The 288,358-nt window shown below is 41.7% G+C and overlaps 4 protein-coding genes across 11 annotated transcripts; 3 read left to right on the forward strand and 1 right to left on the reverse strand.

The window, feature by feature from the left end:
- The first annotated feature begins 252 nt into the window (after positions 1-252).
- Positions 253-26,390, forward strand: PDCD4 (programmed cell death 4). Of its 4 annotated transcripts, none has more exons than XM_068961358.1 (12): positions 253-349; positions 4,689-4,795; positions 10,918-11,178; positions 12,734-12,828; positions 13,863-13,976; positions 15,555-15,776; positions 17,342-17,439; positions 18,437-18,551; positions 21,084-21,191; positions 21,415-21,525; positions 22,333-22,472; positions 25,257-26,390. In XM_068961358.1, exons 2-12 carry the CDS (start codon positions 4,753-4,755, stop codon positions 25,315-25,317), a joined length of 1,368 nt encoding a protein of 455 aa, XP_068817459.1. In that variant the 5' UTR covers positions 253-349; positions 4,689-4,752; the 3' UTR covers positions 25,318-26,390. The 4 variants fall into 4 exon arrangements, with proteins under 4 accessions (XP_068817459.1, XP_068817458.1, XP_068817461.1 ...); XM_068961357.1 differs by having other exon boundaries at positions 10,876-11,178; positions 25,257-26,389; XM_068961360.1 differs by lacking the exon at positions 15,555-15,776 and having other exon boundaries at positions 10,876-11,178.
- A 288-nt stretch (positions 26,391-26,678) lies between these two features.
- Positions 26,679-43,421, reverse strand: BBIP1 (BBSome interacting protein 1). Of its 5 annotated transcripts, none has more exons than XM_068961616.1 (4): positions 43,323-43,421; positions 42,161-42,262; positions 30,588-30,660; positions 26,679-27,161 (listed from the first exon to the last, which is right to left on the reverse strand). In XM_068961616.1, exons 3-4 carry the CDS (start codon positions 30,631-30,633, stop codon positions 26,998-27,000), a joined length of 210 nt encoding a protein of 69 aa, XP_068817717.1. In that variant the 5' UTR covers positions 30,634-30,660; positions 42,161-42,262; positions 43,323-43,421; the 3' UTR covers positions 26,679-26,997. The 5 variants fall into 5 exon arrangements, with proteins under 5 accessions (XP_068817717.1, XP_068817716.1, XP_068817718.1 ...); XM_068961615.1 differs by lacking the exon at positions 43,323-43,421 and adding an exon at positions 43,195-43,296; XM_068961617.1 differs by lacking the exon at positions 43,323-43,421 and adding an exon at positions 43,195-43,229 and having other exon boundaries at positions 42,161-42,250.
- A 299-nt stretch (positions 43,422-43,720) lies between these two features.
- Positions 43,721-128,463, forward strand: SHOC2 (SHOC2 leucine rich repeat scaffold protein). Its single transcript, XM_068961349.1, has 9 exons — positions 43,721-43,770; positions 72,730-73,654; positions 100,428-100,565; positions 115,065-115,195; positions 118,147-118,335; positions 121,419-121,541; positions 123,776-123,913; positions 124,454-124,571; positions 126,072-128,463. Exons 2-9 carry the CDS (start codon positions 72,952-72,954, stop codon positions 126,278-126,280), a joined length of 1,749 nt encoding a protein of 582 aa, XP_068817450.1. The 5' UTR covers positions 43,721-43,770; positions 72,730-72,951; the 3' UTR covers positions 126,281-128,463.
- Positions 128,464-153,275: 24,812 nt separating this feature from the next.
- ADRA2A (adrenoceptor alpha 2A) lies at positions 153,276-154,682 on the forward strand. Its single transcript, XM_068961725.1, has one exon. The coding sequence runs from the start codon at positions 153,276-153,278 to the stop codon at positions 154,680-154,682; it is 1,407 nt and encodes a 468-aa protein (XP_068817826.1).
- Positions 154,683-288,358: the final 133,676 nt, after the last annotated feature.

Below are 288,358 nucleotides of genomic sequence, written 5' to 3' on the forward strand. Positions count from 1 at the left end.
CCCCTCAACCTCCCCGGCCACTCTACTCGGCTCCCCACCAGCCAGGCCCCAAAGCATGATGCGCATGCGTCCTCCCGCGCCCTTGCCCAGCTTTCCACGTTTCACTTCCCTCCTTTTCCCTCCGCAGCGCCAGCTCCATCGCTACGATTGGCTAGAAGACTTCCTCGGATTGGCCAATAAACGGCGCCCTGTCGCCCCCGTGTTACTGGGTAGAACAAAACAAAAACAAACAGAGCGAGAGGGGCCAGAGACGCTCGGAGGCAGCGACAGACGCTGAGGTGCGGGGTTGGGGCCGGCTGACCAGGGACCTGGGCGAGCAACAGCGGCGGCGACGGCGGCGGCCTGAGGGGTCAGTAGCGGCGGCCCGGCCCGCGCGCTCGGGAGGACTGTGCCCTCTCCCACAGCCCCTATCTTCAGAGGCAGCCGCTCGTTGGGGGAGGGGGGCGGGGGGTCGTGGAGGCGGCGGCCGAGGCCGGGTCGGGCCGGCGGGGCCGGCGTCCGCCGCCTCCTCGGAGCTCGGCTGGCAGAGCCGGGTCCGCCCCAACGCCCTGGGCTGCGGAGAACCGGCCCCGATGCCCTCCTCTGGCCTCGGCTGGGTGCGTGGCGGCGCGGGCCCGCCCCCTCTTGGACCCCCTCCAGGCTTAGCGGGGCGCGCGGGGCTCTCGCCGTCGAGGGGCTCCTCGCCCACCAGAAGGCCGACTTTTCATTTTCCTCTGGGGATGGGCGTCGGGAGGCGGGTTTCTGGCCCGACTGAAATCCTGTGAGGAAGGTATGCGCCCTCCCCGCCCTCCTGGCGTCCTTGGGGGCCCGCGCTGAAGATGCGGCCCGGCGTTCCCCGACCCGGCCCACCGGAGCCCGGGCCCGGCCGCCCGCCCGCGTCCAGCACCACGCGGGGGTCGGCCTGGCCTGGGGGCTGCAGGAGCCCGGGCCTGCGCGGCGGAGAAGCGGGCCGGGCCACAACGGGAGGGGCTGCGGGGAGGCGGCCACGTGCCCGCCGCCCCGGCCCTGCGAGAACTTCGGCGCGCCTCAGGTTGGGTATAGGGTCGCTTGTTTAGTTTAAATGAAATCTCCCGGGGAGAACAAAGGCAGGGAGGGAGCCCCCTTTCTGTGTAACGTGTGCTGTGTCTGCTGCATTTGTCTATTTGATGCTGCGGTGTATGCGGGGAGGCTTTTTTGGTTTGTTTGCTTTACAAGAGCTTCGGAACTGCCTTCGGAAGTCAAAATCGCCTGTCTCCCCTGGCCCTAGTGAGAACTGACTGCGTAGCTAGCAGTTGTGAGATACTGACAGAGAAGTAAAATGACTAAAAATGCACCTTCCCCTGGGGGGGCGGGAAATGTCACCGCCTGTTTCTCCCTGCATTTTCCCTGTTAAATTAGACTTTTGGCATTCTTGCTAACGTAAGGCTTGTTAGGAACTCACCACTCACTTTTTAAAGGATCATTACAGATATGTTGTAAATTTACTTATTGGTATTTATGCCTTTGAGCTTTCCTGGCGGCTCAGTGGTGAAGAATCCGCTTGCCAGTGCAGGAGATGCTGGTTCGATTCCTGGCTCCGGAAGATCCCTTGGAGAAGGAAATGGCAACCCACTCCAGTATTCTTGCCTGGAAAATCCTATGGACGGAGGAGCCTGGAAGTCTACAGTTCATGGGGTTGCAAGAGTTGGACACAATTTAGCGACTAAACTGCCACCACCATATGCTCTTAACTTCCCTTTTTTATAGATTTATTAAACTCCTTAATATCGTAGCAGGCGTCTTTGAATTTTATTTTGGTTGGTTTTTCTGTTGTAGTAATGAGAAAGGAAAAGTAGTTAAGAGTGTAAGTAGCTAAGGGTGTAAAAATGAATGACATTTTGCTGTTTTCCCTCATTTTTGCATCATTGTGGTTGAGTGCTTTTAGCTGATTTTAAGTGGCTAGTTAGCAGTGATTGTAGACCTGAAGTGAATACAAGTACTTTTCTAGTTAACATATGGTCTAAACTTCAAAAAAAAGTCGAAGTGGTTTATGAGGTATATTTCAGGAAATAGATTTTTTTAGGGGAAGTAGGATGGGAAAGTGAGGATCTTTTTGGGAATGTCTTGGAAATTGATGCTTCTGCTTGTATGCTTCTGTGAAACAATGGATAAATGAAAACTTTAATTTCAGCCTTTAATTTTGTCTAACTTACAGCTTTATTGAAAATTTTCTAGTTTTGTGTGAAGAATGTGGAGTTTAGATTTTTTTTTTCTTTACATTTTTGTTAAGTTTGTGGCAAAAATCTTACGGATTGTTAAGTTACTGGAAGCTCATTACTTTGAAGACGGTAGTAACATGGGACTTATCTTTATCTTTCTGTAAATTCTTCTAAAACATCTGTGTTGTTATCAAGTGTCCCTGAGTTCTTGAATGTGTTAATCATTGCCAGAAGACCGAGACAGGGCTTTTTGTTGTTGTTACAGTTATTTAATAAAAACAAATTTGATAAACTATAGTCATTACCTGATAATGTTCTTTGTCCAACTGAGTGTCTTTTGTGTAATAATTTATATACTATTTTTAGTGTTAGAAAAGCAGTATTTAAAATTTTGATATGACGGCAGAAGTCTATTCTAATAAGCTTCTCTCTGGTAACTCTAAAGAAGAATCTTCTGTGAGTTATTAAAATCTTGTATTGAGCTTGTGCACACAGAACTGGATTTAGAAGGTCAGGGTTCTAATCCTGATTCTTCCAATGAGCACTTTCTCTGATTCTGTTTAGTTGTTTGACTGTGGAGTTCCTACCTCAAGATTCTTCTGAGTGGTACATGAAATAACACATGTAAAATTGTTTTTGAATTATAAGAGGCTTTTTAAACATCAGTTATACTTTATTAGCTAAGTTCTGCAGAAAGTGTCCTCTTGAAGATTGTTTGTATCAAGATTGAAGAAGATTTTTAAAATTAACTCTAGTTAAAAAATCTCACACTCATATCATGTAACATTTTCTCTTTCTAAAACATGTGATTCTTCTACTAAAATGAAATAGATTTGGCATTTTCAGCCATGGAGGACACCAATGTTTAGGTTTACGAACTCTTTTTGTTCATTTATCTTTATGTACATATTTCTAAGGTTCATTTTTCCCCATAAATCTGAAGTTGGTAGGAGTTATGATACTGAAAGATATTTATATACAATCCATATTTCTGTTTCTTCTGAATAGAATGAGAGTGATTTCACCATTTTCTTAACTTCTGACACATCTCAGTAGCCTAAGGATTATGCCGCATTAAGAAACTTAAAATTTTAGCATAAGGTATGCATTTTTGTTTCACAGAATAATACCCTTTTCTGAAGGAAAGGGCTGTACAACTTATAAGATGTTAAAATGGTGTATGTTAAGAAATGTAAAAGTCAGTTTTTCCTTTGAGTGGCAGGAGGCATATCATTTTTCTAAAATGACAACTAACAGTAGGTTATGTTACATGAAAATGAAATGCTTTTTTGTAATTAGTTTATTAGTCATTCTCTTTAATTTGTGCATTTTATATCTTTAAAAAGTCACTAGACTTCCCTAGTAACCCAGATGGTAAAGAGTCTGCCTGCAATGCGGGAGACCTGGTTTGATCCGTGGGTCAGGAAGCTCCCCTGGAGAAGGAAATGGCAACCCACTCTGGTATCCTTGCCTGGAAAATCCCATGGACAGAGGAGCCTGGTGGGCCCCAATCTATGGGGTCATAAAGAGTTGAACACAGCTGAGTGACTAATACACATATCTTTAAAAAAGGGCACACTGCTGGTGAAATGATTATAAATGACCTGAATGACATATCTAACTTACGTTACTTCTAAACAGATACTTAAGTACTCTAAATTACTATTTAAAAAATATTTCCAGAGAGATTATAAAATTGTATTTGGTTATACCTTCTGGTGATAATTTTCATGAGAATGTATTTTGATAGTCTTTTTTCAAACTGGATTTTTATTACTAAATTAATTGTCTAAATAAAAGGTAACTGATGTCATCAACTAGGACCTTTCAGCATTAGTAATATTCAAACCATTTTGAAATCAAGATCTAAAATATTGAGGTGCTAATGTAATTGTACTTACTCTTTTCTGAAATAGGTAAGATTTTTAAAAGGAATGAGTTTTTCAGAGTATAAAAATAATGCTCTCATAGAAAATAATTTAAAAAATTTGTAGCAGTAATTATAGGTGTCCCAGTGATGAAATGGCAGATTTTTCTGCTTTCAGATATGTTTTAGTGTGAAAAATAAGATAATCCTGTCTTTTTTTTTAAACCAAAACTGTGTTACTTGCATTTTAAAGTATTAGTCCTTATAGTTAATTGGCAACAAACTATTCAGTATCTAGATGTAGCAGATTAATTATGAGGCCTGGTATTTTTAAAAAATTTGGACTGTGTATCTACTTTAACTTGAAATAAGCATGTTTAGCAAATATATCTTTTAATTCCAAGTTACAAGGATGCTTTGCCACATCCAGAAATAGGAACTTTTTAATTTTTTTGGACACAGGTAAACTAATCAAGAAGATTGAAACCAAATGTTAATTAGGGGAAGTAAAGTGAACTCTTAAAAAAAATGGAATTATGTGGTGATTTTTTTTTTTTAAACAGTCGGAGTAAGTAAATTAAATGGACCTTAATTATGTGAGTTTGGAAGATGTTGAAGTTTTTCTTTTTTTTTTCTTTTTAAAGAAATCCGTCCCAAAGGAAGAGTTTCATTTGGTAATTTAATCAGTGCAAGTGAAATTAAGGAACAATGGATGCAGAAAATGAGCAGATACTGAATGTAAACCCTACAGGTAAGTAATTATCTTGAATCTTGACTATTGTGAGCAAGTTTTAGGCCATTCCAAATTTTATGAAAACATCTTTACTTTAGATGCTATAAGAAATCAGGTCATATTATTTTAAAAATCAAGTTGGTGATTCTTATTTTTATGAAATTCATCATATGTATTTTTCTGTGTGTCCTTTCACATTTCATACATTTATTCTCCAGTATTTATAATAAACTCTATGGTGTAGATGGGAGAAGAATAGTGAACCTGATCATTACTATTTTCATATGTGCTAGTTAGTGGTTTCTATAATATAAACTGTTATTGGTATCATCGCTATCTTTCCTAACTAATAATTTATTATAAATTAACTATATTTTCCCCAATTTTCTGTGATGCTTCAGTAGTTCATTATTGTAAAAATGATTTTGTAGAATAGATGTCCTAAATAACTTTAGATCTAAATAACTTTAGATCACTTAAAATGTGTATATATGTTTCAGGATAACCTTTTAGAGAGCTCATTAGGATTATGAAATATTCTCAGTAGCAAGAACTTTTCATGTTGGTACATTTTAGGTAATTCTTTGCTTTATGATTAATACTGAAAAAATCTCCATGGAATTGAATGTTTAGCATATTTCATTTTTTGATATTATAGCTTCATTTTTCAATGATTTTGATTCATTGTTCTGTCCAGTTATATAGTGATCTGAATTCACACTTTGAAGTTGAAGCTTCTTTGCCATTTTAAGTGTGCTAGAAAATTATTGTTGAAAAAAATTACTACAATAATTAATGATTATTTTGGTGCCGCCATATACAATGGCTCCATGAATACTTGTTTTTTAGGATTATAAATGGGTCTTATGTCCCTGCTTCATTGAGGCGGGAATAGTAATGATAAAATTTAAGAATATGTTTCACAGATGGATAATTGTTTCTTCTCTGTACTGTCTAGTATGATAGCCAGTAGCCACATATGACTACTCAGCTCTTAAACTGACATATCTGAATTCAGATGTATTGTAGGCGTAAAACTTTTTCTATTGGTTACATGCTGAAATGATAAAATGGATCTATTATGTTAAATAAAATAAAATAAATTTCAATTATTTCTTTTTAGTTTTTAATAGGGATATTAGGAATTTTAAAATTAGATCTTTGACTTGCATTATTTATTAGATAGCACAGCTCTTAAGTTTTATACTGTTTTCTAATTGTAACAAGTTCTATTTCTAACCTTGTTCTTGGTGTCTCTGCTCTGTAATTCTTAAATACTTCACTACTTGGATGAGCCTTAGACAGGCTTTTGCAGTCAATTTAACCTGTAACAGTCTATGTTAGACTAGTGTATTAATTCCAGCTTCTACTTTTACCAGCTATGTTACTTTGGGGAAGTAGGTTATGTGCTTTGACCTTCAGTTTATTCATATGTAAAGCTGAAATTATAAATAACCCGCTTTAAAGGTTTATTACTGGGATTAAGTGAGATACTGTGCATGTGTGTCATAGCACATGCCCATAGCGTGTATTATGTGTGTCACAAATGAAAATGTGCTTATATTGTTAAATACAATAACATAATTCAGTGGAGTAGTAATTGAAAGTGTGATTGTCTGGTACTGTGGTGTAATGTATGCTGGGTTGGTTATTGAGATGTTAGAGAATTCAGAAAGAAGAATTTAGTATACAGTAGAAAATGACTTTGAAGTCACCACATTCTGTACTCAAGGTTTTTTTTATCTTTTAAACTTGGGTTTTCTTAAAGTCAGATCAATAGTGGTTCAGTTCAGTCGTTCAGTTGTGTCTGACTGTTTGTGACGCCATTTCTAAAACCAGCTTGAACATCTGGAAGTTCACGGTTCACGTGTTGCTGAAGCCTGGCTTGGAGAATTTTGAGCATTACTTTACTGGTGTGTGAGATGAGTACAATTGTGCGGTAGTTTGAGCATTCCTTGGCATTGCCTTTTTTTGGGACTGGAATGAAAACTGACCTTTTCCTGTCCTGTGGCCACTGCTGAGTTTTCCAAATTTGCTGGCATATTGAGTGTAGCACTTTTACAGCGTCATCTTTCAGGATTTGAAATAGCTCAACTGGAATTCCATCACCTCCACTAGCTTTGTTTGTAGTGATACTTCTAAGGCCCACTTGACTTCACATTCCAGAATGTCTGGCTCTAGGTGAGTGATCACACCATTGTGATTATCTGGGTGGTGAAGCTCTATTTTGTACAGTTCTTCTGTGTATTCTTGCCACCTCTTCTTAATATCTTCTGATTCTGTTAGGTCCCTACCATTTCTGCCCTTTATTGAGCCCATCTTTGCATGAAATGTTCCCTTGGTATCTCTAATTTTCTTGAAGAGATCTCTAATCTTTCCCATTCTGTTGTTTTCCTCTATTTCTTTTCATTGATTGCTGAGGAAGGCTTTCTTATCTCTCCTTGCTATTCTTTGGAACTCTGCATTCAAATGGGTATATCTTTCTTTTTCTCCTTTGCTTTTCACCTCTCTTCTTTTCACAGCTATTTGTAAGGCCTCCCCAGACAGCCATTTTGCTTTTTTGCATTTCTTTTTCTTGGTTATGGAACCCCAAAACTTAGGTAAGTATATAGCAAAATATAAAAGAACAATTGATGTAAAAATAAAAATGGGTTAAAATTATAATACTTAATATATAAAATAACCTAGATATATCTACTGCTCAAGATACATAAATGTATATTTGAAAGGATATTAAAATAGTTGAAGAAACTCAAGTGTAGGAAATATGATTAAATTGAATACTTTAGTACTCTGAGGGACATTTTAATGCATTGTTATACTTCTAAGAGAGGCCTTCATCTTCTGGTTGAGTTTGGTGGCTCACCTTAATTGTAGAATAATGAAAGCAGTATGTTAGAGATAGTATGTTAAGACTACTAATAGTCTTAGTAGTTTAGGTCTGGTGGTTATGATTATGTCCCAAAGTGACCCTGCTAGCACTGGCTTCCTTTCCTAGTCTAAACTTTTGAAATACTGTTTATTTTTTAAATTCTGTTTGAAAGCCCTTTATTTTGTCTTTAAAAGTGTTAACCTTTTTATTTATCTCAAGAGTTATTACCCTTGCCCTTTTCAGTTAGTTCATGACTGAATACAGCAACATTTTCTTAGCTGGTCTCTTGACACTTTCTATTTTTTATAATATATTCAGTATTCCTCTGCAAACAAATTATGCCAAGTCTACCTATTATATCAAATCTAAGCCTTGACCATTCGAATGTGGGAGTGGTCAGCAGCTATTCCAGTGATTGGGACAGGATCAAAAAGGACCTAACATTACAAGGTAATGAGTTTACACTTGATTTTGACCCAATAGGAATACCTTCAAAGGGTTTTCAGTGGGAGAAGATCAGTCTCCATGCAGTTTGGAGAATGGTTTGAAGATTCAGGGCAGGAGACTATTTATGAGACTGCTCAAGTAGTTTGGTGCTTCGTAATGTTTTCGTTTTGTGATTACCACAGGATTTGTGCTTGTTATACTTTTTTTCAAGAATTGTAAAGATTTTAACACACCTGTGGTTCTCTTTATAGGTTGATTTAAAAAATCTTTAGTTTCTACATATTACCTTAAACATTTGAAAGCCCATGCATATAGATTTGACACATCTTAGTTACACTTGGGAATTTCCTAAGACATTTGAGCAAGCTTCAGGAGTTGGTGATGGACAGGGAGGCCTGGTGTGCTGCACTCCATGGGGTTGCAAAGAGTTGGATGACATTTGAAAGGCTTTCTAGGTGGCACTAGTGGTAAAGAACCTGCCTGTCAATACAGGAGACAATGCAGGAGACATAAGAGACACAGGTTCAATCCTTGGCTTGGGAAGATCTCCTGTGGTAACCCACTCCAGTATTCTTGGCTGGAGAATCCCATGGACAGAGGAGTCTGGCAGGCTACAGTCCCTAGGGTCACAAAGAGTTGGACATGACTGAAGCAACCTAGCAAGACCTTTGAAAAGGGATTCGGCTCTGAGTTGAGTTAGCCATAATGAGCAAAACTCAGGCCCAGGGGTAACTAATTCACTAACTTTCTGAGCCTTGAAAGTTTTCAGAGTAAAGCCAATTGTTTCCATGTCATTTGATCCCCATTGACATTAGAGAGTGTGAAGGATACTCTGCTAGGTGCTACAGTTATAAAAATATATAGTATAGACATGGTTCCTCTTTTGAGCCTTATGACTTATTTGGAAAAGCATGACTGGTATATAAAAAGAAATAAAGTGATTTCGTGAGGTGGTAAATGAGCAATATGTGAGTGTTACTGTGCCTAAAATTGTTAGAAAAGTTTTCACGGAGGAAGTACGACTTGAGCTGTACGTCCTAAAGGACTTTGGTAACTGGACAAAGCATAGACGATGACATTTTAAACAGAAGACGATTGGGAACTGTGAATGCATTGCTGTCTTTCAGGGGATAATGTGCAAATTTTATATAGGCTAGACGATATTCAGAGAGTGCTAAGTAAATGTGAGTCAGATTTAGAGAAATGAATTAGAACTTTGAGATAATGGCTTTGAAAGCAGTGATGAATCAGCAGTTTGGCTCAATAATCACAAATGATCACTTATTTGCAAAATGCCTTTCAACCTTTTTGCATTAGTAGCATTTTCTAAGTGGCCATAATTAATCATGAGATGTTTAGCAAGTTATTTAAATACTCTTATCCTTAGTTTCCTTGTCTGTATAAATGATGCAGTAAATAGCTCTCAAACTTGTGGGTAAATGACAAAATGCCCAGCCTAGAGCTTGGTAAATAATAGGCATTCTGTAAAAGTTTATCTCCCTTCTCTCAAGAGCCTTAGTCTTTTCTATCTCCAGCTGCTTGACTGTCTTAGCTCATAAAAGTTTCAAAGGTTTTATGTTTGTGTTTATATTAACACAAGTTTTATGATATAAACACATGAGATAACACACTTTCTGTAAACATTGTTCATTAACATTCAGTGCCTGCGTTTACTTTCCATGATACTGTGAAGAATAATCCTGTTTCAGTTCAGTTCAGCTCAGTCAGTCAGTTGTGTCCAACTCTGCAGCCCCCATGGACTGCAGCCCGCCAGGCTTCCCTTTCCATCACCAACTCCCGGAGTTTACTCAAACTCATGTCCATCATGTCAGTGATGCCATCTAACCATCTCGTCCTCTGTTGTCCCCTTCTCCTCCTGCCTTCAGTCTTCCCCAGCATCAGGGTCTTTTCCAGTGAGTAGGCTCTTCTCATCAGGTGGCTAGAGTATTGGAGCTTCAGCTTCAGCATCTAGTCCTTCCAAGAATATTTAGGACTGATCTCCTTTAGGATTGACTGGTTTGACCTGCTTGTTGTCCAAGGGCTCTCAAGAGTCTTCTCCAACACCACAGTTCAAAAGCATCAGTTCTTCAGCACTCAGCTTTCCTTATGGTCCAACTCTCACATCCATACATGACCACTGGAAAAGGCATAGCTTTGACTAGACGGATCTTTGTCAGCAATGTCTCTGGTTTTTAATACACTGCCTTGGTTTGTCAAGAAGCTTTTCTTCGAAGGAGCAAGTATCTTTTTAATTTTATGGCTGTAGTCGGTGTCCACAGTGATTTTGGAGTCCAAGAAAATAAAGTCTGTCACTGTTTCCGTTGTTTCCCATGTATTTGCCATGAAGTGATGAGACTGGATGCCATGAAATTAGTTTTTTTGAATGTTGAGTTTTAAGCCAGCTCTTTAGTTCCTCTTGCTTTTTGCCATAAGGGTGGCATCATCTGCATATCTGAGGTTATTGATATTTCTCCCGGCATTCTTGATTCCAGCTTGTGCCTGGCATTTCGCATAATGTTAAATAAGTAGGGTGACAATATACACCCTTGATGTACTCCTTCTCCCAATTTTGAGCCAGTCCATTTTCCATGTCTGGTTCTAACTGTTGGTTAATTGTCATTTATTAGATTGAGCCTATGAAATTGGCAATATGTGACTGCTACGTATAAAAATGATAATTTCATATGATTCAACCTAATCTAACTTATGACTATAGCTGGTATAGCAATAGTTAAAATGCTTACTTAGATTTCTTTTTTTCCTTCGTTTTGTTTTTAAGATCCAGATAATTTAAGTGACTCTCTCTTTTCTGGTGATGAAGAAAATGCTGGGACTGAGGAAATAAAGAATGAGATAAATGGAAATTGGATTTCGGCGTCTTCCATTAATGAAGCTAGGATTAATGCCAGGGCGAAAAGGCGGCTGCGGAAAAACTCATCCCGGGACTCCGGCAGAGGTGATTCTGTCAGTGATAATGGAAGTGAAGGCCTTAGATGTGGAGTAACTGCACCAACCAGTCCAAAGGGAAGGTTGCTGGATAGGCGATCTAGATCTGGGAAAGGACGAGGATTACCAAAGAAAGGTCGGTATATATCTTACACAAAGAAATAAAAGGAAGAGATGCTTTCTGATTCTTGTACTGCAATTTATTGTTCTAAGAATGAGAGGAATTTAAGCAATGGTAATGTAAGGCTTTATGGTTTGTATGTATTTTTACATAGTAATAATTCAAGGATCACCCCACTCTTTAAATTGAGCCTTTTTGCTTGTTTGTGTAGGTTTAGCTGTCTTGAGCAGAACGTTGTCTCATATTTCCAACAAAATCATTTTCACAGTTATGACTTGTGCATGTATTCTCTAATTCTGCTTGAAGTAGGGTCAGAAATTCATCATACCTATTATCTAATGAGTAATTAATTATGTCTTGTTAAGAATACATGATAAATACAATTTGACTCGTAATATCAGGGTCAGAATTTTAATAATTTTATAGATCTGTTTCTAAGTTCTTTTTAGTTCTGTTTATTTTGGGTACTGATATTGTTTTACTGCTGTATCTCCAGGGCCTGGAGTAGTGACTCCAAGGGTAGGTACTTAGATGATTGTTGACTTGAGGGGTCTTGTTAGCTTCTGTCTGTGGTAGAATTTTGATGCAGTTTGGAGATTTCACTTGCATCTAAATGGTGGAAGCATCAAATTATGGCCTAGGATTCTTGTAAAGTTTTTGTACCTTGTCAAAAGTTGTTGTTGAATGACTCTGCAACCATTGGCTGGATCAGAATGAAACCTAACTACCAGATTTGTTTTTGCTCTGGTGGTAAGAATTATACTCAATGTGTAAATAATGCTCCCCACCATGGGTGATAAAGTTCTTTTAAAATATTGCAACATACTGAGCCTTACAAAAACATTTCAATACATTTATTTAGTAAAGCAACTTTGAAAGTTGGAATTGTTGAACTTCTGCTGATCTATTTGTTGGTAGAAAAATAGAAATGATTAGTTCGGTTAATGCTTAAATAGAAATCAGTTACTTGTAATATATTTCTGGCTGTAAAGTATTTGTTACTGGTGGGCTTAGAGGGTTGCAGTCGGACACGACTGAGCACACGCACATGAATATCTAAAGAGAATTTGACTTTAAAACATTTGATGGTGGTCACCATACTTCTTTGTTGAATAATTTCTCTGTTGTTGAATTTTCTATGTTATCTCTTAACTGAATCAGTGTATTTCTTTTTGTTGTTCCCAAGAAATGTCAGAATTTAGAGCCCAGTTGTTATCAGCTGCCTTGAGGTTACCGTTACAGCTATTTTTCTGTTTCTTTTGTTTGTTTTTTACTTTTATTTTAAAGCATCTGACTTTTTAGTTTTAACTTCGTGAGCTGTTTCAACTTGGTTTTTTGGAACTAGGTTATAAATATATCTAATCATTACTGGAAAAGCAGTGATCTGAATAAAAAGTTTACCGTATAATTCTCAACTGGCAAAAAAAAAACCTGGCATAAAAATTAAAATACAGTTTTTTAACTGCTCCTTAATTAACACCTGAACGTCTAGAACTATTTCAGATTTCAATTAAAATTTATGAACTGTGGACATCATGCTGTTTCCTTTCTCAATTCTAAACTTTTTCAGGTGGTGCTGGAGGCAAAGGTGTCTGGGGCACCCCTGGACAGGTATATGATGTGGAGGAGGTAGACGTGAGAGATCCCAACTATGATGATGACCAGGTATGAGGGTGATACTTTTTGTGATATGTATTTAAAAGACTTGTAGACTCTTTTGACCTCATGTTTGTAGCATACTCATATATTGGTCAAATCATCTATTTTATATTTGTATTATTCATATACATATAATTTTATTTATATGTGTGATTATCTGCATGATTATATAATATGTATATGAGTGTGTATATAAGTGTGTACACATGTTAGATCCATTCGTATATATATCTAAATTGTATGTATATTCAGTACTTTCAGACTATTAGGTTAATTTTGGATTAGAAAACCAAGTTAACTGAGTAATGTATATGTAATTTTCACTTGGTTTTTGAATTTAATATTTGGACATGGAAATATTTCTAAGAGAACATGAAAAAAATATGTTTTAAAACCAGTAGGATTCAAGTACTATAAAATGTTTGCTAAATATTCTAATTTTATTGTATTAACTTGAAAGTGTTTGTTGTTAGATGAAGCCAGTCACATGTTGCAGGCAAACACTTCAGGACTTTTTTTGCCGAGGACAGGGTTAGAAGATTTTTGGACTTCTTATTTGTTTTGAAATTTCAGTTGAATAGTGCTTTTTCTTAGAGATTTTCTGGACTCATGAAGGCTTTTATTTTGTAGTACTAATCATAAAGGCTTTGGTTCCCACTGTTTTTTTTTTTTTTTTTAATGACATTTTAATGAAAATAATGGATATAATAGCCATCATAAAGTTTTTTGGTCACTGAAGTATTACTGTTTTTTTGGGAGAAAAAATAAACAGAAGCTATGGGGGATCAGGAGCAAGTCATATATTTGCTGTGGTTAGTGGTTCTGATCTATATTTTGATTTATTATATTCAGATTTTATAAAAGAACAGTGACATAGATTTCTGTTTTTATATTATGTAAATGATCAAAGCATGTAGCATGTTTTTTTTCTTGTTCCAAATAGGTATTACTAAGCAGTTGGAGTACAAAATTATGAAACAATTTGTTTATCTGAATATTTTGTTCTTTAATTTGTAACACTCTTCCTCTTCCCTTTCCAGGAGAACTGTGTTTATGAAACTGTAGTTTTGCCTTTGGATGAAATGGCATTTGAAAAGACTCTGACACCAATTATACAGGAATATTTTGAGCATGGAGATACTAATGAAGTTGCGGTAGGTTTAAAGTTGCAAGTGTAACTTTTTTAATATAGGAGAACAAACACTGTTAAAAGCAAAAACATCATATCCAGGATGATTTTGGATCACTGGAAAAGACTAAGCATTTTTTAATACATAAATGAAATTTTAACTAAGAAATGGAATAAAATTTTATTTACCATTCTTAACCTGTTTGGATTCTGATGAGGACTATGGGCCATTTGCTTCTATGAAAAACGGCATAACATAGTATTTTAATAATTGTTGTAATTATAACATTTCCTTAGTTGATAGTATTTAAAATATAATTTTAACAATTTCAAGGCGTTTATGGACCTTCTAAAACCTCCTCGGGGTCTCAGTTAAAAATACTTCAGTTCCACTTTCTTTGATATTCATTTCAATGCTTAGGACTAGAATAAAATTTATCCTTGTACTCTGTCCAAAAATGAACACAAATGTAAATAAAGATTTAGAAAAGAATGCATACAGAAATCAAGAGAACAAATGTGTTTTTGAAGCACAATTTGCATGAGGACATTTGCTGTTATGTGTTGTTCATAAAGTAAATCTCGAAGGGTAAAATAAAATTGCTCTCGTTTAGTAGTTTAGTATTATTGACTTAAAGTAATAAAATTGTATCTCTGTAGAAGACTTATAATTTAGATTCTTTTAATTCAGACTGGGCTTTTTTGATTTGTCTCATAATATGAGGTTTGATAGCTTTGCATTTTTGTAGGATTTGAATATAAAACAAATATTTGATCAGTGGATGCCATGTGGAGGTATTTATAATGGTGATTCCTGCCTTTTTGAAGCTCGGTCAAGCGAAGGAAATGATACATGCACGGATTATTAGAATGTTATAGAGGAAAAGTTTACCAAAGTCCCACGAGGGTAGGGACTTGAAATCTTGTTACCTACCTAGCATGTGACCAGCGGTATACTCAGTTTATTAACTGAGTAGTACTGTGAGGTGAGTGCTATGGAAGCATAAGATGGAGGGTGATAGATTATCTCGAACCATCTGAGGATGGTTAGGAGTTTGCCAGGCTAAGATGGTTGAAGCGGGTTTTCTAGGAAGACGTAGTCCTGGAAGGAGATTTCCAGGAAGGAGTATCATGTTTAAAGTCAATGAGTTGTTCAAGTGCACCCCAGGAAGATGAGATGGAGGGGGAGAGACTATTAACAAGGACACCAGTTAGGTTACTCAGAGTAAGTTATCAGTAACTAACTGGTTACTCTGAGTAACGTACCTGGTATCCTTGTTATTAGTCATCACCGTATGTAACTGAGTTGCAACGTAGCTTCTTTGGTCATACTGCCTATATTCTGCTTCCTACTTTGTCACTCCTCTGGGAATCTTCAGCAAATACATTTTTCTATGCTTTGAATAGGGTGAATATGATGATGATACCTCCCTCAAAGAGTTGGTTTTTTGAATTAAGTAATAAAAACTTATTCACCAAAATGTGACTGCTTCTCTGATTATTTTGAAACAAGGAGAGAGGATACATGGATAAAGTTTTGATTTTTTTTTCCAAAATAAAATTAAACTATAGGCAATGACATCCTTTTTTTTTTTTTGAGTAGGAAATGCTAAGAGATTTAAATCTTGGAGAAATGAAAAGTGGAGTACCAGTGTTGGCAGTGTCCTTAGCGTTGGAGGGAAAAGCCAGTCACAGAGAAATGACATCTAAACTTCTTTCTGATCTTTGTGGGACAGTAATGAGCACAAATGATGTAGAAAAATCATTTGATAAATTGTTGAAAGACCTACCTGAATTAGCACTGGATACTCCTAGAGCACCGCAGGTTTGTAAAATTCTTCTTTGGGTTCATTCTTCTTTTTGTTCATTCTCCATCTGCTTTGCTTGCATTTATAGAACTAACACCTGCTCCTAGGAAATTTTATTAGACGAAAGAGGGAAAAACTGGCCCATATTCCCTATCACACAACAACAGTGCTCTAATATTTTAATGTCTTTTTCCTTAGCTCTTTCCACTCCCCCAATGTAGTTCTCATCCCTGTAATTTTATATGCTACTTTCTCCATCATGGTCTCTGTAGTTTTTTGGTCATATTTTTTTTGCTATCTCTATATTCTTTATTACGTGTAGTTGAGCTGTTTCATGACCTAGGATCTTTTAAAAATGTAGATTGTTATAATTGAGGATTGAGTTTGCTTCACTAATGTTATGAAAATAATCATAAATAAGATTGTTCCCTTTTATAGCTTTGTAGGGAGATAATTAGAAAATTCATGACTTTATGTGTGCTTTTGTTTAGATTCTGTCCTCAAAGCCTTTTACTTTTATTAGATTTAATACATGCTGACTCTATAATATGACTTTCTGGTTTGAAATTGAAAACGTGTGAAATCGTTGCTATTTACCTGACCAAAGTTTTAAAGCAAGGTAGGAGCACTTTACTTAAACATTAATTTAGGAATAGAGTATAGGTAGGTTAACCTAAATGCTGTTTCTGTTTTCTTTCCTGTGACAAACAGTAAGTAGTCTGTGCTAATACTGAACTGTGATTCAAACATGAACTTTTTTTTTATACCAGTACCAATACTTGAAAAAAAAAACTGTATCCAATAGTCATTGTAGAAATTTTGAAAAATAAGGAAAAGCCAAAAGAAAGAAAGGTGAGCAAAAATAGCCACTGTTAACTGTTAGCATTTTGGTATTAAATCTTCCATTCTACTTTTTGTGGATATATGTCAATGTATAATTTTTGTACATTTTTACCTTTTTTGTTTTAAAAAAAAATGGAATCATGGTGTATATGCTACCTCATAAACCTGATTTTTCTTACACTCATAAAAATGCAGTAAACATATTTGTCCATATAGTGTACCCATTTTACATATATACTGTTTAACAACACAATTATTGTTAGACACTCAGTTGTTTCCAGTGTTATAAGAAATAATGCTGTGAACATGCTTTCAGGTAAATATTTCTACACACTTTTACCCCCTCAGATAAACTCTTTTACTCAAACAGGTTTTTGAGAGACCATAGTCCAAGTTTTTTTTCCCCCCAGAAGAGTGGTTTCTCTTGACTGTTAAGTCATTGACTTGGCAAATATTTTTGATCAGGTATGCTATGCTTCAGGCAGTGTGCAAGGTTGGGGATTCAGTAGTGAGGAAAACAGATGTTTTATGCCTCATGGCACTTAAATTGAAGGTTAAGATGTGTGGAGTGTATGCCAAGCATAACTAGTAGGTGCTAAATGATATTTTCTGAATATTCCAGCATGTCTTAGGTATTGACTGTGTAGTTCAACCAGTCTTCATCATTTATGTATTTAGAAATTGTGTCCTATAAAGGTTTTAGATTTTTTATATGGCTCTTTTTTTTTCCTTATTATAGTTGGTGGGCCAGTTTATTGCTAGAGCTGTTGGAGATGGAATATTATGTAATACCTATATTGATAGTTACAAAGGAACTGTAGATTGTGTACAGGCTAGGTAAGTAAATTAATTTTTCTACTTAGAATCCACCTGTGGTGGATTCATGTCAATGTGTGGCAAAACCAATACAGTATTGTAAAAAAATTAAAAAAAAAAACTTTCAAAATAGGGGAAAAGTTCTGCAGGATTCTGTTGAAATGACATTTGAATTAATCAGACATTGTGGATATCTGTTTGTCATATATGTGTAATTAAAATTGAGAGTTTCTTGATACAATAGAACAGAAAGAAGACAGTATTATAATGCAGAAGTTCTCTATTACATATTTCTGCATATATAGTATATGCAGTTTTAGCTAAATTATTACCTACCTGTATGTCAAGCTACTTTTCTTTCTGCCTCAGTTTCCTTATTTATAAAATGAAAGGATGGGACTTAGAATGTTCTTTAAGGTCCCTTCAGGTTTTAATATTCTGTAATTATTTAATCTTCTAATAAGATGGACATTAACAAAAGAGCCGTATTTTCAATTTTATATTTATTTGCCATGGAAATCTTAGGAAATAATGTTTCTCACTTTTGTTCTTTAGCATAACTATAAGCTAAATGTGTTACTTGAGAATTATGGTCTATAATTTTTCATAACTTCCTAGAACTTAGATTTGGACTTAGCCATGTCTTAGGTTTTCATTTTCTGGAACTATTTCAGGTCATAGTGTAATGATTGCCTTGGTGGGAAAGTATGAATATATACAAAAGTTCATTTTAGGTGAAATGTTCCTTCTCAGTGTAGATCAGTTATTTTGTAATAACAGAGTTCTGTTGACTAGGAAATGGAAATAAGTGTGTGAGAGAATATTAATATGAAAAGCAACCTTTTTTCTCCAGCTTTTTATTTTGAAAAATAGTTTAAGAGACTTCTTAACTTTAGGTTGCTTTTATGTTATAACGCAAAAGCTTTTAGTGCATATAGGCCTGCCTGTTCCCCGGACTTTATCCATAATTTCATCAATCTCAAGAGTGTTCATATGTCAAAATTAACTGTTTTTGTAGAGCTGCTCTGGACAAGGCTACTGTGCTCCTGAGTATGTCTAAAGGTGGAAAGCGCAAAGACAGTGTGTGGGGCTCTGGAGGTGGGCAGCAGTCTGTTAATCACCTTGTTAAAGAGGTAACTATGGGGTATTATCTTTAATTTATATGTATTCTTTAGGGAAATAAACATGCCCTCTAGCTTTTATGGACAAAAATTAAGTTCAGTCTTGCAAGTGAAAAATTGAATAATCCTTATATATATGGCTTTATGCCCTTTTGCTATAAATTATACCATGATCATATAATCATTATTAAATTTTTACTGTTTCCTTCACTTAAAAATAAGATTGTGTTAAGTTAAAGTGGCTTTATGAAGAAAGCTATATGGGAACCTTAGCGGAATACCTAAAGTCTTTCCTTGGTATTTAAAAACTTTCAAACTGTTGAAGTAAGATTTTCTATTTTGTAGTTATTCACTAAGTGTCCATTTTTATAACCGCAGTTTGAAACTGGATGATCTCCGATTTTGTTATGCATTATGAACACTAGAGTAGATCAGAGTGGTAGAATTTTTGTAAGGAAGTTCACTACCTGTGAGAGTTGGACCATAAAGAAAGCTGAGTGCCGAAGAATTGATGCTTTTGAATTGTGGTGTTGGAGAAGACTCTTGAGAGTCCCTTGGACTGCAAGGAGATCCAACCAGTCCATCCTAAAGGAGATCAGTCCTGAATATTCATTGGAAGGACTGAAGCTGAAGCTCCAATCCTTTGGTCACCTGATGTGAAGAGCTGACTCATTGAAATAGACCCTGATGCTGGGAAAGATTGAAGGCAGGAAGAGAAAGGAACGAGAGAAGACAAGATGGTTGGATGGCATCACCGACTCGATGGACATAGGTTTGAGCAAGCTCCGGGAGATGGTGAAGGACAGGAAAGCCTGGTGTGCTGCAGTCCATGGGGTCGCAAAGCATCAGACATGACTGAGCAACTGAATGGCAACAAATGCATACTTTAAAAGAAAAAGTAATTGATTTTTGCATTAATACCAGATTACTCGCTATGGATTTTTTTTCTGGCAGCAAGATGATATTCTATATTAAGAAACCAAAAATGTTTTACTCTTTGAGGATTTTAAAGAAAATTAGAAGATTTATATAGTACATGTGGTTCTGATTTTTGAGTGTAGTCTTTTTATGTGACAGAAGTAAAACTTTCTATATTCGCAGATGACATAATCTGCATACAGAAAATTCAAGTGAATCTTCAAAAAAACAAAAATACTAAACTGTTATAAAAGAATTCACCGTGGTTGCAGGATATAAGATCTGCATACAGAATTTAATTGTAGATCATCTGTATGCTAGCAATGAATGAATGATTTGAAATGAAATTAAACAATTACATTTATAATAGCATAAAATTAAATATAAAGGAATTTAACAAAAGAAGTGCAAGTCTTCTGCACTAAAAATGAGAAAACACTATTGAAATAAGGTTTAAATAAGTAGAAAAATATCCCATGTTTATGGACTGAAAGACAACATTGCTCAGATGATAATGCTTGTCAAAGTTAATATTTTGAGAAACTGCCAAACTAATGGTATGTGAATTATCTCAACAAAAATTAGTCAACATAAAAACTGAAATAAAACTACCAATATATGAGTTTGAGGTTGACAATATTTGGATATTCATTTATTTTATATGGAAGGATGAGTTGGACAGAGAGGACTTTTAGAAATATATACGTGTATTTATCATTCTCAAAAATGCATGGAACCAAATGGGTAACATTTAAATACTTTATATAACAAAGTTAAAAGTTCCATGCTTTAAATATTTATTTTCCTAGAGCATAATAGGAATTATTCATCAATCTGTATTCTGTTGATCAGATTTTATTTTTTACGGAAATATGTTGTAGAATTTGGAAGTAAAAGATATGTAAATAAGATTATTTTATTCAGTCAGCTAACATTCATTTGAGTGTCTGCTAGGTGCAGATAATTTTAACAGGCAGTGTATAGGGGAGAACATTCCTAGTTGAAGTTCTTGTGCTGAAAAACTTTATCCTCTTTCTTTTTTTCTGGAGCCATAGATATTCTTGTGTGACTTTAAACAGAGTCAGGACTTGACCTCCTTAGCTGGAACTGGAAGCAGAATTGCTAATGAATGTTTTAAATCATGGGCCTCAAAACTTCAGTTTTAGAGGAAAGAGAACAGTATTTAGAGCATCTTTGCTCTGTCTAGTAAAGCTCTATTATCTCTCATTTTTTGGCTCCCACTGCAGTCTTAAGGTCATCCTGGTGGAAATCAGTTGGTGCACTTCAAAAAGTCATTTTGAGACTTTAGTTAGTGCCCTCTAGTGGTATTTAAAGTGACTTCTTTTTTTACAGGGAGCATTGAAGCATGATCACAGCTCAGGCCATACACATGTCTACTCGTCAGTCTCAGTAATTATCAAAGCACACCAGAATACTGCATTATTCCCTTTATGATTTGCTTTTCAGTTGTGAAAAAATTCTGTTATGTCAAGACTACTAGACAACTGTTTGTGACCTACTTATTTACTATGTAATATATTGAGATGAGGGTAAATAAATCCTTCAGGCAAAGCAGAATTTTTCAAAAATCAAGAACTAACACATCTCAATTCTTAAATCTGATAGATTGATATGCTGCTGAAAGAGTATTTACTCTCTGGAGACATTTCTGAAGCTGAACATTGCCTTAAGGAACTGGAAGTACCTCATTTTCACCATGAGCTTGTATATGAAGTAAGATTACTTTGGCATTCTAAAGAGAATTATTGTGTTCCTTTTTGCACCACGGAGACTTAATGCTTCTAATACACATTTTTAAAAAATTACAGTATTAAGGGAGAGTTCTATAATTTTTAATGATTATGGTTACATATTAGAGAAAAGAGATCTGATAGATTTTAGGAGCAGTTTCTTATATGAAAATGAGCAATAATTCAATCATTTATTCAATTTTTAGGCCATTGTAATGGTTTTAGAGTCAACTGGAGAAAGTACATTTAAGATGATTTTGGATTTATTAAAATCTCTTTGGAAATCTTCCACCATTACTCTAGACCAAATGAAAAGAGTAAGTATAACATTTTGAACCATGTTTAGGCTGATATCTTAAGTTTTGTATGCTTGAATACAGACTGAAGTATCAATGAAACTTTCTGGTTTATTTAGTAATGTTATGCCTTTTTCTATATTTTTTAATGGTACTGTTTGTTTGAACCTCTTACAGCCATTTCCTGGGAAGTAGTAAATATGTCAGCTTTTTTTTAATCTAAATTTTAAAAATGTGTGTGTGTATGTTCTTCCTTAACAGTTCTAAGATATGATAATTTGGTTATATCTAAGAGTCAGACACGATTAAGCGACTTCTTTCACTTTTCACTTTCATGCATTGAAGGAAATGGCAACTCATTGCAGTGTTCTTGCCTGGAGAATCCCAGGGATGGGGGAGCCTGGTGGGCTACTATCTATGGGGTTGCACAAGAGTTGGATGCGACTGAAGCGACTTAGCAGCAGTAGCAGAGAGAGACAAACTTTTAACAAAAGTACTTGATTTATTCCTATTTTATTGTATGCATTGTTATTAAAATGTTGGTAAGGTTCTTATTTGCCTTTTATTTTTTTAAAATGTAGTAAATGTATTACAGCAGATGGAGAAATGTATCCAACGTCCATTGTCTGCTGGAAACTCTTTTGAGAGAACAGTTTTAAATATTCTGTAACAAATGTACTTAACTCTGTACTTTTCAAGGTTCAGAACTGACTTCAGTCTAATTAATATGAACTCTTGGACTTAATATAGCTTGATAACAGTGATGGCTTATATGCATTATGTATTTTATATGGGCTAACAATTCTGTATATAACTTCATTGTTCTAGGGTTATGAGAGAATTTACAATGAAATTCCAGACATTAATTTGGATGTCCCACATTCATACTCTGTGCTTGAGCGATTTGTAGAAGATTGTTTTCAGGCTGGAATAATTTCCAAACAACTCAGAGATCTTTGTCCTTCAAGGTACTTTATTTACTTTCTCAACATCAAATACTGACTGAGGTACTTAAGGTTAAGCTAATTTTCTGTCATTCTGTCTGAAAAATAATAGTATCTTCCCTTTAGTTACTCATGAGTGGAAAATCATCTGAATCTATGGAGAAGCAAGCATGAAGCTTTTGTTCTCTTGTAAATCTGTATAGGACTATCTCATGAAGCCCCAGTTCACTGGAAAGTAGCTAATTTTGTGGAACAAAACGTGTGTCTTAGACTCTGTTGAGTAGTTTAAATATTATTTCAGAGTAGATATTACCAGTAAGATGAAAAAATTGAGGCTTATGACAGTGTAATGTACCTTTTCTACGGTTACACATAGTAGAAGCCAAGGATAGATCCAGACTTTTTCCAGCTTTAAAGGTCTATGCTCATTCCTATTCTTTATGTAGGTTCCTTTTGATCCTTCACAGAATAGAGAATTGGGGCTGATTGCATTTTACTTTTCTGGAAAGTGTGTGTGTGTGATTCTTTGGAGGTATATGTGCTACTAGGATCACACTCTTTAGGAGTTGATGGATTTTTTGTTATTGTTAAAGCTTAAGTTTATATTGTAATAGATATAAAAGTTTAGTAATAGCTAAACTTCTTGTTTGGGCTTCCCAGGTGGCTCAGTGGTAAAGAATCTCCTGCAGTGCAGGAGACGCGGGTTCGATCCTTGGTCAGGAACATCCCTGGAGAAGGGAATGGCTACCCACTCCAGTATTCTTGCCTGGGATATCCCATGGACAGAGGAATCTGGGAGGCTACAGTCCATGGGGTTGCAAGAGTTGGACATGAAGCGACTAAAACAAAGAAAAAACGTACTGTGTGGGTCTCCTTTATGTATATTTTAAATTTTTGTAATTTTTTTTGAAGAAATTTCAAACTTTGCATACTTTTATGTAAGTGCATTGTGAGAAATGTCAAAAAAATACTTAAGGCTGTCCTTTGCTTACAAAGTTCAGAAGCCATTGAGAAGGACAAGATAATGGTGGAGATACATTTTAATGGCTTTGATAAAAATGTCTGAAAATGTGTATTTCTACTTGGTGATGGCATCATTTATGTACTAATGTGCAAAGTGGTGTACGTCAGTATAAACTGTCAACTTTGGCAAGGCTTTTTGCTACTTGCTGCTTCATTTCTACCCTTGATCTCCTAATATTATAGTATGAAGCCTTTATGTTCAGGAAAATATAGCTGCAATACATACCCCTTTTGTAAATATCCCTTAATATGAAAAGGATTCAACACTTTGGCACTGTCCTTTGGTAGCTCAGACGGTAAAGTGTCTGCCTGCAATGCAGGCCTGGGTTTGATCCATGGGTTGGGAAGATCCCCTGGAGAGGAAAATGGCAACCCATTCCTTGCCTGGAAAATCCCATGGACAGAGGAGCCTGGTGGGCTACAAGTCCATGGGGTCGCAGAGAGTTGGACACAACTGAGCAACTAAACTTCCACTTTTTTTTTAAAAGTTTTTCAGCCTCTATTCAAAAGTCTTAACTAGTGATTTCTATTATGGCTTTACTTTCAAGGATCATTTGGAGAGATGTCTAAACTTTCTGTGAATTCCATACAACTTTAACTTTTTATCCTCTGTTTTTTTGCTTATTTTGGCCAAGTGCACATTTGTGTGTGACCTTGAATGCCTGTGCATATTGGTCTAGGGTCAGAGAAGAAATAAGGACCAATTCTGCCCAAGCTCTGTTGAGCACTTACTGCTTTCAGCTGCTGTGACTGTTTGTCTTGAGCTGTTATTACTACATGTAGCTAGTTGTGTGGTTACATATTATAGAGGAAGGCATCTTGAGTTTGAAATGGCAGAAAGTTCAAAATGGGGTATATACAGGAATTAAATTGACTGTTTTTCCACATTCAGGTTATGGCTTTTCTGTATCTGAGAAAAAATTAAAAACCATTTTAAAACATAGATATTTTGATAGGTTCTATAGCTCTAGTTTTCATAATTCCCAATCATGGTGTTTCCTATTTGGTTCAGTGTTTAGCTTTCAAATAATATTAATAACATAGTAGAAATAAATACAGGCATGTCTCATTTTATTGTGCTTTGCAGATAGTTTTTTTAAAAACAAACTGAAGGTTTGTGACATCCCTGCATTGACAAGTCTGTTGGTGCCATTTTCCCAAACAGCATTTGCTCACTTTATGTCTGTGTGTCACAGTTTGGTAGTTCTCAGAGTATTTCTAACCCTCAACTTGCAAAAAGATTAGACTTGTTAAAAGTTTGGATGATGGCTAGCATTTTTCCTCGATAAAGTATTTTTTAATTATTATATGTACATTGGTTTTTAGACATAATGATACTGCACACTAAATAGGCCACAGTATTATATAAATATTATATGTAGTGGGATACCAAAAAGCTCATGTGATTCGCTTTATTGTGGCAGTCTGGAACCGAACCCACAATAATTTTGACGTGTGTTTATTAAATTTCCAAACAGCAGAATGTTTGCCATATTTGTTTTTTTTTTTTCCCCTTACATGACTTCATTTGAACAGTGAACTTATTTCAATAATTGAGCTTTTGTTTAACTAAAAAATGCTCAAATTAAGTAGTTCATTTGATATGTTCTAGGATATGTAACCAGTAAGGTCTTTTCAAAAGACTTAGGCATGCAGATTTTTTAAAATTTAAATGACAAACTGTTCAAAAGTTAATGACAAAAAAAGATGCAGTTTTAAATTATTTTAATTGACTATAGTCAAAACTTGTATATTGTTTACATGTTTTTGTTCTTTTCATTACAGGGGTAGAAAACGTTTTGTAAGTGAAGGAGATGGAGGTCGTGTTAAACCAGAGAGCTACTGAATAAAGAACTCTTGCAGTCTTAGATGTTATAAAAAATATGTATATCTGAATTGTAAGAGTTGTTAGCACAGGTTTTTTTTTTTAAGCACTTGTTTTGGGTACAAGGCATGTCTGAAATTTTTAAAGGAAGTGTTTTTTTCTTTTTCTTTCTTTTCTCTCTTTTTTTTTAATTTGAGGGTGTAAAGGAGGGACAGAAAAGTAACCACTTCTTAAGTGGGATATTCTCATAAGCTACCTTTTGTAAGTGCCATGTTTATGACCTAATCATTCCAAGTTTTGCATTGATGTCTGACTGCCACTCCTTTCTTTCAAGGACAGTGTTTTTGTAGTAAAATCACTGGTTTATACAAAGCTTTATTTAGGGGGTCAAGTTAAGCTGCTAAAACCCCATGTTGGCTGCTGCTGTTGAAATACTGTGCTTTGGGAGTTAAAAAAGTTATTTCTTTGTTTTAAAGAATTTTTTAAAAATGAGCTAGTTGTGAGACTTATTCATCTTTCCAGGGAACATATTGCTTGGTCTTAAAGACGTTAAGTAAATGGTGGCTGGAACATCTATTTTTCTACAAAACTGGAAAAATGAACCCAGTTCTAGAAGAATGTATGACAAAATAAAACATGTGAAGCAGTGTTGATTCTTTATTTGGAGTGCATTTATTTTAGATCTTTAAAAAATCTTATTATTTCCCACAGCAAATTTTAAATCATATAAAAGAGCATATTTGAACCTAGTTAAACTTTGCTCCTGGCAAACTTTTAAAACAAGAGTATAGTAGTAAATAAATTATTTTAATATTATACTTGGGAAATACTTACATACTTCCTTGTTTTTGATAGAACTTAAATGAAACTTCTAAACGTATATACCTTTCATCATTAAGTTCTATTACCTAGTAGTGCTTGTGTTTATAAAAATTATTCTTCAAAGACTCAAAAGTTTCACATTTAGTCAGTGTATGATAACTGTTACTGATAACAGTTATCTAAGGGAAGATCACATTTCTAACCTCTTTTGCAGAGCCTAATTACTCAGCAAGGCCTCAAGGTCCATAGTGATTTAAATTGTCTATTACCAACTGCAGCAAACCAACCAAGAATTATATTCAGAATTTACAGGTTTTCCTAGGAATATGCACATTACAGGTCTAGCTACAGTCTTTTAGAAATAAAACTTCCAAATTTATGTTCATTTTACTTCATGGGCTCTTTCAAGTCCTTATTAATTTCCATTTTTAGGGTTTTGATTATGTTTTGATATCTGGAAGACAAAGGTGGCAAGGTAAGTCCTTAAAGTCAGTATAATTAAAAAGCTTAGTTCAGTTTTTAAAACCATGTACAGGATGACTGTAGAAGTTGCATTTACTCACTGTGCCTAACTAAGAATGTTATCTAGAAAACTGATAGGAATGGTGAACAGTAATTTGTAGTTTGAAAAACTTGGGTTAAAAATAAAACACAATTTGGGTTCAAAGTTTTAAAATTGCTTATATTCAATACAACCAGTGTTTAAATTCACAATCCAAATTTTAGTAATCGGGTTTTTGTACAGGGATACTGTCTGTTTTATTAATACATACTGTTTTCAGCATATAGATGCAGATTGTTTTCAGCCCTTGTTAATAGAAAGGTGAAGGGTGTTCCGTAGAAGTGCTAGTTATCATTCAGTGAGTTACTTGCCGTTGTTCAGTGAGTTATTTTCTGTTCCTTTTCTGTCATTTCCTGTTGGCGAATTGTATCCTGTGCTGCTTGCTGCATTTTCTCCAGTTTTTCCAGAGTCAGAGATTTTAATGGTAAAAGTTTGGGTTTACATAGCACCATTGTGGTTATATCTTCTACATACAACTGCCCTAAGTTTAAAAAGAAATAAAAATCAGAGTGAGATAAATACAGCTGTTTGGTAGTTTGGATTTGCAGTTTAAAAATTTAATACATTATCATTTAAAATCTCCTTATAGTTATCCTTGTAACATATCTTTAATATAAAAATATAAAAGCATCATTTAATACTAGGAAGTTCATGAGAAAGGTTTTGAATTTTCAACCTAAAATTATATTTTGCCATGGCACACAACTTCTTGTGTCAGATGTTGAATTTAAAAAAAAAGGAAATAAAACATACATAAAAATACTTAGGGGGACAAAATGGCAGGGTAGAAGCCCACCAGAGTCACAACTGAATGCTGACCAACCATCAATAAAAAAGACGTAAACCTACCAAAAAAGATACTCTGTTGATACATCCAAAGACATGAAGAAACTCAATGAGATGGTAGGAAGGCCACACTCACAATATAATCAAATCCCATACCCGCCAGGTGGTGACGCACAAACTGCGGAACAATTACATAGTGGAAGTTCTCTCATAGGACTGAGTCCCACATCAGGCTCCCCAGCCTGGGGGTCTGGCATCAGGAGGAAGAGCCCCCAGAGCACTTGGCTTTGTAGTCCAGTGGGGCTTGAGTGCAGGAGTGCCACAGGACTGGGAGAAACAGCAGCTCCACTCCTGGAGGACACACACACGGGCGTGCGTGCACTGGGACCCAGGGCAAAAGTGCAGTGACTTCATAGGTCCGTGGGTCAGACCTGCTGGTCTGAAGAGGATCTGCTGGGGAGATGTGGGGTGACTGGCTCACTGTGAGGACAAGGACACTGGTAGTGGAGACACTAGGGAACAGTCATTGGCATGAACTCTCCTAGAGGCTGCCATTTGGCACCACAACCTACCACCCAACAGCCCGTAGGCTCCAGTGCTGGGACCCCTTAGGCCAAACAACAAAGCAGGAACATCCCCTCCCTGCCATCAGACTGCTTAAAGACCCTGAGCCCACAGTCACCTCTAGTCACGCCCCTTGATATGGCACTACCACTGCCCATCAGAGAACCAAGACTGAGCTCTACCCAATAGTGTTGGCAAGCATAGGCCCTTTCCACCAGGAAGCCTGCACAAGCCTCTGGACCAGGGTCAACCACCAGGGGGTAGACTCCAGAAGCAAGAAAACTAGCATCTAGCAGCCTGGGAACTGAATTCACAAGCATCAGAACCTTTCCTGGGACAAGCTGGTCCCTGGAACGTTGGGTAACGAGAGTGTAAGGCTGGGTGGGACACACAGGACATCCCCTACAGAAGGTTACTTCTCCAAAGTCAAGGAACATAACCTTCCATATACATAAAAATATAAATTAATAGTGAAACAGCAGAGGAATACATTTCCTAGAGTAATGGAAATAAAAATACACAAATGGGACCTAATTAAACTCAAAAGCTTTTGCACAGCAAAGGAAACCATAAAACAAAAGAACAACCTATAGAATGGGAGAAAATGTTTGCAAATGACGTGACTAACAAGTGATTAATTTTCAAAATATACAAATAGCTAATACAGCTCAATATAAAAACCCAATCAAAAAATGGGCAGAAGATCTAAGTAGACATTTCTCTAAAAAAAGAGATGGCCAAAAGACAATGAAACTAATTCGAGAAACACAAAACTACAATGAGGCATCACTTCACACCAATCAGAATGGCCACCATCAAAAAATCTACAAATAATAAAAACTGGAGAGGGTGTGGAGAAGAGAGAAGCCTCCTACACTACTGAAAGTGAAAGTCGCTCAGTAGCATCCCACTCTTTGCAACCCCATGGACTACACAGTCTATGGAATTCTCCAGGCCAGAATACTGTAGTACGTAGCCTTTCCCTTCTCCAGGGGATCTTCCCAATCCAGGGATGGAACCCAGGTCTCCCACATTGCAGGCGGATTTTTTACCAGCTGAGCCACCATGGAAGCAACTATACAAGTGTATAGCAAGTTTTATATACAAGTTACAGATTCCCACCTACACTGTTTGTGGGAATGCAAATTTGTGCAGCCACTATGGAGGACAGTATGGAGGTTCCTTAAGGAACTAAAAATAGAGTTAGCCACATGGTTCTGCAATCCCAATCCTAGGCATGTGTCTGAATTGCAGCACTATTTACAATAGCTAACACATGGGTGCTGCTGCTGTTGCTAAGTCGCTTCAGTCGTGTCCGACTCTGCGACCCCATAGACGGCAGCCCACTGGGCTCCGCCGTCCCTGGGATTCTCCAAGCAAAAAAACTGGAGTGGGTTGCCATTTCCTTCTCCAAAGCATGAAAGTGAAAAGTGAAAGTGAAGTCACTCAGTCGTGTCTGACTCTTTGCAACCCCACTGCAGCCTACCAGGCTCCTCCATCCATGGGATCTTCTGGGCAAGAGTACTGGAGTGGAGTGCCATTGCCTTCTCCAGCTAACACATGGAGGCACCCTAAATGTCCACTTACAGATGGATAAAGAAGACTGTGTGTGTGTAATATTAACATGAAGAAGACTGAAATAATGCCATTTGCAGCAACATGGATGGACCATACTAAGAGGAGTAAGTCAGAAAAAGATATCATTTATATGTGGAATCTAAAAAAAAAAAAAGATGAATGAACTTTTAAATATAAAACAGAAAAAGACCAAAAAGACATAGAAAACAAACTTACAATATAACATAAACAAAAAGGACCTACAGGAACCTACTATATACCACCTGGAACTATACTAAGTATTTTGTAATAACCTATAAGAGAAAATAATCTGAAAAAAAACCAAGGCAATTAAATATGTATGTATAACTTGTATATAAAACTTACTATACACTTGTGTAGTTTTAAACCAACTATATACTTCAATTAAAGAAATGGAAAATCAAGTACCTAGTAAGGTATGGTATTAACATGAATATTCAAATTACTGAATGTTTACCTTAAACCTTCAGCTTTTGTTACATTGTTTGATACAGGTTTCTTTTCCCTCACTTTCAGACCTTAGTATTATGGTAAATTATGGTGCTACTTTTGTCACTAAATTTATTGTTATTGCCAATCTTGAGAATAATAGGATTTCTACATTTAAGAAACAAACCATCATCTTACATCATTTTACTGGGGGCAAAAAAGCAATGGATTACTCCTTTACAAACTACTCATGACACAAGCATAGCAAAAGTGGAGAGTATCTGTGGTATATATATAACACAAAATGGCTACAAGATGTGTAGCTATTGAGTCTGCCATATGACACTGTTACATGTAGAATATTGGAGAAGGAAATGGCAACCCACTCTAGTATCCTTGCTTGGAAAATCCCATGGACAGAGAAGCTTGGCAGGCTACAGTCCATGGGGTTGCAAGAGACTCAGACACAACTGAACGGCTCAAGCAGCAAACAATAATATTCTATGACCAAAGTATGTGATTTAGATACCTTGTTTTGGAAGAACTTCCCGGAACATCGACTTCGTTTCTGCCATATCTGAAGTGTTGGATACAGTCTCGTCCTTCAATGAGAAAACAAATATTATTCAAGAATGAATTCCCAAAGCGTATTACTTGAGATATTTCCGTTGTAGTTTAAGAAGTAAAGTCACAGTGTGTATAGAAAATGAACTATCCTTGCATAATTTTTCTTTTAATTACCTGTGAGTCTTTCCATTGAAACAAGGTTGAGATAGTTCATGTAAGCATGCAGACCTCATCAACTTCCGTTCATCAGTGGTGGTGGTAACTGGAAGGCTGCATGTTCCAAATTTTTCCCCTTAGTGAAAATTGGTAGGGCTTAAGTTTTTCAGGCAAAGATAACTAGTTATCTAGTAGGTATCTGTGCAGCCGAGGGAAAACAAAAGGATTTATATGCAGCTGATAGCATCTCCTGAGTGGTAGATGATGTTGAAAGCCAAGATCATTTGGGAGGTGGCCTATGCCAGGCTGTTAGGGAAAGGCGGCAGTACTATGCAAATACTGCCTAACATTCACACTTCTTTCAATAGCTAACAACCAATTTCTGCTTTAATTCCTTTGCTTTAATGACCAAAAGCAACTTAAGGATCAGTTACTGGCCACACAACTGCGATTTGTAAGGAAGCAACACAAACAGGTGAAACGCTTCTGAATACCAAAAGTGAGGTGTGCTTTCAGTTTACTATTTTCCTCTAATACACATGTATTAATACTATATGCTGAAGTGCCAGTGAATACCCTCACGTGAGTATTTTGTTATGCAGATCCCAGTGTATATGTCATCTCTGGCTAGTGACATGTTTCCAGTGTTACATCCCAGATTATGCTGGACTGCAATTTTTAGCATGATCCCCTTCCAAATACAGAAGCTTCTCTAGACAGTCCCACCCATTTTGTGATTTTTGCCACACTGATGCAACTTACTGTATATCTTTCACAACACCACCACAGAAGAAAGATTTATTATCTATAATGTGATGATGCTGGCTTGGTGCCTGCCTTTACCACCCACTGCAAATTAGTTTTAATAAAGTGAAGCTGCTGCTGGTCTTATTCCCATTACCACTATTTTGACATTCCTAATAAAAGCTTCCTTCTCTCCATCCACCAAGCCTTTTCCCTTTCTTGTTCAAATTCCTATTCTGAAAGATCTTAAGTTCCTGAGAAAGCTGTATCTGCTTTCCAGAACTGTCATCAAAACTTACCCCTATTCTGCTCTGTCTGGGAAGGAAGATGAAGTGGGGAATGGACCAGGAATAAAGCAATGCATCACACTACCTAGAATCTGAGATAAATGCAGTTCACAGTTCAATGCACAGCTGCTTCTCCTTCTGACACATTCTTTCCTTCCTGTTACTTAGGGCCTGCCAGTGGTAACCAGTGATCATTTCTTTTTCCAGGTTATGTTGAAGGGCAAAAACATTGCAGATCTCTGATTAGCGTGAATATAAGAAACACTTTACCTCTCAAAGATAGTACAATGAAAATATTCCTTAAGCCTTTATATGGTGCAAATCCGACATGATATGCTACTGAAAGGGAGGACAGACATTATAAATGTTGACAAATGTGAAGGAAGTGCATAGCATCTAAGAGTTTTTATATCACCAGTTTTTTTTAATCACCAAAATGCTAAAATGGTGGATGAACAAATACTTAAATCTTAGCTGTTTTAGAGTAGCAACTCTAGTTACTCATAATTTAATCACTATCTTTTGCTTTCTCTTCTCTATACCTCTCACATCCAAAATCTAGCTTGAAGAAAACAATGAAGTTTGATGCTCTACAAAACCTTAGTTCTCTGATTAAGCTGCCATTGTTACTGGAAAGGGTGTGGAGCCAAAGGCCCGGTAGGGAGTGGGTTGGACCTGGTGTGGGGAAGATCAGTGCCGTCACTTGCCTGGGTGGAGTGTGTACTTTGCTGGAGCTGATTCTTGTTCCGAGGTTCCCCTAGGCATTGGCAGGAGAAACAGGGAGGGAAGGGCTAAAATAAGCAAGGTATTGGTTGGTTGGCTGGCACTGCCAAGCCTACAGTGTCATGATAATCAACTGCCCAGGGAGCCCAGAGTAGGAAGGAGCATTTTCATCCTTCTCCAGGTAGCCTGCTAATATCCAAACATGAGTGTTTTGCCTGGTGTAATGGACCCTACGGAGTGTGGCTACCTCAAAGGGTAATTTCTAACTGGTAAGGTAAGATGTGTGTAATACCAGGGACAGATAGGCCCAAGAAGGAAACATACCAGCTATGGATGAAATTCATGTATATTATACAAGTGTCACGTCATTAAACTCAATAAATATGTGAGTATCCACCATGTGCCAGGAATCATTCATTAGTGAATAAAAGAGAAAAAAAATTTCTGCTCTTTTGGAGCTTACGGTCTAGTGTATAGGGAGAAAAACAAATAACAATGCTATTAGAAGGTCGTGTTACAGAAACTAAAATAGTTTAAGGGGATTTAGGAGTGCTGGGGGTTGTGGTGGTTATACTTTAAATAGGAAAATCATTATGGCCTCATTAAGTGAAAAGCATTGTGGTCTCATTTTAGGGTGTGTGTGTTATGCTTTTTGAGATTGCAAAAAAATAAAAATGCCTGATAGTAGCCACAGTTAGGGAACACATAGAGGAATGGGCACTCCCTTTTGGTGAGCAGGTTTGTCAGTACAGCATTTTTAGAGGGATAATTTGTAGTATCCTTAAATATTTTGTAGTATCTAAGAAAACCAAATATGTATATTTTCAGTTCAGTTTAGCCGCTCAGTCATGTCTGACTCTTTGTGACCCTGTGGACTACAGCACGCCAGGCTTCCCTGTCCATCACCAACTCCTGGAGCTTGCTCAAACTCATGTCCATTGAGTTGGTGATGCCATCCAACCATCTCATCCTCTATTGTCCCCTTCTCCTCCTGCCTTCAGTCTTCCCCAGCATCAGGGTCTTTTCAAATGAGTCAGTTCTTCACATCAAGTGGCCAAAGGACTGGAGTTGCAGCTTCAGCATCAGTCCTTCCAATGAATATTCAGCACTGATTTCCTTTAGGATAGACTGGTTGGATCTCCTTGCTGTCCAAGGTTTCTCAAGAGTCTTCTACAACACCACAGTTCAAAAGCATCAATTCTTTGGCACTCAGCTTTCTTTATAGTCCAACTCTCACATCCATACATGACTACTGGACAAACCATAGTTGTGACTAGACGGACTTTGTTGGCAAAGTAATGTCTCTGCTTTTGAATATGCTATCTAGGTTGGTCATAACTTTTCTTCCAAGGAGCAAGCGTCTTTTAATTTCATGGCTTCAGTCACCATCTACAGTGATTTTGGAGCCCCCCAAAATAAAGTCTGTCACTGTTTCCACTGTTTCCCCATCTATTTGCCATGAAGTGATGGCACCAGATGCCATGATCTTCATTTTCTGAATGTTGAGCTTTAAGCCAACTATTTCACTCTTCCCTTTCACTTTCATTAAGAGATTCTATAGTTCTTTGCTTTCTGCCATAAGTGTGCTGTTATCTGCATATCTGAGGTTATTGATATTTCTCCTGGCAATCTTGATTCCAGCTTGTGGTTCATCCAGTCCAGCATTTCTCATGATGTACTTTGCATATAAATTAAATAAGCAGGGGGACAATATACAGCCTTGACATACTCCTTTTCCTATTTGGAACCAGTCTGTTGTTCCATATCCAATTCTAACTGTTGCTTCTTGACCTGCGTACAGATTTCTCAGGAGGCAGGTTAGGTGGTCTGGTATTCCCATCTCTTTTAAGATTTTTCCACAGTTTGTTGTGATCCACACAGTCAAAGGCTTTGGCATAGTCAATAAACCAGAAGTAGATGTTTTTCTGGAACTCTCTTGCTCTTTTGATGATCCAATGGATGTTGGCAATTTGATCTCTGGTTCCTTTGCCTTTTCTAAATCCAGCCTGAACATCTGGAAGTTCATGGTTCACATACTGTTGAAGCCTGGCTTGGAGAATTTTGAGCATTACTTTGCTAGCATGTGAGATGAGTGCAATTGTGCAGTAGTTTGAGCATTCTTTGGCATTGCCTTTCTTTGGGATTGGAATGAAAATGGACCTTTCCAGTCCTGTGGTCACTGCTGAGTTTTCCAAATTTGCTGGCATATTGAGTGCAGCAGTTTCACAGAATCATCTTTTAGGACTTGAAACAGCTCAGCTGGAATTCCATCACCTCCACTAGCTTTGTTTCTAGTGATGCTTCCTAAGGCCCACTTGACTTCACATTTCAGGATGTCTAGCTCTAGGTGAGTGATCACACCATTGTGATTATCTGTGTTGTGAAGATCTTTTTTGTACAGTTCTTCTGTGTATTCTTGCCACCTCTTCTTAATATCTTTTGCTTCTGTTAGGTCCATACCATTTCCGCCCTTTATCGAGCCCAACTTTGCATGAAATGTTCCCTTGGTACTCTAATTTTCTTTAAGAGATCTCTAGACTTTCCCATTCTATTGTTTTCCTCTATTTCTTTGTATAAAAGAGTAAGAATGTACATTAGGATCCTGTGTTCAGGCATATGTCATAGGTCAAATAAATTATGGAAAAAGCATACAATGGAGTACTCTGACAGATTTTAAAATGATATAGACTGTCAAGGCATATTTTTTAGACAAAACATTAAACTGCAAAAGTTAAAATTCCTACACTAACAGAATGCAAACTTTTAATGCTGAGAGAATACAGTGTCATTCAATTTTTGAAGTTTCTGGTCCGGGTAATTAGAAAAGAATCTGTTGCTTCCTTCTCCAGTTTCTTCACTTTGTAATTTTCCCCACAAATAATGATTTTGATGGATAATGCATTTCAAATCATGATAAAAGAAGCAAACCTGCTGTAGCCATTTGAGGTAGATGTCTAAAATTAATGCAGAAGAACTCAGAGGGAAACCAAATCTTTGTCATGAAAAATTTTACTAAGTTGAGTGAAAATCGAAAGGCACCTAGGTCTAGGCAATGGCACCCCACTCCAGTACTTTTGCCTGGAAAATCCCATGGACGGAGGAGGCTGGTGGGCTGCAGTCCATGGCGTTGCCAGGAGTTGGACATGACTGAGCGATTTCACTTTCACTTTTCACTTTCATGAGTTGGAGAAGGAAATGGCAACCCACTCCAGAGTTCTTGCCTGGAGAATCCCAGGGACAGGGGAGCCTGGTGGGCTGCCGTCTATTGGGTTGCAGCAGCAGCAGTAGCAGCAGTAGGTCTAGGCAGGATTAGTTAAGTCAATCATACCCATATTGATGGCATAAATTAGTCATAGAACTTAGACAAGTTAAAAATCTCTAGGGTGATTTAGTCTGAGGACCAACCTAGATTTACTATGACAATCAAACTAAATTATGGCAGTAGGACCGGACAAGAGCACTAGAGTGTCCTTCTGAAACTTAACAGTGTATATTAGTGGTCCTCAAATTTTATCCTTGCATAACCACCAAAGAGATTTTGAAAAGCTAGGCAGAAAAATTAGGTACTCTTTTACACATTTCCAGATAGACATATAAATTGTTATACTAAGTTTAAACTTATGATAAGTTGCAAAGGACAAAATTTTCAGCATATTTACCCCTATGTCCATAGCAGCACTATTCACAATAGCCAAGACATGGAAACAATCTAAATGGCCATCACCAGATGAATGGATAAAGAAGTTGTGGTATGTATACATAATAGACTACTACTCAGTCATAAAAACGAATGAAATAATGTCATCTGCAGCAACATGAACACAACTAGAGATGGTCATACTAAGTGAAGTCAGAAAGAGAAAGACAGGTACCATATGATATCACTTATATGTGGAATTTAAAATACGACACAAATGAACTTATTTATGAAACAAACAGACACACACACACAGAACATACTTGTGCTTGCCAAGGGGGAAGTGGGATGGGGGAAGGACAGACTGGGAGTTTGGGGTTACCAGATGCAAAGAATGGATAAACAACAAGGCCCTACTGTGTAGCACAGGGAACTATATTCAGTGTCCTGTGATAAAGCAAAATAGAAAAGAATATGAAAAAGAATGTATATACATATATAAGTGAGTCACTTTGCTGTACAGCAGAAATTAACACAACATTGTAAATCAACTATACTTCAATAAAATAAATTTTAAAAAAGATTGGAGTAGGAAAGTATGCTCTATTTGGTGACAAGGAAATTATTCCTTTAGAGTGGAAAATAAATGTAAAATTAAGACGTTTTTGATCCTATGTACCTAGCCTATCCAGATTTTTTTCTTTGAACAACATACTAATTGTCTATAATGTACCAATCACAGCTAAACGTGGGAACAGCTAAACTTATCTACATATAGTAGATAAGAACCTGTTCTCCTTGAGGAATCTGGGGGAGGTGAGATGGGGAAAGAGACATGTAAATAAACAAGTATAATTCAATACAACATACTTTAATAAAAACATATCTATTGTGCCTTAAGAAACCAAAACCATGAATAACTTGGCTCTGGACAGGTGAAAGTGGTGATCTCTGAGGAAAAATTATTACACATGACATTGGAACTAGTTCCAGGATGAATGGGGATTTACTATCCAAAGAAGTGGCTGTGTAGCAAAGGGAGGGTGTTCCAGATAAAGTGAACAATGTGCTCAAAGAAAGAAGCATTTGAAAAAAAACTTGGAGGAATGGCTAGATTACGATGTATAAACAGTGCACATATCATGGTAGGATCAACCAGGTAGAGGCCAGTTCATGTTCAGCCTTGAATGGCATGCCATGGAGTTTGAACTTTATGAACAGGAGGGAGCTAACTGGATGGCTTTGAGTAGAAATATGACATAGGATTTTTTTTTTTGGAGACACATATTCTAGACAAAAAGGAAAAACAGAAGAGACACTAGAGGCAAGGCAATTAGTAAGGAAGCTATTAATTGTTTAGGTAGGATGATGAGGAATGGACAAAATCAGCAATACTGAACAGTATGAGGAGAACATACAAGAGGTATTCAAAGATATAAGAAGTTGAGATTTGGGCGGGGAGGGAGGTGGGAGGGGGGTTCAGGATGGGGAACATGTGTACACCTGTGGCAGATTCATGTTCATGTATGGCAAAACCAATACAACACTGTAAAGTAATTAGCCTCCAATTAAAATAAATACATTTATATTAAAAATAACTAAATTAATTTAAAAAAAAAGAAGGTGAAATTCAAGTCTCCTCCACCATTCGCCAATACCACTTTGGGTGATAAGAAAATGATCAAGGATGGCTGAGATTTTAAGCTAACATGCCTGAGTAGATGGTGCAGGTATCAATTCAAGTTGAGGATAGATGCGAGGGACAAGCTAGGAGGGAAGGGCAAAGACTATGAATTAGGTTCTGACCCAATGAGTGTGGAAGGTAAAAAAGACTGGAGGCCTAGACAGGTGGCTGCACAGTAGTATAAGCTATGGGAGTGGATATAATGACCTAACAAGGATATGGAAAGATGGTAAATAGTGGTAGGGTGGTGGTAAAAAGAGTTGAGGAGAGTGTAGAAGTTGAGAGAAGGGTCTGGAGTCAAATCAGTCATTTAAACAAATTATTTAATTTTCTAAACTTCAGTTTTATCTCTAAAAATAAAGTTTATAATAGCACCGACTTTAGATGCCTTATTAAATGACATAATTCATATAAAGCCATTAACCAGCCCTAGCACACAGGAAGAGCTCAGGGTCTGAATACTTACTGCAGGTTGTTGATGGGGGTGAGAGGAATGGTAGGAACAAAAATGAAAAAATTTGTCTTTTGTCTGATGCAAGACTTGTGTGGTTGACTGACAGATAAATTTTCAAACACATATTAGATTTCTGAATGTAAACGAGCATGAGAAAAAGGTGAGAGGGAGCCCCCAAATAAGGTGTCTTCCATCAGATACAAAGTAGTAATGCTCTCTCTCACTCAAGTGATTGACCACATGCTGGCAGAGTGCTTAATCTGGATTGATAATGTTCAAAGGGAGATGCCAAATAACATTATATATCATGTAGTTGGAAACTACAGTAGATTCTACTCTGTTTTGCTATCTGGCATCTGCTAGTAGAAAAATGTTGCAACATGTTCAGTTTAGCTAATTAACCCAGACTCATGTGAATAATATGTGCAGAGTCTACCTTCTGGAATGTGCCTAGGCCTAAGAACAGGAACTGCTCTTCATGAGTGAAGCTGGATAATGCCTTTGGTTCTGTTACTTTCCAGTAGCAGACACTACTGTTAAGTTAGTAGAAAATGTCATGTCCTACTCAAGCAAACTACCTTTTACTAATAATTTTTGCTTTTTCAAAATCCAGTACTAAAAGTAGTCCTAAAAATATTACCTATTAACACTTTAAAATAGGGTTAAGCCTTTTTAAAAAAAGGTATCTTTTATAGTCTCATCATCAGAGATATGTAGCTACTTCAATAGTATGCAAAGATAGGGAAATAAAGAATTGTTTGATACTTTACTCAGTGTTTCTGAAAGCCTGACCCTTGGATCACCTTATCAAAATCCCCTGGATGAGTATTAATAATATAGATTTTTCTGGAGCCTTCCCCAGATTCACTGAATTAGAATCTCTAATTTTTAAGTTCTCCACATTAAAGTTGGAGAACCATTGTCTTAGATTCATTCATTCAATCAATAAATATTTAATGCCAACAATATACTCCGATTGGACTGCTTTAGAAGTTACCAATAATAACTACCATACACTGACTACATACCATGAGCTACACAATATGCTAATGCATTTTATGTGTGTTTGACTCACTCTGTTCAACAATCCTGAGGTTTTACACTTCTATGTAACAGATTATAAAGAGAGTGAGTAAACTGTTCAAAGTCATCAGCTAATGAATATCCCTGTTCCCGAAACCCAGGTCTGATTCTAAAATCTGTAGTCTTAATTAGTATATTATTTAAGCTTTACTTGAATCTAGAATACAAAAAAAGTGATTGATGGAGTGCATTACTTAAATTCCAATGTGAAGACTAAAAATATTCTGTATCAATCTAAGAGTGTCTGCCCTCTCAGATAATTTTCTTCCTTCTGCTTATCTTTCATGATCAACTGTAAGTCTAGGAAAGGAGTACAAAAGCTTGGCCATCCTGGGAGTTTTCCTCTTGTGATTATGAACAGACATCTGTATATCCACTGAACATAGAATGTTCTTCGTGTACTAAGTGCTAAGTATAATCTTGATTTTGCAATTTTTAATAGGCTCTGATGAATGCTACCAACAAGCTATCACAGAAACACCAGGACCAATTAAGACTTGCAGAAGAATTTCAGGGAGAAAAATAACACTGCCGAAACTGGAATGCAGTCATATGGCCAGTACTTGCCTCAGTATCTGCTTTGATAACATCAAGATTCATCTGTATTTGAATTGCAGGGCCCACACAACTTTCATCAACAGTCCTTGGGGTGCCAGGAGATCAAACTCATGAAACTATGCTGACATCAGTGCACTCTGCTGTAGATGACATTGCATCAGTTCCAAGTAAAGGCAAAGTAGCAGCAACGATTTATTAAAAGGTAGACAGTCTACGTTGCCAGTGCAGGGTACTAATACACTCTGCATTGGATGGCATCACTGACTTGATGGACATGAGTTTGAGCAAGCTCCAGGAGTTGGTGATGGACAGGGAAGCCTGGTGTGCTGCAGTCCATGGGGTTGCAAACAGTCGTACAAAACTGAGCGACTGAATTGAACTGAACTGAGACAGTCTATGTTGCCGGTGCAGGGTACTAATACAGTCTACACAGACAGGAGGATTAAATGCTAAACTGTTCTTTGTAGGACATGATAGAAAGTGGTATGCTGAGAACTGGCATGGATTTAATGAGCAGCTCATGGTATGGGTAAGAGGAGCTGCATTTGGGAAGATTTAATCATAACTGGCGGAGAAGGTAATGGCAACCCACTCCAGTATTCTTGCCTGAAAAATCCCACGGACCTGATAAGCTGCACCCCATGGGGTCACCAGGAGTCAAACAAACATGACTGAGTGACTTCACTTTCACTTTTCACTTTCATGCATTGGAGAAGGAAATGGCAACCCACTTCAGTATTCTTTCCTGGAGAATCCCAGGGATGGGGAAGGCTGGTGGGCTGCTGTCTATGGGGTCACACAGAGTCGGACACGACTGAAGCGATTTAGCAGCAGCAGCAATCATGATTGGAAAAGGATGAAAACTTTTAGTTTTCTTACTTTGAAGTAGTCTTGCAAAAAACATTAAATTGAATGTAAGCACGCCTCCAGACCAACTTCTGATGTACGGGAAATAGGAAAAAAGAGACAGTCAAAGAGAACCCTGGCCTCAACTTTTCAAAATGACAATGTCACATGGGAAGAAAAAAATGGGGGCCTGTTCTAGGTTAAGGCTAAATAGTTATAATACTGAAATACAGTATATAAACCATGACTGGATCTTGAGTTTTGTTTTTTTGCGAGGAGGAGAAGGTATAGAAGACATTTTTGGGTCAAATGGGAAAACATGTACATACAGACTGGATTCTAAAGACTACAGAATTATTAACTTCCTTAATTGTGATAATAATATTATGTTTTCCAGGAGAACTTTAGAATTCTTAGGAAATACATGTTGGGAATTTTAGAGATGTCTACTTAACAACAGGCATCTGCAACCTTTTTCCAAATGTCTCAATGACAAAAAGTGTGCGAGAAGAAATGAAATAAATATGGCACAATGTTAACAACTGTTGGAGCTAGGTGACAGGTATATGAATGTTTGTTGCATTCTTTAAACTTTTAGTGTATGAATATTTCTTTGATAAAATATTGGGGGAAGAAATCGCGTTGAGTAGAAGGAACTATGCTGAAATTCTGATAAACCGAAATTCCCTAAAACCAAAGCTGCTGGCAAGCATACTGGGCATCCAGGAGATACCTGATATTCTATCTTTCAGTATTTATCAAAATAATATCATGTGCAGGGTAAAATAATAGCCTGATAAATCTGATACAAATCATTCTATTTAGGAGTAAACTGGGCTTTCTAGGTGGCACTGGTGGTCAAGAACTCACCTGTCAATGCAGGAGATCTGAGTCTGATCCCTAGGTTGGGAAGATCCCCTGGAGGAGGGCATTGCAATCCACTCCAGTATTTTCACCTGGATAAGAGCCTGGCCGGCTATAGTCCATACAGTCACAGAGTTGGACACAACTGAAGCAACTTAGCACGCACGCAAGGCACACGCATGCAAGGCAGAGAAGCTAAGAACACAGCAGCTGTTACATAAAACAATGGTTGTCATAAAAGAGGTTCAAAAAATGCTGGGTAAGCTCAGAGGAAATTACTTCCTGCTGGGGAAAATCTGGACACAAATCTCCAAGGTTACTAGGACAGGGATACAGAATCACAAAAGGTTGGTGCTTCAGTGGTTAATCTTGTTAGAAACAAGAATAATCCATTTTGGCTGGAGAATGAGTACTAAGAATATGAAAAAAAATTCAGCAAAGAATGTAGGTGTGCACCCTTGTCGTTGACTAGAGTGGATATAAACAATTTTCAGTTTACCTGAAAGTTCTCCTGATTTCTCCTTTCCCCCCGCAGCTTTAGGTATCCAACCCGGTATTACGAAGATGACTGACAGGTGTTCACTCAAACCTACAGAAGGAACTATATGAGATAAATGTGAGACACGTGTGGTAAAGAGTCATATAAAACTAACCCGATACTAATATTCACAAACATTAAATTGTTTAATATACCGTAGACTTGCAGGATTAGGACAGTATACCTTCTTTCAGAATGGCAGTCAGTGCTTACAAACTCTCACCAGAGAAACAAAGGGAGAAAATTCAGAATCTGAAGACAGGAAGTGGGGAAATAAGACTTAGAGGTGTTGCCGCGGTGGTGGGTAACCATCTTTTTCCTTTGTAGCTGGGAACGTAAAACGATTTCCTCAAGTTCCAGCATTCTCCATCCTCAAAGGTCAGGGGGTGAAAGTACTTAACAGAATTTGCGGGGGCGTGGTCAGGAGCTTCACTTTGCCAGAGTTAGGGCCTCCGCCCAGGCCCCTCCCGTCCCGACTTGCTGCAGCTAGGCGAGGGGAGCCGGTTGAGCGGCCTCGCCCCACAGGGAGCCTCAAAGGGGCGGAGGGAGGGCGGGCCGCCGCCTGGCCAGCCCGGAAAGAAAACCTTTTTCCAGCGGAAGCGACTCTGAGCTTTGCTCTCCTCCGGGACTCTCGGTCTCCCAGGGCCCTGGGGCCCGCTCGGATCTGACCCACGGGTCGGAACCAAGGGACACTCACCTCACTTCTCGACTCCTGTCAGAATGGGTATTCCCTGGGGTAAGGGGGGCGCAAGCTATTCCCATCCTTCTGCCATGACCTCATTCAGAAGTGTCAAATGCAACTTCCGGGCAAGACAGGGATTTTCGGAGCTCTAAACTCCTGTCCACCTAGGTAAGTGACCAGACGTCCCAGCAAAATAAGGGCCGGGAAACCTGCTCTCTCTAATCCCGCAACCGGGAAGGTAGTTCGGAATAGGAATTAACTTGTTTTACATGGGATGTCTGGTCACCTTTGGTCCTTTTTTGGGCCTACTTACAGATGCTTCTCTTCCCTGACGGCTCAACTGTTGCCCAGGGCAACTGTGAGTCTGGGCGAAGGGAAAACTACGTCACACAGGAGACGGGAGGCCAGGAAACTCCCGTTGCCATTATCCGTTATGGCTACCTTAGCGTCAACAGTAACTTCCGCTTGAGAGTTGTCGCTCTACCCTGCTGGAGGCTCTCTCTGTGGCCCAGCTAGCCAGCGGCGCCCAGTAGGCGGGAGAGAGGGCGTCCAGGAGCAGAGGAAAGAAAAAGGGCGCAGAGAGGGAAGCTGGCGCCAATACCTCACTCTGATTGGGTAGCGTCGCTGGCGACAGTGCGTCTGTCTGATTGGGCAGCGTTGGCGGCCCTGGCCCCGCCTGTTTCTCTTCCCCGGCGATTGACGGGCCTGCACTCGAGAGGTGGGGCGGGGCGGTAGGAGCGAGAGTGTGTGGAGGGGCGGGCGGGGCGGGGCGGGGCGGGGCGAGTGGGGGAGGGGCGGGCGGGGGGCGGCGGTTGGGCAGCGTCGCTTCCAAGGAGGAGGAGGAAGGAGGGCGAGCGAGGGGAGGATGGCGAAGTCCGGGCTTCTGACGGTAACCAGGGGCCGCCGAGGCGGGAGGGTGCCTGTTGGCCGGTTCTTCTTGCCTTCCTTCCTGTCCGTCGGGCGGTCGGTCGGTAGGGGGAGGCCCCGCGCGTCCTGACAGGCGCGAGCCGGCGGGGCCGGGGCGAGGCCCGAGGTGCCGGGGCCCTAGGAGGCGCCGCCGCCGCCGTTTTCCTGGGTGCTGTCGCCGGGAGGCCCGGGCCCTGGGACCTGACTCTCCTGTGGGCCCCGCAGCCGAGCACCGAGAGCGAGCCGGCCGGCTGACAGTGTCCTGGGGCCGGGCCTGCGGTGGCGGCGGGCGGGCGGGCGGCCGGGACAGCACCCGGGCGAGGACTAACCGGCGCAAGGGCCGGGGCCGGGGCCGCCCGGAGGATAGTCTCGCTCCACTAGGCTCCTGGGGTCACCGGGCCCAGGCTGCGGGGCGCCCCGTGGGCGTGCGAATCGTTGGCGGGGGCCTTGGCGCAGCGGTAGTGATACGGGGTGGAGTCTTCCCTCGCCCCTTCCCCAAAGCCCACCGCGCTCACCGTCTCGGTTCCGTGAAGAGTGGTGAGTCGGCTTTGGGTGTGTTGCTTGGTGAAGCGAGTTGTAGGCATCCAAGAGTGTTCTGTTGGACATGCCTAATAGCAACCTTTTTCCGCGGAGGCTTTTAGGGGTAGAGGAAAAGTACTCTTCTCCCCGCCTTCCCCCCACCCCCCGCCCCCCAATGCTAGAGGCTTCGGGACAAAACGATCTTCCCCCAGCCCCTCAGTATCCATTGTTTTGTACCACCTCCCTCCTCTCTTTTAGGTACAAGAATGACTCCAAGCCATTAGTTGCCTTCCTTTCTTTTTTTTCCTCAAAAATCAGCAGAGGGTTTGTGTAATTGTGTTAGTGTGAATCTACAAACAGGTGAAATGAATACCGTTTCAATAGTTGGAAAGAAGATGCTTTTGTGTGTGTGTGTCTGTGTGTGTTTAAGCTTTCAGCCCTTTGAGTTGGTGATTTGATTTTCTTGTCTGTTGCTTTGTATCTATAATGGGGGTGATGAGAATAAAAGAGGAAGCAATATTTTGCAATCTACCCAAAAAATGTTTTCTAAGTCTCTAGGGATGCTGAAGCAAAATTGTGTTGCAGATGTGGACTGCATAGTATTTGCCTCCCTCATGATAAGTACCACCACCAGTCTATATCTAAGCTTACACCTGTGCAGTGTTGTACACTTCTTCGTAAATGTCAGCACTTTCTCCTTACTCAGTACTCAGGAGTAATGGATAGTTGTATCTGAAACTATTTTTTGTTAGGTTTTCAGAATTTTAGAGTACACTTGTGTCACCAAGTATTTTTTACAGCATCAACCCTGAAAGATTGGCTTAAAGACCTCAGTTTATTAGTTGCTAATCTCTACCCTCACCTTTACATGCTGTAGCCCTTGTAACTGTTTGTTACTATGTATTTGAGGAGATTTAGCTATTGAGTACAATTTGTGACATTCACCAAGCTTACAGTTCATAGTTTGAATTTGTTAAGTGTTTATGTTTTCTGTGTGACAGTGACAAGAATTATTAGGAATAATTATGTAAATGACCATTCCCTACCTACATAAGGATCTTAGACTGAATATGATAATCTTTTAAATACTAATTTGGACCTCAGGCACACTGTAAAAGTTCTAATGCGTATGCATTTTAAAATAGACCACAGAGAAATAAAGGCCTTGTCTAATGGTTTAAATGTAACATAAAGCTGACATATAAAACTATATTCTTGAAATGCCAGTTTGGAAATAACGGACATGGCCTATCTCTAAGGTTACTAGTTTTTCCCAGCATTTGTTCAGTTTTTAAAAAACACATTGATCTCAGATTGGCATTTGTTTTCTGATTTCTGATTGTTGACACAATTTTTCAGCTGTTTTTAAGAATTTTCTCTTTTATTTGTTATGAGTGGTAATGGATTAAAGAATGATGTTAAGAAATACATTAATAATTTGCAGCTGAGGTGTTTTGTTTTTTTGAGTTTTTAAGCTACCATATTCAGAAAGTTGATCAGAACTGTTTGGATAATGGTAACAAGTAAGACACAGCAACTTGTGAACTAGAAACCAGTCAGAAATTTGAAACATTTCACTTTTCAAAGAGAACACTACAATCATAAATTCTTTTGTTATGTTGGCTGGAATTACACTTTTTGAATTTTTTTTTTGTTTCTTCAGTGACTTGGGAGAGGGCTTCTCCCATATTCAAGAGAGATAATAAACTGGAATTCTAGGTGGAATGCTCCCAAAGATGGCTTCTGAATAACTGCTGGTATATTTTTTTTTGCCTTGCTTTACCTGTATGGATTTTGAGGGCAAGCGTGAAAATTGAAATTCCTTGTTATCCAGGCAGTTAAATTGCAGTCATATTTGTTTTAAAAATATGCTGTATTATCAATATTTGTTGTGTAATTTAATATTTCTGTAAGACTTGTATTCTTTAAACAGTTTAAATAGTTTTTAGATTTTAAATATCATATGAGAAAAGAATACCAGAATCTGTTGTTTTTTTTTTAACTGAAAAATATACACTAACCTGGGCATGCAGATATAAGGATGAATTTCTTTGGAGGTTGAAGATTAAATGAAAGACTATATCTTCATAGGATTCAGTTCACTGTATCGTTTGTGTATTTTTCATGAATGAAAAAGCATAGAATATATGCTTATAGTAATTAAAAAAAAATCACAAGACCAAAACACTCTCAAAACAATAAAAAACAACAAAAGAAAAACAAGTTGACTCCTGTCCTTCAGTGAGTTCTGAGGTTCTATAACTTGGGCTTAGTGAAGGTATTCTTGAACTGGATTATAAGATATCAATTAGGAGAGGAAACTTAGATATAAAACTTTGATATTTCCTAATAAGATCCGTGGGGAATTTGTAAATATTTTGTTATAGATGAATTAGAAATGGGCTGTAATTTAGCAGCAGAATGATAAAGTACTTCTATGGGATACTTGAAAAAGGAGTACTGCAAATAAATTTGTTGCTATTTTTGTTTATTATTTGACTTGTATTTCCTGCATTACATATTTCGTATTAGGCATATATAGGTCAGGTTTGCTATTCTTGTCTTCTGAATTTTACATTGTATCAAGGTTGTGTACTATATATCTTTCTGGAAATATTTTTTTCTGTTAGATTTTGTATTTTACTGTCAACTCTGACTTTTAAAATATTAAAAATTTCTGTCACAAGTTGGCCTATAGTGTGCTTCAAGTATTGGAGTGCTCTGAAATGTAATTGTCAACCAGTGCAGGTAGAAAAGAACATGCGTAAGTCTAAGAAACTGATTCATGTTCTAAAATATGTAGTTGCATTATTTTGACATGTTTCTTCTTTGGCATTTTCTCCTGGTTCCCAGTTTTTTAGCACATCTTTAACTCAGCAAATCAAAGTTCTAATGTATGAAAAGCATATTCTAATTGCAGAGGGCTCTTCAGCTTTTGAGATGTTGCTAACATATGTGCTTTTTGAGAAAGTATGATGTTCCCATTATCAAGATTTAAAGAACTAATTAGATTATTTCACACTATGTATCTCATTCCAACTTTTGCAAATATCGTAATTGGTCACAGAAAGTAGTTCATGCTAGAAAAGGTTAAAGTTTCTTTTACTGGAAATAATGAACATATTGCTTGAAGCTAAAACATTAAAAGAGGGTATGATTTGTTCCTATGTGAAAGACTACTCTGAAATATTTTGGATTGTCTATTTTCTAATGTTCATAGCACTGTGAACACACAATTTAAGCATCTTATTTGCCCCCAATTTATAAATCTTGCAAGTTTAGTTAAGTAATTTCACCATTGACAGATAAATATTTTTCTTTTAGTTTTTCTAATGCCTTGTAGGTAGAAATGATGTGTTCTGACATGGATGATGTCTAGAATTTGGAGTTAATTTCATCAGTTAAATTTGGGCTTTCTCTGTTTCCAGTTTTGTGTTGTACAACACTGCTTTCAGGACTTTCACAGTTATGCAGATAGTTTTTAATTAACCTTTGAATTTTGTTGTGTGAGTGTTTCTCACTGGTTTCACACTCACTAATGTCACAGACCTTCTCCTGAGTGCTGTGTGTCCCAGTCTGTGAAGGCACAGAGATAAAGGTGCTGTTTCCTGCTTTCAGTAAGTTCATGGTTTGTTGCATGAAGGGGACAAACAGTAGTGAATTGTTTTGCAGTGTGACAAGTGCTTTGGTAGCAGTATACACTGAAGAACTCAGATGGATTAATTCAGACTGCATGTATAATCAACAGTGCTTACTGAAGGATACAACCTGAACTATCTTGAGGAATAAGTTGGATGGAGGGTAGAAAAAGCATAGAAGTTAGAGATGTTAAGGTCCATTTGGAGAATTGCAGGGAATAACAATTTGGAGTCCATCTATGACCTAATGTTAATATTTTAAGTGATACAGTAGGCTTTCATTAAAGTTATTATTTTTAGAGATTGTATGCCTTTTGTGCCTCATTTAATTTGAGGCTTGAACTGTGGATCTGCATTAATGTTAGGAATCTGCTCCAAATTATTATTTAAAATTTTTAACTAAGTATATTTTCATAGTTAAATAGAAGAAGAACATATCAGCCTAACGTGAAATAATTCTGAAGCGTGGAACTTGGATAATGATAAAATATTTCAAAATCATATTTAAATATATTTTTCTCATATACTTAAATATATTTTTCTCAGCCTTCATGTATCATGTTAAGAGTAACATTTATGAATTTCCTTCCTTAGAACTCATGGTGAGTTATTTTGCAGATATTTAAAATGCACTCTTCTAAGAACATTAAAAATAGCCTCTTTCCATACTTATTCAGAGTGCCACTCTTTGCTTAAAAGTCAGACTGTATGATCAGTAGTTATATCCTGGTAGCCTGCTAGAAGTTTTTGTATGCCTTTAAAAGTTTTTTAAGATTTAAAAGTTCTCTGAACTTGACTATTAAAAAGTAATTTTTCATGCAGTATGATTTAATACTTACTTGAGGATGAAATGAAGGCTCTTCAGCTCTCCCAGCGTGCCGTAGTTTCCCATTTTAAAAATTCTCATACTTGGCTTTTTTTCAGTCCTTCCTGTTGGGGCTTCCTTGATAGCTCTGCTGGTAAAGAATCTGCCTGCAGTACGGGAGACCCCGGTTCTATTCTTGGGTCAGGAAGATCTCCTGGAGAAGGGATAGGCTACACACTCCGGTATTGTTGGTTGAGCTTCCCTGGTGGCTCAGACAGTAAAGAATCTGCCTGCAATGTGGGAGGCCTGGATTTGATCTCTCGGTTGGAAAGATCCTCTGGAGGAGGGCGTGGCAACCCACTCCAGAATTCTTACCTAGAAAATCCCCATGGACAGAAGAGATTGGCAGATTATAGTCCATGGGGGTCACAAAGAGTCGGACATGACTGAGCCACTAAGCACAGCAATCCTTTCTGTTATTTTCATTATAGAAATCTGAGAAATTCCTTTTTAAATGTTTCACATTTTAGCAATTCCCATATAAATGTTATAACGTCTCACTTATCTCAAGGTTATCTTTTAGGAAACTAAAACTTTCTGGTGTCATCTCCTTGGATACAACCCCTTGCTCTCTTAACCTGGCTAACCTCCTAATTGCTGGTCAAACCCCAATATCACATCTTTGGGGAAGCCTTTGATCTCTAGTTAGATTCTCCTGTTTTAAGGTCTCCCACCTGCTATTTCCTTTTTATAATACTCATCATTTTTGTAATGTTGTGTTTAATGTCTTTGTCTTTTGTGCATTACTGTAAGCTTCATGATGAGCATCAAGTATTTCTGTGCTCTTTACTACCATTTCTCCAGTACACAATGTCTACCTTGTAAGGCTTCTAATAGAAAATTTGTGTAGGGCCCCCAAACAAACAGGCCAAAAAGGACAAAGATATCATAGTGCTTTTGCTCTTAAACACATTTTCTGCTCTTAGAACCCCCTAGGCCTTAATTGAGGGATCTTTAAAATTTTATAATGTACAATTATTTTAAGGTTTGGTAGCCAAATGTAGAAAGGACTAGGGTACTCCTAGAGGCCTTATGAAAGTTGAAAATAAGAGCAAGGGTAAAGTACTTAAAAAGCAGACGTAAGACATTAAAAAAATATCAGTGTAAGGCAAATTAATGTGATAAATACTTAAAATCTTTTAAGATGCCATTTATTTTATATGTAGAATAGTATAGCAAAAATGATGATGTAAGGTCATGACAAAGGTATTAGTTGCTGTTGGTAAATTTTGATAATGACACAGGAGCAGATATTATATTTCAGAAAGGTTTCCATCTAAAATGATAACAAGTTTTAATGTTAGCCTTTTGTTATTGGGAAGATTTGCTTAATGAGATGAAACATATTAGATATTATAAGTATTTATTAAGTAAAATTACATTGAAGAAAATAATCAAAAGTCCTGATTCAGTGCAGTATATTATTACTGCCTTAAAAGTTTTTGGATTTTATACCCACCGTGTGTTTCTTTGTGTACTGAGGTACGAAGTATGTAAACCTGAGTAACAACATGTTTATCAGTTTTGAATGAAAACATACCTGTTGCAGTGATATGACAGAATGACATAAAGCAACTTTTAAACTGTTAGAGTAGTGGTTTAGTTGCTAAGTCGTGTCTGACTTTTGTGATCCCATGGACTGTAGCCTGCCAAGCTCCTCTGTCCATGGGATTCTCCAGGCGAGAATACTGGAGTGGGTTGCCATTTCCTTCTCCAGAGGATCTTTCCGACCCAGGAATTGAACTTGGGTCTTCTGCATTGCAGGCAGATTCTTTACCAACCGAGCTATGAGGGAAGTCCTTAAACAGTAAGTTTTCTTGTTAATTTTTGGCATTTTTGGTAACCTAGACTGGAAAAATTAGATTGGAGGTCATAATTACTTGTTTTAGAAGTCTGTAGAATGTTGCATCTTGGATGACCTGAAGTATATTATTTTTAATTCAGCTTTGTTCTTTTTATGTCTTCTGGGATAAAGAATTTGATATTTCACTTAAAGGGCTTTAGTTCTGGTTCACATAAATTTATTGTCTTAGTTTTGTAATCGATTGTGTTCTCTGACTATATAAGGATAGGTAAAAGAGCTGGTTATTCCTTATTTTGTTGCTAAAACAAATATTGGTTTATCTACCATGTGTTAATTATAGTTTTAAAGTCATAGAAATGGGATACTTATATACCAGGCAGCTTAAAATAGTAAGGTTTTATGATTTAATTTTGAAAACATTTATTTCTGTACTTTGGAAGTAGGGATTTGAAATTCTTAATACTAGAAATATGGCCTAGTTTCAGAACACCCACTAAGCAACTGTGGAAACTCAGCATGCTAAATGGCTTATAGTGCTGCAGTATTCTTTAATTTATCCCACCTCCTGTTATATAATAGCTTATAGTAGTACACACAGAACATGAGTATTTAGGACAAGAACAAAGTGTATTGAAGGTCCAGAACGTGAGACTGTGTTGGGCTTTGGATTGGGCAGGAAAGACCTAAAGATGATCAAATATAATGATGGTCAATGGGTGAGTCAGTGACATAAATCAGTTAATGTTTTAGGTTGCAGATAAGGCATGAAAAGCAAAAATTGTTTTGGGACTTGAGAACAATGATTCTTTAAAATGGAGTCACAGTTTTTGAAACAAACAGTTAATTCTATTAAAATTTATTAATATTTTTATTTAAAAAGTTGACAACTCTTGTGAAATTGTCGTGATGCTTGTGTACAGGACTAAGTATTTCAATGTAAATAATTTTATACATTTCCCCCAGAATGTTGTGCAACCCTACTGTTGCAGCGTTGTATTAGACTGTGAGAAATAGATACTGAAACTGATTAGAAACTAACTGTAAAGTATGAAACTAGTTTATATCCATTATTCAGGATAGTATACTGTCAAGGCATTTTATAAAACATACTTTTTACCAGCTTATTTTGTTAATTAAAAAAGGTACTGAGTTGATCTATGCTAATTATTATTATCAGACAAATGGATTTTAGAGTTAGATGTTTCAGTTTAAAGATTTTGTGATATGAGAAAGGAAGGACTTAATAAATTTGCTTTTAAAGTCAGCTATGTAATTTTTATAGCGTTAGCTCTGTGAGTAATGCTTTAATGCATGACTAATTATCTACACGCAAAAATAAACTTATCTGGCCTCTTTTCAATTGGAGCTCACTTATACCTGATATTTACACACACACACACACACACACACACACACACACATTATGCTAATTGATACTTTTATAATGACCCTGTAGTAAGATCTTGAAGATTTTTGTTTTATCAAAGAAAGTTAAAATTAAGTTTCATATAATTGAAGTTGTAACCTGTCCCTTCTCCAGGGGATCTTCCCGACCCAAGATTTAAACCAGGGTCTCCTGCGTTGCAGGCAGATTCTTAACCAGCTGAGCCACCAGGGATGCCCATTATGTTCGAATTCTTTGAAAATGAATAATCCACGTAGATCATGTGTAAAAATAACAAATAATTTCTTAATTGATACATCTTTTTTTCTGACCATATCACTATCCAGCTTTTATAACTAAGTTTGATAATATTTGAGTTGCTTCTGGGAGTAATTGAAATTAAGTATGGCCAAATAATGTTTTTTTTTTTTTTCTGGCATAATTTAAATAATCAGTTGCTACCTGCAAATTACTAAATGACTTACATTTTTATGATATAAGAATTTTTTACATTAAAGCTTCTGTAAACTATGTGGGACTCATATTTTGCAGTTATAGTCACACAGTAGTAGATAGTACATCTAACCAGTTGGGAACTGGTTAGATTTAATATGTTAAATTGCAAAAAAAAAAAATTTTTTTTTAATATATATTCAAATCTATAAGCATGGGCTGCCTTTCCATATTTAGAGTAGGTTCTTATGGGAGAAAATCTTTATTAACCTTAAGTTAAATTGGGCTTGACTGTTCCATGTTTTTCTTTTGATCTTGTATGAGGAAGACTTTTGCTTTGGGGTATTTTTTAAAATGTAATACAGAGATAATGAGATTATATTATTAAGGCCCCCAAATGTAAATCCTGTTTTAACAGCTGTTAGGATGAATAGATAAATAACTGAGCATACTGGTCTTCATCTGAATAGTCTAAAAAGTGAACTATAGGAATATGAGAAAAACTTTGTTTTATAATAAAGGCAACTTATTAAATACTGACTCTTAAATGTAATATATCTGCCTTGAGACCACACTCCTTTAATCTTGCCGTGTGTGGTAAATTTATTTTTGTTTATATTTTTTTCCTGACAGTTTCTGATAGTTTATAGAATGAGTAATGAACAGACTTTATGATCAGATAAGATCTAGTGAAGAAATGTGTGGTTTTATACACACAAAAGGCAATTAAGTGAGATTAATTTTTAGCTTAAAAGTACTGAAAATCAAATTCTAAGTTGAAAATACTTTTGAAGTACTGTAGTCACCTTAGTGCATATAACCTAAGATAGCAATTACATTTTATCTCGTTTGCTTTACACTGATAATTAGGTAACCAACTTTTGGATTTATTGCCAATTAGCCCATGTTAAAGAGTAAGTGTCCTTTGAGAATACTTAGGTTCTGTGTGACATGTTTTGAGTTCCTGGGAAAGAAAGGCTGTTAAAGCAAATATTCACAGATCTTTTTTTTTTTTTAGACTGTGTGGCCTAAGAACTTTTCAGATTAAGTTTGATCAAGATATGACATTTATTATTATATCTTAGTTATATTGAGACATTTGAGTTCCCCCTATCCCACCTCTTCCTTTTATTTTGCTGGAGAATCTTAACAATTTATGTATATAGTGAAGTGTTGTACAAGAGAGCGGTAATCTCAACTATGGCTTGACTTTTAGGTTGAGTAAACAGATTTTCAGTTCTTTGCTCAAAACTTTTGTTTGCTCAGAATCAAAATTACATAATAAATCTGTGCTTTCCCATAAGAAGGAACACCAGATTTCTTGAAAAACTCTCATGTATTTGTTACTGTATAAAATTTAGTTTCCGTGCATCTTAGTCCAAACTATTGCGCCTTGCCTCTTTAGAAAAGGGGGGAAAATGAATTTAGAGATGCTGTGAGTTGTGCACTCTTGCCTTGATTCTAATTAACATGGACTAATATAGAACAATTTATTTATTTAGAGCTATTTCTTTAGCCTACATAAAAATTAATTCTTGCATCATGTTCATTCATGCTGCTTAAGGCAGTGTTTTTCCATTTCTCTCTGAACAGTAACGTTCCTTTGGACATGTTAATTTTGGGTACTTTCTCAATCTTTGGTCTTCCAGTTTTGAAGATTCCGTTTTTAACTAGAATTACAAAAATACATAGCTTTATGTGATTTGGAAGGGAGAGCAGTTTATTTCTTTCAACTAGTGAAAGAATATAAGGAACATTTCAGATCTTTATAAACAAAGGAAAATAGTTGAAATCTTGTCATTTTAGTTATTCATTAAAAAATCTGAGTGATTTAATTTTAAGTTGAGTATAGGGGAATATGCAATGAGACAAGATTTTTGTCTTTGCTTATTCAACTGGTTTCAGCAAGTGTTTACTACATGCTTATTGTGTGCTTAATAAAAAGTTCATAGTGCTTTTGAAGTTGTAAAGTACTTTAGAGTAAAACTGTAGGAAGGCTGCTATTTAGTAGGGTAGATAAAGCCCAAGTTAACAAATACTCAACAATTCTTTCAATAAATTAAACTGTTAGGTATTATTTTATAACTGTTGGAATAAAACTGTGAAAAAGACAGTAAGCTCCCTGTTTTCCCACTGCTTTAAATGAGGGAGTGAAATAGCTAATCTGACAAGTATGATACAGTGTGAAAAATACTCTGATAGGGGAAGTTTTAAGTGGGAGCACAGAGAGGGGAGACAGTATTCAGAAATGCTTTTGAATAGTCAGGAAGGACTCCCCTGATCTTTAAACTGAGATCTGAAGGGTGCATGGAGCTAGCTCAGTGAAGAACTGTAAACCTGTTTGTATTGTTGTTCAGTTGCTCAGTCATGTCCGACTCTTTGCAGCCCCATGGACTGTATAGCACACCAGGTTTCCCTGCCCTTCGCTATCTCCCTGAGTTTGCTCAACCCCATGTTTGTTGAGTCGATGATGCCATCCAGCCGTCTCATCCTCTGTCACCCCCTTCTCCTGCCCTCAGTCTTACCCAGCATCAGGGTCTTTTCCAGTGAGTCAGCTCCTCGCATCAGGTGGCCAAAGCATTGGAGCTTCAGCATCAATCCTTGCAAACCGTATTCAGGACTGATTTCCTTTAGGATGGACTGATTTGGTCTCCTTGCTGTCCAAGGCACGCTTCAAGAGTCTTCTCCAACATGACAGTTTGAAAGCCTCAATTCTTCATCGCTCAGCGTTCTTTATGGTCCAACTCTCACATCTGTACATGACTACTGGAGAAACCATAGGTTTGACTAGAAGGACTTTTGTCAGCAAAGTGATAAATATAAATATACTGATAAATATAAATATATAAAATATTTTATACTTTATAAATATATTGTCTAGGTTTATCATAGTTTTTCTTCCAAAGAGCAAGTAACTTTTAGTTCATGGCTGCTGTCACCATCCACAGTGATTTTGGAGCCCAAGAAAATAAAGTCTGTCACTGTTTCCATTGTTTCCCCATCTATTTGCCATGAACTGATGGCACCAGATGCTATGATCTTAGTTTTCTGAATGTTGAGTTGTAAGCCAGCTTTTTCACTCTCCTCTTTCGCTTTCATCAAGAGGCTCTTTAGTAGTTCTTTGCTTTGTGCCATAAGGGAGGTGTCATCTGCATATCTGAGGTTATTGATATTTCTCCTGGCAATCTTGATTCCAGCTTGCTTGCGCTTCCTCCAGCCCAGCATTTTCCATGATGTACTCTGCATATAAGTTAAATAAGCAGAGTGACAATATACAGCCCTTACATACTCCTTTCCCAGTTTTGAACTAGTCCATTTTTCCATGTCTAATTCTGACTGTTGCTTTTTGAACTGCATACAGGTTTCGCAGGAGGCAGGTTAGGTGGTCTGGTATTCCCATCTCTTTCAGAATTTTCTACAATTTGTTGTGATCCACACAGTCAAAGGCTTTAGCATAGTCCATGGAACAGAAGTAGAAGTTTTTCTGGAATTCTCTTGCTTTTTTTATGATCCAGCAGATGTTGGCAGTGTGATCTCTGGTTCCTCTGCCTTTTCTAAATCCAGCTTGTACATCTGCAAAATTCCCTGTTCATGTACTGTTGAAGCTTAGCTTGAAGGATTTTGAGCATGACCTTGCTAGCATGTGAAATGAGTGCAATTGTGAGGTAGTTTGAACATTCTTTGGCATTGCAGTAACCTTTTCCAGTCCTGTGACCACTGGTGAGTTTTCCAAATTTGCTGGCATATTGAGTGCAGCACTTTATTAACAGCATTGTTTTTTAGAATTTGAAATAGCTCAGCTGGAATTCCATCATCTCCACTAGCGTTGTTTATAGTAATGCTTCCTAAGGCCCACTCCAGGATGTCTGGCTCTAGATGAGTGACCATACCATGATGGTTATCGGGTCATTAAGACCTTTTTTGTACAGTTCTGCCACCTCTTTGTAATATCTTCTATTAGGTCCATACCGTTTCTATCCTTTATTGTGCCCATCTTTGCATGAAATGTTCCCTTGGTATCTTTGATTTTCTTGATGAGATCTCTAGACTTTTCCATTCTATTGTTTTCCTCTATTTCTTTGCATAGTTCATTTAAGAAGGCTTTCTTATCTCTCCTTGCTATTCTTTGGAACTTTGCATTCAGATGGGTATATCTTTCCTCTTCACTTGCCTTTCGCTTCTCTTCCTTTCTCAGCTATTTGTAAGGCCTCCTCAGACAGCCATTTTGCCTTTTTGCATTTCTTCTTGGGGATGGTTTGATCACTGCCTCCTGTAGAGTGTCACAAACTTCCGTCCATAGTTCTTCAGGCACTCTATCAAATGTAATCTATTTGAATCTGTTTGTCACTTCCACTGTATAATCATAAGGGATTTGATTTACATCACACCTGAATGGCCTGGTGGTTTTCCTTACTTTCTTCAATTTAAGCCTGTTTTTTCCAAGAAGGAATTCATGATCTGAGCCACAGTCAGCTCCTGGTCTTTTTTTGTGCTGACTGTTTGGAGCTTCTCCATCTTCAGCAGCAAAGAATATAATCCATCTGATTTTGGTATTGACCATCTGGTGATGTCCATGTGTAGAGTTGTCTATTGTGTTGTTGGAAGAGCATGTTTGCTATGACCAATGCGTTATCTTGGCAAAACTCTGTTAGCCATTGCCCTGCTTCATTTTGTATGCCAAAGCCAAATTTGCCTGTTATTCCAGGTATCTCTTGACTTCCTACTTTTGCATTCTAGTCCCCAGATGAAAAGGACACTTTTTTTTTTTTTTGGTTTTAGTTCTAGAAGATCTTGTAGGTCTTCATAGAACCTTTTCAATTCATCTTTGGCATAGTGGTTGGGGCATAGACTTGTATTACTATAATATGAATGGTTTGCCTTGAAAACGAACTGAGATCATTTTATGCTGGTTTATGATCAAATGAAATAGCTCCTGTAAAGTCTTAGGGACAAGAGCTAGCAGAACTTGGGGGATTGACCAGAGGACAAGGTGGGGAAATGTTGGAGTTGTGGCTGAAGTCAGGGGCCAGATCATGAAAGGCTTGAGAATTATTGCTAAGAATTTTGGATTTTATCTTGAGGGCTATGTTTGTGGGACCACCCCCTTTCCCATCCAGGTGTTTTAATTTGGACAGTTGGTCGATTAGATTTGAGTATTTGAAAAGAAAGAAAGAAAGTGAAGTCGCTCAGTCGTGTTCACCTCTTTGCGACCCCATGGACTATAGCTTGCCGGGTTCCTTCATCCATGGGATTTTCCAGGCAAGAATACTGGAGTGGGTTGCCTTTCCTTCTCCAGTAAATCTTCCTGACCCAGGGATGGAACCTGGGTCTCCCACATTGCAGGCAGACTCTTTACCATCTGAACCACCAGGAAATCCCTGAGTATTTGAAAGATTACTTTAATTACAGTGTAGTGATTAGAATAAGAATAAGGCTGGGAGTGGATGCTTGAGACCAGTTACAACGCTATTACAGGAGAATGTTCAGTGGACCTGGCTCAGGGTAGTGGCATTGAGAATGAAGAGAAGTTGAAGAGTCAGGAGTAATTTTATGGGAAGAACGAGTAGGATTTAGTGATTCTTAGGATATGAAAGATGAAGGAGAGAGAGGAGTCAGTATGACTTTAGGATTCCTGGCCCTCTCCCACTCTTATAGTTGATCTCTTCTTAGGTGTTGTCTCTTTAAGAAGAAGCCTTTCCAAGGCTCTTAAGTGCCTTTGTGCTTCAACAGTTCTTACCACACTGTTTTTGCCTTTACACTTGTTAGCTTACAGGTAAGGATAATATGCTTTATTATATGGTTGCGTACTTGGCACCTTATGCAGTTCATGGCATTTAGTATATTTTAAATGTTGACTGAATGAAACTATAGTTTTTATATTTATAAAAATTGAAATATTCATAATTGAAGAAAAAGCTGGTTTCTGAACTGCCAGTATTCAGAAATTTGGTTTTATAACTTCAGTATGAATCAGATCACTCCAGGCACTTTTGAATATCTCTTGTAAGAGCAGTGTACATTACGGTTCAGATCTGAAGTATTGGCTATATTTGGTTCCTCATGAACTGTTGTGGACTAATTTAAATGGGTTTGATTATTATGTCGCTGTCCTCTAGTATTGTATGTTAGAGTTTTCTTTGTCAGTTTAAAAGTGAACATAACCGAACTATCATCCTCTGTTTCAAAATGAACATAGCTTTTTCTTTCCCCTCTCACTGATTATAAAAGGAGGGAATTCTTCTTGTATATATTTTAAAAAATGATACAAAGATAAATAAAAGTGAAAGCCATTCTTATAACCAAGGATAAACATTGCTATCATTTGATTAAGACTTTACGATTTATATATATATATATATGTGTATATGAACAATATCATTAAGTTAAAAAATTGAGACAAGAAATACTTTATATATATAATTACCTATATGTGCACACACACACACACATATATATCCTTCATAGGAAGAATTCTCATAACTAGTATATAGTCAAGTAACTCAATAGTAGTGGAATGCTAAACTTAAATTCCTGCAAGAGATCAGGCAGGTAACATAAATGAGTGAGCTCAGTAGGGATTATATATGAGATTGTTGAGTTGGAGAGCACTGTGTGGGCACAACTTCTGTTCATCACTAGTTGGTTTTTGTCATTAATAAATGTTGACCCAGTGATACCCACATTTAAAAATTTTTTTAAAATGAGAAGTAGTAGTCTGAATTTGTATGTGAGACTTCCAGTGATTGCTACTGCTGCTAAGTCACTTCAGTCGTGTCTGACTCTGTGTGACCCCATAGACGGCAGCCCACCAGGCTTCTCCGTCGCTGGGATTCTCCAGGCAAGAATACTGGAGTGGGTTGCCATTTCCTTCTCCTCCAATGATTAAATATTGGCAAATTAAGAAAAATTAAAACCATGATGAGTATTATACATAATGTAGCTATAGTCTGTATTTTGCCTGAATACCACAAACAGTGGAAGAATGGAAAGATTTCTTCACCGTCACTAATCAGAGAAATACAGATTAGATAATATGTCATTTTTCATACATCAGGTTGATAAAAATGAGAAAGAATAATGATTGTCAAGATTGAAAGAGTATAGATTTATGCATTCTCTTTGGAAGAAGATGGTTTAGAACTACTTATACATATTTTAGTGCTTCTCTGGTAGCTCAGCCGGTAAAGAATCTGTCTGCAATGCAGGATACCAGGGTTCAGTTCTTGGATTGGGGAGATCCCCTGGAGAAGGGAATAGCAACCCACTCTAGTATTCTTGCTGAAAAAAATCTATGGACAGAAGAGCCTGGTGGGCTATGGTCCAGAGGGTTGCAAAGAGTTGGACACGACTGAGCAGCTAACACTAGCATACATATTTCAAATGCGCTTTAGTTTTGACTGAACAGTTCTGCTTTCAGGACCCTGCCTTATGGAAATACTGGTTCCTGTATATGAAGATTTATGTTCAGTGAAGCATTATCTGTGCTACCCACCCCCCCAGAAGGCAAATAGAAATAACCTAAATGTCAGTTGATAAGAAAATGATCAAGTAAATTATGGTGTAGTCATACCACAGATTATAACAATGAAAAGGAATGAAGGATATCTGTGTTCTTGTGTAGAAAGAGTCCATAGTTTGTTGTTGGTGTTGTTCAGTTGCTAAGTTGTGTCTGACTCTTTCTGACTCTTTGTGTCCTTCACTGTCTCCCAGAGTTTGCTCAAATTCATGTCTGTTTGAGTCAGTGATGCTATCTAACCATCTTGTTTTCACTGCCCCCTTCTCCTTTTGCCTTCAGTCTTTCCCAGCATCCAGATCTTTTGCAGTTGGCTCTTCGCATCAGGTGGACAAAGTATTGGAGCTACAACAACAGGCCTTCCAATGAATGTTCAGGGTTGATTTCCTTTAGGATTGACTGGTTTGATCTTGCAGTCCAGGGAACTTTGAAGAGTCCATAATTTACTGTTTATCATTTATATGCAAAATTGTAATTTTATACCTAAATTTATGTGTGTATGCTTATCATTTTAAATGTCTGATACTCTATCGTGTGGCACCATAATTTATTGACACTGTTGATGTGCATGTAAGTTATTTCTAATGTTTGGTATTTATATGCACATTTCTTTGAACACTTTTTTGACATTTGTGTTTGTAATGTTGTCTCTAAAGATAAATTCCTTTTGTATATTATACAGTAACATATTAAATGTCTGAGCTTTCATAGATACTTTGAAGAAGTACATTTGTCTCTGAGAGTTTGCTGTTTGTAACCTTAGATCTGCGTAAATGTACCTTAGGCATAGTGGTCAAAGAACTAATAAAAAAAATGGCACTGTGTTCAGTTATCTTAGATTCCTTAAGATTTTTAAGGGTAATTTAAGTACTGATTTTTGTCTGGTCAGTATATGCTTATGATACAGAGTCCAAAAGATACAGACATATGCAGCAAATATTTCTCCTACTCTGAGACTTCTGCCTAGTTTTCTTTCCTACAAAACCACTATCAGTTTTGTGTGTACCTCTGTATTTTGTACATATAAGCATATATTTATATATATATTTTCCCATAAATAGCACAATATGCTGTTCTACATTTGGGTTTTTCTCACTTATTTATAATTAATATAATATTTTTGCAGTGCTTTGTATGTTCTAGAGCCTGTTTTAATAAGCATTTTAGTACTTATTACTAATCTTCATCACAGTCTTCATGCCACATCTTGAGAGGTATGTAGTATTATTTTATCCTCCTCTTCCAAAGAGATTAACGGAGGCATAGACACTTTAAGTAAAATGCTAGGTAGTTGGGGAACTGGAAATTGAATTCCAGCAGTCTGTCTACAGAGTTCTAACTATTACCCAGAAAGCTTTACTGTCTCAATTGTGTTCTACCAGTACATGGTTGTTGACCATTCTTTTTAGTAATTACAAAGTATTTCATTGAATAAGAAATAATGTATATAACCATGGCCTTGGTGATGGGCATTTAGGTTATTTGAATATATTATTGTTTACATATAGTTCTATGGTGAATATCCTTGTGCCGATATAATCCCTGTGTCATTTTGAACATACAGAATCTGCATGTATTTCAGTTTCATCCTTTGGGCAGGATGAGGGTGAATCTAGTATGCACAGTTTTATTCTGTTCTGTGATCTAATATCAGACTTTTTCCTTTAATGCGTGTGTTTTGTTCATCTGTGTTTATTATAGCTTTATGCTTATTTCCTCATCTTTTATACCAAAGAGATTAAGATACAGATCAAGCTATAACTATTGAGGTGTACTTAAAGGTATAAAGCAGCATAAAGTATTGTGAAAGTGAAAGTATTAATCACTCAGTCGTCTCTGACTCTTTGTGACCCTGTGAACTGTAGCCCACCAGGCTCCCCTGTCCATGGAATTCTCCAGGCAAGAATACTAGAGTAGGTAGCCATTCCCTTCTGCAGGAGATCTTCCCAACCCAGGGCTTAAACCTGGGTCTCCTGCAGTGCAGGTGATTCTTTACTATTTGAGCCACCAAGGAAGCTCTAATATTTGGTAATATTCATCTATGAAGCTGTCTGATTCTGGACTTTTGTTGGTTGAGGATTTTTTGATTACTGATTTGATATCATTCCTGATAATTAGTCTGTTCATATTTTCTGTTTCTCCATGATTCAGTTGTGAGAGATTGTACATTTCTAGGAATTTGTCCTTTTTTTCCTGTGTTGTCCATTTTATTACCATATGATTGTTCATAGTAATCTCTTGTGATCATTTGTTTTTGTGGTGTTGGTTATAACGTCTTTTCCATTTTTTATTTATTTGGGCCCTCTCTGATGAGTCTGCTTAAAGGTTTAGCAACTTTGTTTATTATCTCTTAAAAGAACTCACTTTTAGTTTCATTGATCTTTTCCATAGCTTTTTTTTTTTTTTTTTTTGCTTTTTAGTCTCTGTTTCATGTATTTTTGCTCTGATCTTTATGATTTCTTTGCTTCTGCTGACATTAAGTAAGTAAATATGTATTAATTGCTCAGTTATGTCTGACTCTTTGGAATCCCATGGACTGTAGCCAGCCAGGCTTGCCTGTCCATGGGATTCTTGAGGCAAGAATACTGGAGTGGGTTGCCATTCCCTTCTCCAGGGGATCTTCCTGACCCAGGGATTGAACCTGGGTCTCATGCATTGCAGGCAGATTCTTTACCATTTCTGAGCCACCAGACAATGGGTTTCGTTACTTCTTCTTTTTCTAATTCCTTCAAGTGTAAGGTTAGGTTGTTTGAGATTCTTAATGCAGCCTGAGATAGGCTTGTATCACTGTTTCCCTCTTAGTGCATTTGCTATGTCCCATAGATGTTGGTTCAGTGTATTTTCATTTATCTGTTTCTTTTCTTTTTTAAAAAATTTTGCCTTGATTTCTTCAGTAATCCACTGATGTTTAGTGTGTTCAGCCTCCACGTATTTGTGTAGTTTTTTCCCCTTGTTGATTTCTATTCTCACAGCCTTGTGATTGTAAAAGTTGCTTGATATAATTTTAGTCTTCCTAAATTTACTGACTTTTTTTTGTGGCCTCGCTTATAGTCTATCCTGGAGAATGTTCCATATGTGCTTGAAAAGAATGCTTATTCTGCTACTCATGGATGGAATGTTCTCTATATATTGGGTTGGCTAAAAAGTTTTTTTAGTTTTTAAGTAAATGATATATTTTTCATTTTCACCAAGAACTTTATAGAACAACATATTCATGATTTTGTTCCCCTACTTTCTGCCTTTTTTCAGGCAACTTCATAATTCCAACTACCCAAAACTTTTTATCCTTTTGAGCAAAGAACTATTCAGGTGTCTTCCAGGAAATTGAAGTTTTTTCCATTAAGAGAATTTGTAAAGGCCTAAATTAATAGAAATCCAAAGGAGCAATGTCTGGGGACTATGGTGGATGAATCAGAACTTCCCAGCCAAACTGTAGCAGATTATATTTACTACTTTTGTCTTTTAAACTGTGGAAAATTCTGAAAGAGATGGGCATACCAGACCACCTGGCCTGCCTCTTGAGAAACCTATATGCAGGCCAGGAAGCAACAGTTAGAACTGGACATGGAACAACAGACTGGTTCCAGATAGGAAAAGGAGTACGTCAAGGCTGTATATTGTCACCCTGCTTATTTAACTTATATGCAGAGTACATCATGAGAAACACTGGGCTGGAAGAAGCACAAGCTGGAATCAAGATTGCCGGGAGAAATACCAATAACCTCAGATATGCAATGACACCACCCTTATGGCAGAAAGTGAAGACGAACTAAAGAGCCTCTTGATGAAAGTGAAAGAGGAGAGTGAAAAAGTCGGCGTAAAGCTCAACATTCAGAAAACTAAGATCATGGCATCCAGTCCCATCACTTCATGGGAAGTAGATGGGGAAACAGTGGAAAGAGTGTCAGACTTTATTTTTCTGGGCTCCAAAATCACTGCAGATGGTGACTGAAGCCATGATTAAAAGACGCTTACTCCTTGGAAGGAAAGTTATGACCATCCTAGATGGCATATTCAAAAGCAGAGACATTACTTTGCCAACAAAAGTCCGTCTAGTCAAGGCTATGGTTTTTCCAGTGGTCATGTATGGATGTGAGAGTTGGACTGTGAAGAAAGCTGAGCGCCAAAGAATTGATGCGTTTAAACTGTGCTGTTGGAGAAGACTCTTGAGAGTCCCTTGGACTTCAAGGAGATCCAACCAGTCCATCCTAAGGGAGATTAGTCCTGGGTGTTCATTGGAAGGACTGATGGGTAAAGCTGAAACTCCAGTACTTTGGCCACCTCATGCGAAGAGTTGACTTATTGGAAAAGACTCTGATGCTGGGAGGGATTGTGGGCAGGAGGAGAAGGGGACGACAGAGGATGAGATGGCTGGATGGCATCACCAACTCAATGGACATGAGTTTGAGTAAACTCCTGGTGTTGGTGATGGACAGGGAAGCCTGGTGTGCTGCAATTCATGGGGTCACAAAGAGTCGGACACAACTGAGCAACTGAAGTGAACTGACACGGTTTATCAGTCTGTTATATATTTTCCTTTACCATTGAGACTTTTCCTTTTGTAATTTTCATATTTCTAATTGTGGCCTTTTGTTTAACATTTCTTACAAAACTGGTTGTGGTGTTGAACTCTTAGGTTGTGCTGATCTGTAAAACTTTTGCTCTTTCCTCCAAATCTGAATGAAAGCCTTGCTCAGGAGAGTATTCTTGATTGTAGATTTATTTCTTTCATTTTCTAAAATATATCATGCCTTTCTTTCTCTTCTGGTCTGTGGAGTTTCTGCTGAAAAACAGCTGGTAGTTTTATGTGTATAACTTGTTGCTTTCCCCTTGCTACTTTTAATATTCTCCCTTTATCTCTTTTGCTACTTTAATTACCATGTATCTTTGATACCTTTGATGTGGTCCTCTTTTGAGTGATCCTGTTTAGAATTCTATGCTTTCTGGACCTGGGTATCTTGTTTCCTTCCCTAGGTTAGGGAAGTAGCCAACTGTTTTGTCCTCAGATATATTCTCTTTGTCCCTCCCATCCCCCCACCACCCCCACCCCATACACACTTCTGGGATCTCTGTATGTGAATGTTAGTATGCTGATGTTGTCCTAGAGGTTTCTTAGACTGTCAGTATTTCTTTTTATTTTTTCTTTTCAGCTGTAGTGATTTCCGTTGTCTTTAGCTCACTCCTTTTTTCCTTTTCATCATCTAATCTGCTGTTGTTTCCTTCTAATGTCTTTATTTCATTTATGGTATTCTTCATCTCTGTTTGGTTGCTCTTCATATTTTCTAACTCTTTGTTAAATCTCACTGTGTTTATTCCTTCTTCTCCCAAGTTCTTTGAGCATCTCATTACCATGTACTCTTTATTGGGTAGATTCCTTATCTTCACTTAGTTCTTCTGGGGTTTTAACATGTTCCCCCTCATTTTGCCTGTTTTTGTGCTCAATTGCCTCGACTCTTTGTGACCGCATGGACTGTAGCCTGTCAGGCTCCTCTGTCCATGGGATTGTCCTGGCAGGAATACTGGAGTGAGTTGCCATTTCTTCTCCAGGGGGTCTTCCTGACTGGGGGGATCGAACCTGTTTCTCCTGTATCTCCTGCATTGCAGGCACACTCTTTACCACTGAGCCACCAGGGAATCCCAGGTTCCTGCTTTTGTGTCTATTTATTCAATAGGTTGGTTACATTTCCTGATCTTGGAATAGTGGCCTTATATAGAAAATGTCTTATAGGTCCCCATAGCACACTCCTCTGTAGTCACCAGAGATTTAAGTTCCAAAAATGTCCTCTGTGTGAGTTCTTTTGGCCTTTGTGTTGTGGTGGGCTACCTTCTGTGGGTACACTGAGATGTGGCTGGCCTGGTTGGTTGCCAGGCTCCACTTTTTGTGGAGGCTACTGGCAGCTGGTAGGTAAGGCTGGGTGCTGGCACATTTGGCTCCATGGACAGAGGAGTCCTGTGGTGGTGCTGGCCTGCCAGTGGGTGGGCTGAATCTTTACAGACTGGCTGTGGGGCCACAATAGTTCTGGAACTGATGTTGGCCCACTGGTGAGTGGGGCTGAGGCCCAGAGGATCTTGGGGCTTGTGCTGTCCATCAGTAGGTAAGCCTGAGTCCTGGTGCTAGTGCCAGCCTCCTGGTAGGTAGAGCTGGATCCTGGAGTCTCTGATTGTGGGGTCTCAGGGTCCCAGATTTGGTGTTAGCCCATTGGTGGCTGGCACTGAGGCCCAGGAGGTCATAGTTTTTCTGTTTATCTTTCGGATGTTTGAATTATATTAACTAGTGTTTTCTTCAAGAGCAATTCATAAGAACAGTAATCCTTCAGTTCTTACATGTTTAATAATATTTACCTGTTTTTATACTGAACTATATTGTTAGAACTCAGTATTAATTCTTGGTCGTATGTTTTTGTCCTTGAAGACTCTTTACAATTGATCTACTGTTTTTGCCACTGAGTCCCTCCTCCTGTTTGTTTTTAGGTAGCAGTGAGTTTGTATAAATTCTCAAAGAATTCTCTTTGAATCCTTTTAAGTACAATAGTTTCCCCCTTTAAAATCTATGTTTTTCTTTTTTTTCACTTTACAATATTGTATTGGTTTTGCCATACATCAACATGAATCCGCCACAGGTATACACGTGTTCCCCATCCTGAACCCCCCTCTCACATCCCTCCCCATACCATCCCTCTGGGTCATCCCAGTGCACCAGCCTCGGGCATCCTATATCATGCAAAAAATCTATGTTTTTCAATAGTACTTTAAACCAAATTCCTTTAGATCAGAAATTAGCTAGCAGATATGTACATTTAACATTAGAATACAGGATAGAGACTGAGTTAGGTTATAAGGCGAGTCAAATTTAATATAGCTAGAACTCCTCAAGTCTCTGAACATCCAGTTCCCCCCCTCACTTATGGGAATAATTCTCTTTGTCCTAGGCAGGAGATAATAGTTAGAAAATAAGCATGTCCTCTTTTTAAATTTTGTATTGGAGTATGGTTGCTTTAAAATACTCTATAAATTTCTCCTGTACAGCAGAGTGAATCAATTATATGTACACATATATTCACTGTTAAGATTCTATTCCCATATACATCATTACAGAGTATTGAGTAGAGGTCCCTGTGCTATGCAGTAGACTCTTTTTAGTTATCTATTTTATATATAGTAGTGTGTAGATGTCACTCCCAACCTCCCAATTTATCCCTCCCCCACTTCCCTCTTGGTAAATATGTTTGCTTTCTATATCTGTGACTCTATTTCTGTTTTCTAAATAGGTTCATTTGTACATTTTTTTTAAGGTTCCACATGTAGACAGTATCATATGCTGTTTGTCTTTGATTTTCTTCACTCACTATCTAGTTCTGTCCATGTCACTGCAAATGGCATTTTTCATTCTTTTCTATGACTGAGTAGTATTCCATTGTGTGCTATGTATTACATCTTCTATGTTGATGGACATTTAAATTGTTTTCATGACCTGACTATCGTGAATAGTGCTGCAGTGAACATCGGGATATGTGTATGTTTTTGAATTACGGTTTTCTCCTGATACATGCCCAGGAGTGGGATTGCTGGATCCTGTGACATTATTACTAGAAGGGACTAGTCAGTACTAGTTTTTAATAATTAGTGCATGGGCCACAGATGTATGAGTCAGGCTCTTTTCCAAGTTGAGCTGTGTTATCACTTTCTAGTGGTCAGTTATTGAAACATTCATATATTCTATTAATGGAAAAGTGGAGCTAATTGGTTGTAGAGTTAAACTGTAAGGTACTGAATTAAAATTAATTTATAAAATATATTCTTTTTATCATACTTTTCAGGAAGATACCACTCAGTAGAAAATAATTGAACTTGTTGAAAGTTACATGAATTATGCATTTAGGCATATAATACATTATTGGAAGAAATTTCTCATTTGCTCAGAAATTTCTCAATTGCTCAGATTTCTTAATAAACTACTAGTGTGATCTATATGGAGGGAGAATAATTTTGTAAAGATATTTAGATTTTCTATATTGGGTTTTTTAATTTAGCATTTCTTCAGACTATAGAAAGCATTCCTACCTTTTTAAATCTTGCTCTGTTAAAAATTTTCCTTGATTCCTGTGTCAATCCTGATTATTTACATGGTTATGTATAACCCTTTAGTGTATTCTGAAATAGTATAGTGGTTATGACATGGGTTTTGGAGTTGGAACTGTGTTAGCCTTGTGACTTAGTCAATTATGGTCTCTGTGATGTTTGACAAGTTGTTTGATTACTCTTGAGCCTTAGTTTCCTTATCTATAAATGGACGTTAATCTGCCTCAGAATTGTTGCAAGGACTTCATGAGATAAGAGCTAAAAGCTTTTAGCACTGTGCCTGACAAGTAGTAAGTACTAAATAAACATTATCTGCTGCTACCTCTAGTGTTATTATTGTCAGACTCACACCATGCTGTTGGGCAGATAATTTAACTTCCATAAACCTTAGTTAACTCATCTGTTAATGAGAGTAACACTCCTGGGGTGCCTGCTTAACAGATGGTTACTTTGGAAATCAAATATAATCGTGTGATAGTAGTTTATAAATTTCTCAACCTATCTGAACAGAGGTAGCAAGTCTTGTACCATTAGGACTGGACAGGTAAAAGCAGAGGCAGTGGAGATCTGCTTTTTGGGAAAGGGTTTAACTGAAGACTTGATAACAGATTTGCTATACTGAGACAGATGTAGATACATAAGTTCCTTTCCTGATAAGTCGGGCTCAAAGTGCATATCTGTTTCATCAGTGTTCTCCATGTGATATGTGTAAGATCCTAGATGAAGAATTTGTGGCAGAGTCCAAACTCAAGCTCAGTATCCATGGCCCTTTATAATTTGATCTCAACTTCAATTTCTTTACCTCATTCCCTGGCATTTCCTTTTCTTGTCTCTCTCTCATCACCCAGTATCTTTTTCCAGAGAGAGAGGTAAGCAGTTAAATGAACAGTTTGAGGGTGTATTCTTTTAATTTTTTTTTTGGTGTTATTACACAGATTTGTAACTCTCACATACATTTATATTTTTATTCAAACAAAAGATGCCAAATTAATCATATTATGAAGAAGCCACATTTTCAAAGTCTTTACTGGATTGTATGCCCATCAGCAGTCTATGAGAGTCTAAGTGTCTCTGTGTCCTCACCAGCACAGTTCTTTTTTTAGTTTTTAATCAGTTTGATAGGTATTATTTCTCATTGTTTGTTAAATAAATATTCTTTTAATAACTAGAAGAAGATGGCTTTCTAAATCTTTCATACAGCCAGAAGAGGACTCAGAGTTCATTTGCCCATTTGCTTTAAAATGAAAACATAACTTTGGACTCTACTGAAATCCACTTGTCAAACATTGGGTTAGCGTTCTACTTACTTGTCTTTACACCTGCAACTTAGAAGCCACCTTGGAACCACAGCTTAGAAACCACCATCCTGAATTTGATGTTTCTCAATCCTTTTTGTGTCTAAATGTATGTTTTTTTTGGCAAAGAATTAAAGAATTTACACAAGTAGAAATACAAAGGCCCAATAAACATTTGAAAATGAATGTCAAGAAATACAAATTAAAACAATGAGAAGAGGTATAATATTGGTTCAAAGTCAAAAATATTTTTAAAAAGAAAAAAGACAGGACTGTCCATGGTATGATAAATGTGTTCACAAGCCATATGTACTAATTTGTATGTATTGAAACATTATACAGATGGAACCATTCTTTATCATTCTGCAATTTATATGTTTTCTGTCTTTTTAAACTTTTTATTTTATATTGATTGGAATATAGTGGCTGAAAATGTTGTATTAGTTTCAGGAGTACAGCAGAGTGATTCAGTTATACATATATATATAGCTACTCTTTCCTGTTTAGGTTGTTACATAATATTGAGCAGAGTAGATTCTTGTTAGTTATCTGTTTTAAATATAACTATGTATGTGTCAATCCTAAACTCCCTAGCTGTCTCTTTCTACCACTCTTCCCTCGTAACCATAAGTTCTCCATGAGCCTGTTTCTGTTTTGTAAATAAGTTTATTTGTATCATGTTTTTAGATTCTGCATAGAAGTGATAGCATATTTCACTTTCTCCTTCTGACTTAATTCACTCAGTTTCTGGATCCATCCATGTTTGCTGCTGCAGGTGGCATTATTTCATTCTTTTTAATGGCTGAGTAATATTCCATTGTATTATATGTACCACATCTTCTTTATCCAGTCCTCTGTCGTTGAACACAGGTTTCTTCCATGTCTTGGCTGTTGTAAACAGTACTGAAATAGGGGTGGATGTGTCCTTTTGGATTCTAATGCATGCCCAAGAGTGGGGTTGTAGGATCTTATGGTAGCTCTATTTTTAGTTTTTTTAAGGAACCTCCATACTATTCTTATTACCATATTGTTCTTAATTAAGTCTATTAAAAAAATTATTACCATTTTCTTAAAAAAGGTTTTCTTATTAACATTTGCTTACTTTTTTGGGTTTGTTTCTAATAGGCCTTTTTTCTTCCCTTCCTCTTTTCTCTTCTCTTTCAGTTTGATGACCATTTTTAGTGTGTTTGGACTGCTTTTTCTTTTTTGTCTGTTTATTGTAGTTTTGGGATTTGTTGTTCCCATGTGGTTTTGATATAGCAGTCTAACATATTTGCAAGGTTGTTTCAAGTTTGTTGGTCTGTTTCCCAGCTAGAAAAGTTCCTTTATCATTTGTTGCAAAGCTGGTGTGGTGGTGCTGGTTAGCTTTTGCTTGTCTGTAAAATGTAAAACATTTGATGTCTCTGTCACATCTGACTGAGAACCTTGATGGGTAGAGTATTCTTTTTTTTTTAATTTGTTTGGCTGTATCACGTCTTAGTAAGATCTTTAGTGGTGACATGTGGGGTCTAGATCCTTGACCAGGGATTGAACCTGGGTCCCTGCACTGGGATTACAGAGTCTTAGCCACTGGACCACCAGGGAATTCCTAGCATATTCTTGGTTGTAGGTTTTTCCTTTTCATCACTTTAAATATGTCATGCTACTCCCCTTGGGCCTGCAGAGTTTTGCTGAGAAATCAGCTGATAACCATATGGGAATTCACTTGTATGTTATTTATCATTTTTCCCTTGTTGCTTTTTTTTTTTTTCCTTTAATTACTATGTGTCTTAGCATGTTCTTCCTTGGGTTTATTCTGCCTGAGACTCTCTGAGCTTCCTGGACGTGGGTGACTGTTTCCTTTCCTATGTAAGGGATGTTTTCAGCTATTATCTCTTCAGATATTTCCTCAGGTTCATTCTCTCTCTATTCTCCTTTGGGGACCCCTATAATGTGAATGTTGGTGCATTTAATGTTGTCCAGAGGTCTCTCAGACTGTCTTCATTTCTTTTTATTCTTATTTTTTCTTTTCCATGGCAGTGATTTCCACCATTCTGTCTTCCATGTCCCTTATCTGTTCTTCTTCAATTATTCAGCTGTAGATTCCTTCTAGTGTGTTTTTTATTTCACTTATTGTATTTATCTCCGTTTGTTCTTTAGTTCTTGTTCAGTCACCAAGTCATGTCTAACTCTTTGCAACCCCTTGGACTGCAGCCCTCCAGGCTTCCCTGTCCTTTACTAACCAGTCTGTCTTCTTTCATCTACCTTTCAGAATATTCTGCTAGTTGCTTCATGTGTTTTGTCAGGGTTTTAAGTTACAATTAATGTGAAAACCAGAATATTTTTCTACCTTGTATGGAATTATTATTCTAACTTGTATGGAATCAGAAGTCTTTTATTGTAATTTAAGATTCAGTATTGTAAAGCTTTCACATATGCATTTAAGGTAAGACTAGGGAATATATTTAGTATATATGGCTTATTGATATGTTTTTCTGAGTAAATAATTATTAAATGTGATGTTATCAGTCTAGTCTTATGCCAAGAATAGATCTTATTAGCCTAATGTTGTCTCCCCTTGTATTTTCAACCTTTGTGGGTCATTTTGGTCAGTCATTTTTACCAGTGAACTGTTTCTATTTCTAAGAACCCTTAATCCTTCTCACTGTCAACTGAAAAAGCTACCTTTTCAGTTCCTAGAATAGGCTTCATGGAGATTGCTCTGTTATTGTTTCTCAAAAGGGGTCCTTAGAGCCCCTTTCCTGATGTATTTGCTGTTTTCCATATGTATCTCAATGTTGCTCCTTTACTCCACTGCTCTCCATTCTGTCATTATTGCCTTTCAAGTCTTTCCTTTTGCTTGAAACCATTTGTTAATTAGCTGCAGATACAGCAGTTTTACTGTGTTATTAGGCATATAGGCAGTGTACCACCATTTTGGAATCTTAGTTCCATTACTTTGCCAAGATCGCAAAGCTGGTTATTTAAAGATATTTCTGTGCCTCAGTTGTTCCTGTGTGTAAGATAGGGATAAGGATTTATCTCAGAGCTGATATAGGGTTAATGTTTGTAAATTCCTTGCAGTGATGTTTGTTCATAGAAAGCACTGAGGCATTAGCTGCTGTGGTGATTTCTCCCATGTTTCGTCACTTTAGAATTTTGCAGTTTGATTACTTGTTCCTATCTTACCTTTTCCTGTTACACTGTAAATTCTTCAAAGTTAGAGTCTGTTTTATTAATTTTTATAGTTTTTTAATGGGTTTTGCAAAGTAGAAGGTGTTCAATAAATATTTATTTAGTTTCAAATCATAGGGACATAGCAAAATTGTCAGTAAGATTGTTTGTAGCACCAATTTACTTAATATAAATTATAACCTAAAGTAATTTAATACTCTCTCTGTATTATATTTCAGGAATTCTAATGAATCATTGATTGACCAGCACCATTTTACCAGTTGGAATGAGTTGTCAGAAATGGGCATAGTGGTTTTAGATCCAGCATGTAACAGATGGAGATTACTTCTTCAAGTGAACACCTTTTTTGACTGTGTAGGATCTTTGTCTCTTCACCTTTGAATTTCTTTTGTTGGTAAATAAAAGGAGTTCATGTAGTTTTTGCCCTAGCTTGAGTCACCATGAGTAGTAGTTTAGGAAAAGAAAAAGACTCTAAAGAGAAAGATCCCAAAGCACCATCAGCCAAGGAAAGAGAAAAGGAGGCAAAAGCCTCTGGAGGTTTTGGAAAAGAGAGCAAAGAAAAAGAACCTAAGACCAAAGGGAAAGATGCCAAAGATGGAAAGAAGGACTCCAGTGCTGCCCAGCCAGGGGTGGCTTTTTCGGTTGATAATACGATCAAACGGCCAAATCCAGCACCTGGGACTAGAAAAAAATCTAGCAATGCAGAGGTGATTAAAGAGCTCAACAAATGCCGGGAAGAGAACTCAATGCGTTTGGACTTATCCAAGAGGTCTATACACATATTGCCATCATCAATCAAGGAGTTGACTCAATTAACAGAACTTTATTTATATAGCAACAAATTACAGTCCCTCCCAGCGGAAGTGGGCTGTCTAGTAAATCTCATGACACTGGCTCTAAGTGAAAATTCACTTACCAGTTTGCCTGACTCTCTAGATAACTTGAAGAAGCTCCGGATGCTTGATTTACGGCATAATAAACTGAGAGAAATTCCTTCAGTGGTGTATAGGCTAGATTCTCTCACCACTCTTTACCTTCGCTTTAATCGTATAACTACTGTGGAAAAAGACATCAAAAACCTGTCAAAACTCAGCATGCTTAGCATTCGAGAGAACAAAATCAAACAACTACCTGCTGAAATTGGTAAGAGGCCTTGCATTACTTTTATTATTTATAGCATTTATTATGCTAAATAGTTTTGTTGAATTCTTTTCCGTTTCAGAAAGTGTCTCTAATAACTTGCCTAAAAAAAAAAACAAACTAGTTAGTTTCTAAGTTCTGTCTTTAGCTTGCTTTAATTGGTTTTGTGATATTAATAGTACGTGGTTTGAGATCATTTTATAGACCTAGAAAATGACTTAGAATGTAAATGCAATTGGGCCTTTTCCACACAAAACTAATCTACTTTCATTTTCATTGGGAAATAGTAAATTTGAAGCAGATAAAAACTTTTGCCAAAGTTTTTAGTTGTTACCACCTGCTTTTAAAGTATTTATAGATAGCATTATGTAAGATGTTTTAAGGCTATGTTTTCCCATTTTCTGACATTCTTCTTTTTACCTGAAAATGTTTGTTTAAATTCACATCTCTTTTCTACCTAATTTACTGCAAAAGATTGGTATATAAGACTCTTGTGAAGAAGCTGGGTGGTAAGCAAGTTGAAAAAATTTTTTCATTTTGAAAGTACTTACATGTTCATTAAAAACAATCTAAGGATGCAGAAAAGTACAGAGGCAGCTACAGTTAATGTCAACACTTAGTATTTTGATAGCTTTTATTCTTATTTTTACACCTAAAGCTATATGTACTAAAAAAAGGGGGAATGCTTTTAAAAGAATGGATAGTAGGATAGAAAATAGGAAATACAGATGTGTAAACAAGTCAGCAAAAAGTTACTTGTTTGATATTTTTAATTAAAAAAAAATTTTCAGCAACTTTTGGAATATGGTAAACTGTTGATTTACCAGATTTGAGAAATTGATAAAGGTGTTGTTTTTGTAGGCCCTTTTTATGCGAGTTCAAAAAATTGACATAAAAATTGAGTATGTAACTTTTAAAGATAAGTTTCCTTTTTTGTGGGTGAAAGATTTATTCTGAATAAAACAGGTTAGTTAAATATATTGTTGCCTTAAGTGTTGGTCTTATCATGAGTGATAAAAGAAACTTTGTTTTTAGGCTGTGCAGCTTTGTAGAGATATAATACTCTGTGGGCATTTAAAAAATTTTTGTTTAGCTTTGAAAAAATGTAATTTATATTTTAGGTATGGTGTTCTATTATATTTAGCTCTAACCAGACACTTAAAATCTTAATTCAGTTTTGGTTTAATTAAATATTTTTGGAAATCCATGATCAGTTTTCTCAAGCAATGATTTATAAAGTGTGACACTCTTATGAGATATTAAAATATTCCTGAAAATTTGAGTGGAAAGGCTCCTTTCCATGTTTTCAGATAGGAATGTGATTGTTGAATGACTTTTGATTCTGTACTCAATTCGGTCAAAATTTGACCTGTTTATGTGATTCATTGTAGAATAGAATTATAAGTTTTTGGGGAATGTAATGCTGAATTTTTAGGTAGAAATATAAAATGTTATTTGCTGTCTTTGTACTTAGTGTTGTTTTGTGCATGTTACACTTCATTCTAAAATGTTGACTTTCATTCATATGAAGAATTTTTCATTAAGGACTTTCTGTAGAAATGTTATCAAATTAGCTGGGAATTAAGAACATTCATTTCTTAAACAGGAAATTATTTCATAGGACTTCCCTAAATTTACTTCACTTTGTTTTTAAGCATATGGATAAAACATTTTTACTATAATGTATTTATTGGCAATTTTTATTTAATTAGAAGGTTGATTTTTGTGGCTGCCTAATCTTTGGACCTTTATTTCTGAATGTGCAGTTTTAAAAATAAACACACTGAATTTGTTTTTTAATGAGTACCCCCCCCAACCATTAGTGACATTGAATTTTGTGGTCTTTTAATTTCTGTAGTTCTATAAAAATAGTAACTTCATAAATGTCATTTATATTCCAGGCAAGGCATCAGATAGAAAGTAAATTGCTTTAAAAAATAAAATAATATTTCTTATAAGGAATTAAAATTTGTAAGGTTTAACTTAGATGTGTGGATTTGGGACAAACCTTGCAGAAGTCTGCATTATGTATTTCCTTATGGGAACAAGAAAATAAAAGTCTAATAAAAATAAAATAATTGTAATAATAAGAATAGCTGTTTGAGCACAGTATGTCGTATAACATACACTATTTTTTACATGTAACTTTATATCTGTTATCTCATTAAATTCTTACAGTAATCCAATGAAATAAGTACTTGTCTCTTATTGTACTGCAAAAGGAACTGAAAATTTAGTGAGATTAGATAATTTACTAAAGGTCATATGGTAAGAAGTTGGCAAAGTCACAGTTTGACTCTAGGTCTCACTGTACTACTTCCAGTGTCTAGAAGTGGATGCCATCTGACTTTGCAACCTCATGGACTGCAGCACACCAGGCTTCCCTGTCCTTCCCTATTTCCTGGAGTTATGTCCATTGAGTTGGTGATGCCATCCAACCACCTCATCTTCTGTTGTGCCCTCCTTCTCCTGCCCTCAGTATTTCCCAGCATCAGGGTCTTTCCCAGTTGAGTCAGCTCTTCGCCTCAGGTGGCCAAAGTATTGGAGCTTCAGCTTTAGCATCAGTCCTTCCAATGAATATTCAGGGTTGATTTCCTTTAGGATTAGCTGGTTTGATCCTCTTGCAGTCCAAGGGATTCAGGAATCTTCTCTAGCACCACAATTGAAACCATTAGTTCATCAGCGTTTAGCCTTCTTTATGGTCCAGTGATCACATGCGTACATGACTGTGGAGAAATCATAGTGTTGATCATATGGATCTTTGTCAGCAAAGTGATGTCTCTGCTTTTAGTGTGCTGTCTAGCTTTGTCATAGCTTTCCTACCAAGGAGCAAGCATCTTTTAATTTTGTGGCTGCAGTCACCATCTGCAGTGATTTTTGTAGCCCAAGAAAATAAAATCTGTCACTACTTTCCACTTTTTCCCCTTTTATTTGCCATGAAGTGTTGGAACCAGATGCCATGATCTTAGTTTTTTGAATGTTGGGTTTTAAGGCAGCCTTTTCACTACTCTTTCACCCTCAAGAGGATCTTTAGTAACTCTTTGCTTTCTGCCATTAGAGTGGTATCATCTGCATATCTGAGGTTGTTGATATTACTCCTGGAGGTATTCCAGCTTGGGATACATCCAGCTCAGCATTTCCCATGATGTACTCTGCATATAAGTTAAATAAGCAGGGTGACAATATACAGCCTTGCCACACTCCTTTCCCAGTTTGGACCAGTCCATAGTTCCACCTCTGGTTCTGTTGCTTCTTGACCTTCATATAGGTTTCTCAGGAGACATATACGGTGGTCTGGTATTCACATGTCTTTAAGAATTTTTTATAGTTGTGATCCACACAGTGAAAGCTTTAGTCTGTGAAGCAGAAGTGGATGTTTTTTTGGAATTCCTTGCTTTTTCTATGATCCAACAGATGTTGGCAATTTGATCTCTGGTTCCTCTACCTTTTCTAAATCCAGCTTGTACATCTGGAAGTTCTCAGTTCATGTACTGCAGAAGCTTAGCTTGAAGGATTTTGAGCATAATCTTATTAGCATGTGAAATGAGTGCAATTGTATGGTGGTTTGAACATTCTTTGGTATTGCCCTTCTTTTGGATTGGAATGAAAGCTGACCTTCTCCAATCCTGTGGCCACTGCTGTTTTCCAAATTTGCTTTCATGTTGACACATTAATAGCTTAATTCAGATATAATTTACATGCCATATGATTAATGCATTTGAAGAATACAATTTAGTGGTTTTTTAGCATGTTCACAGAGTTGTTCACTATCACAAACAATTACAGGACATTTTCATTACTCCAGAGAGAACTCTACTCTTTGGCAATCACCCCACCCCAGCCCTGTTTTCTTCCAATCCCTTAGACCTATTCAAGCATTAATCTATTTTCTGTTTCTGTAGATTTGCCTATTGTGGCGTGTGCATGCTAAGTCGCTTCAGTCATGTCCAACTCTTTGTGATCCTGTGGACTGTAGCCTGCCAGGCTCCTCTGTCCATGGAATTCTCCAGTTCTAATAATTGGAATAATAAAATATATAGTCTTTGGTGAGTGGTTTCTTTCACTTAGCAAAATGTTTTCAAAATTCATCCAGACTGTAGCATCTATCAATATATTGTTCCATTTTATTGCTGAATAATATTCCGTTGTATATTATACCACATTTTATTTATCTACTCATCAGTTGTTGAACATTTGGGTTGCTTTCACCTTTTGACTGTTAGGAATAAAATTAACTGTGAACATTTGTGTACAAGTTTTTGTATAGACATTTTTTTTCATTTCTCTTGGGTGTATACCTAGAAGAGGAATTACTGAGTCATATAGTAACTCTATGTTTAATCTTTTGAGGAACTACTAGACTACTTTCTTAAGTTACTGCACCATCTTACATTTCCATCAGCAGAGTATGAAGGTTCCAATTCCTCTACGTCCTCAACACTTGTGTTAGCTATTTTAATGTAGCCATTCCATGAGTGTGAAGTGGTATCTCATATGTTTTTTATTTATAGTTCTGTGATTATTGTTTTTAATTTTTGAAAGCTATCTTTTGTTTCAAAGGAAAGACAGAAATAACTGTTTTCTGTGATGGAGATCTTGCTTTACTGCTTTTTAAATTATAACACCCCCCACTACTCTGCAAATTCTGAGCTCTTTTAAGAATGCTTATTAAAAAGACTCATGCACCAAGATCAAATGAAATGGAATTTGACATTTTGAAAAGTTCTACATCTTTAATGTAATCTGACTTACTGTTGAAGCTCATAACAAGAGAATTTACAGTTCATTATATTCATTATATATACTAATTACCATTTGTAAAACTTCCATTTTTAGAAGTTTAGCTCTACATTATTTTATGTATGTATATATATATGGTGCTTATTCTTTGTTTTTATGAGTAAAAAAACCTTGATTGATGCCATCCGGTTTGTTCAGCAGTATATTTGATAAATATGAGAAATTTGAAATTTGTGAAACATAGCGTAGTAGTATTTAGTTTAAATAGCATATTTGGAATTTAGCAGCTCTGTTGTGTTTATAGGGAAATTATATAAAAAACTGAATACCAGTAAGTATTAATGGCATCTTTATTAATGCCATGTGATTTGATACCAATGATGCATATTCACGTGGGTGAACATTGGCATAAAACAGTGAAAGGATACTGAAAGATATGAAGATCATAATATATTAGAGAGTAGTCAGGAAAACTCTTCATTTGGTGATACTGAATTTACTTTTTTCCTTTTGTATGATAAGGCATGGACAGATAAAGTAAATGTACTATCTTTTTGTGTTAAATAGATGGAAACCTTAGGCATTGCTTTCTCTTTTAGATCAGTATATCATTCTTCCTGCCCACATCTCCTTTCACCATTTTTAATCTTGAAAAAGACTCCTCACTGAACACCAGGACACTCAAGAAGTCATATTTTCAGAGGGAAAACAATAAATAACCACTCTCTTACCCCATCCTCTTCCCTGCCTGGTTCCTTTGAGTTTCATGTTAGAGATGTGCTTTTGTAAATTTTTTTTGTTTCAGTAAATTAGAGTAAAGGTTATCAGGTTTTCATTTTGAATAATTGGTCACTTTAGTTCAGGAAATTCTGAACAATGAAGTTTTAAAGGGTTTTATTCTTCTAGAAAGGAAGTGATTACTCTGTGAAACCAGAAATAAATTCCATCTTTGTCTCTTACTAATAATACTATAGGAGTTCCCCCATGGCTCAGTGCGTAAAGAATCTGCCTGCAATGCAGGAGACCCGGGTTGGATCCCTTGGTCGGGAATATCCCTTGGAGAAGGAAATGGCAACCCATTCCAGTATTCTCGTCTGAAAAATCTCATTGATAGAGGAGCCTGGTGGGCCACAGTCCAGAGGGTCACAGAGTTGGATGTGACTAAAAGCACACACTAGACATTCATTCAATATTTCTAGAACTTTTCCTTCAGTGAATTAAAAGGCTAGTTTTAAAATTTCTTCTCTTTAAAGCTTCCTCCTATTCATTATTCTTTATAAAATAGCTGAGTTAGGGGGAGTCTTTTTTTAAAAAAACTGTTCATCCTATATTTTCTGTTCAGTGAAGTGCTAGGTCATTTGCATTGTACACAGTTTGGGTGGGTAAATTGTCTTTGAGAATGATCTGCTGTTATACATGCTTTTTGAGAACCCAGATCATTTTTACCCATTTAAAAAACTCACAGCATTCAGATATATGAGAAATTAGAAATAGCAATTTTTTCATGTCAACGAATGGCAAAACCAATACAGTATTGTAAAGTAAAATAAAATAAAAATTAAAATAAAAAAAAAGAAATAGCAATGTTTTAACCCATATGACTCCATTAACACTTATTGAAAACAAAGTCAGTTTTCTACTGTTTATACTATAGTACTGCAGTTATATTTTATGTCAAGTAATATGTAATAAATGTATATATGTGTATAATCAATATATAAATACTAAGAATCCGTTTTTTAAAAAAATTGAAGAGAACTTAGAGATTTTAATTCCCTATTATGTAATTTTCTGTAAATTTTTATAGCTAATAAACGGTAGGCTTTCAATAAATGTTGAAGGGCTTCCTTGGTGGCTCAGATGGTAGAGTCTGCCTGCAATGCAGGAGACTCAGTTTTGATCCCTGGGTTGGGAAGATACCTTGGAGAAGGGAATGGTTATCCCCTCCAGTATTCTTGCCTGGAGAATTCCATGGAGAGAGGTCCCTGGCAGGCTACAGTCCACGGGGTTGCAAAGAGTTGGACATGACCGAGCGACCAATACTTTCAATAAATGTGGCTTGAAGTGAGTTTAATGAAGCCCAACACTATTAACCCAATTTTTAATATTAACTCAAATTGTGACCCTTCGTTCCTAAAATTCTTGAAATTCTCTCAGGACTCTCAGGGGTGCTGCAGTTGCTTTCATGGTCCAGGTAACATTATTTAATGGTCTCATTTGACTGTTTTGTACAAGTGCTAATGAGTAACTTAGTTTGGCAGGCAAGAGAAATCAGGAAAGGGAATTCATAGTTGTTAATAAATAACTTTTTTTCACTGGAAATCAGCAAGAAACCTTACAGACCTGGAAATGAACTGTTAACTTAGTTGCTGCTGCTGTTGCTAAGTCGCGTCAGTCATGTCTGACCCTGTGCGACCACATAGAAGGCAGCCCACCAGGTTTCTCTGTCCCTGGGATTCTCCAGGCAAGAATACTAGAGTGGGTTGCCATTTCTCCAGTGCATGAAAGTGAAAAGTGAAAGCGATGTCGCTCAGTCGGGTCGACTCTTCGCGACCCCATGGACTGTAGCCTACCAGGCTCCGCTGTCCATGGGGATTTCCCAGGCAAGAGTACTGGAGTGGGGTGCCATTGTCAGATTGTCAGATGTTTCATATAAATACCTGAAACCTGGAAAAGTTATTATTATTGCTAAAGGAGGAGATAACAGAGGGGAAAAAACAGCACTTGAACCATCTGATTGAACCAGAGGATACATTTGACTTCCCACTCTGCTGTGGTGTAGGGAAGGGGGTGATCTTTGTGCTCTAATGATAGCATGCTAGCCATTGAAAGAATACAGACTGTGTTGCTTAGTTACAGAAGCACTTGCTTAGAAGAATTACTAAAGTTTTCTTTAGAGTGAAAGGGAGAATTAGGCCTATAAGACAAATTTATACAAATAAAATAATGTGTATTCTGATATAAGTCCCTAAATCTGTTCAAGCTTGTGTAATAAAAATTTCCAGCCCTTGTTAATTGTGTTGTTTTGCACATGTATTTTAGTAAGACTTAATTTGGTTTTTATTGCTCTGAATGCTTGAAAAATGACCCTATAAGTTCAGGAACAAGAGTTAATTTAAAAATGTAAATGTCCTTTAGTTCAGTTCAGTCACTCAGTCATGTCCTTAATGAGTCAAATGATAATATAGGGTAAGCCACAACTTATGAAATAAACCTAAGTTATTTATTCACCAACATTTGAGTGCCTGTTAGATACATTTTAATAGGGTTTTTTTGTATGTTCTAGATTTAATTTACTAAATCTTGAAGATTTTTGCATCTGTACTTCTCATGGATATTGATCTGTAATTTCCTTTTTTCCCTTTCTCTTTTTGTAATGGTTTGCTATCAGGGCAGCTCTGGCTTCATACTGTGGAATGAGTTGGGAGGAGTTCCTCTTTTATATTCTGGAGGAGTTTGTATAGAATTAGTATTATGTTTTCAAATGATTCAGATGGTAAATAATCCAACTGCAATGCAGGAGACCCAGGTTTGATCCCTGGGTTGGAAAGATACCCTGGAGAAGGAAGTGGTTACCCACTCCAATATTCTTGCCTGGAGAAACCCGTAGACAGAGGAGCCTGGCAGGATGTAGTCCATGAAGTTGCAAAGAGTCAGACATCACTGAGCGACTAACTTTTACTTCTTTGAAATGTTTAGAAGAATTTAAGAGTCTTGTAATCTGGGACGGTTTTCTTTGTAGAAAGGTTTTAAATGGCAAGTTAATGGAAAGTTATTTGGGTTTTTTGTTTCTTCTTAGTTGAATTTTGGTAGTTTGAAATCTGTCAGAGCATTTGTCTTTTGATTTGTAAAATTTTTTGGCATTAAAGGTTTTGAAATAAAGTTCATTTAGTTCCTTATTATACTTTTGAAATTTGAAATATGTATTATTATGTCTCTCATTCATTCCTGATATTGCTTTTATTGTTTTTTTTAAAAAAGCTGCTTTTGATTTCTTTCTCTGTTATCTTCCCTTTTTTTTTGTTTCCTATGCTTAATTATCTTGTTTCCTATTACTGTAGGTTTAATATGTCCTTTGTCTTAAATTGTTAGATTGATTTCATTCCTTTCTTCCTTTCATTATGTAAGTGTTGATAGCTGTGAACCTCCCCTCCAAGTGCTATTTTAGCAGCATCACATAAATTTTGATATGTTGTATTTTCCTTATTATTTAGTTCAAAATATTTTCCAAATATCTCTTATTATTCTCTAACCCATGGATTATTTAGCAGTGCATTGTTCAGTTTTCAAGTATTTCAGAGACGTTTCCATTTAACTTTCTGGCTATGCCATGCAGCTTGTGGGATCCTAGTTCCCTGAGCCGGGATCTAACTTGCGCCCTCAGCAATGAAAATATAGAGTCTGATGGGCTGCCGTCTATGGGGTCGCACAGAGTTGGACACGACTGAAGTGACTTAGCAGCAGCAGCAGCAACCACTAGGACCAGTGAGGACTTACCTATTTTTTGTTATTGATTTATAAAATATCGTCTGTCTTGGTAAGTGTTCTATGTGTAGTTGAAAAGAAGATGCATTTTGCTGTTATTTGGGAGCAAGGTCAAATTCATTGATGATGATATTCATTTTTTCCATACCGTTATCAATTTTCTGTCTACTTTGTTCTTCAGTTAGTAAGAAATGAGTATTGAAATACCCAACTATATAATAGTAGAATTTTTTCTCCCATTAGTGATATTATTGTTTTTTTCTCCCATTAGTGCTATTATCCTATTCTTGTACTCTGAAACTTTATTAATTGTTTATATGCTTTAGATTCTTTTTCTAATGAGCAATTTATGCACTTTGAAACATTTTTCTTTATCACTGGTAATGTTTCTAGTAGTATCTCTTATTCTGAATTCTATTTTTATTTGATATTGATATAGCCATATCCCTTCTTGCCTTTTAACTTTTTGTCTTTATATATATTTAAAATGGTTTATTGTAGGCAGCATATGGCTAGGTCTTTGTTCTATCCTGTCTCGCAGTTTTTGCCTTAATTGAAGGGTTTAGAAAGGAAGAGAGTTCCAGAAAAAGATATATTTCTGTTTTATTGACTATGCCAAAGCCTTTGACTGTGTGGATTACAATAAACTGTGGAAAATTCTGAAAGAGATGGGAATACCAAACCACCTGACCTGCCTCTTGAGAAATGTATACACAGGTCAGGAAGCAACAGTTAGAACTGGACATGGAACACCAGACTGGTTCCAAATAGGAAAAGGAGTACGTCAAGGTTGTATATTGTCACCCTGCTTATTTAACTTATAGGCAGAGTACATCATGAGAAACGCTGGGCTGCAAGAAACACAAGCTGGAATCAAGATTGCCGGGAGAAATATCAATCACCTCAGATATGCAGATGACACCACCCTTATGGCAGAAAGTGAAGAAGCACTAAAAAGCCTCTTGATGAAAGTGAAAGAGGAGAGTGAAAAAGTTGGCTTAAAGCTCAAGATTCAGAAAACGAAGATCATGGCGTCTGGTCCCATCACTTCATGGGAAATAGATGGGGAAACAGTGGAAACAGTGTCAGACTTTATTTTTTTGGGCTCCAAAATCACTGCAGATGGTGATTGCAGCCATGAAATTAAAAAGACGCTTACTCCTTGGAAGAAAAGTTATGACCAACCTAGATAGCATATTCAAAAGCAGAGACATTACATTGCCAACAAAGGTCCGTCTAGTCAAGGCTATGATTTTTCCAGTGGTCATGTATGGATGTGAGAGTTGGACTGTGAAGAAAGATGAGTGCCGAAGAATTGATGGTTTTGAACTGTGGTGTTGCAGAAGACTCTTGAGAGTCCCTTGGACTTCAAGGAGATCCAACCAGTCCATCCTAAAGGATACCAGTCCTGGGTGTTCATTGGAAGGAGTGATTCTAAAGCTGAAACTCCAATACTTTGGCCACCTGATGTGAAGAGTTGGCTCATAGGAAAAGACTTTGATGCTGGGAGGGATTAGGGGCAGGAGGAGAAGGGGATGACAGAAGATGAGATGGCTGGATGGCATCAGCGACTTGATGGACATGAGTCTGAGTGAACTCCGGGAGTTGGTGATGGACAGGGAGGCCTGGCGTGCTGCGATTCATGGGTTCACAAAGAGTCGGACATGACTGAGCGACTGAACTGAACTGAGGCCATTGTATTTAATATAGTTATCAATGTAGTTGGTTAAAATCTGTCATCTTGCTGGCTGTGTTCTTTTTGTGCCATTTGTTACTTTTCCTTTCCCCCTCATTTCATGCCTTCTTAACTAGTCTAGCATTTACAGTACATATCCATAACTTAATACTGGCTACATTTGAAGTATACAGATGGGATACTTTATATAACTCATTTTTTGTTGGTATATTTTGTTATAACTAGTTTAAAGTTATGAGATTTTGTCAAGAATGCCATAGAAGTGATTGTATACCTTTCCCATTGAATCATATCAAGAGATACATGATGTTGATATGTCTCATTACTGGTAATTTTGATCTAGACCACTTGGTTATGGTGGTTTCTGCTATACTGATCCACTTTTGAAGTTAATAATTTTTTCCTTTAAATTAATAACTACCTTGAGAAGTACCGATTTTGGACTATGTCAGTATCTTGTTTCTCCCTCACCTTTTGTTTATAAATTTTAGCTTTCGTTGGTAGATCTTCCCTGAAGCAATTATTACTGTATTCTCTAAACTCCAGGAGTTGGTCATGGACAGGGAGGCCTGGTGTGCTGCGGTTCATGGGGTCACAAAGAGTTGGACACAAGTGAGCAACTGAACTGAACTGAATGATGCTTTTTTAAAACTTCCCTTGTTTCTTTTGTATTTATTAATTGAAATTCTTCTATAAAGAAGAGCTGTCCTTTCTCCCCCATTTATTTATTCAGTTAATTATATCAGTCTGGACTCATTTATTCTGTGGGTTTCAATCCAATATTATTCTTTACTGTTTTGTTGCTCAAATTATTCCATCTTTGGTTATTGTGAACTCTATGTTAGTTGGTTCCTGTGCCTTTTGATGTGTCATCATCCTTTTTTGTTATCTTTTAAAGAGACTAAAAATGCTGAAAAATTTTGATATTTGCCCATGTGTTTATTCCCTTTAGTGCTTTTCACTCTTTGAGTAGATCTGAATCTCTATTTGGTATTTTCTTTTTGCCCAAAGAACTTCTTTTAATGTATATTGTAGCCCAGGTCTACTCTGATTGAATTTTTTTGCTTCTGTGTGTCTGAAAGCCTTTATTTTGTTTTCATTTTTAATGGCTTTTTTTCCTGTTACAAAATTCTAGTTTGGCATATTTTCTTTTTTATTAATTATTTTTAAGATAGCTCTGCTTTCCTTATTTTTTTTTTTCCCCCCCCTTTGGCTTGCTTGGTTTCTGACAAGAGTTTTTCTGTTATATTTGTTTGTTTGTAAAGTCTTTTTTACTCTGTATAGTTTTAATATTTTTCTTTATTTCTGGTTTCAAACAATTTGTATATGGGCTTTACCATATGTAGTTTGATAATTACTTGTCTTATTTCATTCATACTGCTTTTTCCATCTCTCTTAATAGCTCTCCTAGTCGGAGATAGCCCGCCTGTTCATTCTACTACTATTGATTTTGTGTGGACCCTCATATTATTTCATGTGAGCTAGTTACTGTAGTTTCCTAATAGATTATGCTTCCTAAGCTATCCATCCTTTCAAATCTATGAGTAAATAGTCTTTTTAGAATAGCATTCTGATTATCATGCATTATTCAGAAGCTTTAAATTTTGTTTTATTACTTGATCAAAAAGATCCAGATTCCTTAGTTTGGTATTGAAGGTTCCAGGTCTCCTCTCTCATCTTGCCTTGTGTCTTCCCTTGGTCTTGAAGATCCAAAAGAAAGACTCTTTAATGTTGAAATTTAGTAAACAGGATCCTCTGTAGCTGTCCTCAAATCACATGTAGTCTCCTACTAATTTTTAATTTCACGAAAACAGGCATTTAGTGTACTGCAGTGTCTTTGTGCCTTTAGTGTCTAGTATTATGTCTGGTAAAGAGAATGTGCACACAAGAATCTTGTCTGACTGACTGACTTAATGCTCTTGTAGTAATAGTTTATTTTCTGTTGTGTTTTAGGCTCATAGTGTATTCACATGTTTGTATAATAATGTTTCTTTGTTACTGGTTAAACCCCACAAATTAAATTTTCTCAATAATGCTCAAGAATTCCTTATTTAAGCATTTTAATTATCAGTACTTGCAGTCTCGAGAAGGGAGGTAAAACCTTTTTCCTCCAAAAATTGCCTGTCTGTTTGATGAATATTTTAACTGTCTTAAGTTCTGGAAATGAGAGGCAATGTGTCTCACTGCCTTTTGCATCTGGAATACTGCTACTGGAGAAGAGTGGAGAAATAGCTCCAGAAAGAATGAAGAGGCTGAGCCAAAGTGAAAACAAAACCCAGTTGTGTATGTGGCTGGTGATGGAAATAAAGTCCAATGCTGTAAAGAACAATATTATAGGAATCTGGAATGTTAGGTCCATGAATCACAGTAAATTGGCAGTGGTCAAACAGGAGATGGCAAGAGTGAACATTGACATTTTAGGAATTAGTGAACTAAAATTGACTGGAATGGGCAAATTTAATTCAGATCATTGTGTCTACTGCTGTGGGCAAGAATCCCTTAGAAGAAGTGGAGTAGCCCTCATAGTCATCAACAGTCCTAAATGTAGTACTTGGGTGCAGTCTCAAAGATGACAGAATTTGTTTCCAAGGCAAACCATTCAATATCATAGCAATCCAAGTCTATGCCCCAACCACTATGCTGAAGAAGGTGAATTTGAATGGTTCTGTGAAGACCTACAAGACCTTCTAGAACTAAACCAAAAAAAAAAAAAAAAAAAAAAATGTCCTTTTCATCACTGGGGACTGGAATGCAAAAGTAGGAAGTCAAGAGATACCTGGAGTAACAGGCAAGTTTGGCTTTGGAGTACAAAATGAAGCAGAGCAAAGGCTAACAGAGTTTTGCCAAGAGAACTCATTAGTCATAGCAGACACCCTCTACCAACAACAAAAGAGATGACTCTACACATGGACATCACCAGATGGTCAATACCAAAATCAGATGGATTATATTCTTTGCTGCTGAATATGGAGAAGCTCCATACAGACAGCACAAAAAAAGATCAGGAGCTGACTGTGGCTCAGATCATGAACTCCTTGCAAAAAACAGGCTTAAATTGAAGAAAGTAAGGAAAACCACCAGGCCATTCAGGTATGATGTAAATCAAATCCCTTATGATTGTAGAGTGGTAGTGACAAATAGATTCAAGGGATTCAATTTCATAGAGTGCCTGAAGAACTATGGATGGAGGTTTGTGACGTACTACAGGACACAGTGATCAAACCATCCTCAAGAAGAAGAAATGCAAAAAGGCAAAATGGCTGTCTGAGGAGGCCTTACAAATAGCTGAGAAAGGAAGAGAAGTGAAAGGCAAGTGAAGAGGAAAGATATACCCATATGAATGCAGAGTTCCAAAGAATAGCAAGGAGAGATAAGAAAGCCTTCTTAAGTGAACAGTGCAAAGAAATAGAGGAAAACAATAGAATGGAAATGTCTAGAGATCTCATCAAGAAAATTAGAGATACTAAGGGAACATTTCATGCAAAGATGGGCACAATAAAGATCTTCATGATGCCAGTAACCACAGTGGTGTGATTACTCACCTAAAGCCAGAAATCCTGGAGTGTGAAGTCAAGTGATCCTTAGGAAGCATCATTACTAACAAAGCTAGTGGAGGTGATGAAATTCCAGCTGAGCTATTTCAAGTACTAAAAGATGATGCTGTTAAAATGCTGCAATCAATATGCCAGCAAATTTGGAAAACTCAGCAGTGTTCACAAGACTGGAAAAGGTCAGGTTTTATTCCAGCCCCAAAGAAAGGCAATACCAAAGAATGTTCAAACTACTGCACAATTGCACTCATCTCACACACTACAGTGCTCAAAATTCTCCATGCTAGGCTTCAACAGTGCGTGAACTGAGAACTTTTAGATGTACAAGCTGGGTTTAGAAAAGGCAGAGGAATCGGAGATCAAATTACCAACATCTCCTGGATCATAGAAAAAAGAATTCCAGAAAAACATCTACTTCTGCTTCATTGACTACACTAGAGCCTTTGACTATGTGGATCACAGCAAACTGGAAAATTCTGAAAGAGATGGGAATACCAGACCACCTCCCCTGCTTTCTGACTAATCTGTATGCAGACCAAGAAGCAACAGTTAGAACTGGACATGGAACAACACACTGGTTTCAAATTGGGAAAGGAGTACATCAAGACTGTATATTGTCACCCTACTTATTTAACTTAGATGCAGAGTACATCATGTGAAATGCAAGGCTGGTTGTAGCACAAGCTGGAATCAAGATTTCCTGGAGAAGTATCAATAACCTCAGATATGCAGAAGACACCACCCTTATGGCAGAAAGGGAAGAAGAACTAAAGAGCCTCTTGATAAAAGTGAAAGAGGAGAGTGAAAAAGTTGGCTTAAAGCTCAAGATTCAGAAAACGAAGATCATGGCATCTGGTCCCATAACTTCATGGCAAATAGATGGGGTAACAATGGAAACAGTGACAGACTTTATATTTTGGGGCTCCAAAATCACTGCAGATGGTGTCTGAAGCCATGAAATTAAAAGATGCTTGCTTCTTGGAAGAAAAGTTATGACCAACCTAGACAGCATATTAAAAAGCAGAGAGATTACTTTCCCAACAAAGGTCTGTATTTTCAAAGCTATTGTTTTTTCACTAGTCGTATGGATGTGAGAGTTGGACCGTATAGAAAGCTGAGTGCTGAAGAATTGATGGTTTTGAACTGTGGTGTTGGAGAAGACTCTTGAGAGTCCCTTGGATTTCAAGGAGATCAAACCAGTCCATCCTAAAGGAAATCAACCCTGAATATTCATTGGAAGGGTAATACTGAAGCTGAAGCTGCATTACTCTGGCCACCTGATGCAAAGAACTGACTCATTGGAAAAGCCCCTGATCGTGGGAAAGACTGAGGCCAGCAGGAGAAGGGGACAACAGAGGATGAGATGGGTGGATGGCATCACGGACTCGATGGACATGAGTTTGAGCAAGCTCCAGGAGTTGGTGATGGACAAGGAAGCCTGGTGTGCTTCAGTCCACGGGGTTGTAAAGAGTTGGACACAACTGAACTGAGTCAGAGCTATGGTTTTGCCAGTAGTCATGTATGGATGTGAGAGTTGGACCGTAAAGAAGGCTGAGTACCGAAGAATTGATGCTTTCAAATTGTGATGCTGGAGAAGATTTTTGAGAGTCCCTTGGAATGCAAGAAGTTCAACCTGTCAATCCTACAGGAAATCAACCCTGAATATTCATTGGAAGGACTGATGCTGAAGTGAAACTCCAATATTTTGGCCATCTTATGTTAAGAGCCAACTCATTGGTAAAAACCATGATGCTGGGAAAGATCCAGGACTGGAGCAGAAGGGGTGAGAGAGGATGAGATTGTTGAATTGCATCATGGACTCATTGGACAGTTTGAACAAACTCTGGGAGATAGATAGTGAAGGACATGGAAGCCTGCATGCTCTAGTCCATGGAGTCAATGAGTTGGACACAATTGAGCAACTGAACAACAACAACAGAAACAGGTTTACAGTTCTTCACTAAGCTATCATATTGATATATGTAGTTAGAGGTTACTGTTTTTCACCACTGTATAATATTCCGCAGTGTGAATATACCACAATTTTATTCCGTTGTTTTGGGCTGGACAATAGCAAATCCTGGTGAAAACTTCATTTATTACTGTTGGAATGCAAATGAGTACAGCCACTTTGGAAGACAGTGGCAGTTTCTTGCAAAGCTGAACACAGTCTTACCATAAAATCTATCAGTCATGCTTATCTTTACCCAAATGAGTTAAACTTGCTGCTAAGTCACTGCTGTGTCCGACTCTGTGCGACCCCACAGATGGCCGCCCACCAGGCTCCCCCATTCCTGGGATTCTCCAGGCAAGAACACTGGAGTGGGTTGCCATTTCCTTCTCCAGTGCATGAAAGTGAAATGTGAAAGTGAAGTTGCTCAGTCGTGCCCGACTCTTAGTGACCCCGTGGACTGCAGCCTACCAGGCTCCTCTGTGCATGGGATTTTCCAGGCAAGAGTACTGGAGTGGGGTGCCATTGCCTTCTCTTACATCCATGCAAAAAACTACACAAAATATTTTTAGTTGTTCTATTCATAATTGCTAAAAATTGTAAGTAACCAAGATATATTGTAAGTAACCAAGATATGCTTCAATAAATAAGTGATTAATAAAGTGGTATACCCATACAATGGAATATTGTTCAGTGGTAAACGAAATGCATATTTCTAAATGAAAGAAATTAATCTGGAAAAGCTGTGTATCATGTGATTCTGACTATACAACATTCTGGAAAAGGCAGAAGTAAAAGATCAGTAGTTGCCAGGGGCCCTAGTACGGGAGAGTCAGATCAATGAGTAGTGAAACCCTGAAGATTTTTATTTTTAGGTCAGTAAAACTTATATATGATACTATAATCATGGGTACAGGCTATTATGCATTTACCAGAATCTACAGAACTGGACAACACAAAGAGTGGATGGATGTCAGTGTAAAATATGGACTTTTAGTTGATAATCTATAAATGTTGGTTCATCAACTGTAATGCACAATGTTGGATGTTAGTAATAGTGGAAACTATGGGGAAGGTGGTATATAAGAACTCTGTACTTAATTTGCAGTTTTCCTGTAAACCTGAAATTGCTCCAACAAACAAAGAAAACCCTACTGTTAATACCGACACCACTGTTTCCTTAGTCAAAGTTGAAGTTGCTACCTTAGCCTACAAGACTAAATAAATCTGACTCTGGGCTACTTCATCTATCACTTTCTTTGTTACTCATTATTCCAATTACATTGGCTTTCTGTTGGGTTTTGAACTACTTTCTTGCCTCAGATTCTTTGTATTCGCTGTTCACTCAGCTTCCCCCAGATATTTTCATTGTTTCTTTCCTCTTCCATTATTCAGGTGTGTATATTCAAATGCTACTCCATTGGGGTTATTTTCCTTTTCTGCTTACTGTCAATACCTCTGATCTCTCCTTCCCACCATCAGACTCTTTCCCTTGCTTTTTTTTCTTTTATAGCTTTTATACATCCTCAGTTCAGTTCATTTCAGTTGTTCAGTCGTGTCCCACTCTTTGCAACCCCATGAACCACAGCACGCCAGGCCTTCCTGTCCATCACCAGTTCCTGGAGTTCCCCCAAATTCGTCCATTAAGTCGGTGATGCCATCCAACCATCTCATCCTCTGTTGTCCCCTTCTCCTCCTGCCCTCAATCTTTCCCAACATCAGGGTCTTTTCCAATGAGTCAGCTCTTCGCATCAGGTGGCCAAAGTATTGGGAGTTTCAGCTTCAGTATCAGTCCTTCCAATGAATATTTAGGACCAATTTCCTTTAGGATTGACTAGTTGGATCTCCTTGCATTCCAAGGGACTCTGAAGAGTCTTCTCCAACACCACAGTTCAAAAGCATCAATTCTTCGGTGCTCAGCTGTTTTATAGTCCAACTCTTACATCCATACATGACCACTGGAAACACCATAGCCTTGACACTAGATGCACCTTTGTTGACAAAGTAATGTCTCTGCTTTTTAATATGCTGTCTAGGTTGGTCATAGCTTCTAAGGAGTAAGCGTTTTTTAATTTCATGGCTGCAATCACCATCTGCAGTGATTTTGGAGCTCCAAAAAATAAAGTCAGCCACTGTTTCTACTGTTTCCCCATCTATTTCCCATGAAGTGATGGGACCAGATGCCATGATCTTCATTTTCTGAATCTTGAGCTTTAAGCCGACCTCTTCAATCTCCTCTTTCACTTTCATCAAGAGGCTCTTTAGTTCTTCACTTTCTGCCATAAGGGTGGTGTCATCTGCGTATCTGAGGTTATTGATAATTCTCCCAGCAATCTTGATTCTAGCTTGTGCTTCGTCCAGCCCAGTGTTTCTCATGATGCACTCTACATATAAGTTAAATAAGCAGGGTGACAGTATACAGCCTTGACAAACTCCTTTTCCTATTTGGAACCAGTCTGTTGTTCCATGTCCAGTTCTAACTGGTGCTTCCTGACTGGCATGCAGGATTCTCAAGAGGCAGGACAGGTGGTCTGGTATTCCCATCTCTTTCAGAATTTTCCACAGTTTGTTGTGATCCACACAGTCAAAGGCTTTGGCATAGTCAATAAAGCAGTAAGAGATGTTTTTCTGGAACTCTATTGCTCTTTCGATGATCCAGCAGATGTTGGCAATTTGATCTCTGGTTCCTCTGCCTTTTCTAAAACAAACTTGAACATCTGGAAGTCCATGGTTAACGTATTGCTGAAGCCTGGTTGGAGAATTTTGAGCATTACTTTACTAGCGTGTGAGATGAGTGCAGTTGTGTGTGGTAGTTTGAGCATTCTTTGGCATTGCCTTTCTTTGAGACTGAAATGAAAACTGACCTTTTCCAGTCCTGTGGCCACTGCTGAGTTTTCCAAATTTGCTGACATATTGAGTGCAGCACTTTCACAGCATCGTCTTTCAAGATTTGAAAGAGCTCAACTGGAATTCCATCACCTCCACTAGCTTTGTAGTGATGCTACCTAAGGCCCACTTGACTTCACATTCCAGGATGTCTGGCTCTAGCTGAGTGTGAGTGATCACACTATTGTGATTATCTGGGTCGTGAAGATCTTTTTTGTACAGTTCTTCTGTGTATTCTCGAGTGTGCGTGATCCCACTATTGTGATTATCTGGGTCGTGAAGATCTTTTTTGTACAGTTCTTCTGTGTATTCTTGCCACCTCTTCTTAATATCTTCTGCTTCTGTTAGGTCCCTACCATTTCTGCCCTTTATTGAGCCCATCTTTGCATGAAATGCTCCCTTGGTATCTCTTAATTTTCTTGAAGAGATCTCTAGTCTTTCCCATTCTGTTGTTTTCCTCTATTTCTTTGCATTGGTTGCTGAGGAAGGCTTTCTTATCTCTCCTTGCTATTCTTTGGTACTCTGCATTCAAATTGGTATATTTTTCCTTTTCTCCTTATACCCTCACCTTGGTTATATATTGTTTATTTTTCCTTATTAAAATACAAGTTCGCTGAGGGCAGCAAACTTTTTTCTTGCCTTGTCCCTCTTTTTCCCGATTGTGTCTTCAATTCCTAGAATAGTGTCTAACACACAGTAGGTGCTTAATAAACATTTGTAGGGTGAGTCAGTGAAGTCTATGTTCTCTCTGTAGGAAGTCAAAGTTAAAAAAATTGCTTAGTAAGTATGGAATGTGGGTCATAAAATGTTTCTTATTAATGGCTGGTGTCATCAATATGATAACATGGTACATTCATTTTCACTAAAAGGTACATCTGCTCCACAGCCAGGAAACTTCTATTTATGGTTTGAAAACTGCTCTTCATGTATTGTGTAGGAGAGACTGCTCATTTTATGTCTTGAATCTGTCCCCCTCTCTACTTTCCTCTTTAGATTAAAAGATGTACAAAAGCATTGAAAAATCACAAAATACAAATATATAAAGTAGAAAAGAAAAACCACTCTTAAACCTAGCCAGAGATGAGTCACTGTTAAGATATTGATTATTATTCTTTAGAACCATCTGAAATGAATTTATATTTTTAAAGTAATATTTGGTGCCGGCGTCCAGCCCTGGTGGATCCAGGGAATTCGAAGCGGGGATGGAGTCAGCGAAGAGAAACTTATTTATTTAGAAATATACAGAGAGATTAGGAAAGAATAATGTAGTAGAAAAATTAGTGGAGAAAAGAGGCTGAATAACTTGGTTTACATGGAAAACCAGTAAAGTTCCATGCAAGGAACTTGTACCGTCTGTTAGGCCGCCGGCGCCCGCTTGAATAGCAGAGGGTGCCCCGCCTTGGGCTCCCTCTCCGTTGGGTCTTAGAGGCCAGGGCAAATAAATAGACTAGGTGAGCCTCCATGTTCCAAGAGATCAGCCTGCAAAGGAGAGGGAGGGAGAGGGAGAAAGAGAGAGAGTCTACACGGGGGGAGCCAGATTTCCAAGAAAACCCGTTCAAGAAGCTGGTCTGAGAAACTGGTCCATCCTTTATTGTCTGGGAAAGCTTTTTATACTTTTGGTTGTACATAGAGATCAGTGGATAATACAAAGTTATGCAGCGTCAGCAGCCCTGACTCTTATCGAGACCAGGCTTTCTCTCTGTATACCTAGCTGTATACACAAGTCTTAGGTGATTTACATCATCTTCTGGCCAGGAGGCTTATTAACATTTTATGGCCCTTTTCTGATAAGGGTCTGTCAACCAGAAAACTTATTTGCCTTAAAAGTGTTGTTCTTACTAAAATCTGGTGCCACTCTCAGAAAGCACTAATTAAGGTTACATTCTTATATAGCAAGGACACAACAATTTATAACAAGGAAAGAGGAGTACAGTGATTTATAACAGAGAAAGTTCACTAACTCAAAAGTCTAGTGTTCCTAACATCAAAACTACTATATTCCTTTTTCTATATCCCAATTACATTGATTAGTATCCTCCAGGTGCCTAAAAGATAAAGAATATGGAGGCCTGGCAGCAGTCATTGACTCAACAATGAAAACCCATCACCAGTATAATTTTTAGCTTTTTAGAAAAGGCTCTGTATCTTTAAGATGCTTTAAGCTGTGTGCCTCTTCTCTGTCTCTCTCTGTCTCTCTGTCTCTCTCTGTCTCTCCGTCTCTCTCTGTCTCTCTCTCTCTCTGTCTCTCTCTCTCTGTCTCTCTCTCTCTCTCTGTCTCTCTCTGTCTCTCTCTCTCTCTCTGTCTCTCTCTCTCTCTCTGTCTCCCTCAGTTGAGGGGCTGTAAATAATCACAAGTTGTAAAAGTCTCTGTCAGGCAAGTTAGAGAGCCATCAGAGGGGTTTGAGCTGAGACACTCCTTTTATATGTAGGAGACTGTTAACTGGGGTGCTAAGTTAACTCTTTCCAGAGAAAGGTGGTCAGGGATAGCCCCCTGTTATGTCAGAAGAGTGGAGAGCACAGTACAATAAAGCAGGCAGACTCTGGTTTTTGGGGTAGATGCTCAGGAAAATCCAGGAGTACCCCTAAAGCCTGATCTCAGCCTTTGCTTTTTGCCAGGCCCTTTTCCTCATGACGTTTGCCACAGGCGGGATTCCCCATGCTGGCTCCCGGCAATTTGGATCATATATAGTAAAATAAATGTTTAGAAGTACTAGATAACTGGACAAAATACAGCAATAATAAATAGTATGAAAGTATTTTATGAACTCCTTCAATATTTAATATCCTGTCTTTTCTGAATTGTAACACAAGGTCTTATCCTGGCACAGTATTGACTAGTGCAGAGTTTATCATATATTCAGAATTGTCAGATGTTTCTGACTATTTGCATATGAAGAAAAAAAGCTTGAGCAGTTATGAGTGTTGCTCTAAAGAAGAGAGATCTTAAGCTTCTTTTCCCCCCCCACACTAAAAATGTTTTGTACATTTAATAGGACATTTTGGATTAGTTTTGAAAATATTTTAGATTTTCCTGGAAGCTGTCTTTTATTATAAACGTCCCTGAAGTTTTTTAGATCTTTTTCATTGGACTGAAAAAAATTCAGTTCCAAAGGGAAAATGTTTTTCATGTCTTAAAATGTATACATGGGTTTTGGGGAAAATCTAAAAATGTTTCAAATTTAACTCAGCAATATATATAATTTACTCATGAGTTTATTGTAGTTCATGGACTAACAGATCAAACTTAAAAATCAGGTTATTTTTGTGTGCTGATGCTGTTAAAAAATTAAATCATATTTGCTGAGTTTTAAGCATTTTCAAAACCATAATTACTAGATTGTGAGAAAAAAGTATTAGTAGATGACACTCTCCTTAATGTATCAGAGTTAACATGATTTCCTGATGTTGCAGTGTTGTATTGTTAGAGGATGATTTTCTGGAGAGAATATATGCTCAAAATAATTCAGTTATCATATGGATGGTGATTTACATAAATCAAAAAGGATTTAACTTAATTTGAATCAAAGTAATTATATTCTGCATTTTAAAAACAGTTATTTTTTAGTTTAATGTTAGATAGTCATATGTAAGTTCCTGTCATAAGATACTGGTAATTCATCTGCTTCTGTGTTCATGGGTATCAAACTGGTATCCTGAATACTGTAAAAAAAAAAAAAAAGTCCACAGATATGTTTGATAACGCAGTGTTTTGTTCTGTTTTAACCTAAAAATTAGTTGTTAGTATTTGAACATTAGATTTTATATGAAAATATAAATTTCTAGGTTTTTTTTGAAAAGTGTGAGGATTGGACAGTATTTGAGTGAATGCATTCATTTGAGGATTGACAGTATTTCTCATCGCAACATTGCAGTGATACCCTGGGGCAGTTTTGGCAATGTTACACAACAAAGGACATTTGTTAATGTCTAGATGATTGTCATGTCTGGTGGGGAGGTGCTCTTGGCATCTTTTGGCTAAAAAGACGAGGCATGCTGCTGATGCACAGGACACCTTTCTACAGTAAACAATTATCTGGTCTAAAATATTTCAGTATTGAGTTTGAGGAGTCCTGTAATATAGCAGTCATTGAGCTGAGTTGAATCATATCTGTTTCATATAAGCTATAGTTAGCCATAGTCTCCTCTCAACTTGCTTTATTTATGTGCTGGGACTCTTATATACTTGAATTTGTGCATCTTCCTTGAAAGTAGTAGGAGTTCCTTTCATAGGAATTGAAACAACTTTGAGTATTAGAAAAGTTGTGGCAAATACAGAAAACATTTGTTACTTCTGGCATGAACAGTATTAGCATCTAAATTTTATTTTCCCCAGTTATCATTTATTCTTTCAGTTAACATAGTGCTGTGTACTAGGTACTACACAATATGAGGAGGAGATAAACAGCTGCTTACACTTTAAGGCTTTTTTTTCTTTTTTATTAGAGAATTGTTCTGTTTATCATTATGTAATGCTTTCTGTATCTCTGATAGTTTTCCTTGCTTTGAAGTTGGCTTTGTCTGAAATCTGTGTAAATATTTCAGCTCTTTTTTGATTAACATTAACATTGTATTTATCTATCCCTTTATTCTTAATCCACCTGTGTCTGTAAAGTAGGTTTTTAAAAGACTGTACTGTTTAGTGGGGCTGGGGGGCAGGGTCTTATTTCTTAAGTCCCCTCTGATAGTCTCTGTCTTGCATTCACTTTCATATTAAAAGCGTTTATTGATTTGGTTGGATTGATATCAGCCATATTTGGAATTGTTTTCTATAACTTGTTCTCTATTTTTTTTGTCTTAAATCATTTTTCTGCATTATCTGGGTTTAATTGAGCTTTTTGTATTATTTCATTTTTTCTCTCCTTATCATATCATTTGTACTTGTATTATTATTATTATTTTTTTGCTTGTATGTATGTATGTTTGTGATTGCCCTGGAGTTTGCGGCATAAATTTACAGCTAATATAAGTCCACCATCAAATAGCACTATACCACTCAGTGTGGTTGCTTATAACAGAATATTCCCAGTTCTTCTCTCCTGTCCCTTATAACACTGCTGTCATTCATTTCATTTATCCTTAATGTATAGTTACCCAGTATATTGTTGCTCTTCATACTTTTAAGAAACTGTTATCTGTTAGATCAATTAAGAGTTTAAGAATATAAAAGATTTTATTTTATCTTATTCCTTCTCTATTGTTCTTTTCTCTGTGTAGAGCTAAGTTTCTGACATATCATTTTCCTTCTTTCTGAAGAACTTATTTTAATATTTCTTGAAAGACAGGTCTACTGGTGACAGATTCCCTCATTTCTGTTTATCTAAGGAGGTCTTTATTTCTCCTTTACTTTGAAGGATAATTTCATTGGGTACAAACTTTTAGGTTGGTGATTTTTTTTTTTCTCTCATTACGTTGTAAGTATTCCATTCCATTTTCTTCTTGCCTGCATCATTACTGAAGAGAAGTCCAGTGTATTTACCTTGTTCCTGTATAGGTAAAGTTCCCCGCCCCCCCCCCACCTCTGTCTTCCTTCAAAATTTTATCTTTGATTTTCTGTATATGATTTTGAATATGATATGCCTAGGTGAGAATAGGAGGGGACTTTCATCTTCACTCTGAGAACCTGCAGTGGGACTCCTGGGGGTAAAGCACAAGGATTCCAATTTTTCCATATCCTTGCCAACATTGTTTTGTTTTGTTGTTTGCTTTTGTTTACAGCCATCTTCAGGGGTGTAAAGTAGTATCTCATGTAACTGATTTGCATTTTTAAATGATTAGTGATGTTGAGCAGCTTTCATGTGTTTATTGTTCATTTGCATATCTTTGGGAAAATGTTCAGTTTCTTTACCTACTTTTAAATTGGTTTTTTTGGTTGCTGTTGAATTATGGAAGCTCCTTATACATTTGGGCTGTTAATCCCTTCCCAGATACATGATTTGTCAATATTTCCCCCTATTCTGTGGGTTGCCTTTTCATTCTCTTGATAGTGTCCTTTATACACATAAGTTTTCAATTTTGAAATCTAGTTAATCTGTTTTTTCTTTGTTGCTTAGGATGTGACAGTAATATGCCCTACACCCATTTTTTAGTTTTATGCACTTTATTTACTTCTCTTTAGTTCAGTTCCGGAGAAGGCAATGGCACCCCACTCCAGTACTCTTGCCTGGAAAATCCCATGGACGGAGGAGCCTGGTAGGCTGCAGTCCATGGGGTCGCGAAGAGTCGGACACAACCGAGCGACTTCACTTTCACTTTTCACTTTCATGCATTGGAGAATGAAATGGCAACCCACTCCAGTGTTCTTGCCTGGAGAATCCCAGGAACGGGGGAGCCTGGTGGGCTGCCGTCTCTGGGGTCGCACAGAGTCGGACACAACTGAAGCGACGCAGCAGCAGCAGCAGCAGTTCAGTTCAGTCGCTCAGTCGTGTCCGACTCTTTGCGACCCCATGAATCACAGCACTCCAGGCCTCCCTGTGCATCACCAAATCCCGGAGTTCACCCAGACTCATGTCCACCGAGTCAGTGATGCCATCCAGCCATCTCATCCTCTGTCGTCCCCTTCTCCTCCTGCCCCCAATCCCTCCCAGCATCAGAGTCTTTTCCAATGAGTCAACTCTTCGCATGAGGTGGCCAAAGTACTGGAGTTTCAGGTTTAGCATCATTCCTCCCAAAGAAATCCCAGGGCTGATCTCCTTTAGAATGGACTGGTTGGATCTCCTTGCAGTCCAAGGGACTCTCAAGAGTCTTCTCCAACACCACAGTTCAAAAGCATCAATTCTTCGGCGCTCAGCCTTCTTCACAGTCCAACTCTCACATTTACTTGCTCAGTATTTCCAACTTCACCCCCCCAAAAAAGGAAAAATCATGAGAGAGCCAATCGAGCTTTTATAAATAAGTTTTTGAAGACAGAAAAACATTAAGAATAATCTAAATTGCCCGTACAGTCCTTTCAAACAGAATGAGGAGAAAAATATGTATCCTTTTGGAGTAATATTAAATTAAGCAGTTTTTGATTTCTGACTCTCACTTTACATATTTATATAACATCAGAACACATGCATATTTGAAAGCATATATATTTTGAGGTAAGGTGACCCTCAAATTAAGATCTATCTGATATTATTTTGAATTTGATTTAAAAATTAGTAAGCTCTTTTTGAAGTATAGAATGTAGAAATGTAAATGTGGTTAAATTTGTTAATTAAAAATATATAATATTGGTTGATAATGATTTACAGTCAACATGTTAATGTTATCAGATGTCATTTTCTTTTTTTCTTTAGGTATAATTGACATAAAACCATATATTAGCTTCAGGTGTACAACATAGTTCAGTATTTGTAAGATGCCATTTTCAAAGAAGAGTTTCAGATTTTGTTTAACTTTTACTTTGTGAGAAAAAATATAGTTATGATATAAAATGTTTTATCTCCCAGAAATACTTACATTTTTATGTTGATCAATTTACAGGTGAATTATGTAACCTCATTACGCTGGATGTAGCTCACAATCAACTTGAACACCTTCCAAAGGAGATTGGAAACTGCACACAGATAACCAACCTTGACTTGCAGCACAATGAATTGTTAGACCTCCCAGATACTATTGGTATGAAAAAAGAAAGAAGATACTGTTAATATTATTTCTAGCTACTTGGACCTTAAAATCTATTTCAATAGATAAAGTTAAAGGATTAAAATTCAGCATTGTTGAAGTGGTAAAACTTCTAAAAGATAGTATTTTAAAATCATTTTTTATTTCCATTTCTAGGAAAGGAAAATAAGTTTTAGGACATGAGCTCAGTTAAATGGTAAACAAGATAGAATATTGAGTAATGTGTGTATGTTCTATAACTGTGCTTAAATTGCAGAATGGATGCGTTTTCTGTTTTTGCTTATTTCTGAAATGTTGCATGCTCTTGTGTAGGGTGTGGTCCCTTCTATGCTAAAATAGACCACACTGAAAAATAAGATCATTGCTGTTTAGTTTTTAAAACATGGCAAGTACATTTTAAAGTTTGCTCATATGTAATATTGAGGGATTAAAAGAAAAGATGTCTCAAAATGCATAATGTGTTTTGACGACATAGTCAAACTACAGAAAGTTGATGTGTTCCGTATTTATAAATTCTTGTTTATATTTCTGAATGCCCCCAAATTTATACAAACAATAGAGGGAATTTAAAAATTTTTGGATGCTTTTAGTTATCACTGTGGTATGAAGAAACTATTAGGTTTATTTTAAAAAGTATTCTGTACTTAGTTTATGTAATTTTAGTAATGAATTTTTATAAGGTTCTATTACTAAATTGCATGAGGCCTATGATAATGTTATCTTTCTCCAGAGAATTTTTATTTGCTTCTCTCAGGTACCTAGAGTGACCACTTTAGTCCATCCATGTTCTAAGGGTTGTGATTTTTCTGGTCCTCTCAAGTGATTCAGAGGCAAACTGCAGAGTAATTGGAGGGCCGTTTTAATTCTGATTGACCCCTCATGCTAGGGTGCAGCCCTGTAGGGTCCTAGTTGATGCTGATTACTAGACTCTTCACCCTTGGCAGGCTCTAGATTTTGACTCTTGGCAAAACATGCCTTTGCCTTTCAGTTACATCTTCTGTTTAGGAGAGCGGTCTTAGGACAAAAATCTCCCGTGCTTTGCTTGTTTCTGGGTTCCCAGCTGGTTTCCAGCCTGGTTACTGCTAGTCATTATCATGCTCGTTTTCTGATTTTTGTTTTAGAAGTGTTCTTAGTTTTCTGCAATGGGAGAGTTTGCTTGAATTACCTTGAATTACTTTCTGCTTCATTACTTGAAGCAGAAGCAATTGTAGCAGAATTTTTAAAAAATGTTACAGTAGACTGTCTCTGGTAACATAACAACTATTCACAGAAAAGTTAATCTGAGACCTCTTCAGGTTATAATAGCTAGCCATTAGAACCTGTATCTTTCTGATTCTTGTCCCCTCGAGTCTAGAACAAAAAGACAGAAAAACACAAAATAAATGAAAAAAGTCATGGGAGACAGCACTAGAAGTTCTAGAAAGAGAATAGAGGTAAGACAATGAAGCTATAAAATATAATTTAATACTATTTCCCTGAACTTGACAAAAACCCGGATAATAAGATTGAAGTTTCTTACCAAGATGAAATAATGAAAAAAGATACATTCTGGTAGGAGTTTTAAAAATTAAGTTTACTAATTTTTAATAAATGATATGGGCTTCCCTGGTGACTCAGCAGTAAAGAATCTACCTGCCAGTGCAGGAGACCCAGGTTTGATTCTTGGGTTGGGAAGGAAATGGCAACCCACTCCAGTGTTCTTACACGGGAAGTCCCATGGACAGCGGAGCCTGGAGAACTGCAGTCCATGGGGCTGCAAAAGAGTTGATCACGATTTAGCAATTAAACAACAAGAATAAACAGTATGTTCGTGTGTAATGTTATAAAACCTTTGTCTAGTTTCAGTTTCAGAGTAATGCTGACTGTATATGGTAAGTTGGGAAGTTTCCCTACTCTTCAGTTTTTGGAAAAGTTTGTATAAAATTGGCGTATTTCTTCCTTTAATATTTGATAAAGTTCATTGATGCAGCCACCTAGTCAGGATTTTTCTTTATTGGAATGTTTTTTTAAAACAATTTCAGGTTTTTTGATAGACATAGGGCTATTTAGGTTATCCGTTTCTTCTTGAGAAACCTTGATCATTTGTGTCTTTCATAGAATGTGTTCATTTCATTTAAGTTGTCACATTTAATGGGGATAAAATTGTTCATAACATTTGCTTATTATTTCAATGTCTATAGAATCTGTGGTAATGCCATTTCTCTCTTCTGATATTGGCAATTTATATCTTCTCTCTTTTCCTAATCAGTCTGGCTAAAGGTTTATTAATTTTATCAGTTTCATTGATTGTCTCAAAGTATTGATTTTACTCTATTTTTCCCTTTGTTTTTATTTCATTGATTTCCACTTTGACCTTTCTCATCCTGTTTGTCTGCTTACTTTGATTTTATTTGCCCTTTTCCTAGTTTCTTATAGTGGAAGATTGAGATTATTGATTTAAGACCTTTCTTCTCTTCTCAGAGTCAGTTCAGTTCAGTTCAGTCTCTCAGTCATGTCCGACTCTTTGTGACCCCAGGGACTGCACCACGGCAGGCCTCCCTGTCCGTCATCAACTCCTGGAGTTTACTCAAATTCATGTCCATTGAGTCAGTGATGCCATCCAATCATCTCATCCTCTGTTGTCCCCTTCTCCTCTCACCCTCAATCTTTCCCAGCCATTTAGTGCTATAAAATTGCCCCTTACGTACCACTAACAACATCCCGCAAATTGACATGTTGTGTTTTATTTTTTGTTTTGTCCAAAATGCTTTCTAATTTGCCCTTTTGTTTTCTGTGATCTATATGTTACTGAAAAGTTTGTTATTTAGTTCCTAACCTCTAACAGTTTTACAGGGATCTTTCTGTTTCTGATTTCTAATTTCATTGTGGTTGAGAACATACTTTGTGTGACTTGAATCATGTAAATATATTGAGACTTTTCTTATGGCTCAGTGTATGGTCTATCTTGATAAGTATTCCATGTGCAATTGAATATGTATTCTACTTTTGTTGAGTAATGTGGATGAGGTAGTCAGTGAATTTATTGTACTGCTAGCCCTTTTTGGTCATTTTTTCCTCCCAATTTTTATTAGTTATATTGTTAGGACGTGCAACGTTTATGGTATATCTTGTTAAGCCAGTCTCTAGTTTAGTCTTAATTGTTCACCAACAGTGCTTGCTGTTGCCATAGTTGTTCAAGTTATTTTTTGGTTGGTTAAAGTCAGTCTTACAGTAATTTTCTCAGAAATCATTCCTAAACAGTGAAAGTGAAGTCACTCAGTCCTGTCCGACTCTTTGCAACCCCATGGACTGTAGCCTACCAGGCTCCTCCATCCATGTGATTTTCCAGGCAAGAGTACTGGAGTGGGTTGCCATTTCCTTCTCCAGGGGATCTTCCCCACCCAGGGATCAGACCAGGGTCTCCCACATTGTAGGCAGACGCTTTACCATCTGAGCCACCAGGGAAGACTTACTAACAGTAGTTTTCTGGTTTTTGTATGTTTGTAACCTTTATATTTAAAGAACTCTTTGATGGATATAAAAATCATTGGGTTCAACTTCCTTTCCTTGAGCATCTCAGGAGACCTAAAAGGTAGCTCTTTTGTCTTCTAGAATTGAATATGCAACAGTATGAGGCTGGTCTAATTGGTTTTTTCCTCATTATAATGACTTAATCTTTGTTTCTGGCCACCCAAAGAGTTATTTCTTTATTTCTAAAGTTCAAGAACTCTACTGTATTTCTAAGTGTTAATCTTTCAGGTTCCCATTTCCTTGGGATACTCTGAACCAGTTCAGTAATAAAGGTTTAATTTTTACTTCAGTATAAATCACCTAGTAACGTGTTTACTTTGTTGTATGTTCTTATGTTGAAATATGTAAGTTTGCTTATTTTAAACAAGAAACTGATTTTGATAGTAAAGGAGAAAAGAAAGAATAATGCATTTTAACATGATCACTTTTCAGTGAATGACACATAAAGGCTCTTTAAAAAGAGACTTCTTTTATAAAATTAAACGCTTCTCAGTCTTAGAAAAGTAAAGGTTGTTTACTCTAGCAAATCAGGGCAACTGAAATTAAAGATGCTTGAAATGTTATAAATTTATGGCCTTATCTCTCCCATTGATGCTTAATTATTGTGTATTTCCTAAGATACTGTAGATGCAGATACTTTATTGTTCCTTGAGCATATCAGGCAAGTTCCAGCCTCAGGGTCTTTGTACTTCTCAGTTTCTCTGCTTAGAACTTTTTTTCCTAAATATACACATAATTTCCTTTACTCTTTCAACTAATCAAATGGATATATCAAGTTCTATAGAGGGCATGGTTATCAATCAGTCCTGTTCTTCAGTTCAGTTGCTCAGTTGTGTCTGACACTTTGTGACCCCATGGACTGCAGCATGCCAGGCTTCCCTTTCCATTATAACTCCCAAAGCTTGCTCAAACTCATGTCCATCGAGTCGGTGATGCCATCCAACCATCTCATCCTCTGTCGTCCCCTTCTCCTCCTGCCTTCAGTCTTTCCCAGCACCAGGGTCTTTTCCAAGAAGTCATTTCTTCACATCAGGTGGCCAAAGTATTGGGGTTCCAGCTTCATCATCAGTCTTTCCAATGAATATTCAGGACTGATTTCCTTTAGGATGGACTGGTTTGATCTCCTTGCTGTCCAAGGGACTCTCAAGAGCCTTCTCCAACTTAGCATTTGTGAAACGACTCAGGAAATGTGCATCAGATACTATTATCTGGGTACTTCGGCAGAGGATTTGAGGGAGGGGTCTGTTCCAGAAAGGCCCTGTAAGGTCCTGTTCTTACTCTTAAATATTCTAACAGTATTTCATTATTTAATATTTTATGCATGTATTGGTTTCCCTATCTTACTCAATAACAATGGGGGGGGTGCAGTTATAAAGTACTAAAATAATTAGTGTTGGCAAATAGAGAAAGCATAAGTTGTAGAGGATGATAAAACAATCCAGTTAGTAAGACTAGGGTCCTTTGGATTCACTACCTCTGACAGAGGATAGCGTCTCCATGTATTCTTTCTCCTGGCTTTCTTAATTTTGCATTTCTGTCAGAAGTAATTCTTCTATATTTCAAGTGTGCTTGTTAATATGAAAACATTTGACTTCATTATTAATCTTGAGTAATTGACATGTTATGTCAGAAAAACACAAGTGCCTCACTTCTAACACACTCTACATGGTCAGATTACAAATATGTATTGGAAATCAAAAGGAACTAAAACATAAATGATAATAAAAATTTACATATCTCATTTATAAATTTTTATAATAAATATAAATACGCTTTGATAGTTGTCAGCAAACTAAATACAGCTGTTATCCCAAGTAATAGCAAAGCGAGTTAAGTATTATTTGTTGAAAGTTTTTATAATATTATAGTTATTTATCATATACCGTGTTTATTAAGATAGTTCTTTGCCTTTCTCCATCCCTCTCATCCCCCATATTTTGATTGTATTGCAGAAGGTTGAGATTTGATGAGAAATCTGAACATGCAGGTCTTGATCTGTTACAAATCTCAACAGTCATAATTGACCTTTGAGATTCTCTCTGTCATCTATTGGAGAAGAGCAATTCACCCCAAACCTTCAGTGACAAACTTAGCTGGAGTATAATTCTGATACTTTCCTTTTTTTCCCCCCTGGTTTACTAGTTGAAAAGTATAACTTAAAATGAAAACCAAACAAAAAACCCAACACCTGTCTTGGAGAGTTGATGCTAGTCCCGCAGGAGTTGCCCTGTTCTCTTCCCTGGACCAAAGAAACTTGCACTGAATTTACAGTTGAAAATAAAATGTTTTATCACCTTACAGTCACTTTTCCAAAAATCGCTTTAATTATTTGCCTTTTTTTTTTTTTCTCGCAAGTAGATCCAGATATTTTTAACTCTCTTTTTTGCTTAAGATATAAATACTTCTAGAGTAGCTGTCACTCTTTGGCAATAAGCAATGCCATTTACTTTCAGGCTGGGCAGTGCCAAGATTACTGACAACTCAGGCACTGGAGAAGAGGCAGAAGGAACTGGGGAGAGGGGCACAGCTGATTGCAGTTAAGTAAAAGAGTGCTCAAAAACATATTTAGAGTCTTAAAGCCTCAGATATGCAGATGACACCACCCTTATGGCAGAAAGTGAAGAGGAACTAAAAAACCTCTTGATGAAAGTGAAAGAGGAGAGTGAAAAAGTTGGCTTAAAGCTCAACATTCAGAAAATGAAGATCATGGCATCTGGTCCCATCACTTCATGGGAAATAGATGGGGAAACAGTGGAAACAGTGTCAGACTTTATTTTTTTGGGCTCCAAAATCACTGCAGATGCTGATTACAGCCATGAAATTATAAGACGCTTACTCCTTGGAAGGAAAGTTATGACCAACCTAGATAGTATATTCAAAAGCAGAGACATTACTTTGCCAACAAAGGTCCATTTAGTCAAGGCTATGGTTTTTCCAGTGGTCATGTGTGGATGTGAGAGTTGGACTGTGAAGAAAGCTGAGCACCAAAGAATTGATGGTTTCGAACTGTGGTATTGGAGAAGACTCTTGAGAGTCCCTTGGACTGCAAGGAGATCCAGCCAGTCCATCCTAAAGGATACCAGTCCTGGGTGTTCATTGGAAGGAATGATGCTAAAGCTGAAAGTCCAGTACTTTGGCCACCTCATGCGAAGAGTTGACTCATTGGAAAAGACTCTGATGCTGGGAGGGATTGGGGGCAGGAGGAGAAGGGGACGACAGAGGATGAGATGGCTGGATGGCATCACGGACTTGATGGGACGTGAGTTTGAGTGAACTCCGGGAGTTGGTGATGGACAGGGAGGCCTGGCGTGCTGCGATTCATGGGGTCACAAAGAGTCAGACATGACTGAGCGACTGAACTGAAAGCCTTCTGAGGTCTCTAGTGGTTTTATGAAATCAGGGAGAGAGGGGTATGAAATAGGAAAAATTTTTTATTTTCTGTTTCTTTTCGAAGTGAGAGAAATTTATAAGAAGACTTTGCCTTCCAGGCTAGAGCACAGAATAATTCACAGAGGCCTTTTGTTACACTGGGCTCTGAAGAAATGTTACAGTAATTATGATTATATCAACAAATGGAGTTTTAGTAATTGCTTTTAGGAAATTACAGCTCTACTTACATGTAACAACTTTACTAATTTTCTCTTTAATGGTGGCATTCTTTTGAGTTTTTTACTTTTAAGAATATTTTTTAATAAGTTCACTTTTAATTGGAGGATAATTGCTTTACACTATTGTGTTGGCTTTTACCACACAACATGAGTTAGCCATAAAAATGCATATGTCCCTTCCCTCTTGAACTTCCATCCCATCCCACCCCTCTAGGTTGTCACAGAGTCCTATGTTGAGCTCCCTGTGTTACACAACAATCTGTTTTACGTATGGTAATGTATATGTTTCAGTGCTACTCTCTCAGTTCGGCCCACCTTCTCCTTATTTCATTTTGTCCAAAGTCTGTTCTCTGTGTCTGCGTCTCCATTCCTGCCCTACAAATATGTGTATTGGTACTATTTTTTCTAGATTCCATATATGTATGTGTTAATATACAATAATTTGTTTTTCTCTTTCTGACTTAATTCAGTCTGCATAATAGGCTCTAGGTTCATCCACTTCACTAGAACTGACTCAAATGCTTTTCTTTTTATGGCTAAGTAATATTCCATTTCATTTGTCATTTATCCATTCATTTGTCAGTGATATCTAGGTTGCTTCCATGTCCTGGTTATTATAAATAGTGCTGCAGTGAACATTGAGGCATATGTGTCTTCTTCAGTTATGATTTTCTCAGTGTATATGGCCATTTGGGATTGCTGGGTCATATGGTAGTTTTATTCTTAGTATTTAAAGAAATATCCACACTGTTCTCCATAGTGACTATATCAATTTACATTCCCACCAACAGTGCAAGAGGGTTCCCTTTTCTCCACACCTTCTCCAGCATTTATCGTTTGTAGATTTTTTTGATGACCATTCTGACCAGTGTAATGTGGTACCTCATTGTAGTTTTGATTTGAATTTCTTTAATAATGAGCAGTGTAGAGCATCTTTTCATGTGTTGGTTGGCCATCTGTATATCTTTGTTGGAGAAATGTGTGCTTAGGTCTTCTGCCTACTCTTTGATTGGGTTGTTTGCTTTTCTGGCATAGGGCTGCATGAACTGCTTGTATATTTTGGAGATTAATCCTTTGTTAGTTTCATTTATTATTATTTTCTCCCATTCTGAGGGTTGTCTTTTCATCTTGGGTATACTTTCCTTTGTTATGCAAAAGCTTTTAAGTTTAGCTAGGTCCCACTTGTTTTTGTTTTGTTTCCATTTCTCTAAGAGGTGGTCAAAGAGGATATTGCAGATATTTATATGAGTGTCTTGTCTATGTTTTCCTCTAAGAGTTTTAGAGATCCTGGTCTTACATTTTTTATAACTTTTAAGTTTATTTTCAATTTCTCAGTTTAATGTTTCTGAAAAAAAATTGTACCTTTAGCATTATTTCATTGTTAGAACTTGTGTGCCTTTTCTACTGATTTTTTGCTACTTTGTTAAAATAAGATAAAGACTGTTTGAGTTAAAGTCTTACTCAAAAGTTACACTAAATTAACCTAAAAATGCTGATTTCCTTTGCTGAAATTAAAAACATTAATTTTAATTTGTAGCAATTTAATGTTTCCATATATTAACAGTCTGACAGTATAAGAAAACAAGCTGTCATATTCAGAACACAGAGCAACTTACTGTCAAAGTTAAGCACTTAGAAAGGTAAATGCCAGTGATTGACAGTGATCAGCCTACATTTATAAGTGTTGGCAACATTGATTTTATTTCTTAGTCACAGTGGCTCAATATTAAGGCAAGCTGTGGCTTGATTTCTAGGTTGCAGTTTACTTTGTGGTTAAAACCACTTACTGAAAGAGGCTAGAGTTGAAACCACTGCAGGGGGTGAATCACAGTAAATGCCAGACTTCTGATGTCAAGTTTTTTTTTTTTCCCTGGCATAAGAGAGTGTTGATATTTCATCATTAATTTTTTTTACCTTTTTTATTTTGCTGAGAGTAGTGGATTTTGGCAAAATGTGGATGACTCTGAGCATACCATGCTCTCAAGAAAGTGACAAGTCCTTTGCAGATGTTAATTGCTTCATCAGAATAGCATATTCTCAGAGAGTACAATTTTTAAAGTTCATCCTCTTCAGTCCCACTGGGGGAAAAAGAAGTTTAGGCATTGCATAGACCTTTTGGTGAATGCTTCAGCCATTTTATTACCATGGAACAGCTTTATTACATAGGGAAAGCAGTGGTATGAAGGAGAGACGGGATGAGCTTCTTCTATTTATTTTTTAAGATTGAGTGCCTTTTTTATCTTCAACTTGGTATAGCAAATTAAAATTTTATCAGAAGATTTTTGAAATTATTTGTACTCAGACATTATCACTGATTATGGGAACATTTCCATCTCTTTACCAGTCTTGTGGCCATGGGCATGGGATAGGCAAGGAATAAAATATTGATACCCTCCCTCCTTCCCCATTTTGAATGGATGTGAGTTAATGGGGACTGCCCTTCAGTTTTGGTGGGAATGAAATTGATATACTCTAATGGCACTGTCTGATAAGATTTAAGATATTGCTATCTTTTGATACATCTGAAATATTTTCACATGTACACACAGATACCTATTAGGATGTTCATTATAGAATTCCTTTTTAAATATTAGAAACAAATGCTGTCCATTGGGGGATGATTGGATAATGGTATAATTACACATATCATAGGATACAATGGTTAAATGAAGTATATCTGCATTTACTCAACAAGAAAATAGTTCTATGACCTGTTATTTAGGAGGAAAAGTGTGCAAAATGATCCCATTTATATAAAGACAAATAGAGAAACATTTTAAAAAATCCTGTATTTGTATATGTATAAGTAAAAGCTTAAGAGAAGGATCTCAATAGGTACATATTGGATTACACACCATGGTTTTCTGGGCAGTAAAGTAAGTTACACTTACATATTTTGTAATTGAAAATTTATTTGGTGGGATAAGAGGAGTGCAATGGTTAGTTCATTCTCTGATATCTAAAAATGGGCTGCTTAGTCATTGGGTATCCCAGAAAAAATTAAAGTGAATATTTTTAGAAGAACTAATTTTTAGTCAGGTAGACTAGGCAAATCCGTTGTGTACTTTAAAATGATGTCCACTTAACATCTGTGTTTTGGAGACATGCTATTTTATAAGTTGAGAATGGGTCAAAAAAAAAAGCTTTTAATGAGTCTCTCATATAATTTTGAGTTTTTGCACCTTGTTCCTAATGGAAAGGAGGACAAATAGTGAAATATTTTAGCGTCTTTAATTAATAAGAAAGCATGAATGAAAGCCTGGTGTGTGCTTTGCACTGAAATTGCGTGCAAATTTCAGTAGAAATGCATAGCAAGCTCCCTTACTTAAAGGATTTTCAGTCTATTGGGGAAAGTAACTAGTCCATTGAACAACCAACAATGTAGATTGTAACTAAAGCGCTAATGTATAATGAAACAGCATGTAGCCATGTGTCCAGTTTATAGGGAGATCAATAAGATCTTGATAGAATGGCCAGAGAAAACTTAATGAACAAATATGCTGGACTTAGTATGGAATAAAAATGCATTCCATGAGCTTAACAGCAAGGACAGTCAAACAGCATGGAGGCAAGAATGAACATATCATGCTTCTGTGTCAGGAGGAAAAAAGTTCACTGGATCAGGGTTGATAAAATTCACAAAAAACGATTACTTGATAAGGAGCCAGTTGAGTTTGATTCTGGCTCTGCCATTAAGTCACTTCACGTGTCTTATGCTAAAGTCCATGCTGAGTACTCTCAGATGGTTCTTATTGGTGTGCTTGGGTATCTTTTTTATCTCTTGTCTTTTTTTGGGGGGGTTGACTGTCTGAAACTTCAAACCACCATGCTCTGTTTTTCCACAGCTTAGCTCATATCCTCACTGTATGGAGAAAATGAGCCTCACAGTCCAAACATCTTACCTCTGTGTTAATATAAAGCTTCTCCATGATGTAAACTATTCATTCAATAAAAGGATGGTATAAAGATATCACAGTTTTTAAAATTAAACTGACTTCAGAATTACAGAATTTTTCTTTATCAGAAGAACATTTTAAAATTAAAAAATTATGGGAAATTCTAGATAAGTTCAAAGAAAAAAATTAATCTATTTCTATCATGTAGAGATAACTTAAACTCTTTGCATGTGTATGTAATCATACAGATCATACAAAACACATGATTTTGTTATCTGACTTTTTTCATTTAATGTCATAACAGTCTTTCATATCTTAAAAGATTTTTTGTAGAATAATTTTAATAGGTACAGAATATAGCAGACTATAGTAGTACCATAGAATAAAATTATCTTTTGAGTATTTCATATCAGTCATTGTACTAAGTATCTTACACACATTGTATTTAATTATTAGAGCAACCCTGTCAGATATTTGACATTATCCTCACTTTATGGGTGAGGAGGTAGTCTTAGTTAAGTAACTTACCCAGGGACACGTAGATATAGAATATCCTTTGTTTTTGCTATTACCCTGTGATGTCTTCAATCTAAATAATTATGCATCAATTCTTGAACATAAAGGTTGTCCCCATTTTTTGCTGTTAGAAACTTGACTATAATTTCATCATAAAGCAGCTTATTTTTTGCCAGCCTAACTTCCAAGTAATATTTGTATCATATTTAATGTCATAGTGGAGAAAGGAATGGCTGCCTACTCCAGTATTCTTGCCTGGAGAATTCCATGGACAGAGGACCTGGTGGGCTACAATCCATGGGGTCGCAGAGAGTCGGACACGACTGAGCAACTAACACTACAATGTCATAGTTCACTGATAGAAATAATAATCTTCTTGCACTTATTTTTGATCTCTGAATTCTCTGGAACTTTGGAAATTGATCCAGTTCTCTGCTTGTTTCCCCCCACCTCCAAAATTGATACATATCCCTGGAGTGTCATTAGAAAGACACTAGTGAAGCATCCTTATTTAATTTAGGAAGCCCTGTAAAGACAAAGTTAATTTTGTCTTTTCTAAGTGGTTGTTTTTACTGTTGCTTTTTAATTCAGTTTTCTGCCTGTTGGAATCTTAATTAATCATAACTAGTGAACTCTTGACCCAGTTTCCAAACACTGTTAGAAGAACGTAATGAAAATGAGTATACCATACTTCTGGAATAGTTCTAATTGCAGGAATTGAAATGATTGCTAAGGTTTTTTTGCACTGTAGTTGGCTAGACTTATGGTATATAGACTTATCAGAGTATTTTTGATATCAATAACTAACTATTAAAAATGTAAAGGGTAAAAATTAGCTCCATTTAGGCATTTCTTACAACCTTGATCACTGTTTTCTTCAGCAAGAGCTGCTGCTGCTGCTAAGTCGCTTCAGTTGCTTCCGACTCTGTGCGACCCCATAGACGGCAGCCCACCAGGCTCCCCCGTCCCTGGGATTCTCCAGGCAAGAACACTGGAGTGGGTTGCCATACCTTCTCCAACGCATGAAAGTGAAAAGTGAAAATGAAGTCGCTCAGTCATGTCTGACTCTTAGCGACCCCATGGACTGCAGCCTACCAGGCTGAAAAGATGCAAATGAATATAACTAGATGAGGAATATGAGACAAGGTGACTGCTCTGCTAGGTTTAAGGCTTAACTTATTCTGTAGGCTAATACATGTTTTCTGTAAGTATGGGAGTAATGTTGTATCTAAGAAAGTTATTCATACAATGATTTTCTGAAAAATAGTCAAAGCAGAAATTTGAAAGAAATTGACAAACATCAAGACAGTTGCTGAAAGCTGAAAGGCACCAAAATATTTATCTCCAAAATGTTGTGTGATACAGGCATCCACTTCTATACAGACCTGCTTTGGAGATATTGTCGATTCCATCTCAGACCACTTCAACAAAGCAACTATCAGAGTAAAGTGTCACATAAATTTTTTTGTTTGCCAGTGTATATAAAAGTTATGTTATACAGTACTGTAGTCTTATTAAGTGTGCAGTACCATTTTGTCTAAAAACTATGCGTGCCTTAATTAAAAATACTTTATTGATAAAGTATCATTCAGGTTATAGAGTAGCTCTTTTGATTTCCTTCAGTTAATTCTGGCTTTTGATTTAAAGTGAAAGACGTGCAATTCTAACTTTGACTTGGTTAGAAGTCACTGTAGGGTCATTATTGGCTTAATTTCAATATTGTTGTATTTCAGGGGAAAGGGAGAGAGACAGGGAAGCAACTAACTGTTTGATGGAGCATAAAGAATATACATAGCATTTATCAGTTAGGTTCACCATCTTAAATAAGTGCAGTTCATGGCACCCCCAAACAATTACACTAGTAACATCCAAGATCACTGATCATAGATCTCCAAAACAAGTATAATAATAACATAAAAGTTTGAAATATAGCGAGAATTACTAAAATGTGACAGAGACATTAAGTGAACAAATGCTTTTGTGAAAAATGGCACAAGTAGATTTGTTCAAAGTAGGATTGCCACAAACCTTTGATATGTAAACATACAATATCAGTGAAGCACAGTAAAGAAAAGTATAATAAAATGAGGTATCCTTTTAATTTCTAATACTGGTAATACTGTTGAATTTAAAACTAGAGGCTAACATTTAACCTAGCCCAACTAAAAAGGTTATAGCAACAATTGCGTTGTTGAATCAGAAATTAACCAGCCATGACAAAAAAAAAAATACATTGAACTAAATTCTCATTCTTATCTTTTTTGGTATCAAATGAATTTATACTATTTTTGAAAATTAAATTTGATTTAAACCTGTGATAGCAGATATCATCATATTCATCCATGTAGCTTATATGTAGCTTACCATGGGTCTTGGCTATAGAAGTATAAAATGTCTGCTTCTCTGCTCTGCTTATTTTAGGTATTCAGTAGTGACTAATATGCTCAGCTGAATATGCTTAGATAATAAGAGAGACTATAGCTTTCACTTCGGTTCATAAAAAATTATTTTGAGAAATTTTTAACCATCAAGTCAACTTTTTAGAGAAATTTTGGATTGTTTATACTTAAACTCATGAAAAATATTGAACCTTTCTGATCTCACAAAATAATTGTACATCTTGTATTTTAAGCAATCATCCTTTATTACTTTGATGTTATTCAACTGGGCCTTGTCTAAAGGTTAATATTTTATTTAAGTGTGCCAATACTTTAAATAATTGATTTTAAAAATTGACTTGTAGCCGTGTACTTCATTATTTCTCTAAGATGGTGGACACAAAAGTGGCTTCAGTTTCATCCTGATTGGTAGAGTGTAGTGTGTAGTTTCTTGGTACAAAAAGTTAAGGATCTTGCTGAAATAGTACTTGAAAGTAATTCATAAATATTGCTTGATAGCCTGGGAGAGTGACAGGCTTATCAGATTTAAAAAAAAATTCCTTTTTTTTTTTTTAATGTTCATAGGAAATCTGTCCAGTTTAAGTCGTCTTGGTCTGAGATATAACAGACTGTCAGCAATACCCAGATCATTGGCAAAATGCAGTGCACTTGAAGAATTAAATTTAGAGAACAATAACATTTCTACTTTACCAGAGGTAAGAAGTGAATTACGGTAAACTCTTGAAACGAGTCTGTAAGATAATGAAGGGAAGATTAATCAGTCTTTACAGCTTGGTAAATAATTTGATGATTGAGTTTGCTTAAATAATGGGTATGCTGTGGATACATATCCCATCGCTGAGATAAAAAAAATTCCAAAAAAGAAAGAGTAGGTATGTTTTAGCATACCCAGCAACTAGTAAGTTTGCTTGTAGTTATTCAAGCATATTTTACTGTAGTATTCTAACATGAGTAGAATTGTGGACTTAATGGATTGACTGAACTTTGCAAAGTCTTTTTTTTGTAATAATTAAAAATACCTTGTATAGTTTCTAGTCTGGACCAGTTCATTAAAACTACTGTGACAGTATCTCACCTGTGGCAAAAGAGCACTATTGTTAGTAGTAAGTAGTAATTTGGGATTAGGAATAGAATCCACAGATTGTAAGCCCTGACAGCTAAACTGTTTGGGTTTTTAAATTTCTGTGATAATGGTAATTCTTCACTTGAAAATGGGTGAAGTTCTACTGTTTAATGTCATCCTCTTTTTTAACAGTGATTCATATCCCATAATAAGGCAAATAATTAATACATTAATTAGATCTTGTTGGCATTCTTTTAGGGTGTAATTTATGAGTTTAAGTAAGACTGACCACTTTTACAGTGTCATTATGTCTAAATGTAAAGACTAGGTATATACCAAGTTTCACCTAGTGAGAAATTTTAATATTTATTTATATATCCAGTCATATTGTCACTGAAGGGAAACATAATTATTGGGTATCTTAGAATAAAGACATGTGCTGACTACTTTCATATAACTTTGTGACTGAAATCAGTCAGGATTTATTTTTGATAGGAGAATTGTAAAGAAGACAGCTCTCTTCAGTCTGTCTGTGGAAGAAGGGGTGTGTATGTATATTTAAACATACCCATTTTCAGATAGAGAAGTATGGATGAAATCCTTGATAGGCCTTGTTCAAACATTGGAAAGCATTAAGTTTTATTTAAAAGTAGTCTTTGTGCTTTGGAAGTAGCATATTCTTAATGCAAATGTGTAATTATCTGCATTTATAATAACAAGAAAAACAATAAAAACCATTAAACAGCACTTAGATATTCAAGCTGGCAAGAAAAATCGGGAAAGTGGTTTTCAAATGGGGCTCATTATATTGCTGAAATCGGAGCTGGCAAAATCACTATATACTTTTCCATTTGAAGACTGTCTGAAAATGGACTAATTTTAATGGATACCTAAAGACGAAAGGAGAAGGAACTTAATAAATTTAAGCACATATACTCAAGGCATAAGGCTGGAAGCTTTACATGTATTATTTCATTTATATCTTCACTGTAATCCTACTGATTATTGGAGTGGTCTCATCAAATAGAGAAATAAGACTTGAGAAGTCATGTTTTTGGCCAAATTTGTCACCCTGAAATATTTTTTTCTGGGGATATAGTGAGAGATATATTGATTAATTAATTCACTGAAGCTTACAAGGCTGGTAAGTAGAAGACCTAAGATGGGAACCCAGATGTGTTTGACTCTGCAGCAATGGTCAGCAACCTCAAAGCTTCACAGTATGACCTTAGAATGGAAAGGTTGGAGAACCGCCTTACAGCAATCCAAAATGTTCTCTGCTTCTCTGAGTATTTAAAATGGTTTTTCATCCTTTAAGATTTGACTCACTTTCAACTGTCTTCTGCTTTTCCAGTTATTCCAGTATTTCTCCTTTTCTTTGAATTTAAATAAAGAAGTGACTTATAAAGTTACTTATATATATTTATTTATTTAAAAAATCTTTACTACAACCTATAAAACAAGACATCATCCTCTTACAAATGAATAGAACAAAGGTTCAGAGAGAGAACTTGCTCAAAGTAACGAACAACTAAAAGATGGGGCCAGGATCTGAAACTTTTATAGCCTGAACCAATGTTTCTCAAACATTAATGAACATACAGATCACCTGGAAATCTTAAGATTTATATTATGATTCTGTGGAGGTGGGTCCTAAGAGTCCACATTTCTAACAGGCTCTCTGGGGATACGGATGCTGCTCTTCCTTAAACCAGACTTTGAATAGCAAGAGCCTATTCTGTATAATTTATTATTGATTTTATAGAGTTGTATATTATTTTCTTTTTCCTATCTGTGTGCTTTATTTCTCGAAATGGAATTTAGTCTTCCTGATGGTAGAGATCCTTTTATAATACTAAACACCTAGTACTATGGTTACATGGTGGGGGATTGAAGTAAGAGGGAATATGGGGTTATGTGCTAAGTGAATACTTGTTTGATAGATGTATATTCCCTCAGAAATTTACAGTATGGAAAAGCAATGTATTATATAAAAAAAGTATTGTTACCTTCTGAATTTAATATTCCTAAAAGGAACATTTAAATTACTAAATGATACCTTATTCTGTGTCAGGTATTATATTAATCTTAATAATAATTTAGAGATAGATACTTAACCAAGACTTGGATAGCACTGATTACACAGCAGGTGATGAAGTTAGGACTCAGACCCAGGACTGTCTGATACCAGTCCTCTGTAAGGTCCTGTATGAGAGGCCTCAAACTGGCCATTCGTGAAACACCTCTTACACACAGATACATTATCTTTACCCTGTAGAGTATTTTAAATAAAGCCAAAGAATAAAAGGAGATTTAATATAAGTAAATGAATTTCCTGTTTCTTCCTAAATTCTGAAAATCTGACTACACTGGCTACACATCCCTGCAAGGTAACAATCAGCTAGAGCTGAGTAGTGAGTGACTTTCCTTCTGGATGAGGCATTACAGAACCAGCCCAACCAGCTCTGTCGTTTGTTACCTGCAAGACTGTCCCAGGCATTTGTTTGGTACTGCTGCTCTATGTTCTACAGAGTAAGTGTTGTTATAGTTCTAATATGCTTATTTCATTTTTGTTTTTAACAGAGTCTTTTATCAAGTCTTGTGAAACTGAATAGTTTGACCTTAGCTAGAAATTGCTTTCAGTTATATCCAGTAGGTGGTCCATCTCAATTTTCCACTATCTATTCCCTCAACATGGAACACAATCGAATCAACAAAATCCCATTTGGAATTTTCTCCAGAGCAAAAGTATTAAGTAAGCTGAATATGAAGGTAAGCCTCTATTTGTATTAGGGGAAAATAACTACTTTAACTAGTACTTTTAGTGGGCAGTTGTTTCTTCCTGATGCTGTGCTCATTTTTTAATTGCATTGTTTGGGGTTTTCTTTTTTACTGTTGAGTTGCAGGAGTTCTTTATATATTTTGGATGTAAATGCTTTGTCAGTTATATGATTTGCAAATATTTTCTCCCAGTGGGTGATTTTTAGTTTCTTGTTGCTTATCTATATTCTCTACCATGAATGAATCACATTTGTAGTAAGGAAAATAAATTTTATTGCAAAAGGAATAAAGAAATGAAAAATGGCTTGTCCAGCGATTTAATTTGTAGCGAACAAACTTTTTTTTTACTGACTTCCTACTTTTGCATTCCAGTCCCCTATAATGAAGAGAACATCTTTTTTTGGGTGTTAGTTGTAAAAGGTCTTGTAGGTCTTCATAAAACCGTTCAACTTTAGCTTCTTCAGCAGTACTGGTTGGGGCATAGACTTGGAATGCAGAAGTAGGAAGTAAAGAAACACCTGGAGTAACAGGCAAATTTGGCCTTGGAATACAGAATGAAGCAGGGCAAAGGCTAATAAGAGTTTTGCCAAGAGAACGCACTGGTCATAGCAAACACCCTCTTCCAACAACACAAGAGAAGACTCTACACATGGACATCACCAGATGGTCAACACCGATATCAGATTGATTATATTCTTTGCAGCCAAAGATGGAGAAGCTCTATACAGTCAGCAAAAACAAGACTGGGAGCTAACTGTGGCTCAGGTCATGAACTCCTAATTGCCAAATTCATACTTAAATTGAAGAAAGGAGGGAAAACCACTAGACCATTCAGGTATGACCTAAATCAAAGCCCTTATGACTATACAGTGGAAGTGAGAAATGGATTTAAGGGACTAGATCTGATAGAGTGCCTGAAGAACTATGGACGGAGGTTCGTGACATTGTACAGGAGACAGGGATCAAGACCATCCCCAAGAAAAAGAAATGTGAAAAAGCAAGATGGCTGTCTGGGGAGGCCTTACAAATAGCTGTAAAAAGAAGAGAAGTGAAAAGCAAAGGAGAAAAGAAAAGATATACCCATGTGAATGCAGAGTTCCAAAGAATAGCAAGAAGAGACAAGAAAGCCTTCCTCAGTGATCAGTGCAAAGAAATAGAGGAAAATAATAGAATGGGAAAGACTAGAGATCTCTTCAAGAAAATTAGAGATACCAAGGGAACAGTTCATGCAGAGATGGGCTCAATAAAGGGCAGAAATGGTAGGGACCTAACAGAAGCAGAAGATATTAAGAAGAGGTGGCAAGAATCATTTTGTACAGAAGAACTGTACAAAAAAGATCTTCACGACCAAAATAATCACGATGGTGTGATCACTCACACTCAGCTAGAGCCAGACATCCTGGAATGTGAAGTCAAGTGGGCCTTAGAAAGCATCACTATGAACAAAACTAGTGGAGATGATGGAATTCCAGTTGAGCTATTTCAAATCCTGAAAGATGATGCTGTGAAAGTGCTGCGCTCAATATGTCGGCAAATTTGGAAAACTCAGCAGTGGCGACAGGACTGGAAAAGGTCAGTTTTCATTCCAGTCCCAAAGAAAGGCAATGCCAAAGAATGCTCAAACTACCACATAGTTGCACTCATCTCACACGTTAGTAAGGTAATGTTCAAAATTCTCCAAGCCAGGCTTCAGCAATACATGAACCATGAACTTCCAGATGTTCAAGCTGGTTTTAGAAAAGGCAGAGGAACCAGAGATCAAATTGCCAACATCTCCTGGATCATGGAAAAAGCAAGAGAATTCCAGAAAAACATCTATTTCTGCTTTATTGACTATGCCAAAGCCTTTGACTGTGTGGATCACAACAAACTGTGGAAAATTCTGAAAGAGATCGAAATACCAGACCACCTGACCTGCCTCTTGGGAAACCTGTATGCAGGTCAGGAAGCACCAGTTAGAACTGGACATGGAACAACAGACTGGTTCCAAATAGGAAAAAGAGTTTGTCAAGGCTGTATATTGCCACCCTGCTTATTTCACTTATATACAAAGTACATCAGGAGAAACACTGGGCTGGAGGAAGCACAAGCTGGAATCAAGATTGCTGGGAGAAATATCAATAACCTCAGATATGCAGATGACACCACCTTTATGGCAGAAAGTAAAGAGCTAAAGAGCCTCTTGATGAAAGTGAAAGAGGAGAGTGAAAAAGTTGGCTTAAAGCTCAACATTCAGAAAACTAAGATCATGGCATCCGGTCACAACGCTTCATGGCAAATAGATGGGGAAACAGTAGAAACAGTGGCTGACTTTATTTTTTTGGGCTCCCAAATCACTGCACATGGTGATTATAGCCATGAAATTAAATGACGCTTACTCCTTGGAAGGAAAGTTACGACCAACCTAGACAACATATTAAACAGCAGAGACATTACTTTGTCAACAAAGGTCCATCTAGTCAAGGCTGTGGTTTTTCCACTGGTCATGTATGGATGTGAGAGTTGGATTATGAAGAAACCTGAGTGCTGAAGAATTGATGCTTTTGGTCTGTGGTGTTGGAGAAGACTCTTGAGAGTCCCTTGGACATCAAGGAGATCCAACCAGTCCATCCTAAAGGAGATTAGTCCTAGGTGTTCATTGGAAGGACTGATGTTGAAGCTGAAACTCCAGTACTTTGGCCAACTGATGTGAAGAACTGACTCCATGGAAAAGACCCTGATGCTGGGAACGATTGAAGGCAGGAGGAGAAGGAGACGACAGATCATGAGATGGTTGGTTGGCATCACCTACTTGATGGGCATCATTTTGAGCTCCAGGGTTGGTGATGGATAGGGAAGCCTGACGTGCTGTAGCCCATGGCGTCATGAAAATTGGACACGACTTAGTGACTAAACTTAACTGTGTGGAAAATTTTGGAGGGTGAGTTTTTTTTTCCCTTTTTTTTCTTTCTACATTAAGATATTTAAAAAAAGGAATGTCTTTCTCTGTTTAAGAATTCTCTTTCTATAGGGAGTTACATATGGAGCTTTGTTTTTGTGGTTTTACCTTGAATGCTTCATTTTATCTGTGTCAGGACAATCAGTTGACATCACTTCCCTTGGATTTTGGAACTTGGACCAGTATGGTAGAATTGAATTTAGCCACCAATCAGCTCACAAAGATCCCTGAGGATGTGTCTGGTCTTGTTTCTCTTGAGGTGAGTATAAAAGAGCATTTAGAACTCATTAGACTTTTCCACAGTTACCTCACTCATGAAGTTGCCAATTAAACAGTTTCATAATTGAAGATCATAATTAGAAATGTTAGTGCTCTCAGAATTTCCCTAGCAGTGCAGTGGTTCAAACTCCTCGCTCCCAATGCAGAGGGTGTGGATTTGATCCCTGGTTGGAGAACTAAGGTCCTGTATGCCACGTGAAATGGTCATAAATAAATAGTCCAGATTCAGTCAATTAAAAAAAGAAATGTAGTGCTCTCTTAAACATGCAGCTGTATTAGGATGATGAGGTGTTGACTTTATCTGGGCTCAATGCTTTTGAATTACTCTTGCCCACTAAAAGTCAGTCGGTTTGAATACTATAAAGTATCTTTGAAAGAAAGGGTCTCTAAAGTGCAGCATCTTTTGTATTTTTTTTCTTAACTCTGTTTCTAAGAATGCTATACCATTGTCCTCTAAAATAATTCTGGGTTCCTCATATTGGCATTCAGTACCCTTCATATAATTCTGACCTACTTTTTCATCCTAATTACCCACCTCCTCTTTTATTTACTAACTGAATTGATTGGTTTCTTTGTTGGCAACGTGTGCATATTTCTAGCTCTGTACCTTTATTGTTCCCAATATCTAGAATGCTCTTTTCTCATCCCCTTAAAATTTTTCTTTTAAAATTATTTCTCACAATTAAAGATCCGTGCAGTCTATGGAGTTGCAAATACTCAGATACAATTTAGCAACTGAACAACAACAAAGATCTATCTTCCTGTTACTTCCTCAGGCAAAGATTTCTCCTGCCTCTGAGTCCCTAGCATTTTCACTCTTTTGATGAAAAAACTTACTAATAGTAAAATTTCTAAAATTGTCCTCATATTTTTAAAAAAATTCTAATTTTTCTATTCTTTTATTATTGTATTTAATAAGGTGAAAAAGTATGGTGTAATGGCTAATAGCAGGAACTTTGAAGCCAAATAGATCTGGGTACAATTCCACTTTTAACTATTTATGGATTTAATGTACCCAAGCTTCAGTTTCCTCAGCTGGGGAAAGTAATGGGGATAGTAATATATTCCTCATAGAATTGTGCTAGTGCTGATGAAGTTGCTCAGTTGTGTCTGACTCTTTGTGACCCTATGGACTGTAGCCTGACACATTCCTCCATCCATGGGATTTTCCAGGCAAGAATATTGGAGTGGGTTGCCATTTCCTTCTCCACATAGAATTGTAATTAGGACTAAATGCAATAATGCACATTTTTCATTTAATATGTGGTGTTAGTGGTAAAGAATCCACCTGCCAGTGCAAGAGACATAGGGAAAACGGGTTCAATCCCTGGACTGGGAAGATCCCCTGGAGGAGGGCATGGCAACCCATTCCAGTATTCTTGCCTGGAGACTCCATGGACAAAGGAGCTTGGGGGGGTTGCAGTCCAGTGGGTCACAAAAAGTCTGATACAACGGAAGCAACTTAGCATGCAGGCATGCATGCAAATAGTAGTAAACTCAGTGATAGCTACTATTGTCATTTTCTTGGTCTTATTGAATATATTTACTTCATTGTGTGTAGTATAACTTTGGAAGAAATAAGTGGGCATAAAAATTTAGCTAGAACCTTACTTAGATGTTTCCATTAGTACTCTTCTCACTATCCCCATACTCAGTATTGTTTCCCTACCTAACCTCCCTCCACTGTAACTTCTCTGAGAATGAAGACTTGTATCTTCTTCAACCTTTTTTCCCCTCCTTATTCAAGATACTGTAGGATGCCCTGCAATGTAATAAATTTACTACAAATAATAACTAGTGGATTGATATAGGCAGTTTAGAAGTCAGTTGTTATCTACCTTTAATGATGGTTTGCTTGTAAGGAGTTTTGAATAAATAATTGGTTTCCTATTAGATAGATATTTGTAACTATTCAGTATCAAAATACCATTATCTGTATGAATCTTAGTGTGAGCAGTTAATAATTTTCATATTTTTTGTAATTTAGTTTAAATTCTTTCCTTTTGGTTTCATTAGTTTTGACTTAAACTATTTTGCTTCCAGTAACTATGGTAATTTTTTTTAGAATAGTAAGTTTAATGTCTTGTTATATAGTTAGATATTACCCTTAATATTCACTGTTTAGAAAATTAACATTGCTTAATTTTAAGGCACACGATGATAATATATTTCTGTTTTGTGAGTTGTCAAACATTATCAATAATTTCTCTTTAGGTTTTAATATTATCAAACAATCTTCTAAAGAAGCTTCCTCATGGCCTTGGAAACCTCAGGAAGTTAAGAGAATTGGATCTAGAGGAGAACAAATTAGAATCCTTGCCAAATGAAATTGCTTATCTTAAGGATTTGCAGGTAAAACATTGTGATGATTTTATAGGTATATAATTAAAGTTTTGGGGATGCATTCCAAATTGTACATTTTTTTATTCTTGGACCAAATAGATTTTCCTGTTAGAACTGAATTTTATGTTCATGTAACCTAGCTGCTTTTGTCTTCCTAACAAATGATAGTGTTTGAAAGAAAAGCTTATTTAGTGATTTTTATATAATATGTAGCTCAGACGGTAAAGAATCTGCCTGCTATGCAGGAGACTCAGGTTCAATATCTGGGTTGGGAAGATCCTCTGGAGAAAGGAATACAACCCACTCCAGTATTCTTGCCTGGAGAATCTCATGGATAGAGAATCCTCGAGGGCTACAGTCTATGGGATTGCAGAGAGTCAGACACGACTGAGTGACTAGTATTACACTACTACTGTATAATATTAGTCAATCTAATTTCCTTGTAAATTTATCTTGCTGGTTTAGTATATGTATTTTTTTAAAAATTTACATTAGTTATAGTTATAGGAAACATACATGTAACTGTCTTTTATTTTGTTAACCTTTTAGAAATTAGTCTTGACAAACAACCAACTGACCACTCTTCCCAGAGGCATTGGTCACCTTACCAATCTTACACATCTAGGCCTTGGAGAGAACCTACTTACTCATCTTCCTGAGGAAATTGGTATGAACCCTTTGGATATTTGACTCTGTACTAATAACATGCTTTTATTAGTTATTAGAACATGTGTTCAAGCAGTGTTTCAGATAAATAAAACAAATCTACTATTTTTGTCAACTTAAATTACATACATCAAGCTAAAGTTTTTTTTTTTTATAGAGCACTAGTAGTAGTAGTAGTTGGTTAGTTTTTATTAGGTTTTCTCATGGGGAATTGAGTTTAACATATTTGAGAATGTTTTAGCATACTTGTATTTCAGTAGATTTAACGTTAATTTGGAGGAGTTCTTTTTCTTCCAAATTTAAAAATTACACAGACTTGAATTAAATTAGTTTCTTATGCCAAAAGAACTTTCCCTTGTGAGGTTTTAGGATTGATATTAATATTTGATTAATGTTAATATTTGAGAGTTACTTTAGAATTTTCCAAGTGTTTTCATATCCATTATTTCATACTGTCAATATGAACACCTTGAATTTTATGCAGTGCAAGTTGCTTCATGTTACAGAGAGTTTTAATCAGTTACAGTCACATAGTACTAAAATTAGTAATCCCATTTGTTATTCTCTCATCTATACCATGCTGTTTCAGAGGCACTATAGATTAGTGATTAAGGATGGTTTTGGAGTACAATAGCCAATTCAAAATCTGGCTCTACTTGCTTCTGTTGGATTGAATAAGGTACAGAACCTCCCTAAGGTTCAAGTTCCTATCTATAGAATATGGATTCTAGTAACTTTCTGTAAGGTTGCTCTGAATAATACATAAAATCTTAATGTAAACAAATCCAATATCTAGTGACTTTTTAAATTAGTTTTATTATATACCACTATCAAATATTACAATTTTGAAATTTAAAAATTGGAAACTCATAAAGTAACTGTATATACTTATTTCTAGTGTGTTTATCCAGCTGGCCATATACAATTGCTTGAGATTATTTGCCTAGAAAGTATGAGTATCCTAAGATGGTCTAAGGAAAAATTTTAAAAGATTACATAAATTGACTTTTGCCTTACTGGCAGATATATAATAACTCTCTTAGCAAAAGATTTATACAAAGTAACAAAACCTTTCACTTGAGAAATTTATTACTAAGAGAGATTATCACATTTTCTTCAACATGAGAGTAATTATAGGCACTTACTATGTAAGTTGATTATATAATTTTTGGAATTTAAAATACATGAATGCCAAGCTATCCTGAACAGAGTCTCTGGAGATATAGTATATATTTTTTCAAAGAAACTGAGCTTGAAAACCAAATATAAAGGAAGAGATTTTTATTGGTATAGCATGTGACCTGGATATCACTTTTTAAAAATCTCTTGTTTATTTGAATAAGCAGGAAAGTTTGAGATTCATGGTTGTAGAGAGTTTTAAAACTAAAAGAGATTAAAAGGCACTGTGTGTTCAGTATGCATGATAACCCAGGATAAGGATCATGCTCAGCTGAGCTTTTTAAACAATAACTAATTTTTAAAAAATTATTTTTTATAACAGGTACACTGGAGAATCTAGAAGAACTGTATTTGAATGACAACCCCAACCTGCATAGCCTTCCCTTTGAGCTGGCTCTTTGCAGCAAGCTTTCAATCATGAGTATTGAGAACTGTCCACTCAGCCATCTTCCACCTCAGATTGTTGCTGGGGGTCCTTCTTTCATCATTCAGTTCCTAAAGATGCAGGGTCCATATCGTGCCATGGTCTGATACAAATCTGCTGGTCCCACACACTGTTCAAAAATAGACTGCCATTAATGTTTCATATCTATATCTGTATCTATTTATGTAGATATTGATATATTTGGCAGATTTATAAAGACTATGTTTATGTGTTTCTGCTAATAGAGGAATCATAGCCATTTAGATTTTTTTAAATTCTGTACAAAAAGCTTATATAAGTTTTCTTTGCTGAACTTGATGGATGTTTTTCTGTTGTATAATATGATATGCCAGTTTGCTTAAAACATTTGCCAACAAATTATGAAATTATTAAATTTAAGGGCCAGAAGTAGTATAGTTAGATATACTTTTTCTTAGCAAAAATTCTGGGCAAGCAATTTTGTTGGAACTTTTCATATATATTTTCCCCTTACCAGTTGTCAGATCTTTTTAGTATTATAGGCCCTGAAGGTAGAATTTTTCTTTTAACTTATTTTGAAATTTGAGATTTGAATTTTATATATTGTTTACAGTCAGAGTAAATCACTGGATTTTTTTTTTTTTTTTGGTTTTGATTTGCTCTGTTTTGATCAGCAAAATCTTGTTTATATCCTCTGCTAAAGAATTTGCATCAGCTGATTTAAATATTAAAAGATATCTGCTTGTTGAAACAACTGGCAAAGTGAAAAGATAACAGTCAAAAAATTTTGAATTCCTTTAATTGTGTTTCTCTGATCAATTGTGAAGCAAAATGTCTGAAGTAAGTCTTTGGGTTGGGGGAAAGTATTGATACCTTTTCTAGTATAAATATCTTTTCTGAAGCTTAGGGGAACAGAATCTTGTAGTGCAAAGGAGTTTTCATTCCTGAAAGTTGCAGATCCACAGAAACTAACAGAATAATTTGGCAAAAAAAGAAAAAGATACACATAAACACATTCTATATATGTATATACAATGCTATATAGATATGTATTTATTATATCATAAACTACGATAGGTAACTTTAAGGATTTCTCCCTAGCCTTGTACAATGAAATGAATGTTTTTCTTTGAACACTGCAATATGTATGTTTCAAGGTTATTTAACAGTGTACTATGGTTTTATATCTTGACTTGCCTTGTACATCTTTCAGTTCTGGAATATCTGCGTCTAAGCACAATATCTTCACACTGTGCTATATTGCTGCTGAATTAAATGCACTTTTCCCCACAAATGGGGCACTGGCTTAAAACAATTCAGTTCAGTACCATTGATTTCAGTCTCATCTTTCCTTTTTTGGTAGTTGTTAATACAGTTACAGAAAAGAGCACATTGCATAAAAGTCATTGATAGTTCATTGGAAGTTCTGTGAGATATGCATGTGCTATTTGGTATATTTTCTTTTGCTTTACTGCTTTTAAGGCTAGCAGTATTGTAAATGTGTGCCCCTTATTACAGTACTCTTACTTTCGATAGTGTTGGTCTAAGTCAATTTAATTACTGAAGAGACACAGAGCAAGTGCATTCTAGATATACCATCCTAAAAAACACTTCCCATATAAGGAATAACTATTATGTATAATTACATGTTGCTGCTTGGTTTTCTTTTTTTTTTTTTTCTATTTAGATGGGCATTGTAATTTAAATAAAACCATTTTTGAAGTGAGGTTATAACATTAAGATGGAAATTTGGAATGTTGTTTTGCTTTTCCTGGCACTCAAAATCAGGACTAAGTTTGAAGTTGAACCTGTAGTCGTAATTGGCAATTTTTTAAGGAGCAACTAAGAAATGGAAGGCAGGTAAAGATATAAAACCGTAGAATGCTTAAATGTGCTGTAAAACTATTGTAGATGTCACTGGATTTTACCAGGTAATATCCTTTCTTCTATTTTTTTTCCATCTACTGTGGCTTTTCAGTTAAAATTGTGTTTATAAAAGGAATTTGTTTATTACAGCTCTACCTGAAGCTTGTGTGTATGTGTGGTTTTTATAAAAATCTCATATCAAAGTGTGTTTATATCTTAAGATAATGGAACTTGAACTTTAAAGGCAGTAACCGAATGTCTTTTTTTTTAATGGGTATTGTTTCTTAAAAATGAAAATAGATACAGTTTTTGAAATATTTTTGTTCCCCTATATTCATTTATGTTAGTTTATAACAGAAATGCAAGGTGATCACAACCCTACATGTAGAAGTCACAGACAAACCATCTATAGCTAAGGAATTACAATTTTTTTAAGATGCATAAAGTATGTCACATGAATGGCTGTCACCTTGGAGAGCTTGTGGATTTCATTACTTCTAACATGAAGCTAAAATGGACTCTTAATTTCCAAATTTTCCTTGTGCAGTCAGGATATTTAATATTTAAATAGTTTGAATATAATAAGGGATATTATTGAATGACTGCATATAAGCTGATAATTTCCTAAACTGCAGTGGGACTAATTGCCATCTCCAACAATGGTCCTTTCTTTTAAAGAAATTAGGTTTGATCTCTCTGTGAGGCTCAGTAAATAGAAGAATGTCATAGAATGTTACATTTTAAAAAATATTGCTCTAAACTTTGCTTTTTGTTAATATAGATAGTAGCAAATTGACAGTGACAATGTCAAAAATTCCTTTGTGGTAGTTTAGTACTTTTAAAATCCCAAATGATTATTTCATACAGAAAGAAGGGAGAGATGCTAAGTAATTTATGGATTTGATGGATACAAATGAAAACAATAGACGATAGAAATTCTTGCAGGAGGAAAAACACATAAAATATTTATTTGTACTTTTACTGAAAGGTGGATGATGCAATTGGATGCAATTGGAATGAGCTCTATAAATATATTTGCATATTTGTAATTTATCTCATTGTAAAGTCTGAATTTAAAACTTTTAATTTTGTATTGAGGTATAGCTAGTTAACAATGTTGTGACAGTTTCAGATGAATGAATCATTTAAAATAGATTAACTGTTATACATCATAATTTATCTATCTAGTCTTTCTCTGATAACTTTTCTGGTAACTTCTGCTTTTCATCTCAGTTATTGCTAAGCTATTCATACATATTGAGTTCAGATTTCAGCTTGCAGAATTTGTCATTTTGCATGAGTAAGAAGGGGTCAAGGTTAAAGGGTATAAAGTGGGACACTTTGAAATGGAAAGGGGGCACTATCAATAACCATACATCAGAAATGTCTCTGGAAAACCAGGGTATATGGTTATTCTTGCATGATTAAAAATTAGGTGAAAGCAAATGACATAACCCATAAAAGCAGAAGAATACATTCTTACAGTTTTCAAATTTAACTAAATAACTTGTGAAGAAAGATGTCCTTTTGCTTATACTGGAAGATGGTATAAGATAATATACCACATCCAGTCCATGTATTATCACTCAGTTATGTCGAACTCTTTGTGACCCTTTGGATGTAGATCAAAGGCTCTCTGTCCATCAGGTTTTCCAGGCAAGAATACTGGAGCGGGTTGCCATTTTCTCCTCCAGAGAATCTTCACAACCCAGGGATTTGAGCCCACATCTCTTGTGTCTTCTGCATTGACAGGCGAGTTCTTTACCTGCTGAGCCATCAGGGAAGATATACCACATATCTTTAGCTAAAACTTTTGCCTTATTATTTTGGTTAGTTTAGCCTTTAAGAGCCAATTTGGGTAACTGGAATACACTTGACAATCTTTGGTTAATTATCAAATCTCTGAGAATTTAAATATGTAAGAGTTGTGATACTGATCTGATATCTAAGAGAGTATCTTGAATACTGTTTATTAAAGTATTACGACAATTTTATAAAACAGATATCAGTACTTGTTACTGAATAGAATGCCTTCTTAAACCTGCCAACAGTAAGGAAACATTTGTGAGTTTAATTTTTAACTTTAAAATATAAAAAAGGTTTGAACTGTAGTTGGTCCTTAGTACCTTTAAAACACTTTTTCTTTACACACCTGGTATTATCCTGTTGATAGTATACATTCTAAATATAAACTGTTTGGAATATAAATACCTGTTTGTGGTCAAGACTTCAACTGGGTAGTAGTTTCTAGTATTTCAAACTGAGGCCTTTTAAAGTTTGGTAGGAGGAATAGTGTCCACTATTGAAAGTAGTATGAATTTTGCATGTTGTGCAGCATACAACACTGCTGCATGTTAGGGGAATTTACTTAAGTCATAGATTTGTATATTTATTCTGACAGTTTTTCAGCAGATGGCAGTAAAGTGTCTTGTTTTAACAATCATGATACTATGTCAAATTTCTGACAGATGGAAGTAAAGAATCTAGGAAGGGGCATTCCGTCCCCTGTCCCCCATTTGTACAAGGCACTAGGTTGGGAGAGTGGAGAGATTTGATCTCTTCATGCAAATTATTAGAGCTCCATCCTAACAATCCTAACAAATGATGTTTTAATGACAATAAAATCAGTTTGTTATAGGTACTACTAAAAAGGATCTTACTCTAAAAATCTAATTAATCAGCATCTGTAGATGCTTCATCAGTTACCATTATAATTTAGATTCCATGTATTATTTACTTTTTATCATTCTGGCATTATATATATATGGTGAATTTAACCTTCCATTCTGATCAGGCTTAATATACAAGTAACATTTGCATGAGTCATCTATATCATTTTTTTTCACAATTTTGTAGGAATTATTTTTCAAAAAGTCTAGCTAGCTAGCTAGCACATAAAACCTCATTCCAGTACCAAAGGGAATGTTTCATATATGGCTCAAAACATTTATTTTAATATTTGTCTTTATCAGTTCAGTTCAGTCACTCAGTCATGTCTGACTCTTTGTGACACCGTGAATTGCAGTACGCCAGGCCTCCCTGTCCATCACCAACTCCCGGAGTTCACTCAGATTCACATCCATCGAGTCAGTGATGCCATCCAGCCATCTCATCCTCGGTCGTCCCCTTCTCCTCCTGCCCCCAATCCCTCCCAGCATCAAAGTCTTCTCCAATGAGTCAACTCTTCGCATGAGGTGGCCAAAGTACTGGAGTTTCAGCTTTAGCATCATTCCTTCCAAAGAAATCCCCAGGTTGATCTCCTTTAGAATGGACTGGTTGGACCTCCTTGCAGTCCAAGGGACTCTCAAGAGTCTTCTCCAACACCCCAGTTCAAAAGCATCAATTCTTCAGCGCTCAGCCTTCTTCACAGTCCAACTCTCACATCCATACATGACCACTGGAAAAACCATAGCCTTGACTAGACAGACCTTAGTCGGCAAAGGCTCTGCTTTTGAATATGCTATCTAGGTTGGTCATAACTTTTCTTCCAAGGAGTAAGCATCTTTTAATTTCATGGCTGCAGTCACCATCTGCAGTGATTTTGTAGCCCCCCAAAATAAAGTCTGGCACTGTTACCACTGTTTCCCCATCTATTTCCCATGGAGTGATGGGACCGGATGCCATGATCTTTGTTTTCTGAATGTTGAGCTTTAAGCCAACTTTTTCACTCTCCACTTTCACTTTCATCAAGAGGCTTTTTAGTTCCTCTTCACTTTCTGCCATAAGGGTGGTGTTATCTGCATATCTGAGGTTATTGACATTTCTCCCGGCAATCTTCATTCCAGCTTGTGTTTCTTCCAGTCCAGCGTTTCTCATGATGTGCTCTGCATATAAGTTAAATAAGCAGGATGACAATATACAGCCTTGACGTACTCCTTTTCCTATTTGGAACCTCATATCTCACCTCAAAACTCATTTTTAACAGAGTTCAGAAAAAGTTATGAAAGTATTTTATATGATGATGGTCTCTTTTGATTCTATTTTAATCTGTACATCAGATCTGTACATTTTTTTTAATTAAATACATGATAATTTGCATAGTACATAGTTTGCAAGGAATAGAACACCACAAAAATGATACCTGAAAACAATAACCATTTTGACTTCTAGTAAAGGTCAGGCTTTCACTGATATTTAACATGGTTTATGCTGTGATAAATACATGGCTGTTCTGAGTTATGATTCTAGGCTAAAAGGCAGAAACAGTCTTCAGAAAATGTACTTTTCAACCTGAATTATATTGTTTATTTTGACTACATAAAAATTCTGACTTTTTTAGTCATTATGTAGTAAGGTATTCAATATAAATAATGTACTTTTAAATGTTTTGCTATTGAATCTTTTAAGTTCTAATCCTGTGTTTAACTGAAGTTGGACATGAAATCAGCCTTTGCAATGTCATTGAACCACAAAAATGTGCAACTAAGATATATGACTCTTCACTACCATTGAATCTTCTGGAAAACTTTAGTAAAGCATATGGCATGCATAAGATATACAAAAATAGCTGCACAAAAATGCAACAAATTATTTTTTATGGTAATAGTGACCTTCAATATAGTTATTTAACTGTTCATATTTATTATTTATTTATAAAATCTCAAACTACAGGATTTGGGGGATTTTTTAAAAAACAAAACAATTAGAGTATATAATGAATATATCTTGTAAAGAAGACTGGCTTGTGGTGAAGACATTGACCGATAAGGTAATTCCCCCATTCTCTGAGCCTTTGTGAAGAAAATAGTTTTTGTTCTGTTTTGTAACCTTTCACAAAATCTATGCTGTTTTTAAGATATCTTGGTAATTAAAAGGTAGAAACAGTATAGGATTCCTAGAAGAAGTTTTAACATTGGCTATTAAAGAACATTAAATTATGTTTTCAAATGTTCATGAAAATGAAAATGCTAAGGGTAAAAGAGAACTTACCCAGTGGGAACTACTTAATTGGCTGAAGAAAACTTATCGGGGAAGGCAATAAATATTAGTCCCGTGTACCATGTGACTAACTGTCATCTTTTAACATTCTCTGATACATGTTTTTAAAACATCACTCACTACCTTGAGAAGAATGGTTTTGGCGGGAATCAAAACTAGGAGCCAAGTGGCCATATGGGAGGCTGGCTGAGTAATCTGGGTGAGATGACAGTGGCTTTGATTGGGATTGTAGCATTGGGGATGGAAAGAAACATTTAAGGAAATCTAAGGAAGAAAGGTTAGTAAGACTTGATGATTGGTTGGAAAAAGTGGGTTAGAGAATCACAGGTTACTTCTAGGATTTTGACTTAAGTACCTGCTTGTGTTTACTAAACTATGGAACTTTGCAGGAGGGCTAATTTCTTTTAGTTTGTTTGGATGTAAGGGGAAGATGTGTTTTAGTACCTGTGGGATGTTAAGTGGAGATGTCAAGTAAGCAATTAGATACATCTAATGCTTAGAAGTCAGGCCTGGAAACAGATGATCCAGCACATAAGTGGTAATTACTTTTGCACAGATAGGAAGGAACTTGCAGAAATTGAGAAGTAGCTGTAGTAAAAGTGTTAAGGAAACAATATGGTATTTTTGAAATACAATAGTCAGTTTCACTCAGTTTAGTTTTTCTAACCTCTCAGTGTATTCTGTTTTAGTGTCATTTTACTTACTATGCTTATTTTTCTAGGACCCTGCACTGTCCAAAATAGGTGCCACTAACCAACCATATGTGGTTATTTAAATTTAGATTAAAATACAAATTTAACTCCTCAATCACACTTGTCATATATATGTGTATGTGAGCACATATTTATGAATATGAGAAAGCACAATGGTGAAAACATAAATGAAGTGAACTTTATGTTCACTCTTAACTCAGGCAGGTGACTGATTTGTAAAGTTCTCTGGTTTTTCTTGATTTGGAAGGTGGTTATGTTTTACTCAACCCTGTTATGTTTTTATTTATTATAGGTTCCATGCCTTTTAACTAGCACTGTTTCTTGACACAAAGCAATGTTTATCATATATCTTGTCAAACACACACTACAGACACAAATTTTTGCCTTTGTGATTGCAGTCTAATGAATTTCACACCTATTTGAGTAATCTACTTTATTTTTTATTTTTTTTTTAATTTTAAAATCTTTAATTCTTACATGTGTTCCCAAACATGAACCCCCCTCCCACCTCCCTCCCCATAACATCTCTGTGGGTCATCCCCATGCACCAGCCCCAAGCATGCTGTATCCTGCGTCAGACATAGACTGGCGGTTCAATTCTTACATGATAGTATACATGATAGAATCTACTTTAAAAAAAATTAATAGCTGATTTCATTGAGAGTTCAATTTTTCCAACCTCCAGAGCACCTCCTGTTACTGCTTGAATAAAGGCTATCCTAAGGCAATTGAGAACACGAATTGCATTTTTAAAAAGTACTGATAGGCTGCTTTATAGAGAATAAAATATTAACATAAGGAGTTGTGAATGAACCTAGGTTTGGAATGATTACCAATTCCCCTCAAAATGTTCGATGATTTCTTTTTCTTTCCATGAACATCAGTGTAGATATAAGTAAGTAAGCTACACATTTTGATATTTGATGTCAACTTGAACCCTGTACAGTCAAGAACTCTAACTCCTAATTTGGATTGCAGATGAAAACAAAAAGCAAAGCTTTTCTACTTTTGTGGTTTTCTACAGTAACAGCCTATGTTACTTTTCCCAATTATGTCTTATGAAAAACATAATTCATTACATTATTAGATGCTATCATAGGTGAGTTGTAGGAGTATTAGGGTTTACTTTTTAAATTTTATATGCATACCACACGTGCACTTACACATACAGCCCACTCACTCTTCGTCAAGATTACATTTCTCCAGCTTGAATACCAGGTAGCAAACACCAGCTTTTAAAAATATGTTAAAACACACAAATAATTCTTTCAAGGGAAATCTTTAAAGCAAATTTTAACATCAAAAAGATTTTGCTTATACCAAACTGCCATGGCCGTTATTTTATAACTTTTCTCTGCTATTATTTATCCAGCAGTGAATCTTCAAAATAATTTGAATTACTACAATTCCATGGGCTATGAATTTTATTGAGGATTCAATTTTATTAAGGATTTAGCTTCTGTATCTTAATAACACTGGTAATCATGCTTCCCACTTTCTTGGTTGTGGTTATACTTGGGTGTAAGGATCAGTTTGCTGTCACTTTAAGTAAGCTAATTTCATTATTCCCTTGCTGCTCTTTAGCTTTTATGTAAATCTGACTCCATTATCTTTATTTTCAAGATGAAGGAATATACAAGGTAATTAATTAAATGAGTTATACATTGAGTGTCAGGTCAACATTGAAATTAGGGCCCGGGTCTTCTAACTTCTTAGTTGGTATTTTTCCTACTCAGCTCCCCATTAACCACATCACCTGTGCCGTCCCAGTTGAAATCGGTTACTCGAGTGAAAGGTGTTAAAGTGAGGCCTTGATTTACACAAGTTAAGCAGGTGAAAGCCAAAGCAAACTTTTTTTTTCTCCACTAAGAATTTGCTAATTTGAAAAATCATACATTATAACAGAATTTTGAACGGTTTAGACTGAGTTCCTTTGCTCATCTTTTTAAACCAAATGCAGGATACAGCCATAGAGTGCCAGACTTTAAGTCTATAATGTGTAAGAGCCAAATCAAACATTTTTTTTCTCCATTAGAATCTACTAATGTGAAAAATCATACATTGTAAGTCAGAATTTTGAATAATTTAGATTGAGTCCCACGCTTCTCATCCTTTCAAACCAAATGGAGGATACAAACCACAGGCCAAGTACCAGTCTTAAGTCTGTAATGTGTAATTTATATACTTAACTGATACTGTTTTTGTACAGGTAATCTTTCATATTGATCTTAGGTGAATATTACAAAATATTTGTTGTGGACAAAATAAAGGATTAATAATGACTTTAGAGTTGGGGGTTCAAAGAAATTACGTGGACCATTCCCTTTCAGGTAGGTAAGACATTACCTATTTTAAAGATAAACCAAACCCAAAGAGGTTGTTAAGTCAACTAATACATACTGCAGTGGAACTAGGGACTACCTCTACTAATACAGTGTTCTTTTGACTCTTAATCATGTTGACTTTGTGATGTATGCTTATCTGTGAACACATTACCCTTTCTAGATTTAGCTTTCTGAGAGCTGAATGCTTGGAACTCTGTGAGTAATAACTAAGAAAGGTGGCTTCCTGGCTAGCCATCCTGATAAGTTTAATTGAATCCAAGGGAATAATGGAGTGACAGGTGTTGCAACCACATTTCATTTGCTTCCAAGACCATTTGGAATCCAGGTAGCCTGCAAGGTATAAATCCAAATTAAAGTTCTTATAGTTATTTTTTGTGGTGTGGTTGACAGAGGATTCTGCATTCAAGCTCCTTTGTTTTTCTATACCCTAGACTTGGATTTGAAGAAATGGTGGGCATTCAGTCAGCAAATGTTTGAGTATTCACTAACATGCCAGTCACTGATGTAGGTGCAGGATATATTAGTGAAAAAAACACAGTAAATGAAACTTAAGTTTTAGAGGAGTAAGGCAAGTGGTGAACATAGTAAAACTTCTATTAGAGGCTGATATATGCCATAACACACACACACACACACACACACACACACACACACAAAACAACCAAAATTCTGTTTTCTGGTCCTGCATGTAAGGAACTTGGAAGTTTTCACTATGTCCTAACAACAAATGCAAAGCGAAACAAAACAACTCTTATTAGATTTGTCTCAGAGTATTGAGATCGCAGGGAAATTTCAGTCAGTCACTCAGTCGTGTCCACCTATTTGTGACTCCATGAATCGCAGCACGCCAGGCCTCCCTGTCCATCACCATCTACCAGAGTTCACTCAGACTCAGGTCCATCGAGTTGGTGATGCCATCCAGCCATCTCATCCTCTGTCGTCCCCTTTTCCTCCTGCCCCCAATCCCTCCCAGCATCAGAGTCTTTTCCAATGAGCCAACTCTTTGCGTGAGGTGGCCAAAGTACTGGAGTTTCAGCTTTAGCATCAATCCTTCCAAAGAACACCCAGGACTGATCTCCCTTAGGATAGACTGGTTGGATCTCCCTGAAGTCCAAGGGACTCAAGAGTCTTCTCCAACACCACAGTTCAAAAGCACCAATTCTTTGGTGCTCAGCTTTCTTCACAGTCCAACTCTCACATCCATACATGACCACTGGAAAAACCATAGCTTTGACTAGTTGGACCTTTGTTGACAAAGTACTGTCTCTGCTTTTGAATATGCTATCTAGGTTGGTCATAACTTTCCTTCCAAGGAGTAAACGTCTTTTAATTTCATGGCTGCAGTCACCATCTGCAGTGATTTTGGAGCCCAGAAAAATAAAAGTCTTGACATTGTTTCCACTGTTTCCCCATCTATTTCCCATGAAGTGATGGGACCAGATGCCATGATCTTCGTTTTCTGAATCTTGAGCTTTAAGCCAACTCTTTCACTCTCCTCTTTTTACTTTCATCAAGAGGCTTTTTAGTTCCTCTTCACTTTCTGCCATAAGGGTGGTGGTATCTGCATATCTGAGGTTATTGATATTTCTCCTGGCAATCTTGATTCCAGCTTGTGCTTCTTCCAGCCCAGCATTTTCTCATGATGTACTCTGCATATAAGTTAAATAAGCAGGGTGACAATATACAGCCTTGGACATACTCCTTTTCCTATTTCGAACCAGTCTGTTCCATGTCCAGTTCTAACTGTTGCTTCCTGACCTGCATACATGTTTCTCAAGAGGCAGGTCAGGTGGTCTGGTATTCCCATCTCTTTCAGAATTTTCCACAATTTATTGTGATCCACAGTCAAAGGCTTTGGCATAGTCAATAAAGCAGAAGAAATAGATGTTTTTCTGGAACTCTCTTGCTTTTCCCATGATCCAGCGGATGTTGGCAATTTGATCTCTGGTTCCTCTGCCTTTTCTAAAACCGGCTTGAACATTTGGAAGTTCACAGTTCACGTATTGCTCAAGTCTGGCTTGGAGAATTTTGAGCATTACTTTACTAGCATGTGAGATGAGTGCAGTTGTGTGGTAGTTTGAGCATTCTTTGGCATTGCCTTTCTTTGGGACTGGAATGAAAACTGACCTTTTCCAGTCCTGTGGCCACTGCTGAGTTTTCCAAATTTGCTGGCATATTGAGTGCAGCTCTTTTCACACATCTTTCAGGATTTGAAATAGCTCAACTGGAATTTCATCACCTCCACTAGCTTTGTTTGTAGTGATGCTTTCTAAGGCCCACTTGACTTCACATTCCAGGATGTCTGGCTCTAGGTGAGTGATCACACCATCGTGATTCTCTGGGTCGTGAAGATCTTTTTTGTACAGTTCTTCTGTGTATTCTTGCCACCTCTTCTTAATATCTTCTGCTTCTGTTAGGTCCAGACCATTTCTGTCCTTTATCGAGCCCATCTTTGCATGAAATTTTCCCTTGGTATCTCTAATTTTCTTGAAGAGATCTCTAGTCTTTCCTATTCTGTTGTTTTCTTATTTCTTTGCATTGATTGCTGAGGAAGGCTTTCTTATCTCTCCTTGCTATTCTTTGGAATTCTGCATTCAGATGCTTATATCTTTCCTTTTCTCATTTGCTTTTCACAGCTATTTGTAAGGCCTCCCCAGACAGTGATTTTGCTTTTTTGCATTTCTCAAGAGAGAGTAGAGTAAAATACTTTCTGTGTTGAGAGGAAGAAAAAAAAAAAAAACCACTGAGAGTTCTGTAGTATCTGAAATTATCCTTCAAAAGAAGAAATGATTTTATACAAACTAAAATTTAGGGAATTTGTCACCAATGTACTTCCCTTGCAAGAATTACTAAAAGAAATTCTTAAGGGAGAAGAAAAGTAATATAGGTCAGAAACAATCTACACAAAGGAAGAGCATTAAGGAATAAATGAAGGTAAAATCTTTCATTTTTCTTTACTGATTTAACATAATTGTTCCCATAATAATATATTTGGAGACTATAGATTATGGATAAGAGAAATGGCAGCAATATTGTATATAAGGAATGAGAGAGAGGAATTGGAATTACTCTATTATAAAGCAATTGCCTTACCCATTAAGTGATCTGTGTTGTTTGAAAGGGAACTTGGATTAGTTGTAAATAAATATTGCAAACAGTAGGTCATCAGCTAAAAAAAGTTAAATATATGCTTTATATGTTAAGAGAATATGGAATCATAAAATGCTCCATTCAAAGCATAAAAGGCATGGAAGACAAAAAAAAATGGTAATGAAGTTAGATGTTAATATAACTATATCAATGACCACTTCAACTGCCAATGAAAAGCGATTGTCACAGTAGATTTAAAAAAGACCAAATACATGTTGCCTACAAGAAACACACTCTAAATATCAAGATACATAAAGATTAAAGGCAAAAGATGGAGATACACCATGCTAATACTAATCAAAGTTGGAGTAGCTGTATTAATTTCAGACAAAGCAAACTTGAGAGCAAGGAAAATTATCAGAAGTAAAGAGGCATTGTTGAGTTGCCAAGTCATGTGTGACTCTCGTGATCCCATGGACAACAGCATGCCAGGCTTCCCTTTCCTTCACTATCTCCCAGAGTTTACTCAAACTCATGTCCATTGAGTTGATGATGCCATCCAAATATCTCATCCTCTGTAGCCCCCTTCTCCTCCTGCCCTCAATCTTTCCCAGCATCAGGGTCTTTTGCAATGAGTAAGCTCTTCTCATCAGGTGGCCAAAGTATTGGAGCTTCAGCTTCAGCATCAGTCCTTCCAATGAATATTCAGGACTGTTTTCCTTTAGGATTGACTGGTTTGATCTCCTTGCTATCCAAGGGACTCTCAAGAGTCTTCTCCAGCATCACGGTTCGAAAACATCAATTCTTCGGTACTCAGCCTTCTTTATGGTCCAACTGTCACATCCATTGGAGAAGGAAATGGCAACCCACTCCAGTATTCTTGCCTGGATAATGCCAACGACAGAGGAGCTTGGTGGGCTGCCGTCTATAGGGCCGCACAGTCGGACACGACTGAAGCGACTTAGCAGCAGCAGCAGCAGGAGCTCACATCTATCCATGACCACTGGAAAATCCATAGCTTTGACTGTATGGACGTTTGTTGGCAAAGCGATGTCTCTGCTTTTTAATACATTGTCTAGATTTGTCATAGGTTTTCTTCCAAGGAGCAAACATCTTTAATTTCATGGCTGCAGTCATAGTCTACGGTGATCTTGGAGCCTAAGATAATAAGATCTGCCACTGTTTCCATTTTTATTTGCCATGAAGTGATGGGACCAGATGCCATGATCTTAGTTTTTTTAATGTTGCGTTTTAAGCCAACTCTTTCACTCTCCTCTTTGACCTTCATCAGGAAACTCTTTAGTTCCTCTTCACTTTCTGTCATTAGGGTGGTATCATCTGCATATCTGAGGTTAATTGACATTTCTCTTGGCAATCTTGATTCCAGCTTGTGTTCATCTAGCCAGGCATGTCACATGATGTACTCTGCATATAAGTTAAATAAGCAGAGTGACAATATACAGCCTTGACATACTCCTTTACCAATTTTCAACCAGTCTGTTGTTCCATGTCTGGTTCTGACTGTTGCTTCTTGACCTGCATACAGGTCTCTCAAAAGGCAGGTAAGATGGTCTGGTATTCCCATCTCTAAGAATTTTTCACAGTTTGTTGGAAAAGTCAAAAGGCTTTCATGTAGTCAATGAAACAGAGTAGATGCTTTTCTGGAATTCCCTTGCTTTTTCTATGATCCAACAGATATTGGCAATTTGATTTCTGGTTCCTCTGCCTTTTCTAAATCCAGCTTGAGCATCTGGAATTTCTCAGTTCACCACATATTGCTGAAACCTGGGTTGAAGGATTTTGAGCATTACCTTGCTCGCGTGTGAAATGAGCTAATCATCCTGAGCTGTTTGTAAATTTTGGAGGCTAATCCCTTGTATGTTGCATCATTTTCTCCCAACCTGTGAGCTGTCTTTTCATTTTGTTTATTATTTCTTTGCTGTGCAAAAGCTTCTGAGTTTAAGTAGGCCCCGTTAGTTTATTTTTATTTCCATTTTTCTGGGAGACAGATTGAAAAAATATTGCTCTGATTTATATCAGAGAGTGTTCTGCCTATGTTTTCCTCTAGGAATTTTACAGTGTCCAGTGTCACATTTAGGTCTTTCATCCATTTTGAACTTGTTTTTATGTATGATGTTAAAGAATGATCTAATTTCTTTCTTTCTTTTTTCACATGTAGCTGTCCAGTTTTCCCATCATTTGTTGAAAAGACTGTCTTTTCAACATTGTATAGTCTTGCCTTTGTCACAGATTAACTGACCATAGGTGCATGGGTTTTTTTCTGGGTTTTCTATCCTCCATTGGTCTATATTTCTATTTTTGTACCAGTTCCATATCATGACTGACTTACTTTCTAACTGAAAGTTTGTACCTTTTCCCATTCACCCGTTTTGTTCACCCCTTATTCCTCACATCTGGCAACCACCAATCTGTTCTCTGTATCTATGAACTTGGTTTTTGTTTGTTTGCTTGAGTTTTCTTTAGATTCCACATGAATATGTAAGATCATATGGTATTTGTCTTTCTCTGTCTGACATATTTTACTTAGTGTAATGGTGTAAGGGTCCATCCATGTTGTCACAAATGGCAAGATTTCTTTCATTTTTTATGACTGAGTAGTATTTCATCGTATATACATACCACTTTTTTTTAATCCATTGATGTATTGATGGACACAGACTGTTTCCATATCTTGCTTTTGTAAATAATGCTGCAGTGAATGTGAGGGTGCATCTGTCCTTTTGAGTTAGTGTTTTACTCAGAAGCAGCATTGCTGAATCACATGCAGTTCGATTTTTCATATTTTGAGGAACCTTCATACTTCTTCCCGTAGTGGCTGCACTAATTTACATTCCTATCAGCAGTGCACAAGGTTCCCTTTCTTTTCTTTTTGATAACAGCCATTATAACAGGTGTGAGGTGATACCTCATTGTAGTTTTGATTTGCATTTCCCTGATGACTAGTGATTTTGAGCACCTTTTCTCATACTTGTTGGTCATCTGCATGTCTTCTTTGGAAAGATGTCTATTTATCCCCTTTGTGCATTAAAAAAAAATTGGAGTGTTTATTTAAATTTTTGTGATAGAGTTGTATGGGTTCTTTATATATTTTGCATATTAGCCCCTTATCAGATATATGATTTGCAAATATATTCTCCCATTCTGTAGGTTGCTTTTTCATTTTGTTGATGGCTTTCTTTGCTGTGCAGAAGCTTTTCAGTTTGGTATAGTCTTAAGGCAAGGGACTTTCTCCCCATTTTTGGCTGTTCACATACACAAAAAGGAATAAATATCTGTTAAAATGTGAAGTCACATGTTCCTACTTTTATTTAGTTTTTAATTCTTATTTTTCACACCAATGTATTAACTATCAAAATTTAAGGGGCAGATCTTCAAATATCTTTGCATCTGTCTGAGGAAGAATCAGGTTAATAAAGGAGAAAGTTTTGCCAAATAAACAAATACACTTAGTGTATGTCAAGCATCTAGGGAAGCATGGTGTGCTGCAGTCCATGGGGCCACAAAGAGTCAGACACGACTTAGTGACTGAACAGCAACAAAACATCTATTAAATACTGAACATTGTGTTATATATTTTCCAGGTATTCATTTATTAAACATTCACTTAAGAGCATACCTGAGATGCTTATTACTATTTTCCCCATTTCTGTATGAGAAAACCAAGGTCCAGAAAGTTAAGTAAGTTAATACAGTTATTAAATGACAGAAGTAGGAACAGAGCCCAGGTTTATCTTACTCCAAAGCCTGAATTCCTAATGACTTCACTCCCTGGAGCTGGCAGGCAGGGGCCCCTTTAGGAGGGAAAAGCTTGTGCTTTGCTGGTATCATTAACTAGGGAGAATGGAAAAAAGAAATCATTTCCAGGGAGCAGAATGACCAGATTACCTTTTAAACAGTGTGTGTGTGTGTGTGTGGTGTATGTGTGTGTTCATGGGGTTTCCATGGTTTCTTTGTGAAAATGTGAAAGGTTGATTCACTTTACTTAATTAGGTTAACGAATGTTAGTTTAAAAGTTATTAAGTTTGGTCACAAATATCTCCATTATCCCCAAGGGCCAGAGGCTCTAGCTCACCTGTTGTGCCATAAATAGCCACGTGCCATAAATAGCCATCACTGGCCATAACTGATTCAAGCGTGCTTTTTCTTATGCTTTTGGACAAAGCAGGCAAGACAATGCACCTGAATGTGGTGTGAAAGAGCCCTTATTTGCGAGGACTGACCTGGAAAACTCAGGAGGTAGTGGTAAGTTTCATGTGTGTGCACAACCCTCAGCAGTCAAGTTTTAGTGGAAACGCACATTTATCTTGCAGGGTCGGCAGCAGCAAAGATCCAGATGAGAGCCAAACCTTTTTGGGCATTCTTAAGATAGAGGTGATCCTGGCACTGACTATTATCTTGGGTCTTGGCCAGAAGGCCCAGTAGGGGCAGAAATCACTTGGCTTCATCTTCTAGGTGGAAGCAGGATGGGCTAGCACCTTAGGGGGAAAAAAAAAAGATGAAGGTGATGCTCAGACTTCACACTTGTTTCCATGGGAATAGCAGGATAGATCTAATAGTCAGTGATGAGAAACATGGAAGGTGGTAAATAAGCCCAGTCCTTCCAACAACACTCTTGGAGGTGATGCTTTTCTTTTGGATTCCATTCACCTTCAGGAACAATGTGCTTGCAAAGAGCTCCAGCACTGGCAGCAAGAAAGTAGAAGAATTAAATAATATCTCAGAGGAAGCAATAGATTTTTTTCTAGTGACTGCCAGCCCCTCCTCCCCGCCACCATGTCAGCAATTTAGTGACTTGACAGATGTTAGAAACTGATCGCAGCATTTGGTTCCAGTTGTGTGTGGGGCATGGGCGGCAATGGGAACACTGTGTTCCCCACCTGTCCATCATGTTCAGATGGGTGAGTGTGTGTGCCCATATGGTCCATATGCATGGGTGTGTGGCCTGTGTTTGTGTGTCTGAACTTTGATTTGCGAGAGCCTAGGAGTCCAAGCTAATGAGGATGTAGTTTTTTCTTAGTCTTCAAAAAATAGTAATATGCTATTAATATCATCTCCAATCCAGTTTTCTGGCTCTTTTTAGATGAAGTTCCCCATGGCTCAGTGGTAAAGAATCTGTCTGCAATACAGGAGACATGGGAGATGCAGGTTCGATCCCTGGGTTGGAAAGATCCCCTGGAGGAGGAAATCGCAACCCACTCCAGTATTCGTGCCTGGAAAATCCCACGGACAGAGGAGCCTGGCGGGCTACAGTCCACGGGGTTGCAGAGAGTCAGATACGACTGAACACACGTGCATACACACAAGAAGAATTTTAATGTTACCTGGCACTTTAATTATAGATGTAATTCCAGGAAAAACAGATAATTTAGTATAAGCTAAATTACATGTATTGGTAATTTGCTTGGCTGGTAGTCATAAATAGGTCATCTTCCAATACTTATGTGTTCCTTTCCAGAAAAAAATGTAGATAGAAAGGGAGGTAGAGCTAGAGGTAGAAAATGAGAGCATCTATGTCTTTTTATCTCGCACTAGTTAAGATAACTAAATCCTTATTTTGGAATCTAGCCACCGTTTTCTGGACTTCTTATATTTTGGGTAACTTAGTTTTAAATTGTATCCATTCATTCACAACTTCTTTCCTTCATTCATCATACAAATACTTATCAAATATCTATGCTAGTACATCTTCAGTTCAGTTCAGTTCAGTTCAGTTGCTCAGTCGTGTCCGACTCTTTGTGACCCCATGAATCGCAGCACGCCAGGCCTCCCTGTCCATCACCAACTCCCAGAGTTCCCTCAGACTCACGTCCATCGAGTCAGTGATGCCATCCAGCCATCTCATCCTCTGTCGTCCCCTTCTCCTCCTGCATCAGGGTCTTTTCCAATGGGTCAACTCTTCGCATCAGGTGGCCAAAATATTGGAGTTTCAGCTTCAGCATCAGTCCTTCCAATGAACACCTAGGACTGATCTCCTTTAGGATGGACTGGTTGGATCTCCTTGAAGTCCAAGGGACTCTTAAGAGCCTTCTCCAACACCACAGTTCAAAACCATCAATTCTTCGGTGCTCAGCTTTCTTCACAGTCCAACTCTCACATCCATACATGACTACTGGAAAAACCATAGCCTTGACTAGATGGACCTTTTTTGGCAAAGTAATATTTCTGCTTTTGAATATGCTATCTAGGTTGGTCATAACTTTTCTTCCAAGGAGTAAGCGTCTTTTAATTTCATGGCTGCAGTCACCATCTGCAGTGATTTTGGAGCCCCCCAAAATAAAGTCTGACACTGTTTCCACTGTTTCCCCATCTATTTCCCATGAGGTGATGGGACCAGATGCCATGATATTCGTTTTCTGAATCTTGAGCTTTAAGCCAACTTTTTCACTCTCCTCTTTTCACTTTTATCAAGAGGCTCTTTAGTTCCTCTTCACTTTCTGCCATAAGTGTGGTGTCATCTGCATATCTGAGGTTATTGATATTTCTCCTGGCAATCTTGATTCCAGCTTGTGCTTCTTCCAGCCCAGCATTTCTCATGATGTACTCTGCATATAAGTTAAATAATCAGGGTGACAATATACAGCCTTGACATACTCCTTTTCCTATTTGGAACCAGTCTGTTGTTCCATGTCCAGTTCTAACTGTCGCTTCCTGCGTCTTACATTTTGGTATTTACTGGATTACTCGGATATTTGTTAAAGTGAAAGTGAAGTCGCTCAGTCGTGTTCAACTCTTTGCGACCCCATGGACTGTAGCTTACCAGGCTCCTCCATCCATGGGATTATCCAGGCAAGAGTACTGGAGTGGGGTGCCATTGCCTTCTCCAGGGGATCTTCCTGACCCAGGGATTGAACCCAGGTCTCCCGCATTGCAGGCAGACGCTTTACCATCTGTGCCATCAGGCAAGTTCCAGCTGAGTCTTGTTGGATCCCCAAGGGGTCGGTTGCATAAATTTGATGGTTAAAAAGCCTGTTTTAGGTATGCTATGGGAATGCCAAGATGAACAGCACAGTACTTTCCCCTTACTAGGTAGGTAAGTTTAGTCTCTCAGTTGTGTCCAACTCTTGCAGCCCATGGACTGTAGCCCACCAGGCTCCTCTGTTCATGAGATTTTCCAGGCAAGAATAGTGGAGTGGGTTGCCATTTACTAGAACAGGTAAACTTGGGCAATGAAGGCTCACCCAAATTCTGGAGAAAATACGTATGGGCCCATGAGAAGGAGCAGTTGATTCTACCAAGGGGAGGCCAGTTGTTCCTGGGCTTCACGGCCAGGTAGCTCTCCCTCATGCTGGGGAATGCTCAGTCTTGTGCAGTGTGCCTGACACTTCCTCCAACACCGCAGGCATCAGAGGTGGGACAAAGGAACGTGTCTTGCCCTGTAGTGTCCTGCTCTAGTAGCCACAGATGAACTGGGAGGACAGGAAAACAGGGAGGGTGGGCCAGGCCAATGGTGCTCTCACTTCTGATAAACCTCTGCAGGTTCTGCTTTGTCAGGGTGGTAGAGGGAGAGGTCCCCAGAAAGGGACATAGGAAGTTCACTGGGCTTATAATCAGGAAACACAAGGTCCACGTCTGATCCTGGTCTCTGTTAGCTAAGCTGTCTGCTTAGCCTCTCCGAGCCTTATTTTCCCCATCTGTCAAGGCAGATAATAACCTCTACAGTAGAGGGTGGTCTTGGGAATTACATAAAATAATATAGAGTATATAAACTACTCAGCATTATGCCTGATATGGGGTCAGTGCTAATGAACAGTATTTACTGATCCAATTTTATTGAGATATAATTGATATATAGCACTGTATATATTTAAGATGTACAGCACAATAATTTGACTTACATACATCATGAAAAGATTACCACAGTAAGTCTGATGAACATCCATCATCTCATACAGGTACCAAATTAAAGAAATAGAAAAAAATGTTCCTTATGAGGAGAGCTCTTAGGATCTACTCTCAGCAGCTTTCATACATAACATACAGCAATTCAATATTTCTCGTGTTGCACATCCCTAGTACTTATTTATCTTATAAGTGGAAGTTTGTACTTTCTAAATGTCTTCATCCAATCTCTCTCTCTCTACCCCATCTCTGGTAACCACAACTCTAATCTCGTTTCCTATGAGTTTGTTTTTAAGGATAACTGACCTACAATGCTGTGATAGCTCCTGTTTTACTACATGGTGATTCAATATTTCTATAATTTTCAAAAGGATCATAATAAATCTAGCTACCATGTACTATACAAAGATATTGCATTATTCTTCACTAAATTCCCCACACTGTACATTTCATGCCAGTGAATCATTTTGTAGCTGGAAAGCCTGAACCTCTAAATCTCCCTCATCTATTTTTCTCCTCCTCCAGCCCCTTCCCTCTGACAACCACCTGTTTTTTCTCTGTGTCTGTAACTCTGTTTCTGTTACGTTTATACATTTGTTTTTTAGATTCAACTTATAAGCGAAATCATGCAACATTTATTTTTCACTTATTTCACTTAGCATAATACCTTCAGGGTCCCTCAGTGTTGTCACAAATGGCAAGATTTCTTTATGGATAAGTAATAGTCCATTATATATATAAAATCTTCTTTATCCATTCAGCTATTGATGGGTACTTAGGTTGTGTCCATATCTTGGCTACTGTAAATAATGCTGCCACGAATTATTATGCTATACAAAAAAGTGACAGTATTAGTTGCTCAGTCGTGTCCAACTCTTCGCTACCTCATGGACTGTAGCCCGCCAGGCTTCTCTGTCCATGGCATTCTCCAGGCAAGAACACTGGAGTGGGTAGCCATTCCTTCTCCAGGGGCTCTTCCTGACCCAGGGGTCAGACCCAGGTCTTCTGCATTGCAGGTGGATTCTTTATTGTCTAAGCCACCAGGGAAGCTGATTATGCCATATACCTGAAACCAATACAACCTGATAAATCATGGTAAATTATATATTAAACATACATGTAATATATACATATAGGATATATAAATGTATATATAAATTTTATTGGAGTATAGTTGATTTGCCATGTTGTATTAGTTTAAGGTATATAGCATAGTGATTCAGTCACACATATACATATGTTCATTCTTTTTCAAATTATTTTCCCATATAGGTTACTACAGAACCCTATGCTATACAGTAAGTCCTTGTTGGTTATATATAGTAATATGTGTATGTTAATACACATAATTTATCCCCCCCACCCACCCACATTTCCCCTTTGATAACCACAAGCTTTTTTTTTTTCTGTTTCTGTTTTGTAAATAAGTCCATTTATATAATTAAAAAAATTAGATTCCACATGTAAGTGATATGTGATGTCAAATGATGTTTGTTTCCTTTGCCTGACTTACTTCACTTAGGATGATAATCTCTAGGTCCATCCATGTTTCTGCAAATGGCATTATTTCACTCTTTTCTACGTCTGAGTATATGCACCGCATCTTTGTCCATTCCTCTGCTGATGGACACTGAGGTTGTTTCCATGTCCTGGCTATTGTAAATAGCACTGCAATGAACACTGGGGTACATTATCTTTTCAAATTATGGTTTTTCTCCAGATATATGCTCAGGAGTGGGATTGCAAGGCCATATGGTAGTCCTATTTTAACTTTTTAAGGAGCCTCCTTGCTGTTCTCCATAGTGGTTGTACCAATTCCCATTCCTGCCAACAGTGTAGGAAGATTCCCTTTTTTAGATACTCTCTCTAGCATTTATTGTTTGTAGACTTTGAGAATGGCATTCTGACCAGTGTAAGGTGATAATCACTGTAGTTTTGATTTGCATTTCTCTGATGATTAGTGATGTTGAACATCTTTTCATGTGCCTGTTGCCCATTTTGTATGCCATCTTTGGAAAATTGTCTATTCAGCTCCTCTGTAGTATGTATTTTTATTAATAGTAGAAATAATAGTGGACCTCCATTTGTGTGCCCTAGAGTGACTTCTCCTTAGGCCAGAAATGCCAACTTCCATCTTTACAGTGGCTCTCAACTGTTTGTGACGCCTCTGGTTCCTGGAAGAATATGACACCCTCCTAGCTGACCCAGAAGAACCAGGACAGTTATTCTTAATCTGGAGCCCATCCTTGGCAGCTCTCCCTTCCTTAGACACCACCTTTATGCACCCCCCCAAGGCAATTGCTCATCACGCCTGCCCCCAATGAGATTTATTATTTATTACTTAGAGCAGTGAATCTTCACTGAGTGTGCATGTTAGCATCTCCCAAGGAGGTTTGTTAAAATACACAGTCTGCATTCCATCACAGCCCTGATGAATCAAAATTACCTTGGTGGAGCACTAGTAAGTCTATTTCACCTTCCCAAGCAATGCAGATATACAGGCGTGGATAGAAATTATTGTCTTTGTGGATATCTCTCTGCTCGGTGCTGTCTCACTCAGCAAGCACAGCACTAAATCTTCTATCAAAAAACTAATAGCATCCACATAGCCTTTTGAAGCTCAGAGATACTAACACTGAGTGTCAAGCTAAGGAGCCAGAGCCTTTGGTGATAGATACATGTGTTACCCTGGTGGCTCAGACAATCTGCTTGCACTGTGGGAGACCCAGGTTTGATCCCTGGGTTAGGAAGATCCCCTGGAGAAGGGAACGGCAACCCATTCCAGTATTCTTGCCTGGAGAATTCCATGGACAGAGGAGCCTGGCGAGTTACAGCTCATGGGGTCGCAAAGAGTTGAACACAACGGAGAGACAAACACATATGTTAAGAGGAAGAACTCTGCATATAAAGAGGCTCTGTAGCTAGCCTTAGACATGTTGTGTACTAGGAACTCAACAAAAGACAGCTATCATTATTATTAATAATTGTCCTGAATTGGTCTCTAAGACCCTAGCTCCTTGAAAAGCCTGTTTCCATTTTAGGAGAAAAGACTCCAAACCCAGGAATTAAGAAGCTGACGGCCTGCTGACTGGCTGTTTGGGAAGCATTTAGAAAATGTGACATGAGATGTTATACACAGGCTAGCAGCAGAGATTCCAAGAAAAGAAAGCCCTGTGGCCTCTATTTTCATTTCCCTTTTTGCTCCTGAAATGAGATGGGGAGAGAGGTGTGTCAGCAGCTGGTGTGGAGAGAGGCGGTGATGATCTATGAAAACTCCGGCCCTAAGGTCTGTGACCAACACAGGGAAGCCCAGATTGTCATGGGCTTTCATGTTTGTCTCTCTTAGCATTCATACTTGAGGTCTGGGGCTCCTAGTTTCTGTGCAGAGGTGAGCGTGACCACATTTCCAACTGAGTCTCATGCAATCTCTCCATATCTCTTCTCTCAGGAGATGCAGAGCTGAGACTTGGTTAGAAGATGGAAAATGGACTTAACAGAGGGAGGAAAGATTGCCTTAACTTTCTTCAGGTGCTCCAGAAAAGGGGATTAGGAAGGACCTTGAGCATCAAGGCTGAGCATCACCTTCAACACCAGCTGATGTCCAGAATTAAATCTGGAAAGGGAGATCATCCATTTGGAGGACTGATTGCATGGGGACACCTGTGAAATACTTTGAAAAGCACAGACTTCAGGACTATCTACATCAAGAGCACACTGATTACTGTATCACTGGCGGAGACTGTAGACATCAGCTGGTGTTGAAAGTGATGCTCAGCCTTGATGCTCAAGGTCCTTAATTTAGTCCTCAGTCCTGAGCCTGAACCCTGCTGGGCAGAGAAGCAATCTGTTCCATCCTTAGAACTTCCAGCTTGATTGACTACATAAGGTATTTTGGTTTAGTAGGCCCTTAAATAAGATAACTTTTCTTTAGGTCTCATCTCTCTCCTGCTGACAGTTCCCATCCTCCTGGGCCTTGCCCTTAAACTGCCTACTGTTTATTTGAAAAGTGCAGATAACACAAGCCGGTACTCTAGCAACCGTTAAAATCTATGTCAGGACACCGAGCATGCAGAGGAACACTGCACTCACCCCCTCTCCATTCTATTCCTGTCAGAGGGAACGTGGAAAACATTCTCTTTTCTCTCGGGCAGCATCCTCGTCTTACTGAAAGACTGGTGTGCGTGCATCTGAAATGCGGATGTGGTGGGGGGCGAAGTCTAGCTTTCGGCCTCAACAAAGACACAATGGTTCAGAGAAGACCAGAGCAGAGCAACCAGTCAGGCAGGATCCAGGCCTCCGGGATCTGCGAGAAACGTGGGTTGCCCTGTATCGGCAGGGTGGGCTGCCAGCTCTGCAGGCATCAGAGCCCTCTTCCTGATGTGTCTTCATCAGCCCAAGCCTCACTCTCGCCAGGGAGAGGGAGCCACACAAGAGTGTATGCGTTAGGAAGATTTCTGCAATATGACAAAGTCCAATAAAAAAATCTGGGTTCTCTGTCCCAGGGCTTGGACCCAAACTTGCCCTGAGATGAGAGAAGGCAGTCGCAGGGGCGGGAGTAGGCTCCGGGCGCCCGCGGGTAGACTCGCAGCGGTGCCGGCGTGCGGCCGGCAGGTGTCAGTGCGCCCTCGCGCTGCCGCTGCGCGCCGCCTCCACTCCAGGACCCCTCCTCACCGTGGTCTAGGGGGCGCCGGTTCAAACCCAGGCTGCTCGGGTCTCGCAGCAGCTCTGCAGCTGGGACCACAAATGGCCGCTTCTCCCCACAGTGGAGCTCTTAACTCTGGCGGAGCTCACTCCGCGCGTGTATGTGGGGGGTGCCTCCCTTTCCGCCCAAGGGGTTGGATCTGAACGTGCGCCTTCCTCTCACCAGCCCCACTCGCCCCGCCGCCCGGAGCACTTGCAGGAAAAGTGTGGCTCGGCCCAGGGCGGGGTTGTTCCGGATGCGACCTGTACCGGTAATTGCTTCTCCCGATTCATCCGGGGGACCTCAACACCCTTTCCTCCCAAGTCCCACTCAGCTCGATGTGGCCACTCCCGGGTGCCCAATGTGTTCTGCTCGGCGCGCCCAGAGATGCTTGGCCAATTCCCAGCAGGCACTCCCCGGGCACGCCCTTTAAATCCCTCGCTCAGGGTATCCGCCTCCCCAAAGGGCCCGTCTCACCAGGGGGGCAGGGTTCCAGTGGGTCCCGCGCTGGGCGAGGGCGCTAGACCCGCGGAGGGGAGGTGCAAGGGGCGGGGGAGGGTCGGTTTCCCACGTGGGGGCTGACGCCGGCTGCTCAGCAACGCCGGCTTGATCCTGGGGCTATAAAACCAGTCCACGGCTAGTGCGGCGGAGAAGCAGCGGCCCGGGCTTCAGTGCAGACGCCTAGCAGCCGGCGCGCCTCCGCCCGGCCACCCCCAGCACCTTTCTCTCCCCAGCCCTGCTCTCCTGCCCCAAACTCACGCTGCCCTCGGACCCCAGCCTGTCCCGTCGCGCTCAGCGCCCGAAGCTCGCCGGGCCGACGCCCAGGAGACCTCCTGCCTCGGTCGCGGCTCCTGGAGGGCCGATCGCCCACCCGCCCGGGTCTGCCTGAGGACGGGGGCGCCTTCATGCGGCCCCCACACCCATCATCCCACCGCCACCGCCGCCGCCGCCTCCGAGCTCCGCGCGCTGCGCCCCAGCCCCAGCAGGGCACTCAACTTTGGAAGTCCCGCGACGCTCCGAGAGGCGGCAGAGTCCGCACCGTGGCCCCAACCCGGGCCCCGCCGGCCCCGCCGCGTCTGGGGGAAGCGAGAGAGTCGGTGTTCGCTTCGGAGATGTAAGGAGAGAGACGCAGGACCCCAAGCCAGCATCAGCACCCCTCGGCTGCCTCCTGGGTTGGGGGCGGGCCCCGCACACGGTAAGACCTCTTGCTTCCGCTCAGGCTCAAGAGTCAAAGATATATAAACAGATATATTTAATTTCCTGTTATCTTTCCAAGTCATCAGGCCACCGATGATTTTTGTTCTCTCTTCTTGAAGAATAAATCTCTCTTTCCCCATCGGTTCGACCTACTCTCTCCCGCCGCTTAGAAATAAAACTTGGCTGTATCTAGGAGCTGGGAGCGAGAAGGCGCCGACCCCGAGCGCCCGAAGCGCGCGGACCGGGTGCGGTTCGCGGGAGCCGGGCCCATGGGCCGCTAGCGGTCCCCCAGCTCGGGGCCCGGCCTCCCTGAGGCCCCTTCTCCATGTGAGGTGCGGCGGGGCGATCGGGGCGCGAGAGGAAGAGGAGGACCCACGGGCACCGGGCCGGAAGGCAGCTGGCAGCAGGCCCAGGCGAGTGGGCACCCGCGTTCATGTTCCGCCAGGAGCAGCCGCTGGCCGAGGGCAGCTTCGCGCCCATGGGCTCCCTGCAGCCGGACGCGGGCAACGCGAGCTGGAACGGGACCGAGGCCCCGGGGGGCGGCGCCCGGGCCACCCCCTACTCCCTGCAGGTGACGCTGACGCTGGTGTGCCTGGCCGGCCTGCTCATGCTGTTCACGGTGTTCGGTAACGTGCTTGTCATCATTGCTGTGTTCACAAGCCGCGCGCTCAAGGCGCCCCAGAATCTCTTCCTGGTGTCTCTGGCTTCGGCGGACATCCTGGTGGCCACGCTTGTCATCCCTTTCTCGCTGGCCAACGAGGTCATGGGCTACTGGTACTTCGGCAAGGCGTGGTGTGAGATCTACCTGGCGCTCGACGTGCTCTTCTGCACGTCTTCCATAGTGCACCTGTGCGCCATCAGCCTGGATCGTTACTGGTCCATCACCCAGGCCATAGAGTACAACCTGAAACGCACGCCACGCCGCATCAAGGCCATCATCGTCACGGTGTGGGTCATCTCGGCCGTCATCTCCTTCCCCCCGCTCATTTCCTTCGAGAAGAAGAGAGGCAGGAGTGGCCAGCCGTCCGCCGAACCGCGCTGTGAGATCAACGACCAGAAGTGGTACGTCATCTCGTCGAGCATCGGCTCCTTCTTCGCGCCCTGCCTGATCATGATCCTGGTCTACGTGCGCATCTACCAGATCGCCAAGCGCCGCACCCGCGTGCCGCCCAGTCGCCGGGGTCCCGAAGCCACCGCCGCCGAGCTGCCAGGGGGCGCCGAGCGCAGGCCCAACGGCTTGGGCCCGGAGCGCGGCGGCGTGGGCCCCGTGGGCGCCGAGGTCGAGTCGCTGCAGGTGCAGCTCAATGGTGCCCCGGGGGAGCCCGGGCCCGCAGGGCGGCCGGACGCCGACGCGCTGGACCTAGAGGAGAGCTCCTCGTCTGAGCACGCTGAGCGGCCCCCGGGGTCCCGCAGGTCGGAGCACGGGCCCCGGGCCAAGGGCAAGGCCCGGGCGAGCCAGGTGAAGCCCGGGGACAGCCTGCCGCGGCGCGGGCCGGGGGCGACGGGGCCGGGGGCCCCCGCGGCGGGGCCCGCGGAGGAGCGCTCCGGCGGGGCCGCCAAGGCGTCGCGCTGGCGCGGGCGGCAGAACCGCGAGAAGCGCTTCACCTTCGTGCTGGCGGTGGTCATCGGCGTGTTCGTGGTGTGCTGGTTCCCCTTCTTCTTCACCTACACGCTCACGGCCATCGGCTGCCCCGTGCCGCCCACGCTCTTCAAGTTCTTCTTCTGGTTCGGCTACTGCAACAGCTCGCTGAACCCGGTCATATACACCATCTTCAATCACGACTTCCGCCGCGCCTTCAAGAAGATCCTCTGCCGGGGGGACAGGAAGCGGATCGTGTGAGTGCGGAGTCCGCTCCCGGAGAACAGACTTGCGCTGACTGCAGGCAGCTGGGATCCAGGGGGCGCGTCTGCGTGGTCCTGCCAAAACCCGGGTCCAGCCTGTTCCTAGTTTCTTGGCCCCAGGATAGCTCTGCCGCTTCTTGCGGGCATCTGCGCTCTCCTACCTGAGAAAAGAACTGGCTGGGAGGGCCACACCCCTACTCCAACCCCCTCATTATTGTTAGGGCAGCTCCTCACTCAGAGCCATCTTCCTGGGTTCTTGGGCAGCCCCAAATCAGTATTGTTTCCTAAAAGTATTTTCACCTCCCCTGGGCCCAGCTGTCACAGTCGTTCAGAGCAAGCACGAGAGCCCAGAGGGGATGGATGGCTCCCAAAGGGTTAACAGATGGGGTGGGGGTGGGGGTTACCCAGCCCTGGCTAATTGCTTTCCCCCTTCCCCAACTCTTATTTTTAAACAAATGCTCAGGGCAGCCCTGCAGGCCCTCCCGTCCCCCCACCCCTTGTAAATATACACTATTTTTGATAGTACTTGGGGGTGGGGTGGAGTCCCAAATGTCTCTTGGCTTTTGATGTTTGAATCCTGGCCACTGGAGGTGCTCTCCAGGCAGACTCATTGTGTCTAGTTCAGGGCGAGCCTCTTTGCAAAGTGAGCCCTTTTCTGGTGTCATTACCCTCTCTGTGTCCTCTTCACCAGCAACTGGTGACTGTCCCTTGGGACTGGACTTGCGATGAGATTTCCTGAGGGGGAAAACATTTCTGTCCATTTCCCCACCCCTGTGCCTAACAGCATAATTGCCTTGTCCTATGTAAATATTACAAAGATGGATCAAGACAGAAGTAAATGAACCTTTCTGCCTTGCAGCAGCCCTGTGTATAAAGCCATTATTCTCGGATGCACCCTTTTTCACTCCAGTACTGCACTTTAAAACCTTCTCTTTCCAGTGTCCCCTTCCTCCCTTCCTCTGGGGCCACTGCTTGAAAAATATGTATGTTTCCATCTTGGATGTATGTGTTACCACTCCCTCCTTCAGAGTGCTGACTGTGGGAAATCTTTTACCTGCTGTTTTCAGACACGGAGAAGTGGAAATTATGTGGAAGAAGCAAACCTGATACAATTTGCCCAAAGTAAACAGTGTGAAGAGACAAATGGGCCTGCCCAACTGTACAGTTCTTGCCCCAAGAGCTCTTAAGTATCAAAGTGTTGTCCATTTTTCCTCCCTGTTTTTCTGGTTGAGATCAAGTCATTGATAAACTCCCAAAATCAAGGGAGAAGGGCGGAGACCTTGTTTACATCCAAGTTGCCCTATGTTTTAGACAGAGACTCTTTAAGGCCTGCGCTCATATTTCACTAAAGAAAAATTAATGTCAGCACATGTTGCTAATGACAGTGGATTTTTTTTAACAAAAAGTTTACAGATCAAATGTGAAATAAATATGAATTAAATGGTCTGTCTGTTATCTGAGTTTTCAAAAGCATTAAGACTCTGGAAACATCTGAATTTATGTATATTTGAAATTAAAAAATACTTATGCATTATAAAACACTTTTAAAAGGCCAAGCAGTAACAAAGCTGCCATTTATCATCTGTTTCTTCTTTGCCAGATGCGATGGTGAGTCTGTTATTAGCTCTGTTTCATTTAATTGTCCCCCAAAGCCCATGAGGGTAGGGACTGTTATGATCCCCATTTAACAGGTGAAAAAAACTGAGTCTCAGAGGGCAAGGGATTTATTCAAGGTTAACCACAGTTGGGGGAGTGTACTGCATGCAGGGTGATCAGGTCTTAGGGTCTGTACTCTTCACCCCAGAGTTTTGCTGGAGTTATATCACTAACACTTTGCAGAATGCTCCCAGCAGTGGGGTCTCTACACAAGGTGTGCTGTATCTACAGAGCACTGGATATATTCCGAGTGTGTACATACACACAAAGTCTGTGCGTGCTGCAGTGTCTTTATGCCCTTACATGTGTTATTCCTCAAAATGTATACATCCGCCAAGTGTGGTAGATGCACAAATTATGCCATATACTCCAAAATGTGTACCAGACCTAACAATGTAATAATATACAACATGTGGTACATAGCCCATAGTATGGTATAGGCTTCCCAGGTGATGCCAGTGGTAAATAACCCGCCTGCCAATGCAGGAGATGCCCGAGACAAGGGTTCAGTCCCTGGGTTGGGAAGATCCCCTGGAAGAGGGCATGGCAATCCACTCCAGGATTCTTGCCTGGAGAATCCCGTGGACAGAGGAGCCTGGTGGGCTGCAATCCATAGGGTCACAGAGTCAGACACGACTGAAGCAGCTTAGCATGCATGCATGGTGTATGAAGCAATTGTGGTATAAACCTAAACGGAACCACATATTATTTGATCAGTTGAGTTGTCTCTGGCCAAAGGCTGGGATTCTTCCTGTTGCATTCCTGTAATATTGAGTTCTGTCCCTATGTCTAGGAGGGTTTAAGACCCTTGCCCTGTGGTTATCGTGATGGCACTTTGAAGCTGGAAGGGTCTAGAAATCCAGGAATTTAACCCCTCATCTTCTTAGAGGAAGTGACCTGCTCAGGGTCCCACAGCTCTGGGTGACCTTCTATTGGAAGCAACTGACCAAGAGTGGAATATTAGGAGTTCTCATGTGTGTATTATAAAAGGATGTGCTGGTAAAGGAGAGTCACCGTCCCAGGAGCTGGGTTTGAGGGGCAATCCCAAGCCACAGGTCCAAGTCTGGGGGGAGACGGGTTTGTAAGACCAGCCACTTAAAACACACATGCAGCCCAGCTCTGGATGCCCCAGAAGCAGATCATCAGTTCACTTCCAGGTGTTCCCCCTGGGCAGCACCTGCAATATCTCCTTATTCACTTTTTTGGGGTGGGGGTGTGGTGAGGGTGGGCTTCCTTCATAGCTCAGCTGGTAAAGCATCTGCCTGCAATGCAGGAGACCCCAGTTTGATTCCTGGGTCGGGAAGATCCCCTGGAGAAGGGATAGGCTACCCACTCTAGTATTCTTGGGCTTCCCTGGTGGCTCAAGCGATAAAGAATCCATTTGCAATGCAGGAGACCTGGGTTCGATCCCTGGGTTGGGAAGATCCCCTGGAGGAGAGCATGGCAACCCACTCCAATATCCTTGCCTGGAGAATCCCCCATGGAGAGAGGAGCCTGGCAGGCTACAGTCCACAAGGTCTCAAAGAGTCGGAGATGACTGAGCGACTGAGCACGGCACAGCACAGGGGTCAGGGTAGGTGTGCAGAGGTGGGAGGGTGCAGAGCCCTTAGAAGGGATCTGGGCTTTGAGAGGCCTAGAAGGAGGAAGACCATGTTTCTGAGGGGTTTTGTTAGAGGTGGGAAGGAGTGCCCTCCAGCATCACATGCTCTGACTCTGAAGACAGGACAGTGGACAGGCATTTGGCTCCAGCGACCCTTGCCTGGAGCTTCAGAAGCCACAGCCTTAGGCATTAAGGCTGCCTGGTCTGGGGCTGTGCCCTGCTCCCTACCCCCACAGCAGCCTTCTTCTCTCTCCCAGCTTGCTCAAGGCACCCATTGCCCCAAAGGCAAGCAGTGCCAGACGATAGGCTAGCCCGACAGGCCCTCAGACTGGGCTGTGTCCCAGACACGGGCAGATACGAACACTGCTCGATGCTACTGCTCTGTCTTCAGGGAAGCGGCCCTGCTCTCTGAGAAAGGGGAAGTGTGGGGCAGGCCCTCCCCGCCCCACCCCAGCGGCAGAGCAGCCCCAGAGGTGGATGAGGCCTGGGGAAGGGAGGGGAGAGAGGGCTGGAGCCCAGGCTAGGATGCTGGAGGCACCACTGTTCACTGCAGGGGCCTCAAGCCACAGTCCAATAGGTCTGGGGTGGGGGTGGGGATTTGAGGATCTCAGTCTAAAGATGAGGAGATAAGCCTGTCAGTCTAGGGCTTCCTGTCTATATCTGATCCTGATTACTTGGGTCTGTTTTTGTGGTGAAGTCTTCTATTTTACATGACTTTGGTTGGGGCACCAAAAGCCACTGGCTTTGGGCTCTGAAGCATGTCTTGCCAGGTTCACTCCCACCCAGTGCCTGGAGTTGGGGGAGGGCAGCCTCCTTTGAGCCTAAGCCCCAAGGGTCTGTCTTTCCTGAAACTCTCAGTTCAATTTCTTCTCTGCTAAAGGGCTGGAGGAGGATTTTCCCTGGTGTGTGTGTACTTAGTCACTAAGTCTTGTCTGACTCTTTGTGACCTCATGGACTATAGCCTACCAGGCGCCTCTGTCCATGCAATCCTCTGCAGTGAGGATACTGGAGTGGGTTGCCATTTCTTTCTCCAGGGGATCTTCCCAGACCAGGATTGAACCCGGGCCTCTGGCACTGGCAGCTCCTTCCTTGGTAACTCAGTGGTGAAGAATCCCCTACCAATGCAAGAGACGTGGGTTCAATCCCTGGGTCAGGAAGCTCCTCTGGAGGAGGAAATTGCTACCCACTCCAGTATTCTTGCTGCAGAAATCCCATCAACAGAGAAGCTTGGCAGGATATAGTCCATAGGGTTGCAAAGAATCGGACAATTGAGTGAGCACGTGCACACACACACACCTCTGTGCTGTGAATGTGCGGTGTGGGAGAGATGGCTGTAGCTGGGGGCTCAGGGAGTAAGATGCTGGAGCTCAGAGACGCCAAGACTTAGGCTTAGGGAGGATGGGTGGGAAGGCAACTCTGATTCTAGCAGCTGAGCCCTGTGGAACAGTGCCAGGCCTATATATGCCCCAAGGCCTAAGTCAGTCCCCAGATTTTGTGTCTCCAACTTCATCCCTGTGGATGTCCTGTCAAATGTCTGTTCCCATTTGGGAACACCTGTCAAGAAGCCCACTTCCCAAACCCAAGCTGAGTGTGTGAATCGGAGAATCACAATCCACACTGGCCTAGCCAAGACTCTGAGAAGACCTAAAGAAAAAGTACCTGTTAAAGATTTTGTTTTTGTTTTTTTTTTGCTTAGTTGCTCAGTCATGTCTGACTCTTTGCAACCCCATGGGCTGTAGCCCACCAGGCTCCTCTGTCCATGGGGATTCTTCAGGCAAGAGTACTGGAGTTAGGTTGTCATGCCCTCTTCCAGGGGATTTTCTCAACCCAGAGATTGAATCCAGGTCTCCCGCACTGCAGGCAGATTCTTTACTGTCTGAACCACCAGGGTGGCAGGACCCAGTATCCAGAGTCAGGGCTCAATGTCACCCTCACCTGCAGGCCTCTGCCCTGGGCCCTGCCACCCGCCATGGTTGACCTGGAGTCTGGGATGCAGGAAAGGGCGCCTTCCTCAGCAGAGGGCATGCCTGCAAGGGAAGCCCTGTGAAGTCACTGAGATTAATCACAAACACCAGGGTCTGTCTTGAAAATAGAATCGATCTCTTTGATTATCAGAAGTCCTGGGGTTTAGAGTCAAGCAAAAAAAGGAAACAAGGCCTGTTGGAAAAAGCCTGGACTAGGCATCAGGAGGCCTGGATTCTAGTGCTGTGGTGTGACCTTGGGTAAAAGCTTTTCTGAGCCCCCATGACTTCATTTATAAAATGAAAATGGTTGGTCTGGATCCCTGCTATTTAAAACTGTGTTTCATTGTACTTATATAACTATAAAAATTAATCTCTATCTCTATCTCCCATCTATCCTCAGCCTCTCTGTCTATCCATCCACATCATCTATTAATAGCTGATGAAATGCTGGTTCAGTGACCTTTAATAGGTACCTTTTCGAGACTTCCTTGGGGGGTTCAGTGGTCAAGGCTCCACGCTTCCAGTGCAAGGGGCAAGGTTTTGATTCCTGGTCAGGGGGACGAAGATCCCACGTGCAGTGTGGCCAGAAAGAAAGCAAAGACAAAAAGCAGTCTTTAACAGGTACTTTTTCTTTAGGTCTTCTCAGCCTTGACTATGCCAGTGTGGATTGTGATTCTCCGAGAGGAGATGATATGGTGTGTTAGGCTTCCAAAACTCCCTGGACTGCAGAATTGCATTTTTTTTTTACAGAGCATCTCAGTGAATGGTGTTTGCAGAAATACTTGTTGGATCTTGCTGGGCCAAGGGGTCTCACCAGACTTTTCTGTTGATGGGTTTTAAGCGTCTGCTCTCTCCTGTTCTTGCCTCAGATGTGAGGTGTCCCCCCACCCCAACCCCCATGCTGCCATCCCTCTCCCCTACCAGGCAGTGGAGCTGAGCCAGAGGAGGAGACTGGGAGGAAGGGTGGGCCATTCTGGAGAGGCAGTTCTTTGCAGTTTCCTTAGCAGCGCTGTCCTGTTCTCTGTGGAAGGGGAGTCTGACCCCAGGGAGCTCAGGAGGGTGTGGAAGGCCAGTTGGGAGTGGCCTGTCAGGCTCTTTCAGTTCTGCTCAAGGGCAGGAACTTGGCCCTCTTTGAATTTGCATCTGAGAAAAACAAGATGGTGTGCTGAGAAGGTAAGTGATGAGGGATTAAGAGGGCACTCAGTACAAGGCACATCAGGGTTAAAGCACCAATGGGCAGTGACACCCTGGAGCTGCCAGAGGTCAGGGGGCTGAGGGGAGAGGCTGCAACTCAAATATTAGAGCCGCAGTTTGCAGGGAGGATGTCTGGAAGGTGCCTTTGGTCAGGGTCACTGTAGCCAGTGGGCATGGAGAGAGCCTGGGGGATAGCACCTCCTCTGCCCTCAACCCAGGCACATGCACCGGCCACCGGCCCGGGCTCAGAGCAGGAGGGCAACGGCAGAGGCAGTAGGCACGGGGTAGGCGGGCACCATCCGGCACATAACCCACCATCTGAGAAAGGCTGAGCGATGCCACTGTGGGGGAGACAGGTTGGTGGGAGGCCAGTACCTCGTTTCTTCAGTGTGTCCACGGCCAGCTCTGTGGGCCTCTGGGCAGACCTCATGGGCGGGAGGGTGTATGTCGGGCTTGTTATGAGCAGATCAGACTGGGCACACACACCGACACATAGACCCACACACCACCAGCTGGCCCATCCGGTGAGAGAGAGCCCCAGGCTCCCTTTGACCAACGCTTCTAGACTGGCCTCATGCCTGTGAGGCCCAGCTCAGGCGGCCAAGAAGCAGACACTGGGCTGCCTGGCAGTGATGACCAGCAGACTGGGGCTTCGGTGAAGAGGGGTGGGCACTGGCCCAGGTCAGTGACCCCATCTGTGCCCTGGGTACACTGGGGACATGGCTGCTCCTTACGCAGCACCTGAGGGCACCCCTTGGCCTTCCTGCTCACAGATACACACCTTCAGGATGCTTTTTCATGCCATTAGCCCCAGAGGAGGCTTCCCCGGTGGCTCCGAGGTAAAGAATCTGTCTGCCTATTTAGAAGACACAGGTTCAATCCCTGGGTTGGGAAGATCCCCTGGAGGAGAAAACAGCAACCCACTCCAGTGTTGTTATCTGGAGAAGTCCATGGACAGAGGAGCCTGGCAGGTTATAGTCCATGGGGTCACAGAGTCGGACATGACTTCCTGACTAAACAACAACAAATGGCCGCTGGATGAGAACAGAGGGATGGGAAGGTAGGTCTGGCAAAGGGGCTGGGGGTGAGAGAGGGGCACCATTTGTTCAGGTCACTGAATGAAGTCCACCCTGCTTGGACCGTGTGTCCTGAGAGACTGACAGAAGGTGAAGAGGCTGGAGAGGGTTGGGACCAGGCCACACAGCCACTTGGAAAGATTCATCTCGAGGGCAATGCAGAGCCTCTGGAGGGATTCGGAGCTGAGGATAAGAGTGATCAGAGGGTTTTTGTTTGGAACAATATTCTGGCTGCTGGGTGGGGACTGATGGGGTGAGGCATCTCAGGAGCAGTAGCAAAGAGATGATAGGAGCTTGGAAAGTCCAGGGCTCCTGCCTCCCCTGAGGTCACCCGAAGGCACTGGCAGACGGTGCAGACCCAGACACTGGGATTTCAGAGAAGTCTTTGCTGGCAAAACACTGTACGCCACCGCCCCTACCCTCTGTGAATTTCCATCTCTAGAGGGTGAGTCCCAGGCGCAGAGCTTCCTGTTTCTGATTACATGAAACCATCTTGAAGGGTTAATTCAGTCCATCTTGGTGGGCTGTAGATCTGGTCGTAGGACCTGCTCTGACTCCCCGCGTGATTTGAACCTCAGCAGCCTTATCTCTGGGGCTTCCCAAGTGGCGCTAGTGGTGAAGAACCTGCCTGCCAATGCAGGAGACGTGAGAGAGGCAGGTTTGATCCCTGGGCCAGGAAGATCCCCTGGAAGAGGGCATGACAACCCACTCCAGTATTCTTGCCTGGAGAATCCCATGGACAGAGGAGCTTAGTTGGCTACAGTCGACAGGTTCGCAGAAGTCAGGACTGAGCAACTGCACACACACACACGCCTTGTCTTAACCACAATCAGGATTAGTGGAGGCCATGAGCATAGAGGTCTGTGTGTCCCCTGAGCCCCCAAAGGCTCATTGGCAATGCGAGAGCATGCGAGTTGGAGGCCCTCAGCACCCTGTGGATTCTGCTTGGGACCAGAAGATTCGATAATCCAGAAATCTGGGACTCGCCCCCACCTCATTCCTGCACTAGGCTTAACCAGGCCACTCCAGGAGAAAAGCCCTCTGTTTCCAAGTTCAGGAAACCTGTAACTTGGCAAACCTGTCTACTGTGCCTGCCATGAGGCACTTTCAGCTGCAGACTCATGGCGCCTGTGCACCCCTCCCTGTGATACTCCATACCTGATCATTTGCTTGAAATCTAGTCCTTACGCTTTCAACATGTGCTTATTATTTGCCAGTGACCTGTCTCTCCCAGAAGTTCCCAGAGAACGAGTCTGGGTCTTGGAGGAAACAGCTGGGATTTCTGAGAAGGACACTTTAAAGTTAAGACTTGGGAGTCAGAAGATCTGATTATAATCCTGGTTCCAGCACCTCCCCTTGATTTTAACTTTCAACAGATGACCAACCTTGTTCTCCCCACCTGTAACTTGGAGATAATGGTTGCTAGCATTTTAGTCAATTGCCCAGGCCAGTGCTCACGTAGGGCTGAGGCAAATGTGTGTGTGCTAAATTGCTTCAGTCATGTCTCACTCTTTGCAACCCTATGGACTATAACCCACCGGGCTCCTCTGTCCATGGGATTCTCCAGGCAAGAATACTAGAGTGGGTTGTCATGCCCTCTTCCAGGGGATCTTCCTGACCCAGGAACTGAGCCCTTGTCTCTTACGTCTTCTACATTGACAAGTGGGTTCTTTACCAACAGTGCCACCTGGGAAGCCCATAGAAACCAATACTGCCAGTCTTTTCTGCTCCAGCTTGGAAGCTGGAGGCTTGTTTTCGCTTGTGAAGCTACTCTAAGCTGAGCCGGGCTGGGCTGGCTGGTTTGGGTGGTGAACTACTGTTTTAGGGAGATTTTTGATGGTAATTTGACATGTCAGGCTCTTAGCTTTCTCTTTTTCCAGCCGGCTGAAAGGAAGACCTTGTGTTCTTTATTAGAGCAAGAGGGTAGGACTGGACGAACTTCAAGACCCAGACCAGATCCATAGTGACCACGATGGTTTCTCCTGAAGCAGCTCTGAAACCGAAGTCTCCTGGTGGCCAGGTTGGTGCTCCTTCCTGCCTTGCTGCCCCCCCAGGCTGGTTGACTGTGTTCTGATGATAGCACTCTGCCCTTGTCTCCATAACTTTGCTTCTGCTACAAGTGGGAAACCACACTATCCTTCCCTGGCTGCCTAGCAAAATCACATCTAAACATTAGAACCAAGCTACACCCCTGCACTCTTTAACGTTAGTAGTGGGAGGAACCTGGGATTTGGCAACAGTTATTTCATGGCTTAAATCTCAGATCTGACTCCTTTTCGATATCCCTCCCTGCTCATGAAGGTGGCCAGTAGGGGTATGTGGGGAGGGTACCATGCTGCCAATCAGAGGGGCTGCTCCTGGGCTTGCCCTCAGCCCAGCCCATCCTCCAAGGCTCTGAGGCAGCATCTTTCTACCACTCTTTCTTCTTGCTCAAATGGCTTGGGTCCAAAGACTGGTGTCTTCACCAACTCTACTGTACCCACTTCACGGGGGAACTTTTGTCAGAAGAGTTCCAGACATAAACCAAGAGGAAAGCATGAGAAATGTGGATATTTTGCTTTTGGAATGATCTCTCCTCTTTCAGCATCCCCTCGCCTAAAGTTCTCCCAACTTCTCCAGCACCTGGATAAGAGGAACTTGGACACTGGTGTTAGACATGGAGTTACACAGTGGCTCCATCTCTGGCTGTCTGTATCAATTTGGACATGTTTCACTTTCCAGAACCTCACAGTCCTCTGAGAAATGGGTAAAATATTACCTTTCCCCACAATGTCACAGCCTGGCTATCATTTCATTTCTACATGTTTATCATGGTTTATATGTTTGAGAGTTTAAGTTCCAAAGGGGGAGGAGCTATGTTATCTGCTGAATCTTTGGCACCTGAAACCCATAGTAGGTACCCAGCAAACATTTGTCAGATACAGTGAGTGAATGATGTGTGATGTGATGGAGGACACAGAGGGCAGTACTGTATCTCTCTCTCTATTAATATTATCTGCTGCTGCTGCTAAGTTGCTTCAGTCATGTCCGACTCTATGCGACCCCATAGATGGCAGCCCACCAGGCTCCCCCATCCCTGGGATTCTCCAGGCAAGAATACTGGAGTGGGTTGTCATTTCCTTCTCCAATGCATGGAAGTGAAAAGTAAAAGTGAAGTCACTCACTAGTCGTGTCCAACTCTTAGCGACCCCATGGACTGCAGCCTACCAGGCTCCTCCGTCCATGGGATTTTCCAGGCAAGAGTACTGGAGTGGGTGCCATTCTTCTATCTGTTATCTACCCACCCACCTACCTACCAATTGGCCAAAAAGTTCACTGGGGTTTTTCCATAACATCTTACAAAAAACCCCAAATGAACTTTTCGGCCAACCCAATATCTATCTATCTATCTATCTATCTATCTATCTATCTATCTATCTATCTGTCTGTCTGTCTGTCTATCCATTTGTCTTTATATATCTATATACTTCTCATTTGGCAGTAGGGTGTGTGCTTGGGAATATGAAAAAGGGTTTCAGCTTTTAAACCCAGAGAGATGGCGTATGAGTCAGGGTTCTCCGGACACAGAACCGGTACGATGTTTGTATGTGTGTGTCTCTGTATCTGAATTTACCTATATATCTGCCTATCTATGGGCTTCCCTGGTAGCTCAACTGGTAAAGAATCTGCCTGCAATGCAGGAGACCCCAGTTCGATTTGTGGGTCAGGAAGATCCCCTGGCGAAGGGATAGGCTAGGCATTCCAGTATTCTTAGTCTTCCCTGGTGGCTCAGATGGTAAACAATCTGCCTGCAATGCAGGAGACCTGGGTTTGATCCCTGGGTTGGGACAATCCCCTGGAGGAGGGCATGGCAACCTGCTCCAACCTATGGAGAATCCCGTGGACAGAGGAGCCTGGTGGGCTATAGACCATGGGGTGGCAAAGAGCTGGACATGACTGAAGTGACTAAGCACAATACAGCCGCCTATCTATGGAGATTAATTTAGAGAATTGACTCACACAACTGTGGAAGCTGGCAAGGTCAATATCTATAGGGTAGGCTGGCAGGCTGGAGGCCCATCAAAGAGCTGCAGTTTGAGTTCACAGGTGGTTGTCAGGGTCTTGCCCCGGTGGATCCAGGGTAATTCGAAGGGGAGATGGAGTAGGCGAGGAAAAACTTATTTATTTAGAAATATAAAAGAAATTAAGAGGAAATAGTATAGTAGGAAAATTTAGTGGAGAAAAGAGGCTGAATAACTTGGTTTACGTGGAGAACTAATAAAACCTCCGGACAAGAGATTTGCACCATCTATGTTAGGCCACCAGTGCCCATTTGAATAGCAGAGGGTGCCCCGCCTTGGGCTCCCTCTTTCATGGATCTTAAAAGCTGGGGCAAGTAAGTAGACATGGCGAGCCTCCATGCTCCAGATGGGAATTCAGCCAGAAAATAGAGTAAGAAAAGACACGGGGGAAACCAGTCCAGTGACTGGCCCATCCTCTATTGTCCGGAAAGGCCTTATATACTCTTGATTTTAGAGATCAATGGATAATACAAAATTATGCAGTGTCAACTGCCCTGACTCTTATCGAGACCAGGCTTTCTCTCTGCATACCTAGTTGTATACACAAGTCTTAGGTGATTTATCATCTTCTGGCCAGAAGGCCAATTAACATCTTACGGCCCTTTTCTGATAAGGGTAATAGTGTTGTTCTTCCCAAAGTCTGGTGCCAATCTCAGAAAGCACTAAATAAAGTTACATTCTTACATAGCAAGGATACAACAATTTATAACAAGAAATGGAGTACAGTGATTTATAACAAAGAGAAAATTAATTAACTCAAAAGTCTAGTATTGCTAACATCAAAACTACTGTATTCCTATTTCTGCATCCCGATTACATTGATTAATATCCTCCCAGGTGCCTAAAAGACAAAGGGTATGGAGGCCTGGCGACAAACATTAACTCAACAAACTCTTCACCAACTAATTCTTAACTCTAAAAGGCTCTATATCTTTAAGATGTTTTGAGCTTCGTGCCTCTCACGGTTGGGGGCTGTAAACAATCCACAAGTCGTAAAGTCCGGGGCAGACCAGTCAGATAAGTTAGAAAGCCATCAAAGGGGTTTAAACTGAGACATTTTTTTTATATGCAGGAGACTGCTAACTGAAGCTCTGAATTAACGTTTTCGGGGATAGCCCCCTGTTATGTCAGAAGAGTATAGTATAGCAGACAGTAAACAGACAGATTTTGGTTTCGGGGTAGATGCTCAGACAGAGGACCCCTTGAGACCTGACTTGCCTTGCCCATCAGGCCTCTCTGCATGACCTTGTCATGGGTGGGATCTCCCGTGCTGGCTCCTGCCAGGTGGACTGCCGGCCAAGTACCCTCTTGCTTGGGGGAGGTCAGTCTTTTTCCCTTAAGGCTCTAGCCAATGGGTGAGACCCACCCACATTATGGATGGCAGTCTGCTTTACTCAAAGTCTATTGATTTAAATGTTAATCTTATCTTTAAAAAGAAACCAAACACCTTTTCAGAGACATCCTGGATAATGCTGAATCAGATATCTGGGTACTGTGGCCTAGCCATTTCATTCTGCAAATGTATGTGTGTGTGTGTATAACCATTATGTGCATGGTTGCTCAGGCATGTCCGACTGTTTGCAACCCCATGGACTGTAGCTCGCTAGGCTCCTCTGTCCATGGGGATCTCCACGCAAGAATACTGGAGTGGATTGCCATGCTTTCCTCCAAGGGATCTTCTTAACTCGGGGATCGAACCCAGGTCTCCCTCATTGCAGGCGGATTCTTTACTGCCTGAGCCACTAGGGAAGCCCAAGAATACTGGAGTGGGTAGGCTATCACTTCTTTGGGGGTCTTCCCAACCAAGGGATTGAACCAGGGTCTCCTGCGTTGCATGTGGATTCTTTACTAGCTGAGCCTAACTACCCATTTTAGACAGGTTAAAACAGAATGGTGATCTAGAAGTTTGTCTGTACTCGGGACAGTGGAGTTAGTGGGGGTAGGTTTTCCTGCCCCAGCTTTTAGTCCAAACACAAAAGGTGGTCTCGGCTCATTAAGACTGGCCCTGATCTGGCAGGGAAGGACCAGAAAAATGCTCAGAACTGATCAGCTCACATGGTTCAGTGCTTCCCAATCACATCCCAATGGTCTTTTGTGTGTGCAGCAGAGACACCAGCCTTGCCTTTGCTCTCTGGGTGACTCAGCTGCGCCCTGCCACTCTCCATGGAGACTGCAAGAGGAAGCCTCAAAGTCTGGGTCATGCTGGGCCCGGATTAGTAGCTGCTCTGGGTTCTCTGTCATGCAGTCTGCACCTGGCAGGATCTGGGCCTCCCTATCATCACGCGTGCTCACCCGCAAGCAGCTCTGGCTGTACTCGCTGTTCACAGTCTTGGTCCTGAACCACTCCCTGCAGCTCACTTGCCTATGCCCTGGTGTCTGACTGCTGGCTGTCCTGGCAGCCAACGTGGTCACTGACTCTCAATTCATTTTCTTTCGGCTTGGGCACATGCTGTTGTCCTCTGGGTCTTGGCTTCTCTTGTTGATACTTGCTCAGTGACAGTGATGCCTGCTCTCTGTCCCAGAAACATGTGCAGAATGTCTTGGGCATGCCTCCCTGACCCAGTCCCTGGGGCCTTACTAGGATGTTGACAGGGGTGACTCACTCTCTGCTGGGCTCGTGTGCACCGCTGAACCTGGGCAGTTCCCATGGTGGGGGAGTGGAGGGGTGTAGGACCATGGGAGCAAGGTGGAGAGAGGCAGTGGATGTAGGGTACCTTTCGTGAGACTCCAAGTCTGAGCCCTTCCTGGGGTTTGTTTGACCTTCTGCACATCACCGTCATTGTCCTAGTCCCTTCACATTGCTGTGACGTGGACTGCGACACCACAGACTGAGTGGTTTGTAAACAACAAAAACTTCTTTCTCACAGACTTGGAGGCCAGAGGGCCCAAGATCCAGGGGCCAACGTGGTTGGGTGAGGACCCTCTTCTGGGCTTAAGGCTTGTATCCTCCTGGGGCAGAAGGGACAAGAGAACTCTTCAGGGTCCTTTTTAGAGAAACACTAATGCCATTCATCAGGGCTCTGCTCTCATGCCCTGTTCAGTTCAGTTCAGTCGCTCAGTCATGTCCGACTCTTTGTGACCCCATGAATCGCAGCATGCCAGGCCTCCCTGTCCATCACCAACTCCTGGAGTTCACTCAGACTCACGTCCATTGAGTCAGTGATGCCATCCACCCATCTCATCCTCTGTCATCCCCTTCTCCTCTTGCCCCCAATCCCTCCCAGCATCAGACTCTTTTCCAATGAGTCAACTCTTCGCATGAGGTGGCCAAAGTACTGGAGTTTCAGCTTTAGCATTATTCCTTCCAAAGAAATCCCAGGGCTGATCTCCTTCAGAATGGACTGGTTGGATCTCCTTGCAGTCCAAGGGACTCTCAAGAGTCTTCTCCAACACCACAGTTCAAACGCATCAATTCTTCGGCCCTGAGCACCTCCCAAATGCTCCAGCTCTGAATACCATCATATTGGGGGTTAGAATTTTAACATACAAATTTTGAGTGGATGCAAATATTCAGAACACAGTAGTCATGGTCCTACCTCTGAACCCATCAGAGACAGAAGACTTTTGCTAGTATTGTTGGGACTGGCTGAGTTCACTTATCACCTGGGTTCACTATGGTAGATGGTGGAGTCTGAGAGGGATGGAATCTTGATGACATTGGTTTAGCCCTCAATCCAGATGAATATGGAGTAAGATCTGCCTCCAGACTTAAAAAAATTTTTCATAAGCAATTAAATTCCCTGGCTTTTATTTAAACCAATCTCAACTGGGTTTTCTGTCACCTGCCACCAAGAAAATCCTAATGGAGCCAGCCTTGTGACCTTCGGGTCAAAGTCACCTCATCAGTATTCTCAAAGGCTATGTGATTTTTTTAAAAAAACTTTATTGAAGGATAATTGCTTTACAATATCATGCTGGTTTCTGCCATGCAGCAACATGAATCAGCCACAGGAATACATGTGTCTCCTCCCTCTTGAACTTCCCTCCCATTCCCTGCCTCTAGGTGGTCATGGAGCACTGGGCTGAGCTCCCTGCATCACACAGCAAATTCCCCCTGGCTCTCTATTTTGCATATGGTAATATGTATGTTTCCTGCTGCTCTCTCAGTTCGCTCCACCCTCTCCTTCCCCCACTGTGTCCACAAGTATGTTCTCTCTGTCTCGTCTTCGAAGGTTGCCTGACTTTGAAGGGCATTTAGTTGTTTTGCTTCTTTACTTGGGTGTCACTTGGTCCTTGTGTTAGGATCCAACACTGTCTAATCCAAACTGGGTTGATAACATTGCTTTTGGTTTTCAATAGCCTTTATCAGTTCTTTGAACTTGTCTGAAAGTTGGAAGCCCATAACCCACTTGTTGTTTGTTGTTTATGGGAGCCAACCAGTTGAATGTATAAGATGAGTTGGCACAGCTCCTTGGATGAGTGAAGAGGAACTTTCAATCATCCATTGATTCCTGGAATTCTTCTATGCTGAGGGTAGGAGGTGGAAGATTCCTGGTCATCTGGGCTTCCAGGATCCAGCTTATTCTCCATGTGTTGCTAAAAGAGGACAGAGCAGGTGTTCTCATAACAGTTCCCTGGCTGAGCAAATGCTGCAACCCAGTCATCAGCACTGAAGGCAACCGAGTTCATGACCCACATCCTGACTGTTTCTGAACAGGAGCTATGGCCACCCAGTGGTTTATTTCATGGGTAAGCCTTCCAGGAAAAGGATTTTGAAGTTGTTGGAATGCATGTATATTTTTGTGTGTTGAGTTTTGAGGATATTCTTCTTTGATCTAGTTGGCAAAATGAAATGATATGAGCTGAGAGCATGGGCCATTTGGGTTTCCAACTTTCTGCATTTACGTTCTGCCTCTTTTCACATTTTTATAGATGATCAGCCTTCAAAACTGTGCAATGGTGATTGGGCATGAATCCTGTAAGTGCCAATAATGTGTGAAGGTGAGTCCAGTGAAAAATGAGGAAGCCTTATGGTCAAGAGCACATACACTGGGGTCTGCAGACCTGTGTTCCCTACACGCCGATTCCAGAGGGAGTGGAGTGTCTGGGAACCACAGTTCTCTCTTCTTTCCTAGATAACCTGGGGTCTCACCAACTCTTAAAATTCCTCCATGTTTTTTTCTCACTTAGGATCTTTTTCTGTGTTGCTTCCACCAGGTACAGGGATGAATTCTGGATATTTGTTTTGCCCTGTTATTTGGTTTCATAGGGGGTGGGTCTCTGAGCCTTTACTTTCTCTCAAACTAGCCTGAAACCACTGGGTAGGCTTAAAACTTGCTTCAGTTCTCTGCAAATCCTTCTCCCCCTCTAGCATCTATTGCAGCCCCGGCATGTAGAGGGTGTTTAGTAGGGCCTTTGGGTCCTGGGCCTTTGCTCTCTGCGGGGTGGGAGTGGCCACTGAATGTGAAGGAAGAGTCTGAGGGCAGAAGTTGGGTGTGGGAGGGGAGTAGCCAGAAGAGGGAGGAAGTCGTGGCCAGTGAAAGAGGGAGGCTAAACGCCTGCTCTGTGGTCCAGTGTGCGTTTAGGTGCCCCAGGGCTGCACTGCACCTCGAAAGAGTCAGCCTGGATTCATGGCTTGAGGTGGAAGCGAAAGTGACTGCAGCCACTTACGCGAGATGGACTGACCTGCTGGTCTGGTGCCCTTCCCTGGGCACCCAGCCCTGCTGGGTGGTCTCTGTCCTGACCCAGGACGTGTGACTGACGTGAAGGGGGTGGAAGCCAAAGAGCTGTGGGCAAATGGTTTGCCTTGGCCCCGCTTGCTCAGAGAGCATGGAACACATCTGGAGGAGGTCCTGCTGCTCTCTGTCTGCAGTCTTATCCTAAGGATCTTGTGGATGAAGGAATCTTGAAGCTACCAGCCCTGTTCTCAAAGCTGTGTGTGCTGTGCTTGGTCGCTCAGCGTGTCCAGCTCTTTGCAGCCCCATGGACTATAGCCCAGCAGGCTCCGCAGTCCATGGGGATTCTCCAGGCAAGAAAACTGGAGTGGTTGCCATGTCTTCCTTCGAGGGATCTTCCCAACCCAGGGATGGAAACTGGGTCTCCTGCATTGCAGGTGGATTCTTTACCATCCGAGCCACCAGGGAAGCCTGTTCTCAAAGCGGCTGCATTGAAATGGGCCTTCATTCCTATTATCTCGGTCCCATGATGACCACTGTACCCTCCCTGGGAGCCATCCCTCACCTCTGGCCATGCGCATTGGCTCCATGCAAAGTCCCCTGGAGGAACAGGCTTACCCCTTCTCCTCCAACCTGAGATGGCATGGGGTTCTCTCGGATGCTGGATCCCAGACGCGTCTGTATACACACGTGTGTGTGTGTCTGTGTGTGAGGAGGGAGAGAGACTGATCTAAGCCTGGACAGGGACAGAGGGCAGAGACAAGTGGAAATTCACAGGTGGGACTTGCCTTTCTCTCTGCTTCCCTGGTCCTCAGCCCCCTGGAAGGTGACTGTCCTGGCTCGAGGAAGCTGGGCTGGGAGTGAGGTGTAGAGAGTGCTGGCACTTGTGGGACCCCCTCACGCTCTGCAGGTGGGCAGTGAGCTTCAGGGAGAGGAAACTGAGGAACAATGGCCCTCCCTGGTTTCCAGTGTGGACAAAAATGGGCACCTGGGTCTGGCTCTGAGCCGAGCCCCTGGGGCCACGTGGAGGCCAACCCTTTTACTTACTCCTCTGTGGCTAGGACACATCACCTCCCTTTTCACTGCCTCAGTTTCCCCATCTGTAAAATAGGTATCCTAATACCACTCTCCCAGGTAAGTCAGATGAGTCTACGGAGGAAGCAGCACTTTGCAAGTTTTGACGTTCCTGCTGTAGTGGTGAGGGACAGGGAAGACCCTGGAGTATGGGAACCTCACATTGCAGTGCCCTGGGTCTGCAAAAAGATGGGAGGAACAGGAGAGGCTGCTCTGGGGAAGGCAGTCTTGTCCTCACGAGAGTCTTGGATCTCTGTCCTTTTGTCCTAGGGTACGAGAAACCAGGAACTCCACATGGCTTTGGGGTGGTAATGGTAGGTGGCTGAAGTGGACAAAAAGACAGGCAGAGGGATCACTTCCCTCATTGCCTCTGGTCCATCCAGTCGCTTGCCCCTCTTCTCAGAGCCAGTGCCTCTGATGTCTGCAGCAGCAGCCACGGGGGCCCTTAGACCTCCCAGTATAATCTTTTTATGGAGGTAGTGTTTGGGGACTCAGGAAGAAAAGCAGCCCTCTGGCATTGTCTTGGTCTTGGCTGCCCCTAAAAATACGATGTGATACGGCTAATGAGAAAGCACAACAGGGCCGGCTCGGCATGACCTAATATAGCCTGGCATTCGAGCCCGAACCAGGAAAGAAACGGGGACTGTAATTGAAAACACAGCATGTCTCTCCGATAGGGCGGCAGGGTGCCTGCGGTGATCTCCAAGGCAGAGCAGCCTGTGCGGGTCTGAGCAGAGGCCCGTCGAGGGGCTCTCCTGGAGCTCCTGGTGTGGTGGGGTGGGGGCCCAGCTGAGACCACCCTGCAGCAGCCTCTCGCCCCTGCATTGACTAACCGGGTCAGCCTCAGATTGATGAGCCCAATAAGCTCTTGTGGGGAGGAGTAGAGGGCGCAGTGCCAACTGATGTTGTCATGAATCCCATCTCCCCAAGACTCTGGAGAGCGGCGTGGACCAGCCTTCCCTGATGTCAGGGCTGTGCTCACCTGGCTAGACCAGATTGGTCGTACGTTGAGTCTCTAAGAGAATCTACCCACCCTCCCGTCTCAAGCAATGGACTGACGCCAACCTATGGAAACCCGATGGAGGCTACTCGGAAGTCTCGTTCCTCCTCTGCCTCCCTCCCGCATAGATAGGGTCCCGTGGGTCAGCCATGGGGCCAGAGGGCTCAGAGGCTGCTCTGTGCTGACGTGTGACTTGGGTCTGGGGAGGGGAGGAGGCGCAACCAAGAGAGAGAACCAAGGCTGTGTGCGACCATCTCATCCCTGTGCGTCTGAGACTTTCCTGGCCTTGACATGCAAGTCCTGAATCCCGGGGAATCCCTCGGTCCTGGAAAAGCCAGATGGTTGGTTTCCCTACTGCATACCCCTGCTCCCCTAACCAGTTTGTGTGGGACCCCAGCGTGCTCTCTGGACTGGAGTCCCAGGAGACCCACCCCAGGTCACAGGGCGGTCAGCTGACAGAGCGGGGACTGGAGTCCAGGCCTTCTGACCAAAAGTCCAAGCCTCTTTGCCCCCCTGTCTGTATTTCTCATGTCATCCATGAGCTCTCTCTAGTGTTCTTGGCCAAGGCCTTTCCCCAGGATGGAAGTGGTGGTGATGGAACAGAAAGAGGGGGCAGAGGAGAGACTTCCCAGGATTTAAGTTCAAGTTGCCTACTGATCCTTCAAACTTCATCTGTTTTTGCAGGAGGGCAGGTGGTGATCAGTCAAACACATTATTTGCATCCATACTCCCTTCCCCACCATAATAGGCCCCTGGCCTCTAAACAGTCACTAGGGAAATGGTGGGGGCCCCCAACAGGGTTAGAGAGGGACACTGAGAAACCAGGGGAGTTAAAGGCTGTGGGCTATGAGACTTCAGGAGGAGAAGACTCAATCTCTGCCCCTAAGAATCTGACAACCTGGTTAGAAAAAAGCAGTGGGCTGGCCTGTGGCTGCCTGGCTGTGGTGCCACCCAGCTACACACACACACGCACGCACACACACACACACTCACACTCACTCACACACACACTCTCACACACTCACACACACACTCTCACACACACTCTAACACTCACACTCACGCAAACACATAAACACTCATTCCGGGGAACAATAGATAAAGGATGTGGCTTACGGAGATTGTATTACTCTCTCACTTCCCTTAAAGAATTTATGAGTTCAAATACTTATTGAATATTTGTTCTTAAACATGTTGTTCCCTCTGTCTGGAACACACTCTTTTTCTCCCTGCTCCTTTATCTCTGCCCCATCCCTGAGCCCAATTCCATCCATTCTTCTGGCCTCAGCTTAATATATCATATTTATTGAACACTTAGGAGGAAGCGCTTTGCACTGAATAACTCATTTAGTCCCAGTGAAAACCATGCGAAGCTATTATACCCAGTTCACAGGCCAGGAAACGGAGTGGTTCACTGACTCCCAAGGACACGTGGATCTCAGCTGTTAGGCTGGGGCGCAGATTGGCTTGTGTTTTCCCTAGAACGAAGGCTTTTCGAATCCCTATCCCCCTGTTCCCCAAACCTCTGGTTTTCCCTGGTAGGACGCTTGTCACAGAGCTGTGAAATGCCTCATCTCACGTTTCTTCTATGAGACAGTTCCTGGAGGCCTGAGACCCTCCTGGCTTCATCACTAGTTCTAGGCATTTAAAACGAGCTTAGTAAAGGCCTGTTGAACGAATGAATGGATGGATAGATGGATGGAAGAATGGATGGGTGGATGAATGGACAGATGGAGGGATGGATGAAAGGACAGATGGAGGGATGGATGAAAGGACGGATGGATGAAAGGACAGTTGGATGGATGATTTACTTCAACGGCTGAAGGAGCGCTGAGGCTGAGGTCCTCAGTGAAGGCCCTTGTTCTGTTGCTGTGGGGTACCACACACTGGCCACACTGAGCTCTTGATGTCACAGGTAAACACAGCTCTCCTTTCTGGGGTGACACTATAACTGTGAGATCAGAGAACAAATTGATTTCTAAACACTTAGTGAAACTTGGACTATTTTTCTTTTTTTTTGAAGAGTGAGTTCTTTTGTACATTCTTAGGATAAAACAGATTTGGAGGGAATTTCATGCTTGTGGAGGCCTTGACAGGCAATTCTCAGCTTTCCGTCCCCTCCCCACTCCAACTTTCCATTACAGTTTCTTCTCTGCTCTGGGGGGTGCTTTGGTGGAAAATGTTGGAGAAGTGCGGCTCAGAGGAGTGGCTGGAACTCAGGGCTTGGGGGGATGATATTCAGTGTAGGGGAGAAGGGAGGGAATTCCAGGGGGAGCACCCATGAGAAGATGGGGAGATGGGAGCGGTTGTAGCTCTTGCTTGTCCCTGGAGCTGAGTGAGCAGCCTGTCACCGGCACTGTGACTGTCACGGGGAATGGCCTTGGCTTTGAGCTTGCCAATTGCTGTTGAAGTAAATGCTTTGTAGCCACATCCTGAAGTACCACGACAGCCTCTTGGAAAACCTCACACTATTTTTAGTCCCTTTAGCTCAAGAAAATTCCATCTCTCTTCCTCCCCACAAGCCAATTCATTGTTGTTCTTGCCTGGGTCGTAAAACCCCGTTCTCCTTTTTAGCTCAGTGAGGCCAATCAGCCGTGGGGTGGAGTCCTCTGTCCATTTCTATTTTCCTATCTTGTGTCACGCGTTCACATGGGAAAAATCCAGCCATCTCCCACTTTGGGGCCCCGTGTAACCTTCTTTCTCAAGGAGACACGTGATTGTTCTGAATCACTTGGGGGCAGCCGTGAATGAAAGAACATCAGGACTTAGGGTTCGAAGTGCCTGAAGTTGGTACCACTGGAGCTCGAGACAGAGCTTGTCTATTTCAGAAAACATTTCCAAGAAGGAGAGGAGGAACCAGTGCCTTCTAGACCGAGAGGAGCAAAGAGGGTGATTTTCTCCACTGGAGGAGTTCACTAATTCATGAGGAACCAGGAGCTGCCCAGTAGTCAGCCCTCTGCAGTTTACAAAATGCTTTTCTTGAGTTGTCTGTTCACACGTGTGCTTCTGCAACAAGGAACTGTACACAAAGCTGTGGGCAAACAGATGATGGAGGGGCTGAGTCAGTCTGGAGGGATCTCACTTCACAGAGGAGGTGACATATTGCTGTGTCTTAAGGCCTAAGAAGAAAGGAAGATGTGATCCAGGCAGAGAGAACAGCATGTACAGACGCAAGGAGGTATGAAAGGTCGTGTGCTGAGGAGACTAGGGGGGATGTTGGGTCCAGAATTTGAATGGTCATGTGTGTTGCTGGAGGGAGCGGGGAGCTGTTGGCATATATTTTGCAGGAAGCTCACTCTGGGATCTGAAGAGAGATTGAACCATTCTGGAGTGTATAGGGGGCTGTGCTGGGCACAGCCTGTTGGACCCCTGTGTGAGACAACTGACCTTTTATTTTAAAGGTTTAATGGCTACAGCCTGGACAGCTGGGAGTGGGGAATTTAAGTTAATCCCTCAAATAGGGGCTAGCACAAGTGTTATCATTTCTCTCTTCATGTCATTGTCTGTGTCCATCACAGGCACTGCTAATCAATCACAGAATCATCCTGCTACAACTGAAGAAACAGAAAGGGAAGGAAAGGTGGGCCCAGGACCCCACCAAATTAGGAAGCAATGGAGCCAGGACTGGTGTCTGCAACCAGACAGATGTGGCGAGCTTGAGGTTCAGTCAAACATGGGCGTGTATCCAAGTTTTTCCATTTGTTGCTTGAATGTCTGCACTGTCACTAATCTTCTCTGAGCCTCAGTTTCCTCATCTGTAAGATGGGAATCATACTATCCCTTCACAGGTTGAGTGGAAGGGGATAATGAATGCTGTGTGTGAGTTGAGTGCCAGGTATGTATTGAGTGCACAGTGAATGGTAACTATCAGTAATATTAATAATACTATTATTTCTCATAGCGAATATACCATCTCTCTATATATTTCACAATCTTCCACCCTCCTCTTTACCTTAGCATCCCCATCTTTTCTGTCTTTCAACATGCTATCAAGGAGGCTGGCGGGGAACTACTAATTCTTTAAATAGTCACGACACAGACAGACATAGCCCTGCTGTAGATGTCCCTGGTTTGTTCTAGATGAGTCAAGAGACATCATTTGTCCTTTCAGCAGTGAAGGGCAATGAAGAAAAGTGGCTGCAATGGACCAGGGTCTGACCTGGTCTCATCAAGATAATTACTGTTGTTTGTGGATCTACGGTGCCAAGGGAATTCCCCTGGGATCTTACCAGTATTGATATGTGACCAGCCAGGAAGCTGCCTGGAGCCCCATCTGTAGGAAATACAAGAATCCCACTGGAAATTTAATGTGATGGAGAATATTTAATGGAGTTGCTTTCAGGACAAGTCCTGTGATTTTTGGGAGATTTGGGGTAGGTTGTTTGGGATGGTGGATGGCCTCTCGGCATGTGCCGAGAACACAGATGGTCCCTAGACAGGGTGGAGTCACCTCTCTGATGAGCTTTCAGTTTGCTGGATAGGTTTGGGGCCAGAACTGAATGGTTCAAGACATTGGAGGAAAGGCTGAGGATCACTATCCCAGGTCCTCTCTAATTGCCTCTGAATTCAGGAAGAACTAGTTTTTAAGGGGTACCTAATGATTTGCCAACCTGGGGTCAGTTCTGTTTGGTACCTGCCAGGGCAGCGCAGACCTTGGGCTTCAAGGTACAGCTGCTGTGGGCATCATAGAGGGCTCTCCATGGAAACCTGGGGACCCCCTCTCCACGGGGTACAGTGGCCTCTCTGTCATGGGTCTGGGCAGGAGCAGGAAGGCTGGAAAGAGAGAAAAGCGGGAGGCATTTGGCATGTGACTCTCCTGCTTTTGCACCGTTCAAGAGTGTGGCCAGTCCCAGCCTGTATCAGGCAGATGGTACAGGAATTTCCCAACTGGATGCCGAGCTGGAGGGTCTGACCCAGTCACACTGAGAGGAAGAGGGACCCCAGCAGGCATTCAGGGGACCCAGGAAGGGGAGTGTTGGGCAGTGATCATGTGCAATGAAGCCCACTGACCCAGAGGCCAAGGCTGGAGGGAGACCGACCCAGCTCCCCCCAGTCCCAGTCCTACATGACCTGCTTGTCACTTTATGGGCCTGCGGGGTGATCACGGATGGGAGGGTTGACCCAGCACGGCTCCTTGTCACCTTCTCTGTGAAGTCTTCCCTGATTCCTCCAGACAGACTCAGCTTCTCCATCATCTGTTCCCCACAGCCTGGTGTTCAGTTCCCTGTTACAGACAGCTCAGGATACAGCAGCTGTTCCCTTATGAGCCCATGAGGCTCCACAGAGCGGGGACGGTCATGTGACTCTGCAGTGTGGCCGGGTCCTTGGCTCACGGAAAGGTCTGGGTGAAGGTTTATGGTGGTGAATTCTGATATGATGATAAAGGAACTCCAGGCTGTGTTGTAAAGTGACTTGAGTCTCCAGTCCCGTTGGTTCCAACCTGCCAAGGACGGGGCTTAAACCACCTCGGTTGTAATGAGAGAAAGGGGGAAAAGCAGTGATTAAATGTGCTTGATAAGACGCCCTCTAGTTCGGGTTTGGAAGAAAAGAGGGATGGCTGAGATAAAAGGGGCTGGTTTCCCACCTTCGCATCACAGCTGAGCTAGCCTGCTGGGCAGGGCTGTGTCTCTAGGCCTCCCCTGGTGAGCCTGGGGCTGGCAAGATGGCATGGGTGGAGAGGGGCACGGGATGTGGCCGTGTGATTGAGGCTGAGGGGCCATTGCCACTGGGGGACGGGGAAGATGGCATCCTAGGGGAGGGGGAGCCTGAACCCAGCTGAGGCTTGAGGGAAGAAGGGGTAGCTTGTCAGGTGGGGTTGCAGTTCCAGGTGAGGAACAGCATGTGTGGGGGCCGGGGCCATGTGTGCGAAAGGCCAGGACACCTGGAGCTCCGCACAGGGTTGGGAGTGCTCCACTGCGTCCCTCCTCAGCCAGACGCCAGCTCTGCGAGGCTGAGGCCTAGCCTGTGCTCAGCGCAGGGCTTGGCCACTATTGGGGAAGCAACATGGGAAGCATGCCGATGCACTCTTTCTCCTTTCTTGGGGAGCTTTTACACTTAATGTGTGTCTGTGCAGCATGTGGTGTCTTTTGGAGCTGAGTGGGCTCTGGGCCTGTTTCATTCTCACACCCAGCTTTTCCTACTTACTGGAAGGACAGGGAGAGAAAGCAACTCCCCCAAAGCTACAATTGCATCCCATCTTGGAGTGTGTCAGGTGGGCTTGGAGGACTGCAGCTAGCAAGGGAGGGGGTCTGCAGGCCCCTCAGAGCTGAGCAGGAGAAGAGAGACAGCTCAGGCACCGTGAGTGCTTCTGGAGCCCTCCTTCACCAGCCTGCATATGACTGGGCTGGCTGACACCTCACGGGGCCTGGTCCGACCCTCTTGGCTTCTCCCCCAAAGGGACGCAGTGAGAATTTCACTTAGGTCACAGTCACCATCATCCTCCACTGATTTTAGCGGAAGCCCTGCTGGGCACCCAGCACCATGCCCTGGCTTTTACCCTCAAGGCCTCTCCTCCAAGTTCTCAGGGCTCAGGAGAGAGAGAAGACCAACAGAGAGGGTCAACCAATGCACAGTTTGAATACCACCACTCCAGGGTCTGGGAAGCAGATACACCCTCAGAAAGTCACATAAAATGAGTTTCTTCATAACAGTGTTGCTGTCCAGTCGCTTAGTTGCACCTGGCTCTTTGTGACTATAGCCCACCAGGCTCCTCTATCCATGGGATTTCCTGGGCAAGAGCACTGGAATAGGTTGCCATTTTCTTCTCCAGAGGATTTTCCTAGGGATTGAGCCCACACCTTCTGCACTGGCAGGCAGATTCTTTACAGCTGAGCCACTAGGGAAGCCTCTAAACAGTGTTGGGCCTGACTCAAATGTTTACATGCCCTGTTCCCCCAATTTATGCCTCAAAGCAGTGCTGTCCAGTAGAAACAGTGTGAGCTACAAACATGATTGAACATATTCTAGTAGCCACATTAAAAAGGTAAGTAGAAACAATTGAAATTAATTTTAATAATGTTTCATTTAGTCCAATGTACCAAAAATATTATCATTTTAACATAAAATCAATAAAAAATTGTTAATGAGCTATTTTACATTTTTTTAAAATACTTTGCACCACAGTGCATTTTGCACTTACAGTGTATCCTGATTCAAACTGGCATATTCTAGTGCTCAGTAGCTGTGGATCCAAGAGTAGTTATCGGATTGAATGGCAGTCTCTCTCTCAAAGGCTTCAGCAAGTCTCTTTTTTTAGCCTCTGTGTCTCAGTTTCCTCATCTGACAAACGGGGATGGTAATGGTACCTGGAGTTAATACATACAAAGGGCTTAGAACAGCCCTGGGTTCAGAAAGCTTTCAGTACTTGTTCATGCATTGGATTATCATTGGTCTATTTGAGGTGTGCTCAGGGTGCTGAGCCTGAAAGAGACCCAGACTCTGGACAGGAAGGAAGGAAGTGACATGGTAGACACCAGGCTGCTCTGGTGGCACAAACAGCAAAGAGTCCACCTGCAATGCAGGAGATGGCGGTTTCATCCCTGGGTTGGGAAGATCCCCTGGAGAAGGGAATGGCTACCCATTCCAGTATTCTTGCCTGGGAAATCCCATGGACAGACGAACCTGGTGGGCTACAGTCCATGGGGTCGCAAAGAGTTGGACACTATTTGGCAACTGAACAATTCAAACCTAAGTATTTTAAAGTAATAGATGGTTGGATAAGATGGTTATGAGATGGTTGGATGGCATCATCAACTCAATGGACATGAGTCTGAGCAAACTTGAGGAGAGAGTGAAGGACAGGGAAGCTTGGGGTGCTACAGTTCATGGGGTTGCAGAGTCAGACACAACTTAGTGACTGGACAACAAAAAACAGGTGATATAAGGGGATCGTATTTCAACCCTGACTTCCCACATGGGGAAACTAAGCCTCAGCAGGTGGAAGCACCTTCCCCAAGGTCACACAGCCACTAATTAGGATGCCAGGATTGGAATTCAGCGCTCCACCAGCCCAGAGTCCAGGCCTCTGCCCTATCCAACTTTTCCTGAAAAAGACAAAGTCCTCAGGATCCTCCCTCTGGAATGGCCTCAACAGTGTCCAGTGAGGGTGCTGGCTTGTCCCAGGGCCTAAAGGAACTGGCGGGAAGGCGCCAGGAGCCCGACCCTGGAGTCAGCTCTGCCACTTCCAGCTGTGTGACCTTGGGCTGATGACTGCACTTCCTGAGCCTCAGGTTTCCCTTCTGTGCAGTGTGAGTGATAATTCCAGCATTGCACAGTGTGTAAGGAGAGCTTAATTCAGGGCCCAGCACTTAACTAGACGTGTAACAACTTTTGCCATCACTGTAAGGAATGGAACACCCACCCAGCTTGAAAGGTTTAATCGTGAATGGTGGCGTTTGGCTCATGTAACCAGAAAGTCTGGAGGTGGGCTGGTTGCAGGACAGGTTGATCCAGGGCCTCGATGATGTCGCCAGGGACCCAGGTTCTTTCCACATATGTCTGATGCACAGTGACTGCTGGCTGCCTGAGGGGCTCATAGCCCCAAGTGAGAGTCTCAGGGATTCCTCTGATTGGATGAGCTTTGGTCATATGGGCTTTGGTCACATGGGACCGATGACTTTGGCCAGGGGATGGAATGTACTGAATAGCTTAGCCCAACTCAAACCTACTTTTGGGGCTATAGGTTTCAATTCTTCCAAAACACACGGTGTTTATATATATAGGGTGGCTATCCCAGTGTCAATCTGGGTCTGGTTGGAAAAGAGGGCTGGAAGATGAGTGGGCAACCAGTAAACACTCTTAATGGTTTTTCTTTTCCTTTCCCTCCACCCCAGCAAGTATAAGGAGAGCTCCCTCCGTGACATCCCTGCTACCCTTCGGTGGACCCAGGCACCAAGGTTTCTTCTCTGCCCCACAGACAGCCAGGGCTTACTCCTATCCTCTGTTGTTTTCATTTTTGGACACCCCCCGCCTTCTGTGAGTTTTCTCCAGGAAGCCTCTCTGTATGTGACCTCACAGGTGGGCATCCAGGAATACTCCGTCAGTTGTGCTAATTGCCTTGTGGTGAACTGTGGTTGTGAACTAAGGGGTTTTCTTCTCCCCATTTCACAGAAGAGGGAACTGAATCGCAGAGAGATTGGCAGTGAGCTGTTAGTCAAGGCTCATTTGATTAGTATCACCGTGACCCAGGCCCTGTCATTAAGAGGCACTCGTGTGAGCGGCCTGCTGCTGGTGGGGGCGCTGGGGCTCCCTAGAGCTGCTGAAGTGGGCAAGCTCCAGCCACGCAGTTGATCCTTCCAGTGGAGGCCCACCTGTCAGTCCAATACTCCAAACCCCTCTTCTCCCAAGGAGGCAGGTGGAGAGAGAGTGGGAGGAAAGCAGACAGGATTGAGCTGATGAGTAAGTCTGGGAAATGACCTCCATCATTTCCTCTTGCCTGAATCTTCATTCTTCTTGGTCCTGCTAAGAGTTAGGGGAATGGCAGCTCCCCTCCCCCACCCACAGTAGGACAGGAGGGTCCCAGGCTGCCTGGGGCTGGGGAGGTGATTTGTCTAATTCTGGAGTTCCATATTAGGAGGCCCAGGTGCTTGAAGTTCTCAGCCAATATTCCCCCAAATTGCTTTCTCCGCCATCCAGAAGCCCCCCAGGACAGTGGGACCATTTTGGAACATAGTCTGCATCTAGGTGAGAGAAGATGATGGATTTGGCGTAGAGTTGCAGGTAAAATATAAGATGCCCAGTTAAATTTGAATTTCAGATAAAAAATGAATAATTTTTTAGGATAACTATGTGCCCACTATAGTACAGGACATACTTATATGAGAAAAATTATTCATTGTTTACCTGAAGTTTAAATTTAACTGGGTGTCATGTATTTTTACTTGCTAACCTTCATTTTATTTGGCAATCATAGTTTGGGTAGGCTCTGGACGTCCCTCAAGCAGAGTGTGGGGATAGGAGAGGACAAGGGGTCCTTAAATCTCTTAGGAGTCCACAGCTGCCAGTAACAAAACTGTGAGCAGATGGACTTGGGCGTAAGGACATTTATTTCTGCCCATAATGAGGAGTCCAGAGGCAGGGAGGAGTCCCCTGTGGCCCCTGAACTCCAGCTCCATTTGTTCTGAGTTTCTGTCAGCTCTGCCTCCAGAATGGTACTCCTCAGGATCACTGGACGAATACAGTGTCTCCAGGTGCTACATCCATGTGCTTGCCAACTGGTGGCTATCACTTACAGGCAAGGAAACCTTGCCCAGTGGCCCTCCAGCAGGCTTGCATCTCATTGGCCAGAATCACCCATCTAAGCCCAAAGGACCACCATGATTGGCTGAAAGCAATCAGACCTGGCTCTTAGGGCGTGGCCTCTTCAGAAGCCTCTTGCAGAGATGGGTACCTGCGCTAGTACTTGGGGTTCTCCAGGGTCTGAAGTCACCCCCAGCTCCATGGAAGTGGGAACAGCATGTGAGAGCTTCCACGGCTCTCTCCTCCAGCTCTTGACCTCTGCAGGTGGGTGTCCTTCTCTCCACGTCAGTGTTCCCCTGAGCACCCTGGGATCCCAGGGGCAAACCTCAGTGTCCCTGTGTTTCAGGGACTCGTGCCTGCTTTTCCTGTGACCCCCACCTCACCAGAAATGACCCATGTTCTCCCGTAGTCTCTGTCCTCTCCCCTGGGAACGCCTCACTGGTCTGTGAGCACCTCTCTGAAGATGGGGTGTTAGTCCTGGATCCCCCTGAATCATCCCAGGAGACCTGCAAATCTGTGAGAGGTCCCATGGTCCTGTCCACCACGGCCTCAGATGATGGGCACTGGAGCAGCCATCCTGCTGCCTCCCTCCCTCCACAGACTGAGTGCCCATTCTCCCCTTACAGCGGAGAGAGCCTGGCACACAAGAGATGCCTGACTGTTAACTGAGATGTCTGAGTTGGCCCAGCTCCATGAGCCCCGGCCAGCTGGGGGTTAGTGTTCAAGACCACAGGGGCCTGTGGGTCTGTCTCTGTGGGTTGGTCAAGCAGTCAATGGAGCCCGCTGGGGCCTGATGTGACAGGCATGTCCAACTCCCTTCTGGATTCACTGTGACAAGCCCCTGCTGAGGAGGCCCTTTAACAGAGGACAGGGAGGGCATCAGACAGAGAGATGCCAGAACATTCAGGCGAAAGCTGCTTGGGCCTGATAGAGATGGGAGCAAGTCCTCCTGGGAGGTCTTTACCTGCTGGCCCAGTGCCCCTTCCTGCAGCCCCCAACCCCTGGGTGGAAGGAGCTGTGACTCTGAAGCAGCTTCAGCTGCATGAGCCATAAAGTGCAGAGGGCTTGTCTTCCCAGGGAAGTGGGGGGATGGGGATGCCCCCATCTCCCTGGCCTTGCTTCCTGCTGACCTAGGAGAGGGGGTACTAGGAGACAGTTGCCTCTACCCTTGGAATCCACTGTAGGACAGACCTGGGTGGTGCTGAGTATTCCTGACAGAATCTAACTTGATTCAGTTGGATGGGCATTTAGTCAGAGCCCACACTGTTCCAGGCTTCGGGGCCAGGGTATCTCCAGGGAGGTGTAACTCCCACGTTTATTCAGTACAGAATGTCAAGGATCAGGCTAAGTGTTTTATGCGCTTTAATGTCTTTTTAACCTCATAGCATCCCTGTGAGGCAGGTATTATCCTTATTCCCATTTTGCTTAGTCGCTTTGCTCAGTCGTGTTGGACTTTCTGCAGCCCCATGGACTCCCCTGCCCATGGAATTTTCCAGACAAGAATAATGGAGCGGGTTGCCATTTCCTACTCCAGGAGACCTTCTCCACTCTGGGATCAAACCCGTGTCTCTCACATCGCCTGCATTGGCAGGTGGATTCTTTACCCCTAATGCCACCTGGGAAGCCCCATTCCCATTTTACAGATGAAAAAAATGAGGTTCCGAGAGGTTTAGTTAACCTCACAAGTACACAGGTAGTGAGAAGGAGGGTCAGGACTTGAGGTTAGGCCCATCTACTTGACCCCTAAATCTGTCCTTGGCCTTGAGGGGTTCACTATCCCCATAGGAAGAACTTATAAGTGCCCATCTCCAAGGGGAAGGAGGACATGGAGTGTTCCTTCCTGTGTTGGGGCAGAGTCTCCCTAGATGGTCCAACACTCAACCCAGCAGCTGGGCCCAGGTCTAAGCTGTCTTCTCTTGTATGGGGGGGCGGGCAGGAGATAAAATATAAGGCTGAATGGAGCCACCTGTCTTTGAGGAAGCATTGGTTTCTCTCTCAGGAGGCTGTGCTCAGCATGCAGAGAATTCTCAGCCCCTGGGCAAGAGGCAAGCAGCACTGTGACCCGTGAGTCCTAGGAGCATAACCAGAAGGTACAGAATGATGGGCAAACTATTCCACAGCTGGTGACTGCCTGTTGGGCAGACCAGACCTCTGATGTGCCCACCATTAACCCTTTGGTTGCTAGACATTTGGCCCTCCAGGGAAGCCTAAGGTAGGGGGCTGGGGCAGAGGGTACTGAGGGAACTGTCTCAACTGGTATACAGGGTGTTCCAACATCCAACCAAGCAGCATGGCACCCTTGGTCTGGGAGGTTCAGGAGGATAGCCTGTGGTTTCATGGGTTGGGGAGGGCTCTTTGGGCACGGCAGCTTCTCTGGCCGGCACTTGGACTGGTTTCTTTCTCCTGTTTGGCTCCCAAAGGGCCCGATAATGGAATTGAAGAAATCTGAATGAATCGTCTGATGTGTCATGACTAAGCCTGCAATGTGCCAAGTGTCCCCCAGGAGAGGCCCTTGGATAGCAGACTGGAGCTCCACGATTACGCGTTGGAGACCATTCCCAGAGACAGCCACCGATGTAAGTGGCTGCGAGTTCTAGAAGCTCCTGGAGGGTTTGAGGAATTGTCCCGTGGGTTTGTGGCACCAGGCTCTCAGCATGGGACTGAGGGGTGGTGGTGCAGCTCGCTAGTCCAGCCCTGGTGGTGGATGGATCTCCCAGGGCACGCAGCCTGCTTCACTTCTGGGCAGTTTCAATTACTCTCTAGTTCTTTTACTGATCCCATCTTGACTTCCCAGAAGATCTGTGTCTTGCTCTTTGTTTAAGCTTCAGGAGCCTTGTAGGCTCATTCTCATTTCATTTCCACTGACACTCGAGTGTGTTCAGGGAGCCCTTAAGCATTCCTTTTTCTGCCTCCACTCCCCTTCTGCCTCCTTACCACATCTATTCTTCTCCAGGGAGAATATTCTCAATTTTATTGACTGTTCTTCTGGTGGTTTTATGGTTAGTTGCCTTTACCATGTGGATCAATGGATATGAGACATTAATATTTATATCTTTCTTGACATGGACTCCTTAGAAATCTGGTACTCATATAGATGATGGTGGCCAAGAGCTTTTAATGGGCTTGAGCTCTGTGCCACTATACTGCGTGTTCATTTTCTCTTTAATTATGTGTGTGTGTGTGCTAAATTGCTTCAGTCCTGTCTGACTCTTTGCGACCCTATGGACTGTAGCCTGCCAGGCTCCTCTGTCCATGGTGCAATGACCTTTTAAAATTGATACTATTGGGTTGGCCAAAAAGTTTGTTTGGGTTTTTCATAACATCTTACAGAAAAACCCAAATGAACTTTTTGGCCAACCTGATAATATTACCCCCCACTTCATAGATGAGGATACTGAGATCTGGGCTTCCCAGGTGGTACTAGTGATAAAGAACCCACCTTCCAATTGCAGGACAAGGCTAAGAGACACTGGTCCAATCCCTGGGTCAGGAAGATCCCCTGGAGAAGGGCAGGGCAACCCACTCCAGTATTCTTGTCTGGAGAATCCCATGGACAGAGGAGCCTGGTGGGCTACAATCCATGGGGTTGCAAAGAGTCCGACATGACTGATGTGACCTAGCACACATGCATACTGAGACTCAGGCTGGCTAAGTACCTCCCTTACTCAGTAATGTAGTCCGTAAGGGGATGGAATGGCACCCCACTCCAGTACTCTTGCCTGGAAAATCCCATGGACGGAGGAGCTTGGTAGGCTGCAGTCCATGGGGTTGCTGAGTCGGACACGACTGAGTGACTTCCCTTTCACTTTTCACTTTCATGCATGGAGAACGAAATGGCAACCCACTCCAGTGTTCTTGCCTGGAGGATCCCAGGGATGGGGGAGCCTGGTGGGCTGCCGTCTCTGGGGTCGCACAGAGTTGGACACAACTGGGGCGACTTAGCAGCAGCAGCAGAGCAAGGGGATTGAGCTGCGACTGGACCTGACAAGTCTAACCCCAGGGCCTGAGCTCTTAACCCCTCTACCCTGTTTCTCAAAGTGTGAGCTTCCAACCACTGTGGGAAGTCCCTGGGGCCTTGTGAGAAATGCTGAGTCTCAGGTCCCTAACCGGGATCCCAGGTAATTCGCATGCACATTTGAACTGAGACAGTCTGGTGTGAAAGCACATGGATCCCTTGGCTTCTACTGATGCTGCCTGAGATGACACTGGAGTTGGTGGTCACAGATCCCCTCTACTCCAGTTGACATTGTCCTCAGGCTCATCTCTGTCCTGTCTAGGTCCTTCTCTCAGGAGACACGATTTGTCAGAATGAAGATATTATGGTTTAATATTATGTGTCAACTTAGCTAGGCCTTGGGACCCAGATATTTGAGCAAACATTATTCTAGCTGTTTCTATGATCGTTTTTATAGGATGAAGTTATAATTTAAATCAATAGGCTTTGAGTAAAGCAGATTCGCCTCAATAATATGGGTGAGCCTCATCCTTTCAGTGGAAGGCCTCAATAAAATAGAGCAACGACCTCCTTAATAGAAAAAGCCTGAGGAAGAGGAATTTCTGCCAGCAGACTGCCTTCAGACTCAAACCACAGCTTCAGTTCTTCCCTGGATCTCTAGACTGCTGGCCTGGCCTGTAGATTTTGGACTTGCCAGCCTCCATGGCTACGGGAACCAATTCCATGCGATCTCTATTTCTCTGGCTTAATCTCTCTCCCCCCACCCAATACCCTATTGATTCTATTTCTTGGTGACATCTGGTTGATACAGATAGCTAAGGACTCACCAGGTAATTTTATTCTTTCACTGTCTAGTCCCTAAGTTGAACCAATAATTAAGGATGCCAAAATCCTCCCTCCAAATCTTTGGGCCCCCCAGGCACTCTCCTTTTTCAACCCCAGCAGCCTTTGACCAAGGAGTTTCCAGTACTGTCTCTCTGTACAGTACTGTCCTAGGGATCCTGAGAGATCTGTGAGAACAATGTTGTGGCATAAGAGAGGCCTTAGAGACACTTAGTCAAGTCATCCACCATACATAGGAAAAGACTGAAGCCCAGAGGGGAGGGGGCTTCCCAAAAGCACCTAGCTGTCACATTGCCAGGATGAGAACCTGGCTCTTTAGATTTCTAGGTCTGTCTGTTGAATTTCAGGAAGCAGATATCATAATCAAGCTGGATAGTAAGGAGAATTCATGGAGTGGACTATTTACAAATGTATGCGCAGGGTTCAAGCGTACTGAACAGGGTGACGAAGGACCCCAGGATCAGTATTAGCAGAAAACTGTCACTACACCTGTGTCTGAAGGGTTCCAGGGAGAGTACAGTGATGGAAGCTGTAGCAAGCTACCCAGAGGAGAGGGCTGCCAGCCAGCAGCTGTGGCCCTGGGTGGAGGAACACAGCCACTGCCAAGCTAAGACCATCAGGGAGGTTGCTGGGGAGACAAATCCCCCAGCCTCTCTCTCCTCCCAACTTCTGATCTCCTGTGGGCTCAGACCGCCTGGAAACCAGACATCAAGGAAACACTGTTGATGCAGTTCATGGAGTTTGGCCTCCGGAGGTGAGAAGGCACTCATCCTTCAAAGCACGGACACTCTCCTCTGAAACACGATCCTGTTGTTCTTTGCTTTGGTCTGGCCTGTTCTGGCTGGCAGCAGGATGTGCTTCGGTCAACTCTCTGCTTCACATCCTTCTCCACTGGGTGTGGTGTCCACTGGGAAATGACAAGCGATCCACTCAACCACTCATAATACATGAGAACTCACATTTGCCACAACCTTTCATGTTTCATATGGTCTTCAAAACAACTTCATGTGGAAGGAGCTTGTTATTTGTGGTTTAGAGATAAGGAAGCCAGGTTCAGAGATGTTAAGTCACTTATCCAAAATCAGCAGCCTAAGATGACTCTGGAAGTTTATTTCACAAGCATTTATTGGGTGCTGGCCAACTCCAGGCCCTGTGTGAGGGGGGTAGGGGTACAGAGATGAGCCCAACCCTGTCATCCAGGGGGTCTTGGCACAGATTGCAAATGTTGGCATGTTTCCCAATTTGCTGCCTCTGTCTTGCCAAGTCAAAGCATTTTCTGAGTACCACTCTGGTGGGTCCCTAAGGTGGACTTGCTTGTTGTTATCATTCCTACCCTCGAAGAGCTTACAGTTTTCTTAAAGAGATGAGAAGTGTGTGTGGAAACAGTTACCAATGCTGTTAGCCAAGTCAGTGGTGCTGGAGAGGATGTAAAAATTCAAGAGGAGGTCTGCTGGCTCCAGCTGTGTGTATGTGGTGGTGATCCATAGCGGTGTCAGAAAGGAGGTGGGGTTTGAGCTGTTTTCTGTGGGAAGAATGGTCCATGTTCAGCGAGGGAGATAGGGAACAGAATTTCAAGGAGGAACATCATCACTGTGGTGGTAGGAAAGCAGGGAACTTGTTCTGGAGACACAGAGGCCAGTCTGGTGCAGCCCTGGGGAGGACAGGAGAGTACCGTGGGTCTTCCTACAAGAGAAAAGAGAGAGATGTTGAGTTATAGAAGAAAGCACGCAAGTGGCTGTTGTAGCAGGGAGAGGTGAGGTCAGGAAAGCACGTGTTCGTGGAGGACCTTGTTCTCGAGACTGCTGGGTTTATCACCAGTGTCATCTCCTCTCAAAGTCTTGACTTCAGCATCAGGTGGTGCTGTCCTAAGATTCCAGTTGGTTCCATGGTCTTCAGGATATCTCTGACTCCCCTGGCAGTGGGGAGGGACACCCAGGAGCTGGGTCAGGTGGCATAAACACACACCCAGAGTCTGTGCAGTCGAGCCCCTGCTGACCCCTCTGACTCCACCTCCCACCACAGCTGCTGCCACTGCCCACTTGACTGAATGAGCCCTTGGCACGCTGGCCTTCCGTCCATCCATCCAGCACATGGATCTCTTTGTGCCGTGTGGCCTTGGCCCTTGCTGTTCCCTCTGCCTAGAAAGTTCTTTTAGCCTGACTCCTTCTGATCCTTCACTTCTGAGTTCAGGTATCTCCTCTCAAAGTGGCCTTCCCTGAGCTCTCCATCTAAAGGAGATCTCCCCACCTCCTGGTTACTCTGTGACATCAGTGTTGTTCATGACCTTCACAGTACTTCCTACCCTCTGCAACTTCCTCATTTATTATCTGTTTACCCCCTCTGTAAGATCTGTGAGGGCATGGACCTCCCAGAATATGCCTGACATGGTAGATACTCAGTTGACATTTATGGAATTGATGAATGAGCACGACTTCTTTCCAATCTGCTTTGACCTGATAAGAAAGTGTAAAGGGTGGACCTGCTTTGGTGGGGGGTGGGGTGAGATGTCCTGTGGATCTCTTGGAATTATGGGCAAGCTTATATTGCTTTCTTTTCCCTGGGAAGTAGGTAGATGGTAATCCTTAGGGTTCTTCACCAAATACTTCTTTGGCCCCTTTGAAGGGGAGGCATTGCCTTGGGACTTGTGGCCTTTGGAATGTGAATGGAGATGCTATAGGTCACTTCTGGGCAGGTACTGGAAGCACCAGGTGTGAGTTAGCCTGTGCCTTTCCTCCACCAGGATGGTCATGGATTTGTACATAGAGATGGCGTCTCCATCAGGCTGAGTCTCTGAATGACTACAACAAGAAGAGCCCTGCTGACTCACACTGGACATAGAGCAGGAGCAGGAAATATACTTTGTTTTAAACCACAGAGATTGTGTTAGCACAGCACAGCCTTGCCCCACCTAACTGCTGAAGAGCCTTTAGTTTTCATCAGGTTCTCAGAGGGGTCTATGAGCCAAGCAAGGTCCAGAATCACTGGCTCAGGGGTCAGCTGGAAGGGTATGGCGTGCAGGGAAGGTTAAACTCACATTTACTACATACCCCATTATGTGCCAGATGCTTTGGTGAGTCCTTCACATATATCATGGTGTTTAATCTCCAACAACCTTGGGAGGTATCTAGTGTGAGTTCCATTCTATAGACAAAACGGGCTCAGAGAATTTAGGGCATTGGTACTCAAAGTGTGGTCTGCAGACCAGTAGCGTCTGCATTTCTAACAAGTAGTAGAGCTTGTTAGAAATGCATAATTTCAGGTCCCTCTCCAGTCCCACTATATCAAAATCTGTGTTTTAACAATAGCTTACCAGGTGACTTGAGTGTATTTTAGAATTTGAGACAAATTGATCACATAGATTTGGGGGACTTGCTTGATATCCTTTAGCTAACGGCAGATATAGACAAGGGATCCAGGAAGCCATCATACAAGAGATGGGGGTGGCTCTACCCTCTACCCCCATGTTAGGAGAATGGGAACCAGGATGTGCAGAGCTTGGGTCAGGCATCTGAATCCCAGCTGGTATTCAATGGCTCCCCTGGTAGGCACATCTTCAAATAGTTTGAGTGGTTGATGGTAAACAAAGCTATTTATTGATTTACAAAACCACCCAGACGGTGTCTAGGGTATATGTTTCTTCTAGCTGTGAATTACTGAGTAAAGGCTCATGGTGGACTGGGGGAGACATTGTCAGACACATTGTCCATGGTGGGGAAGTCTCACCCTTAGCATACAAACCGTGACTGGGGACCCAAGATAATTCCTTGATGATGGCAGGCACATGTCTTAAATCTCTGTATGTGACAGAGTTGGGATCCCCTGGTTTTGAGCTTGGTGCCTGTTCGGACCATGAAGTGTCCTGATTCTCTGGGACTGAATCCTTCAGAAGATCTCACGTGGTGCCTGGGCCTGGGCTCTGCTTGCAGGAGCTGCTCTGTTATCACATTATAGATGAGGAAATGACCAGGAAACCATGCCAGGAGAGAGACTGCCGCTCCCTGGGTCCATGGCCAGGGCTGGGCATCTGTGGAAGGCCGATTTCTGTGGCCTGTGGCCTCTGGCACCCTTGTCAGTTGGTGGTATTCATCTCTTTGGATCTCCCATGGAGTTGCTAAGGAAATTGGAGCTCTTGGGTAGAGGAGTATAATTTGGCTTCTCTTTACTGAAATTATGAGATCATCAGCTTCTCTCCAGATATTTAGAGCTTCTGTGAAAAAAGCAGAGCTCTCTCTCTTTTTGTTATGACCTGGTTATCTGCTCAGCTAAGTGAGAAATTTCATGTCACAGAGCGATCAATTAATGCAACAAATATATATTGGGTACCTGCTGAGTGTTAAGGACTGGGAATACAAAAAAGCACTTTTGCCTTTGGTTAGGCTCTGGACTCGGAGAAGGCAATGGCACCCCACTCCAGTACTCTTGCCTGGAAAATCCCATGGACAGAGGAGCCTGGAAGGCTGCAGTCCATGGGGTCGCTGAGGGTTGGATATGACTGAGCGACTTCACTTTCACTTTTCACTTTCATGCATTGGAGAAGGAAATGGCAGCCCACTCCAGTGTTCTTGCCTGGAGAATCCCAGGGACTGGGGAGCCTGGTGGGCTTTCATCTATGGGGTTGCATAGAGTCGGACACAACTGAAGTGACTTAGTAGCAGCAGCAGGCTCTGGACTAGTTCAGATGAAAGGAGGAAGTAATAGACAGGGACAGGACTTCACTTTGCGGGGATGTGGGTGACTGAGGAGCCTGTGGAGTGGTCCCTGGGCCCACGCAGGAGAGATGACAGGGCCGGGCAGGGGGTTTGAGCACTGGCTGAGGACTCAGATCTGGGTCCCCGTTCTGGTCACCATGGCTCCCTCAGGACCACATCTGTTAGACCCAGATAGCAGTGTGCCTGGCAATGGGGAGGGAAGAAGACCACTGCCGTTGATGGGACTCTCCTTACGAGCCAAACGTTGGAGTTGGGCACAAGCATTATTGAAAGTTTGGATCAGACTTAGGGGACATTGGCAGGGAGGGCAGGGCCATCTGAGACTCATCTGTGAGTTGGGGAGTGAGTTGCCGGGGGCCCCAGAGCCAGTTGGTGGCAGAGTTGGCTCCAGCTCCCAGGCCTCTGGTCTCTTTCCGCGTTGACTGGGCACTTGCCCCATTTTCTCAAGCTGGGCTCGTTTTTGTTCTGATATGGAAATATGGCTGTAGAGGTGCTGAATGTAGCAGAGAGGCGCACCCAGGACCGTGGCCAACTCCCTTCCCATAGATAAATGCAGCCCGAACCTCCATTTGGCAATCAGCAGAAAAACAAATTAAAGCAGAGCGGCTCTCATCTCCCTTTCCCCCCCTCACGGCACTCTGACAGATTTATTTTGGAAAGCGACAGGAGGCTAATGGCATCACTTAATTTCCCTGATAATAAATTACCCCCAAGTGCAACAATTAAACGTTTCACAACAAATAGTTTCCTTCTGCAATAAGCTTTCTCACAGGCTCCTCCCGCTCTGACCGTCCTCCTCCCCGCCCTGCCCCTCATGGCCCCGCCCCGCCCCATCATGGCCCCGCCCCTCATGGCCCCGCCCCACCCCTCTGGCCCCGCCTCTGCCCCTTTTGGCCTGGCCTCTGGACTCTGGCCCCGCCTCTGCCCCTTCTGGCCTGGCCTCTCTGGTGAGTCATTTTTATTTCCGGGCTTCAGGATCCTGACCAGGTAACAGTAATGGCTGGAGGACCTGATGGAATTGTGGGAATGAAAAAAAAGTGTGATGAGGGAATCAACCAGATCAGGGTTTGAATCACAGCTCTGCCACTTCCCAGCTCTGTGACTTGGGAAGGTCCTTTCCTTCCCAGTTGATTTTGTTTCTTCCTTGGTAAAGAAGCACAGCTTACAGGGTGTTTCTGAGGCTCAGAGCAGGGCCAAGTACATGGTAGGCCTTCTTCAGATAGAAACTGCTGTGTTGTTCTTAAATGAATATTGTGAGTCTAATTCTTTTTAACATGTCCTGCCCTGAACTGTTGGAAGGAGAGAGTCATAGACAAGAGAGAGACTGACTATGAGAGAGAGACTGAAAGAAAATAGACGGAGAAAGAAAAGGGATGAGGTGGGTGCCCTGGACCATCTCAGGTCTGGGGAGGGTGAGCCGGGTTTTGTCAGAGGCGCCCCAACCCTTATGACACACATCACAGCCAAGGGACTGCATCCTTGCCAATCTTTCTAACCAGATGTCTGAGGCTTTACAGCATTCAGAAAGGGACCAGCTGGAGTCGGGAGGCCTGTCTTTACTCCCTAGCAGCTCAGAAGCTGGGTGCACGTCTGTGTGTTAGCAGATTTGGAAGCAACGATGGCACTTTCCCCTGTGATGCATGATTAATGTACAGTCGACTGTGGAATGCACAGCTGTTGGGTATTTTCAAGGCAACTGACTCCATAAGAGCAAGAAAATACACGGGGCTTATACTCTGCAAGGTCTGGCTCCAGTAGTTAGTCACAGACAATAGGCAAGCGTCAGCCCTGCTCTCCCCCAGGCCTGGAGGATGGAGATAGGGTATCTAGTGGTCCTTTCAATGTCAGCATCCCTGGGAAGGAACCTCTTGCAAAACATCCCGTGTTCAGATGGTTTTCTCTTGTGTCACCCATGTGGCCTTGTTGGCTCAGCTCCCAGGATGGACAAGACACATGAACCTCGCACTCAAGTCGAATCTGGAGAGGCCTCAATTGTGTTTCCATCTGTTCTAAGGACAGAGGCAGGGAAAAGTGCCATCCTAGGTTGGGGATTATGCAGAGGTCTCCACCTCTAATAAGGAAAATGAGGAAGGCTTCGTTGAAAGTGAGTGAAATGCATGGCATGAATTGAGTCTAAAAAATGTCACTTTTCAGGGGAGCTGAAAGGAGCTACACATTTGCTTTCTTGCATGGTCAGCCTATATCTTCGAATCTCAGTCTTATCACAAAGAAAGGATAAGAGTTTCTGTTTCAGCTTGAAGAGTAAATGAGTTAATGGCTGCCCAGCCTATAGCACAGGCTGGACCTGCTCTAAGTGCTTGAGGGCTGGCAGCTTCTCTGATGCTCTTGGGCGGGCTTAGTCAGTCAGTTGAGTGGGTGCTGGGCACCTTGCCCTGAGCCCAAGGTTCCCCTTCAGTCCTCCCTTCCATGCTTCTTCCTGATTGCTTGTCAGAGAGGGCTGTGGCCTGAGCTGCCCGGGAGGGCCGAGAGAGGAGGAACACCTTGCCGTGGCGCCTTCTCTTCATAGAACCGTCCACCCCCTCTCCCAGTTCTTTTCTGCCTTCCTTCAAGGATCGACGCCTTACCCTCTTGGGCCAAAGCCATTTTGGGGCGCTCGTCCTTTCTGCTTTTGGCCAGCAGAAACAAGGTTCCACTAGGGCTCTGTCCTGGCTCATCTGGGAATGAGTTTCAGTCTGTTTTAAAAGACCAGCTTTGAGTTAATGGAATTTGGCTGGAACCTGGTGGTGGTGGGGGGGGGGGGGGGTGGTGATCCAATAACCACAACACTGGCCTTGCCCTTGTTCAGGAAACCTATGGGATTAACTGGGTGGGAAGGCAGTGTTATTTACTCACCAAGCCCTCTGTTTGAAATGTGGCTCAGGTGAGAAACTTGAGAGGCTTGTGTGGCTGGAGCTGAGCTGTTGAATATTATAGCAGAGCGTAATCAGTGCAATTTAGATCTGAAAAGGCCTCAGAGAGAACGCTGCCCAAGAGTCTCTGTTACAGGCTGGGGGACCTGCACTTAGAGGCTTAGAGAGTGAAGCACTAAGCCTTCACAGTTGGTTTGGTGTTTTGTAAGGTGAGTGACTGATTTAAGCTTGGATTGTTCAGGCTTCCACTTGAAAGATGGCACCCTCAAGTAAACATGTTGAATAAACACACTGCCAGCCACACGACTGGATATAGACCCAGGCCGCCTTCCCCCACCCCAGGCCAGTTTCTTTGTTTCAGAGATCTTTGGTTGGTTTTGATGACTACCTGGTGGTGCAGTTCTTGTTTTCATTTCTCTTTGAGCTTTAATTCCCACTCTTACGTTTTAAATTCACTGATAAAGAGTAAACCTATGAAACCCTAGGCCTCACCCTCAGCCCCAGTAAAAGCAAAACCCCAGGCTCTTTCTCCCCCACCCCTGCCCAGGAAACCTTGCTGTGTGACCTCAAGTGTGCTGTGTACCTTCTAGGACTGGTAAGTAACAAACACTGTCTTTCAAAATTTCCTGATAGTTATTGCTGAAGGTGTCTTGCAGTCACAATTTGCACCACAAGGGGTGGTCCAGCCGCAACATAGGTTCTGAAGGGAATCTGGGTCCAGGTGAGTGCCTCCTGGCATTTCTAGCCTCACTACCTATAGGCTGTTGTTTAACTGCTTAGTCCTGTCTGACTCTTTGTGACCCCATGGACTGCAGCACGCCAGACTTCCCTGTCCTTCACTATCTCCCGGAGTTTGCTCAAACTCATGTCCATTGAGTTGGTGATGCCATCCAATCATCTCATCATCTGTTGTCCCCCTTGCCTTCTGCCCTCAATCTTTCCCAGCATCAGAGTCTTTTCCAGTGAGTCAGCTCTTCGAATCATGTGGCCAAAATGTTGGAGCTTCAGCTTTAGCATCAGTCCTTCCAATGAATATTCGGGGCCAGTTTCTTTTAGGATTGACCAGTTTGATCTATAGGCTGAGACTGACAGGAAACAGAGGTGCCCTTGGTTCTCTGCCATGTTCCACGTTCTGTTCTTTCCTTTGCGGTCAATGAACTCAGGCCTGATCTGCAGCTACCTGCAGCATGTGACCCAGATATCCTTGAAAGGAAAAGTATTCTATTGCTATGTTGCTGTGTGTCCCATAGCAACAAATATTTGTTGAGAGAGCAGATTTGTATTTGCCATTTCGATTTAAACTATTGTTTCCAGAAAACTCAATGAGATTGCAAATATGATTTCTGGGAGAGGTAGCCTGTTAAGCTATTAGGTCTATATCACCAGTCTGTTGAATTAGTTCTGGCTACCTAACTGGATTCTGAAGAGCCCCTGTTGGCCATTTGGTGACTGGATATAGAAGCTCAGAACAGGATGATGGTGGGTTTGTTTTCTATTAAGGACCTGCCAGGGAGTCCCAGGCTCCAGACGGAACGGCCTCCTTCGACCTTTGCCCACCCTGTTGGCAGGATTTAGGGCATTCATGAGGAGGAATTGAAAACAGTGTCCCTTCAGGATCCCTCAAAATGCAGGTCTCCAGAAATGCACTGACATTGGGATGTTTCGCTCGTTGCCAGTTTGCCAGCTATTATATTGAAACAAGGAGAAATGAAGAGCCATCCCAATCACTGCATCCTAGAAATTTATTCTGTCTGTATTTTAAAGTTTTTAAAAATTGTGGTAAAATAGAGAAAGCATCAAGTTTACTGTTTTAACCATGTTTGGTAGAATTCAGCGATGTCAAGTATATTCACAAGGTTGTATAGTCGTCATCATTGTCTAGCTCCAGAGATTTGCATCAGCCCAGACAGAAATTCTGTACCCATTCACAATAATCCTCCATTGCCTCTTCCTCTTTACCCCTCATAGCCACCGTTCTACTTTCTGTCTGTATGAATTTGGCTGTTCTACTTGCCTCGTACAAGTAGAATCTTGCAGTAATTGTCCTTTTCTGTATGGCTTATTTCACTTAGCATGATGTCTTTAAGATTCATCCATGTTGTAGCATTGTATCAGAATTTCCTTCCTTTTTAAGGCTAAGTAATATGTGAAGAGGAACTAAAAAACCTCTTGATGAAAGTGAAAGAGAAGAGTGAAAAGGTGTCTTAAAGCTCAACATTCAGAAAACGAGGATCACGGAATCTGGTCCCATCACTTCATGGCAAATAGATGGGGAAACAGTGGAAACAGTGTCAGACTTTATTTTTGGGGGCTCCAAAATCACTGCAGATGGTGACTGCAGCCATGAAATTAAAAGACACTTACTCCTTGGAAGGAAAGTTATGACCAACCTAGATAGTATATTCAAAAGCAGAGACATTACTTTGCCGACTAAGGTCCATCTAGCCAAGGCTATGGTTTTTCCTGTGGTCATGTATGGATGTGAGAGTTGGACTGTGAAGAAGGCTGAGCACTGAAGAATTGGTGCTTTTGAAGTGTGGTGTTGGAGAAGACTCTTGAGGGTCCCTTGGACTGCAAGGAGATCCAACCAGTCCATTCTGAAGGAGATCAGCCCTGGGATTTCTTTGGAAGGAATGATGCTAAAGCTGAAAGTCCAGTACTTTGGCCACCCCATACAAAGAGTTGACTCATTGGAAAAGACTTTGATACTGGGAGGGATTGGGGGCAGAAGGAGAAGGGGACGACAGAGGATGAGATGGCTGGACGGCATCACTGACTTGATGGACGTGAGTCTGAGGGAACTCTGGGAGTTGGTGATGGACAGGGAGGCCTGGAGTGCTGCGATTCATGGGGTCACAAAAGGTCAGACCCGACTGAACAAAGGAACTGAACTGAACTGAACTGACTGAATATTCTACTTTATGTATATACTACATATTGTTTTTAGTTCATCTTTTGTTGGACATTTGGGTTGTTGTATCCACCTTTTGGCTACTATGAATGATGCTACTATGAACACTGATGTAAAAGTGTCTGTTTCCATTTCTGCCTTTAATCCTTAGGATGTATATCCAGAGGTGGAATGGCTGGATTATAAGTATTTTTAAAAACGTATTTATTTATTTAGCTGTTCCAGGTTTTAGTTTGAGCATGTGGGATCTGGTTCCCTGATCAGGCATTGAACCCAGGCCCACTGCATTGGAAGTGTGGAGTCTTAGCCACTGGACCACCAGGGAAGTCCCTGTATACTATTTTTATGTTTAACTTTTGGAAGAACTGTTATGATGTTTTCCATAGTGGCCGTACCAGTCTAAAGTCCCACTAGCAATGCACAAGGATTCCAGTTTCTCCATTTCTTCACCGACATTTGTTATTTTACATTTTTTATTGATTAATTGTCATATGAATGGGTATATCCAAAATTTTTTTTAAGTTGCCCTTTCTTTGCTCACAAATATGAACAAAAGCCAGAGCCAACATCCTCCTCTTTCATTTTAAAAAATAGCAACTGTTTGGCTGCAACAAATAGGCAATATATGAGATGCAGTGTGCATACTGACCTATAACCCACAGAAACCAACATTTCATTTAATAATGTGAATGGCATAAAACTGGGCGCACGTGGTACAGGTTCCCATAAGGGGAGTACTTTGTCAACTTTTATAGCGCCAAAATAAACTGGATATGTCTCTGAATTTATCCCCAGTGTCATAGTCGTTGTGCGAGGCATGTGTGTATGTGATGGTTTTCCCTGACATTTTCTCTTAGTTCCACCTCTAGTCCAATTGGATAAAGCATCTTTCTTCCAAGGAGTCAGTCTTTCCTTTCTGTTCTCTACTTTCCCTTCATCCTCTTGTTTTGGATGCTGGTATATGGTTATGGGGGCTCCCCACCCACCTGCCAATGCAAGAGATGCAGGTTTGACCTTTGGGTTGGGAAGACCTCCTGAGAAGGAAATGGCAACCCACTCCAGTATTCTTGCCTTGGAAATCCCACAGACAGAGAACCTGGCAGGCTACAGTCCATGGGGTTGTGAAAGAGTTGGACACGACTCAGAGACTAGAGAGCAGCAAGAACAAGATGGATATGCATACAATTCTCGGTCCTGCAGCTGAGCATCAGGAAAGAAGTTGAGCAAAGCCACAGAACCAAGTTCATACCCTACAGATGTTCACGGACCAACCCGTCAGGCCTATGCGGGATACCGTCTGATGTACTGATTTTGTGGCATCCTCACAAGACAAGGGAAATTAACCCCACTGTCCAGATGAGGACACTTTCCCAGAGAGGCAAGTGATATGCCTGAAGTCATCCAGCTGCTAAGTAGCAGGGCTAGGACTTAAACCTGAGTCTTCTGACAATGCTTTTTTTCCTTGCAATGCCACTTGCTCCTTCATAACTGAAGTGGTTGAACCAGAGGTGTGTGGACAGTTGACTTCCAAGCTGGCAATATGGGAGAGCTGCCTTACACCGTAAATATTCATCATGCTGCGAATATTGACCAGGGTGCCCACCATGTGCTGTCCCTGTGAACACAGGTGTCCATGTTCCTGCAAGAACAATAAATCAACCTTTGAATGTCCTTGTGCTTTTGCCATCTCATAGCAGATTGACTGTATGAGGAAGATAGTTATATTTGAGACCTCTAAGAAAGCCTTTTGATTGACACTGATTATTTAGGAGAACAATGCAAGAAAATCTTCCATCAAGGGTCTTAAGTTTTCTCAGATACACAGGCTCGACTGGTGGACTCCTCGTGATCTTGAGGATGGTGATCAACAGAATTTTGGTTTGCCTGAGTGATTTTTTTCACTAACATTGAAAGTTATTGACTGATTTCTTTACTCAGTACTTGACATGTACAGGTTGGAAAATGACTAGGATGTGGCCCCAACCCTTAAGCAGCTCACTGTCCCTGACTAAGAGAGGAGACAGACACATAAACCTTTAATTAGCACAGGATGTTAAAAAGCACTGCAGTAGAGAGGTATTCATAGGGACCTTGGTAACAAGGATGGAGTAACAATGACCTCCTTTCACGGAAATCAGGGAAGGCTTTACTAGGCAGGGGACATTAGAATTGGGTATAAAGAGAAGCTTGTGGTATGCAGGAATGGAAGGTTGGTGTTTGAGATGGTGACTGGTAATTTGGCCTGAGGCTAGCTTGATAGGATTTCTATAGGGCAAGTTCAGGCATTGAACTTTGACCTACTGACATTAAGGACCTGTTGAAGGAAGGATTTTAAATGAGCTACTAAAATCACAGGGCTCCCTTCTGCCTGTCATGCCCTGACAAATATTTCTCATGTTGCTAGGATAACTGGTAAACCCAATGTCTCTGAACATGTGCTCATCATATGTATTTTATAAACCATTAAATAGTTTACAAACAATCTACAAACTACTTTTGAACTATACAAATTTTTTGAGGGATCTTCCAAGTTGTGGTGGTTTCAAAACTCTTTCCAACCCTTCACCTCAAACGTCTCCCTGCCAAATTGATTATGCCTTTCTTGTCAGGCTGTTCTTAGGGATTAATGAGCTCATTGCCTTAACATGCATAGCATGCAGAAGTGCAATAGGTGGGATGTCACTGAGCTAACTTGCCTTTTCACAGATGAGGAAACTCAGCCATGAAGAGCATGATCGCTCTGAACAAGGGCTCACAGCTAGTCATCCTTGAGCCAGGATTTAAACCCTGTACCTAACTACAGGATCCTGTTCCTACCCGTGACTCTGCTCTCCCCCAAGAAAAATACTTAAGCAGAGCTCAGAAATTCACAATCTGCAGGAAACATCTTGAAGTTTACCAGAAAACCCCAAGAGAGGAGAGAATGGAAATGTGGAGCCAGATCTCACTTCACAACCTGGAGTAATTAGACCTTAGGTAAATCCCTGTATCTCTCTTTGTCTTCATTTTCCCATTTCTCATAGAGTTAGGACTTACCTTGAGGTTTTATTGTGATATTAGAAACAGGCTGTGCTTTGCTGGAAGAGAGCACTGAAGAGATACCCGTGAAGAGATACCCCACGCCCAAAGTAACAGAAACCCAAGTAAGATGGTAGGTGTTGCAAGAGGGCATCAGAGGGCAGACACACTGAAACCATACTCACAGAAAACTAGTCAGTCTAATCACACTAGGACCACAGCCTTGTCTAACTCAGTGAAACCAAGCCGTGCCCATGGGGTAACCCAAGACGGGCGGGTCATGGAGGAGGAGTCTGACAGAATGAGGTCCACCGGAGAAGGGCATGGCAAACCATTTCAGTATTCTTGCCTTGAGAACCCCATGAACAGTGTGAAAAGGCAAAATGATAGGATACTGAAAGAGGAACTCCCCAGGTCAGTAGGTGCCCAATATGCTACTGGAGGTCAGTGGAGAAATAACTCCAGATAGAATGAACAGATGAAGCCAAAGCAAAAACAGTACCCAGCTGTGGATGTGACTGGTGATAGAAGCAAGGTCCCATGCTGTAAAGAGCAATGTTGCAAAGGAACCTGGAATGTCAGGTCCATGAATTAAGGCAAATTGGAAGTGGTCAAACAAGAGATGGCAAGAGTGAACGTCGACATTCTAGGAATCAGCGAACTAAAATGGACTGGAATGGTGAATTTAACTCAGATGACCATTATATCTACTACTACGGGCAGGAATCCCTCAGAAGAAATGGAGTAGCCATCATGGTCAACCAAAAAGTCTGAAATGCAGTACTTGGATGCAATCTCAAAAACGACAGAATGACCTCTGTCCATCTCCAAGGCAAACCATTCAATATCACAGTTATCCAAGTCTATGCCCCAACCAGTAACGCTGAAGAAGCTGAAGTTGAACGGTTTTATGAAGACCTACAAGACCTTTTAGAACTAACACCCAAAGAAGATGTCCTTTTCATTATACAGGACTGGAGTGCAAAAGTAGGAAGTCGAGAAACACCTGGAGTAACAGGCAAATTTGGCCTTGGAATGCGGAATGAAGCAGGGCAAAGACTAACAGGGTTTTGCCAAGAAAATGCACTGGTCATAGCAAAAACCCCTTTCCAACAACACAAGAGAAGACTCTACACATGGACATCACCAGATGGTCAACGCTGAAATCAGGTTGATTATATTCTTTGCAGCCAAAGATGGAGAAGCTCTATACAGTCAACAAAAACAAGACAGGAGCTGACTGTGGCTCAGATCATGAACTCCTTATTACCAAATTCAGACTCAAATGGAAGAAAGTAGGGAAAACCGCTAGACCATTCATGTATGACCTAAATCAAATCCCTTATGATTATACAGTGGAAGTGAGAAATAGATTTCAGGGACTAGATCTGATTGATAGAGTGCCTGATGAACTATGGACAGAGGTTCGTGACGTTGTACAAGAGACAGGGATCAAGACCATCCCCATGGAAAAGAAATGCAAAAAAGCAAAATGTCTGTCTGGGGAGGCCTTACAAATAGCTGTGAAAAGAAGAGAAGCAAAAAGCGAAGGAGAAAAGGAAACACATAAGCATCTGAATGCAGTGTTCCAGAGAATAGCAAGAAGAGATAAGAAAGCCTTCCTCAGCAATCAATGCAAAGAAATAGAGGAAAAGAACAGAATGGGAAAGATTAGAGATCTCTTCAAGAAAATTAGAGATACCAAGGGAACATTTCATGCAAAGATGGGCTCGATGAAGGACAGAAAAGGTCTGGACCTAACAGAAGCAGAAGATATTAAGAAGAGGTGGCAAGAATACAGAGAAGGACTGTACAAAAAAAATCTTAACGACCCAGATAACCATGATGGTGTGATCACTAATCTCGAGCCAGACATCCTGGAATGTGAAGTCAAGTGGGCCTTGGAAAGCATCGCTACGAACAAAGCTAGTGGAGGTGATGGAATTCCAGTTGAGCTATTTCAAATCCTGAAAGATGATGCTGTGAAAGTGCTGCATTCAATATGCCAGCAAGTTTGGAAAACTCAGCAGTAGCCACAGGACTGGAAAACGTCATTTTTCATTCCAATCCCAAAGAAAGGCAATGCCAAAGAATGCTCAAACTACCGCACAATTGCACTCATCTCACATGCTAGTAAAGCAATGCTCAAAATTCTCCAAGCCATTACGTGAACCGTGAACTTCCTGATGTTCAAGCTGGTTTTAGAAAAGGCAGAGGAACCAGAGATCAAATTGCCAACATCCACTGGATCATGGGAAAAGCAAGAGAGTTCCAGAAAAACATCTATTTCTGCTTTATTGACTATGCCAAAGCCTTTGACTGTGTGGATCACAATAAACTGTGGAAAATTCTAAAAGAGATGGGAATACCAGAGCACCTGATCTGCCTCTTGAGAAATCTGTATGCAGGTCAGGAAGCAACCGTTAGAACTGGACATGGAACAACAGACTGGTTCCAAATAGGAAAAGGAGTACGTCAAGGCTGTATATGTCACCCTGCTTATTTAACGTCTATGCTGATTATATCATGAGAAGCACTGGACTGGAAGAAACACAGGCTGGAATCAAGATGGCTGGGAGAAATATCAATAACCTCAGACATGCAGATGACACCACCCTTATGGCAGAAAGTGAAGAGGAACTAAAAAGCCTCTTGATGAAAGTGAAAGAATAGAGTGAAAATGTTGGCTTAAAGCTCAACATTCAGAAAACGAGGATCACGGAATATGGTCCAATCACTTCATGGGAAGTAGATGGGGAAACAGTGGAAACAGTGTCAGACTTTATTTTTTGGGGCTCCAAAATCACTGCAGATGGTGACTGCAGCCATGAAATTAAAAGACACTTACTCCTTGGAAGGAAAGTTATGACCAACCTAGACAGCAAATTCAAGAGCAGAGACATTACTTTGCCTACTCAGGTCCGTCTAGCCAAGGCTATGGTTTTTCCTGTGGTCATGTATGGATGTGAGAGTTGGACTGTGAAGAAGGCTGAGCACTGAAGAATTGGTGCTTTTGAAGTGTGGTGTTGGAGAAGACTCTTGAGAGTCCCTTGGACTGCAAGGAGATCCAACCAGTCCGTTCTGAAGGAGATTAGCCCTGGGATTTCTTTGGAAGGAATGATGCTAAAGCTGAAAGTCCAGTACTTTGGCCACCCCATGCAAAGAGTTGATTCATTGGAAAAGACTCTGATGCTGGGAGGGATTGGGGGCAGGAGGAAAAGGGGATGACAGAGGATGAGATGGCTGGATGGCATCACTGACTGGATAGACGTGTCTGAGGGAACTCTGGGAGTTGGTGATGGACAGGGAGGCCTGGTGTGCTGTGATTCATGGGGTCGCAATGAGTTGCACATGACTGAACGACTGAACTGAACTGACTGAATATTCTACTTTATGTATATACTACATATTGTTTTTAGTTCATCTTTTGTTGGACATTTGGGTTGTTGTATCCATCTTTTGGCTATTATGAATGATGCTACTATGAACACTGATGTAAAAGTGTCTGTTTCCATTTCTGCCTTTAATCCTTAGGATGTATATCCAGAGGTGGAATGGCTGGATTATAAGTATTTTTAAAAACATATTTATTTATTTATTTATTTAGCTGTTCCAGGTTTTAGTTTGAGCATGTGGGATCTGGTTCCCTGACCAGGCATTGAACCCAGGCCCACTGCATTGGAAGTGTGGAGTCTTAGCCACTGGACCACCAGGGAAGTCCCTATATACTACTTTTATGTTTAACTTTTGGAGGAACTGTTATGATGTTTTCCATAGTGGCTGTACCAGTCTAAAGTCCCACTAGCAATGCACAAGGATTCCAGTTTCTCCATTTCTTCACTGACATTTGTTATTTTACATTTTTTATTGATTAATTGTCATATGAATGGGTATATCCAAAATTTTTTTTAAGTTGCCCTTTCTTTGCTCACAAATATGAACAAAAGCCAGAGCCAACATCCTCCTCTTTCATTTTAAAAAATAGCAACTGTTTGGCTGCAACAAATAGGCAATATATGAGATGCAGTGTGCATACTGACCTATAACCCACAGAAACCAACATTTCATTTAATAATGTGAATGGCATAAAACTGGGCGCACGTGGTACAGGTTCCCATAAGGGGAGTACTTTGTCAACTTTTATAGCGCCAAAATAAACTGGATATGTCTCTGAATTTATCCCCAGTGTCATAGTCGTTGTGCGAGGCATGTGTGTATGTGATGGTTTTCCCTGACATTTTCTCTTAGTTCCACCTCTAGTCCAATTGGATAAAGCATCTTTCTTCCAAGGAGTCAGTCTTTCCTTTCTGTTCTCTACTTTCCCTTCATCCTCTTGTTTTGGATGCTGGTATATGGTTATGGGGGCTCCCCACCCACCTGCCAATGCAAGAGATGCAGGTTTGACCTTTGGGTTGGGAAGACCTCCTGAGAAGGAAATGGCAACCCACTCCAGTATTCTTGCCTTGGAAATCCCACAGACAGAGAACCTGGCAGGCTACAGTCCATGGGGTTGTGAAAGAGTTGGACACGACTCAGAGACTAGAGAGCAGCAAGAACAAGATGGATATGCATACAATTCTCGGTCCTGCAGCTGAGCATCAGGAAAGAAGTTGAGCAAAGCCACAGAACCAAGTTCATACCCTACAGATGTTCACGGACCAACCATGAACTGAACTGAAGATTCTACTCCTCTTTATACCCAATTCTAGTGTCCCCTTCCTAGTAAAGCCTTCCCTGATTTCTGTGAAAGAAGGTCATTGTTACTCCATCCTTGTTACCAAGGTCCCTATGAATACCTCTCTACTGCTGTGCTTCTTAACATCGTGTGCTAATTAAAGGTTTATGTGTCTGTCTCCTCTCTTAGTCAGGGACAGTGAGCTGCTTAAGGATTGGCGCCTATGCTGGATACCGTCTGATGTACTGATTTTGTGGCATCCTCACAAGACAAGGGAAATTAACCCCACTGTCCAGATGAGGACACTTTCCCAGAGAGGCAAGTGATATGCCTGAAGTCATCCAGCTGCTAAGTAGCAGGGCTAGGACTTAAGCCTGAGTCTTCTGACAATGCTTTTTTTCCTTGAAATGCCACTTGCTCCTTCATAACTGAAGTGGTTGAACCAGAGGTGCGTGGACAGTTGGCTTCCAAGCTGGCAATATGGGAGAGCTGCCTTACACCGTAAGTATTCATCATGCTGCGAATATTGACCAGGGTGCCCACCATGTGCTGTCCCTGTGAACACAGGTGTCCATGTTCCTGCAAGAGCAATAAATCAACCTTTGAATGTCCTTGTGCTTTTGCCATCTCATAGCAGATTGACTGTATGAGGAAGATAGTTATATTTGAGACCTCTAAGAAAGCCTTTTGATTGACACTGATTATTTAGGAGAACAATGCAAGAAAATCTTCCATCAAGGGTCTTAAGTTTTCTCAGATACACAGGCTCGACTGGTGGACTCCTCGTGATCTTGAGGATGGTGAGGTTGAGGGAGCTACTGTTTATTAAGATCAACAGAATTTTGGTTTGCCTGAGTGATTTTTTTCACTAACATTGAAAGTTATTGACTGATTTCTTTACTCAGTACTTGACATGTACAGGTTGGAAAATGACTAGGATGTGGCCCCAACCCTTAAGCAGCTCACTGTCCCTGACTTAAGAGAGGAAACAGACACATAAATCTTTAATTAGCACAGGATGTTAAAAAGCACTGCAGTAGAGAGGTATTCATAGGGACCTTGGTAACAAGGATGGAGTAACAATGACCTCCTTTCACGGAAATCAGGGAAGGCTTTACTAGGCAGGGGACATTAGAATTGGGTATAAAGAGAAGCTTGTGGTATGCAGGAATGGAAGGTTGGTGTTTGAGATGGTGACTGGTAATTTGGCCTGAGGCTAGCTTGATAGGATTTCTATAGGGCAAGTTCAGGCATTGAACTTTGACCTACTGGCATTAAGGACCTGTTGAAGGAAGGATTTTAAATGAACTACTAAAATCACAGGGCTCCCTTCTGCCTGTCATGCCCTGACAAATATTTCTCATGTTGCTAGGATAACTGGTAAACCCAATGTCTCTGAACATGTGCTCATCATATGTATTTTATAAACCATTAAATAGTTTACAAACAATCTACAAACTACTTTTGAATTATACAAATTTTTTGAGGGATCTTCCAAGTTGTGGTGGTTTCAAAACTCTTTCCAACCCTTCACCTCAAACGTCTCCCTGCCAAGTTGATTATGCCTTTCTTATCGAGCTGTTCTTAGGGATTAATGAGCTCATTGCCTTAACATGCATAGCATGCAGAAGTGCAATAGGTGGGATGTCACTGAGCTAACTTGCCTTTTCACAGATGAGGAAACTCAGCCATGAAGAGCATGATCGCTCTGAACAAGGGCTCACAGCTAGTCATCCTTGAGCCAGGATTTAAACCCTGTACCTAACTACAGGATCCTGTTCCTACCCGTGACACTGCTCTCCTGCAATAAAAATACTTAAGTAGAGCTCAAAAATTCACAATCTGCAGAAAACATCTTAGAGTTTACCAGAAAACACCAAGAGAGGAGAGAATGGAAATATGGGGTTAGATCTCAGGTTTAAATCCTAACTTCACAATCTGGAGTAATTAGACCTTAGGTAAATCACCGTATCTCTCTTTTTCTTAATTTCCCAATTCTCACACAGAGTTAGGACTTACCTTGAGGTATTATTGTAAGATTAGAAACAGTATACATAGAACGCATAGAATGGACCTGGTTCATAGCAGATACATAGTTAAATGAAAGTGATCACTAAAATACTACTGATGATAATATAATTATAATGAGTTTCTTTGATAGAAATCTTTTCCTAATCTCAGGGCTCCAAAAGATTAAGTAGATAAGTGTTTAATAGTGGTTATTAGAAATAATATTAAAATCATTCTTTGCATAAGAAATCAGAGTACAGGAAACCCAAGCCGGTGCACACTTGGGCCATGTACTTGGTTTTATGCTATATGCAAAGCATGAAGGAGCAGGAGGTGGTGGTCTTTGCTCTCTGTAGGAGCTGATAATCTCCCTCATGACAGCTCTCCACCTGCCACCACTCTGCCTCTCCCACCTGACTACCCTTACATGCTTGTTTGAAAAGTGCTAGAGTTAAAAAAAGAAAATGCCCTGTTGTGGGAATATAAGTTGGTGAAGCCCTATGGAAACAGTATGGAGATTTCTCAAAAAATTAAAAATAGAACTATCATATGACCCAGCAATTCCACTCCTGGGTATATATCCCAAAACCCCCAAAACACTAATTTGAAACAATGCAATACCCCAATAGTCCTAGCAGCACCATTTACAATAGCCAAGGTATGGAAGCATCCTAAGTGTCCATCAACAGATGAAAAGAAAAAGATGTGGTGTACATATACACGATGGAATATTCAGTTCAGTTCAGTCACTCAGTTGTGTCCGACTCTTTGCGACCCCATGAATTGCAGCACACCAGGCCTCCCTGTCCATCACCAACTCCCAGAGTTCACCCAGACTCATGTGCATTGAGTTGGTGATGCCATCCAGCCATCTCATCCTTTGTTGTCCCCTTCTCCTCCTGCCCCCAATCCCTCCCAGCATCAGAGTCTTTTCCAATGAGTCAACTCTTCTCATGAGGTGGCCAGAGTATTGGAGTTTCAGCCTCAGCGTCAGTCCTTCCAATGAACACCCAGGACTGATCTCCTTTAGAATGGACTCTTGGATCTCTTTGCAGTCCAAGGGACTCTCAAGAGTCTTCTCCAACACCGCAGTTGAAAAGCATCAATTCTTCGGTGCTCAGCTTTCTTCACAGTCTAACTCTTACTTGGTCATAAAAAAGAATGAGATCTTGTCATTTGCAATATCATGAATGGACTTGGAAGGTATTATATTAAGTGAAATAAGTCATACAAAGAAAGACAAATGCTGTATGATAACACTTATATGTGGAATATAGAAAATACAACAAACTAGTGAATATAACAAAAATTGCAGACTCACAGATATAGAGAACTAACTAGTGGTTGTCATGGGGAGAGGGGAGGGGGGAGGGGCAATATGGAGGAAGGGTAGTGGGAGATACAAACTTAGGTATGAAATAAGCTACAAGGATACACTACAACAGAGGGAATATAGCTAGTATTTCAAAACGATAAAGGAGCATGTGTGTATGTGTACCTGCTTAGTTGCTCAGTTGTGTCTGGCTCTTTGCAACCCCATGGACTGAAGCCGTCCAGGCTCCTCTGTCCATGGGGATTCTCTAGGCAAGAATACTGGAGTGGGTTGCCATGCTCCCCTCCAGGGGATCTTCCCAACCCGGGGATGGAACCTAGGTTTCCTGCATGTGGGCAGATTCTTTACTGTCTGAGCTACCAGGGAAGCCCAAGAATACTGGAGTGGCTGGCCTATCCTTTCTCCAGGGGATCTTCCTGACTCAGGAATTGAACTGGGGTCTCCTGCATTGCAGGTGGATTCTTTATCAGCTGAGCTACCAGGGAAGCCTGTAAATGGAGTATAACCTTTAACAATTGTGAATCACTATATTATAACTTATATTGTACATCAACTATAACTCAAAAAAAAAAGTTCTGGGAGAGCCCTTGAAAGGGGCCCGTTTTCCACTGATGAAAACTGGGCAGAAAGAACTGGGCAGACATCAAGAGAAGGGTTAGGGTTAAGGTGGCCAAGCCCAGAAGGACAGGAAGGACAGGTGGTGATGTTGGGGAACAGGGACTGATAGGGCAGGCAGAGGGCATGGAAGGACGTGTGTGGGAGGATGTGGGTGAGGGCAGCAAGTGGGGGCCCTTTGCATCTTTGCTGGAGACTGGCACCCAGGAAGAGGGTGGTAAGTGGCCCCCAAAAGTCCCGGAGGGCTTGAAGAGAGAAGAGGGGCTGTGATGAGGCCACGTGGCTGTGAGTCATGGAGATGAGTAATGGAGCATCAGCGTGGAGCCAGCTCGGGAGTTTTCAGGATAAACACGCAGAGGTGCTTCACGGAGGCCGACAGAACCTGCCCCTAATGCATCCAGGGGACACTAAGCGTTTTAGTATATCCTCTGATGAATAATTTCTCCGACTCTAACCACATTAGGGACACACGGGGCCACGGCTTGGTGCTCTGTCTGTCAGATGTTGTTGCCATTTAAGTGAGTGATGCAGAGTGGGTCCCCCCGGTGCCTGGGTCTGTGGATGGGGCAGGCAGCCAGGAGAGCTGGCCCCAGAGGTTTGACTTCTCCCTCTCTCTAATCAGATTGGAGGCAGAATGTTTTTCTGTGTCTCCTCCATATAATCTCCCTGTTTTGATTCCGTTTCCCTTCCCCTGCCATCCTGCTCCCTGTTGGTCTTGAGGGTTGACTTGGTAAATTGCTTTGTCTCTCATCCTTCCAGACTCACTGTCCAGGCAGGATTAGAGAAGGGAAATGACCCTACAGTGGCCCGTCCTCAATTCTGTGCCCTTGGGGAAGAGAGGAGGGAGGAGAAAGCGTGCTTATCAAATTTCCCAAACGTACAGAATCAGAAAGCTAAGGTATCCACAGCAGCGTGGGGTTGAAAGGACCCCAGGAGGCTCTAAGTCAGAAATGAATGACATTCTGTAGGGATAATGCAAAAGATGGCGTTTAGGTCCCAAAAGTCAGCTATAGAAGACCAGGGGGTAATTTCTTGGGTTTTATTTTTTGTGAAAGTCTTAACATAGACTAATTGTGTGGTGGAGTTTCTTAAAAAAACACTGAATGTAATCTCAGCTTAAATATAAAACATGATTAGGAAAAAAAACTTGTATTCATTGCAAAAGTAATTAGAAAATTACAGAGGAGAGAGATAGAAATGGTGGTAGTGGTGAGTAATTATCGCTAATTCTCTCTCTTACAATTATCTATTAACCCATTGAGTTATAACCTATTTTTTTCCCCTAGCAAATACACACACATGTGTATATATAAATATAAAATTTTTTGAGAGAACATAGCCTGAAAACTGGCTTAACAGCTCACTATTTTAAACAACTTTCACAGTCATATTTTTCCACAACACCATTTCCTTTTACTTTAAAGAAAAGTTTTATTTTACTGAAGTATAGTTGATTTACAGTGTTGTGTTAATTTCTGCTGTACAGCAAAGTGATTCAGTTATATACATTCTTTTCCATCAGGGGATATTGAATATAGTTCTCTGTGCTGTATAGTCAGACCTTGTTGTTTATCCATCCTATATACGATAGTTGCAACATCATTTTCAAGTATTCTAAACTTGAATTCAGAATTCTAAGGATTAACCATAATTTATTTATGAAATTTTATTTTGTACATTTTCCCTCTCAGTTTTTCTCTAGTACAGTGACTGCTGGAAAAAGCAGCGCTGGACATAAATTTTTGTGCACACTCTTGAGGATTTCTTTAAGATAAAGTCCTAGAAGTGGAAGTTCTAGGATTTAAAGGATTATGAACATTTTAAAGGGCTTTATTTTGTTGTTTTTGATGTGTGTGACCAAATGGCTCCCTAGACCGTGCCACCAAAGTACCCGTGTTCTCCCACATTCTCCCTAGTACTGAGTAACTTCAAAATAGCTTGTCAGATTGGTAACCGAAATGTGGACTCTTGTTTTAATTTGTTTGTTTTGGATTATTAGTGAAGTTAAATATATTTTCTTCCATATTTGGCTTTTTAAATCTCTTTCTGTGAATTGCCTATTTATGTCTTTTGCTCATTTTTCTCCATCAGTATTATTCTTTGTTTATTGACTGTAAACATTTTTAATGTTGACCGTTAGCTCTTTATCTGTTATCCAGGTTGCAAATATTTCTTTTCATTTTGCTTCTTGCCTTTGAGTTAGTATATGCCTATTTCAAATTTTTTTATTGCCAAATCCAGAAATTTTTATTTAATTTTTAATCCATCAACATTTTCATTCAATTTTTCCTTTCATGTCAAATTTAGAAAAATCTCTCCTGACCGAAGATTATATGTTCACCTATATATTTTCCCTAAGTTTTTACACTAAATTCTTATGGTTTAATTAAATGCAGTTTAAGCTAATATCCAAATCAAAAGATATAAGTTATTAGGGGGAATATTTTGATTCATTGCATGAATGAAATTTCTAATGATTTAAACGTGGACAATAAAAGAAGAGATTGACCACTGTGGAAGTAAACTAATCTCATTGCTTCACCTTCCACCGGGTTTTAAGAATTACCTGGCATTCTCTAAGTGCTCAATTAACATTTGCTGAATGAAGGATGGTACAAGAGACCTTCATAGTGCCTTTCAACACTGCTTCTCTGACTTGGTTTGGTTTCCAGCTCACGCCATCTCCACAGATCCTTCCAGAATTCGAGACTGTGGCTCTCAAGGGTGAGGCAGGCAAGAGGACCAGATAACACAGAGACAGCTGATATCAGGGGTCTGCTTCTCAAATCTCACCCTCCACATGTTTAGTAAAGATTTGGGGGTTCATCTCTGTTTTCTGGGTGCTAGGATGGGAGTGATATAAGTTAATAACCCAGCCTTAGCCAAAGGGAATTACAAGTAGCTTGTTGAGCTATTTCAAATCCTGAAAGATGATGCTGTGAAAGTGCTGCACTCAAAATGCCAGCAAATTTGGAAAACTCAGCAGTGGCCCCAGGACTGGAAAATGTAAGTTTTCATTCCAGTCCCAAAGAAAGGCAATGCCAAAGAATGCTCAAACTACCGCATAATTGCACTCATCTCACACACTAGTAAAGTGATGCTCCAAATTCTCCAAGCCAGGCTTCAGCAATATGTGAACCATGAACTTCCAGATGATCAAGCTGTTTGTAGAAAAGGCAGAGGAACCAGAGATCAAATTGCCAACATCCGCTGGATCACGGAAAAAGCAAGAGAGTTGCAGAAAAAAAATATATTCCTACTTTATTGACTATGCCAAAGCCTTTGACTGTGTGGATCACAATAAACTGTGGAAAATTCTGAAAGAGATGGGAATACCAGACCACCTGACCTGCCTCTTGAGAAACCTATATGCAGGTCAGGAAGCAACAGTTAGAACTGGACATGGAAGAACAGACTGGTTCCAAATAGGAAAAGGAATACGTCAGGCTGTATATTATCACCCTGCTTATTTAACTTATATGCAGAGTACATCATGAGAAACACTGGGCTGGAAGAAGCACAAGCTGGAATCAAGATTGCCGGGAGAAATATCAATAACCTCAGATATGCAGGTGACACCACACTTATGGCAGAAAGTGAAGAGGAACTAAAAAGCCTCTTGATGAAAGTGGAGAGTGAAAAAGTTGGCTTAAAGCTCAACAGCCAGAAAACTAAGATCATGGCATCCGGTCCCATTAGTTCATGGGAAATAGATGGGGAAACAGTGGAAATAGCGTCAGACATTATTTTTTGGGGCTCCAAAATCACTGCAAATGGTGATTGCAGCCATGAAATTAAAAGATGCTTACTCCTTGGAAGGAGAGTTATGACCAACCTTGATAGCATATTGAAAAACAGAAATATTACTTTGCCAACAAAGGTCCATCTAGTCAAGGCTATTGTTTTTCCAGTGGTCATATATGGATGCAAGAGTTGGGCTGTGAAAAAAGCTGAGTGCCGAAGAATTGATGCTTTTGAACTGTGGTGTTGGAGAAGACTCTTGAGAGTCCCTTGGACTGCAAGGAGATCCAACAAGTCCATCCTAAAGGATACCAGTCCTGGGTGTTCATTGGAAGGACTGATATTAAAGCTGAAAGTCCAGTACTTTGGCCACCTCATGTGAAGAGTTGAGTCATTGGAAAAGGCCCTGATGCTGGGAGGGATTGGGGGCAGGAGGAGAAGGGGATGACAGAGGATGAGATGCCTGGATGGCATCACCGACTCGATGGACATGAGTTTGAGTGAATTCCGGGAGTTGGTGATGGACAGGGAGGCCTGGCGTGCTGCAATTCATGGGGTCACAAAGAGTTGGACACGACTGAGCGACTGAACTGAAGTGAACTGGGGCTTCCCTGGTGGTTCAGTTGGTAAAGAACTTGCCTGCAATGCAGGAAACTTGGGTTCAATCCATGGGTTGGGAAGATCCTCTGGAGAAGGAAATGGAAACCCACTCCAGTATTCTTGCCTGGAGAATTCCAAGGACATAGGAGCTTGGCAGCTTACAGACCGTGGGGCCACAGAATCTGACAGACTGAGGGACTAACCCTTTCCTGGGCAGCTGAAGCAGGTACCTCTGAGGTTGAAGGAGCAGCGCGTGTGGTGTTGAGGAAGAGAGTGGTAGGAATGGAGGCAGGGTAGGTGCTCCAGGATCTTGAAAACAGGCAAGATGCATTTTATGAGTCTGTCCCAGAGGTTTGCTCCAAGTGTTTCTTTTCTGAATGACTCTTCTAAGAAGCTCTCTGTTCAGAAATCTGAAGAAATCCCAAGAGTTGAGTTTCTTCTCTATATTTTCAAACAACTCAGTGACTCAGGGAGGAAGAAAATGCATGTGCTTGTTAAAATGATAAATAAAACATGAGTACATATATGCCTATTCACACACTCACATTCCAAACCCATGTGCATGTACATGTACATACGTGCCTGTCTGATTTTGATTTGTTGTAAATTTTTTTCTGGGTAAAGATGGCTGTTCTTTCTAGATTATACCAATTTAGGGTAAAGTAGGGTCTTGATGATAGCCACAAAGAAGAATTTCTGTGTCTCTATCTCATTTGTTCTATAGAGATGCCAGCCACCCTCTCTCTCCCCCCACCAAAAAGCCTCCTGAACATGTCTGTTTGATTCTTGGTAACCCAAGGCATCTTTCCACCGCTGCCACTCTGGTTTTTCCATCTTAGGGGATGCCAAGAGTGGCGGCTTTGCCTCCCATTTTCTGGCTCCCCCTGCTGTCTGCCATCTGTGCTCAGCTGAACAACACCCAGGAGGTGGAGGACGGTGCCTGCATCCAGGTGCTACCTTTGGTAGTGTCTGAGTCTGTCCAGGATTCCAGCAGTTTTCATGTTAATGGCTCTTTAATTTTACATTCCATTGCCAAAATTCACGTGAATCTTTGGGGACTGGGCAAAGGGGATGTTTTAAAGGGTGGGTGTAGGGGAAGCCCCTTCTCCATCCTGACAGTGGTTTATTCTGTTTGGAGGGGTTGTGGGCAACTCTGTATCTTTCCTGGACTCCTTGTTTCTTCAGATGAAGTCCTCTTGTCCAGATGCCCCTGAAGTCTAGGATGAACATAGTTTATGGGACACGCTTACCCACTGAGGACTCAAGTGGTGGATTTCCACATGAGCTCCAGAGCCAGCTGCTTTGGTTTGGACCATTTATCAGTTGGGCAACCCTGGTCATGTGGCTTCACCTCTTTGGGCCTTGTTACTCATCTGTAATGTGGAGGTGTTAATAGCACTTACCTCATAGCATTGCCTGGAAAATCCCATGGACGGAGGAGCCTGGTAGGCTGCAGTCCATGGGGTCGCTAAGAGTCGGGACTGAGCGACTTCACTTTCACTTTTCACTTTCATGCATTGGAGAAGGAAATGGAACCCACTCCAGTGTTTTTGCCTGGAGAATCCCAGGAACGGGGGATCTTGGTGGGCTGCCGTCTCTGGGATCACACAGAGTCGGACACAACTGAAGCAACTTAGCAGCAGCAGCAGCATAGCATTGCTATGGAGGTTCTCTGAGTTAATGTAAATGAAATGCTTAAAAATAAAGCTAGGCAGATAGTAAGCATTTAGGTAAAAAAAAAAAAATTAGCAATTATTATGGTAACTTGAAGCTCATTCTCCTGTTTTTTAGATTTTGCTTGATTGGAAAGTTCTAGTCGTCATAGACTCCTCATGGACGTCAAAGGGTTCAGTGAGAAAAACAGAGGAAGGTCATTTGGATAGTGCTGATCTACCCAGGTTTGTGGCTCCTTTTGTGGACCAATGGCTTGGTAGACCAACTTTCTTTCTTTTTTTATATTTATTTGTTTTTGTTTATTTGGCTGTGCCAGGATCTTCAATCTTTGTTGAGGCATGCAGGATCTTTAGTTTTGGCATGTGGGATCTGGTTTCTGACTGAGGGTTGAGCCCAGGTGTCCAGCATTGGGAGTGCAGAGTCTCAGCTACTAGACTACCGGGGAAGCCCCCTAACTTTCTTTCCTGGTTTCCTGTGTCCTTCCTCAAATATCTTTTTGGACAGTAAAGAGACCTGCTTCATATTCTCTCTAAGCTCCAGTTCTTATAGAAAAGGAATAAAAGAAGAGAGAAAGTAATTGGGAGAATGGGAAAGAAAAGGGGGTCCATAGTGTAGGCATATAAATTTTGGAGTTTGACAAAGACTGTTCTTGTTATTTCTAATTGCTTAGCTTCAGACATTGTGACCTGAATTGCTTTGCTATTTAGAACTCAAGATCTTTACAGTGGGGCTACTACCTACGTATCTTATGAGATGGGGGTGAAGATTAGAGGAGAGAACTTATATGATAGCTTCTCAATAGTGCTAATTTCTTACCTCACTCCTCCCTTTATCCCCCCAAGATGAAGTCAAGGTCACAAATTGCCTGCCGATAACATAGACCTTGGAAGAATTCAGAAGCCTTCAAAATATTATTTGAAAAGATTTTATCCAGCAACATTCATTCCATAATGTTTTCTCTTATCAGATTTTCTTGTCTTTTAAAGCATGGGACTTATCTGCAGCAGATACTGGTGAAAGCTGCCAATGGTGGTTGGATCTAAAGATGGCGGTCCCACCACTGGGAGACTGGCTGCTGCTTCTGACTGCTGCTGTTGTGAAATGATGTGGGCCAGTTGGTGCATTTTTGTCACTTTGTCCATCTGCTCCTCCCCCTCCCTGCTTAACTGGTATTTTTGGAAGAATGGTTAAGTACATCAACCTTTTAAAAAAAAAAGAGTAATTATTAAATCTTTCTTGTCATGAAGATGTAGTGGGGTTGTGTGTCATGCATAACTCTTGGCAGTATCTAAATCTAGATTTTAGAAAAAAGATGAATTTTTCCTTGGTCTCCCCTTTTTTTCCTTTTGAAAAAGTTTAGCTTCTTCAGGAGTTCCATGGCTACTTTTCAGAGCTTCTCTTGATTTAATCAGTAGCAAAATGACTTTCCCATTTACAGCAGCTCTGCTGAGGTCCACCAAGTCACACAGAGCTGAGTGGTGTCTACAGTGAGCTTTGCCACTTACAATAATAGTGTTTTGGTTTACTAACTTTTTATCTCTGAAGCCTAAAATATGGGGCTTCAGCAGTATGCTCATGTGAGCATGCTGGCTGGTAGGGCTGCTCGATGAATGAACTGGTGCTTAAGGAGGTTACTATGGAGAAATAACAGTCATCATTACTGAATAAATGTGAGCAATTAGAGAAGTACTTTAGGTACCTTATTTCCACTGAGACCCTACAAAACCACAGCTAGTGTTTATCGAATGCTTATTGTGCATCAAGTTGTGCTCAGTGATTTTATAGCATCTGATGTGATCTTCATATCCTCTTAGGAGGTGTAGTTGCCTAGTGAGGATGCAAGTGAGAGTAACTCAACTCAGCTCTCTTCAACCTGGTTTTATTGCCTAATGATGCTGAAAAAAAAGTTGTTGCAATAAATCTGGATACCTTTAGATCTGGCTGGATCCAGGTGCTCAAATAATATGATTGGACCTCCTCCTCCTCATACTGCTTTGCCTGCCTTTATATTGAGTTTGTTCTCAGCAGAAATTCTCCATGAGGTGAACGGCCACCAGTGGCTCTGCCTTATATCTTCCCAGCCTAGAGAGCCAAGTAGAAGAAAGAAGGTGCTTTGGCTCAGTGGCTCCAGCAGTCACTCTGAGTGGACTACCTTTGGTTGCATGCTCCAGTTTGTAAACCTGAACCAGGGAGGTAGACTAGATTGAGTGGCCAGAGCTGGACCATGTGTGTATACCAGGTACTTTAGGGGGAGGAGGTAAGTTTACCCCATCCATAGCATATGGACTGAGACCGAGAAGGGACGGTATTCCCAAATAAAATTGGGGCCCTTTAATCCAAAGAAGACAAAATATCAGGTATCAGCCAAAGTTTTGTTATCTGGTCCATTCTGTAGATGAAGAGACTAAGGGTCAGATAATTTGTGTAATTTGATTCAAGATCTCTCCACTGGGAGGTCCAGAACTGGAATTTGAACCTAACTCCAGTTTCTTTCCATTATTTGGCCTATTTCGGGCCTGACCAAATATATCACTGTCCCTGACTCAGGAGCATCTCTTGTGTCTTTTCATTGGCTTGGCTTCCTATAGGTTACTGGTGAGCAACTAGAGTCAGTTGTCAAACAGGAAGGAGTCCAGTGACACAGGTCGGGGATTGGAAAAGAGCTCTGCTGTGTGCTGTGAGTCTGATTGCTATACACAGTGAATCTGCCCCAGAGAGCCTTGGCAAAGCAGACAGGTGCAGAGAGAGCCCCTTAGGAAGTGGGGAAGGTACATGAACCTGCCACCCTAGTAGGTCACTGGGGGGACTCCTATGGGTCTCTGTTCTTTAGGAAAGATGAGGCAGGTGGTTTGAGTCCACTGTCCCCATGGTTGGGGTTGGCAATTCCCTGCAGTTAAACCAAGACCAGTTGCTGCAGACACTCTGTGATCACCAGGCAGGAGATCTGTATGCTCCCAGGTCGCCCTTCTATAACCGGCAGTGTGTATCCGCAGTGCTGGACGGAGACTTCTGACTGCACAGGAGAGATGGGATGTACACAGATGTAGGATTAAATGACAGGGAGCACGTGGTAAAAAGTGTATTCCCTTCTGAGTCTGTCTGATCGGCATCTTTCTGAGACTTTGTCCTTGTTGTAGGCACATCCCAGCACCAAATCACCACTCTCTCATCTTTCTGACACTAGCAGGATGGGCCTCATGCTCAGAGCCTTTGGCAGGCGATAGCATCCAGCTGGAATTCCATGGCATTGCTTTTGTTTTTATTGTATTTATCTTTATGGTTTCTTTCCATTTTGACAGGTGGCCCTGGTTTTTTACTTATGGTAGGCATATACATGTTGTGTACAAAATAAAATTCTTTTAGCAAAAGAAAGTGAGTGGGTTAAAAGAAAACATTCTTAATTAGATGTATCATATATATCAGTCAGGGTTCAACCAAATAAACAGAGGCAGTAGGAGATCTGTATTGAGATTCACTGCAAGGGGCTCACATAAGTGTGGGTCTGGCTAGATGAGTTTGAAATCCATAGGTGGGTGGTCAGGGAGGGCAGGCTGGGCTGAACCTGCTTCTGCAGAGGGAATTCCTTCTGCTTCTAGGGCACCTCAGCTCTGCTCTTAAGTATTTCAACTGATTGAATTGATCTACCCAGATCATCTGGAATAATTTCCCTTACTTAAAGTCAACTGATTACAGATTTTAATCATATCTACAGAAGCTTTTCCACAGTTTATTGTGATCCACACAGTCAAAGGCTTTGGCATAGTCAATAAAGCAGAAATAGATGTTTTTCTGGAACTCTCTTGCTTTTTCCATGATCCAGCAGATGTTGGCAATTTGATCTCTTGTTCCTCTGCCTTTTCTAAAACCAGCTTGAACATCTGGAATTTCATGGTTCACATACTGCTGAAGCCTGGCTTGGAGAATTTTGAGCATTACTTTACTAGTGTGTGAGATGAGTACAATTGTGTGGTAGTTTGAGCATTCTTTGGGATTGCCTTTCTTTGGGATTGGAATGAAAACTGACCTTTTCCAGTCCTGTGGCCACTGCTGAGTTTTCCAAATTTGCTGGCATATTGAGTGCAGCACTTTCACAGCATCATCTTTCAGGATTTGAAATAGCTCAACTGGAATTCCATCACCTCCACTAGCTTTGTTCATAGTGATGCTTTCTAAGGCCCACTTGACTTCACATTCCAGGATGTCTGGCTCTAGGTGAGTGATTACACCATCGTGATTCTCTGGGTTGTGAAGATCTTTTTTGTACAGTCCTTCTCTGTATTCTTGCCACCTCTTATTAATATCTTCTGCTTCTGTTAGGTCCCTAGCACTTCTGTCCTTTATTGAGCCCATCTTTGCATGAAATGTTCCCTTGGTATCTCTAATTTTCTTGAAGAGATCTCTAATCTTTCCCATTCTGTTCTTTCCCTCTATTTCTTTGCATTGATTGCTGAGGAAGGCTTTCTTATCTCTTCTTGCTATTCTCTGGAACTCTGTATTCAGATGCTTATATCTTTCCTTTTCACCTTTGCTTTTTGCTTCTCTTCTTTTCACAGCTATTTGTAATGCCTCCTCAGACAGCCATTTTGCTTTTTTGCATTTCTTTTCCATGGGGATGGTCTTGATCCCTGTCTCCTGTGCAATGTCACGAACCTCTGTCCATAGTTCATCAGGCACTCTGTCTATCAGATCTAGTCCCTTAAATCTATTTCTCACTTCCACTGTATAATCATAAGGGATTTGATTTAGGTCATGGGGTAGCAAAGAGTCAGATACGACTGAGCGACTGAACTGAACTGAACTGAACTGAATGGTCTAGTGGTTTTCCCTACTTTCTTCAATTTAAGTCTGAATTTGGCAATAAGGAGTTCATGATCTGAGCCACAGTCAGCTCCCAGTCTTGTTTTTGTTGACTGTATAGAGCTTCTCCATCTTTGGCTGCAAAGAATATAATCAACCTGATTTTGGTGTTGACAGTCTGGTGATGTCCATGTGTAGAGTCTTCTCTTGTGTTGTTGGATGAGGGTGTTTGCTATAACCAGTGTGTTCTCTTGGCAAAACTCTTCTTAGCCTTTGCCCTACTTCATTCTGTACTCCAAGGCCAAATTTGCCCGTTACTCCAGGTGTTTCTTGACTTCCTACTTTTGCACTCCGGTCCCCTATAATGAAAAGGAAATCTTTTTTTGGGTGTTAGTCCTAAAAGGTCTTGTAGGTCTTCATAGAACCGTTCAACTTCAGCTTCTTCAGTGTTATTGGTTGGGGCATAGGCTTGGATTACCGTGAAACTGAATGGTTTGTCTTGGAAACGAACAGAGATCATTCTGTCATTTTTGAGATTGCATCCAAGTACTGCATTTCGAACTCTTTTGTTGACCATGATGGCTACTCCATTTCTTCTAAGGGATTCCTGCCCACAGTAGTAGATATAATGGTCATCTGAGTAAAATTCACCTATGCCAAAGCCTTTGACTGTGTGGATCACAATAAACTGTGGAAAATTCTGACAGAGATGGGAATACCAGACCACCTGACCTGCCTCTTGAGAAATCTGTATGCAGGTCAGGAAGCAGCAGTTAGAACTGGACATGGAACAACAGACTGGTTCCAAATAGGAAAAGGAGTATGTCAAGGCTGTATATTGTCACCCTGCTCATTTAACTTATATGCAGAGCACATCATGAGAAACACTGGGCTGGAAGAAGCACAAGCTAGAATCAAGATTGCCAGGAGAAATATCAATAACCTCAGATATGCAGATGACACCACCATTATGGCAGAAAGTGAAGAAGCACTAAAAAGCCTCTTGATGAAAGAAGAGAGTAAAAAAGTTGGCTTAAAGCTCAATATTCAGAAAACGAAGATCATGTCATAGGTCCCATCACTTCATGAGAAATAGATGGGGAAACAATGGAAACAGTGTCAGACTTTATTTTTTTGGGCTCCAAAATCACTGCAAATGGTGATTGCAGCCATGAAATTAAAAGATGCTTACTCCTTGGAAGGAAAGTTATGACCAAACTAGATAGCATATTAAAAAGCAGAGACATTACTTTGCCAACAATGGTCCATCTAGTCAAGGCTATGGTTTTTCCAGTGGTGATGTATGGATGTGAGAGTTGGACTGTGAAGAAAACTGAGCGCCGAAGAATTGATGTTTTGAACTGTGGTGTTGGAGAAGACTCTTGAGAGTCCCTTGGACTGCAAGGAGATCCAACCAGTCCATCTTAAAGGATACCAGTCCTGGGTGTTCTTTGGAAGGACTGATGTTGAAGCTGAAACTCCAATACTTTGGCTTACCTTATGTGAAGAATTGACTCATTGGAAAAGACTCTGATGCTGGGAGGGATTGGGGGCAGGAGGAGAAGGGGACGACAGAGGATGAGATGACTGGATGGCATCAGCAACTCGATGCACGTGAGTTTGGGTGAACTCCAGGAGTTGGTGATGGACAGGGAGGCCCGGTGTGCTGTGATTCATGGGGTCACAAAGAGTCGGACATGACTGAGTGACTGAACTGAACTGACAGAAGCTTTTGGGCTTCTCTGGTGGCTCAGTGGTAAAGAATCCTCCTGCCAAGCAGGAGAAGTGGGTTTGATTCCTGGGTCGGGGTAGATCCCCTGGAGCAGGAGATGGCAACCTGCTCCAGGATTGCCTGGAAAAATCCCAAGAGCAAAGGAGACTGGTGGCTGCAGTCCATGGAGTCGCAGAGTTGGACATGACTTAGCGACTAAGCAACAAGCACAGATTTCACCTAGATTAGAGTTTGAGTAACTGGGGGCCATTGCTTTGCCAGGTTAACACACAGGATTCCCCACTAGATAACAGCACAGGTGAAACAGCCTAGTTCAAGTTGTGAAGGAGGTAATTAAGTCAATGATGGGCAGTTAGTGCTGGAACCAAGCAGGTGAGGCAAATGGCTAGGATATTAAGTCCTGAGGAGGGAGGTGGGAGTTCCAGCTGGAATTGAGGCTTTCCGTGCTTGGTGATGGGTATCTTAGCCATCTGGGCATTGGCAGGAGGGGAGGGAGATGGTGAGGAGAGAGGGAGAACACGGCAATCTGCCTTTTGTGCTGCCTGCTTTTAAGCCCCTTTTCTATGGGACCAGCTTCTGTTTGCCTCTCTCTTCCTAATTTCATCTGTTCAACTTAATAGAGGTAAGTTTGTTTTTAGGCAAAGTCTGTAGGCCCTGCTCAGGGCTACTGCAGGCCTGATGGTGACCTGAGAGGCTGTGGCCAGAACCTGCACATCTCTCCAGGGACCAGGCCATGTCCTGAGGCCAGGGAGCCCCGAGGGAATCTCTGGACAGCAGTTCCCAGGGGGATGAGCGCCAGGCACCCAGCAGAGTCCGTGGGACAGTGCTCTGAGGTAGCTGGTCCTTTCTGGGCAGCCAGCAGTGTCTGGTGGCCTGTCAGGCAGAGTCCCAGTGTCTCTGGGGGCCACGGGCAGAAGCGTGGATGCCACCAGGCTGCTGTCCAGCTCCTGGGAGTCAGGGGTGAGCATTGTGTGCCTGGGCAGGGACCTTGAGGCCATGTTGAGGAGATGCTAAGCGAGCTGGAGCTCTTCCTGAAGCCTCCACCAGCTGCATCCCGAGGGCTCGCTGGTCCTTGTGTGGCCTACAGGTGCAGCCTACACCTTGAGCTCCAGTCAGACGTGGTGATGGGCAAGCATCGGCATGGAGGACACAACTATGGACTACATGACTGGCTATTTCTGTGCTTGGACGTGACCTCCAGTGACATGCAGGGTGAGCAGAAGACCTGCCTGGAGCCTGGCCACGAGCTTCACGGCCTCCTGCCCCATCAGTGCCTTTGTACCTAAAGAGAAGCTCCCTGACCCTCCCAACCTAAAGCTGCGGCTCAAGGCCAAGATGAACTCAGACAAGAGGCTAAAACATCCTCCATGATTTTCTCCATCCCTTTTCTTCATCTGGGCTTTCCTGGTGGCTCAACTGGTAAAGAATCTGCCTGCAATGTGGGAGACCTGGGTTCGATCTCTGGGTTGGGAAGATCCCCTGGAGAAGTGAAAGGCTACCCACTGCAGTGTTCTGGCCTGGAGCATTCCATGGACCATATAGTCCAGGAGGTTGCAAGGAGTGAGACAAGACTGAGCAACTTTCACTTCTTCATCTACTACATTTCTAAGATAATGACCTTGGATGAAGGAGACATTATCTTGACTGGGAGGTCAAAGGGAGAGGGACCCTTTGAAGAAAACAATGAGATCTGGGCTGGTCCACATGGGGTCATCAGTAGGAGATGTAAGGTGGAAAATCGAGAATATTGAATCTATGCAAAGCACCCTAACTTCTTAACACACGTTTCAGGGGAAAAGGGAACAAGACAGAAGCAAGCAAAGATTATTTAATTAAATGTGACAATCTTTTATTAAACCAATTTAAAAAAATTGGATTGTTGTGCATAAACTCAAGGAAGATGGACCATCCAAAAAAGACCTGATCTAGAAAAAGTGCGCCAGAAATGGAAATGAGAAACAACGCATTCTAGGAAACACCAAACCAACTGTTTGGAAGACTTACTTTCCTTTCCTAGAACTGGACTGGGGCATTCTGGGACCAGGTGTTCAAGTCTTAAAATCTGCAAAGGAAGCAGAAAAGCACGTTTCTTCAGTGCTCCCCAAATTTCTTTGATCATTAAAATCATCTAGAGGAATTTGTAAAATTAAAAATTTAAAATTACTGGCCCATCTCAGGCCTAGTGTGTTAATTAATGGAATTAATCTCTAGCACTCCAAATGATTCTTATCATGAAAGTGTGGGGGATGCACTACTCCATCTAGTCAGTTAATTAAAAGTTTTATTTAATAAGTGAGCAATTAATGAAGACCTCTCTTGTTTGCTTGGGCTTCCCAGGTGGCTCAGCAGTAAAGAATCTGCCCTGCCATTGTAGGAGACAGGGGTTTGATCCCTGGACAGGAAGATCCCCTAGACAAGGAAATGGCAACCCAGTATTCTTGCATGGGAAATTCCATGGACAGAGGAGTCTGGCAGGCTAGAGTCCATGGGGTCGCAAAGAGTTGAACACGATTGAGTGACTAAAACAATGCTTGTTTGCTTAGGGTGTATATTCTGGCCCGTAGATTCTGAATTCAGGAGATAATTCTGAAACTATTGTTTCCCAAATAAATATTCTGTCTTTTATCTACCCTGCCCTCCCCCCACCCCATAAAAAGGAAAAAAAAAAAAGTCTGCCAAAGGATAGGACTCCATCATACAACCAGATGGTGACTGTGATACTCATAAAGCCTCCCTCCATCACCAGTGACATGCCTTTTACCAAACTCTTCACTGTCATTTGGACTTTACCTTTGAAGCTCCAAGGTCACCCCATCCAATGATAATGTTCATTGAATTGGAAATGTAATTACATGATTGTTAATCAAATCTATTTTCTCCAGACTGAAGAGACAACTGAAACGGTCCGTGGGGAGCTTCTTCCTGTTATGGCAACTGGAAAAGGATGTGGAACTTGGACTTTGGTGAGAAGGTTGATTCCATGTACGCCTCCTGGGGATGTGAGGAGAGCAGAGGGCAGTTGGTTTCATTTTTGAAAGATCAGACTTTTCTTTATCCTTTGGAGGCCTTAATTAATTTTCTGGACCATGAGCTGTGCCTTCAAAGAACATGGAGGACTGATCAGATTTCTAGCGCTTGACCCACAGAGCATTGATGGTAAGTGAACGTTTCTGCTGACATTCGAAATTGACATGCTGACAAGTGAAGTGTGGCCTGGAAATCTCTCTTCCATCACCGCGAATGTGCAGTGTTTGTCAGGGTGGAGGTTTTGGGTAGTTCTCCTCCTAGAGTTTCAGAAGTAGGAGTTCCCGCCGTGACCATGTGAAGGGCTGAGTTGAATGGACTACTTTCTAATGTTGGACAGAGTGAGTGGGTGGCTTTGGCGCCTGTTTCATGTTCACTGGTATCTGAAAGGCTACTCTAGAGATCCCTTGGGGAAATTTGTCCTAAGTCTGAGATATGATATCTTTCAACTTTCTGTTTTGTGGCCTAAAATCCTCAAGTTTGCAGATGACGTCCAGCCAAGTAAATAGATCTCATTTCAAGGGCCAACGTCAAAGGGGTGGCAGGGGCTGCCTGAGGGCAGGGAGGATGCCAAACCTTCCCTGGGCCCAAAGGGGAAAGAGCCCTGAGATTGTTACTGATGTCCCTCCTCATGGGAGATGGGCGTGGGCCGAAATCATACAACGTTAAGATTAACATGTAGGTTATGGCAGAGCTTCTGTGGTTTGTTTCTGCACTTAGATTGCAAACTGAGGGCATGCTTTGGGAATCATTCATTTACAGAGCAGGTTGTTGGTTCTTTGGGACAACTTCTTCTCTTGCCCTTTAAAAAACAAATTTTTTTTTTAAACGTGTGCTTTAAAAACAGAGCAGGTTTAAAATGAATAACCAACAAGGACCTACTTTATAGCACAGGGAACTCTGCTCAATGTTATGTGGCAGCCTGGATGGGAGGGGAGTTTGGAGGAGAATGATACATGTATATGTGTGGCTGAATCCCTTCCCTGTTCACCTGAAACTATCACAACATTGTTAATGGGCTATTGTTATTGTTTAGACTCTAAGCCATGTCTGACTCTTTGTGACTCCATGGACTATAGCCTGCCAGGCTCCTCTGTCTATGAGATTTCCCGGGCAAGAATACTGGAGTGTATTGCCACTTCCTTCTCCAGGGGATCTTCCTAACTCAGGGATTGAACCTGCATCGTCTACATTTCAGGTGGATTCTTTACCACTGAGATACCTGGGAAGCTCCCAATTGGCTATACTTCAATACCAAATAAAAAGTTAAAAAAAAAAAGCAGCTTTGTCACACACACTTCCCTTCAGAAACCCCCATCACCCAAGACTATCCAACCACACTGTGGAGGGAATTTTACTGAATGTCTTGTCTAAACACACCGAGTTCCATTGCTTACTCTCTATCTGAATCGTCTCTGGATTATTCAGGACGCTGGCTTGGCTGCATGGAGTGCTAGCTTGACTCTGATGCCTAAACTGTGTGGGAGTTTATTTTTCTGTTTTAACAAGAATTCTGGAGGTGAGCTTCTCACACGCAGCAGCGCCATCGTGGTGTCAGTTTTCCAGACTTCCTCTGTCTTTGTGCTCTGCCATTTCAAGCATGTGGTTTTCATCCTCAGGCTTATCACCTTGCGGTAATAAGAGGACTGTTCCCCTGCAGGCCTCAGGTCTTCTGTTCCAGGAGGAGAAGGGAGGAGAGCATCCATCACAGGCATGCCAGTTGAGCTGGCCCCTTTTTGTCAACCGCCAGTAGATTTCTGCCTCCATCTCACCAGCCAGAATTGGGTCACATGCCCACTTCTAGCTGCAAGGGAGTCTGAGGTGTTTCTGGGTTTAAGCAGGAAGGGCAGAGCAGACACTGGGTAGCTGCTGGGAGCCAGCACGGGCCATCCCACCCATGCAAGATCATGTCGAAGAGAACTGTTAAGCAAGGCTTCAGGACCCGAGGGGCTCCCTAGACCAGCTCGAGCATCTACCCCAAAACCAAAATCTGTCTGTCTTACTGTTTTGTGCTTTCACCAACTCTCCTGACATACAGGGGGCTATCCCTGACCACCTTTCTCTGGAAAAATCAACTTAGGGCTCTAGCTAATAAGTCTCCTGGACATGAGAGGAATATTTCAAGTCAAACCCCCTCTGTTAGCATTCTAGCTTGCTTGGCACATTTATCCAGACTCTTGCAGCTACTCATATGATTGTTCACAGCCTCCCAATTGTGAGAGGCACGGGAAGCCTAAAACATAGAGCCTTTCAAAGAGTTAAAGGTTATTAGAGTAGTGCTGGTGTAGGATTTCACTATTGGGCCAATGCTTGTTGCTAAGTCCCCATATCTCTTATCCACTGTGCACCTGGGAGTGCATTAGTTAACATAGTTGGAATGTAAGAAAAACAAGTGTAGCCTTGAATTTAACCACATCAGACCTTTGAGTTAATTGGTTCTTTCTTGTAACTCACTGCACCTTTGCTCTGTGAGAAGTATAACTCTGTTTAGCATTTTCTGAGGCTAACATAGATTAGAAATATAAAGAAAAAACACTTTGAGGGAAAATAAGTTTTCTGGTTGAGCAGCCTTTATCAGAAGAGGGTCATAAAATGTTCACAGGCCTCCAAGGCCAGAAGATAACGTACACAACATCATTTGTGGGAAACGTTTGCAGAAAAAATCCTGGTTTCGATAAGGGCAAAACTGCTGGAATGTTTGGGCTGACTCTGTATGACCTTGCATCTTTCATTTCCCTCTGTGTACAAGTTAAGGTATAAAAGTCCTTTTTGAAAATAAAGTAATGGGCCTCGCTCAAAGAAGCTTGGTCACCCCGTGTCTCTTTCTTTTCTTTTCTTTCTCTCTCTTACTCTCTTTCTCAGGCTGATCCCTTGGAGCATAGAGGCTCCCTGCGTTCACTTATCTGCCCGGGTTTCTAAGACCTGAAGGGGAAGATGGTCTGTGTCTTCACTCCCTCGGGAGACTGGGAGGGCACCTGTGGCCTCTGTGAACAGGGCAAACTCATTGTCTTGGGGTTTTATTGGCTTTCTATGTAAACAAAGGAATATCAGCCTCTTTCTCTCCTCTATTCCTCTCTCATTCATTCATTCATTCACCAACGCCGTTTCTCCTTTGGGTTCCCCTGGATCCTGCGGGGGCTGGACCCTGGCAGGTAGGCAACCAGCCTGGAGAGGCACAGCCTCTCAGTCACCTCCTCATGTTCCTTTTGTGGTCTGAAGACATTCCCCACACCTCCAGCCATACTGGCTTCAGACTCCTTACCCATCTCAAATATCCCCCCACCCTGGGTAGTCATGGAGGCTCAGATCTCCTTGCAGGGGGGCAGACAGCTGTCTCACTTTGGATTTCACACGATATTCATGGTGAGACTGCATTTCCCCTGGGTCCATCCAGCTCATGACTGCATGCTGTGGGATCACTGGAGTTGGCCACTCCTCAGCATGGGACCCTTCTAACAGACAGCCTTTCCTTGGAGCCTCTCCATTAGCCTGGCCAAGGCTTTGCCACCTGCCCTGAAACCTCATTTCTTCTCCCCTGCCTCTTCCCCTGGTTGTTAGGTCTGCATCGTGCTCTGAAAGCTCTCCTCTCCCTCTCCTGCTTCCTCCTCTCTTATCCTTTACAGCATTTCCCCCCCTACCCCCCCGCCATCACCAAAGAAAACCTCTTGTGCATCTAACACTATCTTAATGTCTGCCACTTGGAGGGCTGACACTGACTTGCTTCCCTGCCCACATGTTCAGAGCCTTCCTTTTATTTGGAGAAACTTCACTCTCTTTGATCTCCAGTTTGCAGTGGGAGGCACATAGTTTCCCTTGGAACCTCCTCATTACCCCCCTTGGCTTCTGTAGAAGGTGGAGCCCAAGGTGGATTCTTCATTTGAATGCTTTTGCAAATATTTTTCTGTGTCACAAAATGAATCAGTCACATTGATTGAGTTTGTTATGTGCCAGGTCTGTTTTCCATGCTGGAGGAGACCACAATTTAGCAGCCTGGGTCCCTGCCCTCCTGGCTGCTCACAGGCTAGTGGATTTAGGGAAGGGTCTTACTTTTTCAGTGATAAGGGGTGTGCCCTACCCACCTGTGGCCTCTCCATACCCTGGGGTCCCATCTAGCATTTCTACCTTGAGCCTCTCTGCCACTTCCCTGGCAAATTACAGGGGAAGCAGAGCAGCTATTGCCCCTGCATCCAGCACATCAAAAGTCCAGGTACCACGGGCCTGGTGTAACCATGGCAACCTTAATGGGGCGCAATGACCCAGCATCAATCCAGCCCCAAGCTCACTGTAAAATGAGAGGGAGCTCTGTCTCTGCTCCAGATCTTTTGGAGGGAAGGGTGCCGTGTTCCCTGTGGTGTCCAAGAGGTTTCCCTCACCTTCAGAATGAAGGAGAGCAGGAAACCCTGATGTCAGTGCAGGAGGTTTTCTTGGGCTGTGACCTGGTTCATCTGGCCATTTATTTATGTGCCCTGGATCTGCCTTGGAATTGCTAAATAAAGCCAGATGGGCACTGCAGCCATGGAAGGAACATGGGGCATCTTATATGCAAATTTGCACGTACCTGTTCCCTGCTGCCAGACATGTGGATGAGGCGGGACTGCCTGTGCATAATTCTTAGATCTGTCAGCTGTCTCTCTTCACCGTGCACACCTGGGAACGGCTCCATTGCAGTCTCCACTGGGTGCCAGTGACATGTTTTCTGCTCCCTTTGCTGAGAGCTGCCTTCTCCATGGCCTCCAGGTTTTGCCCCAGGTTTCCTGTCCTCTGAGCAGTCCTCCCTGACTTCAAGCAAGCACTCAGCCTCCAGTGACCCTCTCTTCCATCTCTGTCTCCCCTGGAGTCCTAACTTTTTCTCCGCGTAACCTTGCTCATGTGCGTGCTGGTTCGTTTTTGTTCTCTCTTCTCACTTGCATGCCACTTGGGTGTCTATCGTGTTTTGTCTCCTTAGCATCTAGCCAAGGGCCTGGCCCAGAGCATGTGCTTAGTACATGCCCATTGAATGACCGATTGGATGCTTTTTCCAGGCCCTTGGTATCCACCAGTGGCAGCAATACTGGGGATCTGTAACTAGCAGCAGTATAGAGAAGACCCCCATCTTGAAGGACATTATTTTCTTTTTTGAAAGCTGCCTCTCTTGCCCCTCCAGTTGCTCAGTCATGTCTGACTCTCTGTGACTCCAAGAACTGCAGCACACCAGGCTTCCCTGTCCTTCACCATCTTCTGAAATTTGCTCAAGCTCATGTCCATCGAGTTAGTGATGCCCTTCTGGGTGCCGTGACATTTAGTGAGAGTTCTCACCTGTTGGAGAGAGCAGGGTGTCTGTTCTTGGGAGGTGAGGAATCTGTGGTTGAGGGGAGGCTGATAGAAAGGGAGCAGCTCTGCTCTCCATCTTTTGGTGTTTATGTACATTTCTCAATCTTGATCCTACTGTGTTATTAAAAAGCACTCTGGGCTAAGCACAGCAAGCAGGGAGGTCTCAGGTAGAACCAGACAGATGTCTCTGTTTAACTCGTAAGCTGATTACATCCTGCTATGTCTCCAAAATTAAAATAAAAAGCTCCTCCTCCCCTGCCTCTTAGCCTTCACTGGACCAGACACGAGTCATCCTCCTCGGCTAGCAGCCGCCCAGTGGAAAGGCGTGTTTCTACTGTTACTCTGCTGGGTGTTGCTTTCCATCCTCAGCGCAGTCCTGACAGGGGATACTCAAGGTTATTGAATGTTTGAATGACTTGGGGCTGGAACATAATTTATAAGTGGGTCAACACCCTTCTGTTTAGCATGGTGCTGGTGATGCAACACTCTCACCAGGACCTGGGTTAAATGCTCTGTGGCAGAAGCTTTGGTGAGAGGACAATGGGATGGTCTCACACGCCTTTGACCAGTGACTACAGCTGTGTAATGATGTCTGTCCCAGTCCCAGTGATGCTGAGTTTGAGCAAAGTCTGGGAGATAGTGAAGGACAAAGAAGTCTGGCATGCTGCAGTCCATGGGGTTGAAAAGATTTGGATGAACAACAAGTGATGCTGAACATTTTTTGAGCCTCTGGGGATTGCCTTCTCCTTGATTAGAGAGACTGGCATGCAGGCAATCCATGTGGAGAGCTGGGAAGTCCACTGTTAGGAAAGATGAGGAGGGGCTGGTAGCCACTTCAGCACCCTCCCAGCCAGCCTGCTCTTGCCCTTGCTCACCTCTCTGCCTGTTTCTGGTTGTTATGGCAGGAGGGCAAATGGCTTGATCCCTTATTGAGTACTGATCCCTCCTCTGGATTGAACTCTCCAGCTCCTGAGTGTTCCAAAGGCTTTACTTCCCTCTGCTTGTGGTCCTTGGAGAAGGCAATGGCACCCCCCTCCAGTACTCTTGCTTGGAAAACCCCATGGACAGAGTAGCCTGGTAGGCTTCACTCCATGGGGTCGCTAAGACTGAGCAACTTCACTTTCACTTTTCACTTTCATGCACTGGAGAAGGAAATGGCAACCCACTCCAGTATTCTTGCCTGGAGAATCCCAGGGACAAAGGAGCCTGGTGGGCTGCCGTCTATGGGATCGCACAAAGTCAGACACAACTGAAGCAACTTAGCAGCAGCAGCAGCTTGTGGTCCTGGAACAGACAGGCTTGACTATTCCTTTACTGAGGCTGATGTGATAAACTCCCAGACTCTGACCCCAATCGTGACATTTTCTAGGTGCTTTGAAGTTATTGAGCAGTTATATTTTTCTGGCCTTACTTGTCCCTGTAGTCAGAATCATCACTTTCCTCCTCTTCTGGCAGCCAGAGGATTTTGATGTCAAGCCTACCTTCCTGAAACCTGATGAAAGGCACCGGGACTGAGCTGTCACCGGATGTCAGGGAACAGCTTACGCTGGGTGACATTTTGCTTGCTCCCCTGTGACTCTTCTTGTTCCTCCAGCAAACATTTTCAGAATCACTTAATTCCTTAGAGCCCATGTGGATTCTTCTGGAGTGAACGGGGCTGTGTTTTTCCTCGTCACATTAAATCATTTAAAATGGACTTCAGGGATTTCCCAGTGAGTACTCACTTCCTCCCATCACCAGGGGCAGGGGTCTCTTCTGCTCCCCTTTGAAGTGTGAGGTGAATTTTCTTTGCAGCACCTTTAAGTCTTAGGAGAGGTGAAATTGTGGTTGTTGGCTCTGAACTGGGAAACCTGGAAAGGGCTTGTGGGCTTTGGAAATGTAGAGGTGAGACCAGAGAGTTGGAAAAGCCATTGGCACGTGAGATCGACAGTTGACAAGCTGCCTCCACACACATGTCTTTGGAACAGAATTCTTATGGCTCTGGATGCTTCCTTCCAATGAAGTGGGGCAAAGTGAACTAATTGTGCGATGTCAGATATTGGGCACTGGAGTTAAGTGAAGGCAGAGATGACCTGTATGCAAAATCTCTGAGGTTGGACTTGAGTGGTGGGCATCGTTCAGTTTAGCTTCAAGATATGGTGTTTTCAGAAAGAAAAAAGGAAGAAATATTAGCCTAAATGTGTCCAGTGTACCACCAAATATTCTGATGCTTGATTAAAAAATAAGAAAATATTTTTATTAATTGAGTTCCTATTGTTAAAGAACCTTGTGTATATTATCTCTAATCATTACAAAAGCCATGTATGCTGGTGGAATTGTCTCTACCTTCCAGGTAAGACAGCTCATTGAACAGGTTCATGGGGACATCTTGCTGCCCACGTCTTTTCCCAGGCTTGCCCATCTGAGCTGGAGTTACCACCCTCCTGCTGTTGAGGCTGCAAACCTTCTGTCTGTGGGCCCAGATTCCCTCCCTCTTACCCTGACCGTCAGCCCACTGGGCTGTGTCAGTTCTACCTCATACCTGGGATTTGTCCATCGCGCTCTTTCCACTTTGACCAACCTCATACAAATCTGCGTGGTCTTCTGAGTTCTCCGCTTGCCCTCCAGATGTCCTCTCTACTCAGCATCAGAGCAGTCTTGACAAAACAAACACTACCGATGATACTCGACCTTGGCCAGCCTGTGCCTTCCCTCCACATCATTTCTGGTCTCCTTCTCACCCACCTCCCATTACACAGGCTCCCTTCTAGTCTCTGGAGCATGTCTGCATGTAGAATCTTCCTGGGTTCCTTTCCCTTGCCTTGAGCACTCTGCCTCTCCCCTCTCCCACATCCATGCCTCTTACACTCTCGGTCCCTTGTTACTCTCCATCAGCGGATTTATTTTAATTTCCTCAGAGGTTCAGAATGGGGCTGGGAAATCTACATTTTCACAAGCTCCCTCCACCTCGTGATTCTAATGCTTGTGGTCTATCAGTTCAGTTCAGTTCAGTCCCTCAGTCATGTCTGACTCTTTGTGACCCCATGAACCACAGCATGCCAGGCATCCCTGTCCATCACCAACTCCCAGAGTCCGCCCAAACCAATGTCCATTGAGTCGGTAATACCATCCGACCATCTCATCCTCTGTTGTCTCCTTCTCCCCCTGCCCTCAATCTTTCTTAGCATCAGGGTCTTTTCCAGTAAGTCAGCTGTTCCCATCAGGTGGCCAAAGTATTGGGGTTTCAGCTTCAGTATCGGTCCTTCCAGTGAACACCCAGGACTGATCTCCTTTAGGATGGACTGCTTGGATCTCTTTGCAGTCCAAGGGACTCTCAAGAGTCTTCTCCAGTACAATAGTTCAAAAGCATCAATTCTTCGGCCTATACTTGGATGGAAAACATAAGGGCAGTTTTCTTCTATGCAGCTACAGTTCAAGACAGTTCTTCGAGAAATGCCTGCAGAAAAGGAGTCCTCTGTGGGCAATGGCTACAGAGAAGCCAAATGAGGAACAAGACTTCCTGTGTCCTTGATAGTATGCAGGAGGCGTTGTGGAAACCAAACAATGATGTTACTCAACTTGACCTTCTGGGTGGGCACCACACTTGCCCCCAGCTGTCTTTTATACACTTCTTTGAATCTCAGCAGTTAGAAGTAGCCACCACTGTGGGTACATAAAGGTAGTTATAAAGGTAGCTTGGGTAGCAGCTTTGTATTAGGAGTTAAGTGTTTGATCTTTCCAGGCGACAGCTGTGGCGTGGATGCTGGTTGTGGAATGGATGTGTCTGGATGTTTGTCACGCGGTCTCATTACCTTCAGCAGCCCTGAGCTCAGGAAACATTGGACTGGCGTGAACCCCGCTGCACTGACTCTCTGGCTTGGCAGCTGGGTTTGGACATTTCTCATTTTCAGTTGACAGCAATGAATTGTAGAACTGCACTGATGCTGCCAAAGATTTGGAAAATTTTTAATATCCCTGAAAGACCTGTGCAATTTTTGCTAAGAGGGAAGAAAAGGTTCTTAAAAGAAGATTATCACACGAAAAGTGAAATTGACACCAGGAATTTCTTCGGTTCTTTGCTTATTCCAGTTGTTTGGAATGCAGGAAAGTGGTGGTTTTGCCATGGTGAGGTGAGTTTTCTGTACACGGCCTTTTATTAATTGATGATTTTCCTTTAAATGGTCCCACTTTAATCAAATTTTAGGTGTAAGCCTAAGCTTGGATTTTTTTGGATTTCCTTATTAAAGTAATGAGGAAGAAAGAAAATATACTTATATATATGCCAATGCATATGCTTCTTCAAAAACAGCTTTCCTTCGAGTCATTTGCTGCTGCTGCTGCTGCTGCAAAGTCGCTTCAGTCGTGTCCGACCCTGTGCAGCCCCATAGACGGCAGCCCACCAGGCTCCCGCGTCCCTGGGATTCTCCAGGCAAGAACACTGGAGTGGGTTGCCATTTCCTTCTCCAATGCATGAAAGTGAAAGTGAAGTCGCCCAGTCGTGTCCGACTCTTAGCGTCATTTAGGAAACTCTTTTTTCCTGCATTCCAAAGATAAAGGAGAAATTGGTTCAGAAAAGAACCAAATTGTCCTTCCCTCCTGTTCTTCCTGTGTCGCTTCCCCTCTGTCCTCCCCAAGACCTTTCCTGAGCACTCACTCTGCGCCTGTCCTGCTCATGGTTGCACATGCAGAATGTAGGGGAGCCCCTGTATAGTCTCGGCCCTCACTGAGCTCACAGTTTGGGAATTAGGGTGAGGGAGGAGGAGCTAGGCACTTAATTACAAGAATGATCAATTACATTTTCATGAATGCAATGAACAGATACAAGATGCTGTGACAGCTTGTTATATAGGGTCGGGAAGGTTTCCTGGAGTCAGTGCCAATTAAGCTGAGACCTGACAGATAAAGAGGTGACTGAGTGAAGTGCAATAGGAGCCGAGCGTTCCAGGCAGATATGGTCAAGCAGCATGTGCAAAGTCTCTGGGGCAGGAAATGACCAGTGCATCTGAACAAACAAATGAAGGCATGGATGGTATTGGAGAGATTTGCAGGGGTCCAACCTATGTGGGCCTTTGTAAGGTAAAGCCAAATCTGTGCACTTAATTCTAAAAGCAGTAGGAAGCCATCGGAGTGTTTATGCAGTGGTTTGTGTTTTTAAAAGCTCACTGTATTCTTGAAGCTAATTGAAGACAGTCAAGAGTGAGGAGGAGGAAGACCAGCCAGGAGGCCGCAAGAGTATCTGAGTCATGAGATCATGGTGGTGTGAAAGGGGTGACAGCAGTGAGGTGGGAGAGTAGTGAATAAGTTGGAGAAATATCCAGCAGGTAAAATTCATGACTGAGGGAGAAGGAGGTGTCAGAATGACTCCAGCATTTCTTTGAATGCACAGAAATGCCATTTCCTGAGATGGAGAACTGAAGACGGTGGGAGATGGAGACGAAGGCCGGTTCACTTGCATCTGTGATGCTGAAGCTGCTCTGAGTCATCCAGGTGGAGTTGTCGAGAAGGCAGGTGATGTGTGAGCCTGGTACTCAGAACACAGGTCTGTCCCAGAGAGATACAGTTTGGAAATTTTACCAATTGCTAGAACAAGTGAGAAATCACAGTTGAAGAGAGTGTGATGTGTGGCGGTGGTGGGCGGGCAGGACAGTTATCTCGTGAGAAACTAAGGCAACTTTCTGCTCCCTCTGCCTCTCCCCTAAGAACTTCTTGATTATTTAGAGGATGTGGATACCCAGGTGAGAGAAGGTGAGTGTACTTACCTGTAAAGGGGAAAGAAGGATTCAGGCGTTCATATGACTCAATGTATACGTTCGTTTTTGTTTTTTCAGTTACAAAATTATGAGACCCTAGTTAGGTTCCTGGCTGCAGTGTCTTGGGTGAGTTGCTTAATCTTCCTGATCCTCAGTTTACTGAAAACTTAAGGTGACAGTGATCATTTCAGTCCGACCGTCATAACAACTTTTGAAAATTAGGGATTAAATTAAATGACTCATGTAAATTCTTTATAAAGCAATTGGTTATCATTATGACCCTTGATATGAATTTGAGTTCAGTTTCTGTAGAATGATAGAAATATGGGTTAAAAAATGTAGCAAAGCAATGCAATGAAAACGAAAAAGAGCAACTCCATATAGCAGAAATCTGAAGCCAGAGAGAGTTCTTATCAGCACTGAGTGTTGAACTTCCTGGCAAACGAGGCATAAAGGGAAATTAGCTAGTAAATGATGCTCAGTATTTCTGCTGGAGTCATCAACTTTTTATAGAAATTACTGCTGGCAATTCCATCTCCTGCTTCTCGCTTAGGGTAGGCTTGGAATATTTGCAGAATGAACAAATTAAATTAAGACCTCATCTTTGTCTTTAGCCTAATGGGGAGGAGTTTGTCACGTGTATGCTTGTATCAAGGGATCATACCCACTACAAGGGGCCAGTTTCCTAAAGCCACATTAGCAATGGAACAGAAATTATATTTTTAGGACCATTTCTTTTATTGACTTCCATTGTTTGGTCAGTCAGCAATCATTTCTGGGCATTGTTGGCTGCAGACACCACACCAGTTCTCTGAAGAAGGAAATGAAAACTGTAAGGATCTGAAAGGTTGTTGAACGAAAGACGCCGGGATTCTTGGCCCCCGGAGGAGAAGGATTCAATCCAGGGCCAGAGACGAGGCTTGATCGCTCAGAGCTTTTGTGTAATGAAGTTTTATTAAAGTATAAAGGAGATAGAGAAAGCTTTTGATACAGGCATCAGAAGGGGGCAGAAAAAGTACCCCCTGCTAGTCTTCAGCTGGATGTTATATAGTCACTAGCAGTCTGTTAATGAAAGAAAGGAATGTCTTAAAACTCAGAATGGCACCAGGCCTCTCACCCATAAGATGCATTTTGGGATCATCTTGGCACCAAATGGTTCATCCTGGGCCATAAAATAATTAACTTGAATCTTGTAGGGCAGATTACCATACAAATAGTTTCATTTACATAGATGATGGCAACAATATCTGAGTATAACATACTGGGTTGTCAAGTAGGTTCTGAGCCATTTGGTGGAACCTACTTGAAGACAGAGTCTGGGGTAAATGCATAGTGCATTAACATAGCTCAAGACCAAGATTTCCATAAGAAAAAGGCATTGGTTAACTCAAGGTTTAAGAATAGTTAACTTCAGGTGAAACCAGGTGTCATTATGGCAACACAGTATTTTAAGAGAGACCTCCTTTTAAATTTGTATAGAGAAGGAAAAAAATATCGCTAGTTTGTTTCCTCCTGCCTCTTAAGAGAGATAAAAATGTCTGACACTTGCAGGCTATTTCCTGGGTTTGGAGACCCCTCGCCTTCCTGCCTCTTACCCTCTCAGATCCAGTACTTGAGCTTCTAGAATGTAGCCCAGAAAAATACTCCCTTATGAACACAAAGAGAGATGCACAAAAAAGTTTATAGTCCTATTGTTTGTATAACAAGGAAAATGGGATATAATGTGAAAGTCCTTCCAAAGAGGAATGTAAGTAAACTATAGGACCTCTCTATGATGGAATACTATGCAGCTATTAAAATCAGTGAGGCAGAGCCATGTGCTTCATCAAGGAAGTGTGTTCCTGTCTTATACTACTTAGTGGTAAAAGCAATTTGCAAAACAGCATGTAGGCAATGATTTCATCTTCAGGAAAAACTATAATTATTAGTAATTTGTTGTTTTGATACACTGTGGACAAAATATGCAGTGGTTATCTTGTGACAGAAAGATTCTGGGGGAAGTTTCATTGTCTACATTCTGTATTTCTCTAAGATGTGAATTTTATATTGCCTTGCATTACGTGTGTTATCAGAGCAATAAAGATGCTAAGTACTGTGCAGGGAGCTGTGGATAAAATGATGTACAAGTTGCTGTCCCCACCCTTACAAAGGTCAGAGTCTAGCAGAGGAGAAAGCCACTGAAGGAATGATGCCATCGTGTGAGCAGTGATAGAACTCTGTCCAGGGGGCACAGGTGCTGTGAGGAGGTACAGGGTTGGGGGAGGGATGCTTGGAAGGCTTGTAGGGAAGTCGACCCTGAACATGGTCTGGAAAAATACCCAGAGTGGCCATGACCAGGAAGTTACATCAACAAATGCCAAATGAGGATTCAAAATGGTCAGCAGCATAGTGGTAACTCAGGAAGTAGTTCCATTCCTGGAACATTCTGACTCACGAAGTGCCACAGGAGGTCAGACGACGGAGGGGACACTTTAAAGACAGATGGTCGGAGGGAGTCACAGAGGGTCAACTCAAGGCCAGTTTCTACAGGCCAGTCATGTGGTTCCGCACATTCCCTCATTAGAAAGAACTTGGCATTAAATCAGAGTTTAATGAGAGTTGGTGCTCTAAGGACACATTTAGATGATCCTAATGAATCCCCAAGCTTCCTGCACCACATTGTTCTTAAATCTTGACTTTATGGTTCAGAGGCAAGACACAAATGTCATCATAGCCATATTTATTTGGAGATGAAATCACTGAGATACTTTGATTGATAGCAGGGTGAAGGACAGGGCCGCAAGTTTCTTACTGACAAGAACATGTTTTCCCAATGTCGTCCCATTTGTTTATCTCACAAAGGGCTTTGGCGGACACATGGGTCATCTGCCTCTATTTTTCTCTGGTCTTTAGAGGTGGTCTTCCTGGCACTGCTTTCCCAGAAAGCTTCTTGTTAGATTTGGCATCCTGACTTGGTGAGGTGGTTAGGAAAGACAGTTCAGGATGGAATGAGTCTAATGTACTCTGTCTCTGTCCAACCCTGTACCCGTGCTAAAGAACTAGAGGTGGAAAAAGAGAGAGAAATGGAAAAGGTGGGGCAACGGAGGCGGCTCACCAAAAGGAGCTGTACAAATTAGAGATTTTCATCCCAGCTGATTGGGGATCTTTATTTCCTCCCAGTTTGTTTTCACTGCCTGGCTCCATATTTGGTCTCTTGGATGCCATTTGGTCAATAAAATGTGTGTTGGACAGGGCTCATATCTCTCTGTTAACCTATATATAATAACATGCCTTCTAGGGGCATATATATAACCTTTTGTCTCTCAGTAAACCTTATTAACGAGAGTAACATACATTTAGAAAGATGCACAAATCCTAAATGTATCACATGATACGTATTCACAAACTGAACACACTTGTCGAATCAGCTCTAGATCAAAACATAGAACATTATCAGCATGCCACCCTCATGCTCTCTTCCAGTTAATATGTCTCCCCCCAGTCACCCTCCTGACACAGAATACCCACTATCCTCACTTATGCCTTAGATCAGTTTTCCCTGATCTTGAACTTCAAATTATGTATTTGTGTGTCTCTGATTTGTTTGACTCCATATCATGCAATTGTATTTTTATGAAGACTCATCTTACCACTGATGGACATCCAGGTTATTTCAGTTTTGGGGTATTATTAGTAATGATGCTGTGAATATCTTTGTATGTGAATTTAGGTGAACATATGTGTACATATCTATTGAGTATAGTGAAGTAGTGTAGTGAAGTTGCTCAGTCGTGTCCGACTCTTTGCGACCTCATGGACTGTAGTCTATCAGGCTCCTCTGTCCATGGGATTTTCCAGGCAATAGTCCTGGAGTGGGTTGCCATTTCCTTCTCCAGGGGATCTTCCCAACCCAGGGCTCAAACCGGGGTCTCCTGCATTGTAGACAGACGCTTTACCATCTGAGCCACCAGGGAAGCTGTTATTAGTAAAATTGCTGGATTGTAGGCATGCACATGTTCCATTTTAGCAGCTACTGCCAAATGGTTTTTCAACATAGTTATGCTAATTTATACCCTTACCAGCAGCAGTGTATGAAAGTCTCAGTTGATTTACATCTTCTTCCACATTTTGCATGACTTGCCTTTTTCATTAAAACTGTTCTAGTGGGGGCATGATGGTATCTGATTGTAACTTTTTAACTTTGCTTTTCCATGATGACTAAACGAACCCAATAACCTTTTCATCTGCTTTAGCTAATTTGGATATTCTCTTTTGTGAAACACCTGTTCAAGTCTTTGGCCTATTTTATTGGGCTCTCTTCTACTTAATGATTATAGGATTTCTTTATATGTTTTGGGGGCTTCCCTGGTGGCTCAGACAGTAAAGCGTCTGCCTGCAAGGTGGGAGACCTGGGTTCAATTCCTGGGTTGGGAAGATTCCTTGGAGAAGGAAATGGCAATCCACTCCAGCACTCTTGCCTGGAAAATCTTGTGTTAGATAAATGTATTGCAAATACATCCGTGGCTTTAAAAAATCTAATGATGTCTTTGATGAGTGGATGTTCTCAATTTTAATGTAGCATGCTTTATCAATTTTTTTCCTTTCTGGCTAGAGCTTTCTGTGATCTATTTAAGACATGTTTGTCTAGCCCAAGGTAATAAACATATTCTCTGTATTTTCTTATAAAAGTCTTATGTTTTCAGCTTCAGCATTTATGCCAACAGTTCATCTGAAACTGATGTTTGCTGGTAGTATGTGATAGGAATCAAGACTTATATGTTTCTCCATAAGGATATTCAATTGAATCAGCACCCATAGTTTAGAATAGTGGCCTTTCCTTTCTGCGCTGCACATTCACTTTTATTATGGCCCAGAGGACTGTGTCTTTGTGTGTTTATGTCCCTGGACTATCCTCTGTGCCATTTGTCAGTTTGTCACTATGCCAGTAACACACTGTTTTAATTACGGAAGCTTTAACTTTGGGTAATATAAGTCATTTGTTGTTATTCTTCAAGACTTTTCCCTTTCTCTGCACATTTCTGTACAGATTTTAGAATCACTTTTCCATTTCCAAAGAAAAACCTGCTGAAATTTTGAGTGAGATTCCTCGCAACTGGTAGATCAATTTGGAATTTTATATCTTTTTGACATCAACTTTTTCAGCTCACAAACATGATATATCCCTCCATTTATTTGAATTTTCTTTACCTATTTCACAATGTGTTGTGTTCTACGTAGAGATCTTCTTTTGATTTATTTCATTATTCATTGCATTTCCCTTTTATTGACCAGTTGTCCTAGTAGTTCATCCGCTTTATTAATCTTTCAAAGCTGAACTTTTGGCTTTGCTGATTAAGGCCATATTTCCCCCCTTTTCCCTTTTGCAGTAATTCTAGATTTATAAGAAAAATTGTGCAGATAGTACAGAGAGATCTCACATACTTTTCCCTCTGTTTCCTCTAATGGTAACATCTTATGTAACCATGGTACATTTTTTACAACTAAAACATTAATGTTGGTGCAGTACTATTTACTATACTGTAGCCTTTTTTTCATATCCCAAGTTTTTCCATGAGTATCCTTTTCTCTTGTTTCTGAATTCAGTCCAAGATACCACCTTACATTTGTCTTATCTCTCTAGTCTCCTCTAGCCTGTGACAGTTTTTTATTTGAGAGGGGGATTTCCTTGTCTTTTGTGACCTTGACACCCTTGATGAATGCTGTTGGGATATTTTGTAGAGTGTTCTTCAACTTGGTTTTGTCTATTTCCTCATAATTAGACTAAGGTTATGGATATAGGGGTAGAATACCTCAGATGATAATTCATTACCTCATATCATGGGTTACATGATGTCAGTATGACCAAATGCTGGTGTTATTAACTTTGTTTCGTTAGTAAAAGCAGTGTCTGCCAGGATTCTACAACTGTAAAATTGCCTTTTTTTCCCTTTCTGCACTTTGTCCATTAGAGGTGAGCCATTAAGTTCTGCCATCACTCAAGGTGAGGGAAAGTAAACTCCACCTTCTGGAGGGATGCATATCAAAGAATTTGGGGACATATTCAAAGTTCCACAGTAGTTAGTAAGTATTTCAGCAGTCACACTTGGAGGCTATGCAAATATCCTGTTTCGCCTTAAAATTTTACCAATCAATTTGAAATCCCATGGGCAGAGGAGCCTGGTGGGCTACAGTCCATGGGGTTGCAAAGGAGTTGAACGCTACTTAGTGACTAAACAACAGCGAAAGGATATTGCCTGCAGCACTATTACTGTAATGTTCTAATAGTGTTTTTGCTATTTCTCTCATTCCTTACTTTTTAAAATTGGAGTTTTTCTGTAATGGATTATTGTTGACTATAGGCACAATATTGTCTAGCAGATCTCTAGAGCTAATTCATCTTGTTTGACTGAGACTTTTTGCCCAATGACTAGTAACTCTCTGTTTCCTCTGCCCCAGGCCTCTATCAACTGCCATTTCACTCTTTGAGCCTATGAATTTGACTCTTTTACTTGCATCTTATAAGTGGAATTGTGCAGTATTTGTCTTTCTGTTACTGGCTTATATATTTTTCTTTTTTAAGCAGTCTCTTACCTCCTAGAACTATGAGATGCTTCAGTCTCCAGACTTAGAATCAGTCACTTCCTTTTATTGGAAAATGGTATTTAAAAACCCAAGATCTGGGTGTTAGCTGTGCTCATTGCCACTGGGATATCATTGATTCTAGGTTTTCTGAGTGTACAGAGCTAGAAAAATGATATATACAGTATACACATATACACATATGTAATATTCCATAACGACATTTGTTTCTGTATTCATCTGTATATGTGTTTGAATAAATCATGAGTTTCTACTGATTTCTATGACTCGAACCTGGCAGGGTTCACTTTAGACTTCCCTTCCCTTGTTTGTATCTTCTTTCTTTTCTAGTGAAAAACATGATTCTCATTATGTGTAATGTATTTATCTATTGTTCAGTCTTAGCATATAAGTAATTTTAGACTTGTTAACCTATGCCCCTGTGAAAAACAGATTTACCAACTGTAATAATCAGGCTTTATGTCTTTAGCATCACAGTATCTAGATAAACCCAGTTTTTCTAGAGATTGTGTCATAAATTAGCTTCATTTGTCACACATGTACCGTTCAATCAGGAAAAAGCATGGGTCATCTTGGTGGAGCAGGTTATGAATCCAATAGGGTACTGGACAGGAGGTTAGGCAAGGCCTCCCCTTTTCTCAGGATTATGACCAATTGGACATACAAGTTGCCAAATGGGAATCAGGTCTAGTATCACGTTTGATACTGAGAAGATGTTCTGCAGAATCCAGTGGGACATGTCACGTGTTACTTTCTCCTATTGCAGGGAAGTAACAGCTGTTCTGGGGCAGAGGGACAGAACCGTAGGTCTGACCTGCAGCCAGGAGGAGGAGAGGGAGAGGGGAGGGGCCTGTCTAGGTGAGGAAGACAAGGCGTCAGACTTTATTTGGAGAGTAAGAGAGTGGAAGGAGAGGGAAACGCAGAGAAGGGAGTCAGTTCTACTTTGAAGAGCTGGTGGGTTCCAAGGATTCATGGTATATCACACTCTCTGGAACATGACAGGGTGTAGTGGACAGAAACAGGAGTGTTTATTGCAGGACGGGAGCTGTCAGGAGTGGAGTGGGGACCTCTTTCCTAAAGCAGTAAGCTTGGGTAGGCGATGTCCCCTCTCTGAGTTACTTTACCTGGTCAACAGATTTTAGGAAAGACAATTCTGTCTTTAGGAAAGGCAATTCTGAAAGACAGCTCAGAGCAAGGCTTTGAAATTCTTCTGAGATAAACACAGAAGTAGTCATTTAAAAAATAGAGTTGATGTTCTGATTATGACTGTAACTGGTGTTCATTAAAAAATTTAGACAATATGAAATATAAAGAATAAAATCAAATGACTATAATCTAAATGTCCAAGAAAAAGAAATGTTAACATTTTGTGGCATTATTATTTTTTTTAACTCACTTTTTTTTTTTTCCAAAAAACTGACTTTTTGTTTTGTTGCTATTCTCCTTTTTTTTTGGTCAGCTCTGTTTCATTAATTTTTGTTCATTATCCGTTACTTCTACTTATTTTAGACTTACATGTGCTTTTTTCTAGCTTTTAACATGTAAATGTAGGCCCTTTATTTTAGATTGTTTTTCTTTACTTGTATACGTCTTTAAACGTATACATTTCCCTCCAAGGACTGCTTTGCTGTATTACACAGATTTTGATGCACTGGTTTTCCCTTTCGTCCTGGTCCAAATATTTTCTAGTTTCTTGGTAATGTCTTCTTTGGGCCATCGGTTATTTACAAGTCTGTTTGCTTATTTTCTAAATATTTGAAAAATTTCCGTATTTTCTCTTGTTTATGACTAATTGAACTTCAATGTGGTCAGAAAACATACTCGACATGTCTCAGTCCTTTCAAACTTACTGAAATTTATTTTATGGCCCAGATTACTTATCACAGTGAAATTTCCAGGAGCGCTTGAGAGCAATGTGTATTTTATTGTTGTTGAGTATAGTGTCTACAAATGTCTCTGAGGTTATGTTGTTGCAAAGTGTTGTTCAAATCTTCTATATACTTAACTGATTTTTATTTTGCTACTTTAATTAATAAGAAGACTTATTATCTCTAATTTTAGATTTGTCCATTTTTCCTTTTGTTTTGTTGTTTGATGTTTTGTGTAATTTGAAGCTTTCTTATTTTAGTACAAAGGCATTTAGGATTATGTCTTCTTGATTAAAGATATCATTCTTGAATTTGAGGAAAGCAGATTGCCCTTTATGATATGGGGGAACCTCATCCCATCAGTTGAAAGACTTAACAAAGACTGACATCCCCTGCCAAGAAGGAAGCCTCAGGAGATGGCTTTAAACTTGAACTGCAACACTGACTCTTCCCTGGGTCTCTAGGATGCCAGCCCACCTTGCAGATCTTGGATTTTCCAGTCTCCATAATTATGCAAATTAGTTGAAAGTTGCTCGTTGTGTCCGACTCTTTGCGACCCCAAGGACTATACAGTCCATGGAATTCTCCAGGCCAGAATACTGGGATGGGTAGTCTTTCACTTCTCCAGGAGATCCTCTTGATCAGGGGATCAAACCCAGGTCTCCCGCACTGCAGGCGGATTCTTTATCAGCTGAGCCACAAGGGAAGCCCAAGAATACTGGGGTAGGTAGCCTATCCCTTCTCCAGCAGATCTTCCCAACCTAGGAACTGAACTGTGGTCTCCTGCATTGCAGGCGGATTCTTTACCAACTGAGCTATCAGGGAAGCCCATAATTATGCCAGGCAGTTCCTTAAAGTTAATTCCTATCTCAGATTGGTTCTGTTTCTCTGGACAACCCTGGCTAATACAACTACATTCAGTAAAATTTTCACTTTGATACATATTTCATGTCTAGGAGTTTCATTCGGTTCTCTTTTCATGTTTTTTATATCTGCATTATAGTCATGTTATTCTTAATGTAACTCACTCGGTTCAGTAGTTTCCTACTCTTTGTGACCCTATGGACTCTAGCCCGCCAGCCTCCTCTGTCCATGGGATTCTCCAGGCAAGAATACTGGAGTGGGTTATTTCCTTCTCCAGGGGATCTTCCCGACCCAGGGATTGAATCCATGTCTCCTATAACCCCTTCATTTCAGGTGGATTCTTTACCCACTGAACTGCCTGGGAAGCCCTTCTTTATTCTTTAGCATGTTTATAATAGATGTTTAAAAAAATCTTACCCACTATTTCTGGATCTGTTTCACGTGATTGATTTTTTTTCCAGTGCAGTCACAATGGCCTTCCTTTTGTGTGCCTGCTTCCCTGAGATCTCTTCCTTTTCTTATGAAGACACTTGTTATATTGGATTAGGGCTTATGACCTCATTTAAAGCTTAATTACCTCTTAAAAGGCCTTATCGCCAAATACAGTCACATGGAGAGGGGTTAGTGCTTCAGCCTATGAATTTGGGGGGATACAGTTCAGCCCATTAACATTGTTGTTGTGTTGTTTTGTTTCCCTTAATGAGTGCCATTTAATGAGGCTGTGTTCTGGCAGGGAGTTAAGTTGCTTGGGAAACAGCCTCCCTCTTTCAGGGCTTGTTTTCAGCTTTGTTAGGGCAATACCATAGAAGCCTTTATTCTGGATCTGATATAGCTCCACTGTAAGGACATGGTCCTCTGGACTCTCTTCTGAGTGCTGATCAGTGATGAGTCACTGCCCTGGCTGGTTAGGACTTAACATTTCTTTCAGTCTTTGCAGCTGTCCAAGTGTTCAGCTTACAAGCCCCTGGTCATTTTGCCCCTGGTTCTGTCGAGTTTCATCCTGTTAATGCACGCCTTAATACTTGTGCATTAAAGAGTTTCCTGAAGCTCTTTCTCTGCCCAGTTCTCTCTTCTCTGGAATTTTGCCTCCATAAAGTCCAGCTGTCCCAGCACACTCAGACCCAAGTGTCTGTATCCACAGTGCAGCAAGACTGTCCACCTGCTTGGGATTCTCCTCCGTCTACAGTCTGTAAAGTTCCTCTGGTCAAGAAGTAGGGCAAAAACAGGGCTGATCTTATTTTCCTTCCCCGCCCCCCGCCCGAGATTATAGCTTTGCTATGACTGTTGTTCCATATTTGGAAACCATTGTTTGTATATCTTCCCCAATTACCTAGTTGTTCATAGGAAAAGGAGCTATGTAGCTAGTTACTCTATCAAAGCATATTTCTTTATTCTCATATATTTAAGACCTGTGGGAGAAGCAGAAAATGTTAAAAAAAAGCAACCCTATGGTGTCTAGGTTTTGTATATGCTTTGTTTCACTTCTTTTGTCTTAAAACCTTTATTAAAACCTTGAAACCTCATTAAAAACTCCTTAGGATGCTGCGTTAATTGGATGCTGTATGTTTGGACTGAAGAACAAAGCCAGGGACAGAGTCAGATCCTGGGACTTGGCCCTGGCCCTGATGAGGCGCTGGCAAAGGGGATGCCAGGCTGTGGGAAGTGGAACACTGGGGCCCTGGGGCTCACGAGGACAAGTGCAGTGTCCTTCATCGCCACTGCTCTTTCATCTGTTCTCTCAAATCGTGTCCTGACTTTGCATCTTGCCAAATAAATACCTCTGGCTTTATGAGTATCTTGCTGACCAGGTAGCTGGATGGAGGGGGGTAAACCATGGCCGCTAGATTTAGATGGCAGACTTATTTAGCCTTGAGGCTCTCAGCTTCTTTGCTGCTGCTGCTAAGTCACTTCAGTCATGTCCGACTGTGTGCAACCCCATAGACGGCAGCCCACCAGGCTGTCCCGTCCCTGGGATTCTCCAGGCAAGAACACTGGAGTGGGTTGCCATTTCCTTCTCCACTGCATGAAAGTGAAAAGTGAAAGTGAAGTCGCTCAGTTGTGTCCAAATGGCTCTTGGGAAAGCCATGATACCTCTTCAAATCCTCCATTTGCTCATCCATAAGGGAATGAGTGTCGTGATCACATTGGGCTGTTATCAGGTCTATTGAGATCATAACCCAAGAGCACTGTGTATCATGTCTGATACAGGCTAGGTTTTCTCTAGTTACCTATCGGGTTTCTTCATAAAATCAGGTGTAAAACTATGAACTGGATGTATCTGGGGCTTAGGTGAGCTGCAGGGAACTTGAGGACCTGAATAACTCTGTGTATCATTTCTGGCCTCTCTTTGTTCACAGACCAGAAAATGAAACCAGGCAGATGATCTCTACCAAGGTTATCATCAAATTCCTGGTTGTGAAAGTCTAGCCAGGTGAGGCTTGGCTTTATCTGACAGTTTGCACAACTGGCTGCTCAGGCAACAGTTTCTGTCCCACACACAGCCTGGGACACCACCTGTCCTGCCTTTTATGGGGTCTGCGCGCACCTGTGATCAGGACAGACTGTGGTGGCTGTGCCCCATGAGACCAGTAAGGATCGTTCCAGAGCAGTCTGTGTTTGGGTTCTAGGCAGTTAGGAGCTGGACCTTTACAGAAGGCTTTTCATTCACCCAAAGCAAGAACTCAAATTTAATCTGTTCTTCTTCTTTGCCTTTAACTAGCTCCTTCCCTTTCATCATTTTCTGCAGTTCTGGCACTTGTGTCTTTTGTTTCCTCCTTCTAGGATGCCTGTTTCTCCATGCTTGTCTGGCTACCCTGATTTGTCCTTCAGAACATGTTCCCTGATTGGCTCACATTTCCCTTTTTGACACTCATGCTCATCCAGTCTCTCACTATACTATTTAGTCATTCCCTGTTTGTTCATATATATTGTCTGGTACCCGCAGGGTTTTTTTTTTTTTTTTTTTGAGTAGCTGAGGAAATAGGGAGAAAAGATAGTTAATCATCTAATCATTGTAAAAACTAATGTATCAGCAGAAACTAATGTATCATTGTAAAGTGATAATACTCCAAAAAAGAAAAAAAAAAAAAAGAATAGAGGTCAGAGGAATTATAGAACGTGTTTCATACCCACTGTCATTTAGGAAAGAACTGTCAGAGGAGAGAGCTCCTTCATGGGGTAGGAATGTCATATTTGCAGTAGTGACAGGCACTTGGCAGCATGAGAAATGCTTGAGGTATTTCCAAGTACTCCTTTGCTTGGTTGTTCCTTCATTCACCTATTCAATATTTATTAATGTATATGTGTGCCAAGCACAGTTCTAGATGCTGCTGGAAATATCACTAGTGAACAAAACTGAAAAAAAAAAAAACCACCACAAAAAACCAACAACAACCCTATCGTCATGGAGCTTATGCTTTAGTTAGGGGCAGCTGATTATAAAGGTATCTAATAAGCCAGGTAGTGATTGGCCTGATGAAGATAATTAAGGCAGCATTAGGTATGGGGGGTGGGGGGCACTACTTTAGCTGGAATAACCATGAGAAAACTTTCTCTAAGAACATCTGAATAGAGACCTGGATGAAGCAGGGAGTCAGGCATCCATATTCTGTGAAAAGCTGTGTTCTAAGTAGAAGGAGGAACAAGGGGAAGGCCTGATAGCTGTAACCACCATTTTTTTCTCAGTGGTAAGATGACCACAGAACCTTCATTTTGCATTTTGCCCTTTTGCATTATAGCTCTCACCTGATAAACCAAATAATGTTATAGGTCCACTTTTTGCTTTATGGTTCAGATGGTAAAGAATCCACCTGCAATGCAGGAGACCTGGGCTCTATTCCTCAGTTGGGAAGATCCCCTGGAGAAGGCAATGGCTTCTAGTATTCTTGCTTGGAAAATTCCATGGACAAGAGCCTGGAGGGCTATAATCCATGGGGTCACAAAGAATTGGACACGGCTGAGCGAATAACATTAACACTTTACTATGTATAGTGAACATATTCCTGGAATATGGAAGCGAGCATATCTACATGAATTTATTTTTTGTAATTAAATTCTGTTTTAAAGGTACACAGGAGCTTGTCCTTTTAAGGGACTCCACAGCTAATTATTTTAGTAGAGTGAATAGTCAGCCTTAGAAGATCCCTTAGTTTCTTATCATTTCAAAATCCTATGCTTTTATGTCTCTACAGAGGCTCAGCTTCTGTATATTTTCATGAAGGTGGAGGAAACACAGCACTAAGTACATATAAGTGGCAGCCAGCAGTTAGTCAAGCAGGTAAAATTTCACTGGAAGAGATTGAAATTGTTTCCCCCGCCCCCATGCAATAGAAGGTTTATCAATCTCTACCTTACTTCTCCTGTTATCCATAAAAATGGCAACTCTGGGCAGAAAGGAAGTAGACATTAGAAGTCAGATGACTAGGAAAATAGACTTTAAAGTAGCTGTTTCCTAAACTCTATTTAAAAGAGCAAGCCCACGTTTCTTCTCTTGAGGGAAGGATCTCCTTTTGAATTTCAGTTTGAGTGGGCTGTGTTATGATAGGAGCAAGTAAGGATGGTCCAGTTCCAAATGTTTTTCAATTTCCAAAAATCATCTTGGTTATTGTAAACAAACAAATGAAGCATAAAATGAATCATGCAGAGTGTCTGTGCATACATGCATGCACGTGGAGGAAGGGTTGATATGTGAATATTTTTACTTGTCTCTCAGATGGCACTAGTGGTAAAGAATCCACCTGCCAGTGTAGGAGATGCAAGAGACATGGGTTTGATTCCTGGGTTGGGAAGATCCCCTTGAACAGGAAATGGCAACCCACTCCAGTATTTTTGCCTGGGAAATCCCATGGACAGAGGTGCCCAGCGGTCTATAGGCCACGAGGTTGCAATGAGTCAGATACGACTGAACACATGGAAAGGTCCAGTTTGGTGTGGTGAGTGCATTTAATATGGCAAGGATAACATTAGCAGTATCGCTCCTACTGGAGATATTTTTGTTGAATGGACTGTTTGCTTGAGTACCCTGCTAGTATATAACATGACAACCTCCTATGATTTTTAAACTATTCGTTCGTAATGATTCAAGAATTACTAAAGCAAAAAGGGGAAAAATAAAAGAGAACAAACATATAATTCACGGACAGAGTAATTTTCTGGCTTGAACAAGGAGTCAGTCCTCAATAGAATCAGTGCAGAAGGTTTATCCTCCAGCCATTCAAGGGTCTTACTGAACCACTATCACCAACCCAGCTATTGGTACTTCTTGGACTTCATGTGCAGCCAACTTTGCTCAGTTGGGGATGGGAGGGAAAACTTTTTTTTGTCCTCCTCTTTTTACCATCAGTGAGTCAGCAGGAATGCTGGTTCTGAAGACAGTTTCCTATGCAGTGTACATTTCCCAGCTCTTTACAGTGGAGGCAGTTTCATAGTGATTTTGTTGTATTTTCTTTTTTTTTAAATTTAAATTTATTTATTTTAATTGAAGGCTAATTACTTTACAATATTGTATTGGTTTTGCCATACATCAACATAAATCCGTACCGGGTATACACATGTTCCCCATCCTGAACCCCCCCTCCCACCTCCTTCCCTGTACCATCCCTCTGGGTCATCCCCTCCCAAACTTGGGAGGTATAGGCAGTTCCCCACTTAGGCACCGGAAGTGAATAGGGAGTTATAATTCTCAGGGTAACTCCACCAGCCGAGCTGTTTGTTTGGTATCTATCAAGTCCTGCCGCTTTGAAATCATCTTCACCGAAATCTTACAGGTGTCATCTTGATCCCTTCTCTCAGTGTGACGAGGGAACAGATGAAAGTCTCCCTGGAATTACCTCTGGGTGAAGTTGTTAGCCTCTCCCTCCTCCTAAAGCATCTTCTGAGCTCTCTCTTTCCTTGGAGTTGACATAGCTCTTGTCTGACCCACTCATCTGTTACTTTTCCACTCCAGATTTTGGGTGGAATTCGTCCATGTTTGTGATACCTTTCACTAGATAAAGGCCACTTACTCATTCAGCCAATGAATACATATCTATGGCTGTTCTGGGCCAAGCACCGTGCTGGCATCTGGCTGTGTGAATTTGCATGGTCACGGCAGTGCTTGTTATCAATCTAGAGCCCACTTATCTCTGGCAGTTTCACAGATGGACATTGTACCTCCAACCATGCCTGATTCTTTGCTAACGTGCTGATGCTGGCTGGAACACAAAGCTCTTTGCTCCAGTGGGCTTGCAATGAAGGTTGATATTGATAATGCCAGTGGAGATGGGATGGGTGTCAAGCATCAGAGAAAGGCACATGGTCACTTAATCTACTTTTATTCATTCCTTCTCATATCCCCAAGGTCCAGATCTCTGTCTCTCTCTAATATTGGATGGTTTTGCAGAGAGCGCCCTCACATTTTGACCTCTGACAAAGAGCTCTTGTATCAGGGCTTTTTAATAAGCAAATTTAACAGGACCCAACAAAGTTTTTAAAAAGTGTTCTCTCAACATTTTATTGTGGAACAAAAAATTCTGTGAGAGATTAAAAGCAAAAGAATCATGTGTGGACCTCATTGCGTGTTACTTGACTTAGTCTTGGAAGGTTGCATGTAAACCCCAAATTTGTAATTCAAAATCTATTTTAAGTCCACCCTGAAGAGTTGTTATTTAAAGAAATCCTGTAAAAAAAAATAACCAGAACCCCCTGAAAGTTAGAGTTGGCAGAGGCAGCAGATTCTTTTTTTTTTTAAGGAGGGTGGGAACATGATTCTTACAGCCATCTTGGTTTAGCCCCAGCCTGGTATGGCCTGAGAATCATAATTTTAAGAAACTGTGGGAATAAGGAAAGAAGAGAGAATGGATCAAAAGATATGTGGAGTAGGGACAATGGCTTCATTTTTCTCCACTGGGAAACTTTTATTCCTTGTCACTTCCTTCCCAGAAAAGATTCAGGGGTATGGCCTCAGTTTGTTCTGAACTGTCTGGAAGGAGAGTTGGGGAATGCCCTGCTTTCACAATAACAGTCACTGGATAGAGCAACATTTCTCAGGAGCCCCAGGACACAACATTATAGAGAAAGGGGTAACTTCTGGTTCTGCAGGGACACATTCCTAAGGAAGTAATTCTAATATTTTGTTTAGAAAACAGGCAAGATCATTTACTTGAACATCTGAACTGGCTACAGGAATCCCATAATTTGCATTTGAAGGGGGCATAATTTTTTTTTTTTTGTGGATTGTTATCTTGAGAAGAAACAAAGAAAAACTTGGTTTCAAACCCAACATTCCACAAGGAAATGGAAATTTCACTGTTCCTTTCTGACATAAAAGGTCATCTTGTTGTTTATCTATGAAGCCAGGGGAAATTGGCTGTTGAGTACTTTGCATTTGGAAACACTGGCCCAAATTCAAAGAAGTCTGATGCTTTCTCTCCTCAGCCCTGTTTTTATTTAAAGATGCTGGACTCATGAATCATTGGTGAAAACTTGAAATACAGCTCCTTCTGTTTCAGAAGATGGGGGGCCTTATTGTAAAAAGAGAGCCCAATGTCAAGGATGCCCTAGAATGCCTAGGGATATAGACTCTGAGAATATAACTGCTGTAACGTTCCTGGTTTTTGCATTACAGAATGCACTGTACTCTCTTGTACTTGATGAAATCACTGTAAAAACCTTTGGCAAGATGGGGATCTCGGGTGCATCTTGAAGTTTCCAGCAAAGTCTCAGAATAGTTACTCTTCAAGGAGGGTGGTGACGTAATTGGCTAAATGCAAAATGAAAATGTGGGGCCCTTTGTTTTTTTTTTTTTTTTAAGTATAGTCAAAAGGGTTTAAACATAAACCTTTTCCTTTAAAAATATTTTATTGTAAAGCATAATGGTATAAGTTGTGATACATGAGTAACAAAAATTATGGTTAAAAAAAAGGTTTGTTGCCATAATTTTATATACTACAGTTAAAAAAAAATAATACTTAATCAAACTGTGATATCCTGATTGACCATAACATTTTTCTGGCTCTCTTATCTGGGAATCTATTTATCAGATTTATGAAAATTTATACTTTTAGCAATTTCATTTTCAATTGATATAATTCATAGCAGCATGAGTTGCTGTTGGCATGTGCAAGATCACAAATAATTTTGGATAATTTTAAATTTTGAGAAGGATCTTTCTACTGATGTAACTGTTACTGGCAGCTAAGAGTATCTTATTGGCTATAATAGCATTAGGATAAATTTCTAAAGAATCATTTTGATATATAGACAGTATATCTAGAGCCGATGTTTCTGGCCTAACAGGTTCTCTAAAGAGATCTAACTCTCCATACAAATTCATTTTGTATAAAATTGAATTTAATTTTAAATGTAAATTTTCAGAATGGCATTTTAATGTTTTCTCTGACATTTCCTGTAGCTTGCAAAGATTCTGGGAGCAACTGAAAGTGGCTTCACAATTTGTATATGTATATTTCAAAATGCTCCCCTGGTGGCTCAGAGGGTGAAGAATCTGCCTGCAATGCAGGAGACCAGGGTTCAATTCCTAGGTTGGGAAGATCCCCTGGAGAAGAGAATGGCTACCCACTCCACTATTCTTGTCTGGAGAATTCCATGGACGGAGGAGCCTGGCGGGTTACAGTTCATGGGGTCTCAAAGAGTCGGACATGACAGAGCAACTAACAATTTCACTTTTCAAAATGCTTTTTTATGTCATCTGTTGTCTTTCTTCATACAGGATGCATTAATTTAAAAACTATCCTTCTTTTAAAATTGGTTATTTTACATGTGTTCCCAAGAATTAAATATTTTAAAATAAAAAAAAATAAATAAAATTGGTTATTTTAAAGTTTCATATGAAAATGTTCTTTTCCATGGAATGTGACAACCTTAACATTCAATTTCTATTTTTAAGTCTGTGGCTATTTGCTTTGCAATGTTGTAAATGTTGCAACAGTTTTTAAAACTGGATTTTTTGAAGACTCCCAATAACTCATGGATATGCAATGTCCACGTGCACATTTTTATTTTGTGATAATTTAGTGACAGAGTTTATTGCCTGAGCACCAGCAGTTCCTATCCTGGCGTTCGGAACAGAGAGTTCATATTTATGCAGATGTCACGGGGCTGAGCTCTGAGGAATGACAGGCGATGGGCCTCCTATTTCTGGGGCTCATACAGCTGCTTTACTGCCTTTGCCTCCACCTACCTTGGCTCAGTCCCAGCCCTGGCTTTCCCCACAGGGTCCCATGACATCCTGGACTGCCCTCAGCCTGTATTGCTGCCTGGTATACACCTTTCTGCTAGTTAACATCCTTCACTGTCATGTAAGACTTCATATTAAAAAAACCCCCATATTTAGCAATAAAATTATTAATAATTTTAAGAAAGCAACTGTAGAGCATACGCTAAGTATGAGTCTCTTCTGGGATTGAGTGCCTCTGTGAGGCAATCTGTCATATACACGTGAAGCCAGTGCTTCCTGGACTAGAGAATGTGGCCAATGGATGGAACACAGGTTACTGACCACATGCAGCCTAGGTTGGTTTCTGGCAGACTCATCTTCAAAGTCCAGGAAGATAGAGAACTCCAGGAAGTTTTCCTTCATTCTAACCTGGACCTCAACACAGCCATTTAAAAAATACTTTCTCCAAATGTTTATCAATCATATTTATCAAAGCCTCTCATTAGTTCACCTAATGGACAAAGGGGTTCCCTAGTAGCTCAGCTTTTAAAGAATCCGCCTGCAATGCTGGAGACCCCGGTTCGATTCCAGGGTGGGGAAGACCTGCTGAAGAAGGGATAAGCTACCCACTCCAGTATTCGTGGGCTTCCCTGGTGGCTCAGATGGTAAAGAATCCGCCTGCAATGCGGGAGACCAGGGTTCAACCCCTGGGTTGGGAAGATGAACATGGACAAGGATTCACCTGAGCACACACTAGCACCTGTTTTCACATCTGCAGACACTGACTTCTCATATTCCTGGCTCTACATAGAAACCGAGGGATTTCACAAGTAGAAGGGGCTGCATAGCTCTCCTGGGGCTTCCCAGGTAGCACTAGTGGTAAAAGAACATGCCTGCCAGTGCAGAAGATGTAAGAGATATAGGTTTGATCCCCGGGTCAGGAAGATCCTCTGGAAGTGCCTACCCAGTCCAGTGCCTACCCCTTAGCCACCTTGCCTCCTGCCTGGAGAATCCCGTGGACAGAGGATCCTGGTGGGCTACAGTCCATAGAATCACAAAGAGTCAGACATGACTGAAGTGATTTATTACACACACACAAAAACACACACCTTACAATCCCCTTAATCCCAGTGGGTCACCAACCTGGTTCATCATCAGAATGCCCCTCAGGATTGTAAAACTGTGATATCCCCTGTTTCTGTCCCTAGAGATCCAGATGCAGAACAATCAGGACGAGGCGTGGGCACGTTCCCAAGTGTGAGCTGGGGATTCTGAGGGGCCGCCTGCACGTTCCCAAGTGTGAGCTGGGGATTCTGAGGGGCCGCCTGCACGTTCCCAAGTGTGAGCTGGGGATTCTGAGGGGCTGCCTGCACGTTCCCAAGTGTGAGCTGAGGATTCTGAGGGGCCGCCTGCATGTTCCCAAGTGTGAGCTGAGGATTCTGAGGGGCCGCCTGCATGTTCCCAAGTGTGAGCTGGGGATTCTGAGGGGCCGCCTGGTTTGGGAGTATCAAGTGATTTCCTGATTAGGATTTTGTTCAAGCCTCCACAGTATTATCCCCTTCTCTGTCCCTGACTCCAGGGCTCATTTCATTCTTCCGGTAATTTGTCTTTATCTGACTCAGCGGTCTGAGCTCCATCTGCTGTGTTTTCCCATCTTCAGTCACACAGCCGTGAAATGGAAGAGGCCACTCTCTCTGGACACTCCTTTTAGGTTGAATCCTTTCTGCAGCTCTGTAAAGTCACTTCCAACTAGTGTAACAAGGAAGGTTCCAGATTGCTGGGTCCATAACAAGCTGGCACCATTAAATGGAGAAAGATGTATGTATGTGGGAATGTGTGTGAGTGAGTGTGAGTCCTCATGTGTATGTGGCTGGGAGTGTATGCATCAGCCGACTAGGTGGTGATGGTGGTGGAGGAAATTAATCAGGGTAGACTTTAAGGGCCAGGGTATTTCAGACTAGCAATACCAAACCTGATGAGAGATGTGAAGCAAGCCCTACAATTCATGAATGGTTCAGAAGGGTCAGCAAAGACTAACTCCTCTAATTTGAATATACCTTTTAAGGCCCCAAAGAGGTAGTTTTAACAACCTGTTTCATTTAAGATAGTCTCTGTCTGGCTGCAATAATAAACAACCCCCAAATCTTAGTGGCTGTGACAACTCACAGCACAGGTCTATTGCACAGCTTTGGGGAACTTGGCTTCTTGTCTCTTCTTTTTGAGATTCAGGCTGATGGAACAGCCAATCCTCAACATTATGGTTTTCCAGCAGAGGGAACATCCTACACGGCAAAAAGTGGTCTGGCCTGGAAATGGCGCATCGTTTCTGCTCACAGTTCTTTGGCTAGTTCTGTGGCTGGGCCACAGAACAGAGACAATGAGATCATACACAAATGAGGCCTGTTAAGTGCACTCAATTCAATCACTATTTTGAGGTATTTTAAAGAAGGTACCACATTATCCGTAGAGCATAAGCATCTAAGGAGTTGGAGAGGCCAGAAATAGGCCACCTTAGAAGACTAGATATACTCATGGATAATAGCTCCCCACCACTGAAGGCTGGAAGAGCCACTCTGGGAGGATCTGGCTGAGATGAAAGCATTTCCTGTTGGTTTCTATCATTGTATCAGAGATCCCCGTGGTAAAATGGACTTTCTTCTTGGTTCATTTCCTGGGCATTTTTCTTTCTTTCTTTTTTTTAAAAACATGATTCATAAAAAAAAATGTTTATTTAATTTTTGGCTGTTCTGGGTCTTCATTGCTGCACATCGGCTTTCTCTAGTGACGGTGAACAAGCTTCTCACTGTGGTGGCTCCTCTTGTTGCAGAGCATGGTCTCTAGGGTGCCTGGGCTCAATAATCATGGCTTACAGGCTTAGCTGCCCCATGGCATATGGACTTTTTCCAGACCCAAGGATTGAACCTGTGTTCCCTGCATTAGCAGGTGGATTCTTAACCACTGGACCACCAGGGAGGGCCCTGGCCATTTTCCCTTTTCTTCTCAGGCCTCCATGTAAATCTTGATGGTAGAGATGGAGATTGTGAGTATAATTATACATTACAGAACTTAGAGGAGGCTGAATAGGAGTTGTTTGTCTAGCTCTCCCTTAATTCTACGTTGTCCTAGTTCTTAATCTTACCCCTTAGCCACCTTGCCTCCTGCCTCAGTGTTTGATTCCCTATTATGTGATTGCTTTGGACAAAAAGTTCAAATTAAACTGGAGGCCCTCATTTTATTCAGGACTCTGTATTTAGGGAGAACTTGGAAATTATTATAAGTGAGAGAGCAACTGAGTCTGAACATGAGATTTAGGACAGCCATGTGTGGTCAAAGTGTTTTCTGTTTTAGAATTTTAGAAGCTGTGGAAAGTAAAAGAACAGAAAGCTCTAGACATCCTAGAGCCTGGAGAAGATATTCACCTTTCAGGAAAACAAGTTGATTTTTCATTGCAATAGGTAGCTAAAGCATTGCAGCACTGTAAGAGTTCTTGCTTTGCAGTCAGAGATAGATGGATTGAAGGCCCAGCGGTAGGAGTCAGAGTTCTCCAGAGAATCAGATCCAATAGGTTATCTCTCTCCCCCTCCTTCCCTTCCCCTGCTGCCCCGCTTTCCTCTCATCTCTACTGGTCTTGGAACATAACATGTATCGACTCTTTCTAACATTAGAAGGAGTTGACTCCCATAATTTTGGAGACAAAGATGCTTGAGATCTGTAGTCAACAAGCTAGAGATCTAGGAGAGCCAATGGTGTAAGTTCCAATGAAGGCCAATAGGATTGAGACCCAAGAAGAGCCAGGGTTTCAGTCTGAGTCCAAAGGCTGGAAAAGACCAAGTGTCCCAGGTCAATCAGGAAGGAAGGAGGAGTTTTCTCTTATCCGCCTTTCTTCTATCCAGGTCTTCAGTGATAGGCTGAGGTCACCCACATTAAGAGGATGATCTGCTTCACTCAGTGTATGACTCAGGTGTTACTCTCACTCAGGAACTCCCTCACAGATGCATCCACCTGAGGTCTGGCCAAATCTCAGGGCATGACTGTGGTCCAGTCAATTTGATACATAAAATGAACAGTCGTAACAACTCTATTACTTAAGAGCTGTGTGATCTTGAGCAAGTTACCTGACATCTTTGTGTTTTATTTTCCTTCTCTGTAAAGTGGGATAATTAATGTGCTTACTCATAGGCTAAGACAAGCCTATGAAGGGTGGTCTGAATGAGAATATGTAACAAACTCAGAGTGAAAGTTTACTGAGTGCTTGGCATATACCTGGCACTCTGATGCTGCTGCTACTGTTATCATCATGAATGTCATCACCCCTCAACAAAAAGCTGTTGATGGTGGGTCACTGGTCATCCCAGGTGAGCTAAGAGAGCCAGGGAGGAGGGGTCTGTGGAAAAATCTGATTGTTCTCTGGTATTATAATTTCACAGTTGGTTATCACACAGGCTTTAAAGTGTTTATTTCCTTTTCTTCCTTTTAAATGTTGGTCTCTGTTTCAAGAAACATTCAGTTTACATGACTGTGATTTATTTACTGTTAATGCACTGCTCAGTAGATTAGTAAGTGCCATTCAACAACAACAACAACAACTAAGAGGTATTCTGAGCCTGTTTAAGGAAGGTAGAACAGAGAGGTTTCTGCAGGCAGCAAACTGCTTTGCCCAGTGGTCAGTGTTTGGCCCAGAGGCTAATAATTCAAGAGGTTCAAGGGAGTTCCAAGCCAAGCAAAAAAAGAGAAAGGCTTCTCATCTTTATATTATTTGCTCTTAAGTAAAGTGGTATTTATATTTAATATGCCTGACAAATCCCATCACTTCTTTTATATGTAGGTTTAGTGTGCCTTAATTTACATATAGCAAAATTCACCCTTGTGAATTTGAGTTTTGACAAATGTGTACAATCATGTAGCCAGCAAAACAATAAAGATATAGAACATTTTTGATTATTTTCCTAGAGTTTCCTGGGTCCCTTTGGCAGTCAGTCCCCTGTCCGCATTCCGAACCCGATAACCATGGATTTGTTTTCTGTTCTGATTGTTTTATCTTTTGTGGAATGTGATGTACATGGGATCCTATGGAATGGACCTTTTCATGTCTGGCTTCTATTTTTTAACATAGTGCTTTGGAGACTCATCCCTGTGGTTATCAGTACTTCTCTTTTTAAGTTGCTGACTTGTAGTCCACTGTTGTGATATTCTAAAACCTGAATCGTTTCTGAATGGACATAGATTTTTACTTCTCTTGGGCAAATAGTACTGTGATTTCTGGGTAGTATGGTAAAGTATATGTTAAACATTATAAGAAATTGCCGTATTATTTTCTAAAGTGGTTGTATCATTTTGCATCTCCACTAGCAGTATATGAGAATTCCAGTTGCTGCACACTCTTGTTAACACTTGGTGTGTTCAGTCCTTCCAATTGTGATTACAAGTGAGTGATATGAACATCTTTTCATGTGCTTATTGACTATTTATAAACAATTTTTGCAAACTTTTACATTATATGGCCATTTTTATTGCTTTTGTTCTTTTGAATTTTTTGTATATTCCGTATTCATTTTTTGGAGGGTGGTCAGATATGCGGTTTTCAAGCATTTTCACCCAGTATGTTGCTATTCTTTTGATTCTCATAAGTCTTTTGAAAACAGAGGTTTTTAATTTTGGTGAAGTCCAGTTTATCATATGTTTTTCTTTCCTGGTTCATGCTTTTTTGTCCTATCTACAGTCTTGAGTAATCCAAAGTCATATAATTTTGTCTCGCTTTCTTCAAGAGATGTTGTTTTAGCTCTTGTATTATCTATAGATATGGTGTGAGATAAGAGTTGAGAATATCTCATTTTTTCTGTCTGTCTGCTTATTGATATCCACCTGTTCAAACACCATTTGCTGAAAAGACTCTTCTTTCTCTGCTGAATTCCTTTCTTGCGGAATCTTTGTTAAGAATCAGTTGATTCTCCTTCTTTTATTCATCTATACACTTATTCTTATGCGTTTACCAATTTCTGATTTCTGTGGCTCCACAGTAAGTCTTGAAATCTGTTAATGTGTGCCCCCCAACTTGATTCTTTTCCAAAATTGTTTTGGCTATTCTAAGTCCTTGCATTTCCGTATGGAATCAGCTTGCCAATTTCTAAACAAAATCCCATTGGATTTTGACTGCCATAACTTTTCACCTACAGGTTAATTTGTTGAGAAATGACGTCTAACAGCATTGATCTTCTAATCCACGTATTTCAGGCTTCTTTATCTTAGTAAATCTTATAGTTCTCAGCATACAGATATTTCAAATATTTTGTTAAGTTTATTCCAGAATTCTTTTTTCTTTTATGCTGTTATAATGCTATTTAAAATTTTCCATTTCTCATTGTTTGTTGTTAATATGTAGAAATAAACCTTTTTTGGGGGGCCATCCTTACTTTTAGATTATGCAGGCCTTTGCGTTTAAAATGAGTTCCTCAAAAAAATAAAATGAATTCCTCAGTGTATAGTTAGGTCTTACTTTTTTTAATCCAGTTTGACAATCAATCTTATAATTGGACTGTTTGGACTATCAACATTTAATTTATAGGTAATAGTACATTACTATCTACACTTGCTGCTCTTATTGATATGACTGGATTTAAATCTACTACATTGCTATCTGTTTTCTATTTGTTCCATCTGTTATTTCTCATATTTTCATAAATATATAAATAAATATATTTTAGGCCTACATTATTTCATGGATATTAATATGCAAAATAACCTTTGCTTATTATCCTTGAGGTCTAGGGCTTTTATGGCAGGTTGAATGAGGAGAAATGGCTTCAGTGTCAGTTACCCTATGTTTGAATCCTGTCGTTACTGTGAACTTCGGAAAATTACTATGCAATTTTGTCTCAATTTTCTCATCACTACAAGGAGGACAGTAATAGACCTCTCCCCACCCATACGTTCTTTCAGGATGAAAAGAGATAATGCATGCAAATTGTGTAGGAGAGTGAAGCTTGTAGTAAGTGCTCAAATATACAGAAACCGTTTTTGACCTTAAATTACATCATAAACATGATTTCATGTTTTATGCAATCTCTCTAACTGTCATTTTGATGGCTGGATGATAGCCGATAGTGCAAATACAAACCACTATGACTAACTCCCTTCTGACTGGTTAACAGGTTATTTCCAGTTTGGGGCCATTCTGGATAATACTATAGTTAATGTCTTTTCATTTTTGTTTTTTCCATATAATATCCTTTTTTTTTTTTTTTTGCTTTAGTTTACTGATCTCCTTTAGAGAAATCCTTGGAATGGTATTTCTGGGTAAAGGATATGAACATGGTTCTTACTGTATATCCAAGCATATTTTTGGGAGTCTAGTAGGGACTAGAAAAAATGTCACCCTCCGCCTCTTATTCTCATGGGAACTAGGAGCTATTTCTTGCTCATGTCCCTTTGAAAGAGGCACCTTCATTTTACCTCTTTCTCTGTTGAGTGAACTGTCCTGGCCTTTCTTACTCATCCTAATGGCTCATTACTCACACCTGTCATCCATTTCGGTGGCTCTAGAAAATTGCAAGGCTCATTTTCATGTTGGTTGTTTCTCCTTGGAGCCCCTCGAGAAGAAAAGTAGCGTGTTGTTGACGGTGGGGGCTGTCTCCTCTGCAGTTCTCTCTTATTTGGCTCAGCTGGACATGTACCTTCTCTGAGAGGCATCGTTCCAGAGCTGCTTAGAAGTTTTCAGGCTGGAGAGAGAAGTACGCTCTGGTGTGCCCTGCCTAACAGACCTGATTTCTCATGCAGACGCCGTTGCTTGAAGGTAAAAAGTAGGGAGAATAGCTCTCCCACTGTGGCTGCTCCCTCTGAAAGATCAGCCTGTTCCCTTTCCCTGCCTTATTCTCTCAGGAATTGACTCTCTTAGCAGTCTCACTGTTTTGCTGGAGTCTAGATTAGAGGAAACACATATACACATACACTCTGGTGGTTTCCATTTAGGCTGAGGAGTCCAGTTTTGAGGGAGAATCCTGCAGCCATGTCCTGGTAGGACAAGAAAGTTGCCAAGTCTAAGGAAGTCTCATGTTTGGCAGGAGGCCAAGGTGAGCAAGGCTGTACTCTGAGCCTAGAGCCTTTTATGCTCCCCCAAAGGGCCTCTTGGACATCTCAGAAGGCATCAGACAGTGGCAATACTGAGACCGTCCATTTGCTGTACAGCTCGATTTGGAGTTGAGAATGTTTCAGATGGGCAATGTTTAAATCTGGAGACACTGTGAGGTTAGTCCTGCATTACCTGGTGTCCATCTAGATGGTCTCCCAAGTCAGCTCTTTGCTGCCTTCTGGACTCACCTAGAGAGTGGCAGAGGCTTAAGAACAAAGTCTTTGACTTGCACCCTCTTATATCCAGCCAGCCTTAGATCACACAGTCCTTTAATTTTCCTCTTTTCACCTCGGCTCCTGTTGACTTTTCCAGTCTTTTATCCCCACCCATCACCAGCCTGGGGTGCGGGTCATCTTCCTACCTCTGTCACTTCTCAGATTCCTCTTTATCAGAGTGAAGTAAAGCAGGGGTCCCCAAACCTGGGATCTACTACCTGATGATCTGAGGTGGAACTGATGTAATAATAAGAGAAATAAAGTAGAAAAGACCCTGATGCTGGGAAAGATTGAAGGCAGGAGGAGAAGGGGGTGACAGAGGATGAGATGGTTGAATGGCATCACTGGCTCAATGGACATGAGTCTGAGCAAACTCAGGGAGATAGTGAAGGACAGGGAAGCCTGGCATGCTGGGGTCGCAAAGTGTCAGACACAGCTCAGCAACTGAACAACAACAACACAATAAATGTGATGTGCTTGAATCATCCCAAAAACTGTCCCTCAGTTTGTGGAAGAATTGTCTTCCATGAAAACAGTCCCTGGTCCCCAAAAGGTTGGGGACTGCTGGTAAACCATTCCATCCCTTCTGTATTAGACATACCTGCCACACACCTGCTTTTTCATATTGGTTCTTTCCAGTCATCCTTCCACATATATATTTCTTTAAGTTACCAGGTGGTTGTGAGTGTGGAAGGGGATGTAGAGATGAGCAGAGGGGAGCCTCCAAAGAGGTGCAGTAGTTGGCTTTGAATCCACACTAGAAAAGTGAGTGATGGGGAGGGAGGATTTTATTACAGAGAAAGTGACATACTCAAGCAATATAGAACATTGTATTCAAATACTCTGAATTAAAAATGGACATCCTGGGAGAGAAGTCCCAAGATTATCAGAGGTCTATAAAGTCACCTTGCTCTACCTGTCTTAATGATGGCTCTTCAGTTCAGTTCAGTTTAGTTGCTCAGTCGTGTTTGACTCTTTGCAACCCCATGAGTCGCTGCACGCCAGGCCTCCCTGTCATCACCAACTCCCGGAGTTCACTCAAACTCATGTCCATCGAGTCGGTGATGCCATCCAGCCATCTCATCCTCTGTCGTCCCCTTCTCCTCCTGCCCCCAATCCCTCCCAGCATCAGGGTCTTTTCCAATGAGTCAACTCTTCACATGAGGTGGCCAAAGTACTGGAGTTTCAGCTTTAGTATCAGTCCTTCCAATGAACACCCAGGACTGATCTCCTTTAGAATGGACTGGTTGGATCTCCTTGCAGTCCAAGGGCCAGCACCGCCGTTCAAAAACATCAATTCTTCAGCGCTCAGCTTTCTTCACAGTCCAACTCTCACATCCATACACGACCACTGGAAAAACCATAGCCTTGACTAGACGGACCTTTGTTGGCAAAGTAATGTCTCATCTTTTGAATATGCTATCTAGATTGGTCATAAATTTCCTTCCAAGGAGTAAGCGTCTTTTAATTTCATGGCTGCAATCACCATCTGCAGTGATTTTGGAGCCCAGAAAAATAGTCAGCCACCGTTTCCACTGTTTCCCCATCTATTTGCCATGAAGTGATGGGACCAGATGCCATGATCTTCGTTTGCTGAATGTTGAGCTTTAAGCCAACTTTTTCACTCTCCTCTTTCACTTTCATCAAGAGGCTTTTGAGTTCCTCTTCACTTTCTGCCATAAGCATGGTATCATCTGCATATCTGAGGTTATTGATATTTCTCCTGGCAATCTTGATTCCAGCTTGTGCTTCCTCCAGCCCAGCGTTTCTCATGATGGCTCTTCAGTTCATGCTAAAGTTATAACATAGGAGTCTTGCTGTAGGGACGCCACATTTGTATGTGTGTGCCTCTCAGGGGCCTGGAACATCACAGATTAATTGTTTTTCAATTATGAAAACAAGTGGGAGTCACAGTCAGAGGCACTATGTCTGAGTTCATGAGTTCCAGGTCCCCCATGGGAGGCACAGAGACACCAACCGAGACCCCATGTCACTAGGTATCCGTGCCTTTTCCCGCCCAGGCTCTGGGTGTTTTGTGCTCAGAAAGCAAGCCAAGATGAAAGGGTTTCTGAGAGAAAACCCTGGAGTACCTTGCCTTGATTTAAACATCGATATAACTTCCTGGGCACACCCAGAAGGAAAAGGAAGGATCAAGAATGCACATTCTTCTATGTGATGATGAAGCAGCTTTCTTCCATCCATCTTCCAGCCCCTCTTATTGTGTTATTTCCCTTGGAAGAAAGCTTTAGGTAGTGTGGTGTTGACTTGGTCCAGTTTCAGATAAAAACACTCAAGGTGTCAGCCAAACAGAGACATCCCAATGAGAACTTCCTGTGTATTTTGTTTTATATGTATATCAACACCCACAAACACATATATGACAGAGACAGATGTTAAAACAAAACAAAATGTATGTGTATGTGATACAGATAAAATGAAACCAAATGCACATGAATATTTATCCATATCTACACACATTCATATACTAGAGTAACGTGGGGTGGCAGTTATGGTCCCAGAGTTTTTTTTTTTTTTTAATTGACATATAGTTGATGTATAGTGTTGTGTTAGTTTCTGCTGTGCAGCAGAGTAATTCAGTTATACGTGTATATAGATGATTATATTTTCCATTATGGTTTTTCATAGGATACTGAATATAGTTGTCTGCGCTCTGCAGAGAACCCTGTTGTTTCTCCATTCCGTATGCAATAGTTTATATCTGCTAATCCCAAACTCCCGATCCACTCCTCTCTCATCCTCCTTCCCCTTGGCAACCACAAGTCTGTTTCTATGTCTGTGCGTCTGTTTCTGTTTTGTAGAAAGACTCATTTGTGTCATATTTAAGATTCTGCATGTAAGTGATGTCACATGGTATTGTCTTTCTCTTTATGGCTTTGCTTAGTATGATAAGCTCTAGGTCCATCCATGTTGTTGCAAATGGCATTATTTTATTCTTTTTAATGGCTAGGTAGTATCCCCACTGTATATATGCACCACATTTTATCCATTCATCTGTTGATGGACACTTAGGTTGCCTTCATGTCTTGGCTATGGTGAACAGCGCTGCTATGAACCTGTATATTTTAGAATTAGAGTTTTGTCTGGATTTATGTAGGACCACGGAGGTTTAATTAGACCTTGAAGAGGTTAGGACTTTGACTACTTTTATGAAATCCAAACCCTGGGGTATGTCCCAAGACTACTTGTGCCCTCCTTTTTCCTGGAATTACTGAATGAGGAGGGTAAAATGAATTTTTCTGGGAAGTTTTGGTCTTTTTCAAACGTACTAGAAGGTTCAGGGTGAAGTAACAAGCAGTTTGGAACTTCCTTGTCACTCATAGTTGTTGCGACATTGGTCCTCAGTTTGAGTCCAGCTGGGTGTAAGTGTTACAGTTAGCATGGTGAGTTTGGAATCACTCTGCATGGTTTGATGATTTTAATATTCAGGATAACATATACGATGGGACTTTGGAGCCAGGAAGTCATGAGTAAAACTCTTAGTTCTTCCGCTAATCAGCTGTATGATCTTGAAAGTTACTTAAACTCTCTGGGCTTTAACTTCCTGATCTATAAAACAGGACATGAAATGGACTGCTTCATGGAGCAGTTTGAAGGATGCTCAAGAAATGTTCTGCTCCTTCCTCTTTCTTCCCTCCCCTCCTTTCTCTTCTTCATCCTTCCTTCAGGTTCCACTGCCTTCCTACACTGCACCTTCGTATGCTTTTTGGGAAGGATTCAGAAACTTGATTGGAGGAGAAGTACAGAGCCGAGCTCATGGATAGGGTTGGCTGGGGGGTATTGCTATGTGCATGAGAAGGGCTGACAGACAGGGATGTCCTGATAGAAAGGATTAGTGCCAGGTTTGAAGGTCTGCAGCCTACCAAAGTTAGAAGGCCTGACTGTGTACCCCACTTCTTGTTAACAGAGAAACAGGTGCCTCCTAGAAGACATTATATACCTGATGTGGGTCACAATCAGGAACTTCAGATGACTTCTATTGCTGGTGATTGCAATAGATGCTCAGAGTAGGGGGGCTCTATGAGTGGATTGGGGAGGTGTAGATCCATAGTAAGACCCAGCAGGCTCACATTTAAGATGATCCCTTGGGGGCACTTGAGTGAGTTAGGACAAGGCCCTTTTTGATTTGGTGGGACTTCTCCTGTCTCTTTCCCCTAAGCTTTCAGTTCTGACATCTCACCTTTGCTCAGCCTTGCTTCAAATCTGGAAAATGCCCTGGACATGTGGATCTCATTAGAATCACTTGAGCCTTGTCCTGATTGTTCTTTTCCAGGGCTAATATGGATATTTTTCTAATGTAGGCTTGAAAGAGAATGAAAGCGTGTGCTGCCTAAATTAATTTGTTGTGAAAACAAAATCACTTCATTCTCCAGATTCCTTCAAACACTTGATCTTTCCTCTAGTTTTCTGGCTCTCATCCTTCATAACCCATCTCTTTTCTGGGAACTTTTTCTTGGCTTAGAATCCTAGCATTGCTCTGAATGAGGCAAAGGGGTCTGTGCCCAGATCACTTTGGAGGAGCCAAGGGGAAGACCCACCCAGTCCACTGAGCCCCAGGGGTGCACGCTAAGGTCCTGAGTAGAGACTCGGTTTCTTAACATATTGGTCTGAAAATAGCTTTCCTGTCATAAAGCAGGTCCCAAGGGGTTTGTCAGACTGTTCAAGGAAACTAAATAAATATATACATATGCATGTTAAACTTTTATATTATCATGTGATCCCACTATATGGTTCCAGTTTAGCTTCATGGTTTTTTTAAAAAATGAGTCATTTAATGTTAGCTGTGTTCCCAGATCCTTTTAAACCTTCTCCCATCATCTCTCCAGCCTTGCTGGAGCCTGAGTTGGGCCTGGCATACAGTATGTCTGTCTTGGAAGCAATTAACACTCTGGGTGAAGGGCGCATTGGTGCCTCCCTCTCACCAGGCTCCTAAGCTGGTTGGACTATGCTTGGATCAAGGTATTGTGGATTTTGTGGATCACTCTCTTCTCCCCTTCTCATTCATTTTAAATTACTTATCCTCCCAACATTTATCAATTGCTTGGTATGTCCCAAACATTGCACTTAGCTCTCAAGGGAAGAGGAATCTGAAATGAAATATGGATCTTGGCCCCTTTGCAGGGCTTTGCGGCCTACTCAGACAGAGAAGCCATGTTCCCCAATAAGGTAAATGTTGTTGTTCAGTTGCTAAGTTGTGTCTGACTCTTCATGGACTATAAGGTGCCAGGTTCCTCTGTCCGTGGGGTTTTCCAGGCAAGAATACTGGAGTGGGTTGCCATTTCCTCCTCCAGGGGATCTTCCTGACCCAGGGATCAAACCTGCATCTCCTACATCAGCAGGTGGATTCTTTACCACTGAGCCACCAGGGAAGCCCAATAAGGTAAATAATATAGGGTAAATAATAACAGGTGACACTTCCTGAGCTCTCAGAATTTGCTAGATTCTGTGTTAATTGATTTTCATATATTATTGCCTTCAATGTCTATAATACTTGGAGCATGTATTTTCCCCATCTCACAGATGAGGAAGCTGAGGCTAGAAGAACAGCTGCCCCAGGTCCTAGTGCCAGAGGCAGAATTTGAACTCAGATCTATCCAGCTCCAAATCTTAACAGACAGAAAGTGATAAACACCATAATAGTGAGAGTTCGCTCATTTCTCGGTTTCTCATTCATAAACTGGGGATCATTTCTCTGCTGTTGTCTCATCCATAAACTGGGGATCAGTTCCCCTGCTATTGTCAACTCCTCCCCTCAGGCCTGTTGATAAGACTGCACGTGAGGAAATGTGCTCAAGTATTCTGAGAGCCATGTGGACCAGGTGGTTTCTGTGTATTTTCTTTCTGCAGCTGCCTTGGAGAACTGGCATTAGCCTCTCTGGATTCCCCCATGACCAGCCCTATGTGACTGTGGGTGATGTCATGGGCCTCTGCCTGTGGCTTCCAATTTGGGGCATCAAAAAGCATGAGCTCAACAATGGTGGCACTAAGACCAAGGCCACAGTCAGGGCTGGCAGTAGCAATGTGTCACTGGGGCCCTTGGAATGTGCTAACCCTTTGCCAAGTAGGATGGTCCCCCCACCCCATTTTATTGAGATATAATTGACATGTAATATTGTATAAGTTTAAAGTGTACCATGCATTAATTTGATGCAGGTGTACAAGGGTCAGGAAGATCCCCTGGAGGACGAAATGACAACCCACTCCAGTATTCTTGCCTGGCTAATCCCATGGACAGAGGAGCCTGGCGGGCTACAGTCCATAGAGTTGCAAAGAGTCACACGTCACTGAGCCACTGAGCACACACGCATCCTGCAATAATATTAGCCCCTCAGCTTAGCTAACACCTCCAGCACATCACATAATTACTGTTTCTTTTTTTAAGTGAGAACTTTAAAGATCTACTCTCTTAGCAACTTTCAATGGTATGACATAGAATTGTCAACTCTGGGCACTTGCTGCTGCTGCTGCTGCTAAGTTGCTTCAGTTGTGTCCGACTCTGTGCAACCCCGTAGATGGCAGCCCACCAGGCTCCCCCATCCCTGGGATTCTCCAGGTAAGAACACTGGAGTGGGTTGCCATTTCCTTCTCCAATGCGTGGAAGTGAAAAGTCAAAGTGAAGTCGCTCAGTTGTGTCTGACTCTTAGCGACCCCATGGACTGCAGCCCACCAGGCTCCTCCATCCATGGGATTTTCCAGGCAAGAGTACTGGAGTGGGGTGCCATTGTCTTCTCTGTCTATGCACTTGACCCCCTGTCTTTGGACCTAGGCTACCAGGGCCCCTTCCCTGGGCCCTGACTTTGGAGGACCCTGGCCTGGCTGGCCCCCTGCTGTGCCTTCCTCAGGAGGTGAGGTGTCTGTGGACCAGTGGAGCATGCCCATCATAAGCCTTCATCCCGTTGAGTACCAGGAGGCCTAGAATTTCCTGCCTACTTGGGTAGTCATCTTCCCTGAATCCACATTCCGTGGGTCAGACCATGCTTCTAGTTTGTATAACCCTAGGTCCAAAGGGTGTAGGGGTGGGGAATGCTATTTTCAGTGGGTGTGGACAAAACTTTGATTATGTCCTGAGTTGTCTGCACTTGACAGGACAACATCCTAGGGGTGCAGAATAGAACCGGGGTGAGAAGTGAAGGGCAGTGAGCGGCAGGCCGGGGTCCCTCTGCTTGAGCTGTGTCCCAGGCCCCTGAAATGTTAGAGGTGAGCCCATGCCAGGCACTTTCCTGCATTATTCCCTGTAAATCTCACCACAAGCCTGTGTGGTGTGCATACCATCACCTACAGATGGAGAAGCTGGGGCTTAGATAGCTTAAGTGGCATGCTCAAGGTCACAGAGCTAGGTTTCTAACTCAAGTATCTTTCAAAAGCTCATGTTATAAACCACCACCTGACATCCAAAGCACTGGAGTCACTTTGAGGTGCTGGTTAAACATGCAGATTCCTGGACTTTTCTCCCCACACTGACGCATCTGGGTCTCTAATGGGGGACTGGGAGACCTGTTTTTAAACAGTCTCCTCATAGGACTCTCTGCTCAGTAGCAGGGATCAAGTCCAGACATGCCCTAGCCTAGCAATGTGACCTTGACCAAGCCCGTCGGCTTTGTTGTGCCGCTGGTACCTCATCTGTCAGTGCGGATAACAGCACCTGCTGTTGCGAAGACCACAGTGAAAATAGCCATATGTGTTATGTATTTGGCACAGGACAGGGCTTAGACATGGGGAGTTGAATATCTCCCCCTTCTTCTGATCTTTCTACGCAACTGGAGTCTCACCCTTCCTGCAGGGCTTATTGTTGGTTCTGCTTTCCCAGGGCCAGATTATCAGGAGTATCTGCTAAATTAATTTATTTCTGAGATCTCAGCTACTAAGAGTTTATGGCTTGATGAGCCCTTTCTTGGCTACTGGCAGAGGATAGGAGGCTCTTGGAGATGAAAAAACGTTCAGGATCCATGGATCTGGCTCCCTGACATGGAATTGGGCTCTGTCAGAGTTAGGGGAGAAAGCCACAGCTTTTTATTCAACAGAGAGACACCGCGTAGGAAGCTGTAACTGTGGCCCCTTCCTGGGCCAGCTTCTGTGACCCTCTGGAAACACCTGTCGCTTGGAACCCTGCACCAATGTTCTTGGGGCTGTGCTGCAGCCTAGCCTCTCTTCTCTCTGGTTTCCCTTGTCTTGATGTTTCTGCTCTGAGAAGTGGAGTTAAGAAAGGCACCTCCCTTCAGATGGTCTGTGCTGAGATTCCATGAACAGAACCCGCCCTTGGAGGGCCCTAGCGGAGGTGTGGGAGTCTGACAAATGCCAGGAGAAATTGATCATGGGGAAGGTAAGATGCCAGGGAGTCAATTGCTGTCCCTCCTGGAAAGACACACAGACAGACAAGCTGTCAGGAAAGGCACGCACTGCCTGTACCGCACTGCTGTACTAAGGGAGGAGGGAGCTGCCTTTTTCCACGTTCATTTATTTCATATCCTTCACACGTGGACTGTGGTCATAGATTTTGTGAAGCTACAGCTGTGGTTTCTGGCCCTGGAAGCTCCAGGCTTGCTGAGGAGGCCAGATCCAGAACTCAGGAAACATTCAACAGCACCAGACGTGAGTGGGGGTGGGTGCCCGCCAGGGTGCAGGACACCCAGAAGGATGGGTTCGCCCCTGGGGCTCAGAGCAGCTTCTTTCAGGAGCTGCACCTGGCTGGACCTGAGGGTAGGCCGCTTCTGTTTTTTTGTTAAGCTTTTTTTTTTTTTAAAGCACATTTGCATCTCGTCTCAGAGTGAGATGGGTCCACCAGATGCTGTAATAAAATGCTGACTGTATTCTCTGAACACCAGCAGGGCTCCTTCTGGTGCCAGGTGAGCTAGGCAGCTGCAGTAGTGAGTACTGTTATTGTTGTTGGTGCTTTTTATCTTTTCTGGAGAGAGGCTCTTGAAAGTCATCAGACACCATGCTCCCAGGTGCAGTAACCATCACACAGGTCTTGCCAAGAATCAGCTGCCGTGTGGCTCCCTTTGAAACTCTTGGATGACTCCCAAATGTCATGGTGGTCCTCTCCCCTGGAAATTGCTGTCTCCATACAGACTTAGGGAGACCCTCCTGTTGACCTGTCCTGGTCTGTCTGTCACATTCTTGCTCCTGAGGCTCCTGCCCCGCTGAGCAACCTGGCCAGACCCGCTTACACTTTGGCCCACATAGCTCCTTCTGGGCCCAGTATATTGCTTTCCTCTGGCAGTGCCCTGCCTGCTGGATCCAGGTCATCTTCAGGCCCTGCAAGTCTCAGCTCTTCCCCTGCTCCTCTGTGCGGTGCCTCCAAGGCAGACAGAGGGGCTCCTCCTATGCTCCTAGCACATCCCTGCCTCACAGCCATCCCCTGGACCTCTATTGTCCTTCATGCAGCCATTGTCCCACCAGACTCTAAACATTCCTAAGGGCAGGAGCTGGGCCTTGTTTGCCACTGTTTGGGCGCAGGCCTGGCCCTTGCTGAGTCAGCACGTTTGTTGACCAACTGAAGGATTGTGAGGAGGCAAAGACAGTTCCAAACTTAGAATTGAGAGACATGGGGGCTCCAGCGCTGACTTGAGGAGTTGAGTAGTTGTGTGACCTTGGCCCAAATGGCCCCACCTGTGTGAGACAACATTCACCGAAGCACGTGGGAAAGTACAGATAAGAAGCCAAAGTTCACAGAGAGCTGTCTTTATTTCCCGGTAAGCCTATGACATTATGGAGATCAGCCAGGGGACATGCTTCTAATCCTGAATTAAAAACATGCCAAAGTTGGCCTCATTCCAGACACAAAGTCCTTCAAGCCAGTAATTTAGTTTAATCATCTACATAAATCGAATACCGGGTTCTGTAAAAGACACTAAGGCCTGGATTTTGGTTGTGAGCTGTGCAACTTTGGGAAATGCCTCTGGGACTCACTTTCCTTGAATGCACTTGTCTATTACTTGTGAAATGTAAATGTCAAAAGCTCTTGCCCTGCTGGCATCAGGAGGAGGCTGCAAGGACCAAGTGAGGTGATGATCTTCCCGGGGGCAGCACCTGGGACGTGGTGAGGGGCTGTAGAGGCAGGAGGTCAGGGTGGGGAGGCTGCTGGCACCCCACACAGGTCCCCCTTGGAACTCATCATGGCTGTGAGTGTTGTCCACGAGGGGGCACTTCTGTGCCCTTCCTGAGACTTGCCCTTGGAGGAATGGGCGCCTACTTACAAAGAGCCAAGCATTCCCCTGGGCTCCTGGAGCCCACACACCTGGCAGACTACACAAGGCTACAGAAGAAAGGTCAGCTTCCTCGTGTCACGAAGGGCCAGTGTCTAGTACAGTCGGTCCCTGGCTTCCCTTCCTGAATGCCTTGAGAACCCCAATATTGTTGTTCAGTTGCTCCATCATGTCTGACTTTTCATGAACCCGTGGACTGCAGCCCACTATCTCGTGGAGTTTGCTCAAATTCACGTCCATGAAGTCAGTGATGCTATCTAACCATCTCATGCTCTGCTGTCCCCTTCTCCTCCTGCCCTCGATCTTTCCTAGCATCAGGGTCTTTCCCAATGAGTCGGCTCTTCCCATCAGGTGGCCAAAGTATTGGAGTTTCAGCTTCAGCATCAGTCCTTCCAATGAATACTTAGGGTTGACTGGTCTGATCTCCTTGCAGTCCAAGGGACTCTCAAGAGTCTTCTCCAGCACCACAGTTTGAAAGCATCAATACTTTGGTGGGCAGCCTTCTTTGTGTTCCAACTGTCATGTCTAAGCCATTGTTCTTGTTCAGCTGCTCAGTCGTGTTTGTCTCTTTGTGACCCCATGGACTGCAGCACACCAGGCTTCCCTGTCCTTCACCATCTCCCAGAGCTTGCTTAAACTCATGTTCTTTGAGTCAGTGATGCCATGTAACCATCTTGTCCTCTGTTATCCCCTTCTCCTCCTGCCTTCAGTCTTTCTCAGCATCAGGGTCCCTTCCAGTGAGTCAGTTCTTCATATCGGGTGGCCAATGTATTGGAGCTTCAGCTTCTGCATCAGTCCTTCCAATGAACACCCAGGACTGATCTCCTTTAGAATGGACTGGTTGGATCTCCTTGTAGTCCAAGGGACTCTCAAGAGTCTTCTCCAACACCACAGTTCAAACGCATCAATTCGTCAGTGCTCAGCTCTCTTTATGGTCCAACTCTCACATCCATACATGACTACTGGAAAAACCATAGCTGCAACTCAATGGACCTTTGTTGACAAAGTGATATCTCTGTTTTTTAATATACTGTCTAGGTTTGTCACAGCTTTCCTTCCAAGAAGCAAGCATCTTTTAATTTCCTGGCTGCAGTCACTGTCCACAGTGATTTTGGAGACGAAGAAAATAAAATCTGTCACTGCTTCCATTTTTTCCCCTTCTATTTGCTATGAGATGCTGGGACCAGATGCCAGGATCTTAGTTTTTTTTAATGTTGAGTTTCAAGCCAGCTTTTTCACTCTCCTCTTTCACCCTCATCAAGAGGCTCTTTAGTTCCTTTTCATTTTCTGCCATTAGGGTGATATCATCTGCATACATGAGGGTGTTGATATTTCTCCTGACAATCTTGATTTCAGAGAAGCCCAGACAACCTCTTTTAAGCAAATTGCTATCCTAATCATTGTGTTCATTCTCCAGAGAAGACCATGTAATCTGTATATAGCAAGTATCAAAGTCACTACAGGAACTAGTGACTGGTATGTCTGGCTTGCTCTTCAGAGCCCCAGGATCCTGGAGGGAAGCCCCAGGGAATGCTGGTGCTGGTGTGAAGAAAAGGCACGTCTTCCTGCACAGACCCAGCTTCTTACTCTGATGATGTTGTCAGGAGCTGCAGTTCAGAGATGAAGCGTTTGGTCAGGGTCACACGGCTAGTCAGAAGCAGAGCAGCATCTTGAACCCAGGTTCCTTAGGTTCCTTAATCCAAGATCAACACCCTTTCCATTGTATGTCTTTACCTGCCAGAGCCCTGCTAGGAAACAGAATTCCTCTTGGATGGTTTGATGAGGGGAGACCTATAGAGCAAAGGGTGGGCTTCTGAAGATCAACAAGGGATGCTGAGGTATCCAGAGTCAGTCAGGAGCAGGAAGCTGCCACCATCGCTGGGCTTGAAGTATCAGGGGGAGAGGATGGTCTTCTTGAAACCAGAGGAGAGCTGAGGGTGGAGGCATGGCTGCCCTGGCAGTGGCTGGAGTGTGGAGGGAGGCATTCCCGCCCACAGTGTGGCCCAAAGCAGGGAGTGGGAGGGGAAGGCTAATCTGGCAATGCCTCCATAGGAGGAGCGCATTGGAAGGCCCCAGCAAGCCTGGTGATGCAGTCCCCAGTGGAGAATGGCACCGAGGAGGCAGAGAGGGACCCGCACAACCTAACTACGCTGTCACGCCATCTGCCCAGAGAAGCAGATGAGCAGTGCCGGGACAAGACCTCGGCACTTTTCAAGTCAGGCTTCCTGGCCCTTTGCGTGTGTGGTGGTGAGTTCAGTACTTGTGAACCTGCTCAGGGCTCCTTAATCCCCAAAGCTGTCCACTGTTCTGAGAGGCACTTGTCTTTTTGAGGGGCCAGGGATGCAAAGTTTCCTCTGGTGGCAGACGGGAGAATTGAGTGACAGGATGGAGACTTTTCCGGACAACTCCAGGTTTTGGAGTGAACAGTCCCCACAGAGTTGGCGTCAGTGATTTGTGGGTGTGCACCTGAAGGGTTTGCACAAACCTTGACACTGGGTTTTGCTAACAAAGCCCTACCCCACAATGACAGGCAGGGTGCCTCAAATTCTAATTTGCAGATTCTGAGGCTCAGCATTTACACACTATCTCTGTGAAGAACCTGCCTCAAAGCTGGGCTGTTTGTTGTGGTCTTGTGTGTCCCAGAGAGAGAAGCTTGCTTCTGCAGGAATAATTTTATGATGTATAAAATGCAGTCTTTTCTTATAAATTCTTAGCCCCGAGGAGCAGAGTCTCTCCTTGGCATGATCGCTTCAGGGAATGCCCAGGGGACCAAGCAACACTCCAGTTATTATTAAGTCCAGCATATTCACACTGATTTCAAGGACAGTGTGATGCTCTTGTTGACTGAATAAGCATGATCCTGGATTGGCAAAGATTGACTAGAAAGCTGGGCTGCAAGGTAGAACGAGGAACGTGCCCTTCACCTGTCCCCAGAACCCAGCATGACAAAAGGCAAGTAATGTACATTAGATATGTGATTCTCCGCTTCCTATGGTCATGCCAGAACGTCTGCCACCACAGACTGTTGGCTGCTTGCCTCTCCATGCTCTCTCAGGCCAACTTCCTTTGTTGAGGGTCTCCCTGGATGTCATTAGCAACGTTTTCTTTCCTGATTATAGGGTAAGGAGTGCTGTGCCCCTGAATGTCATTGCCTTCAGATTCTGTGGGCAGAGTGAAGACAGTTAATGATCTTCAAGCAAATTATCTCAGGGACCCTTGCGAGAGTCCTATCCTGTCTGTTCTGAGCTCTCCTACTAGGTCTTTAGAAAGCCTGTTTAACTTCCAGGCCTTCCCAACTTATGTAGGTTGTGTGAACAAAAATCAGCCCAGAAGGAGCTGGTCTTCTAATTTTCCTCATTATTAGTAAAATCTGGCAGAGAAGCTGTGAGACAGGAGTCAAGCTTAGGTAGGGTGAGTCGCTCAGTCATGTCCGACTCTTTGCGACCCCATGAACTGTAGCCTGCCAGGCTCCTCTGTCCATGGGATTCTCCAGGCAAGAATGCTAGAGAGGGTAGCCATTCTCTTCTCCAGGGGATCTTCCTGACCCAGGGATCGAACCCAGGTCTCCTGCACTGCAGGCAGATTCTTCACCGTCTGAGCCACCAGGGAAGCCCAAACTTAGATAAGTATCTGGATAAACTCTGAATGCCTCTACTTTATAGCATTTGGCACAGGAGACTGCTTGGCAGATACTTCCTTTTCATTCCTCTTTTATTCAACAGGTATTTCTGGAGAAACTATTGTGTGCGAGGCAATGCATTAGGCACTGGGGATATGGCTATGAAGGAGGACAATAACTTCTGTCCTCAAGGAGTATGTAAGTGTAGCTTTTTGAACTTAAATTTAGTGCAGTCTTTTGGTCCTTCTGCCCATCCATCCATCTCGTACCCATTATCCATCCACGGCTTTCCTTTGCGTTGCCTTGTGTCATCTCACTGTTCCACCTGACTTCCAGGGCTCCAGAGAGACACTGAGCTGTACGTTATTACTCGTAATTTAGCTGACAGGCTGGCCTATCTACGGCTTCTGCTGTGCTGCAGGTGTGGAGATGTTGTTAGTAAGATTGGGAGCGTAAGGCTTCTCTTCTGATGGAAAGGATACAGAATGTCGATTGCGAGAGGGAACATGTGCTGTGGCTCCTAAGTCTTCTCTGGTACCTCTTGACATTTAAATTTATGATCTTTTATTCACTCATACACATTTTCTGACAAATGTTGATTAAACACCTGCCATGTGCTAAATACCACGGATGTAGAGATGGATAAGTGACGGGTGCCGTCAAAGGGTCACAGGCTGGAGGATTCAACAACCCGCAATCAGTCTTGAGCTTGAGGTTTACGTCTTCCCTCTTCTTTCTGCCCAATCCCAACCGATTCCACAGTTTGGAAAGCCGTGTTATTTTTTGTCCTCCTGACCCTTTTTATTTTTTTTCCCCAGGAAGTTAGGCCAGGCTTTTCACGCGCCCCAGTCAGGACAGTGACTGAGGATTCGAGCAGGTGCACAGCTGGGTGACTGAGTAGATGGTAATCAGAGGTTTATGTTGACTTGGGCTGGATGTAGACATCTAAGATGGGGTGGCGTAGGGGTTTTTAGCTGGTGTTCTGGAGTCAAGAACCACCCAAGTGAAAGCACAGCCCTTTGTGAACTGGTTGGATGACCTCAGGCAAGGTTACTTTTCCTTTTGTCCTTTGTAAAGTGGGGACCATTATTAGAACCCCTAAATCACATGTTGATGTTTTCTGTATGGAACTGTGTTGATGGGTACATGACAGTGGTCAAAATCACAGAGCTATAGTCTACAAAGAATATATTTTATTGTACATAAATTAAAAGAAATCAACCTGTGTGTGTGTGTTGAGGCGAGAGTAGGAATATGGCTTGGAACAAATGAATCTAACTGTGTTTAAAGTGATTCACACAATCACAGTAGAGGATCTGAGCTGACAGAAGTTACCTAGGAAATATTGTGTCTTCGTCAGTTTAGAAAAAAAGGCAAAAAAGAATTGCACCCAAACATGATATTCTAATCGGGAAATTTGTTTCTCACAGGGGTATTGGGTTAGCAATTCTGAACTTACTTAAGTTTATCCCGCTCATGACTCATGATTTTTCAATCTGAGGAAATTCTTTAATCCTGGAAAATTCCCTACTGTCGTGTCTTTGGATAGAGCATCTCTCTCATTTCTTTTCCTTACTTCTTGCTCTTTCTTCCACACCCTCTAACTTCTCATGCGTGGTCCCCATCTTGTGTCTCTCTCTGTGGCATCCTGTTTTCCAGATAAAATGTCCAGTCACTGATTCCCTCCCCGGTTGATCTGTCTGCAGTTTAACTAGTCACTCCCGTCTCAGTCTGTCTCTCTACCTCTCCACGCTCTCTCCGCCAGCCTCTTACTTGCCTTTTCTCCTCAGCTCCTCCAGAGAAGCTGGGCTTTCTGCCTTGAGGCCTTTGTATGTGGTGTCAGCTCTGCCTGGCAGGCCCCTGTCCCCCAGCCTCCTTCTTGCTGCTGCTTCCTGTTCTTTCCTCCTCCTCAGCGACCTTACCCTGAGCCTCCGGGAAACTAGCTGGATGAGATGCTTCTTACTTCACTTGTTCAAGTGCCCTCTGATTTCATTTAGGTGACACTCTGCCATTCATGGGCATTTTTTCTCGAAACCTTCTTTTCCTCTTGGTGGGAAATTCCTGAGGGGCTACGCCTACCCCATCTTCCCAGCACCTGGCCCAGAGATGCGTACCTGGCAGCCGTATATGCTGCGTGAGGGGATTAGCGTTGGTAGGTCTGCTTCAGAGGCATTCTGTCCTTCGGGAGGCTTGAGCTCTCCTGTCTCCTCAGCTGCCTCTCTCTCCCACCTTTTCTTCCTTCTCTCCTCCTTCTCAACTTCCTTATGAGTGTGACAGGGCTGGAGAGCCTGGCATGAATTGGGGGTGTCCTTACTGCCCACCTTGAGCCCTCCTAGTTTCAACCTTCTTCTGCACAGACTCTGATGCGACATGAGGAAGGAGACAGACCCAGTTTCTCAGGCTGAGTCGCTGGGTCACCTGCGAACACTATACCCCTAGATTGCCGATGTCCTCCTCTTTTCTTATCCTGGGAGCCAGAATACATCTGTTCAATGATCCTGCTACTGAACACTGCTAAGTGATCAAGCCCTTAATATCTCTGGGAGGCAGGAGGGGCAGCTTGTTTTTGATCTCCACATGGCTCCTTCTGCGTCCATCTTATTCTAGTCTTCAATGGAGGATGGCATTTATGGAAGCAGGACTGAAAGCAACCAGCAGAGAGTCTGGCTGAAGAAGTCACATGCAGCCCCATGATGTCGCCTGTGTCATCTCCCTCGAGCCAATATCATGACCTTTCCCATCCAGGTAGCCTGAGTTGAGGGGGCTCCATTCACTAGGGAGCTGTGCTGTTGCAACAGCCAGGCTAAAGCCATGCTCCTGTTCACCAACACCCAGCTGACATGCTAAGCATGGGAGTTGTCTGGTTTATTTACCTGCAAGGAGATTTAATCCACGTAAATGTCTGACTTGGGCCCCACTTTCATCCCGATGAATCACAGAGTGGGGCTAGTATGAGGGGCCCGTCCAGGGCTTCAGCTACCTTCTCTGTCTGATAGCTCTTTTGGTTCAAATGTAGCTGCTGAGCACCATGAACACCCCCCTAAAGATGCTTATTAGGAAAACATCCAAGCAATATTGCTAATTCACTTGCAGGAGCAGAGACCTATTGAGCAGCACCAAATGGCGTTGGTTAGTAGAGGCAGGAACAAACAGGATGAGAAACCACCCAGGAGGGAGGCAGGAGCAAGCGTTCCAGACTGCGCCAGGATGAGCAGGCTGAGGGCAGGCTGGGAGATGTCTTCTCAGTGACCCACGCCCCTCCTGGTCGTGAGGGTCTGCCACACTCTGAGCTCAGGTTGGGTTCCTCTAAAAGCAGACCCCGAGATGAGGATTTGGTGCCAGCAGTTCATCTGGGAGGTGATCTCAGAAGCCGCCATGAAGGAGCTGGGGAAGTGAGCTAGGGAGATGGAAGAGACCCAACAAGGGGTGGGCCATTAAGCAGGAGCTGCAGTGGGCTGCTGGGGCTCAGTCCTGTTGGAGATGCCGAGAAACTGTGTGGAACACGCCTTAGACTTGGTCTTGCCCTGTACACTGTGGGGAGAGAGAAAGAGGTTATTTGTCACAAACTCCTGTCCTTCGCTGGTTGACAGCTGCCTCTGGGATGTTGACTCCTTGGCCCTCGCAGCTTCCCTGAGCCTGGCTGAGCAAGGTCTCAAGGCAGACTCATGTCCCTAGGTAGAGACACAGGAAGCCAGCAGCCATGGGAATGTCTTCAGGTGGCCCAGGGGCTGGTGCATGGGTGTGGCCGGATCTGCTCCAACTCTAGCTGCAAAAGGGACTGTGGTTTCTGGTTAACAGCAAACCCAAACCTCCTCATCCAAAAATAAGATCTGATGAGCCTCAGGGGGAAATGGGATCATTAGAGACCTGAAGGAAATGGCAAACCATTCCAGTATTCTTGCCTGGGAAATCCCATGGACAGAGGAGCCTGCAGGCTACAGTCTATGGGGTCACAAAGAGTCGGACACGACTTAGCAACTAAAACAAGTTGTGCCCAACTCTTTGCAGCCTCGTGGACTGCAGCATGCCAGGTCTGCAGTCACCATCCACAATGATTTTGGAGTCCAAGAAAATAAAGTCTGTTGCTGTTTCTGTTGTTTCCCTATCTATTTGCCATGAAGTGATGGGACCAGATGCCATGATCTTAGTTTTTTGAATGTTGAGTTTTAAGCCAGCTTTTCTACTCTCCTCTTTCATGGAAAATGCGCTTATGGTTTTTCCCAGGAGGCATGGTGTGGAGTGTGGTGGAGGGCACCATGGCTACCTTGCCAGGCCTGGCATCGCGTGGTGATGCACATCACAGCTCCTCTATGAGGCCTCCACGACCAGTCTGTCTGGTCAGTGACTGTTCTCTACCAACCCCTGTGTCACCACTAACCACCTACGGTGTCACTGGGAACTTGTTTCTTCTTTTCTTTTCTTTTCTTGTGCATACCTGATTTTCCCAACTAGGAGTCAAGGCTCCTGAGCTCCAGAGTCATGACCTACAAAACTCCACCCTCCACGCTGAGACCTCTGAGGTGCTGGCAGAGTGACCCTCCGTAAAGCAGCACCATGTGCTCCTGGGGGAGGCCAGTGCTCATCCCCTGGGTCACTGGGCAGTATGTTTTCCTTCCTGGGACTGGGAGGAAAGAGCACTTGATTCTAGAGAGAAGCAAAATATGACTTTTATGGGAATGTGTTTAAGAGCGAACATGTCTGGCACTATGTGAGACTCTGATCTGTATTAAATCCTTTATTGTTTATCACATTCCCATTTTATAGATGTGAAAACTGAGGCATAGGCAAGTTAAGCAATGTGCCCAAGCCTCTCGTGGGAAAGCTCTTATCTGGACCCTGGTGCCAGATTCTTTCTTTCCACTGTGGGCACGGCTCCATGGTGAGGAGGGCAGGGAAGTGGGGGGTGTATGTTCAGTCAGGAGAGTTCCCTTGCTCACCACTGGGGGGCGTTTCTTGGAACCCAGGGCAGGGGTGGCTGCTGTGCTTCGACACAGCCTAGAGCAAGAGGCTGAAAGGCACAAGGGCTGGAGCGACTTGCCTCACCCTGCTTGATTCTGCTTTTCACCGTGTCTGCTCCCCTCTTCTCTCTCAGCAGCTTCATTCTCTCTACACACACATCAGCATATTTTTGCCATTTAAACACCAGCTGAGACCGGCCGTGGGAGCTGTGTTCCAGCCCCGGGGCAGAGTCTGACTGGTGCACCCCTGTCCAGTCTACCCGAGGTGGGGTGATGAGCATTAAGCCACTCCACGCCGTCAGTGTTTCTACCCGTCCCTGCTTCTAAGATCACCATTCAGTGGCCACCATCCTAAGGCAGGATCTGAAGGAGCTGTCAACCAGCTGGCGTCTACTCTGTTTTCTTTTTCCTGCTGGCTTTTGCTTCCAGTTTCTGGGGTCCTCAGCTCTGGGTGAAGTCCTTCTTAACACCAGCTGGGAGCCTGTGTGCTCCAGGAAGTGGAGAGAGGACTGAGGAAGGGGGACCCTCATGTCATCTTTGGTTCCCTTGGACCACGTGTGCTGAGGGTGTCCTGGAAGTGGCAAGAAGTGGATGGGAAAATGGCGCTCTCTTGGGTCAGTGCTTCTCAATCATGCCTGGGGTGATTCCTCTGAAAATTCTGGCTTGCTTTGCTGGGGTTCAGGCATCACAGAATTTTAACACCACCCTGGGATTCTAGTGTGTATCCAGGATTGGGAGCATCTATCTTGGGCTTCCTTGGTGGCTCAGTAGTAAGGAATCTGTCTGCTAATGCAGGAGACACGGATTTGATCCTTGGGTGGGGAAGATCCTCTGGAGAAGGAAATGGCAACCCACTTCAGGATTCTTGCCTGAAAAACTTTATGGACAGCAAAGCCTGGTGGGCTACAGTCCATGGGGTCTCAGGGCTGGACGACTTAGCGGCTGAATAACAACATCTTGGCTCTGGCTTGTGGTTGTTAAAGAGAGCTCGAAATGCCAGGGTGAGCTCCAAGGGTCAGCTCCCAGAGAAAAGGCTTGTCTTTTTGTCTATCTCTTGCTCCTTTATCGTCTGACTTCACATGAACTCCCGTGTGGAATCTGCTTTCTACTACCACTGTGTATTGGTGGTGTCAACGCATGAATCGTACTCTATGTCCAGTTTTTGAGGATCTTCTAATGCAGGATGTGTAAGGCAGTTTAGGGGGCTGGAGTAGTTCTGCACTGATGCCAGGTCTGCCAGAAATCCTCTGCTAGGACGAGGGTCTGTGTGAGTGCCCACCACTGGGGGGGTTAGGTTTCTGCATAAATCACTTAGAAAGTTTAGAACTTTGCTTTAATTAAGAAGTTGCCTCTCATCCTCCAGGGAGCTGTGGTTTCCTCACTGGCATTCTGCCTGGAGAGCTGAGTGATGCATCGGGAGGCCATCAAGAGAGTGACTTGATGCCATCTCTGGTTCTGTACCCGACTCCTCATTTTAGGAAGGCAGTTGTGGGCATTCTCACATGGCAGTCAGTGTCTGGGCAGGACACTGGAAAAGCTGAGCTGGGGGTTAAGTGGGGGTCTTTCAGAAGCTGTTCAGGTTCAGGGCTAGAGTGCACAGGAGCTGGTGATTAGCCTCTGGTCAAATTAGGACTGTGCTTCCTGCCCCCTGAAGCATAGATTAGATGAGATTTAAGGCACAGATTCTTCTCTGTGCCTATACTGAAGTGTTCTCTGTTGTTGGTTTAAGTACAGTGTGATAGGTTGCTTCTACAGTGCAGGAGGCTGAGAGTCCTGCTGAATTGCTTCAGTAAAATGTGGAGGTGATGCTGTTTTATAGATCTCTCTCTGGCGATTGGCAGCTTTTCTCCATGGAACATGGCCTCTGGCCTCAGTGTCTATATTGGCTGGGTGTCTGTTTCACTCAAACGATAGAACGAAACATTTAGAAACCCATATCTAACTGGGGGATAGAGGAGATTTCTGTCCAGGTGCTAAGGCATGGGCAGATCTAGGGCTCAAATGAGGTATCAGAGCTCCACATTTCCTCCACCTCTTAATACTGCCCTCCTTGGCTGATTGCCTTTATTTTCAGGCAAGCTTCTCCATCTGGAAGGAGAGGTGGCTATTGGCAGTCCCAAGCCAGCACCTTTCACGTTCACAATCTGATAGTTCTTTCGGTGTCGATATGTCCATTTTCAGGCCTGATTCTAATCAGCTTTGCTACCCACTGAGGCTGGGGGAAGGCACACTCCACTGACCCAGATACAATGTGCCCCTCACCGAGAGGCAGGCCCAAGCCCAGATGCAGAGGAGAGGTTTCCTGAGGGGAGAGGAGTTCTATGATCAGATGTAAAAGGAGAAAGTGAAGCTGGAGTCTTGAAGGCAGTGACTTTCCACCATGGCAGCCAAGTTTGGTTTTCTTCTGGCCCACAGGACAGTGTTGTGGGCTCTGCTTACACTTCCTCCTATCACTGTGACATTATTTAATTGCTTCAGCTGCATAATTGGCAAAATTGGTTAATGTGCCTCATTCTGTGGCTCCATAAGCAGCCTGCATGCTCTCTCTTTTCTTTCTCTCATTCCTCTCTGCTCCCACCCCCCACCCTGGCATGAGTCACCATTAATGTTTTTCCAGAACTATACTGCTTTGGAAGGGATAATTCCTTACTTGTATCGGAAGAGGATGAGAGCAATTAGTTGAACACCTGGGGCCAGCATCCATCTGGGCCTCCTTGGAGGATTCTGTGTTCTGTGGGAGAAGGATAATCTGGTTAGAGATAATTGAGGAAAGCCAATGGGATGGGGATGACTCTTGGATTTGATGGGAAGGGCACTTCCCAGGCCCGCCAGGGTGTTGCATGCTGAATATTGCAGCGTGAGAAACTTGGCTGGGGGATATCCTATGTCTTGACCTGGTCACCAGCAGGGGGCAGGGAATAGGATGCGTCATTCTTACTTGTAAAGGGTGTTCAGTCTAGTTGTTGGGACTTGGAGCATCAGCAGGAAGCACCAGTGACGGATAAGAGGCTACACATGGCTATGTCTAAGTTACGCTTTTCATTAGAAATGAAGAGACAAAGGTATAGAGGGATGGAACAGTCAGGAAGGGATTTCTGGTTGTGACCTCTGCAGCATGAAAAGGAATTGACAAAGTGGTGGGAAGAGGCATGCCAGAGAAGCCAGTGCTGTAAGTCACACCCCAGAGGAAGAAATGGATGTGTGTAGGGGCCAGGTTGGAAAGCTTCCTGGTGGGAGGTGTAGAGGCAAGGTGCAAAGAAGACTGGGTGATAAAGAGCATAGATTGTGCTGGTCTCAGCCAAAAGTCTAAGATACCTTCCTGCCTCCAGTCTTGGTTTTCCTTGATTTAATTTGGGTTGAATATTAAGTGAACTTCTGGTGCTGGTTACTACAGAGCACGGAAAGTGTAGCTTCTCTATGAGGTTAAAGGCCAGGTAGTAGAATGACTTCCTATGGGCTCTGGGCTGTCCAGGGTCTGCTTCTAAGGGAAATCCCCTAAGGGAACCCCAAGGGTCTCTCATGGGCAAAACAGAAGTGAAGAGGCTTTGGGACTCAAGTTTATTAGTAGATTGTGGTTTGTTGGAAGTTAGGTAAGGCACAAGACACAGTAACAGTGACCAACAATCTGGAAATTACCAAGTAATTAGATTTTAATTGAATAATCATATTGACTATGCCAAAGCCTTTGACTATGTGGATCACAATAAACTGTGGAAAATTCTGAAAGAGATGGGAATACCAGACCACCTGACCTGCCTCTTGAGAAACCTGTATGCAGGTCAGGAAACAACGGTTAGAACTGGAACATGGAACAACAGACTGGTTCCAAATAGGAAAAGGAGTACGCCAAGGCTGTATATTGTCACCCTGCTTATTTAACTTATATGCAGAGTACATCATGACAAATGCTGGGCTGGAAGAAGCACAAGCTGGAATCAAGATTGCTGGGACAAATATCAAGAACCTCAGATATGCAGATGACACCACCCTTATGGCAGAAAGTGAAGAGGAACTAAAAAGCCTCTTGATGAAAGAAGAGAGTGAAAAAGTTGGCTTAAAGCTCAACATTCAGAAAACGAAGATCATGGCATCTGGTCCCATCACTTCATGGCAAATAGATGGGGAAACAGTGAAAAGAGTGTCAGACTATTTTTGGGGGGCTCCAAAATCAGTGCAGATGGTGATTGCAGCCATGAAATTAAAAGACGCTTACTCCTTGGAAGGAAAGTTATGACCAACCTAGATAGCATATTCAAAAGCAGAGATGTTACTTTGCCAACAAAGGTCCATCTAGTCAAGGCTATGGTTTTCCCAGTAGTCATGTATGGATGTGAGAGTTGGACTGTGAAGAAAGCTGAGTGCCGAAGAATTGACGCTTTTGAAGTGTGGTGTTGGAGAAGACTCTTGAGAGTCCCTTGGACTGCAAGGAGATTCAGCCAGTCCATTCTAAAGGAGATCAGTCCTGGGTGTTCTTTGAAAGGAATGATGCTAAAGCTGAAACTCCAATACTTTGGCCACCTCATGCGAAGAGTTGACTCATTGGAACAGACCCTGATGCTGGGAGGGATTGGGGGTGGGAAGAGAAGGGGATGGCTGAGGATGAGATGGCTGGATGGCATCACCGGCTCAATGGACATGAGTCTGAGTGAACTCCGGGAGTTGCTGATGGACAGGGAGGCCTGGTGCGCTGCAGTTAATGGGGTCGCAAATAGTCAGACATGACTGAGTGACTGAACTGAACTGAACTGAAGCCCTTCCTATGTAACAGGCTCAGGCAGTGCAGGGGAAACACAGGAATCACCCTGCTGGCCTGCAAGAAACTTACCATCTACTAGTCTTTAAGGGAGAAAAAATGGGGCATAATAGCAAATGTGGGCTTGATGGTCAGACAGACCTGACTTTGAATCCTGATCCTGTTAATTACTACCTGTGTGACCTTGGAAAACTTCCCTAAACCAAGGTTGTTTTGTTTTTAATCTATAAAGTGGGACTAACATCTGTCCTGCAGGGTTTTGTGAGGATTACAGCCAATATATGCACAGGGAGT

This window comes from Capricornis sumatraensis, chromosome 23 (assembly GCF_032405125.1).
Source record: "Capricornis sumatraensis isolate serow.1 chromosome 23, serow.2, whole genome shotgun sequence".
Classification (NCBI taxonomy): Eukaryota; Metazoa; Chordata; class Mammalia; order Artiodactyla; family Bovidae; genus Capricornis; species Capricornis sumatraensis.

Bases quoted from the DNA above. Each gene is read 5' to 3' on its own strand.
- PDCD4 (XM_068961357.1), top strand. From the start codon at position 4,753: ATGGATGCAGAAAATGAGCAGATACTGAATGTAAACCCTACAG. The intron at 11,179-12,733 runs GTCGGTATATAT...AAACTTTTTCAG, and splicing joins ACGAGGATTACCAAAGAAAG to GTGGTGCTGGAGGCAAAGGT. The intron at 15,777-17,341 runs GTTTGTAAAATT...TCCTTATTATAG, and splicing joins ATACTCCTAGAGCACCGCAG to TTGGTGGGCCAGTTTATTGC.
- BBIP1 (XM_068961616.1), bottom strand. From the start codon at position 30,633: ATGGCAGAAACGAAGTCGATGTTCCGGGAAGTTCTTCCAAAACAAG. The intron at 27,162-30,587 runs GTATCTAAATCA...TTTTAAACTTAG, and splicing joins GGAAGTTCTTCCAAAACAAG to GGCAGTTGTATGTAGAAGAT.
- SHOC2 (XM_068961349.1), top strand. From the start codon at position 72,952: ATGAGTAGTAGTTTAGGAAAAGAAAAAGACTCTAAAGAGAAAGATCCC. The intron at 115,196-118,146 runs GTAAGAAGTGAA...TGTTTTTAACAG, and splicing joins ACATTTCTACTTTACCAGAG to AGTCTTTTATCAAGTCTTGT. The intron at 118,336-121,418 runs GTAAGCCTCTAT...TATCTGTGTCAG, and splicing joins TAAGTAAGCTGAATATGAAG to GACAATCAGTTGACATCACT.
- ADRA2A (XM_068961725.1), top strand. From the start codon at position 153,276: ATGTTCCGCCAGGAGCAGCCGCTGGCCGAGGGCAGCTTCGCGCCCATG.